Genomic DNA, 288,358 nt, shown 5'->3' on the forward strand with positions numbered 1-288,358 from the left:
AGAGTTTCCTCATGGCTCACTCCTTCTTTTCTGTCGAGGAGCTCCTGGAAGAGCTGAAAAATTAAGCAAATTCCAGTGTTCCATTGTTGATTTTCTTTATTTAAACTTACGAATTGTCGCCTGAATATGTTTCTTATATTTCATTTTATCTGTTTCCACTATCGTGTTATAATTTCATGTATTGACTCGTTCCATGGCCATGGAGACTTCTCCTTAATGTGTCCCACGGAACAATAAATAAATAAAACACTGTCGTGTCAACCCCAGGTTTAATTTAATTATGGTAGCAGCCTGGCTTATCCGTTTATAGCAAGATAGCGCCACACACTGTAAGAAACATCATCAGAAAGAACTCCGTCACAGAGCAGGTAGGGGACTGTTTAAAGATTCGCTCAACTCATGGCCGAGATAATCTCACTTTGCCTTCCTGAGTGAGATAGTTTGGCATTTGTATCTGTACAGTATTGAGGTCACTACTCATGAGGGAAGCATCTGCTCACGTACATAATAAGGCTAGGCGTAATAGAGATGTAGCACAGTGATCCTACTCGTATTCAACATACCTGTATTATCCATCTCTTCTTGAGAAAGATTTTACTGCAAACTAGAAAAAGTGAAGCAGGTACTTTTTCTATGATATACGAGATTTCTGGAAAACATAAAACATTCTAATGGTTGATGAGGAACTTGCTATTATTTTTCATACAGAGAAAGATCCACACACTTCGGTGCAATCACCATCGGAAAACATTTTTACATTATCTTGAATTTTATTGCGATATGTATTACATGATTTGCTGTTGTTAGGACTCGCTGTTCACTACATGATTTACGAATACAATGAGCAAGATGTTCAGGCAGATAGATGATTACTGCCTATCCATAATAATACATCTATTTGCCAACAGAAAGGCGGTATGAATTATTTATTACCTATGTCTTCCTATTCGTTGAGACCACATTTGAAAGGAAAAAGTCTCTGACAGAAGTTTAAGCACACAACGTGTTTCATGCTTACTGCGTGCACTGCGTGGTGTAATAGTAATGGAAGAGGCTAAGTTGCAGGCTTGGACGGGAGACCGAAGATCGCCGTTAATCTCGTTACGGCCTACCGCTCCGTCTGGAGCTCATTTTCCGGCAATTTAGAGCAGCCCTGCGGGGCTTTTCGTTTCCTCTTAAAGCAGATCCGTCAGTCCACTGCTGCGGAAGGAACAGCCTTGTCTCAGGTCTGCTTTTCGCTGCAAATAAAAGGGTAAGCTCTTTAAACTATACGAACGACAATAAATACGATATTGCAGTGCCTGTCCATGTACAGTGTACGTATTATAAATGTGAAAGTTTGTGTGTGATTATGTTTGCTACTACATCACGCTGAAACCGCTGGACGGATTTGGAAGAAATATGGAATGGAATTAGTTCATGACCTGAATTAACACATAGTGTGCAGTACAAGATATTTATTGATTTGAAGAACAAACCACAGTCTAACCTAACAGTCGCGGCATTCCGGCTCGTTTTTGTTACCCCAAGCGATAGCTGCGTCCCAAGTGGCCAGCAAGCGACACCAATGAATATGATACCGGGTAAGTGCGAATAGTAACGTTTATATTGATTTGTAACGTAGTTTTTACAGAAGGGAGTGTATTTAGTAGCATAATAATCGACAGTAACCAAAAAATTACACCTTATTTGTGATTATTTAGTTCCATGAGGACCCTGGGAGACGCGAAACGATGTATTGCAGGACAGTTTACTTGCGATTCTCTTGTCACACAAACTTTTACTGAATAATTTCGTTTTCCTCACAACAAAAAATTACTAGCACACACCTGAAAACCTGGCCTTCTGCAGAAAACATCATAGGGGAAGTGGTGGTTCTTGCATTTTCGGAAATACCAGTTCGACTTGTGTTACGTAGGCCTAAGTCTTGAAACGATATGTTTTGAAATTTTGTAATGTGCTTAAAAATTTGGTAATATCTGTATTGTACAGGAGTGAAAATTAGGTTTTCTGTCCCGTAGGGTGATCTGAAAACGAGTCCCGGTCCGAAACTAGTCATCGGGTACATGAAATAGTGAAATTTGCAACTCTGATTTTCCGTTGTACTCGGTGAAATGTGATATGGTAACCTCCTGCCTGCAAATCGTTCTCTATACTGGTGCCTTGCTACTGGACTATTGCATCGTGCCTACCCATAAATGAGATACGTATCATCGAACTTGGTTGGAGTGCAATCAGTCATCCGAAACCTGTAAGCATCACTGGAAACTTTTAAGTAAATATAACAAAATACAAACGCTAATAATGTTGTGTATTAATGAGAAGAGCGATTCATTTGCTGAAGATCTAGTTCTTCACTAAGATTAGTGAGAAAACCAAGTACGCTACAGAGAAGTTGCACGAGATCTTATCAGACGCAGGTCTCCAAATATTATAATTACGAGAATACTCATCTGATAGAATTATATAAAAGATCAGTAAGTGCCTACTACAAAACGATAAATGGGGCAATGTCATGTGTGTCTTCTTTTATGAGGGCTGTTTAAGAGAAAATGTATGAAACAACACTGTGGGTATAACTGAAATCTTTATTCAAAAGTAATCACCAGAGGCCGAGCACAACTATCCTCGAGCCGAAGGATTCTGCTCTCAGAATTCCTGTGGCTGTGACAAGAGCCAGTCCTCCGCTGTGTCCATTTCGAAGTCCGAGTTGAAGCCCTTTCCTTTGAGATGTTTTTCTAGCGGATCAAACACATGGAAGTCGTAGGGTGACATGTCTGGGCAGTAGGGCAGATGCTCAATCTGCCCCCACTTGAATTTGACCATAACACTTCGTGTGACGTTGAAGACGTGTGGACGCACTTGAATCACTCCCTTCTTTGCACTTGATGGAGTTTCGTAGGCTACCGGGTGTCTCACGGTACATGTCACTGTTATGGTTTTCACGTGCTCGAGGAATTCGGTGAGTATCGGACTTGGAACGTCGAGAAAGACGGTGAGCCTCGCCTTGCCCGCCGAAGGCACAGCTTGAATCTTTTAGGCGGAGGTGACGTCGCATGCTTCCATTGTCTAAACATCTCACTGCGTTATCCCAAAGTGGCATATGCAAATTTCAACCGGCGTGGTTGTTACGAAATTTCGTACCTTTTCATTTGAACAGTCTTTAGAAATCCCTCGGAGAAATCATAGTACCATCTGGACTAGACAGTATAGCCAATTTAGAAAGAGCCGCCAAGTTGCAGAAAGTGTACCGAGTGACATGAAATCACTACAATAAATGAATGATATTCCGTAATGCGAAACATTGGAATTGCAATACACTTGTCTTGCATTAAGCAGTACATGTCTCACTGTGCGGTTAAAGGCGCTGCAGTCTGGAACCGCAAGACCGCTACGGTCGCAGGTTCGAATCCTGCCTCGGGCATGGATGTTTGTGATGTCCTTAGGTTTAACTAGTTCTTAGTTCTAGGGGACTAATGACCTCAGAAGTTGAGTCCCATAGTGCTCAGAGCCATTTGAACCATGTCTCACAAACTACATCACTAGGAGACCATTCAAAAACTGATACAATTGACAAGGAAGAGCGAAACTGCCCAAGGAAAATTTATAGTCCCAATATTATAAACGACGTATGGATTAACAGAAAAACTACAGGCCTATACACAGCAGTAGACAAGTTCGCTGATGCAACACGTAGAAGACTTTTGAAGTTCTATGGTAACATCTGCAGACTGACAATACTAGATTAATAAAAAAAGACCTACTTAAGATAAAACAATAAAAGAAGGTAAAAGTCACTTAGTTAGAAGAACTTAGGCCAGGGCCGGTTTATGGAATTTCCGGGCTCCCTGCCAAATCTTATTTTGGAGCCCTCCTACTTTCTTTCTAGAATGTAAGTTCGTTTGCACTTTACATTATTTTCGTGTTTATATATGATTGCTATGATTACATACATCTGGTGTCTCTCTAAAGCGTCGTCAGGCACCTTTTCTCTGGTGTTTCGCCAGATATTTGTAATTTCGTTTTAGCAACATGTAGCTGGAGTTGTTCCAAACAAATCCCGCTCATCAAGTGCTTCATACGTCGCCCATCGTCGACAAAAAGCGTCCGTTTGTTTCCCAGTACCCACAAAATGACTTTTAACTCTGAGTTTTACGTACCCATTCGATAGAATGATCCTCAGTTAGTCCAGTGCGTTATTCGTTTCATCGATATTTATTAGCAGTGCGTTATTCGTTTCATCGATAGTTCACTGCTGTTATTGGTGAAGCAAACACGTCATTCCCACTGTGGTGGTTTATCTGTCTATACCTACAATAACTGTGATAGTCAGATGCGTTGTTGAAATTAATATCGGGATACCCCGACCCAATTATACCACGAAGAGTGTTGTTGTGTCCATCCTTTTGTACATATTGATGTCGTAGCGAGTTGTAGTACGATTTATAGCCTGATAAGCTGAATATCAAATCTTACGTGACGTCGTCGTGTTACTACAGACGATTATTTCAAGTCACACAGATTACCTCGTTGAGTGTAAGCAAAGTCTTGTCAGTACAACTTAACTGTAGTATTACGAGAGTGAGCTACATTATCCGACGTTACTTTTCACCTACGTATTGCAGTGCTCGTAGAGCCTGTTCATACAGTACTTCCCCTACGAGTTAGTGATATCTAAAGAGTGACATAGTACACTCTCCTTTCTCATCACCCTTGCAACCTTTCACGCCACTATCCTTTCCACAATTTACTTTCCTTAACAATGGAAAACATTCAAAATCCTACTTTTCCTCAAATCCCACAAGCCTCCTACTAATATCTCCTCCTATCACCCCTCTGCCTTCCCTCAGTATCCATCCTCTCCCAATGCATCCATCAATGCTCGAACCAGCACCACCTTATTCTTGTTAATAAGTGTGGCTTCCATCCCAGATTCTCCTCTGATCACCAGCTCCTGCATCTCACTCATTTCCTATTCCACCAACTCTTTAAATCAGCTACTTTTGTTTCCCTTGACCTAGAAAAAGCCTACAACCTTGTATAGCATTCCGGTCTCCTCTTCAAACTCCAGATACAAGCATTTCCAGTTAACTATGTCCACCTTATTGCATACTTCCTATTTAATCGTCCATCCTTGTCACTATTAACAACACCAATTCCTGTACCTTCCATCCCACTACAGGAGTGCCCCAAGACTCTCTCCTCTCCTTTAGCTCCTCTACACTGCTGATATCCCAAACTGCACTCAACAGGCCACCTCTTTCAGCATTCTGATGACACCAGTTTCTTCGCCCTCTAAGCTACAAATATTCCAACGATCCCTCCAAATCCATTTCAGTCTGTTCACCTCCTGGTGTAACCAATGGCTTCTCAAGATCAAACCCTCCAAAACCTGAGCAATAATTGTGGGATAAACAACCCAAACCTTCCACCTCCAGACTTCTACCTTATCACTTACAACTACCCAGCTAACTAACACACTCAAATATCTTGGACCAACCCTTACCCAGCAACTAAAATGGAAACCTCGAATACTAATCATCCAACAGAAGGCTCACAATAGACTTAAACTGCTAATGGGCTGGACTTGGGATTACCCCCCTCCACTATTGTCCACACCTACAAAACCCTGACCTGACCCATCATATGCTATCTAAATGTTGCATGAATCTCCACCCCACCAAATTAGTTTCAGTCCCTCCAAATCCTCAAATGCCACACTCTCTCACTCTCTCCATCCATTTACCCTCCCCCTACTGGATCCTCTGCCATCTCATCAAATTCCCAGCCCTCCTCACCTGCATCGAACAGATCTACATCTCCTATACTGTGTGCAAACTAGATTCCAATCACTCCATTGTCTCCCCTCTGATCACCAAACCTGGTAAGCTGCAGTGTCTTCGCAAACATATCCCTCCATCCCTATACCTACAGACACTCCATGTCCTAACCCAACGCAACTTTGACCAGCTCCCTCTCTGAAACAAAGATCCACCCCAATATTTACGCTTCATACCAAATTTAACTCTTCCCCACCCAACCCACTCCACATCAGGGCTCCTTCCCTCTCCATACATCCCCATCCATTTCCTCATGAAACCACTGCCCTACCCACACAACACACTACTCCCCACTCTCTGTCTTCCCCACCGACTGTCTTCCCCATTATCCACCCCAGCCTATACCTCTCATCTCCATAGTTCTCCTATCTAACAGACCCCCATTCTTCTACTCACACCCCTCACCCCTGTGGATCATACTCTCTCCTCTCATCCTAGTCAGGTCCCTCAGATTTTAAATAAAAATGCAGTGCTTTAGTAGTTTTATCAAAAAAATTTTCACTTTCTTGTGACGTGTTTTTAAAACGTATAAACTTCGGGTTTTAAAATGTACGTCTTCGATTTTTAATTTAAAATAGAAAATAATCCCAAATTTTATATTTCTGTCATTCGCTTGGCTGAAGAGGAGAGAACTGTACGGCTAACAGTCCATCCCCCATCCATAAAGTAATCAATTTTCCAGGTTTAGCCACACCATTAATATGGTCATTTAATGCAGGATCGAACTTGGCCATGTTTCTACTTGCCCTAAAAAGTTTCCATTACCCGGATTTTCCAACATTACATGGTTGGCTCTTTTTTTTGGAAGAGTTCTCTTGGCAAGGAGACATATTATGGAAAATATACTGAAGAAAACCGATCCACAACTCTTTTCTTCCTGTACTTGAAAAGTATACGAATATCCATCAGATGTATAAGGGTATGACAAGAATGAAAATTTGTGCCAGATAAGGACTCGAACGTGAATTTCCCGCTTTACGTGAGCGGTCGCTTTAGCTGCTTTGGCTGTACATGAGTCACAGCCAAACCCAGATTTCCATATGTCGTCGTTCCTGTGTCACAACCTGTACTCATACACACATTTTGTAATTCCCATACAGGGGAAGACAGTGCCCATTCCTTCGGCCATGGTCCAGAGGTACTTCCATCATTCTTCTTAACAGCACAGGCACCGCAACATCGTATTTATCCGCCGACACCGGGCAAGCGACTGTCAAGTGAAAGGTCTTCCTTACACGAAAATATACATAATACATGTGCGATTATAGGTTATAGACACATGCTTGATGACGCACGCAAGTTTGGGAGTTTGGGGTTGGCCGTGGGTCGTGTTCGGATAGCCAAATGGCAAGGCGACCGCTCACGATAGGCGAGAAATCCGGGTTTCGGTCCCGGTAGTTCACAAGTTTCTACTGTTGTCATTCCGTTACACAACAGATGGATGCTTATATTTGCAACTGCGAATACATTTCATATCATCAGTTGTTTGTCTGCATGCAAGAATAGCGTCACGGCAAAAAAAATTGGACTTTGTCCTCAACTAAGTCAATAAATATGTAGAAAGTAGCAAAATGTTTTTAAACCTTGGGAGCGGGAGTCTCATTCTAGCCTCCAGCAAATTCTTATAATCAATCGTACACTGCTTGACAAAAAGAGTGAAGCATCCTGAAGACATGGTCGGATGTCAATGTACAGTCATGTTCAGAAAAAACAGAACACCTTGAACAACTAGAGATGGGACGCTCATATTCACGGAATGCGTACATTAGTATGTTCTGCAGGAATGGTTAGCATTCCAGCACTTCGGTTCAGCAGGTGTGCTGTTAGCTCAGTAGGCACAGGGTCGCCGTGAGCCCTGATAACTTGCTCCACGCGTGATGGCATCGTCGCGATTAAGGCGCGAATGGCGTCCTTTGTTATAGCCATCAGTGCTTCCTTCATCTGGTTCCAAATTTCATCTGTGGTTGTTGGTACTGGGCCACACTGCTCCATCCATCTTTTCACCATATCCCACACATTTTAGATTGGCGACAAGTCTGGTGATCTAGTGGGCCAGGGCAAAAGCTGACATCTTGGTACACCAAGAAGGCACACTTTCGGGCAGAAAAATGTAATCGAGCATTATCTTGCTGAAAAATAGCGTCTGGGGTGTTGTAAAGGAATGGTTTGACTACAGGTTCCAGGATGTAATTCGCGGAGGTGACACTCGCCACAGTGCTCTGGACACACACTGACTGTGATCTGTGGCTGCATCCAATAGCACCCTACATCATAAGGTGTTAAGTTGGCGCTGCATGTCTTGTGCGAATGCAGTTACTGTGATGCCGTTCCCCATGCCAGCAGCGAACCAATATGCGGCCATCGTTTTCAAACAAACAAAACCTAGATTCGTCCGAAAATACTATACGATGTCATTCCTAACGCCACTGGCGTCGTTCCTTGTACCATTGCCATGTTTCTGCACATTTATCTAAGGTGTGCGGATAAGTTGTCGACGAGCAAATAACACACGCAGTAATAAACGGCGCCGGACTGTCACCCCTAATAATGTACGAGGTAAAATTTTGAAAAACACAGCCCTCAGTCGCGAACACAATTAATTTGTGACCTAGGTTTCGGTGCCACAAGGAACACATACTTCGGACAAAATTAAAACTAAATGTTACAGCATAACGTACCAAAAAATACGAAAGCTACGGTCATACCTGACAGCGTCAGATAGTCAGAAATAAAGTAAAATGCAACAGAGGTGCAAGCCACTAGGGGCTGCCATGTGTCCTCTGCTACAGTCAACACAAAAACACTGTAGCAGAGGACACGTGGCAGCCCTTAGTGGCTTGTACCTCCGTTGCATTTTACTTTATTTCCGGATATCTGACGCTGTCGGGTATCACCGCAGCTTTCGTATTTTTTGGTACGTTATGCTGTAACATTTAGTTTGAATTTTGTCCGAAGAAAGTGTCCCTTGTGACACCGAAACCTAGGTCACAAATTAATTGTGTTCGCGACTGAGGGCTGCGTTTTTCAAAATTTTGTATTATACAACAGTCGCTGATTGACAGCCATGTTAAAAACCTTAATGTACGATGTGTTCCACTGTTCTACCAGAGCCGAGGACGATGCAGATCTGTCATGCAATGCCATTCACGGATGAGGTGTCGATCTTCTCAGGGGATGGTCTGGATGGTGCGACCTGACCCTTCCCATCGTGTTCTATGGCCTTCCACAAACCATTCTGCACACACGCTCTGCACTGCCGAAACACTTCGTCCCACACGAGCAGTAACTTCCCGGATGGATGTATCAATTCTCTCATGCCAATAGTGCGCCGTCTTTCTGACACTGATTGGACGGTACTGTTCGCGCATACGTCCGCGAGCCATCCTGCACGTCTACTGAAGTCACAGTGATCCATAACCTTCGGTTTATAGCGACAACGAATGCTGGAGGCACATTTTACCTATAAGTGGCGTTGCGCCGCGATATCGATGTTAACTTTGAACCTACAAGCCGACATGCTTCAAATGCTAATCATTTCTGCAGAACATGCTAATGTACACGTCCTGTGAGCACGAACGTCCTGTCTCTAGTTGTTCAAGGCGTCCTTGTTTCTTTTTTTCTTTTCTTTTCGTGAGTCTAACTTTGTAAACGTACACACCATCGGTTGGAATGTAAATGATTAGAGCTGCAATCCTCTCCGACAGGTAGAACGGGCACCAGGTCAGATCAGTGTTGTTCATGTTTTGTTACCCGGGCTGAAACCGTGTATAATGGGCGTGAACAGTGTCAGATATCATCATAGTGAAGACCACGAAGATACCCCTAACTTCTGTGAGACACTGTTTGAAAGAAGCATTATTGAGGGTCTCCATTTGATCAGCTGGTCGAAACGTGCAACATTCTAGAATTGTGGGGCATTTGGATATGACTGTGGCGTGATGTTGGACTGCGTTCCCACGTTGAACATGTCACTAGATGACGTACCTCGCCATACAAGCAGCGATTGGGCTTGGGCATGAAGGGATGATTGAGAGATGCAAGACTTGCATTCGAGCAAACGGTACAAGGTTCGTATGCCTTTTGTAAATGTGTTATTTTGTAAACATAGAAGTTACAAAATTGTCATCCTCCCTGTAACGAAGTAAAAGGTGCTCTTATTTTGTGTTTCTTTCCTTCAATCCCTTCTTTTTTGTTTACAGACATTATTAAGTAAAGAAAACGTAGGTTATTTATTGTAATGACGCAATTCGGAAGTTTATACTCATTTACTTATGGTGTAATATGGCAGACTTTTTTGTACTGTACTCTGTAATTAACCAGCGGAGACCGCGAGACCGCTAAATAATATAGTATATCTCACCTCAATATAAACACATAATTTCTTCATTTGTGTGGCCATAGCGTCCGTAGTTGCTTTACAACTCATGACGGTATTTTTGTTCCGTCGTTGCTACTACAAAAATACGTGATCTTTTTCACCAGACGCGTTTCGCTTTATTGAGGTAAAGCATCATCAGTGGCCTGTAATTACGTTTATTTACATTTCGATTTGCTTTTTTGATCGAAAAACAGTTCTTTAAGAAGAGGTTGGTTTGTACTTACTGTGATTTTTCGGCTGTTTTCTCTCTTACATCGGGAAATGCCGTCTACTAGCACATCGTTGTTTTTCTGTGTTAGACACTGATAATTTTTGTCCACTTTTTAGATGTTCCGTCGCATTATGCATTTCTCACAACACACTTTTAAGCACACCGCCGTATTCTGTTTCTTTTCGTACTTCAAGTATCCCCCCCCCCCCCCCCAAAAACACAAACATCAGCACATACTTGAAGTACGAAAACAAACAGAATACAGTGATGTGCATAAAAGTGTGTTGTGAGAAATGCATAGTGCTGCAAAATATCTAAAAGGTAGACAAAAATTATCAGTGTCTAACATAGAAGAACAACGATGTGCTAGCAGACGGCATTTCCCTATGTAAGCGAGAAAGCAGCCGAAAAATCACAGTAAGTGCAAACCAACCTATTCTTAACGAACTGTTTCTCAATCTAAAAAACGAATCAAAATGTAAATAAACTTAATTAGAGACCACTGATGTTGCTTTACCTCAGTAAAGCGAAACGCTTCTGGTGAAAAAATCACGCATTTTTGTATCTGCAACGACGGATCAAAAATACGCTCATGAAACACATAATTGTCTAACGGAATTAAAAGAATACCGCCTGCCATAAGCAAGTCTCTACCCCTAAGCTCCACGCGCTGAGGCCGCACACGTAGATCCGGAGCCATGCCGCCGGGAATTCTTGATTTGGGATGATCAGGTGCGATATACGTACAGGCTCAAGCATTGCACTTGTGGCGAGGTACTTCTTCTTGTTCAACATCTGTCATCTACTTTAGGGGTATTTCCCGATATTTGCGGCTACGTGGGTCTCATATCAAGCTACTTGTCTCAACGTCATCTGCATCACTTCGGGGGCTTTTAACGAGAATAACAGTCACTCTCTATATGTTCCATGTCTCATCACGCCGGCCGTTGTGGCCGAGCGGTTGTAGGCGCTACAGTCCGGAATCGCGCTGCTGCTACGGTCGCAGGTTCGAATCCTGCCTCGGGCATGGATGTGTGTGATGTCCTTAGGTTAGTTAGGTTTAAGTAGTTCTAAGTGTAGGGGACTGATGACCTCAGATATAAAGTTCCACAGTGCTCAGTGCCATTTCAACCATGTTTCATCGAGCTACGTTGTCTGGCAGTGACACACCATGGGAAAGTTAATTTTGTCCTTAACGTTTACACACGAGTGTGTTAAACAGGCCAAATGTAACTTAGCATCGTCTTCCCCGTTGTTTCACTGTGTTTTGACACCCGGATTATTTATCAGGTGAATAGCACAACAAAAAACCTCCTCTCTAGACACTCAAGAAACGGTAGTTGAAAGAACTTACAGAGGCCTTGGAAGCACAAAAGAGCAGGGAACGTGTGGCAGAGATTAATTCTCAACTTGGAGATTTCACTGAAAGCTTTTCTCAACGTTTTATTGATGTCGATCACCCTCCTCTGTACTCGATTCTTTGCAGCGATTCTGGAGGAATGGGATGGTCTCCGAAATTATCTCTTCTGTGGCCCAGCAGGAAACGACTTATAAAGCTGCAGCGATGAGATGAGAGTCAATAAAACAGAACGAATTGAAGCCGGTGAAATTTCTCCAGCAGATTAATGTTTGCTCCGCCACAATTGACTTTTCGGTTTATTGCTGCCAGCTCTGAGACGAGAACCTCTTCTGTGTGGCTGATTAGGGGATATGCCGTCTGCTGTCTGCCCGTCAAACGGGATCTAGATTTAACGCTTTGCCAAATGTACTTCAGTGGTCATTTTGTGAGGGTGTTCTCTGCTATTCGTTATGTTTGCTCATGGAAGATAGGAACTTTCAAAAGCCACAATATCATTTTTATGTCGACAACCTCCTGCTTTACACAAATGCCAGATCTGAAGATATCGATACTGCTACTGACGAGATGAATGATATGTCTTCAGTGATAAGATGGATGCAAAACGTAAGTCCCAAGGAATCTTTGTATCCCATCAGAAATTAAAACCGCTACACCAAGAAGAAATGCAGATGATAAACGGGTGTTCATTGGATAAATATATTATGCTAGAAGTGACATTTGATTACATTTTAATGCAATTTGGGTGCATAGATCCTCAGAAATCAGTACCCATAGTAACCACCTCTGGCCGTAATAACGGCCTTGATACGCCTGGGCATTGAGTCAAAAAGAGCTTGGATGCAGTGTACAGGCACAGCTGCCCATGCAGCTTCAACACGGTACCGCAGTTCATCAAGAGTAGTGACTGGCGTATTGTGACGAGCCAGTTGCTCGGCCACCATTGACCAGACTTTTTCAGTTGGTGAGAGATCTGGAGAATGTGCTGGCCAGGGCAGCAGTCGAACATTTTCTGTATCCAGAAAGCCCCGTACAGGACCTCCAACATGTGGTCGTGCATTATCCTGCTGAAATGTAGGGTTTCACAGGGATCGAATGAAGGGTAGAGCCACGGGTCGTAACACATTTGAAATGTAACGTCCACTGTTCAAAGTGCCTTCAATGCGAACAAGAGGTGACCGAGACGTGTAACCAATGGCACCCTATACCGTCACGTCAGTGTGGCGATGTCGAATACACGGTTCCAATGTGCGTTCACCGCGATGTCGCCAAACACGGATGCGACCATCATGCTGTTGTAAATACAACCTGGATTCATCCGAAAAAATGACGTTTTGCCATTAGTGCACCGAGGTTCATCGTTGAGTACGCCATCGCAGGCGGTCCTGTCTTTGATGCAGCGTCCAGGGTAATCGCAGCCATGGTCTGCGAGTTGACAGTCCATGCTGCTGCAAATGTTGTCGAACTGTTCGCGCAGATGGTTGTTGTCATGCATACGTCCCCATATGTTGACTCAGGGATCGAGACGTGGCTGCACGATCCGTTACAGTCATGCGGATAAGATGCCCGTCATCTCGACTGCTAGTGATACGAGGCCGTTGGGATCCACCATGACGTTCCGTATTACCCTCCTGAACCCACCGATTCCATATTCTGTTAACAGTCATTGGATCTCGACCAACGCGAGGAGCAATGTCGCGATACGATAAACAGCAATCGTGATAGGCTACAATCCAACCTTTAGCAAAGTCGGAAACGTGATGGTACGCATTTCTCCTCCTTACACGAGGCATCACAACAACATTTCACCAGGCAACGCCGGTCAACTGCTGTTTGTGTATGAGAAATCGGTTGGAAACTTTCCTCATGTCAGCACGTTGTAGGTGTCGCCACCGGCGCCAACCTTGTGTAAATGCTTTGAAAACCTAATCACTTGGATATCACAGCATCTTCTTCGTGTCGGATAAATTTCGCGTCTGTAGCACGACATCTTCGTGGTGTAGCAATTTTAATAGCCAGTAGTGTAAGTTCTGAATCCCGCAAACAATTGATCCACATTGTTCTCGACGATATTCCAATACCATGTCAGGCAACAGTGAAAACCTTCGCTGTACTTCAGATGAGTGTCTCTTTTGGGTGCAAAATTCACAGGCGAAAAAAATTGCAGTACCATGACGGAGTTGCACAACATAAACGAAAGATGGTAGTCGTGTTTCTACATCTGAAAGATGATATCTGTTCAAATTTCGTGCCTGTCGCATAAGAGAGGCGGTAGTAACGCCACTATGAGGATGGAAATCAGATTTACTTTAAATACACGCTGTAATGATCGTGAGCGTTAGTTATTTTTGAGATAGGACGTGGTGAGTTGAGGTTAGTCAAGAATCCCTTTAAGACGACAAAGAAACTATTATCAACAGCTAACTGCGTTTGAGCAAAATCTTGTAATAGGGCTACAAGAAGATTTCCTTCTGCGATATTCCAGAAAGACTTGGCAGGAATGTAGCCTCTGTACATAATATCTGGCAGCGGTGGTCACGTGAATGTACAGTCGCAGAAAGGCAGGGCTCCAGACGGCTACATGGGACTACAAAGAGAGAAGACCATTGTGTTCGGCTTATGGCTCTGGCGCAACTTCATGCATCTGCAGTGGTAATTGGAGCAGCAGTTGGTATTATGTCGGCTATTGTGGGATTCAACACCGACAGAAACAAGGAAGGAGATAAGTTGCGATGGCCGATGGCGTTAATCCAAAATGATCTGCACATTAAAGTTGAAGATTAAATGAACACTTTATTTCCAGAAAGAAAACAGATATATGACATCTTCAATTTTTTTAGTCCTGTCTTCCTCAGTTGCGTGTAATATTACGGTATGTTGATAATTTTTACTTTATGGGCCGTCTGACAGCAACTTAATGAAACACAATTTTAGTGCCATACGCGTTTCGCCTTTATTTTCTGCAAGGTATCTTTAGTGGCCTGGAATATGTACACATGTTTGCTATTTAATTTACATTTTGGCCACTGTACCTATAGGTTTTAATCAGTTCTGATGGTTGGTACTTCCTACTAAGTAGTAATAGTTTGAACTGTACTTACAAGTTGCGTGGACGATTTCCTACATATTACGCTCCTATTGCATTTTTGGTGTGGTTGTTCTTCTTCTAAATGCCAATTTGCGGTTTAGTCCCACATTTCACAGCACTGTAAACTTGACACGTGTGTCGATTCAATGTTTTGGTTTGCGTTGCCGACTGTCAGATGTTATTGCCAAAGATCGAATGTTATTGCCGAACTACCGAGTGTAATTATTGAATATTACTCGAAGGTTCGGCAGTAACATTCGATCTTTGGCAATAACCTCTGACAGTCGGCAACACAAACCAAAACATTGCATCGAAACACGTGTCAAGTTCACAGTGCTGTGAAATGTGGGACTAAACCGCAAATTGGCATTTAGAAGAAGAACGACCACACCAAAAATGCAACAGGAGCGTAATATGTAGGAAATCGTCCACGCAACCTGTAAGTACAGTTCAAAATATTACTACGTAATAGGAAATACCATTCAACAGAACTGCTTATAACCTATAGATACAGTGCCCAAAATGTAAATTAAATAGCAAACATATGTACATATTCCAGGCCACTGACGATGCCTTGCAGAAAATAAAGGCGAAAAGCGTATGGCACTAAAATTGTGTTTCATTCAGTTGCTCTCAGGCGGTCCATAAAGCAAAAATTATCAATATACCGTAATAAAACAGACATCATTTAAGTTGATTCCTGTGCTTCCAGTCGCACCTACATACAAGTACTTTTCCCGTTATTATCACTCGCAGAACGCAGCCTAAGTAATGTCATCCTATTACTCAGTACTGATGTTCTCGAAGTCTTTGACCGAACTGGGCCGCCCAGCTATGGGGGCGTTTACAGAGGGCGTTGAACGCTGTCTTCCTGGAGGTGTGCCGCTGCCCTCTCTTTCCATTGGCGAGCGTGTTAGCACCTTCTTGATGCCGTTTCGCATCGCTGCGCTGGTCGGTGTGCAGTCGATGCCTTAGGACTAGGCTGAACAGACGTCTGGATTAATCCGGACATGTGCTACTTTTTAGCTCTTTGTTCGGAGTCCGGGCGGATTTTTACAGTGTCCGACTTTTTCGCAAAGTTGAGCGTAATGCAGTTAAATTTACAATTCGTCCCGTTCTATTGCTCTTTTCTTAAATACTTTAACTATTGGCACAGCCTTCGTGATAAACACGCACGAAGGCGGTGTTAGTAGGTGGCACCAGGATCGTCGATGTTATCGTTGATCTACCTATAAACGAATGCAAATATCTATTATTTAAAATTTTCGTTTCGTATCTTCGCTTTGTATTGGCTTGGCTTCCTGTTGTGTAGGTGTGATTTGTGACTGTAATTTTTAACCGAATGAGTTACGTAAAATATTTGGCTGTGCCTAAACGAAAGTGTACATTTTCTTATGTCATTTCCTGCAAATATCCGGCTTTAAGAAAGGGAGAAATGAATTTGAAGCGGAATGTAAGATATGTGGAACCGGAACGTACGTCTCAATGGCCAATGAAGGTAAGAAATAACCCAACAGATTAACTGTCATGGTTTTATTTCATTGTTTCATAGTGATTCAATTTATTTGTATTCGGAAGGTTAAAGTGCAGTTTACATGTCGTCAGCTGCTGCTTGAATTGTAGATGTTGGTAGTGGTGCGTCGAATAAAGGAAGGTGAATGGTCTTACGTTTTTCGGTTTATAAGCAATTCCGTGTTGTTGATGTAACAAAACAATTGACGCCACACTGTCACCACAATCAATGTTTTTAATTTTTTTATATTGCTGAGTTAACCACCACCTGACCATCAGTAACAATTAACTACTAGTTTTACCGGTAATTCCCGGCAGTCACGTGACTTTTCCAAAGCTGACGGGTGGTATCCTCATCTGCAGTTGGCCCCTCTTTTTTTCTTCGTTTGTCCTCTTTTTGAAGCTGTTTGTCCTCCTTTTTAAACAACTGCGTCTGGTCACCCTACTTAGGACTGCACAATCCTCACCCCCTCCCTCCCCCAAATGTCGCACCGTTGTCGTCTAGGGAGCGATCTTACGACAACAGGAGGGTAGGCAGAAAGCTGTGTCGCGTGAGGAACTGCGAGTCACAACTGGGACTGGCGCCAAGTCCCCGGCTGCGCCCCGACATCTGTCCTGCGCTCCGAGGGGAACGTCGGACGGAAAAACCCCGGAAAGGCGCCCACGCTCTTCCTGAGCCGATCCGACGAAGAACGGAGTCGGCGGCGATGACGACGGCGACGGCGCTAGGTCCTTGGCGTGCGCCGGGACCAGCGCTGGTAAGTTGAGCGGCGAAGGCGATAGCTCGAGCTGCATTGGTTCCGCAGGTGGTGCCGAAGGGGCACCCGGGGGCGGCCGCGCCCACCGCAAAATCCCAGTAGGATGCGAATGTGGAGACAGAAAATCTGCGGAAGAATCTTACAATCGACAACCAAGACTCTGTTTCTAATGGAAGTGCAGCAGTCCAATAGGACGTTAAGGGGTTCATGTAACTTCTTGTGTATAATTCGCAGGGATTAATTCTTCTCTGCCAGCCGGTGTGGCCAAACGGTTCTAGGCACTTCAGTCTGGAACTGCACGACCGCTACAGTCGCAGGTTCGAATCCTGCCTCGGGCATGGATGTTTGTGATGTCCTTAGGTTAGTTAGGTTTAAGTAGTTCTAAGCTCTAGGGGACTGATGACCTCAGATGTTAAGTCCCATAGTGCTCAGAGCCAAAAATAGCGGTCTGCACAAAGTCTGTCCATTAATTCCTTAGAGCGAAGCAGCTGATAAATATCAGTAAGTGTTGTGGATTCACAGAGAATTTAAAATCAGCACAGACGAAGTCTTCTAGAAGGCTTTAGTAAGATGACTAAGGAAGAAGCCCACTGACTAGCCTGGATAGGAGCAGTAACACCATTAAGTCTTGCCGTTCTTTAAGTTCACTTGCAGCTTTGTTTCTAAGTGCATGAGGTACGGGATGGACAGGAAAAACAGGTTGGGCATTGTCCTTCATTGTAAATGTGTTCCACAAAATTATTTGCACCACTGAGTCAGCCAGAAAACAAATCAAGCAACTCGGCAATCAACTGAATAACACTGTCTTTTGGATTTAAAGCAGAAACAGAAAGTACATTGTCCTGAGTTCGAAGACCAAAAAAAGAAATGAATCTAACCCAAAAATATTTTCACAGTCTCGCAAACATAAAATTGTAAATATCACTTTTGTGGTGTGAGACTGGAATGTGGCAGGGAAACTACAAGTATCAAGCACCGAAATGTCTTGGCCGTTATACACAGTAAATTATGTGCAAAATTTTGTCAACTATTGCGAGCCCAACTGCTCGTAAGTGGCATGATTAAGCAATGTAATGGAAGGATCAGTGTGTAACTGAAGTCACACAGAGCGTTCATCAGTGACTAAGATCAAAAACAGTTTGTTTGACTGTAGATGCACAGCACTTGGGCACGATGACGGTACATCTTGAATTTGGTCAGTACTAGTACCGGTAGCTGGTGTAGAAAAAACTACATTCACAGAGTGAGAAGGTGCTCCACGCTTATGAGAGCAAATGTGGGTCTTGAGTAGTAATGGGACAATGGTGGCGTCACCCCACATTGCATTGTTGCCAAATTTATTTAAGATGATGTGGAAAAAACTACATTCATAGAGTGAGAAGATGCTCCGTGCTTAAGAGACCAAATGTGGGTCATGAGTAATAGTAGGACAAGCGTGGTGTCACCCCATGTTGCATTGTTGCCAAATTTATTCAACATGGCGGATCCAAGATGGTGGCAATAGATGTGACAACATCGAAATGACGTTATGGAGGGAAGTTGAAATTTTGGTGGGAAAATAGGTCAACTGGGCTACCTCCACTAACCTAACACCCTTCCTCACCCAGAAAATGGTGGAAAAATATTGGTGGGAAAAGTGGTCAGTTGGGCTACCTCCACTAACCTAAGAAAATGGCGGAAAAATTTTGGCAGGAAAAGGACTCAATCTGTGCAGGGCTGCTGGATAGGATGGACATAAGTCTTTATTTTGCATGCAGTGTTTATTTAAAGAATTTGAGTTGTCAGGTAGTAGCTCCATCCAGTGTGTTCACCATGAGATCTGAGTCAAATTGACCTACTCAGTACCACCACGACAGGGCGCTGTTCTCCCTTCCGGGATGTAATCCAATATGGCGGTATGGAGAAAAAAGGGCAGGAACCAACAGGAACCCTGAATCCTGTCACATGTTAGACTTCAACCACTAGGATGGCGGCATATGGCAACTTCATTCGAGGGAGTATATGGCAAGCTCAGCATCTCTGTGACCACAGTCTCACTCAGTCAGCCAGCAGCAGCAGCAGAAGAAGAAGAACCATGAAGCATCAACAGTAGTTGCAATCCAGCACAGCTCTGCAGAAGAGGAAGAAGCGAAAAAGTAGGCATCCCATATGACATCTTTGTCTGTGGTTAGTATTGTTATTACTATTGGTTGTTTTTTCGTCTTGGTCTGTATGTAATGCTTCCTCCTCTTTGATCAGCAGGAGCCCTCAACACGTCCAAGTCTGCAGGGTTAGGCGGCAACATGTCGACCTCTGCTGCCTCTGGACTTGCAGCAGCCTCAGCTGCTGTGTTGTCAAGACCTGCAGTGATCTCTGGACCTGTAGCAGCAACAACCTCCAGCATGTCTGAACCTGTAGTGACTAAGTGGGATGCTGTAGCACACATAGCCCACTTGCTGGAGCAGGACAAGGAACTGTTACTGTTTGCCCCACTCATCGATTTGTGTGATGAGGATAGGCGGTCTGCTGCAAACACATCCAACACTGCTCGTGGTCTTAAACAACAGCAAGATGGAGGACAGTACTGGTCACCAACATACGACCCACCCCAGCACAACATCCCTGTGCTAGTGCAGGCACAGAATGCAGATGCTGTGGATAAGAAGGCATCAAGTGTACCCATGCTTTTCAGTTCTACATACAATTTAACTCCCAGTATGCCACGCAGAGTGGCCACGCGGTCTAGGGCGCCATGTCACGGATTGCATGGCCCCTCCCGCCAGAGGTTCGAGTCCTCACTTGGGCATGGGTGTGTGTGTGTTGTTCTTCGCGTAAGTTAGTTTAAGTTAGTCTATGTAGTGTGTAAGCCTACGGACTGATGACCTCAGCAGTTTGGTCCCTTAGGAATTCACACATTTGTACATTTTTTAACTCCCAGTGAAGTGAAATCTGTAAATGTGGGTATAGAACCATATTAGAATGCTTGGCAAAAAAATTAGCACAGCAGGCTATGCCTCACGAATATTAGTCACTGGTGTGCAATAGTTCAAGCCAGAGAATGACATACTTTGCACACATACATTCTATAATAAGTTACGGCATAAAATTCTGGGGTGCAAATGCCCAAAATATGAAATATGTGTTCAGATTGCAAAAACGAGCTATCAGAATAATGAGCAAGAGTCACAAAGGAGTACACTGCAGTGAGATATTTAAAAAATGCGATATTCTGACAATCCCAAGTGAATATATCTTGAAAACTGCAGTTTTTATTCGCAAAAATATTGAGCAATATTTAGCAAACAGCTGCATACGTGATCACAAAACCAGGAACAGTAATTGCTTGTACCTAGATAAAATGAATAAAACTAAAACCCAAACCACTATTTTTTACCAAGGTTGCCAAAATAAATCAAAAACATAAAGGAACTCTGTAAATTTAAAGCATTCCTTAAAGAATATTTATTAAAAAATAGTTTTTACTCTATTAGAGAATTCATGCAACGTAAAATTGACATAAATAAATAATCAGGTTAATCAATTATAAAGTGGATATTCTAGATTGTAATTTACCCCTACAAGTGTTAGACTAGTCTTGTGAACTACTTCTTTTAATTGAAGCATGTTCTTCTCCATTACGTAATTCAATGATACATTGTGTGTGTGTTTATTATATATATAGCATGTATTTCATTATCTTATGTGACAAAATAATGTACATATGTATGTATAATGACGACATCCACACAAAGAAATTTGTTTACGGATGAATAAATAAATAAAATAAATAGTCTCAAACTGCGTTTGTGTTTTACTTCATACATCTCTCATTATAGTCCACGTATTACGCTTATTAATAGCAATAATTTTTTCAATGCTACACCTATAATGATGCCGCAGCACCAGACAATTGCCCCAAACATCTCCTTACCAGTCATTGATAAAATGAAAGATGAAGTTACTCTTCATGGGTAAAATATATATAGCCGATTTCTCTGTGTAGGTAATATAACTCTGCTGGTTAAGTGATGGAGTTATAGTGGCTACACATACTATTACCGTCCCTTCAAGTGTATCTTTCTATATATGCCAACTACTTATCAGTACCTTACGTAGTGAGTAACATGGCAGGGTGGGTGAAACACCCTCATCACAAGGACTTTGTTGTCGGTGACTGGTGCTGTGAAGATGCAAAAGAAGATCTGAAGAAGAAGAAGAACGGAATACTCCTTCCTGATAATATAAGAGCAATTATTGCACGTCAAGACTAATGTCCTCGCGACGCTGCTAACACGTGCAGGTGGACTCCGATTTGAACATGCTCGTGTATTCTCAAAAACACTGTTTCAGCCCAAGTATCAACTGCTACAGGAGATATTTCGCGGTGTAAAGGGTGTCACATACACGACATTCAGTGAAAGCGGTGATATCTCCCCACCTGAAACAAATTGGTTCAAATGGCTCTGAGCACTATGGGACTTAACTTCTGAGGTCATCAGTCCCCTAGAACGTAGAACTACTTAAATCTAACTAACCTAAGGACACCACACACATCCATGCCCGAGGCAGGATTCGAACCTGCGACCGTAGCGGTCGCGCGGCTCCAGACTGTAGCGCCTAGAACCGCTCGGCCACCCCGGCCGGCTCACCTGAAACAGCAAAGGCAATCACTCTCATCATATTTGACGACATTGCTTTGGAAAACCAAGTCCAAATTCGAAAATATTTCTGTTTCGGTCGTCATATGGGCGCTGATGAATTTTATCTAAGCCAAACACATTCGAGAATCCCGAAACAGTTGGTTAGGGATACTGCAAGCCTCAATATAGCCTTCAAACAAGACAATCTGAATTTAAAACACATTTACCAGGCACATGTAGGAAGCGACATGTCGTTCAATGATTTTGTAAAGATATGAGCTGATTGCAGCACAATTATTCACATTATGGGTTTTTCTTTATTGATAAAACAAGATAACTGAATGATGGTAGGTACAGGCGAAATTTTCAGGAGTTCTTGTACATATATCCTGGTAAGAGAGGTGACTACATCACTACACGCTGCACTATGAACAAATTCGCGCGGATGTCTAGCTCACAATCCGAGAGAAAGGGTTTACACAAACAGAACATTCGCTTGTACACGAATGCAAAAATTCAGGCTTTTGCGTATAAAGTTGGAGGTATGCGCAGGGAACTAGAGACGTATTACGAGACTCTTCTGAGAACTGTCAATGCATTAAATGAGCTAGTTAATGAAATCGGTAATAAAGTAACCGACTTAACTGAAAAGGTCGAAGCTATTGAGGGGAAAATAGATGTAGACGCTCTTGTTGTTGAGAAGGGGGAGCAGGCTCATAATAAGAGGAAGAAGAGCGGATAAATAAAGCCTCATGCTGCGGAGACATCTGATTAGTATACACGGAGGTGTCAACGAAACGTAAAGTCATTCACGCCCCTGGACAGGTCGATAGAATGCAATTTTGTCATATGATGACATGGTTGGAGACCGTGGCTGTTGTTTGAAGACAAATGTTGATGGTGTTGAGACAGCAACCACCCTCAAATTTATTTTCAGTTCCTTTATTCAAAGGGTACCGTTACCAGTTTCGAATCGTTATGATTCATCTTCAGACAGTTCATGCTTTCATTACAACGTTTATTTCACAGATTAATTGTCCTAAAATATAAATAATACATAATTATAAGCACGTCACACAGTTGGTGTCCTTATGGATTTTCAATGGGTGTGACTTACGTGAAATGTCGGTTTGGAGTGTTTGTTTTCATTACATTCGTCCAACAGATGTGAATACATTTCCACTGCGTTCAGTTCGATAGAACATTCGGCGTTAGCAGGTTCAAAAATGGTTCAAATGGCTCTGATCACTATGCGACTTAACTTCTGAGGTCATCAGTCGCCTAGAAAACTAATTAAACCTATCTAACCTAATACATCACACACATCCATGCCCGAGGCAGAATTCGAACCGGCTACCGCAGCGGCCGCTCGGCTCCAAACTGTAGCGCCTAGAACCGGACGGGCGTTAGCAGGGGAAGACCGTACATGGTGGACATGCACCCTATAAATGTAACTGATGACACAATACAGATTGGAGATAGGCGGTTTGAGAGAACACCTGGCTTAATGAACCTTATTTTCCTAAGTTAATGGTAGGGAAATATACCTTGAAATACTGCATTTGACTGATGTACATAAGATTGCAAAAAGACTGAGCAACAAGAAGTATAAAACTATTATAAAACCAATACTTTATGGCGAAAACAACAACAACAACAGCGGCGATGGCATTGGCATTGAGCATATAGCAGTGAACAATCGAATCCCGCAGTATACACATTATGACGACCCCAACGAGCTAATCGACTACGGCTGCTCATGGCATCGGCTGCTGCAGCTAGGGGAGTCTAGGTACAGTTGAAACGATTTGGCTTTTATCGTTCATATTATTGTTGTTTATAAACCAATCAACAATAATGATATGTCAAATGCAAGAGCGCGGTTCTACCTACAAAACGGCTATAGCACTTTTCTTTCTGGAAAGCATATTTTACATTATACACATTAAAAAAAGAAAATATCCGTCTTGTTTCAACCGTCCCCATACCAGGGGCGGTTGAAACAATGATTGGAGTCAGTTGAAACACATGCAAATAGCACAAAATATAGACTAATATTGCAACTTGTTTTATTTAAAAGTAGGCTAAATCTAGTGATTTGCATAATTATGGCACTATATGATAAAATTAATTAGTCTTCAAGGTTTTAATACCTATAAAGACATTTCCAAATAACATTTGACAAGTAATGAACATTACGAAAGAACTAAAAGGAAACATTTCTTCAAACAAATAAACTTACAGAATAAAATTTTTGCTTGGGGTCAATCTGAATAATCAGAGTCACAATTGTGGCAAACATAGCTAAGTCCACCTTCTGTGCATTCTTCGGGAGCCCACTGTTTACAAGTAATACACTGAATCCACTTTTCTCCGGGTCTGCTCTCTGAATATGGCGATAAGCAAACAATAAAGTAGCAGTCTTTCTCTTCTGATGACACTTCCTGTTGCGTATTATTTTCTCTTCGTTTTGAAATATTTTTCTCCTTTTCTTCCATCCAATCATTTCTTCACTTGCTTAGCTTTTCTCCGTTTCAATCTTGCTTCATGCTCCATTCTTATCTCCTCTTTCTCTGGGGTGGCAGTGTAAATTGTTGACTTTAGTTTTTCGCCCTTTCGGCCTATTAGATTTCCTCGGGGGTGCTTTCGCTAAAGGCCGTACTGCTTCCGGTGTAAATAAATAGCATCATTTGAAATTGCTTGTTTGCTTGTAGAGGGTCTCGGTGAAGTTTCCTGATTGATAGGCCGTATGCTGCTGCACAGTGTAGGTGTTTTAGGTCTATTCGAAGTTTCTTGACGCTCATCAACGTTTTCTTGCTGTGTTGATGGAACTGGTGAGCTATTAATAGCCTGTTGTTGAACTGTTGCTCTGCTACTAAGCCTAGTTCCTCAGTTAAAAGAGAAGGCGACAGGCCTAATGGTGGTGTTTCATCTTCAGGTGGATTTTCATTAATTACAGGAACAACTGCAGACTCAGCTGTATTTCCAGGATTGGGTCTATCCGTTACAAATGCAGGAGCAAAATCGAGCTCACTAAACAGCTGCCGGTTGTATGGGTAAATTCCCGTTTTGCGAAAATCGGCTTGAATGTTGGAAGATGTCAGAGCGAGGGGCATAGAAGACGCTACAATCCCCAGAATGTCGTAGATTGACATTGTTTTTCCTGGATGGTTTCGCATCCACGCATCACAGGTGGAGTTTACAGCCTTCTTAAAAGGGCCATATGCAGATCGATCGAGTGGCTGGAGTTTGTGAGAACAATGGGGAGGGAAAGACAGTAAGACAATGCCATTGTTCTTGCAAAAATCCAGTGCCTCAATATTAATGTGTGAGGAGTGGTTATCAGGTATGAGTAACACTTTATGAGACGGAGATACATTCGCGTGCTTCTTGAAGTGTTCCGGGAAATTCTTATATGATCCATCCCGCATCCAACCAGAGGGATTTGCAGTTCCAGCAGACCCTACTGGCCCACCCCTAACAAAATGGTCTTGGTAACGCACTCGTGGAAAAACGAAGAATGGAGGAATAAAATTGCCAATGGCGTTTGCTGCAAAGGTTACTGTCACTAAACTACCCCTTTCAGCTGAAGTTACTGAACCTACTTGACGAGCACCGCGTCTGACTACAACTCTGTCTGGTTTTTGAACAGTGGTTATGCCTGTTTCATCGGTGTTATATATGTCTTGGGGTTCAAAGTTATGACGGTCCATGACAATGGCCAAATTGCCTTAGAAAGCATCGACGTTAGTTTTATTAAAGCTAGTCGCTCTTGATAGGCTTGTAGCTTGTGCAGCGCGTACGGACAGTTCAGGGCTTCTTCTCATGAACATCCGAAACCATTCCTCACTAGCCATTTCGTTGTCGTCCCAAGTTGGAAGTCGTGATAAATTACACTTAGGCTTAATTGTAAGTTCGTAAGCCAATTTTCTCACCTCTTTTTAGACAGACCGAAATATATATCAACACATCGCATCAAATATTTTGATAGTTCTTGTTCTTCTTTAAAAACTTTGTTGGGGGCCCTGTATCCCATACCTTCATCGTCCTGACCAGTCGCGTCTCGCTTTCGTATGTACCGGAGTAGAGAACAGTGGTTTATTCCGTGCTTGTCCGCTGCTTTACATAGTGAGTTTCCTGCTTTCTTCTCTTCATATGCAGCCTTATACTTCGACAAATCAACCTGCCCTCTGGAAGTCTTCCTCACCCTAACTCTCGGCATCTACCAAACAAAACGAAATAATATATTTACAGTTTCAACTGTACCCACAAAAATTGTTTCAACCGTCCCTAACCCCACCTTTGAAACAAGAGAGTTTATAGGAACGGTAGTAATAATAACGCATTGAAACTAGTCATTATTCCGAATTCTACAAGCTTCATTAAAGGCACAAACACACCCTCAGTACTTTGACTTAAATAAAATACACAATATTAGCATAAAAGCCAGAAGAAAAATACTTACTTTTCTGTGTAGATAAACAATACGGCCTCCTGTACGCGACGAAAATGCACGGGGAGCAGCGCAACACTGAGATTCGTGTTCGGAATTGTCGTCTGTTCCATTAGGCCCCCCACTCCCTGAATAACAGTTCCAGAGATATAAGCTTTGTTTCAACCGTCCTGTGTTTCAACTGTGCCCAGTCTCCCCTAATATAGCTCATTCGAATGAGGGTGTTTCAATAATCTCCGAGCGTAGAGAGAGAGGTGTCATCGAATAAGTATGGAGACAGTAGTTCGAAAACTGCACAAACCAGCACGCAAAACCCACCTTCGTAGGCATGTTATGACTTATGGCAAGCTGATCTTGTAGATATGAGGGAATATACACATGAGAATAATGGATTCAAATATATTTTAACGATTATTGATACATGCTCCAAATTTGCCTGGACATTACCTGTTAAAACAAAAACGGGTAGAAATGTCGCGGATGTTTTTGAGTATTTGCGACTGACAGGGGCGAGTCGATGCCCAGACAACCTCCAAACCGATCACGGTGGAGAGTTTTACAATGGGTATTTCAAGACCGTGATGCAGCAGTATGGTATACATCACTACTCAACACTCACCCACCTGAAGGCAGTATCGTGGAGCGTTTGAACAGAACAATAAAAGGTCGAATGTGGAAGCGTTTTAACCTTCGCAGCTCATACAAATGGAAAGATATAATTGCTCAGTTTCATCGAACCAAACACAGCGCAATAAAAATGAGAACAATCAGTGTTCGTGATGTATACGGTGTACATTCGCATTAAAACGCTGGATCCTCGCAGACTGAAATTTAATGTAGGTGATTTTGTACGTATCTCAAAACACAAGACAGCATTTGAGAAATAATACCTACCGAACTGGTCTGCAGAGATATTTACAGTTTCAAAGGTGCATAGAACGAACCCTAGAACTTATATACTGAAGGATGGTAAAGGCGAAGAAATTGCAGGTTGCTTCTATACTGAGAAGTTACAGAACACCTCAGGACCGGATGTGTTTCTCGTGGAGAGAGTCGTAAGACGTCGGGGAAATAGAGCACTGGTCAAATGGCTTTCTTTGTCCTGCAACACAAAACAGTTGGATTGATGCTAACGATTTGCTATATAATGAGGGGTAGCATAACATGCGTGCTAGGAGACGCATTAGAGGAGGTGGTGGTATTATAGACAAACTGCCAGTGGAATTACACATTCCGGGATATAGCTATTGTTGACCTGGAACAAAGCTTCAGAAACGCTTGGCACGAGCTGATAAGGGGGTTAAACTGTTCGACGAAGCGTGTATGGAACATTTTTATTTGCATACGCTGCAAATAAACATCTATCAAGTCGTCACATTGCAGATAGGATTTAAGCTAAGGCCAAGGCGATACGCAGAAGAAAGGATATTGGTATAGGTCAACGCATCGCAGCATTTACAATTGATAAAACCATGCAGGGAAAAATTAAGTTGGGTTTACGAGCGATTAATTTCAAGCGAGTTATGAATGCTACACGTTGTGTACGAAACAAGAAGAAGGAGAGGGGCAGGAAGCAGAGCTGTTTGAAGAACTGTATCCTGACAGCGATGTATGCAGCTAAAAACGCTCTGAAGAAGAAAGATGCGGGAAGAAGAAGAAGAAGAAGAAGAGGATCGGTTAAAGCACCTCGAGTTCTAACAATACCCAAGTCGTCTGTAGTTTTCTTCCATTCCTCGTCCCAGCCCTCTCCGCGCTCTCGGCGGTAGGGCCCCTCGCTGGTGGTGCTTCAGCTATTGCTCCAACAGTCAAGAACGCGCAAAACTCCCAAGCGCAGTTAGAAGAGGCAAGAAGACGTAGCCGCGTGATGGAAGCCGCAGCCATCAGAAAAGTACTAGGAAAGGGCTTGGCTTATTCATAAATAAAAAAAGCCGATTAACGGTCCTACCAGATCGACTACTCACAAATACTGATCTTAAAGTTCGTTAGAAAAAAATTCAACATTCCATGATTCCTTGGTGTGTTTATGCGCGATACATTACCGAAGACTATGTGGAAAACTGGTGAATGTGATATTCTGAATTTTGATGTTGCTGCAGGTCCCGGCACCCACTGGATGTCATACGTTATAAAAAATGCGGATACTGTCTACTATTGCGACTCATTTGGTAACCTGCAATCAACAGAAGAATTACAACGATACTTCACTCGCAGATGACGTGTGTTCTACAATTTTCGGCGCTATCAGGTCTTTAATACACACCTCTGACGACATCTATGCATCATATTTCTCTTGACGTTTACAAAGAAGAAGAAGAAGCAGAATTTTAATGAGGAGCTTGAAACATTCCTTCATCAGTTGAGGTTAACATGCAATGTCGTACGCCTTTACGTTAAAAGATCGATCATCTGTATTGCGTGCAAATTACTTCCCGCCAATTTATTTGAGCATTCGTGAATGGAGTATTACATTGATTGGACTGGAGACGTACAACAGCATCCCAGATATCACCGAGACTAACAACAAACTGCATCTGGATATTAATGGTGAAAAAGACATTGTGGAAATAGAACCGGGTGCATACGATATCGACGATTTAAACAAAGTCTTAAAACAGTCTGGAAAAGTATTGAGCTACGTGCAAACATGAATACACTTAAATCTGAAATAGGCCTAAGGACTGTAAATGCAAAGATTGACTTTAACCAGAAAGGTTCAATAGGGCGCCTATTGGGTTTCACAGAAGGGCATGTTTTGAAGAAGGTTCCTAGTAAATTTTACAAGTCAGATCATACTGCCCATCAGCACAATCGGAGTCGAGTGTGTGATGCATACTATTTACAGATTCTTCCCCTCAGTTGCAACAGGGCATAAGATTGTTGAGACTCCTTCCAATGAAAGTTCAGGCATTGGACTATCCGGAGTTGCGTATTGTAGACCAGAATAATCAATTTGTTGACTTTCGTGATGAGGAAATCATTGTACGATTAGATATAAGGCAGAATGGACATGCAGTATAAAACCAGTGCACGTAAGCCACAGCATGTCACTCCACTGCCGAACCGCAAAGTCATAACACGTGCAAATTACGAGTTTCTTAAATCAGTTGGGTTGAATCCTCGTGATGAAATCCTCACTCAATATAACCAGTCCAGTAGAGCGTGATGAGCAAATTATATGTCAGGAATTCTTCTCAGATGAACCTTATGCTTCAACCACATTTAACAAGATTGACGAAATTAGGACTGGCATCGAGCACAAGACGCGCCGACACTTCCATTTGTACATTTCGAGGGGTCATTCAAGTAAACTGAAGGCAGTGATGTAGTGGGATCCAAGCTTACACATAACTCTTTACCATTCCTGTTTTAAGAGATACGCTATGAACTCAGTGGGTCTGTGATCGACCGCACATGCAATGTCAGCATAATGTCAATCCTTAAAATATATGTCTCTGCATCACCCACGGATTTGAATGGTTTAGAAAATGTGGGATGATTGATAGACAATCCAGAGGATAGAACAGTTGCGTAGTACAAGCAATTTTCTGTATGCATACCTCTAAAAATGATTGTGGGCTACTTTGAGGACATCAGGCAGGTTATTAAGAATGCTAAACAGGAACTCATTCTGGTACAAAGTGTGACGGATAATAATTCATACATTCAAGGAGCTCAAGAGGAGAATATGATCACAATCAGCAAGATAATATGGAAAATGCCACGGATCAGTGTATCAGATGAGGAGTGTCTGAAGCTTTTAAAAGTTCTTAATTCCGGTACATTTCTATCACTAACATTTCACTCGTTGGAGGTTTTCAAATACCCTGTGCTACCAACTGCAATCAGACAGAGATGGGCTATTAGTGGAACCTCTTCGGAACTTGGGACACCTACATTCATCATACTTGCTTTTCAGATGGAGGGAAGAGGGAATATAGCAAATGATTCCACTGTGTTTGACAACTGCAGATTAACTAATGTCAGAGTCTACTGCATTCAGAGTTCTACTCATATGACAATTTACACCTGCAGTGGGATGAAAATGTATACAGTCTATCATATGATATGTATGCGAGATTTCATTCTTCTTACTATGGAAGTGCTGAGGAAGAAGGAGGAGGGAAGTTCAAGGAGCTATCACCTATCATTGTAATAGACTGCTCAAAACAGAACCTATAGATGTGCAAATTGAATTTTAATCTTCGACAAATTTCCCATAAAACACTGCTGCATATGCTCTAGTCCTACACGGTGTGTGATAAACTACTGCCTGCTCACTAGTGTTGTGCAACCAACTGTATAAATGGACAGCTGCTGTGCCATGGTGCATTCCACAATGGCATCTCAAGGTGTGAACATCATTGCAGACACTCGGGGTTTATTTGATGGTGAGTGAAGTCAGTTCATATTTAAAGATGTTGCATTTGTAATGTACACAGAAGATGCAGGAATAATATAGACATTCTCAGCAAACATTGCATCAGCAATGTCTTTCAAGTATGTGAAGTGTGCTAAGATACGGAAGAGTGCAAAGTGGTTAACAAATTTCTACTGTGGAATTCATTGGGATGATCCTGGCATACCCTATAAAGATATGGTGACATCACTTCAATTATTGGACCACACGGATACCATCAGTTTTTGATTGTTGCAGGAATGTTGTCAACAAACAATTTTCCATCCTCAGTCATTTGGAGTGTGGCACTATATGGGGCAGAAACATGGGCACTGAGACGAGAGGATGAAAAAAGGTTAGAAGCATTTGAGATGTGGACGTGGAGGAGAATGGAGAGAATAAGCTGGATGGAAAGAGTGAGTAATGAAAGAGTTGGTGAGAGAAGATGTCTGGTGAATGTTGTAAAAGAAAGGAAAAAGAACTGGTTGGGACATTCATTGAGAAGGGAGTGCTTGCTAGTATATGCTTTGGAAGGATTGGTTTGTGGGAGAAGACTGAGAGGAAGAAGGAGATACAAGGTGATAGACAACATAAAGGGAAGAGGAAATTATGCAGACCTGAAGAGGATGACAGAAGACCAGACAGCCTGGAGAACTACCATGTGAAAACCTGCCTTTAGGCAGAACACCGATGATGATGATTAGTCATGTGGCAACTCTTGCAGTGTTCTAATACTGTATCATGGTGAAACCAAGCAAGGTGAAATTCAATGCTGAATGACTGGAAATTTGAGGGCATCAAGGCCCACAAGACATCAGAATTCCAAGCATATTGCACAGTATGAAGCTAGTCTTTTGCTCTGCGCAAATGGGGAAGATTGCTGTAATCAGCCATGTGGAAGGACCTAAGCACTCCAAAGAATTGCAGCAGTCAAGGATACAGTGGACATTCATCTTTTTCGTTATTCCTTGGTAAATGAAGTGTTACAACTGTTGAGTAATGCATAAACTCTTAAAGCCTGCACAACATATCACCGACCTTAATTGGATTTTATTTTCAATGATTGCATTGTTTTTTACCTTGTCATTTTGGTGATGCATTAGATCATTAAAATGGTATTACAATAATGCTTTAAAACACAAGCAAGCAAAGAAGGAAGATCAGACCAGCTGGGAAACATTGCTGGCAATCAGAAGTGACCGGCAGACTTCCGCATTTTTGGTGTACTCTTGCGCAGCTTGACGTAATCTATCCTTTTCTAATGTCAAGTTCTAGCAGTCGTTACAGAAACTTGCCAATGGTTTTTCAGTGAAGAGAGAGGATCGGCAAGGTACGCCTCACTGCCTTTTTTCCTCTTTAGACGAGGGGGTTGATTTCATTAATGGCTTCCTCACCACACACGTGTTTGAAACCAGGCATACCCATCTAATGATGTCCACTGTTCTTCCCCTGAGAGTACATACCTGCCAACTCTCCTAATTTAGGTGAAAGACTCCCAGTTTTCAACTTTTTCTCCCACCTTCCAATTATTCCATTCCAATTTTTAGCTAATGATCGTTAAACCTAATATGGTTATTTTGATTTTTGGCCAATTGTGAAAAGTCCTTTTACTATTAGTCTTTTCAAGTGATGTACCTCTCAGAGTTTGTAAACATCAGAAAGTTGCACATGACCTGTTACTGATTGTACTTTTTACTCTTTCCTGTGCATTTTGTAGTATGTATACCATATTTACAGGAATCTAATGTGCCATCGAATGTAATGCGCACCTAATTTTAAAAATTAAATTAATAAAAAAAGGAATTTCGGCACATTGCTGGTAGAGTATTTTTGTAATGTTGAATTTTTTTTACAATCCTAACTTCATTTCAAACAATAGTGAATGTATACATGAACTATGAAAACAACAATAATTTATTTTTAAATTAGTCATTATGGTAATAAGTGACATTTTCATTATTAAAAAAGAATGCCTAACTTGATTACCTACATGGCATACAAAGAAACACACTGTAAATTACAGGCATTATGCATCATTATTCACTAATATCATCATTACTGGAATCCTTGGAAGAGTCTACCTCAGAAATAGATTCACTTCGTTCTTCCCTGTCAGCCTCAGTGTCATTCCAGAGCACATCATCTTCACTGCCATCCAAAGTATTTGAAATACAGCACTTCCTGAATGATTTTACCATCATTGGTGCTTCGATGTGTTTCCAGGCAGCCGAAACTCAGTGCACAATAATGTTGGGTGCAGCACATTTAATTCTTCCTGTCGGAGTCAGTTCAAGATTTGGTATGCAAAACCATTTTTCGCACTGTTCCTGAACGTAACCTTTGAAAGATTTATTTATACTAATGTCCACGGGTTTTAATACAGAAGACATTCCTTCAGGAATAATAACAAGGTCACTGGATGGGCTGTGGATCTTGTTTTTTACGTTGTCAGTGAGATGACCATGAAATGCATAAAGACAAACTATTGATGGTTTCTTGGAAAGCTCACCAGGATGGAGTTCCCAAATGTTTTAGAGCCAGCCAAGCATCAAAGTTTCAGTCATCCATCCTTTGTCTTGATTCCAAACAATGACATCAACAGGGAGTAGCTTTCACTTTTTGAGGAGTCTTGGGACTTTTTTTTCGTTTGAAGATTAAAAAAGGGGGAAGGGTGTTCCCAACTGCTGTGATTGCCATCATTACTGTTATGCACCGTTTTTCGCACCCAGTTGTTTTGATGGTAACTCCTTTTGTACCATTCTCATCAATCATGTAATTACGTGATATATCAAACCAAACTGGACTCTCATCAGCGTTGCCTATTTGGCCCATTGAAAAATTCTTCTGTTTCCCAAGTGTGATAACATACCGCTGAAATTCCTGAAGTTTCTTCTCTAAATCCTGTGGAAGCTTTTGGCATATTGTTGTACGGTTTGACAGATATATGCCCACTCATTTCTTACAGTGATCAAACCATCCCCAGGTAGCCTTACACACTTGCTTCAGTATATTAAAAGCTTGAGCCATTTCTCTTGCTATTTTTTATTATGGTGTCACTGGTCACAGGCTGCCCAGTCTTCCTTCTTTCCCGGATGAATTCCAAAACATTTACTGCATCATCAGGATGTCTTCTTTTGGAAGATCTAGTGAATTTCTTTCTAGTAGCAGTAGTTGCAAATAATCCCAATTTCTGTTTCTTCCATAAGCAAACATTACTCTCACCTACATTGAACTCTCTTTGTGCCCTTCTGTTAACATATTTTCCAGCATAAAGAATTACTTTATGCTTGAAAGTAGCTTCATACAATATTCTTCTCTGCTTGCCTTCCATTTCGTGACTACCTAATGCAAACACAATGTGAAGTACTGTAGTAGGTGAACAAAATGAAACTAGGTTGAGAAGTTCAAGAAGGTGTTGTAATGTACGGGGCAGTATATAAATTTCAATGAGCAAATAAAAAACAAACAAACAAAAAATGACACATTCCAATGACTAAAGAAAATTTCCTCTCTCGGGAGTAATGGATTTTGTTCTGATTCCTGCGAACAGAATTCAGAACTGGAAATATATACCAGCTCTTTTAAGTTGATGACATCTTACACAATTAATTCGCAGATACCATATCTATATTTTCTTGCTAGAGTTTAATAAATGTTTTGCTACTTCAGATCACATAGGGTAAGAAATACCGGTGAACGATTCACGTTTGTACTCGAATCTAATGTGCCATCAAATCTTATGCGCACCCAAGTTTGAGTACTTCGTACAGTAAAAAATTTGTGTGCTAGATTCACGTAAATACGATACTCATATTGCTCAGCTTTGTGCTATGTTTGAACTTGCGTTTGTGTGTCGTCACTGTGCCAGTGCTGCCAAATTAGTGGTTTTCCCACCAAATCTGGTGGTTTTGAGTAGTATCTGTCTAGTGGCTAGTGGGAATTATAATAAATTTTGAGCATATTACGGTGGCTCTACAGCAAAATTACTTTTAAAAATCACTTGATCGATTCAACATACAGACAATAGCACTATTTAATTTATTAACATCTACTACCTCTTGAATTTATATCACCTAAACTTTTATAATATACAGTATTATGTTTTCGTTTCTGTACTGTTAACCATTCTAGTATTAAGAAATCATCAGCTGAATTCATTGTGCATACCTACAGTGCCGGTGTAAATGTGGTGTTTTTACATCAATAGATATTGTTTTAGTGCTAAACATGTGGAAAGTAAAGGCACAGTATGCCCAGAAATGTCATGCGCAATAGCTACATGATAGTAAATTTAAATTTCAAAACTGGTTAGAATGAATTTTTGGTGATTACAAAACAACATCTTGCAAATTTTGATGTAGTACTTTATTAGTATCTTATGCCGTCATATAAGGCATAGTGGCATTTAAAAAAATAAAAATAAAAAAGAACCAATCCATACAAGACAGCTGCAGTACCCTAAACAAAAATACCTATCAAACTATCAAAACTATGAAAGAATCTTTGGAAGTAAATCAAGCTGAGGTTCCCTTGCAATTTTGTGCCATTGTGTGATCATATCATGTGGTCAGTTAAGTGAGTTGTACGTGAATTACTTCAGACTGATGTTGCCTGGAAACTTCAAATACATAGAACAAAGTGTAGTGCAGTTATAAAATATGTACTAAGGCCCTATTTTGTGGAAAATTTGAGGCAAGATATCATTGACAGCAAGTATATCTTTGTAACTGATGAATCAACAGACATTAGCATGACCAAATTATTAGAAATAACAATAATATATTACAGTGTTTCAACCAATGTACAATCATTTCAACATTTCTGAAATCAGTTGACCTCAAACATTTTCATTCTGTTTTCTTGGAGCAATATTGCAACAATTTCTGTGCATTATTATGTCAAAAAAGATCCATTGTTTGCATTTTATAATCTTTATCTACATGACTAGCCTACAGTTCACATTTAAGTTCCTGGCAGAGCGTTCTTCAAACTATTTTCATTTTATTTCTTTACCGTTCTGCCTTGAATAGCATGCAGAAAAAATAAACACCCAAATCTTTCTGTTCACACTCTGATTTATATTATTATGATACTTTCTCCCCATGTACATGGTGGTCAACAAAATATTTTCACATTTGGAGGAGAAAGTTGTTTGAAATTTAATAAATAGATCTCATCACAACAAAAAGCACGTTTGTTTTAATTATTGCCACAACAACTCATGTATCACTTCCGTGATGCTCTCTCCCCTATATCACAATAATACAAAATGAGCTGCCCTTCCCTGAACTTTTTTGATATTCTCCACAATCCTATTTGATAAGGATCTCACACCATGCAGCAGTACTCTAGCAGAGGGCAGACAAGTGTATTGTAGGCAGTTGTTTTAATGGATTTGCTGCATCTTCTCAAGTGTTTTGTCAACAAAGTGCAGTCTTTGGTTTGCCTGCCCCACATGTTAACTATATGGTCTTTCCAATTAAAATTGTTCATAATTATAATTCCTAAGTATTTATTTGAATTGACAACCTTGAGATTTTTGCGATTCACCTTCCAACTGATATTTGATGGATTTCATTTAGTACTCATGTGGACTACCTCACACTTTTCTTTATTTAGGATCAATTGCCACTTTTTGCACCATACAGAAATCTTGCCTTTGCAGATGTGACGTTTGTATATTGCGTAGGGGAAAAAGCAATGTTTCAAATCACTGAGAAAATGTTTAATTTGTGACCAATTACAAAAAAATGGAATTCAGTGTTATAATTAATTACACAATTATTTATATCATTTACAATTTGATAATTAACTGTTCTGATCCTGTAAGTGAACTGTTCAGAAAAATGTTACTGGCTGGCACTACAGCGAAAAAATATTGCTCTGGAAGAACAAAAACTGTGGCAATAATAGAAGAAATGGTCAAAAAACATCCAAACCTAGTACTGCAGTTGAACTGTGCAACAGATAATAGGCATGGATTTGATGTTTTGGTTACTTCCAGTGTTTATTTGTATTTTTATAGCCATTATATAGCTTTTTGACGTCACAGGAAATACATCAATTGTCTGGGGACTACTGAAAATGAACCACAATTTGTGATTGTTTGTACGTCTTCATTTTTTAAACTGGATTTTAAAGGTTGTCAGGTATGTAATACCACAAGGGACATGCCATCATCTTTTTTGGATATTCGATTATTTTCAAGGCACTGGTACTTCCGGATCATGCTCCCTATTGTCTGGCAAGATAACTGGGCATAATAAAGATGCTCCCTTGACGCTTGATAAGATCACAGTGACTAGTTAATCTGGAAGCTTGCAGTTGACTGTTGTCAATGTCCGATGTATTTCCGCATGGCGTCTTCTCTACCTTTGCCACTAATTCTGCATTAACTAACAGTCCTATTGTCACCTGCACCACTACCACTAACACTGCATCGCCTAACAGTCGTATTTTGAAGAATGGATTCAGGATGATGGTACAAGGGCAGAAATGTTATGGGCTTTGTAAAACTTCCTGGTAGATTAAACTGGGTCCTGAGGTCGAGTCTCGGTCTGGCACACAGTTTTAGTCTGCCAGGAAGTTTCATATCAGTGCACACTCCGCTGCAGAGTGAAAACCTCATTATGGACTTTGTACTTTGAGTGCTGCCAAAATCATGAGTCCTTTTCTACTAGAGGAAAGCTGACTGCTTTGTTTCCGGTCATGTTCACTAACGATAATGTAGCTAGTAAGATGCAACTTGGGTGGACCAAGACATTATACAGTATTGTTCATGGGTTATCTCCGCACTTTAGGAAAAATATTTTCAAAGATATCAAAGGGGATGTTTCTTTTGTAATCTTATTTTATGACAGCCTTGACAATATGGCCAAATTGCAGCAAATGGATATTGTTCTCAGATATTGTCACAAAGCTAACAAACAACTTCAAATGCACTATTTTTCATCTTCATTTTTAGGCCATAGCACTGCTGCCAATATGGTGGATGCTTTTAGGATAGAAACTTCTGATCTGAATCTTACCGACATGCTTCAGGTATCAATGGATGGGCACAGTGTCAATTGAGCATTCTTGAAGGATCTGTATCTTGATTTGAATAGTATTCATGAGGACAGTGCATCAATTTTTATTGATGTGGAATCTAGTGATCTTCATGAAATTCATCATTTTCAAGACTGCAGCCTTAAAGACTAACTGATGTATAGGACCCTTTCTGATATCGATTTATAATGTGTCAAAAAATGTACCTGCAAGAAGAGCTGATTGTAAAAGATTTGATAAACCCAAATATATGCCCTTCCTTAAAAAAAATTTGCTAGTTGCTCTGGCTGCAAAACTAGGAGTCGGCTGACTAGGGTGTGAAAATCATCCCCTTTCTAAGGACATCTGCAGACAAAGTACAAGAGCACAAGACTGAAATAGATTCTTACAGATGGCAAATGATGTTGAAGTACCTCAAAGATCCTCTGCTGCCAGCTAAAATATCTTTCTTAGCTTTGTTTTGGGGCAGGTCACGCCCTTTTTGAGGGAATTCCAATGTGTGGCCTCCATGACACCTTTTCTGTGCTGTGCTTTGTTATCTCTACTTGCTGATGTGATGGCCCTAGTTGTTAACACTGAAGTGTTTCCTGCAAAATCAGTGTGTGATAGAATACTTAATAATAAAGCTGGTCTTATTCCTGCATATACATGAACTTAGGTCTTATTGTATGGTATGAGCTCAAAGAAAGTAAAAGTGCCTGAAAGGACTGAGTTCATGGGCTTCCTGAATGAAATGTGATCAAACCTCCTCCTCAAGTCACTTTTTCAGTGCAGAATTTGTAGATACATAAGCTTTTGTGACTCAGTTGTGATAAACAGCAGCCCAAGAATAAACCAAGATAGAGTCTTCAAATGCCTTGCAGAAATTCTCTTCACAGAATTGGATAAATGCTAAGGACTGTGATAAAGTTGAGAAAGAATTTGAGTGACTTCTTGGTAAGGAGATGGTTTTGGATCTCTGAGCAAACTACAGGAGGACTGAAACAAGAACTGACCACTTTTGGAGAGACTTACTGTTTGGTGATATCACCTGTCAGCATTTGTATGGCTTTCTTCAAAAGGTTCTCATTCTGAGTCCTGATGGCTTTGTAGAGCAAGGTTTTCCATTAATAAAGAGTGTTTGATACTCAGCCAAGAAACCAAGTCACTGGTAGCCATATGTCAAGTATATGATGACCTGAAATCAGCTGGTGGTGTCTTCAAGATTGATGTCAACAGAATGATTCTGGACCAGTGATGAATACAGCCCCTTCCCCCCCCGGGGAGGGGGGGGGGGGGGTTGGGATATATAGCTTGACGGGAAGGGGGGGGAGTAGAGGACAAAGTTATAGGTTTAAAATTTAAGTGATAACGTTCTAAAGACGTAGCAGTGCTATTAATATTTAAACATTTTCATGGTTAGCGAATATAATTAAATAATATGTAAGTTAAGTAATAAGCTGTTAGGCTAAGCCTAAGTAAATTATATTAAATAATAAAATAATTTTATTGCATGCAAAAAAACTCACATTTACATCAAACTAATATGTCGAGGCTTTTTTACAGCATATCTCTTTATGATGTTGTCAATAAAACTTTCTGTTGGCTCATTGTCCCCTTCAGTTGAAATCTTCACACAAGCTTGGAGCATTTCCTGACCCATCCTATTCCTTAATTTTGTCATCACCCTGTTCATTGTATTAAATGACCTTTCCACACTGCAAGTCAAAAACAGCAATGCACAGTACACATTCAGCGAGTGTCTGTAGTGCTTTGTAGCCAATATCGGCTCTCAGAATGAAAGAAGCAACATCAGAAGACATATTGTCTAATTTATCACTAACAATGTACCTAAAAGAATGCAAGTCTGCAATAACAGCGTCGACGTTTGTAAGTCCCAAAATCAAGCACAGTTCTTTACAATCATTACCACTAAACTCTAGAAATTTTTTAAAACTTTCAAAATATGCACTTAGTTCTATCACTTTTATTGCCTTCTCATCAAATCGTTGCTCAATTTCATCAATCATACTTTTAACAAATTTCCTTGCACTTTTCATGGCTTGAATCTGCTCCTCTACGTTCATGAACAGCACACCTTTAACTTCTGTTGTGTCCTCCTGCAGTTTTTTAATTTTATGAAGAGTTTCATTTTCTGCACAAAGACAGTCGATGTGTCTTAAATGTTCCAGAGTTCCAGAAACAAGTAGAGGGATTTGCGAAACTTTAAGTGATTGTCTCTGCAAAACTTTACATAAGTTTGAGACTGCATTTAACGTATCGTCTAAAATCACTAAACCTACAATGAAATTGGAATTAATCATTTCTAACAAGATTCCTCCAGCTAAACTTGTTAAATCCATGCCATCATTGTGTATATGTTCACATGCCATTGTAATGGACTTGTACGTTAGGAAAATAGCATGAACTGTGCAGTAGGTACTTAACCATCGGATGTCAACAGCTTCGGGTATTTTTAAAACAGGTTGCTCTAAAGCACACTGAATTTCATGCAAAACATTTTGTCGTTCGGAAGAACCATGAATAAGTTTGTAAATGTCTTTAACAACATGTAATGTGTGTTTTATAATGGGGTGTTTATTCCTAGAGCTGGTGGCAGCAATTGACAAAACATGTGCTCTCCAGTGAATGTATAGCAGCTTATGGCCCTTCCTCTCTGACAACCGAGCGCGGACTCCTGAGATAGAACCACTAAAATTAGCAGCACCGTCGAAAGAACAAGATAATAATCTGTCATAAGAAAGTTTTCTTTTCTTTAGTTCAGTGTCAATTGCTGTAAATATGGATTCAGCTGAAGTGCTTTTCAACTCAACGAGACATAAAAACCTTTCCTTTACTTCAAACGATGGAGATGGTGCAACATATTGAACTACAAAAGACAGTTCACTTTGGTTGGAAACATTTGTAGATTCGTCTGCCATTAATGAAAAATATTTGTCATGAAGAAGTGTTTCATCTTGAAAGTCTAAAGACTCTCCCAAGCAATTCAACAATTCTGACGCAGTATACTTACTAAGATATGTGGACCTTTCACTCTGAAATTTTACCCACTTTTCAAGATTAATGTCATTAGAGGTTCATATTTTTTTGTGTGGGGTATTTCTTCCTTACTAAGGAAATACAGACTTCGAATTAACGATGATAATGTTTGGCAGTTTAAAGCTTTTTCATTTTCATTTTGTTTAAATATCTGTGTACGAATTGGAGCATTTAACCCCTTTAATCTACAATTTTCAAGTGCAATGGCTCTTGCATGTTTTCCCATGCTTCCAGTAGCTTTTTTAAATTTATTGAAAGGTACAGAAATGAACACTCCTCCTGTTTCTGTAGAGCTTCGATATCGTTTTTTTAATGCATTTCACACAATTTGCAGAAAGCCCCACCCTACCCGTGATCAAAGTACAACCAATTGTACTTACACTCCCATTTTTGCTGATACTTAATCTCGTGTTCAATATTTTGTTTAGAACTGTAATTTACGGATGGGCCAGAAATAGCACATTTATAATTTGAAAACGGTGAAAGGGAAACTGGAGATTGGTAGATCCATGCAATTCATCGTCACAATCACTAGCACTTCTTTTAGTAGACTCACACTCATCTTTGTCTTTTGCAATACACTGTCTTTTATTAGAAAAGAAAGAAATTAAAGTTTGTTGTTTTGACATTGTATTTCGGCGCTAACACTTCTTTTTATGTTATAAACTGACGAAGACTGCATGTAGTACACTACATAATCACATCACACTTCCATAGTAACTTGTTGACTGACTGTTACAACCTTACAACAGTTTCAACAATGCATTAAGTTTTTATACACCAATGAAAGCTTATATTATACTCGTAGAGCAGTGTTGCCAAACGTCCCACTCATGGTGGAGCTAAAGAGTTCCAAACCGAACCGATAAGTAACGAAACCGAACTATAGGGACCCTATTGTGTTACAGATTCATTTTGCTTGTAAAAACTGCATGTCATCACGACTTCTCCATAATTTACTCTGAACTTCGTTAGCAACAGCAACTGGCATAGATTAAATTTTGTCACAATGGTACAAGTTAACAGACCAGGTGATAGTTTTTATGTTTCACCACAACTATAGATATGAATTTATCAGGGGGGGGGGGGGGGATTTCTCCCCGAGTCACCCCCTGAATTCATCACTGTTCTGGAGTATCCCCAATGCTCGAGATTGATATGGTGAGACTTTAAAGCAGAAGCAACAGGAAGATGATGAAGCAGCTGAGACAGATAGATGGAAGAGGTTCGAAAAGACATGGATACTGGCCAAAAGGGTCACCGTACTGAGTGGAATTGGTAAAAAGATCACTTCTCCCACAAAGGAGTTTTGACTGGTTTTCACTGATTGATTTTAATAGTCTGTTTGACAAAATACAGAGTATGATTACTTGCCAGAGAAAGGTCACTAAATGTACCCCAGTCCTATTCTTACTCTTTAAACTTCAATGTTATATTATACAACATATTTTTTGTGTTTGTCTGATCCATCATCTTGCCTGGTATGTTATAAATCCTATATGGTAGGATGAAGGTATTACAAAAGTTTGCCATGCTCATCAGGATATGAATGTGTTTTACATATACTCTAGTTTGTGTCCATTTTTTCCAAACCCACGTGTAATATTTAGTGCCAGAACACTGACCGTAGCAGACAGCCCATAACAATCCATGCTAATTTAGGGAAATTAAGAAAAGAAAAGACATAAAGAAATTAGTTACAAGATGATGCAAAAAAGTATTTCAAGCCATGTATCTTAAAATGTTTTATTACTCCATTTCCATCAGTTGTTAAAACGTTTGTTACTCCATTTACATCAGTTGTGAATAGCCTCACAACAATTTTGTGTATGAACCTCCTACTTCATGGCCTTTTCAGGCACACGTTACTCACATCACTGCTTTAGCGTGCTAGTTGCCCATCTCAACTTTCCAAATTCAGTTGGACTTCTATGCAAGGGTGTAGGGCAACTGATAATCCTCTGTGGAATCAAAAGTGTATGCTGAAGAATACTTTTCGATGTTATCTCTGCTGCAGTATTTATCCTCATGACTTATATGGTTTGAGACAAAACTTAAGAATGAGATAGAAGTAAATCAATATTGTTAATGCACAGCTGAATTGCCATTTCCAGCAAAGTGTTACACAGATGTGTACTGTAGTTATAATTTGAATTGTTGGTAAAAATTCTTATTTTTTCCTTAACAACTTTTCAGGTACATTGTGTATGATGTTGGGTATGTAAAAATTCAGTATTTGCTGAAAGTTAACTTAAAGTACAAATTTTAAATTTCCTATGCCTGCACCTAATAAAATGTGATATCCCTTGTATACAAAGAATGAAGAAATGTACTGTTATTATTTTTATATGTATGTCTTGTTATATTAATTTAGTACTTGTATATACACTGAAGAGCCAAAGAAACTAGTACACCTCCCTAATATCATGTACAGCCCCTGCGAGCACACAGAAGTGCCGCAGCAGGATGTGGCATGGACTTGACTGATATTTGAAGTAGTGCAGGAGGGCACTGGCACCATGAATCCTGTAGGGATGTTCACAAATCAGTGAAAGTACGAGGGGGTGGAGATCTCTTCTGAATGGCATGTTGCAAGGCATCACAGATATGCTCAATAATATTCATATCTGGGGAGTTTGGTGGCTAGAGGAAGTGTTTAAACTCACCAGAGTGGTCCTGGAGCCATTCTGTAGTAATTCTGGATGTGTTGAGTGTCGAATTGTCCTGCTGGAATTGCCCAAGTCCATCAGAAAGCACAATAGATATGAATGTATGCAGGTGATCAGACAGGATGCTTACGTACATGTCATCTGTCAGAGTCATATCTAGACGTATCTGGGGTCCCATATCACTCCAACTGCACACGTCCCACACCATTTAGAGCCTCCACCAGCTTGAAGAGCACCCTGCTGACATGCAGGGTCTATGGGTTCATGGGGTTGTCCCCATGCCCGTAATGTCCCTACATAATGTGAACTGATGGTTCTATGGTGTATAGTAATGTGCTTATGTTATCTGTGTCATATCTGTTATGTGAAGTGAAAAGGATGCTTCATTTATTTAATGTGCATAGGCAACACAGACTCTTTGTTGTTGTTGTTGTTGTTGTTATGAATGAAAAAAAAACAACGTAAATCTTAATAATGCAGTGGAGCACTTAACTAATATTATTGTAATATTCTGGCTGTGAGTACCAGCGATGAGGCATCCCCGTAATTGAAACGACAACACTCTTTGCTATGAAAAGGAGCATGAATGCCTTTTGTGATTTTGGAGATGAGAAATGCCTACTGAACATTGTTTTTTAGTGCAGAGGAGATACAACTTGCAATCACAGTTATCAACAATGAAAAATTTTATTTGATGTTGGATCCCTGGACCTTTATAAAACAATTATTGTGTTTAGTAATCCAGTGCATAGTGATTTCTTTGCAAATTAACAGTACTGGCTGAATCTGCTACTATCAGGGACTGAATAACGTGAAATATTTTGTTGTCAACTCGTGCGTTAAAGATGTTCCCTAGGTGACCAGTGTGTTAGTAATGTAGTGGCAAAGCCAAGAAGTGCCATATTAAAACTCGGCGAGAGCTTTCGACGTGATTTATTGCTTTTTAGCTTCAGTGCACTCAGGCCTCGCCAGCGGCCCATGTAATGCAACGCTGTGTGGAGCCGGCTTTGTACACCAGTGTGTTGAGCCGGCTTTGTACACCAGTATGTTGAGCCGGCTTTGTACGCCAGCGGAGTTCCAATGATGTCAGGATGGCTGCACCGGCAGTGGACTCAGCGGCCACTGTTCTTGTTGTTTCCGTGCTGCTCTCCCGGGAACCGTAGGCTGTTCCCACAGCTGCTTCTTCCTCGCTGGCGTAGCTGACATTGCGGCGGCAAGTGCCCACGATCCAGCGCCTGAATCTGCTGCCCTCACCTTGGGATATCTCTGGCGTGTGTCAGGAGCTGAGACGACTGCCCGTGGTAGTGAGCCGAAGAGTGGCCTGCAACTGGGTGGCTGCGGACCCCACGTCAGCTTCAGAGGGTCGAACCAACAATCCGCCGTGGACTGGGACACTGGCGCCCCATCTGTTGCTGTGTGTAGCTGGTGGTGTGACACACCTTGCCATCCAGGAGAGCTGCCACACTTGAGTGACTCTCGTTAGAAAACAATACCTATTTATACTTGGCTCTGTTTTGCTAATGCACCGCTTCGCGTCACATATGCATAACACTTAGGTTGGCCAGTGGCCCCCTTCTGCCTATGACTTGCACCATGCAAATTGCTGTGTGTGCCTTCTTCGGCAGTTCTACACCCCTGTGGCCTCTATTTGCCTTCGCAACTGCTGGTATGCGTAACTTACTGCAATACAGCCCACACCTGGCTTAACCTGTGCTCCGAATATCGCACAAAACTAACTTCCCCTATCCTAAATGGTGGTGCCACTACAGTAAGAAGATATCATACTGTCAGTGTTATTCAGACTTCTCATTCTTGAAATGTTTCCAGAAAATCTTACAGTGACTGTGAGTACTTTAGCTGTCACGAGAGATGGAGTTTTCATCATGAGTTTTAGCAGTTTTCTCTGACTTTGGCTGACATTCTCTGAGAACTGGGGAAACGGAAACCTCCAACCTCCAATTCATCCTGTACATAACCTGTTCTCTCCTTACAGCAGCCATGAAGAAAACATATTTCATCTATAGGCAAAGTTTTTCACAGATTTTTATATTATACAGGTCAGAATTTTAAAATCTATGCATCTAGGCAAAAAATCAAGAGAGTTTAATTGCAGTACCTGTCTTATCTGAGTCAAAGTCAAGGGTCAAGTTAATTAATTTTTCCTTATGCTGTGGCAGTTCATTATAGAGTGACGACCAATTGACAGGACTGCTTGCAAAGTTAGGAAACTTGTTAGGGTTTTCTATCATTTACATGTATGTATGCTATTGGTAAGAAGTGTACTATAACATGTGTTTCTGTGTTGCATATCTCGTCCTTGCTCAAGACCACAAAGGGGACAGAGGGGACAGCAGACTGATGTTGTATGATTCATCTCAATGGATCATCCGAATGTCCAAGCCGCAGGCAAGCAAGAGCAAGTTTACCCATCTGGAATCTAATACTGTCCTTTTCTGTAGAGCCTTCCTATTTCTATTAGTTATATATGTATATTTAAAAGAAAAAATTTCCTGTGTAGATTTGTACTGATTTTGTGTGTGTATTTTGAAACTGTGTGTGTCGTGTGAAGATCTTTTTTGTTTAATGATTCATGGTCAGGACACGTACCCAGTCGAGAATGGAATGGGAGCAGAATACAATGGACAATATTCAGTGACCACAGCTCAAACTGAGGAGTTTAACATTAAAGATCTTTTATTTAGTATATCCCAAGTGGTGCAGATGTTAACCGCAAATCAACAATCAATGTCTGCTAAAGTGCAATATGTAGCAGCTAACAGTCTATGATAGCTTCCGCACAAGAATAAAAGGCAGCGGAACAAGACAAAATTTCCACTATAGTTCATACTGTAGCAGTAGAACAGGCAAGTCTCTCTGCTAAACAAGACCGTCTTGTTAAGCAGCAGGAGGCACTAGTAACTGAACAAGCAAATATCAAGCTAACTATCCAAGATATTATTGCTATGGTTGAGTCATTGCCAACCAAACAGGATTTTGAGAGTTTGAAATACGAAGTGGATCAATTAAGCTTCAGCAAAGTGATCTTGCTATGGAAATGGCAGATCTTAAGCTGCCCAGGAGAAATTTCCTGAGGAAATCTCTAAAATCCAAACCAAAGTAAAAGATGTTACTGCAACTGTAGATCCTCTTGTGTCCAAATTGGAACTTGTTAAATCAGATTGTGTCAAAATTATAGATTAGATCAGTATTTGTTCCATAGATCATGAATACGACACTTCTTAATGATGTGGAATGTGTCAGGTTAAAAAAAAGGTGTCTACACAAGATATTACATTACACAAAATATTACATGACACTTATTTATTTTTTTGTGGTGCGGGGGGGGGATTACCCACTTTTCCGAGCCAAAGTTAGATTTAACCTTGAGTAGTGAATATCACCCTTTCTCCTAGTGTTGTAGCCATGTTCACTGCTATTACTTTTGAATTCATTCGGAAGAAGAAGAGAGGGTGACACAGTGTGTTAATCAACAACTGAAACAAGCTGTGCACAACATTCAACTGGCTAATGTATTGGATTCCACAAGGATACAGATTGATAGTGATGTGATAAGCCAACAATTTGGTGAAAAGCTCTCCAAGTGGAAAGACAATACAACCAAATTGATTGAAGAATGTTCCAAGTCAATAAAGGAAATAAGAGCATGTGGTCCTGACACACATTACATTTTCCAATGAACTGAAGCAAAATGTGATGAATTTGGAGTCAATGATGAGTAGCCTGATGCCTAAGATAAAAAGTGCACATGTGGTGTCTGACCCTATTTATGGTAATATAACAAACAACAATGTATACACCCAAATTTTAATGGAGGAGAAGCTCCTAAAGCATCGGCAGTCCCAAGACTTCTGTCTGGAGAAGAAAACTGTTAACCCCATCATTTTCATTTGCGGGTTCAGACGTGTTTTACCCTGTGTATGGAGAGATGTGCGAAAGATTTCTTTTGTCACTGGGTATGCACAAGGAGAAGGTAGTTTATGGTGCTCGGATATTATGGAAACCTTTGGTAGCTACAAGGATTTTGAATGAGTGTTGTTGAGTAGGTATTGCTCTAAGGGAATTCAAGAACGACTGAAAAAAAGAGGTTTGTAATCCAGAACCATTTTCAGTCAAGAGTGGGAACTTGTGTCGGTACTTTGAGAAGTGCTTGAATAAAAGTAGGTATTGGGAGACTCCAGTCCCATAGGTGCATATTTTGAAGATTATTAAGGCAAAGTTACTGGTTGAGATACGTGAAAAACCCATGTATACTCCCAAAGACAATGTCGAAGACTTTCTCTCTGTCGTTGACACCATCAATCTATTAAATGAAGACTTAAGAGCTACAAATAATGGGAATGGGTCATCGGCTAGTGTAAACTAGAACTTTGCATATCACCCAAAACTGAGCGGCAATAACAATAGCAGAGTGTAGCAGAGCTCAGGCTTCCAAGCTCAGCATAACAAACAAAAGCTGAATGGCAGCCAAAGACTGAATGCCAATGTGGTGCAGCTCCACCCTCCCTGGGTGAAAAATAAACCTAAGTGAAGATTCAACCTGATGCAAATACGAATCAAAATAAGCACAACCAACATGGTCAGAATAATCAGCAGTTCCACAGGAATAATCAGAACTGGCAACCACAAAATATTAACTGGCATCTCCGAATACAAATGACTGGAGAGGGCAACTGCCAATGATTATGGATGACACCAACGAACACAAAACCAATCCATTAAACTGAAGATGACTGTATCATGCTCCAGAGAATCGGTCAGGTGTGATGTAAGGGGCCTGACAAGAGAGTTGTCATGTTCCAATGCAATGACGCACAGAGACTAGTAGATGAACTTATGCATGACGTTCAGCATTGTACAGCCAAGATTATGATCGTTCCTTTATCTGCGATATATGCAAAAGCCATACCTTTAAAGTAATTCTTGATACAGTTGCAAATGTGAATGCAATCTTTGCAGCACTGTTTGAGACACTGGAAATGAGCAGTCATTCCTGTGAGTAATTGTGAAGTTATAGGTGCAGTCGGTACCAGGGCACAGAAGGTAAAGATACAGACTCTCATTGAATTAAGAATAGTAAATGTAGCAACATTATGCATGTTACTAGTAATAAATAAATTAATAGAGGACTGTATTTTGGGTATTGAGAGTATCCGGGAGATGGACGTAAAATTCGACTTCTCTGTGATGAGAATGTGTGTGTGTGTGTGTGTGTGTGTGGAACTGATCAGAGAAGATTGTAGCCACAGAAGATATTGTTAGGGCTCAACAATTAAGCTTGTAAGGTGTTTCAAGAAGAGTCAGAGATCAAATGCAGAAGAGGTTTATCAAGTATGCACATTAAATAATGTTGTGTCTCAAAAGATGTCTGAATCTAACTGTTTGGAAGATCTGCAGCAAAAACAATTAGCAGACTTATTGCAGCAGAATATCAATGTCTTTAGTGAAAAACCGGGTATAGCGAAAGGCTGTGTGTGTAATTTAGAAGTGTACCCACATACTGCATATTGACAAAGTTTTTATCCAGTACCTTGGTGACTTCGACGATCTGTTGATGGAGAATTACAATGAATGTTGGATTGGAAGCTGACTGAGCCATCCACAAGCACATACTCTAGTCCTTTATTGGTTGTCCCTAAACCAGGGGGCAAAGTTTGGCTAGTTTTGGACGCAAGACAGATAAATAAGATTATAGTTCCTGTCTGCACTCATCCAGGAAATATCAATGGACTTATACAGAAATTTCATGGCAAGAAATTCTTTTCAACTTGTGATCTCAGATTGTTACTGGCAGATAATGCTAAGCCCTGAATTGCGTAAGTACACAGCATCTGTTTATGCAGGGAGAAGCTATAATTTTAAGGTTCTTCTGTTTGGTCTAAATGTTAGCTCCAGTGTGTTTATCCAGGTATTGGATACTGTTTTAGGACTTGAACTGCGTAGTCAACTTACACTTTTTGTCGATGATATTCTCATTTCTACATCTTCTTGGGAAGAACACATTAACCTCTTGGCCAGTCATAAATGCATTTAGTAAACAGGTGTGTCAGGTAACCTGCAAAAACCTCATTTTCACTTGAATGGATCCATTTCCTCAGGCATATAATAGACAATAATGGAATAATGCCAGATTCAGTGAAGATGAGCGCCATCAAGAATTTTCCTACACGATCAAACAAGCAGCAGTTAAAATCTTTCATAGGAATGATGACCATCTATAGGTGATTTTTATACAAACAGGTGATGAATGCCGAGCTCTTAAACAAGCTTCTGCGAAAAAACGTACTGTGGAGGTGGACAAATGAGTGTGAAGTTGCATTCCAGCTCATCAAAGGCACTCTTGCAGATGGAAAATTATTACACCACCTGGATATGACTTTTGAGTTTGGTTTCATGGCTGGTTCATTGAGTATTGGTTTAGGGTTGCTGTTTGTTTCAAATCAAGGACATCAATGATCAGCCAACGTTCTGTTCCATAGCTTACGCAAGTCGCTTGTTATCATGTTGCGAGCGCTCCTACAAAACCACAGAATTGGAACCTTTGGCAGCTGTATGGGAGTTTCAAAAATTCCACTATTACTTGTTTGGAGCATGCACTACTGTGTACTGCGATCATCAAGCTCTGACATTCTTGCAACAATGCAAATTACTTCGTGCTCATCCATGATGCTGAACCTTGGCTTTACAAGAATATAATTTCAGAGTTGTATGCGTAAATGGACAACATAACTAGATCGCAGATGCTTTATCAAGACTACCTGAAGTTTAGAAAATTACCACTATGGAAGATGAGAGGTAACACAGGATCTTGCTGATGAAAGCTTTGGAATCCAGAAGATATTATTTATACATGTGTAGTTACCTATCTGTCCTCCAGTAACAAGATGATCATTGGTCTATGGTTTTGAATAAATCCGAGTCAGCTAGACCAAGGGCAGCTCCGAAGATTTTTCAAAGTAGTTCTACAGAAGGTCTGATACTTCAGATAAGTGTTGCTAATGTATACCACAAGATTATACGGAAAAGCTCATACTGCTCACTCATTATGTTTGGGGACATTTTGGCATACTTAAATGTGCAAGCAAGATAGGCAGCTGTTGTTACTTTCCAAATATCAGGAAAAAGAGTTCAGCAGGTTTCGAAGAAATGCAAAGTTTGTCAGCTGGCTAAGCCTTGTAACAACGGTACACAAGATGAGATGCACTCCATCATTCCACATAAGCCTCTGTGGGCCAGTTCCAAGGGCAAAAAGAGGTAGTAAATACATAGTTGAGTTTTGGATATGTTTTCTAAGTACGTAATGGTGTATCCAATTCAATCAGCCACCAGCAAATCCATTATCAAGAAATTGTTTTCTGATTTTATTCTATCTGTTGGGAAGCCAAGAACAATTCAAACAGACAATGCAATGATTTTCATGTTTTATACTTGGAAGGAGGCTTTACAGGAAGCAAATATTACACATGTCAAAACGTCATGTTACAACCCCAAAGTGAGTCCTATCAAACTTGTATTTAGAGAGTTAAATCGTTTTATGAGAACCTACTGCTCAACGAAGCAAACCAAGTGGATTGATCTATACGAAGACTTCACCACAATTGTAAAGAACCTACTGCACACAACTACTGGTTATACTCTGGAAGAATTACTGCTAAATAACAAAGAAAATAATATGTGCGCGCAAGCATTACTGAAGATACTATGAAATAGGATTTCATGGGAAGAAAAAAATTGTGATGCCTAGCTCAACATGAAAGAGAAAGCTCTTATGAGAAAGAAGAGTCACGATGAGGGATTAAAGAGAAGACAATATTATAATGTTGGAGATTTGGTACTATTGAGATCTCATTCAAGACCTTCACTTCTGGAAAAGAGGACCAAGAAGTGGTAAAGAATATACCATGGACCGTACGTATCATATGATAAAACTGCCACATCCAGGTGCATATCTGGTGGCACATTCAAAGACATAGAAAATAAAGGGTGTGTACCCTCATAAGGATTTAGAAATGTTCTATAAATAATTCTGTGTAATTTTTTTATAGGTATGTCATGATCTGTGTAACTATATGATCTGTAAATGGTAGTTAGATAAGTTATGTAATTTGTTTCCTATGATATGTGTTGATAATATGTCACCATTGTGTGCAATGCTCTGGTGTTCTAAAATGAGTGAATTTTCAATCCAGATGTAGGGATATAACCGTGTTATTTATTTATGGTTACCTTCATCATGCTTGATTTTCTTGTTGGTTGTCAGTACTTCTAGGATAATCTACAAATTGTTCTTTTTTGATTCTGTAGGTTATTCCATTTTTTGCAAGTTTCAGATTTTGTGTCTTAGAATTAAGTGAGTTTCATGGGCTCTTTCGTCTCAGTAGGGTATCCTATCTCTTTTTCTGTTCTTTTGTCCTTTATTAGTCTAGTGTTCTTTTTTTGAACCTTCACATCTTTAGACTTTTTTTTCCCGTGCTGCTCAGGTTATCTGCGTATATACATTGTTGCTGTTTGACTGCAAAGGTAAAGCTTGAAAATATTATTATATACACGTAATTGTTCTGTAACATTATGTGTTGTGTTTTGTCGTGTTTACTGTCTCTCATCCTAACCAGTGACTGTTCTGGACAGTAATCTTCAGAGTTGTGTGAAACTGCCTTCAGCAATATAAAGACTGTGAACTTTGTTCCTGTGAGTTGTTTGAAGCCTGTGTCCCGTCTGCCAACGAAACTTCAATGGAAGTGTCGTCGATTGACAGTGATGTTATGTTTGTTGTGTTAGGCAGACTTGTGTTACTATGCAAAGACAGTGATCCATCCTGCTCAATCGCTAGTACACATCTGACTGTTTGCAGCAATGTTCTCTGAGGAGTTCTAGTATCATTTTTGAATGTAACCGTAGATACTCTGGACAATGTATCTGGTGTCGCGAAGATATCTCAGTGTGCATTGTTTTCACTGTGCTGTGACTGTTTTTTTGTTTGCTGGGCACTCTTCAGTGTAAGGAAAAACATGAACCAAAGTGGACTGTTTATACACAGGAACGAGTTGGGTAGAGGTGAAGTTACCCCAAATTATTTCAGATAGGCACTGTAGTTAGCTGTTTCATCCTTGCTAAATCTTTTGTACCTTGTTGTATGTCATGAGAACTTCTATCCTGGTGCTATGAGGCCTTAGATGTTCCATCCCACCCTCCAGTCCTTCACTAACAGCTTTGCATCTACCCACTTGACCAGCCATCACGACTGACCACCATTCCATCCCAATGTCTTGCAGTTTCTCACCATTCTGCTGTACCATTGGCGTAGCACTGTTGACAGCGTACCATTATCACTGCAACGTTGACATAAAATCCATATGATTGTCTGTTAAATGAATCTCATATTGTCTGAATAGCTCTGTTTTCAAAGACTCTAAAACAATTCTGCGAACTTTTAAAGGATTTTCTGTATTTTTTGTTCCATACAAACTGATTAAAATTTTTTTCAATATTCATGCTGAAAACCAATATGTTTCATTCAAATTTCCGGTGTTTTTGCTAAATACAGTAATTTCAACCAATCTGGTGAGGCCCATTGGGGAGTTTCAATCTCGGGTTTCCCCCGTCAACTGTAGCCGAATGGGTGGGCCTCATTTCCATTGTAAAATCCATTCCCGAGAAAGTTAGTATGATTATTTACACCAGCTGGTAATGAGAGTTGCTAAGAAAGTACATACAACTCATTGATTTAATGTGTAAACACAATATTCATGGACAAACCGTTTAGAAACTTCAATACTTTGAGAACTATGTTATGCCAATTTATGAGTTTGAATAGATGTTGTGGTCACATAAATGTTTTGAAAAACACTTTTGTGACCAAGAGGGGCCTTGTAATGTCCCTACATACTGTGAACTGATGATTCTGTCATGTATAGTAATGTGCTTCTGTTATTTGCGTTGTATCTGTTATGTGAAGTGAAAAGGATGCTTTATTTATTGAATGCGCATGGGCAACACAGACTCTTTTTCTTTTGTTGTGAATGAAAAAGACATAAATCTTAATAATGCAGTGGAGTGCTTAACTAATATTATTCTAATATTCTGTCTGTGAGTACCAACGGTGATGCGCTACCGCAATTGAGACAACAGCGCTCACTTAAATCTTGATAACTTGCCATTGCAGCAGCAGTAACTGATCTAACAACTGTTCCAGACACTTGTTGTCTTATATAGGCGTTGCTGACCACAGCACGGTATTCCGCCTGTTTACATACCTCTCTATTTGAACATGCATGCTTGTACCAGTTTCTATGGTTTTGTAGACTGTTACTACAACATCAGGAGATAAGAAAAATCGCATTCCAGTGAAGAGTGTTGCAGCCCACGCGCTCATCGATGGACCTTGTGTATTTCTTGGATGTTCTCTTAATTTTAGTTTAGATATAAGCGATACTTTCTCACATGGAAATGGATGGTCACCCTTGCCGTAGTAAGAGGTGGTAGCGGAGTTTCTAGTGTACCTGGGCTTGAAAGTTTTAATGATAGAGATGTAATTGCCTATCGTACCTATCATATGTTTGAAATTGGTAGTAAAGATTTTGGTAAATCAGCTTATGATTCAACTTCTCCTCTTATCTTGTATACTCGTAGCAAAAGAAAAATTAATCTAAATGAGTCTGTATTTATTTGGGTTAAAGGTAAAGGTGTATGTGAATATGTAAAATGTGAGAAAGTATCGTTTATATCTAAACTAAAATTAAGAGAATGTCCAAGAAATACACAAGGTCCATCGATGAGCGCATGGGCTGCAACACTCTTCACTGGAATGCGATTTTTCTTGTCTCCTGATGTTTTTTATGGTTTTGTAGACTGTGGTGCGGGTGCGCTTCAGTGTAGTTGTTCCATTTGCTTAGTTCTCCAGTCTCAGATGGTAATTATTGGGACGGCTTGTAATTTTTGGGTCTGCAGCTATGTACAAATACACACTATCATTTAAGATTCAAAATAATGCTTGAATACATTCACTGCTCATTTTATATATGCAATGTGTTTTCTCACAGCTTAAAATTTGTTTGAATTTTACACAAAAGGACTAAAAATGTCACCTAATTTACAGAAAATTACTGAATTTTCACATATTGTAACACCTAATGAAAAGGCAAAACTTCTATTTAATTTTCATTTAATCATAAGATTGTCGGTGGTTTTGACATAAAAGCAGTTTTGACAAATTTCAGATTCGTTATTAATTTTAATCTGAACGACAGTTTTCTATTCATATTAAATTCCTCCACTGTGATTCAAACAATTCATATGATGATGTGATGCTATCACATGTGTTTAAAAGATTTGATTCCATGGAAAATATGTTTTATCTTTAAAAGCATTGACGGAAGCCATTACATGGTCTTAATACAAACACCTTAAAATCAATGTATTTAACATGATATATGAGGTGCCAAAAAAGTTTCTTTTAAATTATGATTTCATAATATGTCATTGTCATAGCTATTAGATGAAAACCAATTTTAGACAAACAAATTTTTCTGTACACACTTTACTTCTTTGCTTTGATAAATTTATGTTTTTAAGGATACATCATAGACTTACAGACGTGTGTCAGTATTTGTTCTGCATTTGAGGAGGACTGATATTTTTGTAGCATTTTTACCTGAGTGTTTTACATTGTAATGTTCTCCATCTGTGTATTTAAAAAATTGAATAAAGTGACTAAAAAGTAAGCTAAGAGTAATAGAAGAAAATTTCTTGAATAAAATGTTTTTGTCGCAGTTTTTTCTGATTTAGTGTTAGCAATTACAAGATTGCTGTTAATTCAAAGTTAAGAGTCAATGCATTAATAACAACAGAAATCCTTCATCTAAAAATAGCTTCCATTTCCACAACTTATCTGTTTACATACCCTTCAGATCATAAATCTTGTAAAGGAGACAACTTGCAGTTCATTTAAAACCAGAAGATCAACAACATGTTTAGAAATACAGAAATCTGTATCCTCTTTTTTTTGTCAACTTCTGTCTTTACTTGCCCTTGCAATCTCATAAGTTGTTAGGGAAAAATGCTAAAACTTGCCTGGAACTCTGGGAAATATCAGGGAATTTCACTTGGGAAAACTTGTGGTAACCCTGATATGCTAGAAGCTACAAAATAAATCAATTAAAAAAATAAAAATAGGCACCCTAAGTGGTGGAAGGCATACGAAACCATTGAAAATGAATATGGTGCCATCCCCTGATGGATTTCCAATTAGTGTCAATGGTCCCTTCTTAGTTTGAATTTGCCATGCAATTTGCCTGGAACTCTGGGAAATATCAGAGAATTTCACTTGGGAAAACTTGTGGTAACCCTGATATGCTAGAAGCTACAAAATAAATCAATTAAAAAAATTAAAATAGGCACCCTAAGTGGTGGAAGGCATATGAAACCATTGAAAATGAATATGGTGCCATCCCCTGATGGATTTCCAATTAGAGCCAATGGTCCCTTCTTAGTTTGAAATTGCCATGCACCGAACATTCCCATGCAACTGAAAAAAGTACAGGCTACTTCGGTATATCAGAAGGTAAAAAAGAAAGGTGCAAAATGATATCTAAATCTACATCTACATATTTATTCTGCAAGCCATCACACTGTGTGTACCACTACTAGTGATTTCCCTTCCTGCTCCACTTACAAATAGACCACCTATGCCCCTACATGGTGCCAGCTGGATGAACAATGCACTGCTGCATTTCAGCAGACTAGGCTGTGGTGGGGGTTGTGTCAGGTGGGATGGGTAGAGGGGGGTGAGAGGCTGGAGGCAGGATGAAGGATTGGGTGACTAGCACCTTGGAGGGAGGCAGATTGTTTACCTGCTAGGAATGCATGGAGGGAAGTACACAGTCTGGGCAAAAGACGCATGGTTGTTGGATCCAGTGTCGGGAATGGCAGACACAATGTATGTGATGTGAACTGGGAGGAGGCGACAGGACGGAGGAACGAGAAACTGTTGGGCTAAGAGTGTGGGCACAGGGGTTACGAGAGATTGGGGCCAGGAAGATTATGGGAGTAGAGGATGTGTGGTAAAGATAACTTCTGCCTGTGTAGTTCAAAGACACTGGACGTGAAGGGAATGTGCTCAGCTTCATGTTGTCCCACTGGGTGGTCAACTTCGTTCTGGGCAACAATTTAGTGGTGGCCATTCATCCTGGTGGACAGCTTTTTGGTAGTCATACCAATGTAAAAAGCTGTGCTGTGTTTGAAGCAGAGTTGGTCTATGACATGGCTGCTTTCAAAGGTGGCACTGCCTTTGATGGGGTAAGATAAGCCTGTAACAGGACTTGAGTAAGAAGTGCTAGATGGGTGGATTGGGTGGGTCTTACATCTTAGTCTACCACAGGGATATGATCCCTGAGGAAAGTGGTTGGGAGTGTGAGGATATTGTGTAGGATGGGTGGGTGGTGGAACACCACTTTAAAAGAGGTGGCAATTATCTTAGGTGTGATGCCTGTCATTTTAGTGCATGCTGAGAGACGACCTGAATAAGGATACCGTACAATTGTTCCTGTCCAGGGTGATATTCGGTAATTTTAGGGGGGGGGGGTTCCTTTGAAGCTGATTCTTGGAGATGGTGGGTGTATTGGGGGCATGTTAGGATATCTCATGGGACATCTGTTTGTGGACTAGGTGACTTAGTTAGGGGAGTAGTGTCTTGTCTTTGGTGGCCTTCATGAAACATTCCACATACTACACAGAGGAATCCTCATCTCAGAAGATATGTTGTCGACTGGTGGCTAGGCCATATGGGAGGGATTTTCTGGTGTGGAAAAGATGCAACTGTCAAAAAGCAAATACTGTTGGTAGTTAGTGGGTTTAATGAGGACAGAAGTGTAGATGAAGTCATTAGGGATGTGCAGGTCAATGTCCAGGAAGGTAGCATGTTGGGTGGAGGAGGACCAGGTGAAGTGGATGGGGGAGAAGGTATTGATGTTGTGAATAAAGAGGATAGGATGTCTTGGCCTTGAATCCAGATCATGAAGACATCATCAATGAATGTGAACCAGACTAGGGGTTGTGTGTTTGGGGAGGCTAGTAAGGTGGATGTTTTGGGTATTATTGGAATGAGGACAGAAATGGACTCAGAGGAGAAGTTCTGGGAAGGGCCTGTGGATTTCTGTAGTAGCTGTAGGCTATGTTGGCCTTCTGGGATGGGATCAATACAGTGCAGCTTGTAGGTGAAGGAATCAGACAGTTGGGCCTTCTGTCAAGTTGTTATTGTGACTCACTGCGACAGTTACGGAGCCTTCGTCTGCAGAGAGGATGATTAGATCAGGATCTATTTTCAGGTTACGTATGGCCATTCTTTCTTCTTCTGAAAGGTAAGTTTTGTTACGAAGGAACATGGGGAAGGATCGTGAGGCCAAGTTGGAGGTAAGGAATTCCTGGAATATGGCCAGGGAGGTTCAGTGGAAGCAGGGAAGGGTCACAGTTGGATAATGGCATGAACTGAGAGAGGCAAGGTTCAGTTTTGGGATTTTATTGGCTTTGGTTGGAGGGTTTGGCAGCAAAAAAGTGTTTCCACTGTAGGAGTGGGGAGAAAGAGAGTAGTTCTTTGACAAGCCCAACATGGTTAAACTTGAGTTTAGTGATGAAAGTGAGGCCTCCAAATATGAATGAAGCTTCTGTGGTACTGAGGTTTTTGATGGGAATGTTAACAACAGCTTTTTGGGTTTGCTTGGGTTCCGGGTATAGTGGAGTGCTGGGAAGGAGGCAGTTTCGAAGGACGCATCAAGGTGGGAATAGGTTGTCGACAGTTTGGACAATTTATGGAGGTGGTGTTTGGAATGCTCCTCCGACCACCCACCCCCTCTGCCTGCTTCCGCCTCTCCCCCCCCCCCTCTACCCATCCCACCTGACACAACCCACACCACAACCTAACCCACCCAGCAAACTGCAATCCTCCCACTGTGCAGCCTGTCAGCACTATGCAGGGCACAGGTGTGTGTGTGTGTGTGTGTGTGTGTGTGTGTGTGTGTGTGTGTGTGTGTGTGTGTGTGTGTGTTTTACTCTGGCCCAAAAAAGGAGTACTCCAAAATCTAGCAAGTTTTCTTTCTTTCTAGTGTGCATATTGATGACTCTACACTTCTAAATTTCAGTGAGTGACCTCCTTTCATTCAGAAGTATTTCAGGTCTACTATAACTTTCCTACAACCCTTACATAATCTGTGGGACAGAGTGGGTGGCAACTTAAAACTGCCTGATGATGACACGACTGTGTGCAGAAAATTATCACTGTTGAATGACTGGACAGGTATTCAGGATGTCTTTCTCAGAATTTCTGTTTTGTGCAATACACTGTAGATTACTGTAATAGTGGATAACCTTAAGTTTATGCAGATGGGTAACAAAACATTCCTGTAATGTTTGAAAATAGTATTAATTGCACGCTGCTTGACTTTCACTAAATTCCTCGCTGTAATATTGTGAAACAGGATGAAATGGAACAAGCACAAAAGATCAGTTCTAAGGAAGGAAAATGACTAATTCTGATTTATTGGGAAAATTCTGAGAAAGTGTAGCTCACCCGTAAAGGAGACCACTTATAAAACATTTGTGCAACCAACTGTTGAGTACTGTTGGAGTGTTTGGTGAGATTAAAGAAAGATATCAAAGCATTTCAGAGGTGCAATTTTAGATATTTTTTAAAAATATTTTTCTACTAGCTTCTTCGATCAGTATGAGAGTACTATGTAAGTGCTCCATGAATTTACATGGGAATCATGCATGGAGAAAAGACAAATTTGAAGCAAATTGCTATTGAGGAAGTCCGGAAAACCTGCATATGTGACAAACTGCAGAATGTTTCTACTTCCTCTGACATTCATCTCACATAAGGATATATACAATGACAAAAAATTCTACTCAAATGACTGAATCGGCTATCACATTTTACTGGTAGCAGAAAAAAAATTTAAAAAATAAAGACAGCAATTTTTAATTGCAGTTGACAAGGAATTCTGCTCCCAAACGAAATATCTTGCAAATCAATGTAGGACAACTTCCTAAAGACAAATGCGGGTACCTAAGTAGTTTGGCAACTACTTGTAGCACTGATATTTTAACATTTCAAGAAACTTATCTACCACCAGAAACTCCAGCAACAAGAATTAATAGCTATTACAGGATACAAACTGACAAGCCAAACAGCAACTGTCACAATACCCTGAACTTAAAAACTTTCCAATCTGCAATGTAGAACACACATACGAATCCAGACTTGTGTATCATTAAGAAAGATACTAATAGTATCCCTCTACCCCACACAAAGAAAATACCAAAGATCTGGATAGATGATGGGTGGATTTAAAATTATTGGGCACTAAATAGCATGGACACCAGCGCTCTTTCACAAGATTGTTGTGCTGGTGAATGAGCAGTTACTCTTGCTAAAATGAAAAGCATAGGTCATATAACTACAGCCCATAGTTTATAAAGTTTCACATTTAATCTCCAGTAGATCTATTCACATTGTTTTCACACATTAAAGGAATTAATAAATCACTGGAACACATTAAGATGGCTGGATGATCATGGAACTAAGAGGATGGTCCAGCCACTCACAAACACATTGAACACTCCATCCAATTAAACTGGGTCACACAAAATACCAACAATTTTCTTCCTATTGTTTCATCCCTAAGAACACAAAAGGCTTCCCTCCTATCAGCATACAAAACACAGGATGTTAAAATATGGTATATCGAGAGTGTGATTCAACGAACACTGCATTCCAGTGGGTCTTCCGGTCACACATAATTGGGAAGTGATTGATACAAATGCAACAGATGACCACTTCATCCCTTTTGGGAGTTTGGAAAGAAGTGCAACATGGGCAAATAGTCAGTTCGACCAACTTGATTGGCCACTTCTAGTCACTGACTCTCCCATTCAGCAAATACTCCCTTGGTCACCCATGCCTCCGCAGCCTGTAGGTGCACATTAAATTGAACTGTTGTATTTTCCTGGCAGACTGCTCACTGGTCTGTCAGCTTCCTCATTTCTCTCAATTCCCCTGTGTCCTGGAACCCAGTAGAAGGCCACCTCTTTCATCTGCCTGTGCAGGAGGTGGGTAGTGCTCTCAGCCATCTGAACTATCCTATATGCTGGCAACATTTGTTGAATAGCCTGCAGAACACTAGAGAATACACACAAACAAGAAAGTTTTCTTCACCAAGAAGCCTCATGTGCTCCAACACCTTCCTGTTCACCCAGAGGTCTGCACAGAAGTGACTGGGTAGGCAGATTTTAATGATAAAACCTGGGTAAACAACAGAAATCCTGACACTGACCCCTTGCTTTGACCCATTGGTAAAAGCCAACACATGCTCATGATACTCTGGTAAAAGGCAATTAAAAACCCTTTTTAAAACCACAGGTGGAGTAGTGACCTTGTTGTGCTCTTCATGTCCCAGTTACGAGTGAATCTATCAATCATCTGAGATGGGTATCTGCTTCATCCCGGTTTAAGAATTGATATGTATGCTTCACTAAGTTACTCAAGATAGTTCTTCATAAGAACAGAAAAAGGCCTAGTTGCACAAAAATTGGTTAACTTTCATGGTATGGAATGTTCAGCCCCAATACTCACAAATAGGATGTTTGAAGATGGATCTCATTTTGTATACATGTCACACTGTGAAGAGTTCTCATAATGTCGTAAGGCGTAGCTCACCAGACTACACAGATACTAGGAATGGGACTAGTTCGGTGGGATTCTGTAACCAGTCAATGCCTGCATGTGGATGGAATTTAATACCTGAGCCATAGCATTATGCTGCATTAGTCAAGTCTTGTGCAGCAAAGGTTCTATAGAAAGTGAGAAAACTGGACCGACCTGTTTGCCAGCCCTTACTGCTAAGACATTTAAAGATGTTTAGTGCCTTTAGACACCTGCATTTCTTATCACGGAGATGTCGCAGCCTATCAATGTCTCATGAAAGGTGAGGCCCAAGAACCACACTGAGGTCTTAAAATCCAAGATGGTGCCCCTCAATTGGAGTTCTGTGTAAGTAAAGGATTAACATGGATGTTTAAAATACAGATAAACAGTTTTTTATGTAGAGCACTTAAAACCAGCTGCACCAGCCCAATCCTCCAGCCAGTTAGCTGTAGTTGTCATGCAGTATTTGTGAGACTGGAGAAAAGGCACAATACTGCAAAGTTGTCCACAAATAAGGAATAGTTGCCTGAGTTTTTTAGCGTGGAAGAGATACTACTGATTGCAGTAATAAAAAGGGTGACACTCAGAACGCTATCCTGAGGAACACCAGTCTACTGAGGAAATGGGTTGGAGTACGTAACATTGACTTGCTAATGGTAATATTGTTCAGCGAGGAAGGACTGCAGCAAGATGGGGAGATACCCATAACATACTCATTCAAGTAGATGATGGAAGACATTGCGCCTCCAGGTAGTAGCACATGCTTTCTCCAGATTGAAAAGGATACCAATAAACTACTGTTTGTATAGGAATGACTCTCATATCACTCCCTCCAAATGGAGGAGCCTGCCAAGTGTCAACCCGTCTTTTTGCAACCAGATCGGAAATAACTGAGCAAATACTTGCTTTCCAGAATCCACACTAGGTGTCGTTTTACTATCCACACAAGGATCTTTCCTATGTGGCTACTGAAATGGCTAATAGCCTTCAGCCCATATCTGATTACAGAGGCACGGAAGTTCTCTCACCTCCATGCTCAGACAAAGCAGCAAGCCATATTAAATCCCATTGGGTCCTTGAGCCATATCATGTGCAGCAGTTAGTGAAGACTGTAGTTCCTGTAAGGAGAAAGTGCAGTTATAAGGCTCCGAGTTGTCAGATGAAAAGTCTACTCTGTGTTTCCATGTGTTCCCCATGTTGCTGGAATTAATGGTCTATAGGTCAAAACAAAAGTGCTTTGCCATCATCTGCACTATTTTTCTAGGTGCTGTTTGGAAGACATCATTATTTAATATGCCACCTTCGTTGCTGGTGTGGAATGGTTAATGGATGTTAAACATTCTCTCCACACTCTCCATTTCCTCTCCTTGATTACTCAACTAGTTTTAGTCCTCACTTGCTGAAAGTATGCGAGACTGCCTAACCTTGGTCTTCTCCTAAAGTGACGTAACACAGTATGCCTGTCCCTAATTGCTAATTGATATTCCTCCTTCCACCAATGAATAGCTTTTCTTTATTTGTTACTCTATTACATCAGTGCACACCAAGTGTCTGTACACTTAATATTGGGGAAATGACACACTTCTGCATGGGTACTGCATCATTCTCCATTATGGATCTCACCCTGTGCTCTCTTGCCCTTTCAGAGCCCACTGCGTGGAAAGTGGTCAACAATTCACACTCAAGTGGCCAATTTCAACCATGGTGCACATATCCCTTACTGTCAGACAACAATCACTGTTGGGGTAAGAACCACCTCCATATCATAATCAAGGAGACATGATCCTGAACAATGAGATGCATGAGAAACTGCCTTATCTTGCATGACATTTAAATGACTCCTTTGCTGATAACCATATTCACAGCACATTTTGCAGACAGTATCTACATAAGCCATTGAACATACCAACAACACTATAGCATTCTACGACACATAGTTAAAAAGATATGCTGTCATAAGCACTGAAATGCATGAAAAAGTGCTGCATCAAGCATGAAGTTTTCATACATTTATTGTTTAGACAGTCCAACAGTCAAGTCAACTTAAGGAAATCTACGACATCTATCTGTGCTTTTCACAGCCTTCAACCGTGACATGCAAATACGAGGTGCATTCAAGTTCTAAGGCCTCCGATTTTTTTTCTAATTAACTACTCACGCGAAATCGATGAAACTGGCGTTACTTCTCGACGTAATCGCCCTGCAGACATACACATTTTTCACAACACTGACACCATGATTCCATGGCAGCGGTGAAGGCTTCTTTAGGAGTCTGTTTTGACCACTGGAAAATCACTGAGGCAATAGCAGCACGGCTGGTGAATGTCCCACGGAGAGTGTCTTTCATTGTTGGAAAAAGCCAAAAGTCACTAGGAGCCAGGTCAGGTGAGTAGGGAGCATGAGGAATCACTTCAAAGTTGTTAACATGAAGAAACTGTTGCGTAATGTTAGCTCGATGTGCGGGTGTGTTGTCTTGGTGAAACAGCACACGCGCAGCCCTTTCCGGACGTTTTTGTTGCAGTGCAGGAAGGAATTTGTTCTTCAAAACATTTTCGTAGGATGCACCTGTTACCGTAGTGCCCTTTGGAATGCAATGGGTAAGGATTATGCCCTCGCTGTCCCAGAACACGGACACCATCATTTTTTCAGCACTGGCGGTTACCCGAAATTTTTTTCGTGGCGGTGAATCTGTGTGCTTCCATTGAGCTGACTGGCGCTTTGTTTCTGGATTGAAAAATTGCATCTACGTCTCATCCATTGTCACAACCGACGAAAAGAATGTCCCATTCATGCTCTCGTTGCGCGTCAACATTGCTTGGCAACATGCCACACGGGCAGCCATGTGGTCGTCCGTCAGCATTCGCGGCACCCACTTGGATGACAATTTTCGCATTTTCAGGTCGTCATGCAGGATTGTGTGCACAGAACCCACAGAAATGCCAACCCTGGAGGCGATCTGTTCAACAGTCATTCAGCGATCCCCCAAAACAATTCTCTCCACTTTCTCGATCATGTCGTCAGACCGGCTTGTGCGAGCCCGAGGTTTTTTCGGTTTGTTGTCACACGATGTTCTGCCTTCATTAAACTGTCGCACCCACGAACGCACTTTTGACACATCCATAACTCCATCACCACATGTCTCCTTCAACTATCGATGAATTTCAATTGGTTTCACACCATGCAAATCCAGAAAATGAATGATTGCACGCTGTTCAAGTAAGGAAAACGTCCCCATTTTAAGTATTTAAAACAGTTCTCATTCTTGCCGCTGGCGGTAAAATTCGATCTGCCATATGATGCTGCCATCTCTGGGACGTATTGACAATGAACGCGGCCTCATTTTAAAACAATGCTCATGTTTCTATCTCTTTCCAGTCCGGAGAAAAAAAATGGAGGCCTTAGAACTTGAATGCACCTCGTAGCTGTAGGAGAAAACAACAGCTGTCTACAGATCTATTAAGAGGTGTTACCATAAACACATTTACAAACTGCATTGTAGACATGTGAACAGCTGCACCCAGCTACAGAAATACTGTGTTTCTTAATCTGGATTATATACTTATACATCTGTAAAATATGTATGTTTCTTTGCATGACTGTTTCATTATTTCAAAAGTGTTTTCACAAATACATGGAAATGAATTTTTTCAGTATTACACAACAAACATAGTTCATTTTTTGTTTTCATTTCTAATACAAAACTGTCAAAATGAATACCCGGGCAATGCAAGGTTTTTCAACTAGTTCTATTATATAGTTCTACTGTACTGTTAATAAATTCAAGAACAAGGGGATGTTATGAAGTAAGACTTGAAAAATCCAAGAAGTAGGAAACTCGACAGTAATTTAAGATCACAGTGAAATATTGTGTTGCATGTGTGAAGAAAGGTACTTGGAAATGTCATAAGTGGATGTAATTATTGCACCTAAGGACACAAAAAGTAATTCTCTAAACAGTTGATAGAAAATAGAGGAATTAGCCCTGAGAACATAATATTGAAAAGTACAGGTTATGTGATAATCCAGTAAATGTTATCTAATTAATTCATAGAATTCACATTGTTTGCGACATTTTATTTGCACAGATAACCAATTTCAGCTTTATAGCTATCATCAGATATATATAAGAGAAATTAAATAGCTAAATGTATTTTATAATTTATGAAACATGGACATCAATGTGGTACATACAAACAAGAAAAAGAAGGTAGTGAAACAGAGAATGTGTAGTCGTTAACTGAGCGCCTGACAAGTGTTTGTGATACCATATCTACACGAGGAAGAGGTGGTCACAGATCTTAAAAAGCAAATTTTTATTGACAGTAACTAAATGTCAGAGAGCTTAGTCAAATACATTTTTCAATTACATTTAACAATCATGACCAAGACAGTGAATTCTACATTTTGTTTAGGTATCAAAGCCGTCAATCTCCTTCAGAGGTCTACATGACCTCTTTTTCAAGTAGTACCTAAGTTCAATGAGATGAAAGCTGTTGAACACAAAATTAAAAGATACAATTAGTAATTCAACAGGCCTTGATTCAGTACTTTTGGTGTAAACCACGATGAATCGAAACATTATGACCACATGTTTAATAGTGTGTTGTTCCACTTTTCAAACACAGTACAGTAGAGCATGGATTCTACAAGTCCTTGACAGGATTCCAGAAGTATGTGGCACCAGATGTCTGCACACAGGTCAAGCAATTTCCGCAATTTCCGCAAATTACAGGATGTTGGTTTACAGGCACGCAGCTTGGGCCTGGTATGTATTCCAATGCGTATGGATCAGGTACTTTTGTTGGCCAACACATTGATGTGGTTTCACTACAATGCCCCTTAAAACACTGTAATATCATTTTGATCTTGCAACATGAACAGTTATCCTGCTAGATGATGTCATTGGTGTACGGGGAGACCTCAAACATGAAACAATGTAAGTGGTCTGCAATAATGTTCATGTAGTTCGATTACCACCACAGATCCATGGAAGCCCAACTCTGTGTACCCCATAGCACAATTCTGCTCTCACTGGCCTGCATCTGTGGTGCAGAGCATATTTTGTGCAGACATTCACCTGGGTTGTGGAGCATAAGGACCCAACCATCAACATAGTGTAACAAGAGATGCTATTCATTTAACAGTTGACTCAATTCTATTGATCGATGGTGAAAATTCAGTGATGGTTGCACACTACAATCATAACCGATGATGTCATTGGGATAACACGGGAACATGTAGGGGTTGTGTGATGTGGAGCTCCATGTTCAACAATGGCCTCTGAATGGTGTGCTCAGAAACACTTGACCTGCAGCAGCACAGCACTCTGTCATCAGTTCTGCCACAGATCGCTAGTTATCCAGGATTACACAGTGGGGGCTCCTCTGCCCTCTCTTTTGTGATGAAACATGGTCGTCCAATACCATACAGCCTACTCATTATTTCACCATCCTTCAACCACTTTCTATAGGTGTTCACAACAGTAGTATGCCAACAAGCAACCAGCTTTCAGAGATTCTCTTTTCCAGCCATAGTGGCATATTCAGAGAATATGCCCTTTCTCAAAACCACTTTTGTCAATGGATTTCTGCACTTTTACTGTAATGACTGCCCATTCATCTCTCAGGGCCTTACATTCTTTCCTTCATGTGTCACATTCCCGCAACACCACCACGAGGCATTCAACCTAGTGGTGGGCAGTGGTCATAATGTTTTGGCTCATCAGTGTAGTTTTCATATATCGATACCAATTCAACATATGAAAAGGAGAGAAGCCAAGTGCAAACAATGTGTCACATATGTTTAAACTGCACCACTTTTTCAGTACTAACATATCTTTTTCCTATGGTCTGCACACTTGCATCAGAAACAGGCACAGACGCAACCATCAGAAACGAACTGAAATGCAACCAACCCTTTTTTTGTTTTACAGTCACATAGTAAAAATAGCTAGAAGTAATTTAGTTCATGTCTTATGATAACATATGGTTCATATCTATTTTTTTATATTACTTTCCTTGTGCGTCTGATTTAATATTTTTTAAATATGTTTTACAAAAATATTTAAATTAGTTGGTGAGCAACGAAATTTTTTAAACTGGTTTATTTGCATCATTGTTTAGTAGATCACTTTGCACAGATTCAAAGAAATTGTTATTCAGAGAAATGTATCATTTGAAAAGCACTCATCCAACAATTCGAGAACAACACATGTGCTATAGTTAATTTAAGAAATGTAGTAGCAAACTCTCAAAACTTCAACAACATGATATTTTGCATGTTATAAAAATGAAGTGTGGACTTACCATCAGCAGAGTTTCACTTCACACAATGATGATGAATATATATCTGCAAGCTGTGGCAATCTGAGTGTATGACAAAGTTTGGGAAAAGTCAGCCTTTCTATAATTATCTTTCTTCCCATCTTGCATTATTCAACTTCCTGTGGTCAGCGGGTTCTACCTGTGGACTTGTGGAACACATGGGATTTGTTGTTCTCAGCAGATAGGCCTACCATTGGCCGTCAGCTCTCAAATGGGCATCATCCCCTAATGGGAATATCTCCCTTAGCCGGTCAAGCTGTAAGTCCACCCATGTCTGCCAGGCCTCAGATGATGAATAGAGAAGCATCCTATTTTAAATGTAGCTTGTAGTCCAATAGTATTCTCTGTCTTTGAGGCTCACAGATTTCATGTAAGTTTAATTCTCCTAAGATTGGCTCAAAACTTTGTACAGAAATACTTAGAGTAAATTGCTGTTTGTGAAGGGGGCAGTTTAATGACCCCCATAACACTTCCCCTCTCTGAATACATGCCTGGTGGCATGACAACAACACAGCAGACATGACACATTTCTGGCTAATGTGACTTAGTGATTACTATGAACGTACAATAAAATCCAAACCTTTAGCTACTTACAGACGTGAATAAATATCAACAGTGACAGTTGAAGATGTGTGCTCTGACCGGGACTCGAACGTGGGATCTCCTGCTTACATAGTGGTCAGAGGCACTACAAATGTAGTGTGTGGACAGACAGTTCGGAATGTGGATCCCACGGGGAACGCACCAGAGATAAGTCCCTGCAGTCACACTATCCTCTGTGCCTTCGATGACTCAGATGGGTAGAGCATCTGTCATGTAAGCAGCAGATTATAGGCCAGTCTCTCTACTATGTGTTTTTTCTAAAATAATTGAAAAAATCTTTTATAAAAGACTCCTAGATTTCATTGAAAAAAATAAACTTTTCTCAGCTACAAAGCATGGTTTCCGAAAATGTAAATCTGCTGAGACAGCTATTATCGATTTCTTAAATGAATCTTTAAATGCATTAGATAAAAAAGAACACATAGCAGCAATATTCCTAGATCTTTCAAAAGCATTTGACATCATTAACCATGGTCTTTTGCTTAGAAAGCTAGAAAATGTTGGTGTCAGAGTCCCAGCCTATGAACGGGTAAAGTCATATCTACAAAACAGACACCAAATACATCTACATCTACATCTACATTGATACTCCGCAAGCCACCCAACGGTGTGTGGCGGAGGGCACTTTACGTGCCACTGTCATTACCTCCCTTTCCTGTTCCAGTCGCGTATGGTTCGCGGGATGAACGACTGTCTGAAAGCCTCCGTGCGCGCTCTAATCTCTCTAATTTTACATTCGTGATCTCCTCGGGAGGTATAAGTAGGGGGAAGCAATATATTCGATACCTCATCCAGAAACACACCCTCTCGAAACCTGGCGAGCAAGTTACACCGCGATGCAGAGCGCCTCTCTTGCAGAGTCTGCCACTTGAGTTTATTAAACATCTCCGTAACGCTATCACGGTTACCAAATAACCCGGTAACGAAACGCGCCGCTCTTCTTTGGATCTTCTCAATCTCTTCCGTCAACCCGACCTGGTACGGATCCCACACTGATGAGCAATACTCAAGTATAGGTCGAACGAGTGTTTTGTAAGCCACCTCCTTTGTTGATGGACTACATTTTCTAAGCACTCTCCCAATGAATCTCAACCTGGTACCCGCCTTACCAACAATTAATTTTATATGATCATTCCACTTCAAATCGTTCCGCACGCATACTCCCAGATATTTTACAGAAGTAACTGCTACCAGTGTTTGTTCCGCTATCATATAATCATACAATAAAGGATCCTTCTTTCTATGTATTCGCAATACATTACATTTGTCTATGTTAAGGGTCAGTTGCCACTCCCTGCACCAAGTGCCCATCCGCTGCAGATCTTCCTGCATTTCGCTACAATTTTCTAATGCTGCAACTTCTCTGTATACTACAGCATCATCCGCGAAAAGCCGCATGGAACTTCCGACACTATCTACTAAGTCATTTATATATATTGTGAAAAGCAATGGTCCCATAACACTCCCCTGTGGCACGCCAGAGGTTACTTTAACGTCTGTAGACGTCTCTCCATTGATAACAACATGCTGTGTTCTGTTTGCTAAAAATTCTTCAATCCAGCCACACAGCTGGTCTGATATTCCGTAGGCTCTTACTTTGTTTATCAGGCGACAGTGCGGAACTGTATCGAACGCCTTCCGGAAGTCAAGAAAAATAGCATCTACCTGGGAGCCTGTATCTAATATTTTCTGGGTCTCATGAACAAATAAGGCGAGTTGGGTCTCACACGATCGCTGTTTCCGGAATCCATGTTGATTCCTACATAGTAGATTCTGGGTTTCCAGAAATGACATGATACGCGAGCAAAAAACATGTTCTAAAATTCTACAAGAGATCGACGTAAGAGATATAGGTCTATAGTTTTGCGCATCTGCTCGACGACCCTTCTTGAAGACTGGGACTATCTGTGCTCTTTTCCAATCATTTGGAACCCTCCGTTCCTCTAGAGACTTGTGGTACACGGCTGTTAGAAGGGGGGCAAGTTCTTTCGCGTACTCTGTGTAGAATCGAATTGGTATCCCGTCAGGTCCAGTGGACTTTCCTCTATTGAGTGATTCCAGTTGCTTTCCTATTCCTTGGACACTTATTTCGATGTCAGCCATTTTTTCGTTTGTGCGAGGATTTAGAGAAGGAACTGCAGTGCGGTCTTCCTCTGTGAAACAGCTTTGGAAAAAGGTGTTTAGTATTTCAGCTTTACGCATGTCATCCCCTGTTTCAATGCCATCATCATCCCGTAGTCTCTGGATATGCTGTTTCGAGCCACTTACTGATTTAACGTAAGACCAGAACTTCCTAGGATTTTCTGTCAAGTCGGTACATAGAATTTTACTTTCGAATTCAATGAACGCTTCACGCATAGCCCTCCTTACGCTAACTTTGACATCGTATAGCTTCTGTTTGTCTGAGAGGTTTTGGCTGCGTTTAAACTTGGAGTGGAGCTCTCTTTGCTTTCGCAGTAGTTTCCTAACTTTGTTGTTGTACCACGGTGGGTTTTTCCCGTCCCTCACAGTTGAAGTCTTGTACAAAGAAGGAAAAAATTTAACTTCCTATCAATCAGGAAAACAGTGTGTTAAATACGGTGTGCTGCAGGGTTCCATACTGGGACCAATCCTGTTCTTGCTGTTTGTAAATGACCTGGAACCATCCAGCCCTAACTATAATAAATATGCTGATGATACAAATATACTTATCAAAGGAAAGATCCAAGAAGAGCTCCAAAATGAAATAAAAAAAGAGCACTACACATGTATCAAAATGGTTCACAATGAACAACTTAATAATAAACACACATAACACAAACACTATGCGTCTACACACAGTGCAGAATAAACAGCCTTTAACTGCAACCATAGAACTGTTAGGCAAAAAGACTTGAAATTGTAAATTGCACCAAATTTTTGGGAGTTTGGATCCAAGGTGACCTAAGATGGCAGAAACACACACAACATCTATGTAGTAAATTAAATACCATTTGTTATAGTATAAAAATTCTTGCTGGATGCACACCTATGCAAGCCATAAAAAAATGTGTACTATGCCCAAGTAGAATCATTACTAAGATATGATTTAATTTGCTGGGGAAATTCACCACCCAGCAAAAGCTGTTTTATTGCACAAAAAAGAATTATAAGAGCCATGGAAGGCTTAGCACCTCGATCTTCATGCAAGCCCTCATTTAAAAAGCTTCATATTCTTCCATTACCATGCCTATATATCCTAGAAACAATAATGTTTATAAGGAAAATCGTAGATGAAAATAACAAGATTGCTCCTAAAAACCAAAATATCCATTCATACAACACAAGAAATAATCAAGATTTACATATGCAGTTTTCACATACAACACTAAAATAAAAAGGACCCCTTGCAAGCAGGAAAAAAATTGTATAACAAACTACCTAAAGAAATTAAGGCAATAACTGGCATGCATAAATTCAAAACTGCAGTGAGTGACTACTTGCTACAGAATTGTTACTATAGTGTTGATGAATTTTTATCTACAATGTAAATATGTGAAAAATTTAAATAGTTTATACAATTAAGGCCAAAATAAGAAATGTGTACATTAGATTTATCTGTGTATTATATGTGGTCTATTACATATATATGTGTTTGTGTGTGTGTGTGTGTGTGTGTGTGTGTGTGTGTGTGTATAATCAAGGCCAAAAGTATGAAATGTGTGCGTGTAAAATTTATTTGTGAAATGTTATTCCCATATGTTAGAGTTATATTGCTATACACTGAAAACCATACAACAGCTTTTTTCTGCTAAACTTTATTGCAAATTATTTGACTTGTCCTATATCATTATGTACCCCTGTACAGTGTATGATTCACAGGACCAATAAATATACAATACAATACAATACAATTTTCCTAAGCCAGATGGTGACAAGTGTAGTGATGCATAGTGAACGAGTGAATAAAAGTTACTGTTCTGTCGTAAAAAAGGAATCCTGTGAAAACTGTAAAAGTGAAATCGAAAAACTGAACGAACGCATTTCAAGTTTACAAAAAATTGTAGATGTTCTAAAACGTGAGATTTCGCATATAACTAATGAAAACTGTGAGCTGAAGAAGTTGCGCCATCTTCTAAATGATAAAACAATTAAGCCACAAAATGGGAACCTGGTGAGTTATGAGAAGCGGAAAGGAAGCGATAGACAGGCATCAAAGGCAGCAAATGAAATTATAATTGCAGATAAAAACAGGTCAGATAAAAACAGGTATAGTGTTCTGTCGAATAGTAGTGATGCCTGCAATAAGGATAAGCAAAACGCTAGTGCAGTGATGCAAGACAGTGAAACAACGTCCAAGTGGATAAAAGTGTCGCTCAAAGGTAATCCCTTGTCCACTAAAATAATAACAAACTCCGTAAAATCTGTCACATTTTGCGATAAAAAAAAATACGACGTTTTGCAACAAAGTGAAACTACAAATAAACAAAAACCGACGCATGTGACAAAGAAGAAAGAATCAAAAGTCGACATCTTTGCAGATAGTCATGCCAAAGGAATTTCTCAAGAACTGCAAGTAAATAGTAAATCAACGATGGTCACAGGCATGGTTAAACCAGGTGCTGGTTTCAAAGAAGTGACGAAAAACATCGTAAAATATAACTATGACAAGCAGGACAGTGTTGTAATTTGCACTGGAGCTAAAGACATTTATGAAAACAATGCTATGAAAATGTATAAACAGTTCTTGAGTGTTTTGCTAGTACTGTCAAATACAAACATTTTACTGGTGAACTTTCCCCACAGGCATGATTTACCTGAATGGTCATGTGTGAATAAGGAAATTCACAGAATTAATGCGAAACTTAAAAGTAGTTGTAGGCTATTCAGCAATGTGAAATTAATTGACTCAAGCACACTTGATAGAGAATGTTTTACGAAACATGGGCTTCACCTTAACAGAAATGGGAAGGCCAGGTTAGGAAACTTAATAAGGGAAGCAATTAAATGTAATTACAAAGCGACAGCCACTGAACTGAGATGGTATAAATCTCCAATAGCAGAAACACCAGCACAAACAGCAGCAGCATGCAAATGGACCGTCCAAAAAACAGTAGCAACAGAGGAACCTACTACTGGACCAACAATAGCAGCAGCAGAACTAGCAACAGAAGCAATAGTTACAGCATCAAAAACCAACCAACCAGAATCATTAGCAGTCACAGCAACATCAGAAGCAGTAGTTCCAACATCAGTAACCAAGCAACCAGAATCACTGACATTCACTGCAACAGCGCACAGCAGCAGCAGTGGAAATAGGAGCAGTCATCACACCAGAAGAAGGCAGCCACCCTTGAGAAGCCAGGATTTTTGCTGGGGCAACAGCACATAACAGGGAAACAAGGAAATGTTTGCAAGCAGAGGAATCTACAACAAGGTATGAAGCCTTGTAACAGTGTAAGAGAAAATGCATCAACAGAGTGTAAAGTCACAGGTCAGTCGGATTGTTCAAATCAGCTAAGAATTATGAGTCTGAACATTCAGTGTCTTAAAAACAAGTACCTTGAACTTGAGGTAGCAGCAAATAGTGACCATATTGATTGTTTATGTGTTATGGAACATTGGTGCAGGGACAGTGAACTAAACAGCATAAACTTAAGCCAATATAAACTTGCCAGTCAGTACTGTAAGCAAAATGCCAAAGGTGGTGGTGTATGCATTTATCTAAATCCCAAGCTTAAATTTAAGTTAAGATACGAGGCTAAACCACGAATCATAGAAAAGTATTTTGAGGCAGTAGCCATTCAGTTGTATAGTTTAAAGAAGAAAATAATTGTTGCAGCAATATACAGGTCACCATCTGCAGATACTGAAGTCTTTCTTAAGAATTTGGAAGAAATGCTCAACATTTTCTCAAATGAGAACTCTACCATAATTCTTTGTGGTGACTTTAATATTAATCTATTGGTCCAGAGTCCAGTAAAAAACAAGTTTTTAGACATACTAAAAAGCTTCAACATGTTCCCCCACATAACAGCTCCCACTAGAACAACAGATTCCAGTGAAAGCCCAATAGATAACATCTTCTCAAATGTGGACACACATGAAGTTGCAGTTACAAATGTGAATATAGAATTATCAGATCATAATGCACTAACCTTTAATCTCACTGCAACTCCCAAGCAGGAGGAAAATAAAAAGGAGTACAAACGATTTTTCTCTACTGAAAATTGTAATCAGTTCAAAAATAATTTAAAAAATGCAGTTTGGTCAGAGGTCCTGGCACAAACAAACACAAATGATGCTTACAATATATTTGCTTCCACTTTTATGACATACTTTGAAATGTGTTTCCCAAAATAGCTTTTGAGTTATAGATCATCTGGATCCAAAGGGACCTGGATTACACCCGGAATTAAAAAGTCAAGTGAAACCATGAAATTACTAAGTTTAAAGTTAAAAACATGTCATGATCAGCAGTTTGTTGAGTATGTGAGGACATACAAAAAGACTTACCACAAAGTAATAGCAAAAGCAAAATTATTAAGTAATGGTAGATTAATAAGGCAGGCTAGTAACAAGTCCAGAATTATGTGGAAAATGGTAAAAAAAGAAACTGGGGGTCAAACTAAAGAATAGGAAATCAATCTTAAAAATAATGAAAATATTCCCATAGAAAAAGATGCCATGGCAAACTATGTAAACAGTTATTTGTAAATATTCCCCTTACTTTAAGTAGTAAATTTAAGCAACAACCAACAGTGACAACTCCAATGGTAAATACCAGCATGATGGCAATGCCAACAGATGAGCATGAAGTTCTAAAAGTCATTAAATGCTTGAAATCCACAATGTCCTCTGGGTTGGATGATGTACCTGTATCAATAATTAAGAAAATTGCTCCATGTGTTGTCAAACCTATAGTGCACATAGCAAATGGTTCAAATGGCTCTGAGCACTATGGGACTTAACATCTGAGGTCATCAGTCCCCTAGAACTTAGAACTACTTAAACCTAACTAACATAAGGACATCACACACAACCATGCCCAAAGCAGGATTCGAACCTGCGACCATAGCAGTCTCGCGGTTCCAGACTGAAGCGCCTAGAACCGCTCGGCCACCACGGCCGGCTGCACATAGCAAACTTGTCCCTTAGTGAAGGGATATTTCCGGACAAACTTAAAATCTCCAGAGTGATACCTCTATACAAAAATGGTGACAGACATAAAATAGAAAATTACCGACCTATATCTCTCCTCCCAGCATTCTCCAAAATACTTGAGGAATTAATGAAAATCAGGGTTACAAAATATCTAGAAAAACATAAACTAATAAATAACAGTCAACATGGCTTTCGAGCAGGGCACAGTACAGAAACAGCCATATTGGACTACACAGCAGAAATAGTAAGAAATTTGGAGTCAAATAAACAGGTTGTTGGAATTAATCTAGATTTATCCAAAGCCTTCGATACTGTGAACCATGTAATATTACTAGAGAAACTTAAAGCAATAGGCATCAGGGGTACTGTTAAAAAATGGTTTGAATCTTATCTGCAAAACAGGTCACAAGTTGTTGAGTTGAGGTCATCCAACAATCTTCACAATTTTAAACTCATATCTGAACCAAAACAAATTGAAATAGGTGTTCCACAGGGCAGCATTCTGGCCCCATTGTTATTTCTAATTCATATCAATGATATGCAGGCTCCAGACAGCTCAGCCAAAATTCTACTATTTGCAGATGACACGAGTATCATAATTAGTTATATAAAAGAATCATTGTGTACTACAGCAGAGAAAACGCTCTCATACATACAGTCATGGTTTTATTCAAATAAGCTGACTTAAATACAAAGAAAACAAACTTTATACAGTATGGAAGCAAGTGTCAAGGGGAAAATATGTGCCTTATGCTGGATAGCAAACAAATAGAAAAAGTGCGTGGCACAAAGTTTCTGGGAATGCGAATTGACCAAGATTTAAACTGGAATGAACACAGTGTATATCTTACTCAGAAACTTAGCTCAGCATGTTTTGCCTTAAGAATAATATCCAAGGTATGCAGCAAAGAATGTATTAGAGCCGTGTATTTCAGTTATTTCCAATCAGTTGCAAGCTATGGCATAAGTTTTTGGGGAAAAACCAGGTCAAGACTAAATGACATTTTTATTATGCAAAAAAAGAGCTATTCGTGTCATGACACACAGCCCACCGCAAACTCACTGTAGACCCTTATTCAGACAACTAAAGATACTTACAATACCATAAATATATATTTTTAAATGCCTGGAAATGATAAGTAAAAATAACTGCGATCTCCAAACCAACTCAAGCTACCATGATCACAATACAAGGCATTGTAAAGACTTCCACATTCCCTATGTAGCAAAAACTAGAAGTCAGAAACATGTTAGCCACTTAGGAATAACGCTTTTAAATGCACTTCCATCTCAAATTAAAGAATTGAAAGGCAAAAATAATTTCAAGCATGAAGTAAAAAAATACTTGATGGAAAAATGCTACTACAGTGTAAATGAATACCTGTCTCAGACTGTGGATTGAAACCTGTAGCCTGCTTATTTTTTAAAAATTCAGACTAATTTAATGATGTTTTCAACTTTGTAATTATGATACTTAGGAAAAATCTGTTAAATATCCGTAATACGTTTTGTGTATATCCGTAACACGTTTTGTGTATAAGGCATAGTTCATTATCTAAAATTGTTTATCGTGAGCACGTACTTTTGTTTTTTGGGTAATAAGTTCTTGTACACTACTTATGTACTATGTGTATGTAATTTGTTTGCTGTTTGTATATGTTTGTCAATTTATTATGTGTATGTGTTGTTATGTGTTACGTGTAATCAAATGACAAATCCTATATCACATGTGTGATCTATTGGATGCTAAATAAATAAATAAATACAAGATCCCGAGTTCGAGTCGCAGTCAGGGCACATATTTTCAGCTGTCCCTGTTGATATTTCAGACATGTCTGAAAGAACAGGTACCATCTTCACATAGTGATTACTACGGTGAAACAAGCAAAGTACTAGACTCGTGCAGTGTCAAATGTGCATAGTGTTCAAAAATTTTGCAGCCTTGAGGTAGCAAACTGCAATGTGCATAATATTTTTGGTATTCTGGACAGAAGTCTTATACAGAACTGATTCAGAACTCTGTGGGAAGTGATTACGAGGTAACTGGTGTTTTCAGCCAAACACAAGGCTCACTGATGTTCCCTTAAGCTCTTTGTTAAGGATCTTTTACAAGAATATCTGATAATAGTAGAGGGTGTAGGTAATAGTTTGGCCAATAAACTTAATTATATGAGAATGACATAAGACACAATGCAGAGAATGAACCTCACACTACTACAGTACATGAGTTTTGCTTTTTTAAATGACAGACTGGAGGATTCTCCAATAATGGTAGTAAGTGTTTCACAGAATCACAAACAGTGACCGTCATAGTGTTGAGAGAGAAATTACTGGAAAGATGCTGGAGAGAAATTTATAAAACAGACAGGATAGCTGGAAAATTTGTCTCTTTCTTGAACGTATTTCTACAGCACTTTGTGTCTTGTTTTCCTGTAAAACAAATAAGAGCAAAATTGAACAGAAATAATGATCAGGCATGGATAACTTCTGGAATTAAAGTATCTTGTGCTAAGAAGAAAGAGTTTTACATAATTCACAGGCAAAACTGCAGTAAGATTTAAAACTTCCAAAAATAAGGTAAAAACTAAGTGTAACATTATTAAAAAAGAAACAAACACATTATTTCTTTGTCCTTTGCTTATTTAATTTTTAATTTCAGTCATCTTTAGAGGATTTATCCCAAATAGTTTCATTATTCTCGCTATTTGTCCACTGCACTCTCCATTCATCTACAATCAAGTGGTGGTTAGTTGTGGTCCAGCCTGCGCACAAACAATGGAAATTAGGAACTGAAAATTTTTCTATACCTGTAGCGAGATAATTGTATTATTCACTTACCTGAAGCATGAAGTGCTTTTAAAAATTGGGAAAATTTTTCACTATGGGCTTCATTAAGCTTCTCAATGGCTGCTGTAGTGAACTGATGTGAATCAGCATTAGGTGAAGTAAAGAGGTAACCAAGTGGCCTTTTATTCTTTCTGGGAATCATTCCATGAGGAGGCTGTACAGAAGTTAAACAGAGAAAACTTAATGCTGATGTACAAAATCTCACTAAAATGGAAGTAATGAACATCAGTACCATTGTAAATACCTATTCATAATTTAATGACATCTTACACACAGCTGAATTAAATAATTCAGAAAATATCACTGGTGTTGTGACATAGTGCAATGTCTCAAGCAAACATCAACGTCCACACACTCTCTCTCTCTCTCTCTCTCTCTCTCTCTCTCTATATATATATATATATATATATATATATATATATATATATATATATATATATATATATATATATATAAAAAGAATAAAAATAAATAATATGTGAAGAGCATGGTAGACAGACAACGTCTACCTAGACAAGTCTAAAGTTCAGATTTCTCTGCATTTTCATTACGACACTCTGCCATGGAGAAGAAGTAAAAACTTTGAGGTTCGCCGATGACATTGTAATCCTGTCAGAGACAGCAAAGGACTTGGAAGAGCAGTTGAATGGAATGGACAGTGTCTTGAAAGGAGGATATAAGATGAACATCAACAAAAGCAAAACGAGGATAATGGAATGTAGTCAAATTAAATCGGGTGATGCTGAGGGAATTAGATTAGGAAATGAGACACTTAAAGTATTAAAGGAGTTTTGCTATTTAGGGAGTAAAATAACTGATGATGGTCGAAGTAGAGAGGATATAAAATGTAGACTGGCAATGGCAAGGAAATCGTTTCTGAAGAAGAGAAATTTGTTAACATCGAGTATAGATTTAAGTGTCAGGAAGTCGTTTCTGAAAGTATTTGTATGGAGTGTAGCCATGTATGGAAGTGAAACATGGACGATAACTAGTATGGACAAGAGGAGAATAGAAGCTTTCGAAATGTGGTGCTACAGAAGAATGCTGAAGATAAGGTGGGTAGATCACGTAACTAATGAGGAGGTATTGAATAGGATTAAGGAGAAGAGAAGTTTGTGGCACAACTTGACTAAAAGAAGGGATCGGTTGGTAGGACATGTTTTGAGGCATCAAGGGATCACAAATTTAGCATTGGAGGGCAGTGTGGAGGGTAAAAATCGTAGAGGGAGACCAAGAGATGAATACACTAAGCAGATTCAGAAGTTGTAGGTTGCAGTAGGTACTGGGAGATGAAGGGGCTTGCACAGGATAGAGTAGCATGGAGAGCTGCATCAAACCAGTCTCAGGACTGAAGACCACAACAACAACAACAACAACTCTCCCATGGGACAAACTAACATGTGACCATTCATGCTTCATTTCTTTGTATATGTTCAGCACTCCCTATTAGTCCTGTTTTGTCTGGACCCTTGCACAGATGAGCAATATTCTAGAATGTGTAACAGAAGCAATGCCTTCATAGACAGACTGCATTTTCCCATTAGCCCACCAACGAACGGAGGTGTCACCTGCTTTACCTATGACTATGCATATGTGATCATATTGCTTCATATCGCCATAAACTGTTACACCCAGGTATTTGGGTTAGCAGATTCCAGTTACTGGTGTTGTTGTCACTGTATACTATATTTCTGTATTTTGAGAAAGAATATAATATTACATTTTTGAACATTTAAAGCAATTTTCCAATCTCTGCAGCACTTTGAAATGTTATCAACATCTGATTGTGTGGCTATCATGAGCTGGTTGAACGCACTGCGCTACAAGTCTAATTCTAAAAAGAAGTCATCAAAAAACTAGCAAAGTTTCCAGTCTTGTTTGTGTGTCTGTCAATAAACCTTATTGTGGTACCAAGACAAGATCTCACTGCCTGACACATGGCTTTTGGGAGGTGATGTCATAAAAGTGTATATATAATTTCGGTGAGACAGACAATGACCTCTGCAGAGCAGATGCACACCAGGCTTGAATTATTATGGGAATCGGCAAAATGCCACAAGTAATAAGGATACTGGGTAAGGGGAACTACATTAGTAGTGTGTGGATAAGTTGTGAATTTGGATCTGGTAGGAGGTGTGCTAAGATAGTCCATGCAGTTGGCTCAGTGGTCATGGCGTCTGCCTAGTAAGTAGAAGACACAGGTTTGAATCCCAGTCTGGCACAAATTTTCAGCTTTCCCCAATTAATGCCGGCTCACAGCTGACGTCTGTAATACCTTTGTGTCTTAATATATAATGGCTATTCTTTCAGACATGTCTGAAAGAACAGATTCCGTATATATATTAAAACTATTTCTTATTTAAGATGCGATGCACTCATTGGCCGTTGACATGTGCTTGAATATGAGGCATGACACTAGTGCCAGCAAACATTTTCTGGTACTACTGTTGGCTATATTTGCCTTCAGCTTGATTCCGACTTGTATAGTGAGCAAAAGTATAATGTGGCATTTATCAACCTCCACTGAGTGATGCAGGTATTGCCAATTTTAGGTGATTTTCATTGAGATCAGTGCAGGTATGTGTTAATCAAATAGTTAACTACAGTCCATATTTGTACTTTACACTGTTCACTCAGATCTATTTTTGCATGGTAGCCCCAGCTGGTCAAGACTGAGAATGAAACAGTTGGTTCACAACAAGTCACCAAAAAATAAATAAAAAAATATATATATATACATATAAAAAAATAGAGGGAAACATTCCACGCGGGAAAAATATATTTAAAAACAAAGATGATGTGACTTACCATACGAAAGCGCTGGCAGGTCGATAGAAACACAAACAGACACATACATACACACAAAATTCAAGCTTTCACAAAAAACTGTTGCCTCATCAGGAAAGAGGGAAGGAGAGGGAAAGACGAAAGGAAGTGGGTTTTAAGGGAGATGGTAAGGAGTCATTCCAATCCCGGGAGCGGAAAGACTTACCTTAGGGGGAAAAAAGGACAGGTATACACTCGCACACACACACATATCCATCCACACATATACAGACACAAGCAGACATATTTAAAGACAAAGAGTTTGGGCAGAGATGTCAGTCGAGGTGGAAGTGCAGATGCAAATATATATATAAACAGAGATGATGTGACTTACCAAACGAAAGCGCTGGCACGTCGATAGACACACAAACATACACACCAAATTCTAGCTTTTGCAACCAACGGATGCCTCGTCAGGAAAGAGGGAAGGAGAGGGAAAGACGAAAGGATTTGGATTTTAAGGGAGAGGGTAAGGAGTCATTCCAATCCCGGGAGCGGAAAGAATTACCTTAGGGGGAAAAAGGACGGGTATACACACTCGCGCACACACACACATATCCATCCACGCATATACAGACACAAGCAGACATATACAGAGGCAAAGAGTTTGGGCAGAGATGTCAGTCGAGGTGGAAGTGCAGAGGCAAAGATGTTGTTGAATGACAGGTGAGGTATGAGTGGCGGCAACTTGAAATTAGCGGAGATTTAGGCCTGGTGGATAACGGGAAGAGAGGATATATTGAAGAGCAAGTTCCCATCTCCGGAGTTCGGATAGGTTGGTGTTAGTGGGAAGTATCCAGATAGCCCGGACGGTGTAACACTGTGCCAAGATGTGCTGGCCGTGCACCAAGGCATGTTTAGCCACAGGGTGATCCTCATTACCAACAAACACTGTCTGTCTGTGTCCATTCATGTGAATGGACAGTTTGTTGCTGGTCATTCCCACATTGAATGCGTCACAGTGTAGGCAGGTCAGTTGGTAGATCACGTGGGTGCTTTCACACGTGGCTCTGCCTTTGATCGTATACACCTTCCGGGTTACAGGACTGGAGTAGGTGGTGGTGGGAGGGTGCATGGGACAGGTTTTACACCGGGGGCAGTTACAAGGGTAGGAGCCAGAGGGTAGGGAAGGTGGTTTGGGGATTTCATAGGGATGAACTAAGAGGTTATGAAGGTTAGGTGGATGGCGGAAAGACACTCTTGGTGGAGTGGGGAGGATTTCATGAAGGATGGATCTCATTTCCGGGCAGGATTTGAGGAAGTCGTATCCCTGCTGGAGAGCCACATTCAGAGGCTGATCCAGTCCCGGAAAGTATTCTGTCACAAGTGGGGCACTTTTGTGGTTCTTCTGTGGGAGGTTCTGGGTTTGAGAGGATGAGGAAGTGGCTCTGGTTATTTGCTTCTGTACCAGGTCGGGAGGGTAGTTGCGGGATGCGAAAGCTGTTGTCAGGTTGTTGGTGTAATGGTTCAGGGATTCCGGACTGGAGCAGATTCGTTTGCCACGAAGACCTAGGCTGTAGGGAAGGGACCGTTTGATGTGGAATGGGTGGCAGCTGTCATAATGGAGGTACTGTTGCTTGTTGGTGGGTTTGATGTGGACGGACGTGTGAAGCTGGCCATTGGACAGGTGGAGGTCAACATCAAGGAAAGTGGCGTGGGATTTGGAGTAGGACCAGGTGAATCTGATGGAACCAAAGGAGTTGAGGTTGGAGAGGAAATTCTGGAGTTCTTCACTGTGAGTCCAGATCAGGAAGATGTCATAAAAAAATCTGTACCAAACTTTGGGTTGGCAGGCCTGGGTAGCCAAGAAGGCATCTTCTAAGCAACCCATGAATAGGTTGGCGTACGAAGGGGCCATCCTGGTACCCATAGCTGTTCCCTTTAATTGTTGGTATGTCTGGTCTTCAAAAGTGAAGAAGTTGTGGGTCAGGATGAAGCTGGCTAAGGTAATGAGGAAAGAGGTTTTAGGTAAGGTGGAAGGTGATTGGCGTGAAAGGAAGTGCTCCACCGCAGCGAGGCTCTGGACATGCGGGATATTTGTGTATAAGGAAGTGGCATCAATGGTTACAAGGATGGTTTCCGGGGGTAACGGATTGGGTAAGGATTTCAGGTGTTCGAGAAAGTGGTTGGTGTCTTTGATGAAGGATGGGAGACTGCATGTAATGGGTTGAAGGTGTTGATCTACATAGGCAGAGATACGTTCTTAGGCCCCCTACAAAACCTTTCACCTGACTCCATCAACCTCCTGACCCCACAGACACCCCGCACCCCTACCTTCTACCTTCTTCCTAAAATTCACAAACCCAATCATCCCGGCCGCCACATTGAAGCTGGTTACCACAGAACGTATCTCTGCCTACGTAGATTAACACCTTCAACCCATTACATGCAGTCTCCCATCCTTCATCAAAGACACCAACCACTTTCTCGAACGCCTGGAATCCTTACCCAATCCGTTACCCCCGGAAACCTTCCTTGTAACCATTGATGCCACTTCCTTATATACAAATATCCCGCAATGTCCAGGGCCTCACTGCGATGGAGCACTTCCTTTCACTCCAATCACCTTCCACCCTACCTAAAACCTCTTTCCTCATTACCTTAGCCAGCTTCATCCTGACCCACAACTTCTTCACTTTTGAAGACCAGACTTACCAACAATTAAAGGGACCAGCCATGGGTACCAGGATGGCCCCTTCGTATGCCAACACATTCATGGGTCGCTTAGAGGAAGCCTTCTTGGTTACCCAGGCCTGCCAACCCAAAGTTTGGTACAGATTTTTTTATGACATCTTCATGATCTGGACTCACAGTGAAGAAGAACTCCAGAATTTCCTCTCCAACCTCAACTCCTTTGGTTCCATCAGATTCACCTGGTCCTACTCCAAATCCCACGCCACTTTCCTTGATGTTGACCTCCACCTGTCCAATGGCCAGCTTCACACGTCCGTCCACATCAAACCCACCAACAAGCAACAGTACCTCCATTATGACAGCTGCCACCCATTCCACATCAAACGGTCCCTTCCCTACAGCCTAGGTCTTCGTGGCAAACGAATCTGCTCCAGTCCGGAATCCCTGAACCATTACACCAACAACCTGACAACAGCTTTTGCATCCCGCAACTACCCTCCCGACCTGGTACAGAAGCAAATAACCAGAGCCACTTCCTCATCCTCTCAAACCCAGAACCTCCCACAGAAGAACCACAAAAGTGCCCCACTTGTGACAGAATACTTTCCGGTACTGGATCAGACTCTGAATGTGGCTCTCCAGCAGGGATACGACTTCCTCAAATCCTGCCCGGAAATGAGATCTATCCTTCTCGAAATCCTCCCCACTCCACCAAGAGTGTCTTTCCGCCGTCCACCTAACCTTCGTAACCTCTGAGTTCATCCCTATGAAATCCCCAAACCACCTTCCCTACCCTCTGGCTCCTACCCTTGTAACCGCCCCAGGTGTAAAACCTGTCCCATGCACCCTCCCAACACCACCTACTCCAGTCCTGTAACCCGGAAGGTGTACACGATCAAAGGCAGAGCCACGTGTGAAAGCACCCACGTGATCTACCAACTGACCTGCCTACACTGTGACGCATTCTATGTGGGAATGACCAGCAAGAAACTGTTCATTCGCATGAATGGACACAGGCAGACAGTGTTTGTTGGTAATGAGGATCACCCTTTGGCTAAACATGCCTTGGTGCACGGCCAGCACATCTTGGCACAGTGTTACACCGTCCGGGCTATCTGGATACTTACCACTAACACCAACCTATCCGAACTCCGGAGATGGGAACTTGCTCTTCAATATATCCTCTCTTCCCGTTATCCACCAGGCCTCAATCTCCGCTAATTTCAAGTTGCCGCCACTCATACCTCACCTGTCATTCAACAACATCTTTGCCTCTGCACTTCCGCCTCGACTGACATCTCTGCCCAAACTCTTTGCCTCTGTATATGTCTGCTTGTGTCTGTATATGTGTGGATGGATATGTGTGTGTGTGTGTGTGAGTGTATACCCGTCCTTTTTCCCCCTAAGGTAAGTCTTTCCACTCTCGGGATTGGAATGACTCCTTAGCCTCTCCCTTAAAACCCACATCCTTTCGTCTTTCCCTCTCCTTCCCTCTTTCCTGATGAGGCAACAGTTTGTTGCGAAAGATTGAATTTTGTGTGTATGTTTGTGTTTGTTTATGTGTCTTTCGACCTGCCAGCGCTTTCGTTCGGTAAGTCACATCATCTTTGTTTTTTGATAAATTTTTCCCACGTGGAATGTTTTCCTCTATTTTTTATATATATACTGCAACCGTGTCAGATTTGACGTAAATACTTCATGAAATGAAAATGTTGCTTGTCCTACATCAACAAAATGTTGAAGTTGCAAAAATGTAAAAAACACCTTTCATAATTTCTTTTTAAACATCAATTAGTAAAATGCCTATTTCTGAAATTTTTTATAACTCCAAATAAGGAGATCAATCCATAGCAATTATGGACAATCTGTAACATTTGGCAGCCATGCTACAGTATGGAATCAAAGTTTGAATATTACTCATTCTTCCAGCATAGATAAAGGGAGCAAATGATTTGATTGTTTTTGCATTAGATGTTGTCTATGATGCACCTTAAGGGGTTTATGAAGGCGCCAATTAGATCATGGGCAGTTCCTGAGAAAACCTGCTGAAAGTGTTTCCACCATTTTTTGTCATAAGCATATCTAAATAACTAACCACAGTAAGTTGCTCAATTTTTTATGGTATACTCGCTATGATTTATCTAGAAGTGTCATCTTCTAGTTCCCAAAATTTTTTATCCATCATTGAGAAACATCCCAAAACCATGGTTTTCAGCTAGCAAAACTGAGCCATGGATTCAAAAACAATCATGCACAGTAAATGGCTGAAATTTTTACGATATATTCCTAAGATCCCAATCTACAACAACCTTGAAAATTCCATTTCTGAAGTATGAGGACATCTAGTGAACGTCTTGAAAACTAAATAAGAGTTGTTTGAACTAAAATATCAAAGATGACGTTAGTAGTACTGCTAGGCAGATAAAACACTTTCTTAATTTCCCCAGTATTGAAATTTTATTCCCTAAAAATTTTGCCAAGGTTTCTGTTTCCCCTAAAAGTTCCTAAAAAATATATTTCTGTAAAATGGTGAAAAAAAGGAATGATCTGGAGTCAATGAGAATAGGAACATAATTCCTGGGTTGCTACCACTAAATGCTGGTATGCAGTGCTAGCATTTGTTTTTGCTCTGTCTGTAGAGTTCCTTCACCAAATGGAGAGCACAGACAGCAAAATTTATGAAATTTTCACCCTCTATATGGCAGAGGAGTGGCTTTGGGATGATCTGAGTCACAGTTACAACAGGATTTGTTATCCGACTTTGGAAAAATTTGTCTTCAGCAAGTTACACCAGTTGCTGCCATACAAAAGGGTGGCTGGGAAAAAGCAATTTTACGATGCTTTCTACAAGGCAGAAATGAATGGTTGTAGGAGGCAGCAGTCAGTAGTAAACATAGATGTGGCAGTGGGATCACCAATTGTAGATGCCCTCACCACATTCATTCGAAGTATGAGTGGAATTGAGAGGCTGAAGAAGTTTTCTTTATTGCGACTGGTACTTTACATTCATTTTAATATCAAAATAAAAATAAATATAAGATCAATTAAACCTATCTTGATTATTTAGTCTAGGAAAATGTATGAACTATAGTGTTTGAAGACTTAAATCAGGCTACTAATTTTTAAAATTTCCTGGCGGTGAAGAGGTGGAGATGAGGGATGACCCACCTCCATATTTGCCATGTGATTACTGCGACAGCCTCTTATCAGGGTAGGCAGCTATGCTGTAGGATAGTTCCAGTAGCCCTAGGACTACCCAAATCACTTGACCCTATATCACAAGTAGAACCTGAGGTATGAACCCTGGAAAAATCCTGTTTTTATGCTGTGCAGGATGTATTGGAACATATTGGTAGCACATGCTGTCATATGTATGCTAATTTTGAGTATTGATTTTTGTTGTATTACTTTGACAACTCCACAATCATTGAGAGATGATCCTTGGATCAAATAAATTAATAAACAACTGATCAGACCACTGTCGGATTGTTCATAGATGATGCTGTTGTCTACAGGAAGGTATTGCTGTAGAAATGAAGAAAAAGACTTGGACAGAATTTCCATTTAGTGTAATGGAGGGAAGCCCTCTTCAAATGTGTAAGAAAACACCCATAAAAAAAGGAAGTACCTAACAGAAGCAAGTTTCAAAATTAGTGATAACTTACAGAGCTCATCAAATTGTTTAAATATTTACATATAATAGTAAAAAGCTATATGAAATATGTGAAATGGGATGAAGACATGAAATTAGTAGAAAAAAGATTAATATAAAACATGGATTTGTTGGTAGGGTTCTGAGAAAGTGTTATGCATCAGATACTAGAGTGACTGGTTCTAGAACACTGCTCAAGCACTTTTAGTCCTTATGAAGCAGACATGAGAGCAGATATCAAACAAATTCAGAGACAGACTGCTTTGATTATAACATGTTACTACAGAATGTGAAAAAGTGTAACAGCAGTGCTCAAGGGCATTAAATGGGAATCTCTGGAACAAAAGTAATGTTGTTCTCAAGAGTCCCCGCCAGGTAAATTTACAAAAGGACCAGTATTTGAGAAAGAATGTGCACTAATAAGCTGCCACCATCATATAACTCTCATGGAGATCGTGATAATATGATAAAGACAGACCAGAGCACTTCCCAATGCAAATAAACACACTTTTTTTCTTACTGAATGCACAAATGTAACATAACAAATTATTAACATTGGTACAAAGTATCTTCCAGCATGCACTGTATAGAGGGTTGCAAAGTATTGATTGTTGTTGTTGTGGTCTTCAGTCCTGAGACTGGTTTGATGCAGCTCTCCATGCTACTCTATCCTGTGCAAGCTTCTTCATCTCCCAGTACCTACTGCAACCTACATCCTTCTGAATCTGCTTAGTGTATTCATCTCTTGGTCTCCCTCTACGATTTTTACCCTCCACGCTGCCCTCCAATGCTAAATTTGTGATCCCTTGATGCCTCAAAACATGTCCTACCAACCGATCCCTTCTTCTAGTCAAGTTGTGCCACAAACTTCTCTTCTCCTTAATCCTATTCAATACCTCCTCATTAGTTACGTGATCTACCCACCTCATCTTCAGCATTCTTCTGTAGCACCACATTTCGAAAGCTTCTATTCTCTTCTTGTCCAAACTGGTTATCGTCCATGTTTCACTTCCATACATGGCTACACTCCATACAAATACTTTCAGAAACGACTTCCTGACACTTAAATCTATACTCGATGTTAACAAATTTCTCTTCTTCAGATACGATTTCCTTGCCATTCCCAGTCTACATTTTATATCCTCTCTACTTCGACCATCATCAGTTATTTTACTCCCTAAATAGCAAAACTCCTTTACTACTTTAAGTGTCTCATTTCCTAATCTAATTCCCTGAGCATCACCTGACTTAATTCGACTACATTCCATTATCCTCGTTTTGCTTTTGTTGATGTTCATCTTATATCCTCCTTTCAAGACACTGTCCATTCCGTTCAACTGCTCTTCCAAGTCCTTTGCTGTCTCTGACAGAATTACAATGTCACCGGTGAACCTCAAAGTTTTTACTTCTTCTCCATGAATTTTAATACCTACTCCGAATTTTTCTTTTGTTTCCTTTACTGCGTGCTCAATATACAAATTGAATAACATCGGGGAGAGGCTACAACCCTGTCTTACTCCTTTCCCAATCACTGCTTCCCTTTCATGCCCCTCGACTCTTATAACTGCCATCTGGTTTCTGTACAAATTGTAAATAGCCTTTCGCTCCCTGTATTTTACTCCTGCCACCTTCAGAATTTGAAAGAGAGTATTCCAGTTAACGTTGTCAAAAGCTTTCTCTAAGTCTACAAATGCTAGAAACGTAGGTTTGCCTTTTCTTAATCTTTCTTCTAAGATAAGTCGTAAGGCTAGTATTGCCTCACGTGTTCCAACATTTCTACGGAATCCAAACTGATCTTCCCCGAGGTCCGCTTCTACCAGTTTTTCCATTCGTCTGTAAAGAATTCGCGTTAGTATTTTGCAGCTGTGACTTATTAAACTGATAGTTCGGTAATTTTCACATCTGTCAACACCTGCTTTCTTTGGGATTGGAATTATTATATTCTTCTTGAAGTCTGTGGGTATTTCGCCTGTCTCATACATCTTGCTCACCATATGGTAGAGTTTTGTCATGACTGGCTCTCCCAAGGCCATCAGTAGTTCTAATGGAATGTTGTCTACTCCCGGGGCCTTGTTTCGACTCAGGTCTTTCAGTGCTCTGTCAAACTCTTCACGCAGTATTTTATCTCCCATTTCATCTTCATCTACATCCTCTCCCATTTCCATAATATTGTCCTCAAGTACATCGCCCTTGTATAAACCCTCTATATACTCCTTCCACCTTTCTGCCTTCCCTTCTTTGCTTAGAACTGGGTTGCCATCTGAGCTCTTGATATTCATACAAGTGGTTCTCTTCTCTCCAAAAGTCTCTTTAATTTTCCTGTATTGATTAACTATCTTAAAAAAAACTGGCGAATGTATTTACAAGCGCAGTATAAATTTGAAAACTGAATAAATCACGGAATAATGTAGATAGAGAGGAACAAATTGACACACATGCTTGAAATGACATGGGGTTTTATTAGAACCAAAAAAATACACAAGTTCAAAAAATGTCCGACAGATGGCGTTTCATCTGATCAGAATAGCAACAGTTAGCATCACAAAGTAAGACAAAGCAAAGATGATGTTCTTTATAGGAAATGCTCAATATGTTCACTATCATTACTCAACAACAGCTGTAGTCAAGGAATAATGTTGTGAACAGCACTGTAAAGCATGTCCAGAGTTATGGTGAGGCATTGGCATTGGATGTTGTCTTTCAGCATCCCTAGAGATGTCGGTCGATCACGATACACTTGCAACTTCAGGTAACCCCAAAGCCAATAATCGCACGGACTGAGGTCTGGGGACCTGGGAGGCCAAGCATGATGAAAGTGGCGGCTGAGCACACGATCATTACCAAATGACGCGCGCAAGAGATCTTTCACGTGTCTATCAAGGAATGCCTCAGTGCCAACAAAACAGTAGTGTATGGAATGCTGGTGCAACGTGCGACTGCACGAACGCTGACTTCCCGGTGCATAGACAAACCCGCTACAGTCTCCATTTCTTCCTGAACTGTCTCAGCAGCATTATGCCTTGTACTTGGTTGGCCACTACGGGGTATCGTCTAAACAACCCGTGGCTTCGAACTACAAAATCATTCTCACCACAGCTGCATTTGTCAATAGACCTTTACCCATTCGAATCCCCTTCCTATGGTGATAGGATCGTAACGCTGAAATAGCACAATCCCCATTCTGAAAATACCGCTTCACTAAAAGTGCCTTTTCTGGTAACGTCAACATGCTGTGACTGCTGGCGCATCTAATTCTCTCTCTCATTACAGCTCCTTTTCTACACGATTATCATGTGCAGCCACTGATGTTCTGCTGTCCAGCACCATCTGTCGGACATTTTGTGAACTTTGTTGTTTTTTTTTTTGGTTCTAATAAAACCCCATGTCATTCCAAGCATGTGTGTCAATTTTTACCTCTCTATCTACATTATTCCGTGGTTTATTAAGTTTTCAAATTTATATTGACTTTTTGATCACCCAGCACACAGACACACACACACACACACACGCACACACACACACACACACGGCGTCAGAGCACACACATATAGAAGGTTATAATTGTGCAGTCTTTCGGAGCCAGTGGCTTCTCCTTCTGGCAGATTGGAAAAGTTGCCCAGAACTGCAGCTCAGGGACGAATAACCAAACGGAACGAGAAGGAAAGACCAAAAGAATCAGTCTTTCCTTCTCATCCTATCTGGTAAGTCTTCTCTGACCTGCAGTTCTGTGTGACTTTTCCGAAATCTACAACTTTTCCTAGACCTCTCCAGTCCTTTTCCTTCACCCCTCTTCCTTCCCCTTCAACCCTTCTGCCCGAAGAAGGAGTTCTGCTGCCACTTGGTGAGTAGATTTTTTTATCTCTCCAATTACATTACATTGTCAAAAATTGATTGTTTTCATTGTTATAAGTTGTAAATGAGTCTTACTGAAATCAGTTGTAACATAACCACATTAAATGCATTAAAAATTAACAAACTATTTGCACTGAATGTTTAGTTACAACTGTCTAATGCTTGTATACAGGAACATGACAGAGGTCAGAGGGGGCAGCAGGAAGCAAAGGAAGCAAGCCCGGCCTCCATATACTGTAGGCTTACGTAAGGAGAGGAGCTATGCAGGAGGAACAAAGGCATACCTATCTCTGCAGTACTGGCATTACGAACTGTACATCATGCTTCTATGAAAACAGTAGTCAGGCACCGAAGTATATATTGGTTTAAATGTTGTTCATAAACAAAACTGAAATTCTCTTACGCATTAACATGGTCAATAAAAATCCTAACTGCAGCAATTAAGTACACTTATTGCAAGTAAAGGAAATAGTATTTAATAGAAATTAAATTTGCAACACAATAAACATCAGACTGTTTTTCATATTTACTGAAGATGTCATACTTTCGTAAAAATATTTCGAACCACAAGGTCATTTGGTTTCACTGTCCTGATCTCCTGTTTATACGTCTGACTCTTCCTCACTTACATCTGATGAGGTTGCATTAATGATACTTTCATCAACAATGGGACTGTTGTGCAACACAAATGTGATGGAAGCTGAAGTAGTGAATTAAAATTTGTGCCACAGCTGGGACTCGAACTGGCTCTACTTGCTTACTAAGCAGGTATGATAGCCGTTATATCACTGTAGCAGTATGGTTAAGACAGCTGCAAGGACTACCCTAGTCCAATGCCTTCCTTAACACAAACTTCAATGCACGTCCCCAGATTATTTTCCTCTTCTTAAATCTTCACTATTTCCAAGGCTCTCCAGTATTGAAAAACACAATGAAGATGTGAATTGAAGTTTGTGTAAGGAGGGCATTGGACTAGGTTAGTCCATGTAGCTGTGTTAGCTATACTGCTACAGTGGTGTACTGGCTAGCACATCTACCTAGTAAGCAAGGAGACCCAGATTCAATTCCGGGCTGTGGCAGAAACTTTACTTCATTTCTCCAGCTTCTATCTTTATTGTAGACAAAGTTGAGACTAATATGTCTCAAGGAAAATTTAATTATAACATGAATGTGTTTTGAAATAATACAATAACCAGTGATGTTTCCATACAAAGCGATACAGCAGTAATGAAAGATACAATATAAAGTACTCATATTTCGGATGAAACACAGGGCATCTTCAAAGCAATCTTAAACTAAATATCTAAAATGAGAAGTCCTCTTTTCTTCTCAGGTGTTTTTGGCAATTCACCAGGACTCTTTTTGAAAACTTTATGATCCGCCTAATGCTACGCATGATTTTTCCTGTGTATGCAGCAGTGCTCACAGAGGATTTGTTGAATGCAGTAATTCTTTCTGCTTCCATTTCATTTTGCAGCACACAATGACACCATATACTTTTGAAATCAAAACAATGGGAAATTGAGATGGAATGTAACAATACCAGAGAAGGAAAGTTGCTACTCACCATATAGCGGAGATGCTAAGTCACGATAGACACAATAAAAAACTGATCATGCTCTCTGTGTCAGTTCCCATATTTTTGCATGTTATCTCTCGCACTTTTCCGGTGCCACACGATCTTACATCTCTAACTACGAACCCCTCACCACCCCCCACACTTTCTCCGTTCTATCCCTGTTCACTCCCACTAAATCCACCTCATCCAGTCACATCTGCCGTCCCCCTTCTTTATGCTTATCCGCCCTCAAACCTGCTACTCACAGTAATATGCATATATTTATTAATGATTAGTTATTCTCTACTTTGACCTCTGTGACTTCTCGCCAATTTTAGTGAGTTTTTGCCTTCCACTATCGTCATTTCCTCAGATTGCATCCCTTTTTTCCCCCTGTGCATCCATTTTGCCCTTTTCGTACTTTTCACACGTATTTGGGTGTATTTTTGCGTAATTTTTTGGACATAATTCTACTTTCTTATGTAATTTTTCGCATTTTTGCACTACCGTGGATCCTTGCTCCTTCCATCTGCGTCAATACAGAAAAGTTTCCTTATCCCTAGCCAGATCCCAGTCCCACATACTGTTCCTGCATTGTTGCTTGGCTCATGAAATCCCCCCTAATGGCCTTACCATCAAATTACCCATCTCTGGTTGCCACCCCTCCTTCCACAATGACCTCCACCTTTTCAGATTCCACCAATCCTTAGCTCTCACCAACATAGTCCTGCAAAACCATATCAACCAAGCCCAATCCTCCTCACAGTATCTTCTCTCCATCTGCAAAATTCTCCTCCTAGGTAATCCCAAATTCCTGGAACCCATAACACACATTGAAACTCTTGCCCTGCAGGAACTTGAGCAACATGCACACCACCACCTCAAAAAGCTCTCCATCCTACTCACTTCCTACTCCCACCTCAGAGTACCACTGTCCACCACTTCTAAAACAACCTCCAAACATCCCCCACGCCCCCCTCATAGCTGACAAACCCTGTCTCGCAGACCTACTACACTTACCCCGTCCGCCAAAACTCCCTCCCACCACCACACAGAACCCAAAACATAAACAGACCTGCAACACAGTCATGAACCTTTCCTCCAGAAGCCTTAGTCCCTCAGAAATATCAGTCCTTTCCAAAGGCCTCACCTTTTGCCCCACTCTCAAATTCAACCATGCAGGACTAGTTAAAGACCTTCTCTCCTTCTCCCAGTCCCTACAGTAGAAACCGACCCGACCAATCAGACTCAACCAAAGACCAATATTGAACCTTGCCTAACTCAGTTCACTCCTCCATCCAATGGTGATCCACCCCCACTGCCTCCAATCCACCCCCTGTTAACTTTCCAGAATTTCTTGTCCTCGAACCTTGCCTCACCATCATTCCCCAAATCCCTCAACATGCATACTAACCTCACATCTACAGAAAGAACCGCAGTCCACCATTTAAAAACTGATCCTGATCTTACAATCCTACCTGCAGACAAAGGCTCCACCACCGTTGTTTTCGAACAGCAAGGATTACGTGGCAGAAGGACTCTGTCAGCTGTCAGATACTTCCACCTACAAACCATGCCACAGTGATCCCATTCCAGCAATCCAGCAGGATCTCCAGTCACTACTAAAATCCTTAGGCCCATCCCAGAACCTCTCCCCAGTGTCCATCTCTCTACTTACCCCTACCAATCTCCACACTCCCACCTTCTACATGCTTCCTAAAGTCCATAAACCCAACCACCCAGGACGCACCATTGTGGCCGGTTACTGTGGCCCCTCTAAGAGAATCTCTGCTCTCGTAGACCAACACCTTCAACCTATTACCCAGAACCTATCCTCCCATATAAAAGATACCAACCATTTCCTCGACCAACTCTCCACAGTTCCTTTCCCTTTACCACACGGTGCACTGCTCATCACTACTGATGCCACCTCCCTGTACACTAACATTCCTAATACCCATAGCCTTACTGCTATTGAACATCACCTTTCCAGACACCCTATGGATTCCAAACCAGCAACCTCCTTCCTAGTCTCCATGACCAACTACATCCTCACCCACAATTACTTCTCCTTTGAAGGCATTACCTACAAACAAATCCGTGGTACGGCTATGGGCACCCACATGGCACCATCCTATGCTAACCTATTCATGGGCCATCTAGAGGAATCCTTCCTAAAAACTCAGAATCCTAAACCCCTCACCTGGTTCAGATTCATTGATGACATCTTAGCTATCTGAATTGAAGGAGAGGACACCTTATTCACATTCCTCCAGAACCTCAACAACTTCTCCCCCATTTGCTTCATCTGATCCTACTCAACCTAACAAGCCACCTTCCTAGATGCTGACCTCCACCTCAGAGATGGCTACATCAGTACCTCCGTCCATATCAAACCTACTAACCAGCAGCAATACCTTCACTTCGACATCTGCCACACATTTCGTACCAAGAAGTCCCTTCCATACAGCCTAGCCACCCATGGTCATCGCATCTGCTGTGATGAGCAGTCCATCTCTAAATATACTGAGGGTCTCACTGAAGCCTTCACAGACTGTAATTATCCTCCCATCCTTTTACAAAAACAAATCTCCCATGCCTTATCTTTCCAGTCTCCCACCTCCTCCCAAAGTCCCACAGTCCAGCCATAGAGGAGCATTCCCCTCGTAACTCAGTACCATCCAGGTCTGGAGCAACTGAATTACATTCTCAACCAGGGTTTCGATTACCTCTCGTCATGCCCTGAAATGAGAAATGTCCTACCCACTATCCTTCCCACACCTCCTACTGTGGTATTCCACCATCCACTGAACCTACACAGTATACTCCGTCCATCTTTACACAACCCCTGCTCCCAATCCCTTAACTCATGGCTCATACCCCTGTAATAGATCTAGATGCAAGGCCTGTCCCATACATCCTCCTACCATCACCTACTCCAGTCCGGTCATTAAAATCACCTATCCCATCAAAGGCAGAGCTACCTGTGAAACCAGTCATGTGATATACAAGCTAAGCAGCAACCACTGTGCTGCATTCTATGTAGGCATGACAACCAACAAGTTGTCTGTCCACATGAACGGCCATCGACTAACTGCGGCCAAAAAACAAGTGGATCACCCTGTTGCTGTACACGCTGCCAAACATGATACCCCCCCCATCTCAATGACTGCTTCACAGCCTGTGCCATATGGATCCTTCCCACCAATACCTGCTTTTCTGAATTGTGCAGGTGGGAACTTTCACTGTCCGCCACTTCCACCACACTATCCGTCCCCAGCCTCCTCCTCCTTGCCCCCACCCAGTCGCCGCTCCCATCATGCACTGGTTCTGCTGCTCGCAGCGTAGTTTCAGCTCTCTGAGACTGCAAACATGTGTGCAAGTTGTGTTTGCATGAGAGTGTGTGTGTGTGTGTGTGTGTGTGTGTGTGTGTGTGTGTGTGTGTGCTGCTGACAAAGGCCTTAATGGCCGAAAGCTATGATGATTGTGTGAATCTTTTTATTGTGCCTATCACGACTCAGCATCTCCGCTATATGCTGAGTAGCAACCTTCCTTCTCTGGTATTGTTACAATATACTTTTGCTAGCACTGCCTTCTAACAGTAGCCCTACCAGCAGGTGTTGTTGGCGACTCCTGGGATGTGCTAGGAACTGCCTCATCACTTGTTTTGAAAACATATTAGACAATAAAAAACCCTCAGAACAATGAAGTGAATCTTTGATGTGACATCACATGTGGTGGACTGCTGTTCAAATTGCTCACCAATATTTTATAAAGTTTTAGACTTCAGAAACTTATTTTAAAGTTTACTGGTATTAATATTTGCTGTAAAAGTAACTTATTAATGGATTTTGATTCATCTGAGTATTTCTTCTGTGTTATTGACTTGAGTGGTCTGTTGCTGATGAGTGTGCTTACGTCGTTCATCGAAGTCTCAGGGCTCAGCAGTGTGTTTACATTTTGTGGTGTGTGGTTGCAGCTGTAGTGGTTCTAAAGCTAAATTCTGACAAAGTTGTTTGTGCACTTTATTTGAATATTAAATTTAGTAGTTTCCAATATTCACCCAAATATTAGCGGTGTGTTTAAATTTCGCAGTGTGCAGTTGCAGTTGTAGTGGTTCCTAAGTTCTGACAAAGTTGTTTGAGCACTGTTATTCAGTTATTAAATTTAGTAGTTTTCAACAGTGTCTCATGCTGTTTCTGGCGGATTAACGATTTAATAAACTTTTGGAAACTTTCACTCACTGTTTTTTAGAGCTGTCTGTGCACTGAAGCCATTTAGTAAATTCCATGCAGTAGTTTTCAGCTGACTTTTCTTATTGTTTCTAGTGAAATATTTCAGTAAAATTTTCATTCTATGTTTTAATTTCATTGAGTGTTCCAGTGGCCGCTTGGATTTTTCGTTTTAGCTAAGAAATTGTGTGAAGTTTTGGTGGTATTGGTACTGGTTGTGGTGAAGTACTATTATTAAAAGTTGTTTCTTTCTTAGAAAAGAGACAATTTCGAGACCACTATTGTTAGTTCTTTAAATAGTTTTGTGGTTGTAACTGAACTTAGGTAACATGACATTTAGTTTTTTCAGTAACCGTTAAAATTTTACTATAAGTGAGAAGTGTGGGCTTTGTCGTAAGTTTCTGAGTAGTGGGTTGCAGTGTGGGATTTGCTCAAAGTATTTTCATTGGGGAGGGGTGAATACAATGGGGAAGCCAGTGGGGATTCCAGTGAGATCCTCTACTGGGAATGCAGAATCTGTAGCAGAAATAAGTTGAAAGATGAGCGGGAGTGTAAGATCTGTGCCCTTCAGGTGCTGGGGAGTAGGAACTGGCAGTTGGTAAGAAGGCAGCTAGGAGGAGGAGATATTCAGACAGTTGTATTTTGCATATATGCAATAGATTTGATCAACTGTCAGAGTCGAGTGGAGAAGAACCTCTTGTAGATGTAGGCGTAGTAAAAAAGGAACAGTCCTCATCAGTTAGGAACTGTACGTCAGTTGCAAATTCTAACAGAAAGAAGAAGGTTCTGCTGCTAGGTATTTCGCATGGCAGAGGCATGGACCAGCAGTTGCAGGAATTGTTGGGGAATGAGTACTAGGTCACCAGCATTGTGAAGCCTAATGCAGGGTTAGCTCAGGTGACTGTTAACGTAGGGGAGTTACGCAGGAATTTTATGAAATAGGATCAGGTAGTGATTGTGGGTGGAGCAGGGAATAGTATTGATAGGGGTGGGGAATATGATGTAGGTGGGGCCTGGTAAAGATAGCTAGACAAACTGGTGGCACTAATGTGCACTTCATGCAAGTGTTTCAGTATCATGATTGGCCTTAACTTAATGCTGCTATTGGGTGTGTTAACATGGGGCCACAGAAGGCACTGATGGTGGAAGGCATGGATCACATTGCAATACTGCCAACTGAGTCTATCAATAGATCAGGTTTCACTAGGCATGGCCTGGACCTCAATAGGTATGGGAAATGGGAGGCCGGCAAAGCTTACAGGTGACACTGTGGTGGGTGGTGGTGGGATCACTTATGGAAAAATTCCTGTAGTAGTTGGTGTTCAAGCTGCACCTTTTTAGACTGAAGTCAACTAATTGGTATCCCTGCTTAAAGGAAGTCTCCCTAACAAAGGAATCACCTTCAGAGGAAGTCAGGTATCCAAGCAGAGAAGGAATTAGCATATCACAACAAAATATAAGAGTTATTAGTTATAAAGTTCGTGAACTCCTTGTATATGTTGACTCTGACGTTACTGGTATATCAAAGCACGACTTAAATAATTTGACAATGCATAGGCTTCCTTCACAGATTAGCTGGCTGCTTTTCAAAGAGTTCTTTGCATGTGGTGATATCAATATTAATTTTTTATGAAAAAGGATGTTGGAAGATCTCCTAAACTAATATGACCTGATGCAGACTGTGTTTTTTCCAACCAGAGTGCAGGGGAACAGTAGCCAGCCACAGAGAGTACTTTTGTGCATTGTTCGTAACTAGATGTGCATTAGGGTAATAAAACGGTGAATGTCCTTTCAGACCATGATACACAAATTTTAACACTAAAACGTTTCTGTACTCAAACAAATATTATATATAATTACAAGCTAATCCAGCGGCAATAGAGAGTTTTTGAAAACTCATTAAGGAAGAAGGGTGGTAGGATGTTTATAGTGTCGATAACATAGATGACAAATGTAATGCTTTTCTTAACACATTTCTCATGCTCTTCGAAAGTTGCTTTTCATTAGCACTTTCTAAACAGGGTACTAGCAGTAAAAGGCAGCCCGTGTGGCTGACTAGTGGGATATCATGTAGAACAAAGTGGGAATTATGTCAAAATGTTAGAAGTAGTCACAATCAAGCTACAGTAGACCACTGCAAACAGTATTGTAAGGTGCTAAAAATGTTATTACGAAGGCAAAGAGTATGTGGTATGCAAATAGAATAGCTAATTCACATGATAAAATTAAAACCATGTGGTCAGTTGTAAAGGAAGTGTGTGGTCAGCAGCACAAGGTTGGCGATATAATGTCAGTTCGTAGTAAAAATATTTCTGTTAGTGATAAGTCAGATGTATGTACAGTATTTAACAATCATTTTCTGAGCATTGATGGTAAATTAAATAAAAACTTAGTTTCTACAGGCAATCACATAACTCTTTGGGAAAATGTCTTTCTGAGATTGATGTCTGAAATACTTCTCTGTGATACTGACAAGGGGGAGATTGAGTCAATAATTAAATCACTGAAGACTAAGGACTCGCATAGATATGAAGGAGTGCCTAGTGCATGTTAGCCCTGTACTTAGCCATATTTGTTATTTTTCCTTTAAGAATGGTCAGTTACCTGAATGATTAAAATACTCAGTAGTAAAGCCACTTTATAAAAGTGGAGAAAGGCATAATGTAGACAATTTTAGACCTATTTCTATGCCACCAGAATTTGCTAAAGTTATTGAAAAGGCTGTGCATGTAAGGCTAATTGATCATTTTACATCAAACAATTAGCTATCAAATGTACAGTTTGGCTTTAGAAGTGGTTTCACAACTGAAAATGCTACAGTCTCTTTTCTCTGTGAGGTACTGGATGGATTAAACAAAAAGTTTCAAATGCTAGGCATATTTTTTATTTAACTACAGCATTTGATTGTGTTAGTCACAAAATATTGCTTCTGCAGTTGGACCATTATGGAATATAGGGAGTAGCTCACAATTGGCTCATCTCTTACTTTCACAATGGACAGCAAAAGATCTTTATTCACAGCATTGAGAATGACTGTGATGTGGAGTCTGAGTGGGGCACGGTTAAATGGGAGGTGCCCCAGGGGTCAGTTATGGGGCCACTCCTGTTCCTTATTTATATGATGATATGCCGTCTAGTATTACAGGGAATTCTAAAATACTTGTCTGCTGATGACACTATCTTGATGGTAAAGAATGTTGTCTGAAATATTGGCTCTGCTTCAAATAGTGCAGTTCATGACACAAGTTCAAGGCTTGTAGAAAATAAGCTAATGCTAAATCACAGTAAGACTCAATTTTTACATTTTCTAACACACAACTGAACAAAACCCGACGTTTTAATTTCACAGAATGGGAACATGGTTAGTGGAACTGAACAGTTCAAATTTCTGGCTGTTCAGATAGATAGTAAACTGTTGTGGAAAGCCCATGTTCAAGATCTTGTTCAAAGCCTTAATGCTGCCATTTTCACTATTTGAATGGTATCTGGAGTTAGTTCAATGTGAAAAATAGTCTACTTTGCTTATTTTCATTTATTTAGGTCATATGGTACAGTATTTTGTGGTAACTCTTTCCATCCCCAAAGTATATTTTTGCCTCAGAAACGGGCAGTTCGGGAAATATTGGTGTAAGTTTGCAAACCTCTTGTGCCCCCTTTTCACTAGTCTGGGTATTCTGACATAGGCCTGTCGATATATATATTCTTTACTGTTATTTCTTTTTAACAATATCAGCTTATCTCCAAGAATTAGCAGCTTTCACTCAGTTAATACTATGCAGAAGCCGAGTCTGCATTTGGACTGCACTTCCTCGACTCTTGTGTAGAAACATATGCAGTATACTGCTGCACCCATTTTCAATAAGCTACCACAAGAATTCAAAAATCTTAGTAGTAATCCACATGCTTTCAAATCAAAACTGAATAGTTTCCTCATGGGTCATGCCTTCTATTCTGTCAAGAAGTTCCTTGAAAAATTAAGCAGATTCCAATGTTATACTGTTGCTAGTGTTTACAAAAACTTATAGGTTGTCTTTTTTTGGGTTCATAAACATTTTATTTTATCTGTTATTACTTTTATGTCGTAATTTAATAGAGATTTGCTCCTCAATTTGGTCCTGCGCAACTAGAAATGTAAAATTAAAATAAAATAAATAACAAATCAGATGGCAATAGCTACCTTACACTACACAGTCTACCACTTAATATTGCGTGTGTAGAAAAAGTGAGAGAGAGAAACAAATGCCTGCTACCCGAAGCCTTCAAACATCTACTGACTTCAATTCAGGATTAGGGAGCCGCCTGCCAACTAAGAGTTAACACACTATACTTCTTACCATTACTAATATGCTTGTCTACTCAACATGAAACATATTCCTAACTTAAAACAGTCTTGTGTACATAATGAGACCCATTCATTTCACTCTGCAATATATAATTATCATGTAGTATTCTTACACATACAGTTCACAGGAATCTTCTTCACTATGCAAAATCTCAAAAAAAAATATTGTCCTATTGAGTTTTATGAATGATCTCATATTTGATTTTGACAACAGAGCTTTGTAGCAACAGCAGCAGCAGCAGCAGCAGCAAGAGTAGTGTGTTAGATAATCACTACGCCAAGCACTGTTTTTAAATACATACAAACAGAATGTGCTGTATTTGGTTAACACAGCACAGTTTCTGATGTAACAGCAATGTGTTGAAACACAAAAAAGTCTGAGCACTATTAAAACCATGAACACAGCAACAACAGTAAATTTGGCAAAAATAAAAATAAACTTACCACATTATCATAATTAACATCACCCATACATGTTAGCAAATTTGCATGAAAAAATGCCTCTATTACATCACATGGTTTTTCTTTTGGCTTGAAGACAACACTGACTATTCTGGAGTCTAAATCTGGAATCAACATGTACTTTTTACCATGGAAAAGATCTTGCAGCAACTTTATTTTCTCATAAGTCACTATCTTTCTGGCTACCAAAGTGCTTAAAGATGCACCAAGAATTATCTTGAATCCACCGAGGTACTGTTCTGAAACAACATACAAAATTAGCATTAAATGAAAGTAGTAATGAACACTGGGCTGACAGAAGTTAACAGAAAGTATCCTATGGGTTTTAATGAGTGAGTTTGTAACCAAATTTGTGAGACAAATGGCCATATCTTTTGATTGCACTGACTTACATGCTTAACTTTTTTACACCACCAACAGACCATAGACCTTAGTATGTGACATAAATTTCAAGTTGATACATCTGCCTGTTCCTGAGAAGCTGTGTTTTTAACAGTTGGACAGGTAGACAGGCAACAAAGTGATCCTATATGGGTTCTTTTTTTACCAACTGAGGTACAGAAACCTAAAGAGGAAACAAAATTTTTTATGTGGAGAGAAGTATAACAACTAAGGGAAAATAAAGCTGGATTTAAAATTTTAATCTAGTATTTGTAACTAAAACTTAATTTAACAGAGTGGAAAAAGGAGACCGAGTCTGGTCATTTATTACTATGCTGACATTCTGTGTCATATGTTTGTTGACTCCCAGTAGGGCCATCTTTCTACTTTTCTTTAAAGAATGTAAAATTTTACATTCTACATTATATGTGTGGTTTTCAGTTAAAAGATGATTGGCATAGCTTGGCTCTTTCTTTCCTAATCTCCATCTTCTCTTGTGTTAAGATAACCCAACTGCTACAGCTCTACCTGACTCACCAACATATACTTTTCCATGGTGCTTGCATGTGATTTTATACACATCCCTCTGTGCCAATGGTTGTAGCGGGGTTGTACTATTGAATAAAAATATTGGTATGCTATCAGTACTGTAAAATGCATGTCTGTTATTGTAAGATTTTACCTTTTTTCTGTGGTTATCTAACTTTTTAGCTATATATGGACTGATGTACCAGTTTTCTTACTACCGACTGAAAATGTATTGCACTGGTTTAAAATTACACTTTTTCTTTTTTCATAGGATGCTATCAATCAGGGCAGAGCTGCAGCTTACAAAAGAAAGATTCTACCTTTGCCGACCATCTTTTAACTAAAGACCACTTATATAATGTAGAATGTGAAGTTTTACATTCAGTTAAGAAAGCAAGGAAGCTGACCCTTCCATAAATCAACAAATATGTGATGCAGAATGTCAGCTTAGTATTAAATGACCAAACTCAATTTCCTTTTTTCCCTCCATTAAATTACGTCTTAGTTATACATACTGTATTAAAATTGAATATTCAACTTTATTTTTTGTTATTTTTTAAATCTATCCGAACATAAAAACCTTCAATAAAAAGTTTTTGATGGTGCTGAGCTATGGTCATACAGTATTTTTTGAAATAATACATCGCCATTTGACTGTATATTACTGTATTTTTCTTCTGTACAATCTATATTGCAGCTGTACGCCATTACCGAGTACAATGTTCTTAGACCGTTAAAATCATACTCTTATGTACTGTGCAGGATGACAAACACACAGTTCAACACATGTGGTTAACATTTATATAAATCGTGCAAATTAATGTCTTGCAACACATTGTTGTACAAACGCATCATATCTGGTAAAGTCAACCACAGTAGGTAAACAAAAGTGTCAGCTTTCCTTTTTTAGTTAATGTAACTATTTCTGTGTAACAAAAAACAACGTAGTACTTCCCTTCGTAAACATTCTACATGTCATCATTTTTTCCACCTTTTGTATCTTCTGTATAAATAATATCTGTGCAAGCTGAAAATAATTTTACTGGTGTTTGCAACATTCAGTTGTTACCTGACAATAGCTTAAGAATCTGAAAGTCAGTTGGTGACCAAAAAATATAATCATCAGAAAATTGGAATTTCCTATCTAATATCATAAAAAACTGTAATATGTTCTAATGGAACTGTGTTCAAACTAGAGGATTTCTTTGATATGCAACTCTCCCACCATGGGTGTGAAATTATCCTGTGTATCATCTGTGACCACGAATGTCAGATCTGCTTCAAAATCAACATATGGCCAGAATGTTGGGAAATAGTATCTTGGACCCCTACATGTTGCCGGACCCATTGCCTGTGTGAAATGATTGTGCATTCTCACAAACAAGTTTCCAAAACACTAGAAAACATTCCACTTCATGTTTGTCAGAGGTTGTAGTTCTGACATGATTTTGCTAAAAGTTCAGAGAGGTATGCCCCAGCGAGTCACCAAATCTTTGAAGATGCAGAGAGGTAGCTTCAGGAATTGACTCTGAAGACTATGTATGTGTGTGAAAGAAATGTTGTCACTGGTAGCATATACAAAATATTAAAAATGGCTGCTCTTACTAGATGTAATATATACGTTTAACATCTCCAAGTTATAAAATTGTGTATTGTTTCAACCTATGGCACGAAATTCATTTTTAGCTGATTATTACGCTCCATGAATACTTCTGACATGTCCGACCAACAACTGTTATGTCCAACACCAAAAGAACTATAGTCATAGGATATGTATCATTTAAGAAATAGTGTATACCACACCATTATTGTGCAGACCAGAATTAGAAAAAAATAAATACTCTCAGACACACTCAAACTTGATTACTGAAATGCAAAACTCTGTCTGTTGCACCAAATAAGTAGCTCAGCTACACAGTATTCAATGAAAATTCATGTCATACATGTGATTACTGCAGAAGAATCTAGAAGTCATCATAAAACTGGATGCATAAAAATGGCATTTTGCAGAATGCACAGAAGAGTCAACTGGTCACCTTTTCAAATAGCAGGAATTTTACAAGATATTAGTAAAAGCGGGGACCAGACAACATCAAAACAGAACAACAATGCCAACAGCTGCGTGTGACACTGAGTGCTGGGAAACTACAGCCGGTGTGCTAGTAAATAAGGAATACAGATCTCTGTGTATGTTAATGAAGGAAATGAATGGGTGGGAAGAACCATAGTGCAAAGGAGAAAGCCTACATGTCCACTGAAAGATGCTAGTTGGAATATTCTGCAGAAAGGAATCATCAGCAAAGATACTGGTCAAAGCACACATATGACGTACACCAGAAGTCAACCAGTTATGTAATGGGAGTCTACAGAATGACAGTGTTACATAAATGATTAGGATACTGCCCTGGGAAAATGTTGCACAAAGAATGGTAACAGCCAAACTTGGGGGAATTTACCACCTTATATGGGAGGAGATATACGGGAAGATATAGGACATAGGCTTGTTACTGAAGGGCTGTATACGGGAAGGAAAGATAATCAGTACCAAATAAGTGTGAAGTCATTGAACAACCAACAATTGAGATAAATACTCTTTATGTCAGAAGAAGACTAATTACAGTGCAACAGTTTATCAAGGATACACTCAGCTCATTTACAGAAACTTTCCCTAAATTTTGACACCTGGTCCAGCACTGGAAAAACCCTAAAGGTTTTGGAAAATAGGATAAGTCTAAATTTAGTTTCATCTCCTGCATAGAAAATCATATAACAACACTATAGATGTAATGTAATTATGTGATGTACAAAAATCAAGTTCATACATTGGCAACAATTATTTTTGTTAGCAAATAAAATATCTATACCTATACTGAGTGCATGTTTGACCCTGACAGATTTGGCAAAAAAGCCACCACTGTAGTCTCCACTGTTTACACTGGACTACATTGGTTTTGGCTTCAATACAGGCTTCAGCATTAGCATAAACTTAAACAATGGCATAAATCTCACATCCAGATGCACTCACTCACCAGGTACAAAAGCAACCTTGTGTACAGCAGAGCACCCCCTGCCCCCCAAGCACATACACAGAAGGATCTATCCAGTTATTTTTATAATGAGATAATTACTATGGTAAGATAGAGCAGACTGTTGGGAACACTGGAAAGGGGAAGTTAAAGTTTTAATCAACGAAAGTGGAGGCACTGTTTGGTGCACAACACAGGTTATTGAAACATGTCAATAGATCTGGTCCCATATGGAGATAAGGATAACTGTCTTGACTGAGAGCTGTATACAAAGACTTGAAACCTTTATCAATAAATCAGAAAGCATAAAGGATGATTCATGAAAGAGATTTTTAGGAGATGGATGGCAAGCAATTAAAAAATTCAAACAAAGGCTTCAGACAGACAAAATAGCACAGAGGACAAATTTAAAGGCACTGATAAAATGTAGAAGATATGAGCAGCTGGTTAGCCACTGCCATTAAAATATTAAAAATAAATTTGGTATCAAAAGTCACCGGAAGGACAAGGAGGCCATGTAGATCCAAATTTCTAAACTGAATGCAAGTTGTGTAACGAAAACTTGAGAGAACATAAGCACTACAATAAGAGAGAATTACATTAGGTGATACAGCAAAAGGTAAAGAACCTGGAACTAAATTTTAATCTTAAGTTACTGAAACTGTTTCTGGATGTCAGAGAAAGCTAATGGAATATTAACACTAGGATGAGGGTTACTGACCCAACATCTGTCTTTATGATGACACATGTAGAACAGTTGGACACACAAGAAGGACTTCACAGTGATACACAGAGAGTCACATAAATGACCTGCTGTGCATAAACTTACAAATAAATTAGGGAGAGTGTAGAACTTCTCCAGACGAACTTGGAGGTGGTACAGGGAAAAACTGGAATGCATTTGAAAGAATGCCAGAAGAAGAAAGACACATGGGAAGAGCTTAAATTTTGCACAGCGGGTCCCCATCTTTAAACTCTACGGTGATGTCCACTCAGCACTATTTTTAAAAGAATTTCATACAATATTTTCTGTGACATGGTCAGAAAAAATAAATTAGATTTTTGGTAAGCCACCTACAGCATGCATTCCAGTAGGGCAGGCTGCATAACGAGATATCAGTAATTCAAAGAATCTGATAGGCTCTTCAAAGCAAAGTCTTGGTCTGAAGTCTTCCAGGAGAAACTAAGGTCCCGTCCTTTCTTTGCATGGAATCTCAAGCATATCAATTAGTTGTACGAAGAAATTTAAGAAAGTCATTTGTTCGGAATTCTGATGAACTCTGAATTCTGAAATTCGATGGAAAAACTGCAACCAAGTTAGTTCTCTCTTGGACTACCTTGAGTAGTTACTCAGATTAATAAAGAAATATAACAGGCAACATGGAGGGGCAGTCCGTATGAAACCCGCATATCAAACAATAGCTAATGTGTTAAATTTAATCAGTCAATAAGGAAAAGTGGAATACTGTACTTCCCCAACAGTCAGTGGGAAGAAAATATGATAGTTTCAGAGATGAGTTAAAACCAAGTTTAGATCAAAAGACATCATTGTGAGTTCACTAGCATTCTCCTCGAATCACTGTAGCATGATTATGACTTTGAGACTGGCAGTTGCCCTACTGAAAGACATTATCACTGACAGGGAAGGTAAATAGGCATGAAGTAATGCAGGCATTTCATGATAATGTTCACACAGTCCAAGCTGTTATGGTACCTTTTGATTACTACCACAGTTCCCATGGACGCCCAGATGAATGTCCTCCATGGTATGGTACTGCCTCCACTGGCCTGCATCATTGGAATGTTGCAGAGTTAAAAATGCCATTTATGTGGATGATGGTACGTGACACTGAATGATGTGTTCCAAAAAACATATGCCTGCATCAGCAATGTCAGATCTGCCACAGAACACCCTCCTGCTTTATAGAGTGGGTGAGTCTCTGACCTACACATCTGCATCTACATCCATGCTCTGCAAACTACCCTGCAGGCCTTCTTCCTGTTCCATTCATGTATAGATTGTGGGAAAAAAAATATTGTTTAAATGCCGCTGTGGATGCTGTAATTAATCTATTCTTATCCTCACACCCGCGCGCGCGCGCGCGCACGCGCGCGCCCACACACACACACACACACACACACACACACACACAGAGAGAGAGAGAGAGAGAGAGAGAGAGAGAGAGAGAGAGAGAGGCCAGACAAACCCCTAACCCTTCATGCTGCCCTTCTCTGTATATGTGTAATATCTATGCTAGTCCTATTTGGTAGGGGTACCACATACTCACTCCATTTCAAAACCCTACAGTCCGTTACACCAACTCTTTAATACTGTAATCATTGTATATTACATTTTTTTTCATTGTAACACGCACAAATTTACGTTTCTAAATATTTAAAGCAAGTTTCCTATATTTGTATCGCTTTCAAATCTCATCAAGATTGGATGATTTTTGCATCTATTTTTAGACAGTACTTCATTTTAGATAACTTACCCATCTGCGAAAACTCTGAAGTTGCAATTAATATTGCCTGTAATGTCATTAGCATGCAACATGAACAAATAGGATCCCCACACACTTCACTGGGGCACATCCGAAGCTACTTCCACATCTCCCAATGACTCTCCATCCATGATAACATGCTGCAGCTACTCTATCAAGAAATCCTCAATCTAGTCATGAACTTTACTTTGTATCGTGTATGATCATACTTCTGATAATCCGTATAAATGCTGTACTGAGTCAAACATGTTTTACAATTCGAGAAATACTGCCTCTACCTGACTGCCTTTATTCATAGGTTTCAGGATATCATGTGAGAAAAATGCGAGTTCGGTACATATGATTTATTTTTTCTGAATTCATGTTGGATGAGATGGAGGTGGTCATTCTGTTTGAGACACTTCATTCCATTTGAGGGCAGAATATGTTCTAAGATTCTACAGCAAATGTGTGTCAAGGATATTGGACGGTAGTTTAACACATCAGTTCTGCAGTATTGACAGTGTTTATGATGCCTGCGCACCGGGCACATCACACACTCCACACATCTCAGCAGAATATGTGGCACTTATGCATAAAGTCAGTAGATGCCTCCGCGAGGCGCTCTCCACTAAGGCTTGCCATATTCATATCAATGGTGCTAGCAGAGTATGTCCTCTTCACTTCTACTGACTGCATGCAACTGTACCAGTCTTTTTAAAATGTCGCACACCTTGCTCTGCCTCGGATCTCCAAAGACTCACAGTGACAATACAACTATGATCATTGTACAATGTTACTGATATTCAATGACAATATAAAACTATTTGTGAAACAGTGTGGAACAGACAACCAGTGACACTAAAGATATGTATTAGTTTACTTTGTCGCACATGTTGTGAACATGTGTTGTGTTTTAATCATTTATTACATGTTTGGAGTGTTCAAGGACTGTCCAGCAACCTCAAACAACCTATGGACACAATAGGCATTTCTCATGATGAGGGCAGGATAATGATTTTAGGATGCACAGGATATAATTAATCATCAACCACTTGAGACAACATCAAATTAGTCAAAATGGCAGCATTAGAAAGTAACTAATTTTTTTCCTTGTGTACTTAATTTCTGTATACAACAGCAACCACATGAGAGCCATCACTCATAACAGTTATTAAGTTTTCATTGCCAGGAAATATCAACATTACTGTTGGTCATTACTAGACTCCTGGATGCACAACAAGCCAAGTAACCAACTACAACCGAAACACAAAATTCTGGGGGCCAGGTGCCACCTCCTTCCTTTATTCCTACCGAGCAAAACATGAGGACTGGACAGGGTATGAACTGCAGATGTAGCAACACTTCTCAGTCTACAAAATCTCAGATGACTCACAGCATTCTTCCTTTTTTGTGGACAGGGATTGAAATAATGTGCCTGTGTTGAAAACTGTTCCCCCTAGTAGAACCCAAACCCTACCTAGGAGAGAGTTGTTAGTAAGCTAGATGAATCTTTGGATTCCCAGGTCCGTATGGCTGCTGCTCATTTCAAGATATTTTGTATGTGCCATCACAGTAATCAATCTTACAGGGGATGGGTTGCTGAACTCAATGGGATGACTAGGAATTGCAAATTTAACTGTGCTTGTTGAGCTTTATTTTAAGACAAAATGCTTTACAATGCAATTATTCAGAACATTACTGACAACAGAATATGGGCTGAGATTTTCAAGCATTGCAGTCCTCGTCTCACTGATGTACAAAGGATTTGATGCAGTGGACATCCGTCACTGAGTAACATATTCGTGAAGTAAGAACTTTAATTGTAATTCATTACAACTGATGTGGATCTTACTTTACAATTCCTCACTGATGCACTTAAAGTGACAATCTCAGGAAGTGCAAGACTTCCTGGAGCTACACTTTATGTGCCTGTTGCAATGAAGACCAAAGACAGTTCTAAGAGGGCCCAGTCTCGAGTGGCACATGTTGACAAAAGCCGCAAGCAATGGCATATGCAGGGCATAGGGTGCCTGGCAAGTTTTCCAGCAATTTCGTTCACTCTGAAGACTTTTGTTCAGTGCTACATAATGAATGACTGCAAACACTGTGTTTCTGCTGCATAGAATGCTGATACTGCCTTAAGTCAGGACATACACCACAAGTGTACCTGCTAAAGACTCACAAAATAACTTCTGTTCCACACAAATGTAGATTTGAGAAAATGGAAATAAATGATGATGTCAGAAACTGAATCCTCACCCACTCCTCCTGGCGATACAGACAGGAACTGTATATGAGCAACCAAACACCAGAACAATATCTCAAAAATTTGGAATCACTTTCTGAAGTTTTCACTGCCACAGGAATGTTCATTTTTTCAATATGTGCAGCGAGCTACCTTAATTTAAGTATTAACTGTATTTTTCTTACTTGTCACTTCTTCTTCAGTGTGTTTTTGCTTTTAGGAAGCTTTAATTGTCGAGTGCTAGTAATAGTGTTCCATAGATCTCATGTTTCTTTTGAATACAGTCAGAGAGAGACCCTTTAGTCAACCATAGTGCCAGTAGTGCTAGTGTTTGTTTTCAATACAGTCCAGAGACAGGTATTGCTATTTTCATTGTTTTCTACAAGAAGTGGCTAGCAACCGCAGTTTAGTCAACAATCAGCCGCCTTTAGTGAATTAGCAGTCTAGTTAAAAGTTGATTAACTCTCTACAGTAAATTGATTTCTTAGGATGGATAGGATGTGTGACTGCTGTGTACGGACACAGGAGGAGCTGACCACTGTTCGCGAACAGCTGAACGTGTTGATGCCTGTAGTCAGCCGTCTTCAGGCTGCTGCCATGGAGTGTAGTGGCAGTGAGGAGTCTGGTGCGTCGCATGGTAAACCCCAGGTGTTACATGCTTCACCCACTGTCCCTGCTGTCGAGACATCTTCGTGGGTACCGGGCGTGGTTGGGCCACCCTCTCCCCAAGGGGAGCGGCGGGTTCAGTGGCGTTCGTGACGCACGAGGCGGAGGGTCAATGTGGAGGCTGGCCTTGTGGCATCGCCCACTCTGCCTGTAAGTGGACATGTGGCCGCTCCTTCAGCAAGGTCCAAGCAGGCACACGGGGGGGAGGGGTTTATTAGTTATTGGGAGCTCCAACGTTAGGTGGGTGATGGAGCCCCTTAGGGAAATAGCGGAAAGGTCGAGGAAGAAGGCCGGTGTTCACTCTGTCTGCTTGCTGGGGGGTCTCATCCGAGATGTGGAGGAGGCCCTGCCGGTGACGATAGAGAGCACTGGGTGCACCCAACTGCAAATTGTTGCTCATGTCGGCACCAATGACTCCTGCCATCTGGGTTCAGAGGTCATCCCCAGTTCGTACAGGCGGTTGGTGGAATTGGTGAAGGCGGAAAGCCTCGCTCGCGGGGTGGAATCAGAGCTAACTATTTGTAGTATCGTTCCCAGAACCGATCGCGGTCCTCTGGTTTGGAGCCAAGTGGAAGGCTTAAACCAGAGGCTCAGACAATTCTGCAGAGATCTGGGGTGCAAATTTCTCAACCTCCGCTATCGGGTGGAGAAATGTAGGGTTCCTCTGAATAGGTCAGGCGTGCACTACACGCCGGAAGCGGCTACAAGGGTAGCAGAGTACGTGTGGAGTGCACATGTGGATTTTTAGGTTACAGAATTCCCTCCCTAGGCCAGACAAGACGCCTCCTGAGATGCGGCACAGTAGGAGTAGGCAAAATGCAACAGGGAATAACAATATTAATGTGCTAATAGTAAACTGCAGAAGCGTCTATAGAAAGGTCCCAGAACTGCTCTCATTAATAAATGATCACAACGCCCATATAGTACTAGGGACAGAAAGTTGGCTGAAACCAGACGTAAACAGTAATGAAATCCCAAACTCAGATTGGAATGGATACCACAGAGACAGGCTGAACTGTGAAGGGGGGGGGGGGGGGCATGTTTATAGCGATAAGAAGTGCAATAGTATCGAAGGAAATTGATGGAGATCCGAAATGTGAAATAATTTGGGTGAAGGTCACGGTTAAAGCAGACTCAGACATGGTAATTGGATGTCTCTATAGGCCCCCTGCCTTAGCAGCTGTTGTGGCTCAGCACCTGAAGGATAATTTGGAAAATATTTCGAGTAGATTTCCCCACCATGTTATAGTTCTGGGTGAAGATTTTAATTTGCCGGATATAGACTGGGAGACTCAAACGTTCATAACGGGTGGCAGGGACAAAGAATCCAGTGAAATTATTTAAAGTGCTTTATCTGAAAACTACCTTGAGCAGTTAAACAGAGAACCGACTCATGGCAATAACATATTAGACCTTCTGGTGACAAACAGACCCGAACTATTTGAAACAGTTAACACAGAACAGGGAATCAGCAATCATAAAGCGGTTACTGCATCGATGATTTCAGCCGTAAATAGAAATATTAAAAAAGGTAGGAAGATTTTTCTGTTTAACAAAAGTGATAAAAAGCAGATTACAGAGTACCTGGCGGCTCAACACGAAAGTGTTGTCTCAAGTACAGATAGCGTTGAGGATCAGTGGACAAAGTTCAAAACCATTATGCAATATGCGTTAGATGAGTATGTGCCAAGCAAGATCGTAAGAGATGGAAAAGAGCCACCGTGGTACAACAACAGAGTTAGAAAATTGCTGCAGAAGCAAAGGGAACTACACAGCAAACATAAAATAGCCAAAGCCTCGCAGACAAACAAAAATTATGCGAAGCGAAATGTAGTGTGAGGAGGGCTATGCGAGAGGCGTTCAATGAATTCGAAAGTAAAGTTCTATGTACTGACTTGGCAGAAAATCCTAAGAAATTTTGGTCTTATGTCAAAGCGGTAGGTGGATCAAAACAAAATGTCCAGACACTCTGTGACCGAAATGGTACTGAAACAGAGGATGACAGACTAAAGGCCGAAATACTAAATGTCTTTTTCCAAAGCTGTTTCACAGAGGAAGACTGTACTGTAGTTCCTTCTCTAGATTGTCGCACAGATGACAAAATGGTAGATATCAAAATAGACGACAGAGGGATAGAGAAACAATTACAATCGCTCAAAAGAGGAAAGGCCGCTGGACCTGATGGGATAGCAGTTCGATTTTACACAGAGTACGAGAAGGAACTTGCCCCCCTTCTTGCAGCAGTGTACTGTAGGTCTCTAGAAGAGCGTAGCGTTCCAAAGGATTGGAAATCCTAAGGAAATGCAATCCGAAAACAAAGGAAGTAGGTTACAGTACGCTTGTTCGCCCACTGCTTGAATACTGCTCAGCAGTGTGGGATCTGTACCAGATAGGGTTGATAGAAGAGATAGAGAAGATCCAACGGAGAGCGGCACGCTTTGTTACAGGATCATTTAGTAATTGCAAAAGCATTACGGATACGATAGATAAACTCCAGTGGAAGACTCTGCAGAAGAGACGCTCAGTAGCTCAGTACGGGCTTTTCTTAAAGTTTCGAGAACATACCTTCACTGAGGAGTCAAGCAGTGTATTGCTCCCTCCTACGTATATCTCGTGAAGAGACCATGAGGATAAAATCAGAGAGATTAGAGCCCACACAGAAGCATACCGACAATCCTTCTTTCCACAAACAATACGAGACTGGAATAGAAGGGAGAACCGATAGAGGTACTCAGGGTACCCTCTGCCACACACCATCAGGTGGCTTGTGGAGTATGGATGTAGATGTAGAATATTTGGAACATCTCAGAGCACTTGGTTCTTGACTAAGATTACTGGGGCCTAAATATCTATGGGAACTACAAGCAGTTCTACAAAAATTTAACTATTACATTCAATTTATTTTGAACACAGTACAAGTTGCTGCTCCTTTCCATTGCTTCTGGCATGAAAATGTTCCTTTCCAATGAACTGGATAAGATGAATGATCATTTCATAAGTTGGAAACTGCATTGTTTAGTTGCCCACCTCTTATTCATTTCGATCAGCAGAAACTGGTAATGCTTGCCATTGATGCATCATCACGTAGAAAAAGGGCAATTTTATTTCGCAAGGTTTGGAAACAATGAATGCCACACAAGAATTATGTGTATAACATTGAACAAGGTCCAACTCAACTAAAGTCAGCTGTCAAAGGGAGCCTTATCCACCATATATGGCAATACAAAATTTAATCAATATTTGTGTGGCAGAAAATCTTTTCCCCGACTTATCATGTCACTGACTGTCCTTTTCCATTCAATGAAAGTAATGCCTGATTGTACAACAAAGAAGCTGCAATGTCGGTCTTTATTCTTTTCACTTACCAATAGAAATTCTTAATTTCCGTATGGCACAGCACACAAATCATACACACTCTCTTGCTTACCTACGGAAAATGATGTGAAATGTGACATTTCAGAAGCTTCTTTTCTTTAAACTGATTGAGCTGCTTCACAAGCACTGCAAACTTTTCCACTGACCATCAAGGGATTGCAGGAGCTACTGCAAAGGATCAGTCACTACAAATATTCAAGTACTAAATTCAGACAGGATAGCCTCTTAGTCAGTTTCAGATGCATTAGTGGGCAAATACCATGCAAAACCCAACAGCCTTTCTCTTCACAATGATATGACTTCTAGAAAGATATGACTTCTCTGAAAGAAGCTGCGTAAATGTTCAGTCAGATCTTGATAAGATTTCAAAGTGCAACAATTGGCAACTTGTTTTAACTGTTCAAAAATGAAATTGTGCACTTCACAAAACAAAACAACATAATGTTCTATGACTTTAATATCAATGAGTCACTGCTGGAATCGGTCAACTTATACAACTTATACAAATACTTGGCTGTAACACTTTGAGGGTTACGGAATGGAATTATCACATGGGCTCAGTTGTGGGTAAAGCAGGTGGTACACTTTGGTTTATTGGTAGAATACTGGGCAAGTGCAATCAGTCTACAAAGGAGACCGCTTACAAATCACTTGTGTGACTGGTTCTAGAATATTGCTCAAGTGTATGGGACCCATACCAGATTGGACTAACAGGAGATACCGAATGAATACAGCCATTGTGTAACTTGGGCAAACAGTTGTGCAATGGAGTGTGACGGTGTGGAAAACGTTCATGATACAGCCGACTAGCAGCTCTTCCATTACGAGAAACAGGAACCTTCACCATGAGGAGGCAGGACTGTGGTGCTCCACGGTGATGCCACACTCCCGAATTTGAAGAAGGTGTACTGCGTTGCTTTGAAGATAGCCCATAAACGGGTTCGCAAACAATTGTGCGTGCAATGGCTGTTAGTCACAGTACCGTCTCGGACGTCCTGCATGAGCAACAATTACATCCGTACCATTTACAAACGGTACACAATATGGGTGCAGCAGACTTTCCACATCGCGAAGAAAGCTCAGAAGGCTTTCTACACTGTTCCTCACAAACGTCTTCTAAACAAGTTGTGTGCCTATGAAATATCACCTCAGTTGTGCAACTGGATTCGTGATTTCCTGTCAGAAAGGTCACAGTTCGTAGTAATAGATGAAAGAGAAATGCGTCACCTTCTGCACACGGTTCCTGCACCGCTGCATTGACGCACCCCTGTTTCCACGTCGAGTTCTCTTCACAGATGAATGTAGGTTCAAAAGGGATTGTGTTCTGACTGCTCGAAACAGCCATGTCTGGGCGGATGAAAACGCTCACACCACGCATGTTCAGGGATTTCAAGACAGGTTTGGAATTAACGTGTGGGCAGGTATTCTGCAGGGTCATGTGATTGGACCATACCTCCTCCAACGCAAATGCGTAAGTAGTAACGGAACGAGTCAGTATTCTTTTCAAATGGATTGCGACAATTGTACTGGGTCATGCCTAAGTACATTCCTCACGTGGGTGTGGATGAGATAATCATCTGCATTGAAACTGTAGTAGAACAGAAACGATACGTTTCTGGACATGGGTTCCTATTCAAAATGTTATGTATTCACCACCCTCTACATGTCCTAGAAGTTTGTAACGGGAATTTCCGACAGCCAAACATGTTTCATTTACCATCCCCTATCTATAGCACCATTCTTTGTTTTTAAACCTATTATATAGAAGTCTGTCTTTCTTTAGAAAGTTGTTTGCAGTGAATGTATAGATAGCATGGAGGGTCCACCCCATCACTAACTATTCTACTAGGTTCATATCTATCAAGTGCATGGTCAACTATTCTTATAAACTGAGCCAAGTTGTTCTAAGTGCTCCTCTTGGGAGCTAAATGTTTCAAGTTCCTGATCGAGATAGGAGACTAATGCCTCTTTATGTAGATTGCTGAAAATATAAAACCATCTACTTGTTTTAGTTGCCCTCTGTACTTTGGTAGTCATCAATGATACAACTGCCTTATGGTCACTGACATCAGTTGCAATGAGGTCATATCTATTTATTACTATTAGATCTAATATCTTTCCATCAAGAGTTGAATTTCAAACAATCTTTTCTACATAGTTCTCAGAGATCACAGTTAGTAATTTTGCTGGTTGCATTGCCACTACAACCACTTAAAAAACTGTAATTTTCCCAACTTATGTTGAATCATTAAATTCTCCTCCAGTAATGACAGGATTATTCGGAAACTTGTTTAGGAGTACACTTAGATTTACCCTAAATTTTTGGTTACATCTGGAGGTGAGTGGTGGTTAACAAATTGTAAGTTTATGCCCACCCCTGGTACTGAATCTTACCCAGACAATCTCACATGCAGTTTCAATTTCTATCTCGGAGGATTTGAGCTTCTTACCAACTGTGGCAAATACACCACCCTCATTTAACATTAGCCTATCCTTTAGATATATGCTTTATTTGTTCCTCAACTTGCTGCTTTTAATTTAGAATTTAAACAGTTTCCTGTATATAATATAATGTGAGCTCCACAGCATTTTAGGAGCACTTCAAACTCATACACTCCTATTTAAAGGAAAAGATTTCTAGACACAAATTCTTTAGGAGGAGGAGTTACCAGCAGAAGTCAATACACGGGAGCTGACACATCTCTACTGTATACTGAAATAGTCTAAAAGAGCACTGAAATGTCATGACTTTTAAAGAAGAGAAATGCCTTTCATAAGTGGATGTGAAAAAGTGTATTCACTGAGAACAAGCATAATAGTGAAGTATGTATGCAAGATACAAATTAAAGATCATCAGCCTTTCTTTAAAATTCCATATATGAGACCATTGACATTATGAAAAGTTGGTAGAAGAAGAAGAAGAAGTTGTTTCCAACAATGCCCAGAACTTAGTGATAACAAACAACTTAATTTCTTTACCTCGACAGGTATCAGCAGAAATATACCAGGGATCACGTTATGAATTTCTGAAATTAAATTAATTTGAGTAAACAAAATAAATCATGGTCATCAAGCAGAGAACGTACGAGTGAATTTCAGAGTATTAAAGACAGCTACACAAATAGCTTGATGTGTCACCTTTATTCTGGATACAGGACGAGGTACAAAGTGTTTCAAGAGACAGAGTGGCCAAGAAATGAAATATGTTTGGCTATAGATTCCACAAGCAAAGTTCAGTATGTGTCAACACAATTATTTAATAACAAAGTACTCTGTAATGGTGGTAGTATTGGCTATTTAAAATGGCATTCTCACCTTGAGGAAACAACTGCTATACAGGCCATAAGCCATTAACATCTCTTATGAGCAATGAAACTGTTAAGACAGCAAATTTACTCGCTGGCCTTGTATTCGCAAGAATTTCACATTTAAGTAGCATAAATATTCAGTTTTAACTAATTAACAGTTGCCCTATCTCACAAGGACAAAAAGTCTACCCCTATGAAGTGAAATACATAAAAAAGTGATAACATGTCTCCAATTATTGTCCAAACTGTTGAATAGATTACACAACATAGAATTGACAATTCAAAATTATGGGGAATTTTTTAATTTCTGAAAGTTGCATTTATCAAACGGAAAATGAAAAGCACATATAAATGTTAGGTACCTGTCGATATGGAGAAAGTAAAAGGATTTAGGGAAGGTGATAGAAAATTATAAAGAGGCACTATCAAGCTGTGAATGGGAAATGTGTTCCCCTATGAAAGAGGGAATGCTGTTTAACATAAGATCACCCTGGAGTGGGCGCGCCGATTTTCATAACACAAGCGAGTCTGTGGAGTGCTTTGTACATGTCTAAAAAATTCCTGTTTTTATATTACCATGATTAGAATGTGTAAGATAAACTGTTGTAACTTGCTGATCTTTCAAAGTGCTGCCGCGCAGTTGCACACGTCCTCTACATGCGGCGCTGCCTGCCAGCCATGCATCAGCAGCGTCACCTAAGCGGCCAGCCAGCCAGCGGCCGCTAGACTCGGACTCAGTTATGATTTGACTGTTAAAGTGTACACATGTCTTACTCTGTTTACACTATCTGTGACTTTCATGTACTGTGTCTTCCTTGAAATATATTTGTTCAACTTGAAGTTATAACAATTAGCGACGAGGTAGTGATTTTTCTTTTCCACCGTTGACCCACATGTTTCTATGGCTACTTTAGAGCAACTATTGCAGGGTCTCATAGAACAGCAAACGCTTCTCACAAATGCGATTCGTGATTTTGTCGCAGCATCAGATGCGGGGCATCTCTTGTTGTTGTCTCTACCTCCTTTTCCTCCTTACGAAGAGACGGCGAAAGACTGGTCTGATTATGAAAAACGTCTTCGACAGCACTTCTTGGCATTTCATGTCGCAGACAAACAAATATGTAAGTCTCTGTTTCTCTCATGGATTTCACCTCAAATGTATCAGTTGTTGTCGCAATTGGCTCCTTTGAAAGATCCTGCGTCTTTGTCCTTCGCTGAAATGTGCTCACTTCTGTCTATTTTCAAAAGCAAACACATGTGGTAGCCTCTCGTGCTGCCTTTTATCATTGTCAAAAACAACCGAATCAATCCTATCGCGCATGGGCTGCTGAACTTCACGGCCTCAGTAGAAAGTGTCAATTTGTTACTAAAGTTCCCAAAGAATCCCACGCCGATTCCATGGTACGGGATGCTATTATCCGATTGGCACCCGACAAAGAAGTTAGGCAATGTGCCCTTCAGTTGGCAAATCCGACTCTAGATGAAGTCCTATCCATCGCTCAATACTTTGAAATTTCTTGTGCCGCTGGAGCGCAAATAGAGGCATGGGGCGACGTCAGGGAAATACAACCTCTGTGCGATGTTGATGAAGCGTGTGGTGTGTCCCCGTCGGCCGACGTGGCCACAGTATGCTCCCAAGCGCAGCCTCGGCCTAAGCGTCAACAAACCTCTAAGAAACTGCAACAAAACCCACGGCAATTCCCTTCATGTCCGCGGTGTTTTACGAAACATTCACGAGAAGATTGTCCACAACTTTGGGCTGTGTGTCACAAATGCAAAAAAAAGGGTCATGTGTCATCCGTTTGCAAATCCGACCACATAGATGATGTTCATGAACATGACGCTGATTCTGATTCTGTGTTGTCTGTCAATTGTACTTCTTCCCTTCCAGGGAAGTTATTCCTCATTTGGTCGAGATGTTCGCATGCAGGTGGATACTGGTTCTGCTGCCACTACCATCAATTCTCACACGTATCTTCAGTCGGGTTCTCCAATCCTGTCACCTGTCACTAGGCAATTATGGACATACAATAAACAGTAGATTTCTCTCTTGGGACAATTTGATGCTGAGGTATCTTACAAATCTGTCGTTCGCACTGTTCCAATATTTGTGGTCGACCATAGTGACGCAGAGAATCTTTTTGGTTTCGATGCCTCTCACGTTTTTGGCTTCTCCATAGATGACTCTGTCAATATCGTCTCTGATGCTATTCCTTATGCTCAATTGGATCCCTTGCCAACGACATTTTCGTCCCTTTTTTCTCCCGGGTTAGGCTGCGCAAACGACTTTGAAGCTCAAATCACGCTCAAAACCACTGCTCGGCCTAAGTTTTTTCGGGCTCGGACCATTCCTGTGGCCTTTCGTGATCAGGTCAAACGGGAGCTGGATCGTCTCACTGCTTCAGGGGTCTTGCTTCCTGTCACTTCCAGTGAGTGGTCCTCTCCTGTCGTTGTCATTGCTAAACCAAATGGTGATATTCGTCTCTGTGGCAATTTCAAAGCCACTGTAAATGCTCAATGCTTTATCGACACTTACCCTATGCCTTGACCTGAAGAGTTGTTCACTAAACTTCCTGGGGGCCAGAATTTTTCTAAACTTGACCTGTCAGAAGCTTATCATGAACTTCCTCTCGACGCTGCTTCCCAGCAGTTTCTGGGCCTTACCACGCCTTTCAGCCTCTATCAATACCAACGATTGCCATTCAGGGTTGCCAGTGCCCCGCTCTCTTTCAGCGATTCTTGGAACAATTATTGCTCACTGTCCCTGGGTGTATAAATTACCAGGACAACATTGTTGTCACTGGCTCCACCACTGACGAACATCTTCAAAATCTCCACAGACTTTTTCATGTCTTAGAGACTGCCGGTCTTAAGTGTAATCTTCAGAAATCAAACTTTTTTCAGGCATCTATCACGTACTTGGGGTTTCCAACTTTCTCGGGATGGTATTCGTCTGCTTCAGCAAACTGTCGCTGCGATTGATACCCTTCCTCGCCCTACATCTGTTAAGGAACTGCAGGCCTTCTTGGGGAAAATAGCATACTATCACAAGTTTTTACGATCTGCTGCTTCGGTGGCTCAGCCATTGCATCGCCTGTTGCATAAAAACATGCCTTTTCACTGGTCCATGTCACGCGATGCGGCTTTCCAGAAACTGAAGACTATGCTGAAACAGGCCCCGTGCCTGGCTACTTATCGATCTGGCCAACATCTTGTTCTTGCCACGGACGCCTCTCAATACGGGGTCGGTACAGTCCTTGCGCACCGTTTTTCTGATGGTTCTGAACAACCCATTACTTATGCCTCCAAAACGCTCATGAATGCCCAACAAAAGTATTCTCAATTGAAAAAGAAGCTTTGGCCATTATTTATGCTCTTCATAAGTTTGGCGTTTTTCTCTATGGATCCAAATTTCATCTTGTTACGGATCACAAACCACTTGTTTCCTTGTTTCATCCATCAACGTCACTTCCCGACAAGGCTGCACACCGCCTCCAGCGTTGGGCTCTTTACTTGTCTCGTTTCAATTACGAGATTCATTTCCAGCCGACGGCTCAATATGTGAATGCTGATGCACTGTCTTGCCTTCCCATAGGTCCTGATCTCGCATTCAATAGGGACGAACTTTCGTGTTTCCACCTGGATGTTGCCGAGCAGCGGGTTGTGGACGGGTTCCCCATCACCGGGGACTGGCTGGCGGCTGCTACGGGTTCTAACCCTACCCTCTCGCGGGTTTTATGCTGTATTCAGAAGGGTTGGCCAGATAATCCGTCCACTAAGACTTCTGATCTGTTGCGGAACTACTACGCTCTGCGTTACTGCCTCACGGCTAGGGATGGTGTTATCCTCCTTTCCACCGAAAATGCTTCGCCGCGTGTTGTGGTACCTGTGTCTTTGCGTGCTTTGGTCTTGCGCCTCCTTCACCAAGGGCACTGGGGTGTCTCTCGCTAACTTTCCTTTCATTGTCCGTTGCACGTCGCCTACCACAGCGGCAACCACCAATGCTCTAGCTCGCATTTTCTCTTTGGAAGGCCTTCCCTCTACTCTTGTTACTGAAAATGGTCCGCAATTTGCCTCTTCCGATTTTGCGGATTTTTGTGCCCGTCACAGCGTCATGCATGTCACGGCCCCTCCGTTCCATCCACAGTCAAATAGTGAGGCTGAACGACTGGTCCGCACATTTAAGGCTCATATGAGGAAACTCCTGACTTCTTCTGCTGCTGATGATGCGCTTCTACAATTTCTGGCTTCTTACTGTTTCACCCCCACGGGCAACCACATCCCGGCTGAGCTCTTACATGGCCAACAGCCCCGCACGCTACTTTATCTTCTGTGGCCTTCCACTTCATGGCCGCGGGTGCCTTCGCTTGGCCGGTTCACCACCGACGACCTTGTATGGGTACGGGGATATGGCAGGTGGCCAAAATGGAGTCCTGGCCGCATCTTATGACACCGTGGCCAACGCCTGTATGAAATCCAGATGGACACAGGTGTTGCAGTGCGTCATTCAGATCAGCTTCGGCCTCGTGTGCTGGCAATGCCTATTCCGGATGCCGCTGCACCACCTTTGGTTCTACCTGACGCTCGGGATACTGAAATCTCTCATTACTCACAACACAGCCCTCTCACCATTATATCAGTGCCAGCACAAGAACTGACACCGCCAGGAGACATGCCCATGCAGGAACCAGATGACCATCATCTGTCGGAGCAACGCTACTCGCCTCCTTCTCCTACGGACGCGGACACATCGCCCATGTCTCCTGTTATAACAACCGGACTTGCTGCAACGGGCAGATTAGTGCACAGGGCCCCAGCAGATTCGACCCCCACGTCTCCTGTCATCTCAACCCGTTATCATCGGGGACACTTCCGTCCGTATGGGAAGCCTCCTCCTCGAGACTTTAAGGCCAGCCAAACAACACCTATGGACGTTAGCAATCTACAGGCCACCTCCATCAGGACCTGTGCAAAAACTTCAAAGCCGGCCGAAGTGGCCGTGCGGTTAAAGGCGCTGCAGTCTGGAACCGCAAGGCCGCTACGGTCGCAGGTTCGAATCCTGCCTCGGGCATGGATGTTTGTGATGTCCTTAGGTTAGTTAGGTTTATCTAGTTCTAAGTTCTAGGGGACTAATGACCTCAGCAGTTGAGTCCCATAGTGCTCAGAGCCATTTGAACCAAAAACTTCAAAAGGGGGGAAAAGTGTTGTGACTCGCTGATCTTTCAAAGTTACGTGCGTCCTCTACATGTGGCGCTGCCTGCCAGCCATGCAGCAGCAGCGCCACCTAAGCGGCCAGCCAGCCAGCGGCCGCTAGACTCGGACTCAGTTATGATTTGACTGTTAATGTGTACACACGTCTTACTCTGTTTACTTGATCTGTGACTTTCATGTATTGCGTCTTCCTTGAAATATATTTGTTCAACTTGAAGTTATAACATAAGCCACAGTTTAATCGTAGTTTAATTAAACAAAGATTAAATAAACGTATATTATATGAGCTAAATCACTGTTTAATTAAACAATAATAAAATAAATTTTCATTGTATCACTTTGTTGGCATGTCCAAGTGTTACCCCACACTAGTGACCTACATGGAGCATCAACAAGCGCAGTGCAGCTGCATCAGATCCCCGCCAACTGCTTATTCGATTATTAATTATCTCATAGACAACTAATTCACTTTAGTGTAGTGCTGCTAGCTCAGAATCTGCAGCATTTTCTTACAAGGATCTTAAATTTTTTCTCACCTGGCTCGCTGTTTGTATTTTATTACAGCTGCTAGCTTTGATGCATGACAACATAAACTTATCAATGCACTTGCTGAAGCAATAATGAAGGAATAAGTATGGGCTCACAATTGTAAAACAACAATGGAATGGTACAAGACAGTGTTATTTCTGGTTGGCGCACTTTATATGTAGGAGCGTCTGCTCAGAGTTAAGACTACAATGTGGTGTTTTCAAACTGAGAATTTTATGGAGAAATTATTCAGATTAGGTGTACAACTGAACTAATCATTAGCCTAAGCAATCAATATTGTTTGTACAAGCCAAAAAAAAAAAAAAAAAAAAGAAAAAAAAAAAAAATTGAAAAAGCTAACAGTACAGAGCAGGTTGGTTGGTTGGTTGGTTTGGGGAAGGAGACCAGACAGCGAGGTCATCGGTCTCATCGGATTAGGGAAGGATGGGGAAGGAAGTCGGCCGTGCCCTTTGAAAGGAACCATCCCGGCATTTGCCTGGAGTGATTTAGGGAAATCACGGAAAACCTAAATCAGGATGGCCGGACGCAGGATTGAACCGTCGTCCTACCGAATGCGAGTCCAGTGTATAACCACTGCGCCACCTCGCTCGGTCCTACAGAGCAGGCAACAGACTACATCAAAATAAAGGTAAGAATAAATATACACAAATTCATTCCACACTTCAACAAGAATATGCTCCACTATCTAAAGATGCAGTGGACTTAAAACCAGAAAAAATAAAATGATCTGTTTTCATCTCAAATAGTGTAGAAAAAGGTTGCTTTTTTAAGTGAACAGAATATGATCGGAACATGTCACACAACACCACAACCAATAACTCCATCATTTGCCAAAATGTTCCAGATGGCAGGACTGTCCAAGCTTTACCAGCTGGGCATTGGAGGCAAGAGGAAAAGAGGAATACTGGACCATTTGTTATGATGGCATCTGACCACGTCAGCACAAAAAAGAAGAGAATCAAACATAGTAAATTAAAAATACAGAAAACAGCAAATGACAACAAGGATATGTCTCCAACAAATACATCCAAACTTCTACACACAAGCAACTTTTGCAACCAGAGGTGGTCAGCCTTGCATTCAGGCTGCATAGCAACTGGACAAGACATCTGTCAAGACCAACAGCACAACATGAACTGCCAATCTTCTATATCTGATTTTAGACATCTCTTTAGTTTATACTCAAAGAAATATGGTTTGTTCTCTGTGTTACCACTTCATTAAGAATGGTTTAAATCACACACACATGGAAAACCATTTAACAATGAATGTTAATAAAAGCTCTGCTCCATGGGTGGAGAATGATAGGGAAGTGGAAGGAAAAGTGAAGTAGAATGGAAAGTTACTTCATCTCATGGTATGGTTCAAAAGTGGTTTACTAAATTTATTTCTCTGGATATAAGTGTGAGTATCTGGGACGCTGCCAGTGCAAATTTCACAGCTATCATCTTAATTTTTATATAGCTAGCACCCGTCACTGTTGTAGTGACTATACAGTAATGGTGACTGACAGAAGCAACTTTGAAGTGCTTGTTATCATAGCAGTCATCCCTTCCCGATGTGTCATCCCTCCCTGATGTTGAGGGATGGTGGCACACACGTTAAAATATTGCACCAGTATCTTCCACGGCACTACTACCCCTGAAGTACAAGCGTGCTTGGCAAAAACCACAACTGAAGAAATGATGATCTACAATACTGGGATGGGATGATTAAGTGTTTTAACATCCTGTTGCTGATCAGGTCATCAGGGACAGAACACAAGCTCTAATCAGGGGAGGATGGTGAAGTAAAATGGCTGTGTACATTAATAAAACACCATGACGTTTGATTTAAGCAATTTTGAGAAACAATGGAAAACCTTAATGTGAGTGGATGGGCAAGGATTTTTAAAATCACTGCCCAGTGCTAGTCCAGTATGCACACTGTGATAGATAAGTGCCAAGGAAAAAAATTCAGCATAATTTATCCTGTAAACATCTCCTGTTCAAATCTGTAAGGAAGTTTCACTGAAGTTTATTCAGTATTTCCATTAGGAGGGAGGGAAGGAGGGCAGGGGGAGTGGGAGGGGGAGTAGGAGAGGAGAGGGGGAGAGGGGAGAGAGAGGGAGAGGGAGAGGAGAGGGGAGGCGAGGGGTGGCGAGGGGAGAGAAGGGGGGACAGAGAGAGAGAGAGAGAGAGAGAGAGAGAGAGAGAGAGAGAGAGAGAGGGGGGGAGGGGGAGGGGAGGGGGAAGTTGTGTTGTCATACCAGTCACTTTTATCATAAACTCTCTCTTCTGTCCATGTACATCATCATTTACTGCCGTAAGTAGTGCTCCAACATATTTCATTTAGCTTCTTTCATATCATTATCTTTCTGTCTTATTGTATGCATGGCTCACAATGAGGTGATACTAAATGCGATGCGACTTGCCGAAGAACAGGAAATAAGACAGCAAGAACCATGTTTCTGCTTCTGGTTAATTTGCAATCATGAGTTCTTCCTAAAAGGATGTTATTGTGGGATATCATCATTTAAAGCTTAGAAAACTTAAGAAAGTGATGGAACTAGTAGAATGCGCCCATACAATGCTATAAATATGAAACTTAATTCGGCTATGGTTTCTCGTGAGGTCTGTCAACACGAAAAATTATGCGAATTCTTCATAATGAGTCCAGACCATTTCCACTTTTTGAAGCAACCTCCCTATATAGTTTCAGCTACTCTGACAAAATAAGATACTACTTTTTGCTTTACTCTTTCTCGTGTTGGGAAGTTACTCATTACAAGAGGATAAGTTGTGCGTGTGAATTTCATTTAAAGTACCATCATGAAAAGTTTATTCTTTGTATTACCACCTAGAATGGTGCTTTATTCCATGTGGTGCATTTATAAATTATGATTGCAAATTAATAAAGGTGGGGTAGTATTTCCACAACTGTTCAATTTTGCAAAGTAATATACGATTATCTTGGGGGAATTCAGAAGAAGTGTTACTGGATCTAAAGTGAGATCAGTCACTACTGATGGTGTAGCAGTGAGTGGTGAACTCAGTGTAGTCATAGACAATGTGTTTGAAGAAATGGAAGATGCCCATGATGATAAGAAAAATTCCAATGTGTCCTCCTCGGCTTCATCCATCTGCAAATTCAGTAACATGAATACAGCTTTCAGATCTGTTTTACACCTGTCACAAAATTCCCTGAAATCAGAGAGCATAGACTGAAAAAACATTAAGTCAGCACATTAGCTGATGCCTCCCTGTGTCTACGATTTCCAGCTTAGGCTTGTATCGGCAGCACTCGGTAAAGCTACGGACTCTGCATAGCAAGCATGCTACAGCAGGTAGCAGTAGTGTCACACATTTGCCAACCTCACCAAGGACAATCGTCAACATATCTCGTGTTTCTTTCTCAAGAATGGAAAGATGTACTGCTCTCCTTCCACCACTAAAACAATTTCAATACATTACACAGCAATCTATGACCTAAAACCCACCAATGTAAACTGGCCAGCAATTATATTCTTCACTGCAAATTTTTCAAAATATGCCTGGTGATTTACTTATTTGTGACATATCACAATAACTATGGGCAATAATGAAACAAAAACCAGTTCATTATCAAGCTGTAATACCACATTGTCAGAGGCATAAAAATCAACTTTTTTGTTTACTGGAGAGTTTCCTCAAAGTCAAACAAGGAAGCCTGCATATCACAAAACACACTTGCATCACAAAACAGAGGTTTTTAATTCTTTACTTGAAAAGTAAAAGTTTTACTGAAATACTAACAATAAAGGTGGATGTGAAACAACTGTTTTGAGACACATCTGATGACTTGAAATTTCCCTCCCTTTGTATTAAGAAAAGTTCTTGCAGCAACAAGCACTCAAGTGTTGTGCCAGGCAATCCAACAGAGGTGACTCTGTGTCGCAAGATTGTCGGCCCACTGTGAACTAGTTATGTTGGCACTATTATGTTTCTACATGTTCCATCGATGCAGGCTGCTTCTGCGTCTCATCACAAGTCATGTCGCATATTGTGTCATCTCAGTGTGAACCATGCCTTATGTCTGACATTATCCCAAGATCAACGTCAGTTAACACCAATTAGTAGTTCAGCAGGTAGGTTAACAGTTTACTGTGAAACGTCTGCTGCTAAGTTTCTTTTACTAGCGACAATAATTAAGTTCTGTATACATGTTTTCATATATGAGATCTTGATCGTGACAACTTGTGACACATGGGATGGCCCCTAATGCCACCGCTTTGCACATTGCCCATGATTAAAGTATGCACAATATAACTCTTTACTCACCATTAATAGAAAAGCTAAGTTCCCGTCTGTTGACATTTTTTGGTGACTCAATAATAAATTTATTACCCTCTTCTTTCAACGTATCAAGAATGATGCAATATCTGGTATGGTTCAGTGTTGTCAGTGTCAGGGACTGTACAGCTTTGAAGTTAGCATAAATGTGGATGATGGTTAAGAGAGCAAATATCACCCACACAAACCTGTAATAATATGTTACACAACAGTTTATTCAACTCTCTCCCTATATTAAGATAAAGCACTAATTAAATTCAATGTTATAGCCAATGACGAAAGTAGATACATAATCCCCACCCAAAAAAAGTTATCAACGGACTTCTAAATGTAAGTTACACATCTCCCAAGCTATGACCATTGTACAACAACTGTGGCTCATAGTCAGAAGAGAGTAAAAGTTCAGAGTTTCCTGCAGAGACTGTTCTGCTGCAGTGTGAATGACAGTGTGCATTTCAAGGAGAGAGGAAAAGGACACTGCAACTGGAAACATACTCTAAAGTTGAACTACGCTAGACAGTAACATTCTTGTAGGCAAAACTTATTAATTACACGTGGATTCACTGTGAAAATCTGATAGTGAAACAATGAAAGGCCATAGTGACAACGGCTACACAGACATGGGTGAGGCTTACCTGGACAAAAGGACATTGACACTGACCACAGCCAACAATGTGCAGTAAGTCTTTTCATTCAGCTAAAAGAACATCTGGGAGGAAAGAGATTTTGCAACAATGAGTATGTTCACACAACAGTTCTCGAATGGCTCCCTGACCAAGAAACAGTTTCCTATCATCGAGGAAACTGAGTAACTGAATCAGTGGTAGTGTTTCCCCACTGTGACTTCATTGAAAAATAGTGTCAAGTATGTCATGTAACTGTGTCACGTAGATATGTAGTGCAGCATTCAGTAAAAGTTACTTGGCATGCCATAATATCGAGTAATTACTTTTTGAAGGTCCCTTGTATTATTTATTTTCCTACATTAGAGTGCCTCCTACAACAGTGACTGGTCAACATGCCATTTCAGGTCTTATGAATGATAACACATGGTTCCTCCCTAACCTGTACATTTACTTCGCCTGATTTTGGGGTTCAAATGATTTCACTGTATGCTAGGAAATCTTTATTTCACTTTGAATGATTAAATTTTTACATACAATTTTGTAACACTGGCACCTTAAGCATTTTAAGAACGTCAAATCTATAAAAACAGTATGAAACAGGATTAGGTTGCTACTCATCACATATTGGTGCTGAGCGATAGAGAGGAACATTGAAAGAATACTGTTAGATATTATAAGCTAAACACACACACACACACACACACACACACACACACACACACACATATACACACACCCACACCTAATGTCATCACCTTAGCACCTGGAGAAGACAAGGACTCTGTCTGATAGTTGGTATTATCTAACAGTCTCCTTTCAATGTGTCTGTCTTCCACTAAACACCTTCTCTGTCTGGTGAATAGTAATATAATTTCTTTCATATTGTTCTTATTCCATCACAGAGTCTCCACTGTTTAAATGTATCTAATATACAGCTTTTGACTGCAGGAAAAATAGTAGTACCGGTGACTTGTTCATTTCACTGAAACCCAGAAGACAATGACTACAACACTTAACATTATCTTTTAGGTTATTAAAATTACATTCAAAGCTTGTGTTATATTCTGTTAAAGACTATGTTCACATATTAAGGAAACCTTCAATCAGTCACCGTCCGGCTTATCTGGATACTTCCCACCAACACCAACCTATCCGAACTCCGGAGATGGGAACTTGCTCTTCAATATATCCTCTCTTCCCGTTACCCACCAGGCCTCAATCTCCGCTAATTTCAAGTTGCCGCCACTCATACCTCACCTGTCATTCAACATCATCTTTGCCTCTGCACTTCCGCCTCGACTGGCATCTCTGCCCAAACTCTTTGTCTTTAAATATGTCTGCTTGTGTCTGTATATGTGTGGATGGATATGTGTGTGTGTGCGAGTGTATACCCGTCCTTTTTTCCCCCTAAGGTAAGTCTTTCCACTCCCGGGATTGGAATGACTCCTTACCCTCTCCCTTGAAACCCACATACTTTCGTCTTTCCCTCTTTCCTGATGAGGCAACAGTTTGTTGCGAAACCTTGAATTTTGTGTGTATGTTTGTGTGTCTGTCGACCTGCCAGCACTTTCATTTGGTAAGTCACATCATCTTTGTTTTTAGATATATTTTTCCTACGTGGAATGTTTCCCTTTATTTTTATATATATATATATATATATATATATATATATATATATATATATATATACATACGTGGAATGTTTCCCTTTATATATATATATATATATATATATATATATATATATATATATATATATATATATCAAATGGAAATAAGGGAAAGGGGAGGATGGAGGAGTCTATAAATACTGACATGAAACAGGAGCTATTGTTTATTTTCAGTTAGAGCACAAGGGTAACGAAATTACAAAGTAGCAACACCTCAAAATTATTCATTGAAATTATTAAATCCTTGGCAAGCAATTTTATTAATACATGGAAAAATGTAGCTCAAAGTTTCCCAGTAGAAACAAAAATAAACATTGGATTATAAGGAATATTTCAGTGATCCCAACATATTGTGACGGGCAATAATCTCCTCCTGTCAAAGTGCTAGGCCCACTGAAACTGACAGCAGCAACGAATTTTCCCATTATCATTAATAATATTCACACAAAGACACACATAGACATCCTAAAATAAAGGAATGATGGACCACAAAGGAATTATCCAAACTCGATGGAAATCAGTATATGTGATCTACAAGTACAGACAAACAAATGATTATAATTTCCTAAAACTGGATGATTTATTGAAGGGGAAGAGCTTCAAAAATTAAGCAAGTCAATAATGTACTGGTCCACCTCTGTCCCTTATGCAAGCAGTTATTCAGTTTGGCATTGATTGACAAAGTTTTTGGATGTTTCTGATTACAAAAAGAATAGTTTTCTATGTCTATTTGACCGAGTGGTCCTGAATTAGTCTAGTGTGATACATGTTTTATCAGTGTATATTAACAGGGCCAGCAAAACACTGAGAATAACCAGTACTCCAGCAGCGACAGCACTGTCCTGGCCTGCACTGACCACTACTACCGCGCAGAGGTGCTGCTCAGTCACTTCTGGTGTACTGATTATTTTTCGTGTTTTACTGTACCTGTTCATACATAAAAGTTTTCTGGTTATGGTACCGCATCATAACATATAAAACTATTATTCTGTTCATACATATTGATAAAATGAATAACACACTAGATTAATCCGGGACCAGTCCATCGGATGGGCATGTAAAATCACTATTTAAAAATCATTTTGTTTGTGAGGCAGGATGGCTACTCAAACTTAGAAAAAAAAAAAAAAAAAAATTCGCTGAGAATTCCAAGTATGGGGAGCAAGATGGCATTATAAGAAGTCCCTGATAAATTAAGGATGAGCATGGAAAGGGGGGGGGGGGGGGGGGAGGGGAGCAGAGAGGGGGTTTTTTTTCCTCTTGGTTGAGATGTACTGACCATCAGCAGCAGTTTGAACGAAGTTTTTAAAACACTTATAATTTGTATGGAATAACATTCACATAATTAACACACTTTGGAATATTAAGTATTTTAAAATTTGTGATTTATAAAAAACCTACAATTAAATTCCTGTGCTACGTAAAAATGCAGAATCCCCTGAGATTTTGTGAAATTCCTGAAATTCTTTGAGATTTCTAGGTAAAATATAATTCCTGGTTTTCCAAGTATTCCACAAGAATCGTCATCCTGGTAAGAGGAAACAAATAGTTACTTTCTGTCAGTTCTGGGCATTGTACGCGACATGTGATAAGCAGGATTTGTTTGGGATGACTCCAGCTACATGTTGGAAGGAAAAAATTGCAAATATCTGCCAAAATAACAAATAAAATGTGGCTGACAATCTGTGGGAGAGACACCTCGTATATTTCTAGTTCTTCTAAAATGTCAATTTTCTTGCCTTTGTAAATGGTATGTAATACCTGTAAATTATCCTTAATGTTAGAAACAGATTTTCCATGACAATTCATCTGAATGACTATTGCAGATTTATTCAAATCTTTTAGTCTAAAAGTGTCCATGTGTTCACTGGTATCTTACATCAAAGCTTCTGATGGTCCGGTCAAGATAAAAACTAGGACAATTTTCCACACAACATTGTAAATTCCTGTTTTTTCAAGGAACTGGCTGGTTGTTTTGGTACTGAGGATTATGTTATGTTACACATGGTTACAGCTGCAGAAATTTATTTGAAATCCTGTCCTTTGAAAATGATTTGCAACTGGGTTGAGTGTGCCTAGGAAGAGAATGCATACAAATATTTCCTTTTCTGCTGGTGATTGTGAATTTACTGAAGGTTATTATCTATCTTTAATTTTATTATATAGGCAGGTAATTATTTGTGGCTTATAGCCATCACTTTTCGCAAATAAGAGGAATTTTATGCACAAGTTTAGAATGGACTTGAATAAGCCATTTTTTGCTGTTTAGTACCCATCACAACAAAAGTTTGGAATATCAGAGAATTTATAACAATGACTTCTTGTAGTACACCCTTTGAAATTTATAAAATATCATATTAACAAAATAAAGATATTTCCATCTGAAAACAAGAACAGTTTTGGTTAGTTACAAAAAATCATGACAAAACAAAGTGGGCTCTGTCATAAGTGTCAATCTTGACAGCAAAAATAGGGAAAATCTTTATCTTGTGATGATGATTACCAGCTTTTAGTAGTGAGTATGTCCTCCCTGCACACAGATGAGTTCTTACATTCTGTGAGGCATGCACAGGATGAGACCATCAAGTTTATCTTGGGGTATTACATCCTAATCCTCAATGGCAGTTTCAGTGAGGTCTTGAAGATTGTCAGATGGATTTGAATGCTGTGCAATGGCATCTGCAACAGGTTCCATGCATGCTCAATTGCATTCATGTCTGTGGACTGTGCTGGCCAATGCATTCGACTGGTGTTGCATCTTTGAAGATAGCGAGGCACTGCTAGAGTAAGGTGTGGTCTTGCATTGTTATCAACTAGGATGAAGCTGTCACCAACTTCGTGTCTGTAGGACCTTACAATCATTTGTAGGACCTCTTGGAGATATCGTGCACCAATCAAATTGCTGTGGGTTGAAGTTAGTGGGGTCTGTCGTCCCATCATTATCGCCGCCTAGAGCAGTAAACTTTCGCCTTCAAATGGATAGACTTCCTAAACATATCAGAGTTGCTGGTGTCATCTAGCGTTTCTCCAAACCCTAACACATCTAGTGTCCAGTCATAAACCAATCTTGGCCTTTGCACCAAACTTGACATTAATCCAGTTTACAATGACTGAATGTTAATGTGCTAGAGCTCAGATCCTTCAATTGTGTCAGCTCTGTTGGCTCACAAAACTTCTTGTTGGTCTTCTGAAATGAAGACCACTTTGATGCAGTCTTCTATGTATTCTTTGGTCCGAGATATGAATCCTCGTTGCCCGGGATAACTAATTTCCAATATTTCTGACAGCTGATGTTGGGCGCGTGCAAGTGAACAGCTGGAGGAAATGATCCTGAAATGGTGATGTTATAAGAGGACAACCACTGTCAGGTCTATTGTTCTCATTTCCCATCTCTCTGTACTTTCTCCACACCTTAGATACACCACTTTGAGTGACATGTAACCAATCGGCAGCATCTTGCTTTGTACGACCTGCTGAAAGGAAAGCCACTATCCTGGCTCTATCAAAGCGTTGTATGCCTCTACGTGGCATATTACTACAGTACTCAACACAAACTCAATGAAGCCGTTATTGATACTGGACTGCTTGCGGTGTGCCGCTGTGGTAGCAGTATGTTTACATGACTGGGAAATGGCCACAAAGCATGCTAGTAGTGAACACTGTCCAGTATGTGGGCTCTAACAGGGTAATACACCAAGTGCCTAGGTCAATGAGACCTCTAGTATCACAGACTACATTTTATGATAGTATTCAAAACTTGAGTTGAGTAGTGTATTATTTATAATTACATCTCTGGTGGTGGGGTTTCTACGAATTTCAAAAGTACGCTTTTGATTCAACTTTTTTAATTCTAAGATCAAGAAAATTGATAGGCTTGTCTGTCTGATGCTCAGTGGTGAATTTGATATTTGAGTGTAAATTACTCCTTGGATTTGCTAACAATTCTATTTCATCTAGTTTACCACAGAACATGGTTACTGTTGTCAGCACACCTTTTGTAATAAATCAGTTTACCTTTTAAATGGGGATTTTCCCCCGAACAATTACTTTCCAAATGGTTAATGTAAAAGTTAGCTAAAAGACCTGCATGACTGCTTCCCATCGCTACATCATTTGGCTGCATATAGATTTTCATGTTGAATGAGAAACTATTATGTACTGGAATACTAGACTTAATTCTAATATCTCTATGAATTCATATATCTCTGTCTTACAGTCTTTTTTAATTTATTTTACTAAAATGTAGTTAATTATTTCAACAGTGTCAGTGACAAGTATATCGTGTACAGGTTCACGATGACTGGTGTGCAAATCTGGCACTATCTATGTGCACATCAGTGATGTCATTACAATAATAAGTTCTTGGAGATTTCTGATGGAAAAGTTGTGTTCAAATGTGTAAAAGTTGCTATGCATATCTTTAAGCCTCTTAGACATGTAATATGCAAGAATGTTCCTTGAATTAACAATGGGACATATTGGGCAATGAGGTTTATGATTCCTTTGCTGAGATCTTAGTTTAGGTGGTAAGGGCTTCATAACAAAGTTATGTTCGGCATTAGCATCTAATAAAATGTAATTGGAATTCATAATTAGTTTCCTAAGCTGAGCTTGATATTTAGGTGTTCGACCAGTCTTCAGTTTTTTTTTTTTTTTTTTAAATCTTATATTCAAGAAAGAACTGTAAGGTTTTGCTGATGTAATTCACTTCATACATGACTACTGCAGTGTTATCTTTATTCTGCCTTAACGACAAGGGCTTTGTTGTCTGCAAATGTATCATTAATGGAAATGAGTACTTTTGAATCAGTTTCATGACAGATGTGTGTTGATCGTAGATCTCTTCAATAATTTGTTTGCTTTTTGAATTTACAGTATTCTGCTCACTTGGACTTAGTAGAGCTGTGTCACATGCAGTTCTCTGCTGACAATTATTTGGTTATAGGCTTTCATGGTTGACATTTGTGTTACTGCTGATATTTGATTTATTGATCTGCCACAGTCAAAGGCATAATTCACTGCCTAATGTTTTGTCTTCCAGTGCTGGAGACATCATCAGAGGCTTTAATGACTCAGAAAGCTGTTACAGACTCAAACAAGCAACTGTTTATCTATATTGATGCAAAATAAATAAAACAAACAGCACCAACTCTTCCTGAATACAAGCCCCATAGCAAACATCAGTGTCTTCCACAATCTCAAGCAGCAGTCTGATAATGTCACAAACCGACTGATGGATGGATATGTGTAAGTAGTTTCACTTGCTGAGCTTGTTTGAGTCTTACCAGCTTTCTGAGTTGATAAAGCCTCTGGATGATATCTCCAGCACTGGAAGATGAAACGTTAGGTAAAGAATTATGCCCTTAGGCGTGGTCTTATGGCCATACATCAAATATCAGTAATAATTCTTTGATGTTTTTGTCACTGAGTGTAGGTGCAATGTTATGTGTGAGACTTTTATTCAGTAAACTAAGCTCAGCTTCATCAAATCAAATACTGATAAAGTTCACTACTACTGTTTTGTAAAATTCTAATTCTGAGGTGTTAGTGGTGTCAGCAGGATAATGTGTTAATTTTGAGTTATGGGACTGAATTTTCTTTTTTAATTGTTGTGAAGATGATTAGCTGTTCTCCATATAGCGGAGATGCTGTGTCACGATAGGCACAATAAAAAAAAATCACACAATCATAGCTTCATAGCTTTCGGCCATTAATGCCCTGTCAGCAGTAGACATGCGCGCGCGAGCGCCCCCCCCCCCCCCCCCCCCACACACACACGTCTGCAGTCTCAGTGAGCTGAAACTACACTGCGAGCAGCAGCAACAATGCATAATGGGAGTGGTGACTGGGTGGGGGTAAGGACAAGGTTGGGGCAGGGAGGGGGAGGGATAGTATGGTGGGAGTGACGGACAGTGAAGTGTTGCAGTTTAGACGAAGGGCATGAGAGAAGGTGCGGAGGGGGGACGTGGTAAGTAGTGGGAAGGAGAGAAATAAAAAGAAATTAAAAGACTGGGTGTGGCGGTGAAATGACAGCTGTGTAGTGCTGGAATGGGAACAGGGAGGGGGCTTGATGGGCGAGGACAGTGACTAACGAAGGTTGAGGCTAGGAGGGTTACGAGAATGTAGTATGTATTGCAGGGAAAGTTCCCGCCTGCGCAGTTCAGAAAAGCTGGCGTTGGTGGGAAGGATCCATATGGCACAAGCTGTGAAGCAGTCATTGAGATGAGGGGTATCATGTTTGGCAGCGGGTTCAGCAACAGGGTGGTCCACTTGTTTTTTGGCCACAGTTAGTCGGTGGCCATTCATGCAGACAGACAGCTTGTTGGTTGTCATGCCTACATAGAATGCAGCACAGTCGTTGCAGCTTAGCTTGCAAATTACATGACTGGTTTCACAGGTAGCCCCGCCTTTGATGGGATAGGTGATGTTTGTGACCGGACTGGAGTAGGTGGTGGTAGGAGGATGTATGGGACAGGTCTTGCATCTAGTTCTATTACAGGGGTATGAGCCATGAGGTAAGGGATTGGGAGCAGGGGTTGTGTAAGGATGGACGAGTATATTGTGTAGGTTCGGTGGATGGCGAGAAGGATTGGTGAGAAGGATAGTGGGCAGGACACTACTCATTTTAGGGCACGACGAAAGATAATCAAAACCCTGGCGGAGAATGTAATTCAGTTGCTACAGTCCCGGATAGTACTGAGTTACAAGGGAAATGCTTCTCTGCGGCTGGACTGTGGGACTTTGGGAGGTGGTGGGAGATTGGAAAGATAAGGCACAGGAGATTTTTTTTGTACAAGGATGGGAGGATAATTAAGGTCCGTGAAGGCTTCAGTGAGACCCTCAGTATATTTACAGAAGGACTGCTCATCACTGCAGATGCGATGACCATGGGTTGCTAGGCTGTACGGAAGGGACTTCTTGGTACGGAATGGGTGGCAACTGTTCAAGTGGAGGTATTGCTGGTGGTTAGTAGGTTCGATATGGACGGAGGTACTGATGTAGCCATCTCTGAGGTGGAGGTCAACATCTAATACTACTTTCAATTGCAGAAGTTTCTTTTTTTGCCACTGAAACACTATCTGAACAGCAAACTTAATGAAAAAGGGAAAAAATCATCAGCAACAAAACATAAACTTTTTTCGCTGATGGAATGACAGTTGTCAAAACATTTGTGGGGACTACTTGTTGGCAGACACAAAATTTAAGAAAAGTATAAAGGTATCTGTTATTGGAGGGTGGTACTGAGTCTTACTGCAGCAGCAGTACATTCATTTCTTTCACATTCTCCTACTGAGCCAGCAATTTTGCATTCCAATTTGACACTTCTTGCATAGGTACTGGGAATGATTAATCCTAATCAAACTTCCAAAGAGGATTCAATAACATTGCATATAGAAGTCTACAAATCTGATAAGTGTCTCCTGTACCCTTTTCCTTCTACTTAACATGTCATAAAAGCTTCCTCATGCATCCCTTCACCATCATATATGACAGAGCATACTTTATTGTGGGTAGAAACTTGCCAGAAATTTCATAAATTGTTTTCAGTACCACAAATGTACCCAACAAAATCTTCAGAACCAATGCAGAAATGATTTTGGAAAATACCAGTGCTATATCATGTCTGATGGTAGACCTTTGAATAATTTGTCCTGAAAACACAATTCTACAAATTATCTCATGGAAATTTACTTGATAAATGAGTTACAAAGCAGGATACAAATGAAAAGATAATGTCTGGAGCATGTAAATGAAAAAAGTTCAAAGTCATGCAAAACAATTACAGGTTTACACTGTGAGAGGAAATTTGCAAATTGCACTGCCTAAACTTACCAGCCTTCTGGTATTGTTGAAAGTAAAAAGATACCAACAAGACATGCAGTGAGGTTCACAAACCTCTCCTGACTTCCATCTTTGGCTGAGACATCTGCCATATTATCACGTATAGCCTGAAACCACAAAGTAGCCAAATGAAAACCTATTGTTTGACATTACTAAATTTCTCTTTAAAGCTATATTAAAAACAATCAAAACGCATTTTCACATCAGTTTTTATTGTCCTCCTAGATGTACAATTTTTGGACTACCTCTCCCCTCCCCTTCAAAACAATAAATAAAATAAAAAATCCAGTCTTAAAACACACACACACACACTGAGAGAGAGAGAGAGAGAGAGAGAGAGAGAGAGAGAGAGAGAGAGAGAGAGAGATTTTATGAAGAGAATCATTGTAAATCTATCTGTGGCCACTCTGTTACCTGGATGTAGAACTTCAGTGTGCCCACAGACTGCTGTCATGTGAATAATACACCGTATTGTACTTGAGCAAAAAAATTTCCACCAGTCTGTATGAAGTAAAGACTTATTTACTTATTTCTCATTTCAAACCTTATGCAACAGGCTGACATGGGAGTGGAATCAAAAAGTATTTTCATTTTGTATTCTAGTGAAATTTTGTAGCAGCTGTGTAGCAGTTAGGCGAAAAAGAACGTAAAAGCATCTTTGGCTAGCATGCTCAGGCAGTTGGAGTTCGACATCCAGTGTGTGTCATAAATTCAGTGTTAACACATAGGCATTGTACTTTGTTAAATCCATAGAAAACTTAATCCTTGGTGTACATATACAGTAGTATAACTAACTATGAAATGTGCCCAAAATTTTTAGTTGTCGAAATGATAATACACACTTCCACTAATCAGGCACTCATACATGCAAGGAATGGCTGGATTAGCAAGAGTTTAGTAAACTTTATTTTAGAATATGTTCATCCCTTTTTCAGGTTGTAACAATAATTATTTAGCATAATTAATATATTACTTACTTAATTCAACAACAAATATCTTGCCTATTTATCACTGCAACAAGTTTCCTAAACTGGAAAGTTTCATATATTAATTATTTGCAGAGCCTTCTAGATGCATTTATTATACTATTGTGTGTTCTACACATGTTTTTTTTTTTTTTTTTTTTTTTTTTTTTTTTTTTTTTTTTTTTTTAGAAATGCTCGACAGACATGGTGAAGATCATTTTTGTTTTACATGCACATATTCTGCACAATGGTTTTCCATACTTCACACAGTTGTTAATGGTCTTGTTGCCTTTGCAGACACTGATATGGTTCCTCTTTTATTTTCCAGATCCTGCTCTTTTCCTCTGGGCCCTCGAGTTCACTTGTCAGCTGAAGTAGGAAGTACTCCCTTTCCATTTTCTTGTTCATTACATTTTGATTTTGTATGCAATCATATCCTACATACAACCTTTGCAGTACTTTTACAAGCCATCTGATGAACCATGTCCATTCCATTCTCTGTTGCACTGAAGAATGTTATAGTTTTTAAGTTTCCTTCTTTCCTTCATTGTTTACTGCCACTTAACAAGCAGTTGGTGAGCATCATGATGCAGCCCATGTTGCTAGTTTGGTGCAGGATGGTGGTGGTGCACATTTCTGCATAATTTGGCTTCTTTACCTCATCAGAGTTTTCGTGACAGATCCTGTTCACTGTACAAACTAATGAAGTTTTGTTTTATCTGAGCTTCTCAGCAAGTTGAAGAGGTGTGATGAAATTGTCTGGCGTCAAGTTTTTTCCTTGATTTAGAAATAGCTCCATGAGACACAGAATGATGTACTCTCCAAGTGATTGCTTCTCTTTATGTATTTCCTCTTTTCCGAGTTATGGGAAAGCATTACATATATTCTGTGTCATAACACTCTGGCAGCAGTGCACAACAAAGACCATATCTGTCGGGCATGAACTGAGTGAACCTGCACTTTGTTTTGCTTCGTAATAGTTGCTTGTCTATGGTTATATTTTGGCAGGGTGATAGGAATCTATACTATTTTCCATGAACTTTCCCCAAATGACAGATAAAAGAGAGAATTTGCTGACTGGCAGGCAGTCAGCTCGGGTTGATTTTTCATCAAAATGGGGAAATCTGAGAAGCTTCTGAAATTAGTCTCTCAGCATAACATCTTTGATTAAGGTGCACACCCATGAATGCAGCCAAAAATCATCCACAGACTTATGTTTTGTACAAATGATCCATGAGCAATGTAACAGATATCATTTTTTCTGGTTCCTCAAGTGACACGGTCCAATCATTATTTTTTAGTGCTTTTTGAACATTTGATTCTATGTATTTCTTCATGAGACAAAGCACTGCTTCGTCAAAAATAACACCGATGACAGAGTCACCTACTTGTTGGCAAGTGGGACTTCCTCTCTCCTTTAGCACATTCACATCTTTCAGAAGATAAAAAATTGGCAAGCACCCACTCAGTTCGATCCTTCCTGACTGTCTTTGAAGAGACACTCTACTCAGCCAGCTGTGATGGATGGGAGAAGATTGAAGTAGATCTGCATCTGAATCTTTCTCGACTAATTCCCCCTCAATCACAAATTTCTTGATATAGAAATCCATGTTGACAAAACGTGTTTGAAAATGTTTTTCATCGAAAAAAGAATACGACCTGATTGGCACACTATAAACTGTGGCATGCTGGAAAGTGCACATACCAAGATGTACCACTTCACTGTTGGGTTGTTTACATATAACCAGAAGAGAAATGACAATAGTGCCAAACTGACTCCTTCCAACATTCTAGGTATTTCAAATGAATATCAAAGAAAATATAAATGCATTGTAAATCCTAATACATCATCACGAAGAGGAGAAATAAATGACGAAGAGTCTCATGGTTTCATGAAAGTAGTACAAAAAATTGATATGACATTTAAGAAAAATGTATGACAGTGGTCATTTGAGCATCTTCTGTCACACTAGCACTAACACCGAGTGAGGTGGCACAGTGGACTTGCATTCAAAAGGACAGTGGTTCAAATCCATGGCTGGTTATCCTGATTTAAGTATTCTGTGATTTCCCTAAATCATTTCAGGCAAATCCCAAGATGATTCCTTTGAAAGGGCATGCCATCTTCCTTCCTTAATCCAATGGTACCAATGACCCTGCTGTTTGGACTCCTTCCCCACATCAACCAACCAACCAACCAACCAACCAACCAACTAGCGGTAACTGAAAGCGACAAAAGTTAATCTAACTGTAACAGATCCCCAACACAATACTTATTTACTGAATGCAAAACAATAGATACGAGGCACAGAATGCCTCATCAAGCAGATATCTACAGGGTGGTCAAAATTAGTCTGAAAAGTTTTAAGGGAATTCCAGGGTAGGTTGCGCTGAGATATGATTGTTAAAAAATATTAAATACATTATGCCACTCTCAAGTTTATTAGCATTGGAGTTAGCCAATCAGGCAGTTGCACATGCATATTCAAGTGGGCCGCTAGAGATTGTGTAACTCAATGTGTTCTCTGTTTGGTATCCTAAGCTCAAACAAGATAGGGAGCCAAAAATTGGACATAGGATGGTAGTATGGATCCAAACCCAATTAAAAGGCTGAACAGAAATGTACTTGGCATGCTGCCTGAATTTTTTGTGCTTTGACCAGAAGAAGGGATCGGTTGGTAGGACATGTTCTGAGGCATCAAGGGATCACCAATTTCGTACTGGAGGGCAGCGTGGAGGGCGAAAATTGTAGAGGGAGACCAAGAGATGAATACACTAAGCAGATTCAGAAGGATGTACCGTATTTACTCGAATCTAAGCCGCACCTGAAAAATGAGACTCGAAATCACGGAAAAAAAAATTTCCCGAATCTAAGCCGCACCTGAAATTTGAGACTCTAAATTCAAGGGGAGAGAAAAGTTTTAGGCCACACCTCCAAATCGAAACAAAGTTGGTCCATTGTAATATGAGACACAATTTAGGTTGAATGAATGATGATACAGCTACAGTAGTTTGGTTTGAGTCGTAAGCTTAGCAGTTAAGCTTTACCAGGTAGCCATTGCTACGAATCAGGCACTCCGTCCGTATTTATATGGGTACCCTTCCTTTTTCACGTGCTTCGTCTAGTTTGAATTGATTGCTTATTTTTCTTTGATCTGATAAGTGCTGTTCTCATTGTTATAGGTGTTTACGTCACTCTAAGCTGAAAATGCATTATTGTACTGTGTCATGCATTGTTTGTCGCATTCTGATAATGAGTGTTTACGACCTGTCGCCGCTTGCGGCATGGCTTGCTTTTGTGCGCACTACCGCCGCTTCCAATTTAAAAAAAAAAAAAAAGTGGAATCGTCTCATTAGCGAAACAATGGCAAGAGACTGCTATTTGTTGTTACACTGCTGCTTTCTTTGATAATGATCAACAAGAACCAAATAACAGACTGCGTGTGACAGAAGATGTTGTGAAGGAGAGTTTAGCGAAAATTTTTCCCCGTTTGAAAATCTTTGCAGACCCACTTCAGTACATTACATTCTGCACAGAAACTAGAGTCATCTTAGATTTAAAAATCTAGTCAGTTGTCATGCTTCATTCCTGACTGTATCACTATTCGGCGTTAGAATAATACGAATATAAACATGGCATGATATGTTTTTCTTCCGCGTTTGCCGTTGTCTCACTCTAGTTTCGTGGTTTATTAGGCAGACAGGATTTAAATGAGATAGCAGCAAACACGAAAGAGTACGTGGCAAAATGTTTATATTCGTATTATTCTTATGGTGAAGAGAATACTGCATGTGATTCACAATTCATAAAAGTTCCTATTAGCAAACATCTCTTCTCACAGGTAGGAAAAAATTCAGAACGTAGAGTTGGCCATATTGACCTACATCCCAAACAGTCTTGCCAGTCGGATTTTCATAGTACATTGAAAGGCTGCTACAGCCGAAGATGAACAATACGGAATTTGTATTTACTTCGTTGGATAATGTATGAAAATGTAGTGGCCGAAACTCGGGGCGGAGAAAAAAGCTCGTCTTCTACCTTTTTTTTAATTTATTTACTGACACAGAGGTTTTAGCGCCAGTATTTATCTTTGTGCCTGCAAAGCATGCCTATGTAGCGCTACATATATTCGACGGCAGAAGTTGGCTGTGGCGGCACCTACCAACATTTTACAGAACTTCTGTTTACTTTGCACTCGATTCTAAGCCGCAGGCGGTTTTTTGGATTACAAAAACCGGAAAAAAAGTGCGGCTTAGATTCGAGTAAATACGGTAGGCTGGAGTAGGTACTGGGAGATGAAGAAGCTTGCACAGGATAGAGTAGCATGGAGAGCTGCATCAAACCAGTCTCAGGACTGAAGACCACAACAACAACAGTTACCTGACTGGCTAATATCAATGCTAATTAACTCGGAAATGGCACAATGTACTGAATTTTTTCCCTTAATTTTTTTCTTAGCACAATCTATCCTGCAACACCCTTACAAACTTTTCAGACTGTTTCTGACCACCCTGTATATCAACACACAAAGTATTTCAAAATCTGATATTTTAAATTCTTCTGAAGTTTATTTGAAGTCAAGACTGCAATTTTAAACAACACTATAAAACCATGTGAGGTGCACACCTCTAATTCCACTCATTGTTTTTTGTGAAGTATACAGCTACAGGAATTTGAGATATTTAACAGTGAATAGACAAATTTCACACAATGGAAAATCCAGGATGGAATATAACAATATTATGAGAAGGAAAGTTGCTACTCACCATACACCGGAGATTCTGAGTTCTGAGTCACAGATAGGCGTAACAAAAAGACTCGCACAATTATAGCTTTCAGGCACTAAGGCCATCGCCAACAATAGACACAAATATGCATCTCCCCCGCCCCCCCCCCCCCCCCCACGCACACACACTCACACAAACGCAACTCACACACATATGACTGCAGTCTCAGGCAACTGAAACCACACTGTGAGCAGTAGCACCAGTGCATGATGGGAGTGGCAACTAGGTGGGGGTAAGGACGAGGTTGGGGCGGGAAGGGGGAGGGATGATAGTATGGGGGAGGGGGTGGCAGACAGTGAAGTGCTGCAGATTAGACAGACAGCAGGGGAGAGATGGGGAGGAGGGGTAGGGGGAAGTAGTGGAAAAGGAGAAAAATAAAAAGACTGGGTGTTGTGGTGGAATGATGGCTGTGTAGTGCTGGGATGGGAACAGTGAAGGGGCTGGGTGGGTGAGGACAGTGGCTAACGAAGGCCGAGGCCAGGAAGGTTACGGGAACGTAGGATTTACTGCAGGGAAAGTTCCCACATGTGCAATTGAGAAAAGCTGGTGTTGGTGGGAAGCATCCATATGGCACAGGCTGTGAAGCAGTCATTGAAATGAAGGATATCATGTTTGGCAGTGTGTTCAGCAACAGGCTGGTTCACTTGTTTCTTGGCCACATTTTGTCAGTGGCCATTCATGCAGACAGACAGCTTGTTGGTTATCACGCCTACATAGAATGCAGCACAGTGATTACAGCTTAGCTTGTAGATCACATGATTGATTTCACAGGTAGCCCTGCCTATGATGATATAGCTGATGTTAGTGACCGGACTGGAGTAGGTGGTGGTGGGAGGATGTATGGGACAAGTGTTGCATCTAGGTAAATTACAGGGATGTGGGCCATGAGGTATGGGATTGGAAGCAGGTGTTGTGTAAGAATGGACGAGTATACTGCGTAGGTTTGGTGGACAGCAGAATACCACTGTGGGAGCGGTGGGAAGGATAGTGGGCAGGACTAACACTGCAGTGTGGTTCCGGTTGCCTGAGACTGCAGTCGTGTGTGTGTGTGTGTGTGTGTGTGTGTGTGTGTGTGTGTGTGTGTGTGTGTGTGGGTGGGTGGGTGGGTGGGTGGGTGGGAGTCTTTTTCTTGTGCCTATCTGCGACACAGCATCTCTGCTATATGGTGAGTAGCAACTTTCCTTCTCACAATATTACTGACAATGAACAAAAGTATTTTCTAAAGATGGAGAGAATCATTTTTAACAACAATCACTTTTCATATGTGAATAGTTAATAACAGCTTAAGTAATGGTTTCCATAAAACAAAAAACAAACAGCACTGCTGTGCTGTATTCAGCTATCTGACATTCTCTCAATAAATTTGAAACTACTAGCAAATTAAGAAACTGTATCACTTCTGAGACAACTTATGAATATGATAAATAGAGACAAATTTCAATACTAAAAGGTATGCAAAACCAAACACACAAAGAAAAGGGCAACAGTTGATAACAGATATCACAATAGTACAACTATGACTAAATTATGTTTGAGTTTGTAGAATGAAGCCTAGTTTACATGACGACACTAGCTACTGGCCACAGTGCAAGAGTACTACACATTTAGGCAACTCGTTGGTGGAACTAAACACTTTCAGCCTATTCCAACTTTGTTGACACTCGTTGCATGAGACTTGAGGTTAGGTGTGTCAGAGTGCAAACACAGTGAAATATCAAGTGAGGAATGGAGGATAATGTTTGGTTTTTGGTAAACTATGCTTTGCATAGATGTCTGAGATATCAGTAATGTTGGTTACAAAAACAAGCAGTGACATGTTGGTGAACTTGAGACTGCCCCACGTGATCTGAACATAGAAGGGCTGACAATAACTGAGCTACAGGGCAAAATTCATTAAATAAGGAGCACATATACAAATCAATTAAGTAGCAGGAGGCAAGCAAAATATCTAGCTGTGGAACTGCTCGCATCTACAAGATGTGATTTAAGTTGGTCAGTTCTTTTTTGAGGAAAACTGTTGACAGGAGGAAAAGCTACACAAATTTGGAAAGCTGAATTCTTTATTCAATATTCATTTATTTAAAATCCCATAGCAGTGCTACCCATTCACAAATTGTAGTACATATGTTTAAACTTTGAAATACTGCCATGCTTGGACACCATTATCGTCCTAATGTGGCCTGCTTCAAACAACTAATGCTGTTAATTTTAAGAATAATTGGTGTTAATGGAAATGCACCATCACCAACTAAATCTTCTAGCAGGCCAAGAGATCTGGACTGTACTGCAAATAATGTGATTGTAATTTCGGTTCTGGTAACAATGCTTCATGTTTTACAGTATCTTTATTTCTTTTACTGCATTATTAATCCTACTTAGGAGAAATATGAGCTGTGCTACCCGAGCGAGGAGGCGCAGTGGTTCGAAACTGGACTCGCATTTGGGAGGACGACGGTTCAATCCCGCGTCCTGCCATCCTGATTTAGGTTTTCCGTGATTTCCCTAAATCACTCCAGGCAAATGCCGGGATGGTTCCTCTGAAAGGGCACGGCCGACTTCCTTCCTCATCCTTCCCTAATCCGATGAGACCGATGACCACGCTGTCTGGTCTCCTTCCCCAAAACCAACCAACCAACTGTGCTAGTCCCATTGTAATATCATTAAAATACCTTCTAGAGTCTTCCACTACAATTTCTTTCAGCACGGTACTGAGGAACAAAGCTGACGTGTTTTCTTTATCCAGGCATGTAATCAAACAAATTTCTTATTTCTTTCTTTCCTTCAGCAGTGATCCAACACAATGAGTATTAACTCTGCCACAACTCATGCAGCTGCCAAAACTTTCATTTCAGACATAACACAGGCACCCACAAAATGAAGAAACTGGTGTCACAGTGTCTACAGTATATATGAAAACCGATGTCATCATGTAAACTAGGCTTGAGAAGGAGGAGAAAGAAGTTGCTACAAGAAGGGAAATGGGACATCAAATCACTAAGCTCATTTGATAGTGAATTAAACATAAAATCTGGGAGGGGGAAAGAATGCAGAAGAGGACTTACACACAAAAATCAGATACTTACTGTCCACACTTTTCTTTTTTCTTTTTTACATTTGTGAAGCATTGCCTGTGGTGCTTCATATATGTGTCTTTTTGTACATAATAATTGTAAACTCAGGAATTTTTTTCTTGTGTCGGCAAATTAGGGCACTGAAACTAATCAATGATGAGAGCTGAAAATTTGTGAAGGGCCATGTCTTGAAGATGTATGCTTTGTTTCTCTAGAACAGTTGCCTTTACTGCCTCGACCATCTGGACACACTTCCCAATCGACCCAAATTCCCAACTTGTTATACACCAATGCAGCATCCCTGTCCATGTACTCCTTGCTAGCAGTGTGACCTGCATTCCAATGAGAAGAAACAAAATGTGTGCTCTGAAGGTTGAATGTTTGGATGTCAAGCGTATAAAAATATTACATGTGTGTATGTCTGTTCTTTCAAGACATTAAAATAAATAAATAAAAGCCAATTGGTTGTGAAATTAAAACCAAAAGTGAAAATATGATGAAGTTTGGTGCAGCTGTGTTACATTTTGCCTCCAGTATGCCCATCAATCGCATCACATTGCTCTTACCAGTTCTGAGGGTGCAGTGCGCGCGTAAACATAGTTAAAGAGTCTCCTGAGAACCATGTACTGCAGGCCATCATTTAATTTCTTCCTGCTGGAAGGTGCACTGCAGCCAAAATTAATTGACAAATGAGTAATGAGTATGGTGAAACTTTCACGAATGACAGAAAAGTGCTACTTTGAAGTAGAACATAAAGATATTTATGATGTAAGCAGTCCGAGAAGGAGATGAGTATGAACCAATGATCTTGTTCAACGGGTGAATCAAGCGGTTTGAGAAAATTATCTGTTCACAATTTCTCTGTAGAATGATTTGTTTCCAGTAATTTCCAGGTTTGCTCTCTATACCATCATGACAAAGGCACTATAGTACCACAGACACAGTGTCATTTTTAGCCTGAACCACGTATTAACAAGACTCCAAATTAAGTTCCATTCTTACCAAAGATACAGAGGACACAGTTACCAGGCTATTACATGATATCTTTCAACATACCTTGCTGTCTGGTGTATTGAGAGGGAATTACACACAGTAATGAAACAAAAATTCCAACGAACCTGATGTTGTGTAATGGCTGCTCTCGTTGCACCTCCTGCAACACCTACAACTGCTTTCAAGGTTGTGGATACACACAGAACAAGTGTGGACCAATTTCTGAAGAATGGCAAAAGTAGTTCAAGACAAAATGCAACATCATTTAGGACATCAGCTGTTAGCCTCCATTTTTTGCAGTCTGCGTCCAGTGAGGTCCTAGTGAATGAGGATGACAACAACAATCCCAAAGCATAATTAGATAAGCAAAATAGCTTAAATACACTTACAAAATATGTAGAATGGCAACAATAAATAGGCCTATATAATATTTATCGATTAATGCACATTTCTGAATTAATTTTTGAGGCAGCATTTCCGGAAGTAGCCACTTCAACAGCAGAGCTATGGAAAATAGACAGGTAACTACTAGTATTAGAAAGTTGTTCCTGATATTTGAATTTATCAGTTATTCGTAAATGCACTGCACTAATCCACAGTTCCTAGATTACCATCACAGGCATAAAGGGATATACAGAAGGGTACTGCCTGTTGCAAACAAATCATTCAATGAGAAAATAACATATGACACAGTAAATAAAAGCAAAGTAGTATACAATGTCATAGAACATGTAACTGGAAAAGGCAGACAGAAGTATAAGAACATATACATCAAAGATGGGAATAGAGTAACAGAATATCCTCAGCAATTGGCAAGTTTTGTAAGTAACTATTTCACTGGTATTGCAGAAAAGCTACAACAAAATAATGCCAAAATACATGCAGCACCTATAATGAATTATACAACATACACAATAGTGATGTTCCCCACAACAGAGCATGAAGTCGGAACTATAATACTGAAATTAAAAATTAAGAAGTCACAGCAGGCATAGACGATACGCCCAGTCTCTGTTCTGAAGGGGTGCAGAGAGAGCATACAAGCCCCATTAAGAACTAATAAATGAGTCCTTTAGTTCAATGATATGGAAAGGAAAGATTTCTACTCACCATACAGAGGTGGCATTGAGCCACAGACAGGCACAATGAAAAAGAATGCTGGACATATTTCAGCCTTCAGAAATAAAAACACACACGCACACACTCACATGCACACACGCGCACACACACACACACACACACACACACACACACACACACACACACAAGCACACGCATGCAAGTGCGCGCGCCCACACAAGCGCGCACGCGCACATGAGTGCGCGCATGCGCGCCCACACACACACACACACACACACACACACACACACACACCACCACCACCAACAACAACAACAACAACAACTCATACACAGGTGGCTACTGCCCAACTGGAACTGCATCTGCTGGGATGGGTAGTGGAGGTAAGGTTGGTTTGTTTACTTGGGAAGGGGAACCCAAAAAGCAAGGTCATCGGTCCCATCGGATAAAGGAAGGATGCAAAAGAAAGACAGCCATGCCCTTTCAAACAAACAATCCCGGCATTTGCCTAAAGCGATTTAGGGAAATCATGGAAAACCTAAATCAGGATGGCTGGACGCAGGTTCGAACCATCATCCTCCTGAATGCAAGTCCAGTGTGCTCAACCCTGCCAGGAGGTAAGGAAGAGGCCTGGAGGGGGGAGTGTGACAGTATGGATGATGATGCCAGGCCTAACTGTGTGAGTGTGCAGGGATGTGATGGGGACAGGATAGTGGTGCCAAGTGTAGCATCAGGGGGGAGGGAGTGCTATGTGTGGGAGAGCATGGTGGGAGGAAGATGAGAGAGGACAGAAGTGGAGAAGAAGAAAGGATTATGTCAGTGTGTTAGTAGGATAGAAAACATGTGAAGTAACGGAGCAAGGAAGGGAACAGGCAGGTGGAGAACAGTGACTAACAAAGGTTACTGGTGGGAGAGGAAGGGGGGAGGGGGTGGAGCGTTACAGAAATGAAGGATACACTGCAGGGAGAATTCTCACCTGCACAATTCAGGAAATCTGGTGTTGGTGGGGAGAATTCTGATGGATCAGGCTATGAAGCAGTCACTAAAGAGAAACACATCATGTTGTGCTGCATATTCAGCACCTGTGTGGCCCAGTTGTATCTTGGCTACAATTTGGCATGGCCAATCATTCAAGCAGATGGCCTGTTAGTTGTCATGGCTGTTTTCCCAAGTAGTCTGCCTTTTATGAGATAGTAGATGCCAGTGACAGAACTGCTCTAGGTGGTAACAGGAGGATGTATGAGACAGGTCTTGATTCTGTGTTTATTGCAGGGACATGAAACATGAGACAAAGTGCTGGGAGCAGGAGTGAAGTAGGGACAGAACAGAAAATTGCATAAGCTGGGTGGGCAACAAAATACCATTGTTGGAGGGGTAGGGAAGATATTTCTTATTAGAAGATACAATGAGAGGTAGTCAAGAGAGGTAGTCAAAAGTCTGGCAGAGAATGTGATTCAGTTGCACCAATCCTGGGCAGTGCTGAGTCACAGGAGGAGAACTCCTTTGTTGTTGGGCAGTGGTTATGTGACAGATGGTAGGTGACTACTGAGACAGTCCTTCAGTTAAAAGTATTTTTCCAGAGTACCTTAAGCAAGTGGAAGTTGTGACCTTACCAAGAAAGGTAATGTGGAGAGCATAGAAAACTACAAAATTCTCAAAACTAACTGAATCAATCATGACAGACTAAAATGAGTTAAATGAATGAATGCAACCTTTTAATGGAGCACAGTCTGGTTTCAGAAGTGGGAGAAGTACAGTACCAGCCATTACAGAGTTCCCTTTACTGAAAATAACAACATCATAGCCAGTGATACAACACTAGTTCTCCTAACACAGAAAGTAAATGAAACCCTTGGGTTCTATTAATGGTTTGTAGCAGAAAATGTCTTGTGGTGTCATACTACTCCTATGTGAACACAGTTCTTAGTTTTGGTATTCTTTTCCACAGATTGAAGGTACAAAACATGGACTCTATTTTCAAACTGCAGAAATGTCTGTAAGAATAACAAAGAGAAGTAGTAGACAGCCTTATTGTAAAGAACTACTTCAAAAACTGGGTATCCTTACTGCACCAAGTGAGTACATATACCGGCTGTCCATATCTGGACAAACATTAATAGTTCTTTACTTACTCATGGAACAAGAGCCAGTTTGGACTTACATTTACAAGGAAAACACACACACAAAATTCAAAACAATGTTTTTTATCAGGAAATAAAACTGAAGCACTGAGAACCATAAGGGCCTAAAGCACACCAATTTTGATACTGTAACATGTATGCATGCTACTGACATCTGTTGATATTATAGTAAATGATCTTATCTGTGCTGAAAGCCGACATTGTATATACGAACATTCATGAAAGGTTATCTCTCCAATGTATCTGATATTCACTACCCTATGGGCACTTTGTGTCTGTATTTTAGCCTTTTATAGTTCTCAGTGCCCCAATTGTATAATAAATTTCCCAAGGAGGTGACAACAGTTACTGCAGTATACAGGGTGTTACAAAGAGGTACGGCCAAACTTTCAGGAAACATTCCTCACACACAAATAAAGAAAAGATGTTATGTGGACATGTGTACGGAAACGCATAATTTCCATGTTAGAGCTCATTTTAGTTTCTTCCACCTAAGCTCAATGGAGCACGTTATCATGATTTCATACGGGATACTCTACCTGTGCTGCTAGAACATGTGCCTTTACAAGTACGACACAACATGTGGTTCATGCACGATGGAGCTCCTGCACATTTCAGTCGAAGTGTTCGTACGCTTCTCAACAATAGATTCGGTGACCGATGGATTGGTAGAGGCGGACTAATTCCATGGCCTCCACGCTCTCCTGACCTCAACCCTCTTGACTTTCATTTATGGGGGCATTTGAAAGCCCTTGTCTATGCAACACCGGTACCAAATGTAAAGACTCTTCGTGCTCGTATTGTGGACGGCTGTGGTACAATACGCCATTCTCCAGGGCTGCATCAGCGCATCAGGGATTCCATGCGACGGAGGGTGGATGCATGTATCCTCGCTAACGGAGGACATTTTGAACATTTCCTGTAACAAAGTGTTTGAAGTCACACTGGTACGTTCTGTTGCTGTGTGTTTCCATTCCATGATTAATGTGATTTGAAGAGAAGTAATAAAATGAGCTCTAACATGGAAAGTAAGCGTTTCTGGACACATGTCCACGTAACAATTTTCTTTCTTTGTGTGTGAGGAATGTTTCCTGAAAGTTTGGCCATACCTTTTTGTAACAGCCTGTATGAGCTCAAAGAGGTAGCAGAAACATACCTTACAAGTAATGCATACCACACACTTAAAGGTTACTAAGAGGATTCACAGTAGTGTTTAAAAGTGAAATGGCACTACTATAACATCCCGCCACATTAAATACATGATCACTGGCCGGTGTGGCCGAGCGGTTCTAGGCACTTCAGTCTGGAACCACGCGACCGCTACGGTTACAGGTTCAAATCCTGCCTCGGGCATGGATGTGTGTGATGTCCTTAGGTTAGTTAGGTTTAAGTAGTTCTAAGTTCTCGGGGACTGATGACCTCAGATGTTAAGTCCCATAGTGCTCAGAGCCATTTTTTAAATACATGATCAAACTGTAATGTTTTTACAAGAAAATTATGTGCCAAGATCTATACTGCATGCCTGTAATCTCTTGTCATTCTCCTGAGCTCAACAGCTCACTCATCATGAGAGAACACATTTTTCCAGAAAGAGTGAAGGGAGGACATGCAGATTTGCATGAGGCATAGCTGCACGTTAACACGCTTGGGGTCAGTTATCTGATGAGACTCATGGGAAAGCAATGGGCTAACAGCACATTTGTGGTCTTGCACAGTGTGTGCAGTGATGCAATGCCAAACTATGTTTCATAAGTTATTTGGCACAAATTGCGTAATCAAAAGAACACAATAGGAATCAACTGAACGAGGCAGTGCAGTTATTAAGATACTGACCTCTTATTCGGGTGATGGGTTTTGCTATATGCGGCCATCCCACTTTAGGTTTCCTGTGACTGTTCTACATTGTTTCATGGAAATGCCAGGATATTTCCTGCAGCAAGGTGACAGCCAACCACCTGTCCTAACCTCATCTTGTTTCACCAGATATTTGCAATTTCGGTTTCAGAATGTGTAGCTGGAGTCTCCTCAACAAATACTGCTCATCACATCTTTCAAGTTATGCTCAGTGTCAACAGAAGGCATCAGTTTTTTTCCTCCTTACAAACAAAATTATTTTTAAAGCCAAATTTTATGTGCTCATTCAATAGAGCGGTCCCAAATTAGGCAGCTTCTTCTTGTTCCTGAAATGTTTCTGCTTGTGCAGATCACTCATCACAAATTAGTCTAGTGTGACATTTGTTTTATGGATATGTATTAACACATTCAAGATTATGCCCATGTCTCACTCATGCACTGGCATAACCAGTATGTGAGTGAGATTCAGACACTGTCACCAAAGAGTTAACATTATGACAGAATGAGTCATTCATAAGAATAGAATCACTTTCATTGTTATCATCAGAATCACCTGAAAACACTGCCACTTTATGTTTCTTTACAGGTCTAATGATAATGCTGTCACTGAATTTATCCTTAAGAACCATAAAAACATTCATTCATACAGTCATCTGACTCTTCCTTCTCACTAGGAACATATGAACAATCGTTGTCAAAAACCTAAAAAAGTACTTCAGATTCATTCCTTTCCTCCTGTTTTCTGAACAGGGCCACCTCTAACAGCAGGACTAACTTGAAGATGAAAATATTAGTAACTATCTGAAATATCAAAATACAATCAAAATGCTAAATAAGCTAATTTATTTGGAGACAATCAAGTCTGATACATTAGCTACTGGTATAAACAACTAAATAGAGGAATTACTTGAAATATGTCATAATAGATGGCAACTACAGACAAAGTGTAGAACACGCGAAATGAGAGTAAACTCAGAATCTGTCTGCAATGTGTTAAAAGCACAGCACAGCACAGCACAGCACTCCAACAGCAACAGCACCACCCTGACATGCACTGATTGCTACCACCACGCAGCAGTGTTGCTCAGTTGCTGCTAGAGTACAACTTAATCTTTGTTTTTTACTGTCCCTATTAATATATATCGATAAAACAAATATCACTCTAGACTAATTTGGAACAACTCTATCAAACAGGAACATAAAATTTTGTGTTAAAAATAATTTTGTTTGCAAAGGGAAACAGACCAATACTTTCCATCGACACTGGGAGTAGTACGAAAGAAGTGATGAGCAGTATTTATTTGGGCTGATTCCAGCTATACACACAAAACTGCTTATAGTATGCACTGTAGAGCCCCTGTTTACTAGACATCTTTCCATTATTTTGGTCATACTATCACTTCCCAAAATACAGAAAACTTTTTTTAACACCATGCATATGAGTGATAGTAAGAATGGCACAAAAGAGGGAGGAAGTGAGAAGGACATACAAATATAGCACTGAGAGACACTTTAGTGAGACCATGAGGAATGAGGCACAGAAATGGGAAGACAAAGATTTCTGTCACAGGTCAATGAATGCCAAGACAACTGGGCACGCAACAAAGCAGGCTAGGTGGGCATGGAAAAAGATAATAAATAACTAACAAAAGAGAGGAGTGATGTTAACCCTCTATGCAACGTTAGTCCACTTTCCTCTCCTTTATCGAGATTTTCTTGCCAGTAATGTAATCCTCAAACAAAGAAAGGAAGTATTTAGACTGCAATGTGCCTGAATCAATTTGTGCTTGGAATCTGACTGGCTTTAAAATTGGACTAACACTCAATAATAGCACACATTTCTGTGGGAAATGCTAAAAGTCTAGATTGGGGCCAGTGACCTACTTACATATTTCGTGCACCAGTGTTGTCGGAACTCACTGTGAGTTGTGATGGGGACTATGGGGGGCAAGGTAATTCTATAAGAGGTATATCAGCTACTGCTGCATCCACACAGTCAATGAGAGGGTGACAGGAAGATGGTCGTCGGAAGCTAGAGGCTTCGTAATATTCTCACATCAGTAAAGAAGTGAAATCCGCCACGTGGTCAGAAAAAAACTACTGTGTTCTCAGGTCCCACCATGACCACAGCCTCAGAAATCGCAACATGTTCAGATGAAATAGCCAAATATTTGTTACAATGAAGATATAAGTTTCACGGCTGTCCTGTTTGGATGATCAATACAAACAGTGATATGACAGATGACAGGCTGGGTAAACAAAAAAGACAGTGAAGATAAAAATTAATGTAAACAATTCTTTTTTGCTTATTTTATTTCTCCTTGTATTATGAAAATGTAGACAGTTAATAAATGGCATATGTTTAGAATAGGTGTCATATTAATTGGTTACGCAGATACTTTATGTCAATAAAAGTTTGTAATTTCAGTTACACAAGGAGCATCTTAAACAAAAGGGGTGGTTATCTTACATTCAGGGTCATTTTATACTTAGGTAAATACAGTATATTGCTCTGATAAATAAGGAAAATAAAATTTTGCCAAGCTGTCGTCTTAGTTTCTTACATGTCACTCAGCTTCTTATCTTAATACTGAATGCTAGTCTCCATTCTCAATCAAAATTAATATGCTGTAACACATCGTCACAAGGAAAGCAGACAAAGAATATATGTCATACAAAAATTAAACGGAAATGGTGCATGAGGGTCATCTGGAAAGTAAGTTCCATTACAACGTAAAAGTAACATACAAACGGCAGTAACAACGATGTTTATATGCAGTAACAATGATGTTTACAGTCAGTATAAGCAGCTGTCTTCTGCTACTTTTGTCCATATTTCTCTCCACTATTGAAATGTTTATCATAAGAGAGACCAGAATACATAAACCATCACTCCTGAATGTTTTGAGACTGGATTAATAAGAAACAAAAAGGTTAAGATAGTTGTTCCATTGCTTCAGGAGTTCTACGTAATGCCCGTAATGCCCCCCCCCCCCCCCCCCCCCACTTCTCCCCTCCAGTCACCCGTTTGTTTACAATGTAAAGAACACACACAACAACGTGAAATGGTCAGAAAAATCCTTCTTTGGGATGATCAACTCATGTGTCACACAGGTTTGAGAGTCACTTTTGTAACAATCTGTACATGCAGAAACATTTCAGAAAGAAGATGAAGTCAGTTATATTGTCAAATTATTGACCCTACACCCAAATTTCTGTACTTTGTTGTTTTGTGGTTGGTTCACATTGGTAACACAAAGCCTTATCGCCCATTGTGGTTATTTCTAGAGAAAAAATTGTCTGCATTTTGCGTTTAAATCAAGTCACAACAGGTGTTCATGTGTTGCAATTTTTGTTCAAGAGTCGAGGTGTGCAGGATATACTCTGAACTGTGGCCTTACATATCAAACTAGCACTGTGATGTGTAACCCTGCATCTACTTATCTGATAAACAGTTCCACTCACCAAACCATGTAATAGTCTAATGGCTGAAAATAGAAAGTTGCTTGTGGGTTTTTTACTATCTGTTTTGTATGTGAGATGTATATGGGTGGCACCACATATCTTAAAGATGGAATGGCAACTACAGTATTACTGCGAGTTGTGTTATCTTCAAGGACTGTGTGCTTTTTTCCTTGGGTCATCGTCATCATAGACATCGTCCTGGGCTTGAAGTAGCGCAGCTAACCACTAGTAAAAGCACATGCTGTAACAATGTCCGTTTTCAAGAGGTTCATACAAGTAACGTTCCCTGTTGTATAATGTTTTAACATAAGAAGCTATTGTACAATGGAATACAATGTGTGGATTTGGTAACAGAAGGAATACTTTGTATTCATTTAGAGAAAGTTGGAATTTTGTAGAAGTTTATTAGTTCCACACAAGCACAATTGCATAGGTAACAAGAACCATCAGCACTGCACTGGCACGGTTAGAAATAAATTTGAATTTATGTACAGATGTTCAGAATGAAGAGAAGACAATAAATTCCAATCTGAAGAGAGATATATTTAAAGGGAAACACTGCGTTTTGGAGATCGTGACACAACCCAGAATAATTGTGCACTGGAGAGTGATAAAAATTGAAAAAGAAGATTTACTGTAAATCAGAAGTAAGAAGAAATTGAAATTTAATTGAAGATTTATTGAAAATGCTGTTGTTGTCCCCAGCAACCAAGTCAACAGCAGAAAATTTGATGAATTGCAGAAGTGACTACGTGCACTACAGACTAGTGTTTATGAAGAAATAGTCTGCAGTCGAGGTGGTGATGAGCTATTTATGGTGAAAGGCCCTGAAATAAAACCTTGCAGTTGTCCAAGCCATGGGGTGGCAGTCCTATCACCACAAATGAGGGATGTGGACTGATAATCTGCACCACCAAAAAAATGTGTGAATAAATAAATAAATTCAAATACAGAACCTAAATGGAGAAATAATTGGATGGATCTTAAGGATATGAACTCTGGTCTGAAAAGGAAAACACATGTTGTATTTTGGAATGTAAGAACATTCAGAGAGGCAGGAAGATTAAACCAGGAAAAGAGAGATGGAGAACTACCAATTGGGTATACTGGACCTTTGTGAAACTAGGTAACCCGAGTATGGAAAGCTCATACAAAATGTTGGAGTGCTGTTGTATGTATGACAGACGGGTGAAGATGCATTGCCCAGGGGTAGTGTGGGGCTCTTACAATCTAAGAACTGCAAAAGGAGCTTACTGGAGTGGAGTGGAAACCAGTCTCAGAAAGGATAATAATCATGTGCTTTAAAACAAATGTGTAAAATATCACTGAAATTCAATGTTATTCAACAGCTGAAGTGGATGAAGGAGAGTTAAAAGATGCATTTTATACAGAGCTAAATGGAGTCCTTGGACAAACTAATTGGAGATATAAAAATTTTAATGTGGTGCTTGAATGCAACAATTGACTCAGAAAATGAAGGGTTTGAACATGGCATTGGAAACAAAAATGTAAATGGTGAACTGCTGTGTACTGAGCATGAATTAATCACTGGAGGTACACTGTTTCCATATCGTAACTGCCCTAAGACAACATGGGTCTCACCACGTAATGTTAATACAAATCAAATAGATCACATAGCCACAAACCATTTCAACACACACTGTTCCATGTGGAAATAGAAAGGGAGCAGACACTGGAAGTGACCACCACCTAGTTTTGATAGAGTTTTGATTGAAAAAGAGCAAATAAAACCAAGCTCATTCATAGGAGCGAAAAAGAAAACAAAAGGAAACACACACAGAAAGGTTAAAAACCAGTGCATCAATGAAAGATTTGCTGTTGAACTACAAAACAGATTTCAGGTTCTCCCTGGAGAAAAAAAAAAAAACTTTGCACAAGAAGGAACTGAAATAGGCTGGCAAACACTTATAGGCAGTTATCTACACGCTGGAGAGAACAGCTTAGGATTTAAGATACATCGAAGGAAAGAATGGATTTCTGATGACATGTGGAATCACAGTAACAGCACAAAAGAACTAAAACTAAAACTAGGAAGAAGGTGCGTAAAAGGAAATGGATAGATAATCAGGCACAGTTAGCAAACAAGGCAGCAAGATGGGGGCGGGGGCAAATTATAAAAGAGCTCCACAAAAATCACTGAATGGCTGTCAATGAAAAACTTTAAACAGGAAGGACCAGCTAAGAGGAAGGAAGGCGTGGTGATTAGGACTCAACAGGCACAGCTACAGAGATGGGAAGAGCATTTCAAGGAGATGTTAAATTTTGAAGACAATTTTCGAGCAACAGGTGAGAGATGTTTCCACAACAGATGAAATTAGGATTACTTTGAGACACGTAAAAATGCAATGGCTCCAGATGTACAAAACATAGCAACAGAGTTCTCAAAAGCCAATCTTGCAATTACAGCAAAAATCCACCACCCCCTGTTGCTGTTGAAGCATATTTGGCTCTAAGAGAAACCTACAATGAAGTGGAAAAATGGACTGGGGGTAAAGCGCCCACAAAAAGGGAAATTTGACAGTTCATAAAAACTGGTGTGGGACCCTGTATTACATTGGTGTTAGTGTCCTGCAAGGACCTCACCAGAATTCTTTTAATCATATTTAAAGATTCACTCGAAAATCAAGTGCAAAAAGAACAAGCTGTTTTATGACACAACACAGTTGTTTTGATCTTATTAATACTCTAAGGATCATCTTACAGAAAAGTAAAGAATTCCAAGCAACCATGAACCTGGCACTGATTGATTTCAAGAAGGCCATAAATTTTGTAAAATCATACAGGTGTTGCAGAAGTATGGTATACCACAGAAGATTCTGAACATCATCAAAGATCTGTATGATGGCTACAGATGTCGTGTGCTCTGAAATGGAAATCTCACAGATCCAATAGAGGCAATAACTGGAGTCCAGCAGGGTTTTATTTTGTCACCAATGCTTTTTCTACTTGTCCTTGACTCAGTAATGAAAAGATTGGCTGCAGATGGCAGAAGAGGAATCCAATGGTGGATCCATGAATGAATGGAGGATCTGGATTTTGCAGACAACATACAGTATTTACTCGAATCTAAGCTGCACTTTTTTTTCCGGTTTTTGTAATCCAAAAAACCACCTGCGGCTTAGAATCGAGTGCAAAGTAAGCGGAAGTTCTGAAATATGTTGGTAGGTGCCACCACAAATAACTTCTAACGTCGAATATATGTAGCGCTACACAGGCATGCTTTGCAGCCACAAAGATAAATACTGGCGCTAAAACCTCTGCGTCAATAAATAAATTAAAAAAAAAAAAGGTGGAAGACTAGCTTTTTTCTCCGCCCAGAATTTCGACCACTGCATTTTCATACATTATCCAACGAAGTAAATACAAATTCCGTATTGTTCATCTTCCAATGTAGCAGCTTTTCAATGTACTATGGAAATCCGACTGGCAAGACTGTTTGGGATGTTTGTCAGTATGACCAACTCTACGTTCTGAATTTTTTCCTACCTGTGAGAAGAGATGTTTGCTAATAGGAACTTTTATGAATTGTGAATCACATGCAGTAGTCTCTTCACCATAAGAACAATACGAGTATACACATTTTGCCATGTATTCTTTCGTGTTTGATGCTATCTCATTTAGATCCTGTCCACCTAATAAACTACGAAATTAGAGTGAGACAACAGCAATCGTGGAAGAATACACATATCATGTCATGTTTACATTCGTATTATTCTTATGCCTAATAGTGATACAGTCAGAAATGAAGCACGGAAATTGACTAGATTTTTAAATCTAAGATGACTCTAATTTCTGTGCGGAAAGTAATGCACTAAAGAGGCGTCTGCAAAGATTTTCAAACAGAGAAAATTTTTCGCTAAAATCTCGTTCAGAACATCTATAATACGCAGTTTATTATTTGGTTCTTGTTGATCATTATCAAAGAAAGAAGCAGTGTAAATAACAACAAATAGCAGTCTCTTGCCATTGTTTCGCTAATGAGACAATTCCTCTCTTTTTGTTTTTTTCTACTTGTAAGCGGCGGCAGTGCGCACAAAAGCAAGCCATGCCGCGAGCGGCAACAGGTCGTAAACACTCATTATCAGAATGCGACAAACAATGCATGACACAGTACAGTAATGCATTTTCAGCTTAGAGTGACGTAAACACCTATAACAAAGAGAATGGCACTTATCAGATCAAAGAAAAATAAGCAATCAATTCAAACCAGACGAAGCACGTGAAAAACGAAGGGTACCCGTATAAATACAGATGGAGCGCCTGACACATAGCAATGGCTACCTGGTAAAGCTTAACTGCTAAGCTTACGACTCGAACCAAACTACTGTAGCTGTATCGTCATTCATTCGACCTAAATTGTGTCTCATATTACAATGGACCATCTTTGTTTCGATTTGGAGGTGTGGCCTAAAACTTTTCTCTCCCCTTGAATTTCGAGTCTCAAATTTCAGGTGTGGCTTAGATTCATGAAAATTTTTTTTCCTTGATTTTGAGTCTCATTTTTCAGGTGCGGCTTAGATTCAAGAGCGGCTTAGATTCGAGCAAATACGGTAGTTTTGTTAGCTCAAAGGCCGACAGATATGGAAATTAAATTAAACTCACCAAAAAATGAAGCAGAGATTGCTGCCTCAAGATAAATGTACATAAAACAAAGGAAATGAGAGTAAATTCTGGGAACATGGAAGTGTGTCTCTTCATATGGGGGCAGCTGGCAGAGGCTGTCAATGCATTCTTCTATCTGTGTAGTGTGGTGACAGATGATGATGGAGCTGGAGAAGATGTGGTGAACAGCATAAAGAAGGCAAATGCTGCCATCATATAATCATATCCAATGTGGAAAACAGAAAAATCACATGCAAAACAAAAATTGATATTTTAAGGTGCCCTATAAGCAGTGAAAGTCGGAAAGTAGACAAGAAAGTAACATCATCACAGTTACAGAGCTTTATAAATATGTATCTCCATCATGAATATCTAGTGGCCTGAAAAAATAATCACGAGCTATGGAGGAAAGCAAACCAGATAAATAACAAAGACCACATATGGGAAAGTGAAAATGCCTGATGCACACACCGAGAAAGCCAGACGAAGCAGTTACAAAGATACTGCCATGGAATCTCCAGGGAAAAAGGATAAGACACAAGCCTAGTTCTACATGGAAGAGGATGAGGGAAGGAGAAGCAAGGTGAGTTGAAAGACCTGGGCAAAGACTGAGATGGATGGTGAGTACTCCTGGATGCCCTATGCCCCCTTAGGGGCCGAAGGAGTTAAGCCAAGTAAGTCACAGGCAGAACTGCATCAGTGTCAAGGTATGTCAGGTCCCACATGGGCACTGTCATAAGTAAATTTGAGTTAAGGTGTGTACATTTGGAGCAAGAGTAGGCAATAAATCCCAATGTGAATACACATATATTTAACAGGGAAATATATAGCATACACTTTTCTCTTCTTCAAAGAGCTCTGGACAATGTCCAGAGCACTTGATTAAGAGATGTTGCTCTACTGCAATTTGTGACACAACATAGGCACACTACCACTGCACATCCACCACTTAACACTGCCTGCCTACAACCGACTGGTTGAATGCACAGCTGTTGTTTACAGTTGTTAGTTCAAGCTGCCACCATAGTTACTGCACTGACATTGCTTATATGCCTTGAATAAAATCAGTCATGGAACTTTTCGGACAGATGGCATCTGTCCTCATCACTAAAATTTACACTAGTGATGACCGACTGTTGAAAGCTCTTTCTTTTTTTAAATCATTATAATAATAGAAGAATAATTCAGAAATAAACAGTTTGAGGTGCAGAAAGAAGTAAAGATAACTAGCAGTCAGATAAGGACAGCAAGGAGGAAGAGGAAATTGTCCCATCAAATCTCCCTGCCACGCATAGTCGTACTGGCTACATATTTGTTTTGTAAAATAACAATAACTTCCACTCTCCCGACTGTCATTCTGTTTCAGTTTATGTGTTGCAGTACCTTGTCCTCTGTGATGACAGAGCTTAAGATGTCATAACATTCAGCTCTGTATTAGTTCAAGAAGCCCCTTACAATGTGATGTAATTTCATTTTTTTATTCTTCTGTTGATACTATCAATAACCTGTGAGCACATACTTTATTATGATTGAATCTGGTAATCACAATTTCATGTATAATTGTCCATGAAACATTTACAAACTGAAATACAAGTGTTAACATCATGAAACATTCATTCTCTTTTGCTATGTTCACCCTTCCCTTAATTTCCGAGTCATCTTCCACGGACTCTCACATCACAGTTTATTGAAAACATTCTCACCTCCCGCACTGAACATCTGGATCCAGCTTTCTTTCCCATAAAATCTGCACATTTGATGATGACTATCTGTTGCTGTTGTTATATTTTACATGTGGAATAAATAAATAACTGCCCATGTATTTCAGTTTTGGTGCAGTTTCCTTTATTCAACTTAACACTAAAACCTGTCTTCACTAATAAGCAATTGCCAAGAAAATGCAGCTAGCATGTATTCACAGCCAAAAACAACAAACCTATCATGACATATTAGTATAACAGACGACTGCAACGTAGCCAAGATTTAACAACAGAACTTGCTTCTGGAATGCAAAAAAATGGTTCAAATGGCTCTAAGCACTATGGGACTTAACATATGAGGTCATCAGTCCCCTAGACTTAGAACTACTTAAACCTAACCAACCTAAAGACATCACACATATCCATGCCCGAGGCAGGATTTGAACCTGTGACCGTAGCAGCAGCGTGGTTCTGGACTGAAGCACCTAGAACTGCTTGGCCACAGCAGCCAGCTCTGGAAATGCACATCACAGTTAATTTTACTATGACTAAGAAAGCTTACCCCTTCCACCATGCGAAACATATACTTCCAACCATACCAGTGCCATCTTTAAAAATCCAGGTTATGGCAGCTGCCAGTGGTGTTGCATCAGCACTACCAACCCCAATACCAGCCATGATGGCACGTGCTGCCAAAGTACCCGTCAGCGTGCTGCAGAAGGCCTAGCACCAAAGAAAACAAAACTGTCAGAAGAACTTTGTCAGAGAACTCTGAATATTTTAAGAGTTTCAGTCATTCATTACAGTTGCTACTATTCTTAGTTTTTGAAATCAAGATATGTCAAAGTGTTCCATGCTATGAATTCCTTTCTTAAAATTACACGATAACTGGCTGTATTGCAAGCTTTCAATCATTTCCAAATTTACATAAAAAACACCCCTTTCTGGGTACCCAGACAATATGTCACTTTCATTTTCATGAAATATTTTGACAACTGCCCTTGTCTTTTCTCTCTTTTTTTTAATCTAATGCTTCTGCTGCTGTTTGATACCTGGATTCAACACAGACAATAATGCAAAAACTAAGTGCCAACTTTTATACATACATTTAATTACAAATTTTACAAAAAATAAAGGTAACTACTCATCTATAGTGAATCAATGTATGGAGCACAGAAACACCTTACAGATAATAGCATTCACAATAGCTTTTGAGAAATAGCTCTTTTTCTATCCAAAGAGCACACACACAGCCAAGCAGACACCCAAATGAATTCTTTCATGGCCATGGGAGGACTAATTATTGACTGATTATTGAAAGCAGTTGTCTGAACTGATGCAAGTGGGGAGGGGATAAGGAAGGAAACAAAGAGGGGGTAGCAGGAAAGAGACACGTCTTTGGCCAGATGTCTGTGTGGTTGTGCAATACGGAAAAAGTACAGAAGGTATAGCGAAAAGCGATGTAGGAAGGAAAAACACACAAACATTACAACTATGGTACCATCCAAGAAGTCCAACATTATCTCAAGCACCTCCTCAAGGCCTTAGGTCCATCCGAAAACCTGACATCTGAATGCATCTACCTCCTCAAACCAGGAATTCCCCCACACTCCCACTCACACCTACTTACCAAACTCTACAAAGCCAACCCCACAGGCCTCTCTACCAGTTGTGCCCAATTGTGGTTGGGTACAATGCTCACACAGAGTGAACCTCTGCCTTTGTTAACCAAAACCTTCAAACAATTGTCCATACCCCACCATCCTACATTCAAGACACTGCTCACTTCCTTCACCGCCTCTCCACATTTCCTGTCCCATTACCAACAAGACTCATTGTTAGTAAATTTGGACACAACATTCTTGTACACTTTGTGGCCATGGAACACTACCTTTCCAATCACTCTTCTGATACCAAACTCACCACCTTTTCCCTCATCCTCCTAACCAACCACATACTGATCCAAAACTATTTCACTTTTGAAAGACAAATCTACAAACAAATCCATGGTACTGCCATGGGTACTCTCATGGTGCTATCCTATGCCAGCTTGTTTATGGGCCATCTGGAGGAATCTTTTCTACACAGTTAACACCTAAAACCACTTATCTGGTTCAGATTCACTGATGACAGTTTCATGATCTGGACTCACATCAAGGACATACTTTGCTCCTCCCTCCATAACCTAATCACGTATTCCCAAATCCACTTCACCTGATCCTTCTCAACACAACAAGCTACCTGCCTTGATATCGATCACCACCTCTCACTTGGCTCAACAAACGTGTACATCCATCCATATCATGTCCATCAACCTCCAACAGTGCCTCCATTCTCACAGCTCTCAACCGTTCCATGTTAAAATATCTTCCTTGCAGCCTTGCCATCCATGGATACTGCATCTGCAGTGGTAAGCAGGAGTTGAAATATAATGGTTACCTTACCAGAGCCTTTACTGACATACAATACACTACCAAGCTCATTCGCAAACTAATCTTCCATGCTATCTGCTCCTCTGACACCTAAAAATTTGTTAACCAGCCACCGTACAACTCTGGTCACCCAATATCACCCTGGCCTTTTAGATATCAACCACATCCTACACCAGGGCTTCAACTACTTCTTTTCATGCCCCAGCATGAAGGCTATCTTACCTAAAATACTACCCACAAATAGTGCTCCACTGCCAACCTAACCTACAGAATATCCTGGCCCATCCCTATTACAATCCTACTCCCAATCCTGCACCGCCATGGGACAGTCCCTTATAGTCGGCCAAGGTGCAAGTCCTGTCCCATACATCCACAAACTACCTCCTACCACAGTCCAGTCACAGGTGTTTTCTACCTAATAAAAGGCAAGACCATTTTGAAATCAGCCATGTTATATATTAGCCATGCTGCAATTACTATACAGCATTCAACGTGCGCATGACAAATAACCAACAGTCAATTTACACGAATGGCCAAAGCCAAACTGTGGCAAGCCACAAACGTGACCATCCGGTGTTTGTAACTGCTTCTCACAACACAGATGACTTCAACAGTGGTTACACTATGCACATCATTTAGATACTCAAAGGCCCCTGGCCATAACTCTGCTAACCTTTTCCCACTCCCTCACCTTACCTTTTCCCAACTGCTTTCAATAATCAAGTATCCATGACTAGTCTCACTGTGGCTACAGGAGCGTATGTTTGGATGTCTGAGTGGTTGTGTGTGTATGTGTGTACTTTGGTCAGAAAAAGAGCTCTTGCTCAAACGCAAGTGTGAATGCTGTTTTCTGTTATGTGTTCCTGTGCTCCATGCATTGATCAGCTACAGATGAGTGGTTCCCTTTCCTTTATTTTATGTATTGCTCCACCCATGAATTTTCATAACTGTTATATAATTACCGAGTTTGATAGCAATTCTGTCCTCAGAATGAATCATCTCCGTGCAGTGATGTAAGCATAGATTTAAACCTTTCTGTAAGATTGAAACTGTGTGCTGGTTCAGGTCTTGAACTAGGAACCTTCGTCGTTCATGGGCTATTGCTTACCTGACTCATCTATCCATGCATGACTCACAGCCCACCCTCTCAAGTTCACTTCCACTGGTAACTCACTCATATCTTCCATACTTCCCAGAAGTACTCCTGCATAATGGTTACTTCCTGGTACACAACAAAGCTGTTGTTTATATTTTATGTACAATACTTTGCCAACCAACCCACTCATCTTCTTCAGATGCTGTTTTGCTGTTAAGTGTGCTCACTCACTGGACTCCAACTCGACTATGAACTACTTTTGGCCCCGTGTCACTGTTTATAGCCAAGTGACTACCAATGCCACCTACATGATAGGGTTCTCTTTTGTTATTCATAGCCTTTACTGATATTCCTTGAAACACACATTCCCTTAGTGTTTGCACGCTAGGAAGAAAACCTTGACATCTTGCACAAAAAGCCAAGCCACAGTGCACACAGCCCAACAGTAATTAATCTCACTGGCAAACATTTGGACAAGGATTTAAGGGGGTTAAATTTTGCACCTAATGCAAAAATGCTACCAACAGGAGATTATATTAGCTCTGTTGAGCATGTTGCAGCTTTACTACCACCAGAAGCAGTAGAAGAGGTGTGCCCTGAAACTTGTAGAGCCCTTAACCAAGGCACCAATGATAAGATCCAACATATCCAAGAAAGAACGAGTACCACTGTAAAATCTGTGAGAGGACAAGGCAACTAATTCTGCTGCTGACAAGGGCAACACCATGGTCCTAATGTCACATCTGGACTACAATACAAAGATTTTTGATCTTCTGAATGACACTGTCCCAGAAAGATAAATGCCGATCCTACAAATAACTCAACTAATCAAACAATGGAAAATACAGGATGGAATGTAACAATATTATGAAAAGGAAAATTGCTACTCACTATATAGCGGAGGTAGGCACAACAAAAAGATTGTCACAGATAAAGCTTTCGGCCACTATGTCTTTTGTCAAAAATAAACCACACACACACACACACACACACACACACACACAGACACACACACACACACACACACACACACACACACACACACACACACACCTGCAGTCTCAGGCACCTGAAGCCACACTGCGAGCAGCAGCACCAGTGCATGATGGGAGTAGCGACTGGTTGGGGGTAAGGAGCACTCTGGCATGGGAGGGGGGAGGGATAGTAGGATATGGGTGGCTGTCAGTGCAGTGCTGCTGATGAGCGCAAAGGGATGATGTGGAGAGAGTGTGTAGGGCAGTTATGTACAGTTGGGAAGTTAGACAGAGGGTAGGGGAGAGGTGGGGAGGGTAGCAGAAAAGGAGAGATGTAAAAAGACTGGGTGTGATGGTGGAATGAGGGCTGTGTAGTGCTGGGATGGGAACAGGGAAGGGGCTGGATGGGTGAGGATGATGACTAATGAAGGTTGAGGCCAGGAGGGTTACGGGAACATAGGATATATTGCATGGAAAGTTCTCACCTGCGCAGTTCAGAGAATCTGGTGTTGGTTGGAAGGATCCATATGGCACAGGCTGTGAAGCAGTCACTGAAATGAAGGATGCCATGTTTGGCAGTGTGCTCAGCAACAGGGTGGTCCACTTGTTTCTTGGCCAGTTTGTCGATGACTATTCATGTGGACAGAAAATCTGGTGTTGGAAGGCGCGGAAGCTGAGTGCTCGCCATAGGGTATGGACATGGATACCCACTAGGGGTATATGTGCTCCGGTGTGCATCTGCGCTGCGAGCCTCGCCATGCGAGTGCACCACTCTCTGCATCATGTGTAGTCCACAGCCAATCATGTTTCCCATGGTCATGTATTTAGGTGGCCGAGTGGTGCTACCCCAGCAATCTGGTACTCGCTGCAGTTTGCGTGTGCATCTCGGGCGTACTGCATTCTAGTTCTGTATGCTGAGATACATATTGTCATTGTTTGGAGTGTTCCTGCATTGTTGTTGTCTCGCCGTGTTTATCACCTCAGTTCTTGCTTGCTTGCTTTGTGGTCTGTTCCGGTTGGTCGTAGTGTCTGCTGTGCCCTATTTGTTCATCTGTCCTGTCCGTTCATTGTTAGCGATACCTCCAGCGACTCCCCTACCTGGTGGCTTCTCATCTCCATTCTCTGCTGTGCATTGCTTGCCTGTTGCTCATGGCTATAACGGATAGCTTGTTGGTTGTCATGCCCACATAGAATGCAGCACTGTGGTTGCAGCTTAGCTTGTAGATGACATGTTTGGTTTCACAGGTAGCCCTGCCTTTCATGGGATAGGTGATGTTTCATTACTGGACTGGAGCAGGTGGTGATGGGAGGATGTATGGGACAGGTCTTGCATCTAGGTCTATTACAGGGGTATGACCCATGAGGTAAGGGGCTGGAAGCAGGGGTTGAACAGGGATGGACAAGTATATTGTGTTGGTTGTAGACTGGAAAAATAAGGCACTGGAGACTTGTTTTTGTACAAGGTTGGGAGGATAATTACATGCTGTGAAGGCCTCAGCTAGACCATCGGTATATTTCGAGAGGAGCCAATCATCACTGCAGATGCGATGACCAAGGGTGTCTAGGCTGTATGGAAGGGACTTCTCTGTATGGAAAGGGTGACAGCCATCAAAGTGGAGGTATTGCTAGTGGTTAGTAGATTTGATGTGGACAGAGATACCGATGTAGCCATCTTTCAGGTGGAGGCCAACATCTAGGATCATGGCAGGTTGGGTTGAGTAGGAACAGGTGAAGTAAGTGGGGGAGAAGTTGTTGAGGTTCTGGAGGAATGTGGATAGGTTGTCCTCACTCTCAATCAACATCGCAAAGATATCAATGAATCTGAACCAGGAGAGTGGTTTAGGATTTTGGATGTTTAGGAAGAATTCCTCTAGATGGCCCACAAATAGGTTGGCATAGGATGGTGTCATGTGGGTGTACCATCCTATGCCCACTTATTCATGGGCCATCTAAAGGAATCTCTCCTAAACAGCCAGAAACCTGCAGTGACAAGTGGTCCCACTTGAAATATACCACGGCCTCACTGAAGCCTTCACAGACCATAACCTTGTACAAAAACTAATCTCCCATGCTGACAGACCTATACACCAGCTAGCAAAGTACCTAAAATATCTTCTCTGCAAATATGTGGGGAAGTGCAAGCATCACATCTGCAACCCTGTTTACATTCTACACCACCTCTGTCAACTATGGATACAGATACTCGGACATACTGAAAGAACATACATCATTCCTATATAATATACACTCCTGGAAATTGAAATAAGAACACCGTGAATTCATTGTCCCAGGAAGGGGAAACTTTATTGACACACTCCTGGGGTCAGATACATCACATGATCACACTGACAGAACCACAGGCACATAGACACAGGCAACAGAGCATGCACAATGTCGGCACTAGTACAGTGTATATCCACCTTTCGCAGCAAAGCAGGCTGCTATTCTCCCATGGAGACGATCGTAGAGATGCTGGATGTAGTCCTGTGGAACGGCTTGCCATGCCATTTCCACCTGGCGCCTCAGTTAGACCAGCGTTCGTGCTGGACGTGCAGACCGCGTGAGACGACGCTTCATCCAGTCCCAAACATGCTCAATGGGGGACAGATCCGGAGATCTTGCTGGCCAGCGTAGTTGACTTACACCTTCTAGAGCACGTTGGGTGGCACGGGATACATGCGGACGTGCATTGTCCTGTTGGAACAGCAAGTTCCCTTGCCGGTCTAGGAATGGTAGAACGATGGGTTCGATGACGGTTTGGATGTACCGTGCACTATTCAATGTCCCCTCGATGATCACCAGTGGTGTACGGCCAGTGTAGGAGATCGCTCCCCACACCATGATGCCGGGTGTTGGCCCTGTGTGCCTCGGTCGTATGCAGTCCTGATTGTGGCGCTCACCTGCACGGCCCCAAACACGCATACGACCATCATTGGCACCAAGGCAGAAGCGACTCTCATCGCTGAAGACGACACGTCTCCATTCGTCCCTCCATTCACGCCTGTCGCGACACCACTGGAGGCGGGCTGCACGATGTTGGGGCGTGAGCGGAATACGGCCTAACGGTGTGCGGGACCGTAGCCCATCTTCATGGAGACGGTTGCGAATGGTCCTCACCGATACCCCAGGAGCAACAGTGTCTCTAATTTGCTGGGAAGTGGCGGTGCGGTCCCCTACGGCACAGCGTAGGATCCTACGGTCTTGGCGTGCATCCGTGCGTCGCTGCGGTCCGGTCCCAAGTCGACGGGCACGTGCACCTTCCGCCGACCACTGGCGACAACATCGATGTACTGTGGAGACCTCACGCCCCACGTGTTGAGCAATTCGGCGGTACGTCCACCCGGCCTCCCGCATGCCCACTATACGCCCTCGCTCAAAGTCCGTCAACTGCACATACGGTTCACGTCCACGCTGTCGCGGCATGCTACCAGTGTTAAAGACTGCGATGGAGCTCCGTATGCCACGGCAAACTGGCTGACACTGACGGCGGCGGTGCACAAATGCTGCGCAGCTAGCGCCATTCGACGGCCAACACCGCGGTTGCTGGTGTGTCCGCTGTGCCGTGCGTGTGATCATTGCTTGTACAGCCCTCTCGCAGTGTCCGGAGCAAGTATGGTGGGTCTGACACACCGGTGTCAATGTGTTCTTTTTTCCATTTCCAGGAGTGTATATACGCCAAATGGCTTTACAATATTTCTGTGTGGAATGCAATTAAGCTGCAAGCAAGTGGATTAATGCATAGGGGCGCTGCTTTATAGCATGCAGCATCTGGAGATTTTGATTAGATGGGGGAAATCCAGGTTTGACTTTGGTCCGGCACAAATTTTCATCTGTCACTGTTGAGTTCATTCAATGCCCCATTGCAGCTGAGTACTGATATTTCTTTCGTCATGATTCAGTACAGCTGCTGATCAATCAATGGTGTCTGTTCTTTTGGACATACATGTCAGAAAGAAAAGAGACCATACCTATATAATACCAGGTAAATCTGTTCTATAGCTGATGATACCACCTTAATTTCAACTGGAAATGACAGAGGACTTAAGGGAACAAAGCAAAGCCAACCTAATAATTCCTAGTATCTGGATAAAGACAATGAATTAACTGTAAACCAGAATAAAACTGAAAATTTAATTTTTGGTTTAGGCAATATCAACAATGATTGTGTGTCAGTTAAACATCTGAATGGACCCTTGGATTCCAAATTAAGTTGGAACCTCCATAAAAAGTCTATATGCAATACATTATCAAGATACGTATATCTTTTACATAAATTTAGAGCATGTGTGAGTCAAAACATTATGTTCAACTCCTATTATGCATTTTTTCATAGCTACATAACATACTGCATACTACTTTGGGACAACTCCACTGGGGAAAAAAAAAAAGAGTTTTTAGGTGGCAGAAAAAGGCTCTTAGATGTGTAGCAAGTATTTTCAAAAACAATGTATCTTGAATGCCAAGTTTCAAGAAACTGGGTGCCATGACAATACCATCATTGTGTATCTTTAGTTGCAGTCTATACAAAAGAAAACCAAGACAGATACAAATTAAGGCAACAATTTCATTGTCACAATATATGAAACAAACAAAAGATTGACCAACCCTTTACAAGACTAAGCAAGACTCACAACAGCTGTACATACCTTCGTATAAAATTGTTCAATGCACTGCCACCAAAAGCACTTACTACCTTATTAAAAACCTTCAGAAATCTTCTACAAAACTGGCTGAAAAAGAAGGCTTTTAGTGCAATAGAGGAATTTTTTGATTGTGCAGAAAGAGACCTAAAATTTTAACTTATCACACTGCATGTATGTAAATCCACATGATTTAACTGTTTTTTTACTGTTATTATATGTATCCTATCTATTGCTCAATTTGCACTAACCATAACCATCAATAGCATCAAAACTCTCAAAGATGAAATAAATAAATGAATAAATAAATTATGTGTGTACTCAAAATTAGAGTCATCTGTAAAGTAGCCTAAAAATTTACAAGCTACAGAAATTGTCATCTTACCTGAACTGTATCCCATATCTGGTAGTTGAAGTAGTCACTGCTAACACTATCAGGGTAGCCTTGTGGCAGAAATACTTGGCGTAGGAACTCCAACAGACGGACACGATAAGTGTGAGCATAAGAAACTGATGATTCCACACAAACAATGTCGTCCTGAACTGAGGAAATAAAGAATATTGTTACCACCTGGAATGCTTTGAACAGTACAAGTTTTAACAATATGAATGCAGTATTGAATGTTTCCATGTTTCAAACATATTTCAAGGAGACTGAAGGTCAGATTCAATACGACAGTTTGGTTCACATTGGAAAAAAAATGCAAAGACTGTTTTGACAATGCTGTCATCATGGAAGATTTCTGTCCTGCAGCTATCCAAACAAAAAACAGAGGTGATTGCTGCTGGAAAATATAGGAATGATACAGCTACTAAGCATTTCAGGAGCATAAAATATCCTCAAACCATGGAGTCTGTGCCATTTTATTTTTTATTTTTTTTATTTTTTTAGGCTGAGCTTAATCTGTGTGGGTTGAGGAGAGGGAGGGGATGTATCTTACATTATTTTTTCAAACTGAATTACTTCTTTTCCATTTATACATTCCATGCTATTTGCCTCAAAGATGACCTCATCTGCAAGAAGTAATTGCACAAACCTGGACACACTGTGGTGACAAAAGTCATGGGATAGTTACATGCACATATACAGATGGCGGTAGTATTGCATACAAAAGGTATAAATGGGTAGTACATTGGCGGAGCTGTCATTTGTACTCAGGTGATTCATGTGAAAAGGTTTCCATGAGGTTATGGCTGCACGATAGAAATTAACAGACATTGAACATGGGATGGTAGTTGGAGTGATGCATGTTTGACATTCCATTTCAGAAACTGTTTGGGAAATCAATACTCCAAGATCCTTAGTGTCAAGAGTGTGCTGAGAACACCAAATTTCAGGCATTACCTCTCACCAAGGACAGCGCAGTGGTCAATGGCCTTCACTTAACAACCGAGAGCGGCAGCATTTGCACAGAGTCAACAGTGCTAACAAACAAGTAACACACTGTGAAATAACCACAGAAATCAATGCCCGATGTACAATGAACATATCCATTAGGACAGTGATACAAAATCTGGCATTAATGGGCTATGGCAGCAGACAACCAACGCAAATGCCTTTGCTGACAGCAAGACACTATCGGAAGTGCCTCTCCTGGGATTGTGACCATATCGATTGAACATTACATGACTGGAAAATCATGGCCTGGTCAGATGAGTCCACATTTAAGTTGGTAAGAGGTGATGTTTGGGTCCGAGTGTGGTGCAGACTCCATACAGCAATGACTCGAGTTGTCAACATGGCACTGTGCAAGCAAGTGGTGGCTCCATAATGGTATGGGCTGTGTTGACTTGTAATGGACTGGATCCTCTGGTCCAAATGAACTGATCATCAACTGGAAATGGATATGTTTGGCTACTTGAATACCATTTGCAGCAAACAATGAAATTTTTTTGGATGACAATACGCCATTTGTATGACAATGAGCAATGCGAACAACTGTTCGTGACTGGTCTGAAGAATATTCTGGACAATTGGAGCAAATAATTTGGCCATTAAGGTTGCCTGACAAGAATCCCATCGAATATTTATTGGACATAATTGAGAGGTCAGTTTGTGCACAAAATCCAGAACTGGCAACATTTTCATAATTATGGACAGCTATAAAGGCAGCATGTCCCAATATTTCTGCAGGGGACATCCAACGGCTTGTTGATTCCATGCTATGTGGAATAGCTGCATTACACCGGGCAGAAGAAGGTCCAACACGATATTAGGAGGTATCTCATGACTTTCATCAGTTTGTTTGGTTTACCAGAAATCCACTAACATCTTCTAAAAGCAGAATGGTGTGTTACTGATTACTTAAACAGAGAATATGAATTTCAGTTGTTAATGAAGCACAATGTCTAACACGGAAAACAAAATCAGAAAATAGAAGAAAACATGATACAGTATCAGTGGTCTATGCCTAGTCATATAGTCCAATATTAACCTCAAATGGTTCACTGAACTTCTTTCTCACTGAATTAGCATGATTGACACGGAGTGTCTCAAGTATCCTGTAAAAACCACAGTCCTAGTCTCTAAAAACCACAGACCAAATTATTCGCTTGAATTGTTCAGAATGTTCTTCAGACCAGTCACGAACAGTTGTGGCCTGGTGGCATGGCACACTGACATCCATAAAAATTCCATCATTATTTGCTGCAAATGGTCTTCAAGTAGCCAAACATATCCATTTCCGGTCAATGATCAGTTCATTTGGACCAGAAGACCCGCTCCATTCTGTGTAAACACAGCCCACGCCGTTATGGAGCTAGCAGTAGCTTGCACAGTGCCTTGTTGAAAAATTGGGTCCACGGCTTTGCCTTGTTTCCTACAGAGAAACTGAGTTATTGTCAATAAAATCAACATTACTGTATCAGAAAATTTTCAAGTTATGAGCAAAGGATAGCGAAAATTTAATGTCTCCTCTCAATAAGTATTTGATATTCTGGATACATTTAAGACTGATAACACTGTTAGCAAGATGAATACTGTGATTGCTCACACATGATCAGAAGTCGAATACCTTGACCAATTCCTCATCACATCATGCTACATCTAGGTGTAATCAATGCTAGCTTTTGCTATTATGTCAACAACTGAAGGTGGAGGATGGGGAGAGAAGGGGTGTCGGAGGGGAGGGGGGAGAATGAGAGGAAAGGGAAGGAACTCATGATGTCACCTGCATCGGGACTTTATGTGGCGTTAGCAGTGCTAAATGAAAATGTGTGCCAGATCAGGATTTCAACCTGGGATCTGCTTACTAGGCAGTTGGGTTAAGTACTGTGCCACACAGACACAGTATTTATCACAACTGCGCGAACTATCTCGGTACACCACTCGGCTGACCCACTTTCCCACAGAGCCCCACCTATCTCCAGTACCCATCCGTGTCCTCCATGCTCACTACTTTGAGGTTCCCACAGGAGGTTCAATGTGATGGTGCATACACACTAAAAGTGGTGGATTCACAGCCCATTGAGGTGACTAAGTGTCTGAAAGAACAGGCAGCACTCACTCATATAAACAATTTACTTAGATGCTGTGTCATTGTTGATGCACTTTCAACTTGAGAGTAAATAATAATCACATTAGTAGTATTTACTTTGCTAATGCACTGAATAATATCACAATAGCTGATTCGCAAATTGGGAAAATCAGAAAGATGTATGTAGATGCACATTTACTGACTAACTAGGCAAGTGCTAACCAAGCTAAGTCCATAAAATGGCAGTTTATGTAATAAACCTGACAAATAAAGGATTAAAAAAAAAGTCTCATGTGGGAAGAACTAAATCTGTCATAATCGTTTGCTCTTAATGACAGTGACAAAAATTGTAACTTTTATTGTGGATTGCTACTCAATGTGTGGTTGCGGATATGTTGGGAAGAGCACACAACAGCAAGGTCTTTAGCACCCACGTGAAAACAGTTTGAGATGAGTTCAGAAAAGGACCCCAAATAGGGTATAAAACAACATGGAAACTAAAAGGAACAAACTGTTGAAAACTATGTGTGTACCCACAAGGAAGCACGAAACGAGGTATCTTGCCAATATTAGAACCTTAATGAAACAGGAAGAATGTGGTACAAGGAGTTAAAACTATATATCTGATGAATGTGACAGGCTGACCATAAGAATAAAAAAGGAGGAGCTGGCCACTCTGCAAAAACACTAAAACCTCCAGTCTAAAAGGGTAGGCCAGAGTCCAGACGCACCACAAAACTTTAAAACTTTAATCACACTTGTCTCTGCATCATCTAAAATAGAGGGCAGATCCACGCCGAAATTTGCCTCTGCCCTCGTATCATGGTATAAAATGCACTCTGTTAAAATATGGCGTACAGTGATTTGCACGCCACAAGCGTCACAAAATGGGAGATCCTCTTGCCATAGTTAAGAAGCCACATGTAAGAAGGCAGTGCCCGATGAGAAGTGTAAGGGTCATTTGATTCCACCTGAGCAACTGGCAGGAGGAACGCCACTGCCACATAGCTGACTTCACCAACTGCAGCTTACTGTCCCTCATCACCAGTCATTCTTCACCCCACACCTGCACGAACTTCCTATATAATACAGAAATGACAGCTTGCAAGTGAATAGGAAAATGTGCCACATTCAGTCCTCTGCAGGCCTCCTTGGCAGCCCAATCAGCCTGTTCACTTCCCCGTATCCCTATATTCACTGGCACCCAACAGAATGACACCTGCTTTCCCTGCCTTGGAGCAACTATAGATGGTGACGTATCGGAAAAGTTCTCACCTGGGTACAGATTCTGTAACGACTGTAAGGCACAGAGGGAATCGGGGCACATGCGAAACCCTTTGCCCGACGCATCTGCTCCAGTGCCTTCAGGATCGCACGGAGCTCCTCAGGGAAAATGGTATTCTCATCATAAAGGCAAATCCTGGTGACAGGGTCAGCGAACTCAATAGAGCAGCCAAGGGAATTCCCTTGTTTGGAGTCATCACTGTACACTACGGCAAAGCCGTGATGCATATCTAAAACATTAAAAAACAGAGATTGAAGTGTAAAATGTGATGTACGATCTTTCTTAAAATTGGTAAAGTCTAAAATTAGTCTGGGCTTCTGGGGGAGCCAAGGTGGAAATCCGTTCCAACCACAATGTAAAACATGAAGACTGGCCACACCCATCTCTAAAAGGCAATCCTGTGGGCGAATCCCATACGGCCTTGTTGCCCATTGTCGGTTATGAAAAAGCATTTCCATTGGGGGCCACGCAATGGTATGGTATACAGATGTTATGGTGTGCACAGTGTTTTATATGTCAGGTGCACTGTAAGTAGCTGTTGCCTGATGTGATATGGCAGTTTACCAGCCTCTGCACAGAGGCTTGGAATGGGGCTTGTTTTAAACATCTCAGTGGCCAATCAAATCTCTTAATGGTGCACCACATCCAATGTCTTTAAATAATAGAGTCTAGCAGACTCATACACTGTGCACCCATAATCTAGCCAAGATCACACAAACGCCCTGTAAAACCAGAGCAGACAAGTCCTTTCTGACCCCCCCCCCCCCCCCCCTCCCCTCCTCATGCAATGTGGCTAAGGCATTTTAAAATACTTAAGGGTCTTAAGGGACAGTTTTTTAAGGTTCTTAAGATGTGGCAACCATGTAAGTTTACAGTCAAATATGAGGCCCAGAAACCTCATGTGTCTTTAAAAGTATGGACAGTGTTCCTCTTCCTCAACTTAGGAAAGTTTAAAATGGAACGAGAACGGTTAAAAAGAACACACACAGATTTCTCAGTTGAAAACTTAAAACCACTCTTCTGCACCTATTCATCCAAATGTTGAAGAGTTAGTTGCAACTGACATGTTGTCATTGCAAGGCATGAAGATGAGCAAAACAGAGAGAACTCATCCACAAACAAAGAACACTGGACAGGACTTTTCATTACTGACATAATATTACTAATAGCTATCGCAAAGACAGTCACACTTAAAATGCTACCCTGAGGGACACCATTCTCCTGCTGAAAGTGATCAGACAGGATGTCACCAATTCGGTATCAAAAATACCAAGGTGGGAGAAAGGACCGAATAAAAATGGGAAGACTTCCACGAAAAGCCCATTTGTGAAGCTGTTCGAGGATAAGATGCCTCCAAGTAGTATCAGAGGCCTTCTCAATGTCAAAAAATATACCTATAAGGTGATGCCGGCACAGGAAAGCCTGTTGAATACCCGCCTCCAGGACGGCCATATTATCAAAGATGGAGTGATACCTCCCGAACCAGTGAAAGCAATTAAGGAGTTGCCTGGATTGTAAGATTCAGACAAGGCGGCAGTTGACCATCTGCTCCAAGGTCTTCCCCACACAGCTGGTGAGGGCAACACTATGATAACTACTCGGGCACATATGATCTTAAGGTTTTAAAAGAGAAATTAAAATTGCCTCACACCATGAGACAGGAAAGTGACCTGATGCACAAATGGCAATAAAAAGTGTGAGGAGGTACCTTTGATTCGCCTTGTGAGGTGACACAGCATACTGTAATTGATTTTACTGTGACCAGGGGATATGTCATGAGCAGCAGACAATGCAGAATCCAGCTCCCTCATGGAAAATGGGCAGTTGCAATTTTCATCAGAGGTGGACCGGAAGTCCAAACTGCTGGCAGAAAACCCAAAGAGATTCTGGTCATATGTAAAGCACACCAATGGCAAGACGCAATCAATACCTTCACTGCGCGAAAACAACGGTGAAGTCACTGATGACAGTGTCAGTAAAGCAAAGTTATTAAAAACGATTTTCCAAAACTCCTTCACCAAAGAAGATGAAGTAAATATTCATGAATTCCAATCAAGAACAACTGCCAAGATGAGAAACGTAGAAGTGTATATCCTCGGTGTAGCAAAGCAGCTGACTGTATACCAGTCAGGTTCCTTTCAGAGTATGCTGATGCAATAGCTCCATATTTAGCAATTATATACAACCACTCGCTCACAGAAAGTTCCGTACCTAAAGACTGGAAAATTCCTCAAGTCACACCAATACCCAAAAAAGGGAAATAGGGGTAATCCACTGAATTACAACCCCATATCATTAACGATGATTTCCAGCAGGGTTTTGGAACATATACTGTGTTAAAACATTATGAAGGACCTCGAAGAAAACGATTCATTAACACATAGTCAGCATGGATTCAGAAAATATCATTCTTGCAAAACACAACTACCTCTTTATACTTATGAAGTAAAGAGTGCTATCGACAGGGGATGTCAAACTGATTCCATATTTTTAGATTTCCAGAAGGCTTTTGACACGGTTCCTCACAAGCGTCTTCTAACCAAACTGCGTGCCTATGGAATATCGCCTCAGTTGTCCAACTGGATTCATGATTTCCTGTCAGAAAGGTCACAGTTCATAGTAATAGACAGAAAGTCATCGAGTAAAACAGAAGTAATATCCAGCATTCCCCAAGGAAGTGTTATAGGCCCTCTATTGTTTCTGATCGATATTAACAACATAGGAGACAATCTGAGTAGCCCTATTAGATTGTTTGCAGATGATTCTGTCATTTACTGTCTTGTAAAGTCATCAGATGACCAAAACAAATTGCAAAATATTTACATAACACAACTGTATGGTGCAAAAAGTGGCAACTGACCCTGAATAAAGAAAAGTGTGAAGTTATTCATATGAGTATTAAAAGAAATCCACCAAATTTCAATTATGCGATATGTCACACAAACGTGAAGACTGTAAATTCAACTAAATGCTTAGGGAGATCAATTACAAATAACCTAAATTGGAATGATCAAATGATCACATAGATAATGTTGTGGGTAGAGCAAACCAAAGACTGTGATTCATTGGCAGAACACTTAGAAGGTGCAACAGGTCTACTAAAGAGACTGCTTACACCACACTTTTCTGCCCTATTCTGGAGTATTTCTGTGCAGTGTGGGATCTGCATCAGGTGGGACTGATAGATGACATCGAAAAAGTTCAAAGAAGGGCAGCTTGTTTTGTACTGTAACGAAATAGGGGAGATACTGCCACAGACATGAAACCTGAATTTGAGTGGCAATCATTAAAACAAAGGCTTTTTTGTTGTGACGGGATCTTCTCACAAAATTTCAATCACCAGTTTTCTCCTCCAATTGCGAAAACATTCTATTGACACCCACCTATATAGCAAGAAATGAACATGATAAAATAAGAGAATTCAGGATTCGCACAGAAAAATTTAAGTGCTTGTTTTTCCCACGCGCTGTTCGAGAGTGGAACGGTAGAGAGACAGTTTGAAAGTGGTTCACTGGACCCTCTGACAGACACTTTACTATGAATAGCAGAGCAATAACATAGATGTAGCTGTAGATGCTCCACTCAGCAACTCCTCTATGGTGCTGGAAACCTGGATACTGATTGGCGGTTGCAGTAACTGTGGCAAAATGGGCTGCCATAGTCTGGGAAATGTCTCTTGGCTTGGTTTCGAGAATGTCATTCTTCCATTACATCATCCAAGGAGCACCTCCTTCATCTCCCAGAAATTCTCCTGATGGTCTCCCATACAACGGAACTCCTCGTGGAATAAACAATGATGTTCAGGAACTCTTCTTGCTCTCTTGAATAATCTGGCGACACTTTGCCCTCGACATCCGAAAGGCTGCATGATTCCCTGCAGTTGTCCAACACTTGAACCTACGTAGAGCTGCACGCCTAGTGATGATTGCAGAGTGGCATTCATCACTCCATCAAGGGACAGGTTGCCTTTTCAGTTGTTCAGTGGACTGTGGAATGGGTGCTTCAGCAGCATGGTGGATCATTTTAGTAATATGATCCACCCATACCTCGACATTGGCACAATGTTCAAATTGGAACAACTGGCTATTAAATGTCCAGTCTATTTTACTGAGCATCCATCACAGCGGTTTCCTTTTGCATTCCATCAACGGCAGAAAATGACCCAGTTGCAATGCAGAAATGGATGCTCTGTCCCATATTTAGCAAATATGCACATGATGATGTGATCACACGAGAAGCCTCTCAATTTCTCTACCGCTGGGGCAGGTAGTTGTAGAGCCCCAAAGCACATTGTGTGCATTAAAATCACCATACAGGTTAAAGTGGCGGGGGAGCTGTGTATTAAGGTTGGTTAGGGCATCTTTGTCGAGCACATCATGTGGGAGCAGGTAAAGGGAACACACTGTCGACGATGATGCATGTGCACTGTTATGGCAACTACTTGTAAATTCGTTGTAAGAGGGAGAGGCTAGGAGTGGTTGTCAGTATTGATGAAAATACCTCCACCTCTTCTAGCTGTCTATCCATTCAGATTGTCCTTTTTGTGGAGTACATAGCCTTGTAACACAGGGGTTTAAAACTGATTGAACCTCGTCCCTTTGAGACACAGACACAGTGGTCTACCCTGAGGTAGTTCTTCAACTTTTATTTTTTTTTTTTGGTCATCGGTCTACTGACTGGTTTGATGCGGCCCGCCACGAATTCCTTTCCTGTGCTAACCTCTTCATCTCAGAGTAGCACTTGCAACCTACGTCCTCAATTACTTGCTTGACGTATTCCAATCTCTGTCTTCCTCTACAATTTTTGCCCTCTACAGCTCCCTCTAGTACCATGGAAGTCATTCCCTCATGTCTTAGCAGATGTCTTATCATCATGTCCCTTCTCCTTATCAGTGTTTTCCACATATTCCTTTCCTCTCCAATTCTGCGTAGAACCTCCTAATTCCTTACCTTATCAGTCCACCTAATTTTCAACATTTGTCTATAGCACCACATCTCAAATGCTTCGATTCTCTTCTGTTCCGGTTTTCCCACAGTCCATGTTTCACTACCATACAACGCTGTACTCCAGACGTACATCCTCAGAAATTTCTTCCTCAAATTAAGGCCAGTATTTGATATTAGTAGACTTCTCTTGGTCAGAAATGCATTTTTTGCCATAGCGAGTCTGCTTTTGACGTCGTCCTTGCTCCGTTCGTCATCGGTTATCTTACTGCCTAGGTAGCAGAATTCCTTAACTTCATTGACTTCATGACCATCAATCCTGATGTTAAGTTTCTCGCTGTTCACATTTCTACTACTTCTCATTACCTTCGTCTTTCTCCGATTTACTCTCAAACCATACTGTGTACTCATTAGACTGTTCATTCCGTTCAGCAGATCATTTAATTCTTCTTCACTTTCACTCAGGATAGCAATGTCGTCAGCGAATCGTATCATTGATATCCTTTCACCTTGTATTTTAATTCCACTCCTGAACCTTTCTTTTATTTCCATCATTGCTTCCTCAATGTACAGATTGAAGAGTAGGGGCGAAAGGCTACAGCCTTGTCTTACACCCTTCTTAATATGAGCACTTCGTTCTTGATCGTCCACTCTTATTATTCCCTCTTGGTTGTTGTACATATTGTATATGACCCGTCTCTCCCTATAGCTTACCCCTACTTTTTTCAAAATCTCGAACAGCTTGCACCATTTCACATTGTCAAACATTTTTTCCAGGCCGACAAATCCTATGAAAGTGTCTTGATTTTTCTTTAGCCTTGCTTCCATTATTAGCCGTAATGTCAGAATTGCCTCTCTCGTCCCTTTACTTTTCCTAAAGCCAAACTGATCGTCACCTAGCGCATTCTCAATTTTCTTTTCCATTCTTCTGTATATTATTCTTGTAAGCAGCTTCGATGCATGAGCTGTTAAGCTGATTGTGCGATAATTCTCGCACTTGTCAGCTCTTGCCGTCTTCAGAATTGTGTGGATGATGCTTTTCCGAAAGTCAGATGGTATGTCGCCAGACTCATATATTCTACATACCAACGTGAATAGTCGTTTTGTTGCCACTTCCCCCAATGATTTTAGAAATTCTGATGGAATGTTATCTATCCCATCTGCCTTATTTGACCATAAGTTCTCCGAAGCTCTTTTAAATTCCGATTCTAATACTGGATCCCCTATCTCTTCTAAATCGACTCCTGTTTCTTCTTCTATCACATCAGACAAATCTTCACTCTCATAGAGGCTTTCAATGTATTCTTTCCACCTATCTGTCTTCTCCTGTGCATTTAACAATGGAATTCACGTTGCACTCTTAATGTTACCACCGTTGCTTTTAATGTCACCAAAGGTTGTTTTGACTTTCCTGTATGCTGAGTCTGTCCTTCCGACAATCGTATCTTTTTCGATGTCTTCACATTTTTCCTGCAGCCATTTCATCTTAGCTTCCCTGCACTTCCTATTTATTTCATTCCTCAGTGACTTGTATTTCTGTATTCCTGATTTTCCCGGAACATGTTTGTACTTCCTCCTTTCATCAATCAACTGAAGTATTTTTTCTGTTACCCATGGTTTCTTCGCAGCTACCTTCTTTGTACCTATGTTTTCCTTCACAACTTCTGTGATGGCCCTTTTTAGAGATGTCCATTCCTCTTCAACCGTACTGCCTACTGCGCTATTCCTTATTGCTGTATCTATAGCGTTAGAGAACTTCAAACGTATCTCGTCATTCCTTAGTACTTCCATATCCCACTTCTTTGCGTATTGATTCTTCCTGACTAATGTCTTGAACTTCAGCCTACTCTTCATCACTACTATATTGTGATCTGAGTCTATATCTCCTCCTGGGTATGCCTTACAAACCAGTATCTGATTTCGGAATCTCTGTCTGACCATGATGTAATCTAATTGAAATCTTCTCGTATCTCCCGGCCTTTTCCAAGTATACCTCCTCTTCTTGTGATTCCTGAACAGGGTATTCGCTATTACTAGCTGAAACTTGTTACAGAACTCAATTAGTCTTTCTCCTCTTTCATTCCTTGTCCCAAGCCCATATTCTCCTGTAACCTTTTCTTCTACTTCTTCCCCTACAACTGCATTCCAGTCACCCATGACTATTAGATTTTCGTCCCCCTTTACATACTGCATTACCCTTTCAATATCCTCATACACTTTCTGTATCTGTTCATCTTCAGCTTGCGGCGTCGGCATGTATACCTGAACTATCATTGTCGGTGTTGGTCTGCAGTCGATTCTGATTAGAACAACCCAGTCACTGAACTGTTCACAGTAACACAACCTCTGCCCTACCTTCCTATTCATAACGAATCCTACACCTGTTATACCATTTTCTGCTGCTGTTGATATTACCCGATACTCATCTGACCAGAAATTCTTGTCTTCCTTCCACTTCACTTCACTGACCCCTACTATATCTAGATTGAGCCTTTGCATTTCCCTTTTCAGATTTTCTAGTTTCCCAACCACGTTCAAGCTTCTGACATTCCACGCCCCGACTCGTAGAACTTTATCCTTTCGTAGATTATTCAATCTTTTTCTCACGGTAACCTCCCCCTTGGCAGTCCCCTCCCAGAGATCCGAATGGGGGACTATTCCGGAATCTTTTGCCAGTGGAGAGATCATCATGACACTTCAATTACAGGCCACATGTCCTGTGGATACACGTTACGTGTCTTTAATGCAGTGGTTTCCATTGCCTTCTGCATCCTCATGTCGTTGATCATTGCTGATTCTTCTGCCTTTAGGGGCAATTTCCCACCCCTAGGACAAGAGAGTGCCCTGAACCTCTATCCGCTCCTCCGCCCTCTTTGTCAAGGCCGTTGGCAGAATGAGGCTGACTTCTTATGCCGGAAGCCTTCGGCCGCCAATGCTGATTATTTATCAAATTTTAGGCAGTGGCGGGGATCGAACCCGGGACCGAAGACGTTTTGATTATGAATCAAAGACGCTACCCCTAGACCATGGGTCCATAAGCACCTTGAACCCCTGCAAGTTCTAATGTAGTATGGGAGCCATTTCATTGGTGTTGTTTCAATTTACCTCTATCTTTGCACCGCAGAGGTGAAGCACTTGTAGACTGAGGGGAGTGGAGGGGTTGCCTGGATCTGAGGCATCTAACTCCATGATGTCCTCCTCCAACAGTCAGATATGAAAGAATTATGTCTGACGGCACTCCGGACAGCTTTTGACCCAAACCTCATGATCCTTTATCTGCACCCTGTCCCTCTGAGGGTGAGGGGGAAAGAGGGCACTGAGAGGCACCCTGCTTGTTGTGTGTCTTCTTGACACTCACTGCAGAACTGTTGCTGGTCTTTCCTGTGCAATCTGCTTGGATTACTTTAACTTTACCCACTTTGCCTTGGCATGTACACATGCAAGTACAGCTGCTGCTGCTGGTGGTGGTGGTGGTGGTGGTGGTGGTGGTGGTGGTGGTTGCGGTGGATAGTTGTACACTGGGCGTCATGTGTGTCAACCTTAGGAACAGGTTTCTGCACCATTCATCACCTTATATTATTTTTTTGGCTTCTGCATAGGGGATCCACTTGGATTTTAGTTCCTGAATTTTTAATTCCTCTGCAGAAACAGGGCAGTCTTGACTCCAGACTGGATGGCACCCAGAGCAATTAACACAGACCACTGGAGATGGACAGTCAATCCCTGGTTCATGAGTTGTGTTTCCACATTTCCCACAGGTCATTTCATCCCAAAAACTCAGCACTGTAAGACCAAAATGTAGCACTGCATAGGGTTTGGTACATATGGCCTAACCCTAAATCAGTGGAACCTGCCACGATGTGTTCATGCAGCACTGGAAAACTAAAGGTCAGAATAAAGGTGGTTTCTTCTCAATTTCTCCATTATTCCTGTGCATCATTTGCTCTACATCCACTATCTCCAGTAATGCCCATTCCTATTTAAGTTTGGCTATGTCGACGTCCGAGATCACACCCTTGCTCGAGTCAAGGGAGTTATGCAATTCAACAATACAATATTTTCACCCATTTTTTCGGACTTCCTAAGTAGTTCCATCTGCTTTGACTTGTTAGTCTCAACCAGTAGGGACCCATTCCTCAGCCGCTTTATACACTTCAGGCTACCAGCAAGTCCATCCAAGCCTTTATGGATATACAAGAGCGACACATTTTCAAATGTTAATTATGAAAAAAAATTTTGATTTATGAATTCTTGAGCTTGAATACTATAGTTCAACTGATCCTGATTATCAGGAGGGCTAGCCTCCTTCGTTCTTGGACTGAGTGTGTGTACTCCCAGGTGGTACAGCCTTCCTGCTGGGAGGAGGAGCAGAAGAGTTCAAGGGTTCCATTTTGGTCCCAGGAGCAGCTAGGGAATTAATGGTCCACTCAGACGGAGCCATGTGTGCCTGAGTAAGCCTTATACAAGTGAGGTGCGCCAGGTTCCCCAGAGGTTGCCCATTAGCAACTGTTCTACCTCAACATCCATGCATCTCATCAGCACGCAGCACATCTTGAGATGAGGTGTCTTCCCCCCGCACCCCCCCCCCCCCCTGCCCCCGCAATCCAGATGATCAAGCCAATATCCCTGTTCCCTGTGAGACAAACACTGTCCCATCCTGCACCCCTGCACCACATGATGCTCACTGAAGCATGCCCACAGCTTACAGTGACAGAGGACTGGGAGTGCATACCAGTCTCCAGCTCATGAACCCCAGTTTCGCCAAGCCATTCTCAGAAAATGAAAGCTGAGTCACTGAGGGCATTGTTATCTCAGGTCCAACACTCCCCTCATGGATCTTTTCTAAACCAAATATTTAAAAATATTCTGAATGGTTAAATAATCACCCCTCCCTCTTTCCCCCTTGAACCATGGACCTTGCCATTGGTGGGGTGGCTTGTGCCTGAGCAATACAGATGATACCATAGGTATCAAGAGCTCAAATGTAAAAGCAGGACAAAAGCAAAGATGGGAAAGGTGTAAGAGTATCAGGAGGGTCTATACAAGGGAGATGAACTTTGTAAGCAATACTAAAGAAAAGGAAGAGGACATAGCTGAAGATGAGCTGGGAGATGTGAAACTGAAAAAAGAATTTGACAAAGCACTGAAAGACCAAAGTAGAAACAAGACCCCTGGAGTACAAAAGATTCTGTCAAAACTATTGATAGATTTGGGAGAGCCAGCCATTAGAAAACTATTCCTTCTTGTACACAAGACATACGAGATAGGCAAAATACCCTCAGACTTCAAGAAGAATGTAATAATTTCAAATTTAATAAGTCATAGTTGCAAAATATTAACACAAATTCTTTACAGAAAAATGGAAAAATTGGTAGAGGCTAATCTTGGGAAAGATCAGTTTGGATTCTGGACCTATGTAAGAAAACACAAGGCCATACTGGCCCTACAACTTCTCTTAGAAGACAGGTTAAGAAAAGGCAGGCCTATGTTTATAGCATTTGTAGACTTAGAGAAAGCTTTTAACAAAGCTGACTGGAATACTCTCTTTGAAATTCTGCAGGTAGCAGGGGTAAAAAACAGAGAGCGAAAAGCTATTTACAACATGTGCAGAAACCAGAAGGCAGAGAGGTATGAAAGAAAAGTAATGGTAACGGTAATGAAGAGAGTCACACAGGGTGTAGCCTATCCTATGTGGTATTCAATCTGTACAATTAGCAAGCAGCAAAGGAAACCAAATAAAAATTTGGAGTAGGAATTGAAATTAAGGGAGAAGAAATAAAAACTTTTGAGGTTTGCTGATGATAGTGTAGAGCTCTGCCAACGACAGCAAAGGACTTGGAAGAGAAAAATCACTTTTCCAGAGGACACTGAGTGGTCCTCAGCGATCTGTGGATTGTCTGCTAATATTAAATTTAAGGAACTGAGAAGACTATACTTAACACGAAGGGCCAAAAGAAGGGGAAACTCCACCAATATATGAGATATCGTCAGTCTGGCTCCATAACTACATTGTGGGGGTGGGTCATTATGTAGGAGGAAACAATGGGTGAGCCGGGTATGACCAATGCTTAAAAGGCATAAAACAGTGGACTACTTCCGAGAGGAGTGGAAGGAAGAGTGCCAAACTGCAGTAGATTCCTTGATTGTGCAGAGTTTATTACTATGAGTAGTAGTGCTCCAGATGGTATTCCACTACTGGGCAGAGAGAGATTTGACATAGATCCACATGTCTGCAGCTGGAATCATGAAAGGAAATGGGTCGTAAGTCTCTGCTTCTCTAGCCAAACGGTCAAACAAAAAGGAGGGACCTGTGAATGGCTAGAAGCTCTGCTGTGAACACCCTACATGATCCCGACAATAAATGGCATTCAAAGCCAGCAGGAGATGTGAAAGCGTATCCCACCTTATCTATTGTCTTAGAACCATCAGCGTATGGTGGAACCCTAGAACTCCACAAGGATGACACATACAAGACGCCGAAAACCACAGGAGCAACAGAGACCTTAGGATCCTGGAATAAATTGGTCCTAATCCATGGTCTAGGCACCATGCAAGGGGGGCGGGGTATGGGAGGAGAGACATGGGGTGCAGTCAAGTGAGTGGAGATGGAGATCCCGATAGAGGGAAGTGAGACGCATGTCAACCAGCAATCCCACCTGTGGGTGGGTGTTACGATGGAGACATACCTCATTGGTGAAGAGCACAGGGGACACAGGATGGCCAGGAAATTGGCAAATGGCAATTGCGCAAGAAACAAGGAGTTGGCTCCGTTGGATGTGTAAAATGGGAATCCCCACATCTGTGAGGAGACTATCAACAGGACTAGTGCGAAAGGCACCAATAGTCAGATGCACCCCACAATGATGGACAGGGTCAAGGAGTTTCAAAGTGGAAGGAACTGTTGAGCCATAAGCCTGACTACCATAATCTAGTCTGGACAAGCCCAGAGCATGGTAAAGATGGAGAAGAGTAGAACAGTCTGCACACCAAGATGTGTGGGCCAGGAGACGGAGAGCATTAAGTTATCGCATATGTGTAGTCTTTAGGCAGCGAATGTGGGGCAGCCATGTCAGATTGTTATCAAAAATCAAGCCCAAGAAACAGGACTGTACTACAACATTGAGGAGCTGGTTGCTTAAATAAAGTTCTGGATCGGGGTGTACTGTGGGTTGACGAAAAAAATGCATAACCCGCTTTTTGGAGGGAGAAAACTTGAAGCCATGGGCGGTGGTCTATGCGGAGGCCCATCAGATGGCACCTTGGAGCTGGCACTCAGCAGATGCTACCAACTAGGAGGTGCATCAGATGCAAAAATCGCCAACATACAATGCCGGGGTAACCAGAGGCCCAACAGAGGTCACAAGCCCATTGTTGGCAATGAGGAAGAGTGTGACACTTGGCACAGAATCCCATGAGATACAATTCTGCTGAATCCGAGGGGCGCTGAGTGAAGTGTCAACTCGAACCCGGAAGAGCCAGTGAGATAAAAACTCATGGACAAAAATCAGAAGAAGACCACGGAAGTCCCAGTCATGGAGGGTAACTAAAATGTGATGGTGCCAAGCCATGTCATATGCCTTATATAGGTCAAAGAAGACCGCGACAAGGTGCTGGTGGTGAGTAAAAGCCTGTCGGATGGCTGATTCCAATTAGAGTAAATGTTCAGTTGGAGATAGCCCTGTCCGGAAGCCACACTGATATGGGGAAAAAAGGCCACACGATTCGAGTACCCAACATAATCTGAAGCTGACCACCCATTCGAGCAGTTTACAAAGTACATTCATCAGGCTACTTTGGCGATAGCTATCTAGAGACATTGGGTTTTTCCCAGGCTTAAGGTCGGAGATAACTATACTGTCTCGCCATTGTGACGGAAAAGTGCCCATGGGCAACATGTGGTTGAAGATGCTGTGGAGCATCCAAATGTTGCATCATCTGGCTATGGAAAGAATCCGGGCCTGGGGCTGTGTCTTCTGGGGAACTAAGAGCCTGCACCAATTCCCAATTAGTGAATGGTGCATTACTGGGCTCAATTCGGTGCGACATGAAACAGAGGTGGGTCTGTTCAACTCTGTGTTTCTGCTGGAACAAGGTAGTAGGCTAGGAAGAGGACGATGATGCCATCACAAATTGTGTTGCAAGGTGTTCTGTGAGGACCAATGGATCAGTGCACAGAGCACCTTGGAGGTTCAGGCCCTGGACAGTGGGCTGTTGCTGGCAGCCAAGAAGGCTACGGAGCTTGGACCAAACCTGCAATGAAGAGGCATGCGTCCCCTGGGAGAAAACGCAGTGCTCCTAGCATTCCTTTTTACTCCGCCTAATAAGGTAACAAGCCTTAGCACTGAGATGCTTAAAAGTGAGGAGGTTGGTCTGTGAAGTATGTCGCTTAAATCGCTGCAGGGCCTGTCTGTGGTCCCAGACAGCGACTGTAACATCTGTGGCCCAGTACAGTACCGGTCGATGATGAGGGCGACCTATGGATAGGGGGACAGCAGTGCCAGCAGCATGAAGAATAATGGCAGAGATGCTTTGTATGACTACATCAATAGAACTTGAGAGGGAGGTGTCAACGTGCACAGAAGACGAATATAAAGGCCAATTGGCCATGCAAAATGCCCAACATGGGGGCCTGTCTGCCTGGCAGCAGCAGGGTAATGATAGAATTACTGGGAAATGGTTACTGTCACAAATGTCACCATGGAATGACCAACGTAGGGGAGCCATGAGGGCAAGGGAGGAGATCATGAGATTGATAGCAGAGAAGGCGCCATGAGCGGCACTGAAGTGGGTAGGGGAACCATCATTGAGGAGACACAAATCAAGGTCTGTGATAAGTTGGTCAATTAGGATACCCCTACCCATTGAAGTGACACTCCCCCACACTGGATGTTGGCCACTGAAGTCCCCAAGGAGGAGAAAAGAGGGCGGGAGTTGCTGGATCAAAGTAGAGCGAACCAAAATGCAGACCACACCCCGGGACCAGCACAGTTCCAACAGATTGCCTGATAACCACGAAATGTTGGAGAGTGGTCATCAAGGAAATGTGTTCCTCGAAGAACAAGAGAGAACACAGAATAGGAGGAGACAAGATGTTGCATTTCAGGTAGGTGACGATAGTATCCGTTGCAATTCCACTGGATGATCATGTGGCGAAAGTCCAAGGTAGACATGAAGAAGCCAAGGAGGTCAGGTACCTTGGTTCATAGTAGTCACCGACAAGGATGGGGTGACATCTATAAATAAGATGTCAGACTCAGGTTGCGAGGGAGGAGATGGCACCTCCAGGGGCACTGGGGGGTGCCTTGTCTTGGGATTTGTGCCTCTTCTTCTTCTTCTCTTTCTGAGGTGGAGGAGGGCAAGGCACAGGGGGTGTAAAGGCTTCTGCAAGATCTGGAACCAAAAGAGAGCGCGCGGCCTTGGGATGCACAGATGGTGTGTCTCGTGGCCAAGTGGTGGTAAGAGTCTCCTGGCCTGAGTGATGCCAGGGGTCCCAACAGGGAGCCTGATCATCGGCAGACGCTGAAGAAGGGTGGCACTTCTTCGGCCGGGTAGGGGGAGCGGCTCCATGATGGGAGGTTGTGGGAACTGTAGGGGAGGGGAGGGGAGGGGAGGGGAGGGGAGAGAGGGACGGGTCTGGGTTAAGGATGAGGGAGGAGGAGGAAATGAAGTAACAGAGACAAAAGTTGAAGACAGTGACATTGGACGGAGTCTCACATACTTCTGTTGAGCCTCAGCATAAGACAGGTGATCCAGGGACTAGTATTCTTGCACCTTCTTTTCGGGAATGGCAGTCAACACAACTGACACACACAGATGCTGGAATGCAGGGGCTTCCCTCATGGAGTGGGTGGCCACAGTCACCACACAAAAGGTCCGCATATGCCCAAAATGCAAGCACTGCATAAGTGGTGGTGAGCCTGGCCCTCCTCCCATGGTGTAGCCAGGGAAGGGAAGGATGCCGGGTCATATGAAGCAGTAATCAATGATCCTTCACCATTCAAAGAGATGGCCATTTGACAATGGTCAGATTTTTGCAGCTTGATACGCTTCATGCACCAAGCATCCACTCTGATACAACCCACTCCGATCAGGGCTCTCCCCATGTGCGCCACCTAGCCACAGCAAGAGCCACCTGGCATGGCGGCCATTGCCGGGAGTTCCTGTGCTCCAAGATGACAAGCAACAATTCCTTACCATGCATGGACAGGGAACACCTCAGGTTATCAGTAGGGTGAGCCCTGCGTTGTCAGGGGACTCAGCCATATGGTTTCATAACAGTCCCTCCACATGGACTGGCTATGTGTGCTGGTGACCTAGCAGGGTGGAAGAGGGCTACAGTAGGGAAGGGAGAGGGGGGAGAGGGGGAGAAAGGAGAGAGGAATCCACACCGTAGATGCTAGGGAGGGAGTTCTTCCCTATATGGGTCACACTAAAAACAGGAAATTTTGAAGTGAAGGTCAGACCTCAAGTGGGGACCTAAATGCCAAAAATGATGGAAGAACAGGCAAAAGGAACCAATACAGGAAACCAGGTGGATAGCCACGTCAACAGAAATCAGAACACCAAGAGAAGGAAGGAGGTGGCAACGGGGAAGGAGCGAGGACAGGGATGGAGGGCAGGGAGAAGGAAATGCAGCTACGGAAGGAAAAATCAGCTACAATAGCTCGGCACCCCATCTGTGCCATGCACGAACTCACGAAAGAACCGTGAGCCGCCTGGGGGGGGGGTGGGGGTGGGGGAATTAGGAAATGAGACCTAAAAGTAATGCACGAGTTTTGCTGTTTGGGCAAGAAAATAACTTACTATGGCTGAAGTAGAAAGGATATACAACACAGACTGGCAGTGGCACGAAAAGTGTTTCTGAAGCTGAGGAATTTGTTAACATCTGGTGTTGATTTGTAAGTCTTTTCTGAAGATATTTGTCAGGAGTGTAGCCTTGTACAGAAGTGAAACATGGACAACAAGCAGTTCAGGCAAGAGAATTGAAGCTTTTGAGATGTGGTGTTAGAGAAAAATGCTGAATATTAGGCAGCTATACATGTAACTAATGAGGAGAGACTAATAGAATTTATGTCATAATGTGACCAAAAGAAGGGACCTGCTTGATAGGACACATTCTGAGATATCAAGGAACCATCAATAGCTGTATCAAACTAGTTTTCAAGCTGAAGACCACAATAATGACAATAAATAATTTTCATTGGTATTTCAGTAGCCTAATTTATTTACCTTGTGGGCATTGGTTTATGTCTCTGAGCAGCTGCATCAGTAACAGTCATAATAGATTGTTAAGAATGTCGCTTTTCTTGGCCATCTAGCAAAAAGAGATACTATGATGCTAACACTACCAAATTTGTTTGTATTCATTATCTAAGCAGATGATTTGCAGTTATATGACACATATATAATTACATTTTTATTTGTAAAGGGAAAAAAAATGAGCAGTATATTCTGTATTTTAATATGTGCATAAGCAAAAATTTTCATTCTATTCTCAGTCTTAATTCATTTACAGTTTAGGGTTTTCTATTGGAAATCTTCAAACTACAGAGTTTTGCTTTGAACATACCAACCAATATTCTTGTTCCACTGTTTGTGAAGGTATGTTGTATTTATTTCCTTTTCCTCAAAAAAGCAATTATATTTCTCTTTACAACTGTTTTTATTAAGTAGGCCTACATACTGGGATGGTTTTTTGTATATGTTTAGATACTCTGGTGGTATGTCCTCTTGTAGCTGGAATGAGTTGAGGAAGGGCTCAAAAGTTTTTCCCATCCTGCACTGCGGGTCTTGTTAATTCTTGGATTCCACCTCTGCTGAAAGAGTAGTTATTTATCTGCACTACAGTTGTTACTTCCGATTACTGATACGATTCAACCCTTATGACAAAATTAATTAAACTGCATATAATTACCATGAGTATGGTATTTCTGTGAAGTGATAACAGTAATCATTGTTGTGATGGGTCTATAGTTTGTTATTCCGAGATCTGTACTCTGCACCATTTGTCTGTGAAACTGAATATACATATGTGAAGTGAAATGGCTCTGATTCTCATCATGAACAGATTGATGGCAGTGTGTAGTAACAGTATTATTTACATGTCACTCGATCATATTACAAAATTCCAGACATATAAAATTATATGGAAACAAACAAGCATTTTGCACACATTATGAAACTGGAGGTAATTTACAGCATTTAAATGATTCACCTTAGCACATGAAGGCTAAATATATTTGTTGCCTCACTATCTACAGAGGAAGTATATTTGACTGATAATGTGTAACATATATCAGGAGCAAGGAGTCATGTGAATAAAAATCAATATTAATTTATTGCGGTCTCCAGTCACTGAAAAGAACTGTCGCTACACAAAGTACAAAGCTACAGCTCAAAAGTGATGAGGAGTGGCCCTGCAGTGGTGTAGGGTGCAGTTACTATTACGCTGTTCTTATCACTGCTCCCCAAGAGAAAGCAATGAGCATGGATTACACAGATACTCTTGGTTGTAATAATTACACTTGCATCAGCCAGTTAGTTACTGTTGTTAAGGTTGTTGCATAAGAATGCAGGTATGTTGTACAAGAATGCGATATCTCTTTTAAACATTGTTCCAACAGTACTTTTCATTGAAGTCTTTTAAGTACCCTGCATAAATAACTCTGTAAGTGAATTATCTTGGCAACATTAGAATCTTTCAACAGGTTGTGGGCAGGCATCAAAAATTGCATAAGCGACCGTTCACCAGATTTTATAAAGTAATACATGTACATGTCAGTGATGAATTCCTAATCAACAAATAGTGAAAAGCAGCATCAGTAAATAAAAGTAGCAGAATTATTCTACCAGCTGTCAGACAAAGTGCAGTCAGAAAAATCATTTACATGTTTCAAGGTCACACAGTAAATTTTTGTTTGTCACCATTGGATTTTATTAAGTCACAATTAGAACTTTTAAGCGAGGACCTATACGGAAATGTCATACGTATTTCCTGGCAATTTCAACAACACTGAAGTTATAATTAGTAACACGTGGACAGAAAGTTAAACTGACAGGAAGAAAAACTGAACAACATGTGACACTTTGGATTGAGAAAGGTCTTAAGGCACAAAATTTTATATGTTTGAATAGCAGAAGCAACATAGGCAGGACAATAGCAAATAAAAGCTGGGTGGTAAACTGCTTAAAAAATTATACAAGCTGTATAGCAAGAAATTAAATTTAACAAGTTACGTTTTGTCGAGAAATTTCTTCAGTTATAAATACAATACTAGTAAGTCAGCTACTAAAAACTGTACATAAACTCAAGAACATGTGGAGGATTTAGCAGCAGAAGGTGAAGCTGTGAAGGAGAGCTGGATTATGTTACAAATTCTTGGAATGTTACCATCCGTACTGCATGGGATAATGAAGTAGCAGCTGAAAGTAGCCTCAACACATTATTTGAATGTTTGTATCTGGATGAAGAGAGATTGAATGACACAGAATAGTCAAGCATGTCGTGAAATGCTTTCATCTCAAAACAAAACAAACACTTTGTCAAAGCAAGTCAGCAAGAAGAGTCTACAGTTCATTGTTTCAAATGTGGAGTTGGGGTGGCCGACGAAGTTTGCAGTGCCGGAATTTGTTGGTTGTACTTAATTATTTCTTTTGGGTCTATTCTTCTCAAGTTGTGATGTTTTGTGTATTTATGGTGTACTGAACGTGTTTTAATTTATGTAGGGATGTTTGGTTTTTGGATTTTTGAGGTGTTGTGGTTTTGCTTTTATTTTTCGTAGTTGTAGGTGTTGGTTTTCTGGTATCAATAGTTGTACTTGACCTACATAGGTCAAGGGAAATGACCGATTCCAATTTTCATAGTTTTAGTTGTAGGTGTTGGTGTTTTGGTAGCGTCAGCTGTGGGTGACCTATATAGGTCAAGGGAGGTGTCAAGATTCCTGTAGATTCTGTTGGTGTAGTGGAATGGTGTAATCTTTTTTTCTTTTTCTTTCTTTTTTGGTCTTGTTATGTGTTTATGGATAGTAGTGTGCTTTTTGTTACTGTTTTATTTAGCTTGTTACCATCCCAAAACGCCCAATTTCCCACAATTGTCCTGTCAGTTTGATTGAATTTTTGGAGGGGGCTATTGTTGTCTTATATAATGTATTTTCATGTTTGTTTGCATGTATATGTAGTCATGTCATAGGCACCATATTGGAGATGCTTAGAATAACCATTTCCGCCATACTGATGGTGTCATGGGTTAAAGCAGACATGTGGAATCGAACATTTATGTAGTCCTAGTTTTTTACATAATGTCATGGTATGAAACTCACAAAACTTTAAGTTAAACATTTTATATACACCAAATACACACTCATGCGAACACAACTCACACACACACACGCAGGCGCACGCACACACACACACACACACACACACACACACACACACACACACACACACACACACACAGTCTGCTGAGGCTGTTGTCTGTTCCATCTCCAACGAAGGGGTTGTTGACTGAAAGCTCATTGTCTGATAGTCTTTTGTTGTGCCTACCTGCGACTCGGCACCTCCGCTACATGGTGAGTAGCAACTGTCCTTTTCATAATACTGTTACATTCCGTCCTTTGGATACAGTCTCAGAAAGTCAGTTTTTGACAAAATAGCATATATGACAAAGGCTCTTTTCATTGATTTCTTTTCCCATTCCTTCTTCATCTGTGCACCTCAACCAGGAACATAGAAGTCATATCCAAAATTTTTCAAATGAGGAAGATCCATTTTTCGTCCAAATCACAATTCAGTGAGTCTTTTTCCCTAAACTCCTTCCAGTTTGATTTAGCATAAAGACTGCATAATTTATTGCTATAGCCCACAGATTCTCATTCAGGTTTCACGCATATGTTCTTACTCAATAACTATGTATAGTTCTCTTTCAGTTTTTTCATTTCATTAAAGTGTGTACATTGTTGTTTTGATATTAAAAAACTTCAAGTTCATAAAGAAGATCTCTAGTGAGAGCATATTTGATTTTGAAACCATTTTCATGAAAGTTACCAATTTGGTAACCGCTTCATCTTCAGAAATGGGGAAAAATATTATGAAAAGGGTAGGTGCTTCTCACCATGTAGTTTAGACGCTGAGTCGCAGATAGGCACAACAAAAAGACTAAGAAAATGAGCGTTCGGCCAACAAGATATTCATTGGAGATACTGACATTCTGAGAATGTGGCTGTGTACTAAATGTAGGCGACTGCAAAGCAATCAACCATCCTGCCTAAGGTAATGTCATACTTGGTACAATAATCAAAGATAAAGATGAAGTTACTGTAGTTAAGACTTTTACAAAATAAAATAGAATGTAAAACCTTTAACTCATGTCAGAGTATTGCATAAAAAGCAAGACAGATGTTATAAAGCCAGACTAGTTACATGAGGTTTTGAGCAAGACATTCAGAATCTTTTAGTGCTATAGCTCATTATGAATCAATTAGAATGCTTCTTAGTCTTGCACTGACAAATAAAGTGAAAACAACAGCTTTGATGTAAGGACAGCATTTCATTGATCTGCATAACGAATTCTACATGATGCAACCTGATAAATTCAACTGTCACACAAATAAGAGTTTGTAAGCTGAATAAGAGTTATATTGCCTAGAATAAACTCCATAAAACTGGAACAAGAATATCTCAAATTATCTGATGACACCTGGATATGTAAACACTGATGATGATCCTCATATATAGTATAGAGTAAGAAAAATTATGAAAGCAAAGTTTGATGGTGGTGAAAGACTAGTTATTGAACAGAAGACAGACAACATTTTGATGTTGTGAAGAAGCTGAATCAAATTCTAAAACAATGCTTGTCAGGACATTTCAAAATCAAATATCATATCTTAAAAATTTACCAAAATAATTTCACAGGGAATTTTAGTATACAAACTAGGCCTACAAGTCCAAAGAATATTTTACAAAATTTTTAGTTTGATGATTTAAATCCAATATTCCTAGATACATCCACAGAATGTGGAATGGTGACCGACGAAGAAAATTTTGTCAATGATGAGCCAAATGAAAGAACTGAATGCTATCAAGAAGCTACACAGAGTCTATTGTACCTTGAAACTATATAGGCCTAATTATTTTGTTATTAATTACTTAAACACATAATAGAGGGAAACATTCCATGTGGGAAAAATATATCTAAAAACAAAGATGATGTAACTTACCAAACGAAAGCGCTGGCATGTTGATAGACACACAAACAAACACAAACATGGACTCGCATTCGGGAGGGCGACGGTTCAATCCCGCGTCCTGCCATCCTGATTTAGGTTTTCCGTGATTTCCCTAAATCGCTCCAGGCAAATGCCGGGATGGTTCCTTTCAAAGGGCACGGCCGACTTCCTTCCCCGTCCTTCCCTAATCCGATGAGACCGATGACCTCGCTGTCTGGTCTCCTTTCCCGAAACAACCAACCAACCAAACACAAACACACATGCAAAATTCAAGCTTTCGCAACCAACAGTTGCTTCATCAGGAAAGAGGGAAAGACGAAAGGATGTCGGTTTTAAGGGAGAGGGTAAGGAGTCATTCCAATCCCGGGAGCGGAAAGACTTACCTTAGGGGGAAAAAAGGACAGGTATACACTCGCACACACGCACATATCCATCCGCACATATACAGACACAAGTTACATCATCTCTGTTTTTAGATATAATTACTTAAACAGATTTAGCAATAAGCCATTAGACAACGAAAAATAGTAAAATGTATTTTTCTGCAACTAAAAGGAACTATGTAATATGGTGTATTCTTTGATGGGGGCTCAACACTGCTTTCTGGAGTGATTCTGATTATGGAGGTGGTATTGCAATTACATGCTCCACCAGCAGAGTTCCTTTCATGTGAGAATGACCCATTATTTGGTAAGAGCAAAAGCAATGTCCTGTGGAAAATTCAACAGCCAAAGCAGACTACAGAGCTGCTGTCTCTTCAGTGAATGATATAATGTTGAATACAACATCATGGAGAAGAACTTAAACTTTCAAGTTGAACCACGCAACAGAACTGTGTGTTGACAATTAAGCTGTCATATAGACATTAAACAATACTCATGAAGGAAAAATAACATAATGAAAAAAAAAAAAAAAAAAAAAAAAAAAAAAAAAAAAAAAAAAAAAAAAAAAAACATACTGAAAACGATAAAACAACATGAAGCAAATAATAATAAACTACATACAAGTTCACTTAACAACATTCATGGAATGACTATCAATTTAAAACATGTTGAAAGCTGACACACTGACCAAGCCAAGACTCATAAAGTGTTTGAATAATTAAAAACAAAAATAATTGAGTAGGAGTGTTCAGAGTTAATTTTTTTCTTTAACTGAAGTTTCGTTACTACTTGTCATGTATGGTGTTCATATATATGTTCCCTGTCTTTTTCAGGCAGTATTATGATTACTCATTAACACGTCAGTCAGTTACTCTTGCTAACCATGTCATATGAACAGCATATAAGAATGTGATCTATTAAAGTCCTATAATCTTTTAAACATTGTTCAAATTATTATTTTTGAAAAGTTACAATCTTTGAATAAGCCAAATTCAAGGGAGATGAGTAGGCCTATGTGTTCTAGAGATATGAAGGTCATGAAAGGAATTACTGACATTACAATTTATTTCAGAAGATGGGTTAAAGAAATGAAAACAAACGTTTGCAGCATTTATAAATTTAAAGAAAGCTTTTACAATGTTGACATAATTACACTCTAAGAAATTCTGAAGGCTGCAAGTAAAAAATGCAGGAATCAAAAGGTTTAATTTGCAATTTGTGTAGAAAAACCGCAGTTATGTGGATCAAAGGATATGGAAGGGAAAGTGGTCGAGATGGCAGTGAGGCTTGGTTGTTGTATATCCCCAAAGTTGTTCAATCTGTACAATGGGCAAGCCATAAAGGAAACGTTGGTGGAATTCGGAAACCGGCTTAAAGTTCAAGGAAATGAAATAGAAACATTGAGGTTCGTCAATGACAACGTAATTCTGAAAGAAATGGCCAAGGAATCGGAAGAGCTGCTGAACAGAATGGTTACTGTCTTGGAAGGAGCAGCATTACACCTATTAGTTCGAACGCATTACAGGTTATTTACGTATACGGTCTTATTATTCTGATGACTTTATGTGTATTAACTCGACTGCTTCTGTAAATTTGCATGTTTTGTAGTGTAAGAATATTATAATCTGATAAAACTATTTTTGATACATGCTTTTGTAACACGCCACCGACTAGGCACTACCTAGACCGCAAAATATCAACGCGTGACAGTAGGATGCAACGAAAAACTAATACAGAAGCAAAAGCAGTAAGAAGGTAACTTGACATGATTTTATAAAGACGATGCTAACAGCAATAGCATCAAACAGTATTAAATCCCAAATACACGAAATTAATATCTTACATTCTGGTTTAACATATATTTTTTCTCGGCCGAAGGGACCGTACTTTTCTCGCAGCAAAATCTCCTCGGGCATGGTAATGAACCGGATGGGCAATTTATTAACTACACTTCAAACATTCAAAAGAAAACAGTCGGTATCCACATCATCAAAACACTGAGCACGCTGTTACGTGTTTACGTATGGCGACAACATAACACAGGCAAAGAACTCACACCTGTCACACACCAAGGGGGCTATTTTTATTTTTGCTTGTAGCACTAATTAGCCACTATTATTAAAAAAAAAAACAGAAACACACTGTAGAGGAGACAATCGTAAATGCTTATACGCTTTCGGAATATATTGTGATATATAGCCAGTGGGGAGTATAGACACCATGGTGGTAAGAATAGAGGGAGACGCCGTGACGTCACAGCTGTGAAGCGTGAAGCCGAGGGTAGCCATCTCAAAAATTGCTGCTGTAAGCTTGTGTGCATAGGCTTGTCGCTCGCTTTTGGAAGGATTTTGCGCTATTACGGTGACTTGTGTGGTGTTCGGATGTACGAATCGTTCTGATTGTGATGCGAAATCGAAGGGAATAACATTTCATGTGTAAGTTGTCTCGTTAAGTGTGATTTTACAACTTCATTGTGAATGAACGTGTACTACATCGGTACTTGTACAATAGTTTGTTTTTCTCCTGTATGATTTTAGATTTTCTAAAAATGAAAGTCGGAAAGCTCTGTGGGAGAATGCCGTGAGGAGGAAGAATTGGCGTGCGTCTAAATGGAGCACTATGTGTTTTCAGCATTTCCGAGAAGAGGACGTGGACCGAACTTCCCTTTCAACAGTAAGGCTCCGAGAAAATGCTATACCATCAGTTTTCCCTACACACCCAAAACATTTGCAAAAGGTATGTTAATTCAAAGAATTAAATTCTTAGTTTTCAAGTTCACGTTTCAGTATAATACGTACGTATCGTCGATAATCGAAGTGTTGAGTAACTCACTTTGTCTTCATCATGTACCAAATTCAAAGCTAACACTACATTAACTGGCGTAAAGTATAGGCCTAAACAGGACACTGTGTAGATTTGCCATTCTATGTACCGTATTTCAGTAAATATTGGTGGTAATGAACAGTGTTTCCCAGTAGTGTAACGTAACTGAAATGTCCCAGTACGTATTACAAACAAGATGTATTTATGGGGCTTTGGAGGGAGGGTATAGCTAATTTAGTTTTCAGTTTCTATTATTTAGTTTGTGATACACGTTTATTACTGAATTAACAAAATTGTATCGTTTACATTGAAGGCTAGCTATTCATAATACTACATTAAAAACTATTTTTAATCAGAAGAAACGCGGAATTTCGCCTTTACGGGATTTTATTTTAAACAAAAACTCTGATGACGTTACATGCGTATATGGTGCAATTAGCGACTGTAATACACGCAGCGCTATAGCACACTGGCAATGTTTTGGCCAGAGTGTCATGGCAGCGAGCCACGCCCCCATGGCTTCAAAACGTAGTACGGCTGGGATACGTAGCGCCATCTCCCCTTATTCTTAGGCCGGTATTACACTATCAAATTTCTTTGTCAAAGATATTTGATAGTGTAATAGGGATCTTTGACAAATGTCGTCCAATATTTGATCAAATCTAGGCTGAGGCCGTATATTTGATCAAAGAAATCGCTTGTCTTCTGTTCACTGCAATGCGATATGTTACCACGCGGAGCGCTAGCATCGCTGCAGCGTTCTGTCGTCTGTAGTGTTTTTATAACCATTGCCGGTAAATACAATTAGTGTGTGCCGACAACTACAGAATTAATAGAGATGTCTGAAGCTTATGAGGCGCTTTACGTGAGGCACCCTGAATAAAAAATAGATTAAGAAGATTGGAGACCTAACCTCACCTAACCTAACATAACATAACCCTCTCCTGTAGCAAGGAATCTGAGTGTTATAGTGAGCCTGTCTTCTGAAGATGTAGCAGTTCTTAAGTGAAAATTGTGCTTTGTGATATGAGGATACACTTCATTGAGCACATACAGAAATGTATGCCCATCTATTCTTAAGTAATTGATGTACGACTTGACGTCTTCCACTGTAAGCTCACGTAACAAGTTTTGTTGAATGCTTTTATCGTGTCGTCGTAAAACCCACGGCTTCACCCAGATTAGATTAGTTTTTCGTTCCATAGATCCGTGCTGAGGAGATCCTCGTGGATGTGGAACATGTCGATTTTTTTTAAGCTGAAATAAAAATACTAATAGTATGAATAAATACATCATTTGTTTCTATTAAAAATTTCGCCAATGGAGTAGAAGGAGTTGGCCAGTAGTAAGTCTTTCAGGCTCCTTTTAAACTGATCTTTATTTCTAACTAAATTTTTTATGTTTCCTGGCAAATTATTGAAGATGAGTGTTCCTGAGTAGTGGACCCCTTTTTGAACTAAAGTAAGTGTTTTTAAGTCCTTGTGCAGATCATTTTTGTTCCTGGTATTGTATGTATGAACTGAGTTGTTTGTTGGAAGAAGAGATATATTATTTACGACAAATTTTATTAAGAAGTAAATATACTGAGAGGCAGTAGTTAACCTGCGAGCCGGAAGTATAGTGAGACTCTGTCATTTGGGCCTACGAGAGTTATAGTTTTTTTTTTGTTTGTTTCTCATGGCTAGATAACTGTACAAACATATCGTTGCATGTATTGTAATAATCATTACATATAATGATCCACATGCAACAATATCTCTACGGAAGTATCTAGGCATGAAATACAAAACAAAAAAAGCTAACCTGCAAATCTCGTACGTCCAAACGACAGTCTCACTGTACTTCTGGCCCGCCAACAGTTTCATTTTCTTTCTTATTTTCCCCCAGTACCAATGCAAGAATCTGAAGTACCCAGTTCTTTGAAGAGGTTTCTGCAGGAGGTCCGTGAATTTACTCCACAAATAATACGTATTACACGCTTTTGGACTTTGAAAACTTTTGTTTGACTTCAAGATTTACCCCAAAATATTATCCCATATGACATTATGGAATGAAAGTATGCAAGCTTTTTCATTTTTATGTTGCCTATGTCTGCTAACACTCGAATTGCAAATACAGATTTGTTAAGGCGTTTCTGCAGTTCTGTGGTGTGCTCCTCCCAACTGAATTTATTATCAAGTTGTAATCCCAGGACTTTTAAGACTGTCAACCTCGTATGTATGGTTCCATTTTCTCCCCCCACTTCTTTTCCGAATGTGCACACAATGCAATTGGAGTACGTAGAACTGCTGCGGTTAATAACAAGTTGTTGTCAGCCATCTTGAACTTTGACGAAAAATTTGATGACAGTGTAATACCCCTTGTAGCGCTACGTCAAAGATCTTTGTCAAATATATTGGACGGAATATTGGATCACATCTTTGATCAAATCTTTGACAAAGAAATTTGATAGTGTAATACCGGCCTTACCTCCATGATAGACACAACTGGCAGCAAGTCACTTGTTTTGTGTAAGCAGGTAATTCAGTTCTTATTTGATCGGCGGTCATTATTCCTTTCATGCCGCGTCCACATGCTTGCCAAACCTCGACAAGCCATCACAAATTCAAACGTGTGGATAGGGTGTTTGGCTTGACTTGCATAGGCCTGCTAGCGCTTGTGGCCGATCCGGTCGAATGTCGATTTTTTGGCACAGATCAAAGGAGGTTTGCGGCAAGCGCTTGCGACGCTTCCACACGTCTGTTGTGGTCTTAGTATTGTTTGTGCACTGGCGGCGGACGGAAGTGCGTTCCTCTTAGTATAGAAGTAGGCTACAACAGGGAAAATGAATACCGGTAACTGGTCCAGGAAATATTACAATTCATCGAATGTTATCAAGCAGAACCCTGCATTTGGGACCCGAGGAATAAAGACCATAAAGATAAAAAAAAAGTGTCTGATACCTGGAGTCGTCTCAGTGAAGTTTTAAAAGAAACCTGTAAAGGAGATGAAAACAAAAGGAAATTCTTATTGTCACATTTTGTAAACATTTAAAGAAGAAACAAGATTGTATTCGTTGTGGCTCAGGTACAAATTTATTTATTTATCAATATTTACAGGATATATACAATAAATTTCATAAATAGATGATTTGAACAAAGTGTATATTTTTCAAAGTTCTATATTTATTTTTGCTACAATAGCTGTGTTACTAACAATATAGGTATGTATATGACGTAAATAATAAGTAATAATAATTTTCTCTCAGGAGTCGAAGAAAATGTTTACGAACCAGTTTGGTTTGCATACCAGCTTATGGGATCGTTTCTTCTCCCAGTATATAACAACAAGATTGGTTTGAATTCAGATACGGTAAGCAAAAACATTTCGGTATTTTGGAGTCTATCAATTTTGATTTTTACTGTTTCTGTAATGTGAAGTAGATGCTGTAAAATTATGAAGTCAGAACGCCCCATGAAGCATTCGTCCTACAAAAGTATGAAATAAATTCGTCCCTAATCTTGACGTCATTTAACGGTGATCTTCGAGGTACAAGTGGCAAATTTTTTATTGCATTATATTCTTTTATATTCCGCCGTGCACAAGGTATTATTAGATTCCCATTACTATCCCATACATCCAAAGTTCCATGGGGAATATATCTTTCTGAAGATGATCTACTTTTTCTGAGAAAGTTATGTAGTAGTACACAAGTCATAGTAATTTCTTTCACAGTTTTGAGATCTAAATTAATTGGTCTTCGAAAAATTCTGAACACTGAAGTTAAAATGCCAAAAGTATTCTCCACTTCAACCCAGGTTCTAGACAATTGTTTGTTAAATATTCTTTTTGGCGATCCAATCTAATGATATCCAGGGTAAGGCTTCATAGCATGCATACTGAGTGTAAAGGCACTATCTGCTAAAAATACGTATGGCATGTTCGCATTATTATTCGATCCAGGAAGTGGGCATGATGTGGGGAAGTTCATTTCGTTTCTGCAGATTCTTTGCCATAATAATGAATTGTTAAAAGCACCACCATCACTAATTCTCCCTTGGCATCCTATGTCAACACATATAAAGTTATAATTGCTATCGACTAATGCCAAAAGACTATACTGAAAGTTTTCTTGTAGTTGAAATATTCAGTTCCACTATGAGACGGACACTTGATAACTATATGTTTGCCATCGAACGACCCCACACAACGTGGGAATTTGCTGCTGTAACCCTTTTTATATATTAATCCAGTCTTTCGCTGTAGAGGGCATCTGAAAAGATAATGTTAAAATAATAATTAAAATTTGAAATAATTTTTTCGTACCATAGAATTATTAATAAAACACAATTTTTGCAGCAATCAACATCATCAGAAACACTTGGCGAAGAAATGGTGAATAAAGCCCAGGAGACAGAAAATTACAACAGTGTGGTGGGTTCCTCGACTCCTGCATCTACAGTTTCTTCACCATCTACAAGTAAATCTATGGAGAAATCTCGTTGTCGCACTGCTTTGAATATAGCGGAACAGCTAATGACCAGGGCCTTTGGTCAATTAACGAATGTACTTAGTCAACGTCCATCATGTGCAAATGCTGAAGATGATGAATGTGATATGTATGGTAAGCTATTAGCTAAAAAGATGCAGGAACTGCCTCAAGATGACAGGAAATTAATGATGTATGAAATAGATGGTTTATTTATCAAAAGAATTAAACAGAGGTCATTTTCGTGTGAAACACCATTCCCTCATAATTCATTTCAATATTCTAGACCATCATCAGTGTCAAGTGGATATATAGTAGTACCAAACTGCTCAGCACATGTTCAGACGTCATTTTCTGAACCTTCTACCCCAAGTCATGACCCCTTCACTATCAATCCCATCTCCAATTTTGAAAGATCCTCCACTCCTTTACCACCACCACATATCCTTGAAATAGAGATGACAACGTAACTATTTACACAACCAAATCCAACCCTTCAAAGCCCACCTCTACAATTACAGTAATAACCGGTACTGGTATTTGATGGAATAATCGTGCTTCAGAGGCAAAACATTATTAACGAAGCATTCGAGAAAGCTTACAAAGATTTTGAGCAGTATGATACTAGAGCATAAGTAATAACAATTGTACAGATCACTGATTAATATTTTTGTACACCTAGCTCTTTAAACTAATAAAAAATGTTAGAAACAAAATATCAAACATGTTTCACATTGCCTTTATTTCCTCTTTCAGAACGTTATAAATAGCTCTGCAGACTTCAGGTATAATTTTTGATATTGCCTGGCTGGATACTTTAAACAAATAGTGTAGACTTTTGTAACTGTCTCCAGATGCTAAATATCTTAATGTTATTGCCAGATGATATTTAGCTGGTATAGCTTCTCTCAAGTATGTATTTTTCTTCGAAATCATAGGTGAAATTTCATGTAGCTCTTCCTGTAGAAGTTATCAAACTGTCCAGATGGTTCATGAAGAAGCTCATTAGATTTTTCTTCCATAAATTCTCTGCAATCACAAATTGTAAATCAATAATTTTTTTCATAGGCCTAATTATATTAAATGAAATAAACATACAAATCTATATAATGATTATAGATACATGAATGAAGCTATAACGTAATAATTTAACAATTACCTGGTATGGTTTCTATGAATTTTTAACATCCACCATCTTCTTTGCCATATTTTTCGTTTTCTTTCCTTATTTTTTTTTACTTTTATAATAAAGATAGGTTAAGCCAAAGGTTATGGCCAACACAACCTCTATGACCGTCATGCTTGCTTCTCGAGAACAAAGAAGTGCACTCGCAAGCATGTGGATAGTTTCCCAAATGTAGCCAATCGTTTGTAGAGGCTTGGAGTTTGCGGCGAGCGCCAAGCATGTGGACACGGCATTAGATTTTAATATCTTCTTGAACTGTAAACTTGGTTATGGCATCATATGTACTTTGGGTTGTATCTCCAAGAACTGGGATAGTATAGAGTAGTTGGCAGTGACAAATTAAGCCTCAAAATCTCCTGCAAAAATTTGACTCTACTAGTGTCATAACACAGTATGGTTCACTAAAGTCATACTTGAACCCCTAGGCTGGGTGGGGATGCAACACCCTTCTTTTGGATCTGTTAAAGAACCCTCTTCCAGGCACTTAAATGTGATTTGCAGAGTATCCATGTAGATGTAGGTGTAGATTTGACATAGTTGATCACACAATTTTAGTAGACAAATTAGAACTATTAGGAAAAAGGGGTATGGCAAAGAATTGGTTTATGTCATACTTGGGAAATTGCATGCAAATAATTGAAATTTCACATAGTTCGAAAAGATGTCTACAACTGGTCATGAAAGCATAGAATAACTTCAATGTGAAAAAGACACACTGTATAAACTTTCAGTTAAATAAAAAACGCCATGGTACTACACTGACAACAAACAACGATGTATGGTACTACTAGATTGTGTAACTGATGTCAAATTCTTGGGGGTGAATACAGACCTTTGATTGAAATGAACAGGGCACGTGAAAATTTTGTCAAAGAAGCTATCCTCAGCATGTTACCCCTATGAATCTTTGCACCAGTGTGCAAAGTAGCCTACTTTGGATACATGCATTCAGTCTTCAGTTATGAGAAAATGTTTTGAGGAATAAGTGCTGGGAACATGCAGACTATTTTCAAGATACAGAAAAGAGCTCTATGAATTATAATAACTGGACACTATTGAAATATATAGAAACTCCCAGTTCTGTTTGAATACATCAATCAGAACACAATGCATATAGGAAAAATATTTAATCTGTTCATCACAAACAGCACAATCCGTGACCAAGGAACCTAACCCAAACACTGTTTACATACAAACAGAAGAAACAAGTCACAAACCCAAAATAGTGTATTACACTATGTAATAAAGTTGTACAATAAAACGCCCCATACATCATATATTAATACTTGTTCCATAGATTATGAATATAAAATTTTGTAATGATGTGGAATGTGTCATTTTAACATAAGTTTTCTTTACACAACTTTTTTGTTTCTTTTTTTCTTACAGCTGCTACCTCGTATATAAACATTCATCTATTGAGTAGAAGGGGTTGTCATTCAGAAATTCTCTTAATTTGTTTGAAATGTTGGCTGGCTATGTGACAGACTTTTAATGCTATTTGGCAAAATACCAAAGCTTTTTCTGGCAGAATAATTAACTCCTAAGAAATAAAATACATAAATGATACCCACACCTTTAGCCAAAGACTAAAAAATATTTACTAAGTAATAGCTATTACACTGTAAATGAACTATAGATGATAACCGTAACAGTTTATGTCATGATTAGGAAAGTAGGACTTAGTATAGGAGCTCTGTAAGAGGCTTGTTTATTTTAATAAGAAATATTGTAAAAACATTTGATGACATCTATACAATGTGTGTTGTTCTATGGATGAATAAGTAAAGAAATAATGTGGTGAGACTTTTATACTTGTTAGATTGATTTTGCCCATAAAGAGATCAGAATAAAGATGGAATTTTTACTTCAGAGTGCTAATTGCTCAGGGTGTGGTAGACTCAAGTTAATAATACAGTCAAGTGTCAGGAAATTGATCAGAAATGACTAAGACTAAAATGTTAAGGTTTTGTGTAGGATAATGTAGGTTCCTTGTGAGTGTGTTGATGTTCCATGTGTTGTACTCTGAAGAATATTATATTAGATTGCTAACAAAATGTGGAGTTATCAACTAGTTTAAGTATTGTCTGTGGTGGATGTAATAAATTTCCCAAAGTGTTGACACCAATTCTGAACAATACTTAACTTGAGAGCGACATAATAGAGCTCTTCAGAAACAGAGCATGAAGATGGAAGTTTCGCCTGTGCTCACATCAAGCAGCATTTTTTAGTCATCAGCTGCTGTTCCTTTCATCTCCAGCTTCGGCAACTCCAACAGGAATTTCAGCATAAGGTTGCCTCCTTTCTGGCCTACAGGAGTACAGCTGTGGCTTACTCAAGTTGAAACCATATTTAGGTTATATGGCCTTGTGTCAGAATCAGAGCAATTTAGAGATGGGTAAAACATAAAAGCGAGAACTTTGAGGAAATGAGACCTCTGTTCCCGAGAGTGGCTTTTAAGTATTACATATGCCCACGTGTACTTGTGTCTCCTTACAATGCAGCTGAAAGTTCGTGAATTTATTTGCGTTACGGTATTTGGTTCGAAGTTGACGTTATTTCTGAAGTTGACGTTATTTCTGAAGTTGACGTTATTTCTGAAGTTGTTTCTAGTTAATACATATTATATTCGCTCATCTCATGTCTTTCGTAAAGGAAGAAGATTATTATCGAATTTCATACACAAATCATAATGAGAAGCTACTCAGAAGTTGAAACATTTCTTGTCACCAGCAAGCAAGCCGAAGAGCCCTGACATCTTTTCGCCGTATGTTCTCATAGGCCATAAAACGTTTCGACTACAAGTAAAATCAATTGAACTAATCTATAATTCAAAACTGTTACTAGTTCCGACATCTAAAATCTGTCATGAACTTTCTCGATGTTTTAGAGTTTGTAAAAGGCGTTTGCTGTGTAAAGACAACTATTCAATAACTTTTTAGGGGCAAATAAAAGGTTGCTTTAATTACTGTAGCTTGTTTTTTACGTAATTTATACAGTGGTGCAGTCAAAGCACTGTGAAAAAAACTTTGTGCCAAGCTCCTCTTAGAATCTGTTCGAGTAGCAGCCCGAAACTGTGATGCTCATGTTCACTACGAAAACGATAAAACATGTGCTGTAAGCACTGGCGAAACTTTCGTCTTCACACAGTGTTTGTGAAGAGCTCTGTTATGTCGCTTATGTCAACTTTTCCAAACCCATTTCGGTAGTGTGCACTTTGTAGTTGAACGCAGCAACAACGCTGATTGCTGCCAGCGGTCTTTTGCCGTTCGGAATGTAGGGAGGCGAATTCCGATAGGCCGGCTCCAGTGGCCATGCGGTTCTAAAAAAAAAAAAATACAGTGGAGCGAGTTAATAGATTCAGAACTGAGGAGTTCGTTGCTCGAGACTGACGTTCTCACATTCTCCATGTTTGTGAGTTTGGTATTGATGCTTTCACTTTTCGTATGCACCAGTATCTGCGCATTTTTATTGTCATAGGACCATAACCAGTTTGTGGAATGTGATACCGTTAAATGCTTTTAAAAGTAGGAAATATTGTTTTCAAAACTGATCATGGCTTCAAGAAGGAATAAGTTCGACGTATGGGAAGTTTTTGTGCAAAAGAAGGACCAGGGGTGCTCGACTCATTTCAGTGTATTACAGTTTGTGCTGCAAGGAGTTAAAATATTTTGAAACACTTCATCTTCAAAGGAACGTTTAGAGCATGTTCACCCCAGATACAACTTGAGCAGAGAAACTGTTCAAATCACAAAGGCAAATGTGAGCAATTCTGGCAAAGGGCAAGATGTAACAGTTGATGTTGCAGTGTCTCAAGAAAACATTGCTGGCAACTCAGGTGAAACAACACTATGTGATCAAGAACCCTTAGCATGCAAGAAATCTCAGCAGTTGAAACTTTGTGCAGCCAGTGCAGAAATAAACCTCCAAGAAAAGGACAGAGATTCTGCACCGATGCAAATGATTGAAACAAATTTTCAGCCATTGTCTATTGTCGAAAATGAAAAGTTCTGTGAGTTAGTTTATAAACTGAATTCAAAAAACAGTCTTCAGGAAAACTATTCACTGAAATATTGTTTCCACAATTCTATGAAGATTGTGAAAACAATACAGGCTGAAGCGCAATTCGCGCATTCGGGCTTCACAGCGCGACTCCTCAGATGCCAGCGATAAAAAAAAAATCTTTCCCTAAATTTCATCTGGCAAGTACATCCGGCAGAAAAAGGACGTTAAAGAGTGGCAATCTGGCAACACTGTAACCAAATGTATGGTGACTACCTCTGTCAGCACTTACTGGTTGTATTGTGCAGTTGGTGCAATGTATAAATTTTTGGGTTAGCATACAGGAGGTCTAGGGTTCGATCCTGGGTTGGGGCACATTTTTTTATTTGCTAATTTCATTTTGACATTTTATTTTGTAATATACACCATTTCTTAGGTCAGACGTATCCTAAATTTACAACATTTTGTAATGATGAACATAACAAATACGTGGTTAGACAATTAAGAAATAGACAGTTGAAATAAATGATCTGTCATAGGACAGAATAACTACAAAAAGAATATCAGTTTAGAAATGCTAAAGATGACAGCACAGTACAATAACACAACTTTTCATTTATACTACATATAATATGAGCGCTCAGACGTCGCACATTAGCAACCAGTGACAATAATAATGTCCATATTAATGACCACATGACCTTCACAACAGAATACATTGTGCTCAGAACAACAGGTGCTCAAAGCGACCTCCCTCCATGTCCAAATATTGCGAATCACACAGCTCTGGTCCCTTCATACCAAAGGTGCATCCACAGTAACGAGAGCAGCATGAAAAAGAGCTGCCAATTCTTCCACATTCGTGGGCAGAGTAGAGCACATGTTCTCCTCCAGGTGTCCACACAGGAAGAAATGCAATGGATTTAGGTCAGGTGAAAGCGGTGGCCCTACAACTAGAAATGATCTGTCGCACATTAATTCCAGAGTGTGGAGGTGCACCATCATGTTGGAACCATATCCTCTGCCGAACATATAGTGGAAAATCTTCCAGCACATCAGGCAGATAGTTCAAGAGGAATGCATGATACCTTCGTGCAGTCAACCAGTCAGGCAACATGTAGGGCCCAACCACCTGTCGCCCAATATTCCGGCGCAGACGTTGATACCAAAGTGAACTTCGTATACACGGTCGCGGGTGATGTGTGGGTTAACCTCACACCAATGGTGGGCATTGTGCATCTTGAAGACACCCTCAGGAGTGTTCATCTGACAAATTACGGTGTTCACAAAGTCATCGTTGGCTTCCTGTTGTTGTTGGAACCAATCACAGAATTGCATTCTCTGATGGATGCAGGTGTTGCGTGAAAGCATAACGATAGAGGTGCAGCCCATGCTCGTGCATCATGGTAATGACCGTGCATTGCAAGACACGCAGCAGCCTTGCTACACTACTTGTACTTCGCTGAGATTCTTGGTGTATGACCTCCAGAATAGCTTCCTCAGTAGTTGGGGTACAGCGAGTCCATGGATGATCTCTTGTCACGCGATGAGTGAAGGAAACAACCTGACTCCTGAAGGCGCAGCTCCAGATGTCAAAACACATTTTTTCTGGATGGCGTCGCCGAGGATGTCTAACAGCGTATTCATGAGCGGCAACACCAGCTCTGTTATCAGATGCACCAAGGACCAGAAGCGTATCCACATACACATTGCTTTTCTATGCCATATGTCTGCCACAGTGATTTAGAGATTTACAATGAGAAACTTCGATACATGTACGCATGTACATTGGAGTCTGTCATGGGCGTGTTACTCCACTTGCAACCAGTCCCTGTCTGGTGGACAGCGCATACAATGCAATCGCACCATCAGTCCTGTGCCCTGTTCCACCTAATGTACATTACCCTTCTGAGGGATATTTTACTGCGTGATTCATCCCGACACTGCTAATTGTGAAATGTTTGATTTCGAATTACACTGTTTCCCTAACGGTAATAGACATGATGTTTCCACAATCCTATCGACAGAATAATAAGAATAATGCAGTGAGGTACATACTAAACAGCATGCAGTTACGAGACTCAATGTTGAAAGGCATAATCAGTGGGACCATGGTGATAGCACATACAAATAGTAACCGAATTTGGACATTATTCGCAAAGCACGTTGCTAGTCCTACTTGTAACGTAAGGCCCTAACGAAATGTAATGGACCTGAACGAGGCAAGAATAATAGTTGGTGCTAATCTATGGGACCATTGGAGGAAGGTACAAAGAAAAAAGTTTTCGCATCTAGTAGATGAAGTAGTGCGAATAAATTCACGCCCATGATGTGGAAAGGGCTTCTTCCAAAGCTAACCAGTCTTCCATTTCTACGACTTTGGTATGTAAGTGCAAATGTTTTCTAGGGCCCTTTCGAATGAACCACCCCAACATTAGTCTGAAGTGATTTAGGGAAATCACAGGAAACATTACACATATGAACAATACAACGAATCCGATATAGGTTGACACTATCATTCTGGAGAAGTTTGGAGATGTACTTGTAACACCAAGTATTAATATCCATACCCACACAAGATTCGAACCAAGACCTCTGTTGTAAGAGTAACTGATGCTACACTGGGACAAAAAATGCCTACCCATCTGGGCTTTCGCCACCTGCACAGACAACAATCTAACCACTCTGGCGTTTCCTGTCGGCTTTTAGTCGTATTTGCGGTTTGCCCACAGAAATCGTTGCAAATTTTCCATACCGTTAAACAACTTCACTATTTTCATCACAACTTGTTTGCAAAATATTTTCCCCACATACATTTTCACAATAATTTTTGAAAACTAATGAAACATTTTGTTCCATAATTCTATGTATCCGGTGTTATAGTATTTTTAATGCATATTTCAGTTCAAAATCCTAATTTGTTTAAAAAATGAAGGTGTTAATGACTTTGTATGGCCTGCCGGAGTGGTCGTATGGTTCTAGGGTTGCAGTCTGGAGCCGAGCGACCGCTATGGTCGCAGGTTCGAATCCTGCCTCAGGCATGGATGTGTGTGATGTCCTTAGGTTAGTTAGGTTTAATTAGTTCTAAGTTCTAGGTGACTGATGACCTCAGAAGTTAAGTCCCATAGTGCTCAGAGCCATTTTTTTGACTTTGTATGATTCCTGTAATAAAAGGAAACAAATAAAAATGTGGTAACTGGTACCCTTCGTCTGATTTTGGTCAGTGGAAACGAATACACAAGATATACCTGAAAAGATACATCTAAGAAGCGAGAACCATGAAGCGAGAACTGAGAAACGAGACCTGAAACCTGAGAATTTATAAGTGAGAACTAAGGAACGAAAACTGAAAAGCAATACCCAGAAACTGATAACTTAGAAGTGAGAGCTAAGCCGCGAGAACTGAAAATCGAGACCCAAAAAACTGAGGACTTTTTAGAAGAGAGAACTAAGAAAAAGAGAGCTTAGAAATGGGATCCAAAACCTAAGAACTTTAGCATGGTAATCCCCATACAGACCTTTAAAACACAAACTCCTGTTGCATTTAGGACAAGATAATGCAGATAAGAATTTAAATGAAAGAAAGGATTATAAATAAAACAATGTTCAAGTGAAAAGTGAAATTTAAATAATGAATGGAATAATATGGACGAAAACATAAAATGATAAAACGGAAGAAATTAAACAGAATATATACAAATACACAAAAATTATTAAAATCATGCAGACAAATATTACAATGGAAAATGGAATGATAAGTAAAAAAAGGATAGGAAATAAAGTTAACATGCCGATTAATATGATGCAACAATGGATTAGAAGTAATAAAATATATTTAAACTAATTAACTGAAGAAAAATAATGATCAGTGTTATTTCGATAATGATTTATAGTTCAGATTCAATAAAGATTTGAAAACAATATTTTTAAAGAACCAAGTAGGACCTTAAACCACAACCTTCAGTTTCACACAGGCACAGTTTAATCCCTTACATTCCATGGTAATTTACCACATTACTACTTAATTTATTATATCAACACAAAGCGTAGTTAAATGGCATGTTACCTATAATTGTGCCAGTTGTAGGAGTGTAAATGTTGGTATCATCAATTTTCTGACACTACAAAGCGAGAACTGAAAACTGATAACCAATGTCAGTTCTAAAGAACAACAAGAACTCTTTGTAATTGAGAACTTAACAGTTTTCATTTTTCGGTTTGGCCATCTCTAGAGCAATTTACTTCAATCATTTCTCAATTGGACTTAAACGTAATTAAATGTGTTTAAACATCTGCATGACATTTTGCACAAGCAGTCTTATGCTGCATTTAAAGAGGCTCATCGCCAGCAGTTTGTGTTAATACCAGAACCATGCCTCCAGAAAATCACTGACAGTGATACATACTCAGGTGAATCCACGTCTCAGATCCTTTGGTCACTAAGCAGGCAGGTGGGTACAGAACTTCTGGCAGAGGCAGCTTTAAAAGTACTCTGGAGGCTGAGGCTCCCAAAAAATCTGAGGGCAATTTACAGATCTTTCGATTAAAGAATTGGCTTGGAAAGCTGATGTGGGGGCTATTGCAAGTGTGGACAACAGTCCAGGAGGCTTTGACCTTCAGATTAATGGTACAGAATGCACGGAGTTATGCATTAAGCAGCCTGCAGTGACAGAACTGCCTGTAGAGAGCTTAGTCAATGAGTTCACACAACTGAATTCAAGACTGAACAGACAGGCAGAGAAGGCTGCTAATCAGGAACAGAACAGAGAACCACAAGGCCCTGTGTTAACTCAAACTCAATAGGCAATCGCCAGCATGTGCAGATGCTTGTCGAAATCGTTCACAGCACCTACAGCACAAACTGAAAGCAAAGGGAATTATTGTCACTGGTTCTGTGAGACTTTTTGTCAGAGACACAAAATCTCACTCATTATTCTTGATTGACACAGAATGACCTGAGGACAAGTACCAGAGCCGAAGCAGTAGCAAGGTACCTATCTTCATGGTGGCGAACAATTCGCCTATCAAAATGTTGGTAAACAAACGTTGGCATTGGGATTTGTAAACGTTTTCTCGCCGACATGGACTTCTATTGTGGTTGACGTGACTGGGCCAAAAATAGGGTCCGATTTCTTAAGAAACTTTTCTGTTGTACCTAAGCTCGTTAATAAGTTTGGAGGGTGTATCACTCTGCAACTCACTACGTGTCGGGCATGATACACACGATGCCCATGCAATGGACCACGTAAAGATATCCAAACTGCATCTTCCATGTCAGTATGTCACCTCTCGCGTCTGTGCCTGTGTGAATGCGGGGTGCACAGACATGCCTTAAGTGAGAAGCTATCGAATTCTCCTGCATGCATTTCTGTAAGGAGTTTGGTGTTGAAGAATCAATGTAAGGCACTTACGGCTGAGATTGATGAGTGCAAAACTATGTGGGGGAAGACAACGAAGCAGCGACAAACTTACGGGTGCATAATCAGGATTTGAGATCGTGGATACAATATGCCCACACTGAATTGGAGCAGACACGCTGGGAGATACGTGGCTTCCAAGATGCAGGAGGCTCACAGGGCATGGGCTAGGCATTTCTCCCTTTTCCCTCACGAAGGCCAGGCAGGCAATGGATAATGACCCTGGCCAACTGTTGCTAAAGGTATTGCCAGCACTGAACAACACAGTGATGGCAGAATGTAGGCATTATCACTCTATTTTGCACTATATCTGGACGACTCCAGGACAACCTATAGTGAGTTACATAGACGTCTACTTCGAGATAAACGGCGGGCAGACAAGGAAGAATTTGACAAGATGATTGCTGAAAGATATGTATATTGTTCTCACAGTGCTTGCTCATGTCCAGTACAAATGGTTAAAGATGCTAAATGATGAATGTGTGGTGACTACAGAGAACTGAACTCTCCTGCAATACCTGTTAGGTACTCAGTACCGAATGTAGGAGATCTTGCCAGCGATTTGGTGGGTGCGCATTTCTTTACTTTGGTCGATTTTGCAAAAGATTTTGCACGAATTCTGATGGCCCCTGAAGACAAGAAGAAAACTGTTGTAACAATACCATTTGGACTATTTGAGCACAATGTAATGCCTTTTGGACTACAAAACGCGGTACGGACACGGCAATGTCTTATTCACGAGGCACTGCATGGTCTCTCTTTTGTTTTTTTTTGTTACCTTGTTGACATTTTAATTTTTTGCCAATACAAGAAGATACCGATCATGTGTCTGCAGTGTTTCAGAGACTGAAAAGCTATGGGATTGTGGTTATTGTCCATAAATGTGTTTTATGAAGAAGGAGATTCCATTTTTGGGATACATGGTCTTACACAACAGTATGGCTCAAATGGTGATATGATTACACAACAGTATATCACACCACCAAAAAAGTATCCGATATCATGAAGATGCTCCATCCTGATACTTTCAAAGGGCTTTCATGTTTCCTGAGTATGCTGAACTGTTATCATAGACATCTTCCAAAGTCCGTTGAGATTCAGGAGCCTCTCAACAGCAGAAACACATCAGGCAACAGGAAGATTACTTGGACTCCAATGGTAACGAGAACTTAAGAGGATTTACGAAGTGCACTGGCTGGGGGTTCATTACATCATTCCTAATGCTTCTATCGGTCTATTGGTGGATGATAGCCAAACAGTAGTAAAGCGGTCTTACAGCAGTCAGTATGTGGAGAGTGGCAGCTATATTTCTGTTGTCACCGATAATAAGACGCTGATATCTATCTTCCAACGAGTCATAGAATTTAATCCCCCACTGCAGGTATGCCACACAGAATTAATTGTGCAATTTTCCACTGCTATTCTTCATGCCTGGGGGCAAGACAGTGTGGTGACAGACAGTTTGTTCAACAACTGCGTAGTGATTACAACTGCTGATCGGGTGGGCATGGCTGCAGAACAGGATATGTACCCATTCGTTGTGTGTTACCAGGAAGACCTGACCTCAGCGAGTTTACACGCCAAACACTGCCTCTGCAAGGTTAAATCAAGGTATCTGGTGTGATACATCTGGAAAAAAGGGCGGTTCCAGACTGTAGCACCTACAACCGCTCGGTCACTCCGGCGGGCGAGCCAAAGGATATACCCATTTCTTAGCATGCCTCTTGATTACAAGATAAAATTTAACTTGTTACATTGACCACTTGGACGTCCATGACAGGGGCTGGAATGACTTGGAATAGCCATTCAACTGCACTCTTAATGGTTGGTTGGTTAGACTTAGAATGGTTAAATATTTGTTACAGTATAATACACTGCCAGAAAAAAATAGTACACATGGAAAGACGACATCGATTTTGATTCAATGTTGGTATATGCCACCTGGGGGATAGCAGATGTACTGATAATGGTTTCAACATCGTCTGCAAACAGATAGTGTAGTGGCATAGCTGGCAGAGCGACATTTGTGTCTACCATTTAATAGGGAATGCTCCTAGCCAGAAGGTTCAGTGCAATGCAAACATGTAAAGCAAGCAGGCAACCATGCCACTGAGATGTGCTTGTGCTTCCTGCAGTCAAGTGAGAGACTTGGAAAGGGGTCAAATTGTAGCCTTCCGGGTGGCTGGATGGTCCTTTTGGAGAAATGCCACACAAGTTAGATGTGATGCACCAGTTGTGCAATAATGCTGGTAGCAGTAGTCACATAAACATTCACACACCATAGACAAGGACTTCCACACAGCACCGACCCCACCAGTATCAACGTATAGTAAGGGCAGCTGTGGCAGATCATACAGCTATCACGCTGCTGGGGCAAAGGGGGTATGAGGACACTTTTGATATTAAATTGTTATGAAAATTATTAAATTGTGACAACTGATTGATTTATGACATTAACCTATTGCGCTGCTGAGAGATCTTGCACGTAACCCCCACCCCTCCTCGTCGCAAGAGACTCTTAACCCACTGTTTTGCTAAGTGGTTTCTGCCAAACCCCTTGCCCTCTGTTGGCCTATTGTACTGCTCTCCCCTTCTCATATGGGAAAAGGGGCACTTGTTCAGTTCTGAGCCACTTGTCCTCCTCCTGGGAAACCTCCCAACCCTCCTCTCCCCCACTTCTCCTCTCCCCTCCACCGTTTCACCTCCCCTACCCTACTAGTGGATTGGTGGGGAAAAGACTCAATCTGTGCTGGAGAGGAAGGATCTCACAATATGTAATTCAACTCAGTGTCAATTACATTGCAGAGTATGTAGTATAAAATTAAGTTTACATATTCTTTATTTAATCACTTTACGGGGGATAGGGCTTCCCAACTTTCCATGACATAAGGATCATGAAACAGGATAAGTGCCACATATTAGCCGCCATTTTGGATCGCCTACAAATGTGTCTGCCAGCTGCACTCCAGGTACGTTGTCGTTTGCATCTGCTGTCCATGTCCTGGAGCACCGAGTGTGCACATCTACACCGTGTGGATGTCAGGCTGCTACTGAGGCTCTAGTTCAATGTGCTGCAGCCTGGTGGCACCAGCGTTCCACTTCACTCACGTCCCTAAATCGGTCAGTCTGTGTCGATCTGCCAGACAGGAAGGATCTCACTATGGTGCGCTTGTGTGACAATATTTTTTTAAAAAAAAGAGAGACAATGTGGTGTGGTACGCATTTTGCTGGATATTTTAGCTCATTTCTGAACTATGTTACTACAGTGTCTCAGTATGTAGTGTCCTCCTGATATCGTACTATCGTAATTTATTCAATTGATGAGATGTTGGTCTTGGACAGAGAGGAGTTAAATAAATGCATTACATGTAAGCATAGAGCTGAGAACTGCATCCATAGCCTCCTACACAAGGATCGGAAGGTGGTGATAATGAACAAATACTTTTCAGTGAATAATTGCGAAGCAGCAGGATGGGTTCAAGATGCATTTCACAACTCATAGAGACTACTGCCTGTGCTGGAGCTGTTCATGTTTTCTGCAAATGGCCAGTGAGTCCTCAGTGCAAGAGACAACTTCACCATAGTCCACTACCCCAGACAGAATGGGCCAGAGGAGCTCATCTTTGTGTGTGGGGCTCGACTGAAATGGGTTTTGTTCCCCAGGAGCCAACAGGAATCAGCATTCTCCCTCGTCCCCCATATGAAAATTGGTGGGAACAAATAGGGGTGATGTATCCAGTCAAGTTAACATGACTTAAGAGGGCATAAGGCGAGTGTAGCAGCTCGCTGGCCTCAGCCACAATCAGTCATTGAAAGAACCATGAAGCACCAACAACAACCGAGATTCTCATCCGCCTCTGCCCCTCAGAAGGTGTGTAAGAGTAAGTACATGTCGTTTAGTGCCATATCTTTGCTCAGCTCCATGTCTTTGTCTGTAAATGCTTATTGTTTCTCCTTCTTCTTCTGTGTTCAGCGACCTCCTCTGATGTGTGCAAGCAAGTAGCCTCCAACCTGTCAGAACCTGTAATGATCTCAAGGCATGTGAGGACCATAGATTTCAAACCAGTCAGGACCAGCAGTGGCAACAACAGCGCAGCACTGTGGTATCCTGTAGTGCACCTGGTCAGGATGTTGGACCAGAACAACAAGCTGCAATTATCCATCCCTCCAAAGACACTCAGCCAGTCCCCAACTCCCAGATGAGCTGTGCTGGAAGCCCTAAATCACATGATGCAGGTCAGTACTTGTCTCTCACATATCCACCATCCCAGAATATTCCTGTGTTACTGCAAGGACAAAATGTTGATATGATGGATGAGAAACTGGCCATTTATCCAAGTGCTCTACTGCTTTTTGCTTCAACTTATGATTTAACAGCTAGCGTTTCAAAACGCTTAAATATTGGTATAGAAGCACCAGTGAATAGTGACTAGTGTGTTGTGTTAGAGACTGAAAATGCATCGAGAAATGTTAAAATGTTGTTTACAGAGTCTGATTGAGTTGAGCTGTGCCGTGTGGAACCCTACATTAATCAACAGATGCCAACCGAGTATTTACTGTGCTGGCCTAACGCTATCTACAAAATCACTATACGATGGCGCTGTACTCTAGGTGAGATTGGAGGTCAATCCATTTATCTTCAACACTCCACCATTGCAAGCTTGTTCGGCATACAGATGGACTATCCCTTGTGCTGGAAATACTGTAGGTGGCCACGGGTTCAAACTGTGCATAAAGACATTGTGAACTATCTCCATCCTTATAGTATGCATGCAGATGATTTAGAACACTGTATCAATATAGTACCAAACGAAGAAACTAAAGGAACAACCATTGGTTTGAGAAAAATATGCACTGAATTCTGCGAATACCAGAAACTTTTATTTGCAAAATAGTATACTGTTGTGAAGATTGAAAACGTTAATTTGTACTGATGCATACCATTGCTGAAGTGTAAATAAAAAAAATTGTCACAAAACTTCGTTGTTTTCCTTATGTAACTACCCATCTTTATGTAAAGTAAGGTGCAGCCATCGCAGCTCAGTCGGTAAGATGATTGCGCTACAGTGGCTACAAATCTTGTTATTGTTATTATTATTAATTTTTATTGTTATTATTACAAGTGTTCATTTTTCTATGAAATACCATTGCACACTAAAACCTGATGATGTCAGTATCATGACAGGGTAGGTGAAGCATCAGTACTTTGCTGTATGTGAGTGGTCCTGTGATGTTGTGGAAGAAGACCAGAAGAAGAAGAGGAATGGGGTAGTCCTACCTGATAACATGCGACTGATAATTGTAGGCCCATCCAACTGTAACAAGACAAATGTTCTCATGTCTCTGGTAACACAGCCAGATGGAGTCCGCTTTGAACACGTGCGGGTATTTTCACAAGCGATGTTTCAACTCAAGTACCAACTGCTGCAAAAGATACTGCAGGGTTTCGATGGCATAACATATACATCATTCAGTCAAAGTAGTCAAATTGGTCCGCCAGAAGTAAAGCCAAACACTGTATTCATGTTTTATGATGTTGCTATGGAAAACCAGGATCAAATTCTACGATATTTCTGTTTTGATCGTCATGTGTGTGTTGACATATTTTATTTTAGTCAAATATGTTCCAGAATCCCAAAGCAGTTGGTGAGGGATAATCCAAATCTCATTACAGCCTTCAGACAAGATCATTTGAATTTAAGGCACATTTACCTGGCTCATGTAGGAAATGACATGTTGTTCAATGAATTTGTAAAGATACACATAGTTTGTATACATGGAAGAACCCTGGAGATACTAAAAGGTATCAGATAGATTATATAATGGTAAGACAGAGATTTAGGAACCAGGTTTGAAATTGTAAGACATTTCCAGGGGCAGATGTGGACTCTGACCACAATCTATTGGTTATGACCTGTAGATTAAAAATGAAGAAACTGCAAAAAGGTGGGAATTTAAGGAGATGGGACCTGGATAAACTGAAAGAACCAGAGGTTGTACAGAGTTTCAGGGAGAGCATAAGGGAACAATTGACAGGAATGGGGGAAAGAAATACAGTAGAAGAAGAATGGGTAGCTTTGAGGGATGAAGTAGCGAAGGCAGCAGAGGATAAAGTAGGTAAAAGACGAGGGCTAGTAGAAATTCTTGGGTAACAGAAGAAATATTAAATTTAATTGATGAAAGGAGAAAATATAAAAATGCAGTAAATGAAGCAGGCAAAAAGAATACAAATGTCTCAAAAATGAGATCGACAGGAAGTGCAAAATGGCTAAGCAGGGATGGCTAGAGGACAAATGTAAGGATGTAGAGGCCTATCTCACTCGGGGTAAGATAGATACTGCTTACAGGAAAATTAAAGAGACTTTTGGAGATAAGACAACGACTTGTATGAATATCAAGAGCTCAGATGGAAACCCAGTTCTAAGCAAAGAAGGGAAAGCAGAAAGGTGGAAGGAGTATATAGAGGGTACTTGAGGACAATATTATGTAAATGGAAGAGGATGTAGATGAAGATGAAATGGGAGATATGACGCTACGTGAAGAGTTTGACAGAGCACTGAAAGACCTGAGTCGAAACAAGGCCCCCGGAGTAGACAACATTCCATTGGAACTACTGACGGCCTTGGGAGAGCCAGTCCTGACAAAACTCTACCATCTGATGAGCAAGGTGTATGAAACAGGCGAAATACCCTCAGACTTCAAGAAGAATATATGGTAGGTGGTGCTACAGAAGAATGCTGAAGATTAGATGGGTAGATCACATAACTAATGAGGAAGTATTGAATAGGATTGGGGAGGAGAGAAGTTTGTGGCACAACTTGACCAGAAGAAGGGATAGGTTGGTAGGACATGTTCTGAGGCATCAAGGGATCACCAATTTAGTTTTGGAGGGCAGCGTGGAGGGTAAAAATCGTAGAGGGAGACCAAGAGATGAATACACTAAGCAGATTCAGAAGGATGTAGGTTGCAGTAGGTACTGGGAGATGAAGAAGCTTGCACAGGATAGAGTAACATGGAGAGCTGCATCAAACCAGTCTCAGGACTGAAGACCACAACAACAACAACAACACATAGTTTGGGAGATTGCTGGAGACATACACAGTATGGGTTTCTTAAATCAAGAAAACTGGAAAATGATAGTTATAAACGCAATTTCCACGTGTGTCTGTATATCCATAACTATGAAAGAGGAGGGTACGTTAGTATACATCGCACCATGGATACTTTCCAATGTACGTCAGGCACTCAGCTGAAGAGGATGGCTATGCATAGACGGAGAATTCGTCTATATGTAGATGAAAAATTTCAGTATCTCGAACGTAAAGTTAAGGGGCTAGAGACGTATATCTAGACCCTTCTGAGATTGATCAAAGAATTAGATGGTAAGGCCACTCTGTTTGAAAAGAATGTAAATGGCTTAATCGCACAGCTTGATGGGAATGTATATGAGGCGCAGCCTGTGAAGCAGCCTGCTCAGTATATAGCAAAATGTCGAGTAAGTATAAGGTCTTCACTGCAAGATGGTGTTCAAAACAGCCATTTTTGTAACGAAGTTGCGGCGTTTTTTCTGAAAACTTCTACATGTTCTACCTCCTAGGAGGTCGGTTTCACAACAAAAAAGCGTAAAGCCTCAAAAACAAGACTAAATATCCCACAGAATTGTCCGACGAGCGGAATCGACGCTGGAGCGATCTGAAAAGCAGCCATATACGACCCTTCTGCGAACATAAAAGAAAAAACCCACTTTCGCTCCACAAAGCTTGAAAAATATACATGTCATCAACGAAAGTCCCTCTGCCACGTGCAAGTACATAAAATTTCCTGCAGGAGACATCTGTAACATACTGTTTCTCGATGAGGTCCGAGGGAGCAAAGCGAACATTACGAAAAATGCTTCTACACCCTAGAGCCAAACGACCCCAACCACCTCCCTATCTCTCATTCGCTGTATTACGCTTAACATACGTTGTTTCGAATGAATCGATGGGAAACTATGTTTGATTAAAACATTAAAAAGTTATAACATTTCAGGTGCCTGACACTGAATAGAAGGTTGATTATGAAATTTGTAAATTGTAATATAAGAATGTCATGACATGAATGGATGTCGAGCCCAGGGTTGATCCATTACTTCGAGTATGTTCTCCATCTAGAAGAGAAAGAAGGCTTTTAGTGACAGAATATGGATAAAAAAGTAGTTTAGTGAACAGTCGATGTACCTGCGTACATCTAGTGATGTCATGTGTGCAGTTTTTTATTCGTCTCCGTTTGGCTGTTAATGACGTAGGCAATGTTTTTTGGGCACTAGAAGGTGGTCTTGGAGGGATTTTGTTTAACGGAAGTTCCAGGATGAATGGTGAGTTGATGCTGTTCTTCAATTGAAAAAACTGAAGTATAATTATTAATGTTATGACAGATAAAACTGATTAGCGAAGACGTGGAATGTTGGAAAATATTACATGAATTAATAGCATCTGTCGCCTCAGCTGCTTCAGACAGAGGTGCTCCAAGGGGCTCCCCTGCGTCTTCTGCATCACAACTGTCATCGATGTTGGAACATGACCTTTCACATTGCTGGCACTGCTTCGTCCAGAACAGTCTTGCTCACCTATACCCACACCGACCTTGGCAATCTGTCTGCATTTGCAAGGTACAAGGTGAAGAATCCCCCCCCGCCCCCCTCCCCACGGTTCTGGCTCCGAGCACCCGGCACCCGATGGAAAACTCTGAAGGTGTGTTGCTGTGATACAGCTTCCGTGGGAAGAATGGAAGCCGTGCATGCTGATGCCTTGTAGGCTGATTTCGTATATTGCTTATATCTCGGCTTGTTGAGTGTTGTGGTTGGGTAGTTACCACCATAAAGGGCAGTCAGAAATTCCTCATCAGCACCTGTCATTTCGCTTGGATGGGCTGAAGGATCAGTGAATTTAGTAATATATGATTCGAGATCTGGATTTTTTGAGAGAGTCTAAAAAAATTAATCTTGTTTTGGTTGAATAATGCGGATGTAGAGTCATAACAACTCACTGCACGAAGGAAGAGCATATAGTTGGCAACACTCTTCTCCATTGCATTTCTTGGATGACAGGGGAGCTGAGACCCTATACATCTCCTCAGATTGAGAAAACAGACAATGGGGGTGACTCTGCAAAGCCACCATTATGACCAGAGGGTCGCCATCTTCCCCCACAATTGCGACATTCTTTAGAGCCGATGCCAGGGAGTCTTCCGTTTGTACTGTCATGGTATATGCATCATTGGCTGTCTGCTTGGATGCGATTCTACTTTCATTGCATATTGTCTTCAGCATGGTGATTAGTATGTTTTTCGCATTCGGTAGAAAATTTACTAGTGGAGCTGTTGATGTTATGGAACTGCTACATTTTATTCTGGAGACTGCTGTTTTGTCGAGCTCCTCAAGAGTTACATGGATTTGATAGTCTTCTGCCTGTCCGACTACCCATCGAACCCAATTATCGAACTTTTACTATAATTACTTCGTACATAATGGATGTATGATACGTATATTTATTCGATGGTGTGACCAATCGACCATACTAATCTCCGCAACAGAAAGCCCCCATCAATCACGTATACTGTACTGCTAGAGTTCAGAGCAGGGGGGTGGTGGCTAACAAAAACCTGTTTGGCTACAAGAGAGGCTTCTTCAGCTTCTGTCTTGCTTTTGCAAGACAGTTTGCCAAGGTCAGTGTGTGTGCAGGTGAGCATGACTGTTCTGTACTAAGCTATGTCATAAACGTGAAATGTAGTGCTCTAACAACAACAATTTTGATGCAGAAGACGTAGACGAGTCCATTGCAATACTTCCATCTGAGACAGCTGAGGCGACAGAAGCTATTAACTATTGTAACATTTCGCAGCATTGTGCATCTTTATTAATCAATTTTTCCCCTTCATAACATTAAATTTTAGTTAACAGTTATTTCAATTGAAGAACAGCAAAAACGCATTGTTCAGCCTAGACCTCCTAATGACCAAAGGGCTTCCAACTGGGCCTTCTAGTGCCCAAGAAACACTGCCATGGTCACGAAGAGCCAAACGGAGATGAACGAAAAACTGCACAAATGACATCAGTACAGCTATTTCTTCATACTTCTATTGACTAATTAACAGTTTATCTGTCTTTCGTATCCATATTCTACCGTTAAATGGTGGCTTTCTTTTCCAGATGTTGAACCTGCTTGAAGTTATGAACCAGTCTCGGGCTCGACATTCATTCACTTCATGACATATTCATATTTCTATTCAGCCTCAAGCACCTATTATGATGCAAATATGATTTGTTAACGTTTTTATCAAACGTAATTTTCCATCAGCTCATTCGAAACAACCTCTTTTAAGCTTAACACGCGGAAAGTATAGCGCCGTTGAGAGAAACAGGTGGGAGGGGTCTCTGGCCTGTACAGTGCAGAATGCATTTATCGTAATTTCCGCTGTGCCCCCTCCCCCCTGAAGAGAAAATTATATATTACAGACGTCTGCTCTAGGAAATTTGATGAAATTGCACATGGTGTAGAAAATTTTTTTGATAATGTGCATAATTTTAGAGTTGTGTGGAGTAAGAGTAGGTGTTTCAAAAGGGTCAAAAAATGGCTGCTTTTCAGCTCGCTCTAGCGGAGACACCGCTCGTCAGAAAATCAAACCTCACTAGTGCATTTTCCAGGAAATTTCATTTACTTTAATTCTGCATATAGTGGTCACCTTCTAAAAACGCATACTTGTCGAGTTTAAGCGAAAAACTTTAAAAAATGGGAACATTGAGGTTTTTCGCATTTTTCGTATGAATCTGAAGTCCTACAATGCAGAAAACAAGAAAATCGGATTCAGCGCCCCAAAAAACATGTAGAACCTCTGAGAAACCATCTTCCGCATTTTTTTTTTTTTAAGTGAGAAACCACCACCTGACTGGACTAAAGTTTAGTTTCTTGATTAGGTACTGTTCATTGAAATGAATTGCTACTATAGATGACCTGCGTATTCAGCCTTAGACCGAGTATTAATTACGGACTCGAAATTTGACAAGGGGCGCCAGTTACTGTATTCACGACGTTGGTGACTGTCAAAATAACAAAATCACATCCGTAAAGTCGTTTGCTCACAACAATCAACGATCTATAACCCACAAGCAAGATAATCCACGAATGTTACGTGAGGCGTTAAATAAGTAGTACAACACATTTTTTTCTGAACGCAGATTGGCTTTATTCAAGATTACAATAAACTGTATTATTTCCCACTCTCTTGGCAACAAAACCCTAAATTGTAATTATTATTGTAGGTGTTATTATCATTAGAGTAATAAGCCGCTCAGCATTAACAGCCTGAAGCCGTCCAATTTCTGCCAGTTCGGAATTAAGGAGTGCAGCAATGAAGTGATTTACGAAAAGTATAGTGCACGCATCTGAACTTGGTTGATTTTAAATGGGTTTGCAGTCTGCAGGTCAAGCAAGTGCTACAGTGGAGAAGAGTAATGCAGGGGATGTATGTTTTGTAACAAGTGTGTACCCTGATTGAGAAGGAGTTGTGGGTGTGGGCAGCACTTACGATGCACCACGAATTCATTCGTCATTCATTCACTCTCTCTCCCTCTCTCTCTCTCTCTCTCTCTCTCTCTCTCTGACACACACACACACACACACACACACACACACACACACAAACACACACACGAACTAAATGCCATTCATCTCTCTCTCTCTCTCTCTCTCTCTCTCTCTCTCTCTCTCTCTTACACACGCACACACACACACACACACATACACACACACACACACGAACTAAATGCCATTCATCTTTCATCATTCTGAAAACAGAAATGTTGCAGAAAAATCTTTCATTCTACAGTTTAGTTAGGTGCTAAAATTTATGATAATGTGGCGGAGGGAGGCAACAAATGGCAGAGAGTGCTGAGGAGGGGGGGGGGGCGGATGGCGAGGGTACTAATATCTGATTGCATTTAGGAGCAATGGTCTAAGAAAGGTGGGAAACCACTGATCTAGGGGATTAGTGTTCAACCTTTTTGGTACTGAGTAACTCTGACGTCTGTGTGACACTCTTCTTTTTGGAAACTTTATACCTATCAGTTGTCTCCCACTGCGCCTTCGATTTTATAGAAAATTGGTTAAATTACTATAGTTTTTCCACTAGCTTCAGTGATTTCAAAATGGTTCAAATGGCTCTGAGCACTATGGGACTTAACAACTGAGGTCATCAGTCCCCTAGAACTTAGAACTACTTAAACCTGACTAATCTAAGGACATCACACACATCCATACCCGAAGTAGGATTCGAACCTGCGACCGTAGCGGCCGCGCTGTTCAATACTGAAGCGCCTAGAACCGCTCGCCCACACCGGCCGTCACACTGATTTCATCCTTATTTGATTTTCCCGAAGTTGTTCTTCATTTAACACGCAAAGGCACTGAGAACCACGTCGTCGTCGCACCCAAACAATAACAATACCACAAGCAGCAGAACTGTTGGCACAAAACCTTGTTGTACTGTGTGCCTCTACTGGAGGCAAACGGATGGGAACTGGGGCTGTTATATGGAGCGGTCAGTAAATGCGGTACCTACACAGTCCAGCCACATTAATATGACCACCACCTGTGTTCAACGTAAAGTTGCAATAACCATTCACAGACGGCAGGTGGTAGCACTAGCAATGGAGGATATATGAAAGTGTGTCGGGGAGACTCAGAAGACAGAGCAGTTGTTGTCACAATACGGAAAGGAGCGATTTGTCAGACGTCCAGAAGGGCATGACCATTGGCCTCCGGGCCAAGGGTGGAAGCTTTTCTAAAACCGCTAAGTCTGTAAACTGTTCGCGTGCCGCCGTGCTTAGAGTATAATGAGCATGGCAAAATGTCGTTATCCAAAATCGGCGCCGAGGTAACTGTGGTGCAAAAAAATTGTTCAAATGGCTCTGAGCGCTATGGGACTTCGCTGCTGAGGTCATCAGTCCCCTAGAACTTAGAACTACTTAAACCTAACTAACCTAAGGAGATCACACACATCCATGCCCGAGGCAGGATTCGAACCTGCGACCGTAGCGGTCGCGCGGTACCATACTGTAGCACCTAGAACCGCTCGGCCACAACGGCCGGCTCAGTGATTTCATCCTTATTTGATTTTCCCGAAGTTGTTCTTCATTAAACACGCAAAGGCGCTGAGAACCATGTCGTCGTCGCACCCAAACAATAACACTAGCAGCACTGTTGGCACAAAACCTTGTTGTACTGTGTGCCTTTACTGAGCCAAATGGATGGGAACTAGGACTGTCGTATGGAGCGATGAATGCGATAACCACACTGTCCAGCCACGTTATAATGACCGCCACCTATGTTCAACGTAAACTTGCAATAACCATTCACAGACGGCAGGTGGTAGCACTAGCAGTGGAGGGCGTATGGAAGTATTTCTTGGAGACTCAGAAAACAGAGCAGTCGTTGTCACAATGCGTAAAGGAGCGATTTGTCGGACGTCCAGAATGGCATGACCATTGGCCTTCGGGCCTAGGGTGGAAGCTTTTCTAAAACCGCTGAGTTTGTAAACTGTTCGTGTGGCGCTATGGTTAGAGTTTACTGAGCATGGCAAAACGCCGTTATCCAAAATCGGCGCCGAGGCAACTGTGGTGTACCACAGGTCATAGATCTCAGGGGCGTACAGTGGGTGTGGAGATGTATGTGGGCGATTAGATGTGAAACTGTTGAGCAAGTGATCGCCCAGATAAACCAAGGGTCTACCAACAGTGTGTCCTCTACGACCGTTCAGGGAACGTTACTGCATATGGGACCCAGCAGCAGGAGGCTGTTTCATACACTCATACTAACTGTTGTTCATCGTTGACGAGTGCTGAATTTACACAATACCGCAACTGGATGACAGGTTGCCTCCTCAGATGACAGATGGCCGCTGGCGTGAACGACGTGAAACGGTTCGAAGGAAACAACCTCCAAGAATCGTCGGGAAGGTCGAAGCTGGGGTGAGCGTTATCGTCTGGGAAATGATTTCAAGGCATTTCCTGGGTGATCTCGTAATTCTGGACCGCACAGTATATCAACACAGAAATGCACCTACCCTTAGGGACCATGTCCACATCTACATGCAATTTGTTTTCCCTCGGCATCTACCAGCAGGACAATGCATCGTGTCACACAGCATCGTGCACGTACTGGGTTCGATGAGCGTCAGGGTGAGTTTACCATTCTGTCCCGGCCACCCAACTCCCCGGATTTAAACCCAGTCGAGAATCGATGGGACCACCTGAATTCGGCTGTTCGCACCATGGACCCTTAACCGAGTAACGTAGCGCACCTGACCACAGCATTGGAGTCGACATTGCTCCACATCCCTATCGATACCGTCCAGAACCTCACTGAGTCACAAAATGTGGTTATTCAGGCTTTTGACAGGTGTTCACATTAGTGTGACTGGAAAGTGTATCTTATTATGGTGTTACGGAAGAAAATGACGATTTTCTTCCATTATTCGCGTTGCATCATTAAGCTCAGAGCTGCCGCGGTGTCTCACAACTATGCACTACCTATGAAGCTTCAGAGACATAACCCATCCTTTTGCTGCCATAGTACCGTAACTAACGTCTATCGGTGCTAACCTTAAGCAGTTCGGTTTGCGGCTTGTTGCCTTATTATTCACTAAAAGCAGGTCCACACGCAACGATCTGTCTGCGCAAATATCTGTGCACATCACATCTGCGCAGTGAGATCGTTGCGCTTGACCACTATTGCATGATGTGAGGTGTGCGCAGACTTGGTAGTTGGAGTTCGGCGTTTGACCAAAACTGCTCAAATCTGTAGTTTCAAATCACATCTGCGCAGCCAAGTTGAAATGTTTGGCCAGGAGATTGCCGCAAATACGGCATGCGAAATGTGTTTGAGTCAGCTGTTTGTGCTGTCCAGTGTTTCTCGTCTGTGCGTGCACAGGGAGTTTAATAAAGGCAGGTACACGTCAGTGCTCCAGAAAGTTAATTGCCGAATTTATCCAAATATATAGGAGTCATACATGTTTGTGGAAAATTAAGAGCAAGCAATACAGCGACAGAGATAAAAAGGCAGATGCTTATTATTCTGTAATAGAGAAATTATAAGCTGCTGAAAATGGTTCAAATGGCTCTGAGCACTATGGGACTTAACATCTGAGGTCAGCAGTCCCCTAGAACTTAGAAGTACTTAAACCTAACTAACCTAAGGACATCACACACATCCATGCCAGAGGCAGGATTCGAACCTGCGACCGTAGCAGTCACGCGGTTCCAGACTAAAGCGCCTAGAACCGCTCGGCCACACCGGCCGGCCTAGGAGCGGCTGGCCCTACGGCAAACAGGGAAACGGCAATAAACAAAAGAGCGGAGTGCTTAGCACAAAGATCTAAGCAAAGTAAAGAAATCTTTTCGATGCGGCGCCGCCTACCATACTTTAGTCAAAACAAGCCAATACCATAATCTTATGTGGCAGCGTAACCGTACTTGTAAAGAAGAGTGCAGTCAGAAAATTGTGTTAAGCTGATAGCGGAAGATCTTGCAACAGTGCCTTCATGGATGTAGGAATTATTACACTTGTTTTACAGTACTTCATAATACAAAATGTGGTTCATAACAACAGTGATTTAGAGGTAAACCGTAGAATTCACTGCAATAACACTAGAACTAAAACTTTCCAGATGCACTATGAATTCCTCTCTAGAGTTCAGAATAGAGTTTTGTACAGGGTGAACATTAATAAAACCGACAAACTGCAGGGGCGGATTACTGACTGGAAACCGAGGGAAAAAGGTTGTATGAACATGCGGCCGGAAATGCATCGTTGCCACAGCAGATGGCGCTGACGAATGAAAGTTCCTCTGACGACGTGCCGTTATGTTCCGTGTGTGTTGCTGGGTATGTGATTGACGCAGCGTACTGTAAGCAGCGGAATGGTCCGGCATTCACGTTGGGAACAAGCTGAGATGGTGTTTGTGTACGACGACGAAGGTGGAAACTGTCGAGAGGCAGCACGGCTATAGCGAAACAAGTACCCTCACAACTCCAACATCTCACGCTCACAATATTTCGAGCCTTTATTGGGGCGTTTTTGTGATCATGGGTCCTTACTGGCAGACGAACGTCCAAGGTGGCCGCGGACTGTGTGTACACCAGATCTGGAGGCCGGGATTCTACAGGATATGGAGACAAACCCTACTACAAGCTCCAGACAATTGGCCTGTCAACATGGTGTAAGCCGAAGTACGACTACGTTTATCCTCCACCACAACCGCCGCCACCCCCAGCACCTACAACGTTTGCAAGAACTATCAGCAGCTGATTTTGTCGACCATCACAGTTATGGATTGTCATGAGGCCTCTTTACTGACGAAGCAACTTTTACCAGAACTGCCATCATGAACCCGCATAATCGTCATCTGTGGGTTACGGACAATCCTCGGAGAATGGTTGAGGCGTCTCATCGGCATCGGGTTGCCGTCAGTGTGTGGTTACAGGTTCTTGGCGACCACACACGTGCACCGATTATTATTCCATAAAGTCTCGACAGGAAAACGTACCTGGACTTCGTGGGGAATACTCTGACTGGGCTACTTGAGCATGTGCCTTTGATAATACGACAGCTTATGTGGTTTCTGCACGACGGAGCACAACCCCGCTTTTGCATTACAGTTCGCAGACACCTCAGCATCTACCCCGGACGGTGGATAGGACGCGAAGGTCTCGTAACATGACCTGTTAGATTACCAGACTTAAAACCCTTGGATTTTCGCCTCTGGTCGCAGCTAAAAACCATAGTTTATGCTGAACCAGTTTCTGATGTGCAGAACCTTCAACAGCATGTTCACGGCTCCTGTAGCGCTATTCGGAGAGATAGCTGAACGTGCGAAAGCTTGGGGCAATCCATGTTGCTACGTGTGAACGTGTACATAGCATTCCATGGAGGCCACTTTGAGCATCCGTTGTGACGTGGGTGCGATGCAGCTCTGTATTGTGTTCCGGAACGCTTTGTCGTCGTTGCATGCACACCGTCCATTTCCGGACACATGTTCATAGGACTTTTCTCTTCCATTCCTGGTCAGGAATCCGTCCCTATAGTTTCTCGGTTTTATTGATGTTCACCATCTATTATGGTGCAAAAGTCTGCAAGAGATTGCTGGTAGAATTCAGACAGGGAACTGAAAACTCTGACTCACACACAAACAAAGCTATAGGTCATAAACCACGTATCTAATTACTAAGCATATACGGTGTTCCGAGCACATCTGAAACTGTAAAAATGCTACCTGTAGCTTTTCAGATTTGAGATCAGTACTCTACTTGCCTTCCTGAAATCATCCTCCACGGCAGCGTAAGTAGCTTCACTCAATATTCGTTTCGAAAGTGCACTAGAAAATTTTCGATCCTTGTAGATCCATCGTGTTGCCAAGGATCTTAAAGTCACCGTCGGCCGTTCTTGTGGAGAAGTTGCTATCCTCTCAAGTGTGTTTCTCCGTACTGTATGAGGAGTTACGAACGTCAAAAGATAATAATACGTTCTCAGATCCATCCGAAAATAATTACGCCAGTCGTCGGGTTGTCTCTGCAACTCGTGAAGTAAATTTATGTGCGGAAACTGCCTTCGGTGAAGTGGCCATTGTGTAGATCACTTTGATCGGTCTTTCTGTCTCTTGCATTTATTTTGCATTTTTTTTCAACACAAGGTGCGAAGACAGACCATAACAGAATCTTCTCCATTTCAAAATAAATGAAATTAACTCTGAGGTTATGAGAGCGTAATCACTTGCCACTGAAATTTCTTTTATCCATCGAAAGGTAGCGGGTGAGCAGCAGATTATAACTTGTGTGGTGTGAACACTCCACATATACAGCGATCTGTTGCACGCTTAGACATTGCGCAGACCGATCGTTGCTTGTGAACGGGCATTAAGGAAAAGTCGGGGCCCGTGTGTTTCACATGTTAACAAAAACACCAAGTCACACTCAACGCTGCTCACACGGTATTCTGCAATTCTGTGGCCTGACAACATATTAAAAGTCAGGTTTCCTTAGGATTTTATAATGACAATTTGTGCCAAATTTTTGATGTTAATAAGAGTTCTAATGGTTCTAATCGCTTTGAGCACTATGGGACTTGACATCTGAGATCATCAGTCCCGTAGAACTTAGAACTACTTAAACCTAACTAAACTAAGGACGTCACGCACATCCATGTCGAGGCAGAATTCGAACCTGCGACTGTAGCGGTCGCGTGGTTCCAGACTGAAGTGTCTAGAGCCGCTCGGCCACACCGGCCGGCTTAATAAGAGGACTGTGTAATTAAACATTCAGAGGAAAGGGATATTATAATTTGTTATTTGTTGTCTTCCAAGCGGGTATGTTACTCAGAACGGGAATTTCACAATTTCGTTGAACCTTCTGAATTCGCAAGGCTGGTGCTGCTAAAATTGTCACTCATATCATTTTCAAGTTTTGTTCTGGTCGTTTCGTTGTTCGCCCGTAATCCTAGAGACAGAAATTCATTTGCAAAAAGGCACTGGCTTTTCAAAATGTACCGTTATTAGCGATTTTCGCTTCAGGCTACACCCGAGAACCTTCCAGAAGATGGCTGCCTCAGTTCCAACAATCAATGTCTCATAGTAGACGTTTCCGCGGAAACGCATATTCTACAGCTCTGTCAAGAAGGAAGGCGCTATGGAGTACGTGATGGTTCCGTTGATTGTGCTTGGAGCTGTACTCTTCCAGGGGTAAGTAACACGGCGGTATTTGTATTTGTGAGTCTAGAAATATACGAAAAGTACATATCTAATTTAGCAGCAAGTCATTAGCGTCGGTATTAGAGAAATGTGCGATTTCAAAAAAATGACTGCTTATCGAAAGCGCGAGCCCCAAACGATATATATCGAACGTGCGACTTGATGTCGACCAAACGTCTCGGGAGGCGCGAATGACGGCAAATGGTTAGTGCGTTGCCAAGGGAACATAGTTAACCGTTTTTGGTTGTGAATAGCAGTGAGTTGGAGCATTGCAGTTTCGAGTAATCATATTCTCATGGCGAAACCTAATTCCTGGATTATGTAGTGTGGAAAGTTGATTCAAATTTTTTTGGGACTTCGGATTGCTTCGAAATGAGGATAGAGGGATTTATGTAGACTGTTAAAGACATATTTCTCTGAAACTTCACAAGAAATGTGCGGATGCTGGTTGTCCGGCACTTATGCAGTTTAGCAGATGTACTGCGCTCAGTGTCACAAGAGAGCGTATATAAGAAATAACACATGGTTTTGCAGTTCCAAGTTATCCATCAAGAAGGGCATCATTTCAGTTTCTTGTTGGATAAGAGACCACGCGCTACAAGCCATAGTTTGAGACCCAATAGTCCACGAATAACATATACTACTACTACAGTTTCTGCCGAGAAGTCTGTTACGTCGTAGTCACCAACGAGAGTGTACGAATCGGTGGACAAAACAAGGTTGTCGAAGCAGACGAATCACATATAGCTACCAGCAAATATCAAACAGGACGGTCGTTGAAAAATGGAGTTGAACGTGTCTGGGTACTGGACGGCACTAAAAGAGAATGCCGTACGTGCTTTAGGCCTATAGTGTGAGTTTATTCAAGAGGAAAGAAAACTTTGGTCTCTGTGATAAAGTACTTTATTTTTGCAGGCACGGAAGTGATAACACAGGGTTTTAACACATACAGCACCTTAAAGAAGGGAGTTCAACATGAATTTGTGAATTATTTTGTGTGTTTCTGTCGTCGGACGATCCATCTGTCCACACACAGAACATTGAACGCTTGTGAAAATCTATCAGATCGTTGATAAAAGTGAGGGGCGTCCAGAAGATAGAAACGAACTTTATATCTCTTCCAATACCTATATTTTCACAGCTTGAGGTTGCGTGGAACAATTTTCCCCGCTGATACTCTCCCAGTTTTCTGACTGACATAGCAAGAGTGAGCCGGGTTATGTGAAAAAAGGATTGCTGCCCGCGGCTTACACAACACGAGGAATAAAGCATGAAGAAGACGAGGCTGACGAGTAAAGTAAGTTACTACTTTCATTTGTATTGAACTTCAAGTAAACGTTCGTCTTTTGTCGTTGCTCTAGTGAACGCTACAAAAGACAGCTTTATAATACGGAATTTGTGACAGAAACTAGAAATAACGTGTCTACTTCACTCGAAATAAAGACTATCAAAACTTATAACATCATATCGGCTCGTTATAATTGACAAGAATTGTAACTTCCAAGAAGCGACTCAGTTTCTGTTCTACAGACAAGCAGAAGTCAGTCTCTAGTATTTACCGTAGGTTTGTCTCTGATGCCTTTTGATTTAGTTGTTGCAACATGTTCTTCATCGCTTTCTGTCTCATACTGTCTTGTAATTAAGTCTGTGCTGCTTCCATTCTTGGTAGAAAACATTTGTATTACTAATTGTGAAAAGCTCACTTACATTCGTCATCTTTTGTGCTCAGATTTACGTCAGTAACCGCAGTCTAATAAATACAACCACGATGTTCTCTGGTGCGAAAGTCGTAACAGTTTGACAGCTAAAGCGACAGACGCTCCAAGCGGTGAGAATGCAGAAAGTTACATGTGTCATAAGGATAATGTCTATTTTTCGTTATTTTTTACTTAATTAACGAAATATTTGTTATGTTTTGCGTTCCATGTGTTAGTAAATTACCAAGAGATATGATTTATCGTCAAATATACGTAAAAACAGTCAACTCTCACTGATTCTATGAGATAAGGCACAACTTATCCATGAAGAAATTCTTTTGAATGTGCCTATATTTGCAGCTTAGCCCGCTGTAAGCAAGGCAATATAAACATATTTCACGACTGAGTAGCATATATTTCTGTTGTTATTATCATAGGCACTTTCTTTGACATTTAAAATTTTTTTGTGGGAGCCCTTGATTCACCCTTTCTTACACTTCACTAGACTTTCCGATACACAGATATTTTTGTAACTGTAATTATCTTTGCTTCAAAAGCGAATGTGTTGAAGATTCTTGCCGCTTGTGGCTTAGATTTAGCAGCAATTGTGGAAATAGTTTCTTCTGTGTTGGGAAGCAGTTTTATTGCTCCTGACGATTTATTATCACGTCTGGGTGGTTTATCTGAAGCTACAGTTGTGGTGACTTATTTGATAACGTTAAATAATATAGATGTTGCATTCCATATAGATTTTCTACGTTACACATTCAGATTTGGGTGGAAGTGTAGCGAACAAAATTCTACTTTGTTGACAGATATACGACGTCTTTCTGAAAAAGGTCAGGTCTTCTGGTGCTTACTAGCAATTTGTTGTTATTCAAGAAAAAGGGTATTTTCAGTAAACGTCTGTGCATTACAAAGTAATCGTAAACAAACTGTCTTTAGTACACCGTTTCGTATCTTCCAGGGTTCTTAAAAAACTAAATAGTCACCAATATGGTGTAATTTTTCGGTTATTGTCGATTTTTATGGCGCTGCATAGACTCCCTATTGTAAATACTTTGTTACAAATCAATATAAACTTTAGTATTCGCACTCATCCGATATCGTATTCCGAGATGTCACTTGCTAGCCACTAGGGGCGCTGCTGTCGCTGGAGGAACAAATGCGAGACGGAGTGTCGCGACTGTTACGTTAAGACTGTGTCCACAACACCCAGTGTCACTAGAGATTATTATTATAAGACTGCATCTTTGTAACACAATTTTATTTCCGCCTGTTGGATGCTATTTCGGATTTGCTAAGAGTTTTGTAACGAACAGCAGCAAACACTTCCTTCTTTTATCGAAACCAATATTCTTCAAATAGCCAGCTTGTTTATTTCCTAACATCGGTACACAGTAAACCCATTTGTAACCAGGACACCTTTCATCTTTTCCTCCTGCCCACAAGAGCAGTCTGACAGATACATTTAGGCTATTTGAAAATAATCTAGCGACCATAACATTGCGTTTCTCCCTATCGCATCCAGAAAGTAAACACCAAGGCCCGGTATTTGGTGTCTCTCCAGTTTCTTGCTATGCATATTTTAAAGTTTCCAGTATTTTTAAAAATTTCCGTTATCACAACTGATGACACCTGAGATAACTTGCGAAGCTGAGCCTGCTGGTTGATCGAGTAATAGATTCATAACGGGAGTCAAGTTCATTATGGGTACAGTGTAGACTACTACCACTGACTAATTTCGGAATGGTTGATGACTAGGTTTGAAGATACGCAGTCAAGATACTTTTTACCCTTATAATGTTAACCTCTAATTTGTCCTGAATATGATATGAACATCGACATCGTCTGTGAACTTTTCAAATCTTTGTGACTATTAAGGTATGTCTGCTTCGATCCCTAAATAAGACTAGTTGCTGAAAGACAATGATAAGTTTTACTGCATTTTTTTTGATCGGAATATAAGGAAGAAATCCTCTCTGATCTGAGTTACGTACCGTGTGCATTGACGGTGGTTCTTTTCATGTCTAATAGGTTAAATTCGTCACTGCTACAGTAGGTCTCATATCTTTCTCATCGTAATTATATTCGTTGCTTATACTAAGATCATATCTTCAGGATATAGCTTTCGACTCTAGCCGCAAAAATTTAGTAACACATGTACTGCCTATCAATATGCCAATGATTGCTTTTTTTTTAATTCCTAAAAGACAACCAGGTGTACTGAACAAAACGTCTGAGAGTTATGGTACGTATGCAACAAGCATTGTGACAAAATTATGAAGCCTCATGAATAGATACATTATTTGAAAGCCGTATTTCAACAGTGGCACAACTCCAATTTTGTTCAAATGGTTCGAATGGCTCTGAGCACTATGGGACTTAACAGCTGTGGTCATCAGTCCCCTAGAACTTAGAACTACTTAAACCTAACTAACCTAAGGACATCACACACATCCATGCCCGAGGCAGCATTCGAACCTGCGACCGTAGCAGTCGCGCGGTTCCGGACTGCGCGCCTAGAACCGCGAGACCACCGCGGCCGGCCCAATTTTGTTCATTTCGGGAGATTGAGCTTCAACATGACTGTGTGATGACAATAGAAAAAAACGGTGATCCCTTTCAACAGGCAATAAACTACAATATTACAGGTATCTCATTCAGAGAACTGTCATCACGCAGTTACTTTTAAGCTTCAGTGTCTCGAAATGAACAGAAATGGAGGTGTATCACTATCGAAATAAGGTCTTAATTTGTGCTTGACTGTTATAAGGGTTTTATTAGAACTTACATTCATGTGAGTGACTGATACCTGTCGGATTCACACAATTTCTCATGAAGTACCTCTTTCTTGTTATTTTAGTTCAGGATGAAAAATAAGATTCAGGTATTTTCCCTAAGAGCGTTACGTGTTATCCTACTGCTTCACTCCAAATATGCCTGACAATAGCATCCCTGTAGCACTATGCTTGTGGTACACTAACATTCTTAGGGGATGACAATTGGATTCGTTGGTGACGATGGATGCGGGTATACCTTAAGTGTCAAAAAGGATCGCTATTGAGAAAAGTTGGTCGATCGACCTATTATTAAGTTTTTTTTCTAACAGAAAATGTATGCAGGGTGTCCGAGGAGGAGTGGTTAGTATTCAGGGATGTGATAGGAACCATCATCACTCAGAGGAAAAATATCTTGTAAACATAGATTCTAAAATGCATACCTTAAGAACTATATGAGCACTCCTTTATCTTTCTTACTGAGAAACAAATCTCGTCTCCTGGCAGCTGTTAGGTTACCATATTTTTGGAGGAGGTAGTATGGACAAAACAAGAAAAAATTTCCGTTAAGCATGAGCTCTAAAATGCATACGTTAAGAGTTAGGAATACTTATTCATTTTCGCTATTGTTAAACACATCTCGTCTACTGAACATGTGCTCGTAGTTCTTATGATATGCATTTTAGATCCCGTATTTACTAGACTTTTCTGCTTCGAATGATCATATCATATCCCCGAATTCTGACCATTTCTCCTGGAATATTCTGTGTAGAATCCGAAATTCGGAGACGTTTAGTCCACACTGGCCTTAATTTTGGGAGATGATCGAGACTACTACACTTTCTTAACAAAAACTTCGGTTGTAGAGGAAAAGAGCAAAATTTTGGGGGGAATGCAGATTTTCGTACAGAACAGACTTTCTGTAAAAAATATGATTAATTGTTTTTCTTTTTTTTGAGATTATTACTACAGTGGGAGTAAATATACCTAACATCTACATTAAATATTCACGTCAGTCTTGCAGAATTCATTTTGTGTATTAACTTTTATGCAAAAATAAAACGATTCTCAAAATATTAAATACTTCAATCTCTATTGGTATTTGAAAGTCTGTATTACCCTGGCGTGGTCGGTAGGTCTGTATAATTAGGTTATTAAAGAAAAAGTTTAAATTGTACTGAAATGAGTCAGATATTTTTTATTCTTCGTTCTAACTCATCTTTTCTGAAAATTTTTTCGTTGGTTGTGTTCCACAACTCTGATAATTCTCAGGAATTACGTATGGTAACACGTGAAGCTGCTGTATAATTTGTTTTTAACTGTATAGCCGGCTTCAGTCAGAGACAGTTTTATTATTATATTTGCATATCATTATTATTAGTATTTGACATTTGTTTTGTACTTATGTAGCATCTGCTATTAACAAAAATTTGTACTGGTAAATGGTCAGTGACCGAAAACGATCGTACAATTAAAAATAAATTATACAGCACTTCCAATTCTTGCAGTATATCAATTTCTTTCAGTTAAATTACTGTATGGGTTGGATACGGCCTCCCGCTATTTAGTGTTGAACTTTTACTCTCCTTTCTTAGTCTTTGGAATGTTGCGTTCAATGGTCTTTGTCTGTTTGTTTAGCCTTTCGAGTGTTTTGTTCAAATATCTTTGTGTGCTCTTACATCTTCCCCTAGCGATCGGTAATGCTTTTTGTATTGTCACTTGTTTTCTCTTGACAAGTTTTTTTGCTAATTGGTTAAGGGCACAGGAATACAACTATAATTAGGTTCCTATCTGTCAAGTTTGCGTTGTATTGTGTTTTGCTGTCCTCATACCCTACGTCAGAATATCTACGGAAGTTCACTTATGTAATATTTACTCGTGACCCTGGTACTGGAAAAGTTTACTTATAGGGTGAATGTTCTCCTTGCTACACGTTCCGCACGAAGTTTTCTCATCGTGCTTACTCTGTAGAACACAAGAACAGTTAGAGCACAAAGGTGGTGAATACCAGGCAGGCTTCCGCCCTGGCCGTTCATGCACAAATATTCAGTCAGAAAATAAGTCAAAAATACATGACTGTCAGGAATATTCCAATCATTTGCACTTTTACTCGAAGAAAAAGGACCTGAACTATAAATACTACGACTAATCAAACAGATATTGGATGGCACAACATCAAAAGTTAAATTCGTAGTTGAAATCTCTGACCACTTCATGATCGAAACTGGAGTACTCTAAGGGGTGGATTATTTTCACTATTGTTCAACCCAGTCCTGGATAAAGTAATGAGGGATTGGGAAAAAGAACTGAAAATCCAAGCCGGCCGAGGTGGCCGAGCGGTTCTAGGCGCTACAGTCTGGAACCGCGAGACCGTTACGGTCGCAGGTTCGAATCCTACCTCGGGCATGGGTGTGTGTGATGTCCTTAGGTTAGTTAGGTTTAAGTAGTTCTAAGTTCTTGGGGACTGATGACCTCAGAAATTAAGTCCCATAGTGCTCAGAGCCATTTGAAAATCCAAGAACACTGGAAACCAACACGACTAGAGCGATCCTGGAACAATATGGAAATCTTAAACTTAGCTTTCCCAGACGACCTGACCATGCTTCGGAATAACCAAGTAACAGCTGCCAACAAGTAAAAAAGTACTAAAAGAATGTGCAGAAAAACTTACCCTGTAAATCTCTTTCTAGAAGTGTGAATCATTCTGTTCAAAATCAAACATACAAAAAATTAGACACAAAACACGGGCTCTCATAGGAGACTCGACTACAAAAATAAAATACAGCTTACGGCAGAACACAAGACATATATAAGAAGAAACGCCTGTCCGTTCAAACTACAACACAGTAATCAAGCCTGAGATATTGCATGCAAGTGGGACACTAACAGTCGATACGAAAAGCGACTTGGAAAGCACACTGAAAGAAGAACGCTAAATCACGAGAAAAATTCGCGGCCCAAAGCCGACAGAAGAGGGGTGCAGATTAGGAAAACCACAGAAGCTGCAGAGGTCGGAAGAAGAAGGTTAAAGTTCCACGTGCACATCAGCAGGTTACCACCAACGACACTTACCAACAGAATTCTGACATACATAAGAGTAAAAAGGGTCAGATCAACAATACCACGGATAAAACAAGTCACACTCGAAAAAACACAAATCGACCCAATGGGAACTGAGAAAGAAGTCCCAAAGAAACCAGGGACAAAGTGGACAGAGGATCGAAAGGCACCCCATGGAGAAAAAACGAGACTCATGAAAGATCAGAAAATAACATCCTCAAATGAGACAGGACGCTTTGCGTGATCCTACAGGATCTCAATGCAAATAATAATAATAATAATAATAATAATAATAATAAGTACAGTAAGCTGTGATCCCATGCGGTACCGCTTCTGCTTACTTACGCCTTCTGATAATTCAAGCAACTCGTCCGTTTACTATTGTGACGTCTACGTTGTTGATCTGTGAGTCGACTGCGTACATCTTTCGTAATTAATGGCTCCGCATTACTGGAGATCAATTTTTCGCTCTGTACTGCACTGTCTCAATGACGGAATGTGGGAAATCTTTGTATTAAAAGTTTCCTTTATTTACTGCAACATAGGTCATGAAGATGCCGTGTTTCTTGGCTTCCGCAAGGCGTTCGATACAGTTCCCCACAGTCGTTTAATGAACAAAGTAAGAGCATATGGACTATCACACCAATTGTGTGATTGGATTGAAGAGTTCCTAGATAACAGAACGCAGCATGTCATTCTCAATGGAGAGAGGTCTTCCGAAGTAAGATTGATTTCAGGCGTGCCGCACGGGAGTGTCATAGGACCGTTGCTATTCACAATATACATAAATGACCTTGTGGATGACATCGGAAGTTCACTGAGGCTTTTTGCAGATGATGCTGTGGTGTATCGAGAGGTTGTAACAATGGAAAATTGTACTGAAATGCAGGAGGATCTGCAGCGAATTGACGCATGGTGCAGGGAATGGCAATTGAATCTCAGTGTAGACAAGAGTAATGTGCTGTGAATACATAGAAAGATAGATCCCTTATCATTTAGCTACAAAATAGCAGGTCAGCAACTGGAAGCAGTTAATTCCATAAATTATCTGGGAGTACGCCTTAAGAGTGATTTAAAATGGAATGATCATATAAAGTTGATCGTCCGTAAAGCAGATGCCAGACTGAGATTCATTGGAAGAATCCTGAGGAAATGCAATCCGAAAACAAAGGAAGTAGGTTACAGTACGCTTGTTCGCCCACTGCTTGAATACTGCTCAGCAGTGTGGTATCCGTACCAGATAGGGTTGATATAAGAGATAGAGATGATCCAACGGAGAGCAGCGCGCTTCGTTACAGGATCATTTAGTAATCGCGAAAGCGTTACGGAGATGATAGATAAACTCCAGTGGAAGACTCTGCAGGAGAGACGCTCAGTAGCTCGGTACGGGCTTTTGTTAAAGTTTCGAGAACATACCTTCACCGAAGAGTCAAGCAGTATATTACTCCCTCCTAAATATATCTCGCGAAGAGACCATGAGGATAAAATCAGAGAGATTGGAGCCCACACAGAAGCATACCGACAATCCTTCTTCCCACGAACAATACGAGACTGGAGTAGGAGGGAGAACCGATAGAGGTACTCAAGGTACCCCCCGCCACTCACCGTCAGGTGGCTTGCGGAGAATGGATGTAGATGTAGATGTAGAAGTACATTGATGTACCGACGTACGGCGTGGCTGAAGTAATAATAAATTTTTGCAACGACTCAACTTCTTGTGACGCAGAATACGTGATCGTTACGTATCACTCTGCGTACCCACTAGTGGAAATTCTACTGAGTTTGATAAGCAGTTCCATTGTTTTCGAGTTCTGGGTTGCGACTTATGTTGTGGGTAGCGTTACAGGAGTTGTACTGACTTTCATGTTATCCTCTTGTCAGCACAAAGCGTCAGTTTGCACAGCCTCAACCGTTTTTGGAATTTCGTTTATTACGCTGTGACTTTTCGTTTAGTGTAGCTCTCTCGAGTCGTATCTATCCCATCTACTAGTAATGGATAACACAGCCGGAGTTACCGAGTATAAAACGCTATAATCAATTCTTCATAGATTCAAGTACAAGTAATATTGATTCAGTTTCTTTGTTGCTCTTGACACGTCAGGCTGCTGTTGGCAAGACCCATGCTCTACCAGTTTGGTGGAACAAATTTCCTGTTCGTATTCTTCATAAACTATCGTACCGGGCACAGCCAGGTATGGCTTAAGGCCCAAACGACACAAATGGCCGCTTGGAGCCCCACGCTGAGATGGGCGTAAGAGGTACCACAGCTGTGAGATATCCGTACGGGACGTATCTCCTACGGAACTAGCCCGGTTCGGAAACTGGGACGGCTGTTTGTGTTTTTAGCTTGCTTTAGGGACGCATCTTTTGTACACGACGTCATTATCCAGCTTTCAATTAGAAGCTGCTGTGGATCTCGTTCTCTTCTGGAAACGGCCCGGATCGACCTTGGATCGCAAATATGCCTTTTTCAGTTTATGTAACGAACTTACCTTTGTGATTCACACTCTTATCATTATTCTTTTGCGGCAACTGTACTACTGTTAACTTGACACTGTTGTAGCTGCTGCTGGCTGTTTGGTGTCGTATTTAATGTGTTTTTATTCTATGTTAAGAGCTTGCACTTGTACGCGAACTCTTCGTATTGTTTTACTGCGGAAATTTCAGTTATATGGCACTTCTTGATCCACTGTTGGCTATATTATCTTTTCTGCCTAAAACCAAAAATAAATGAGTAAAGACACAGGACGATACACAATTAGAAGTGGAAACTGACATGTGCGGCAATGTACAAAACGGAAAGAGTGGTGAGGGGGGGGGGGGGGGGTGCAAGGGGAGGAGCGACAAACGATAAGTCGCTCCCGTGTAAATATGGTGTCGAGCCAGCCCTGTTTACAGCTGCACATTTTCTCACGGAAGGTGAACAACGCTTTGCTTGCGATGTTATGTTTGCTATTACGAGTCTCATTATCCCTTGTTGTTCCTGACAATTCTGTTTTCTTGTCGCCTATTCTATTCTTCCATTCAGTCTTCTTTATTCGCAAACACAATTTTCAGTCACCACGTTTTTCGTTTTATTGAAAATGTAAATTCCAGTCGTAGATTTTACGCAACGTCCGTACACAATTATTTTATTGTTTTGATTAATGGAAAATTCTACTACTTGTAAGAATGGACCTTTATTCAAGTTGGTGTTTTTAATTTTCAGCCATAACTCTGCTTCTCTGCCAGAAACATTTGTGACTTCATTGCACGAAAAGCTCAAAGACTTGTTTCCATTCTGTCAACTCACTGACTGTAGTACTAGCGAAGTAGTTGTAATGACTACATCGGTGAAGTAATAGCAAGCCGCTGGTCTTGTTTTCTGGACTTCCGAATCCGGAGGTACTAAACACTCCAAAGAAGCTTCAGTTTGGATTTGTTATTCAGCTCCCGGTGTATTGCTCCTCCCCCTGTTCACACGATTTAGTGGTCTTTCACTCATTATCTCGCAGCTGAAAGAACTTGAATCATACTTTTTAAAAAAGTAACCAGAAGGTCTAAGCTGACATGCAATGTATTGGAGAGCTTAAGCACCATAGGCGGCGTCCTATTTTCCAATAAAACTGATTTGCAACAGACAAAACAAATATTTTCACACAAAAGTTTCGCTGTAACTATGTTTTATCTTACATGTGCCGTTGTCATGTTAGGCTGTGTGCAGTTCTGCGGCCCAACATGTTGTCACTTGCCAACATTGGGTCTTCGTAATTGAAAACATGTAAAACGTCTCAGCTGACAGTGCTGTTGCTACAAGTCTGTCACTTAAGGTCAGGTTCTCAATAAAATGAGCAAAATATAGGCAGAATTTGGAATTTTTTTTGAGACAATTAAAAAGTATACAAAGGATCTGTTTGGGGATAATGATTGATCATACTTCGAACTTTATTTTAGATTTCTAATACAAAAAAATGGTACCCATAATTATGGTTTGATAAAGGGCCTCCGAGTTTGAACTACACGGATTGCGTGTAGTGTAGCCTTAGGGGCTATCTGAAATCAAAATTGGATGACATCAGTCGATACTACATTAAACTTAATGGAGCTTATATCTAACAACAATGAAATGACCTTAAATGTAATGATATGGTGCTAGCTCGAACTTTGAGTTCGATTATTGTTTTTTCCACTCTTTATGGCTTTACAAGAAGTAGTTAATGTTAACAAATATCATATATTATAGGTATAAGTGCGCGAAAAAGTGTTTGCTTTTCGAGGGTCAAAGGTCGAAATTAATAGGACGAGCCGTTTTTATTTTATGCTGCACCTAGTATTGAAAAATCGTTTCTCGAGAAAAACCTGTTTAAAGTTTTGTGAAAACTTTTATATGTATTATTAGTTCCATTTGCATAAAAACTAATCTTACATTTTTGATGTCTCTGAACACAAATCTGAAGTTAGATTTTCAAAACTCAAAATGGCTAATCCAATACGGCGAACAAAAAATTATGTTTTGACCAAAAATTGAATAAAATTTGACCAAAGAAGTATTTTTGTTACTTAAGTATAGTATGCAATTCCAGGATTGTATTCCAACCGTTCCACTAAAACGAATTATTCCTGGAAAGCAATTCCCTCATTCTTGGCAGAAAAGCTGACTGTCTGAACTGGATATGCTGTGTTCGGCAGCCTGTACACATTGTCCGTCAGCTTTTTCGCCGAATATGTCTGCATACATACTGCAATATAAATCATTTTGTGAACGTGCGTCACGGCAAGACGAGTTTTCTCCCTGAGCCGGGGGTCTCCAGCTGAGAGCGTCGCACGGCGTCCGCGACACTGCATCGGACAAAGGGCTGTAGAAACTTTTGTGACGCAAGGATTAAAAAACCCTTTAGCCCCAACGTTCTAGACACACATGCCCTTCAAAAAATGCAATAAAAATCGATTTCAACCATTTTGAACGAGAACCTGGCCTTAACACAGTTGTTTGAACAGAAGCAAATTAGTACCGGCACTTCTAGAATTTCAGGAATTATTCAGAAAATGTTGTTCTATATGTTTGTGCCAATCCATTATTTCCTAACACTGAGTTAATATTCTATATTTTGATTTGCAGATGTTGCCTGGCTCTGTGCGCATGGATTATGTGCAGTAGGCTGTAAGTACACCTTTTATTAACATAACAGCTTGATATGTCTAGTTGTATATTTTTGCCAGTTATGATATAGGTGTGTGTTTTCTCTCATGTTAATTATCAGAAAATTTCTCAAACTCGTGCTACATTGATACGTTCATCTATGTGGCAAGGCAGGAAGCAATCGAGGTTTTTGAATATCGTTCTATATTTGTGCTCCCCCCCCCCCCCCCCTCCCCCACTATGCTGGAAACGCTCATGTACATGCTTGTAATTATTGAATAAATTTCTAAATAGTTTTTCTACCAATACGTAATTGTTCACTTTCCCTGTTCTATATATTTGAACACAAGTATCTCATTACTCCTAAACTGTTCCTTGAGGACTTTTGTGTTTTATCGTTTAAATGGAGATAGGTGATGTCGTCTTAGGCCACTGGAAGTAATGTGGTATATCGAATAATTCAGCTGAGCTTAGCACCAGGTACTCATGTTTGTAAACTATAAACTGTACATCGCTGTTAAAATCAATACTTTTGTAGTCATTTATTCCAACTACGAAATAGCTAACGATCTGACAGGTATGGTAATTATACATAATAATAATTATATGGCTGTTAGGGAGTAGAAACGTCACAATCTTTCTCCCAGTTACGTCGCTCTTAACGTAGAAGACGCCTGTCAGACAGTAAATATTATTCGTGTAACTGCCAGCCTGCAGTTCGACCAACAACTACCACTTCGGACAAATATGTGCTGCCCTCTGTAAATAGGCAAAGAAACGGCACCTCATGAAATTTCTGTGCACTTCATGGCAAATTCGGAGTCCAAAGGAAATAACGGAAGAGGAAAGAGTGTGTCGCTCTGGAAAAACACACATAGGTGTTAACGATACCGTGGTCAACTTCAACGTGTCACTTTACCAAGGATAGGCACAGATCGTGACTGTAACAAATAAAGAAGGAAGATTGGGGGTTAACGTCCCGTCGACATCGAGATCATTAGAGACGGAGCCCAAGTTCGGAATGTTTCAAAAATTGGAAGGAAATCAGCCGTCCACTTTCAAAGGAACCATCCCGGCATTTTGAGGGATATCACGCGAAACGTATATCAGGATGGCCGGATACGTATTTCAAACATCGTGCTCCCGAATGTGGGTCTAGTGTGTTACCTACTGCGCCACCTCCCTGAGTGGAATAGGAAGGGGCAAACTAGCGCCGGACTTGCGCGCACTAGTTACGGTCTGTAGACAATACTTATAGATTATCGTGCAAATACTTCACTGTAGAATCTCGGGGGACAAAGAAGCTGGATTGGAGTGGAACTAAAAGGTACACATAATACTGTGTGTGTGTATGTGTGTTTGTGTGTGTGTGTGTTTTCTTACCTTTTTATTACGTCTTACAGGGGTCGTGCAAATTCCCCTTGCCAATTTGGTTCATACTGAGAGTGTGTGTAGGACACGACTAGAACATTAACATATGTAAACAGGAAGACGCAACACTCAGCTGATATGTCAGGTGAAATGTTTTAATATGTATTCTTTCAACAGGGTTTTTAATTATTAGTCCAAATTTGATTAGAGTTTTGCTAGGATGGTTTTGCGAAAATCAAATTTGAAAATTATGGCCGTGCTTATGTTGTATGTAGGGCCATTACCGCGTACGGAATCCGTGTATGAGCGATTAAGTGCATAATTTCATAAACGCGAGGTCCCTTGAGAACGAATCTCGCTGATTTTTTTTTCATTACCATTTAATCCCAACAAATTTATTGACAGGGCAAAGTATCAATATCTAATAATTCATTTACTGTTTTCCTAATCTTTAACATGACAAAAAGGGAACAAGTTTTTTTCTTAAAGAGATTGGAGATGGAAGAGGCGACACACGATAACTCCCAATCAAATCAATGTTGTCTTTTATTTATGTTACTGTGTCTACCTTTGTGACAAGTATAACGTGTTATGGAGCACTGCACGAATCAGAGCGATACTGATCTTAGAAACAAGGAAAACAATAGTTTTCGCGGCATGCAGCAGATGTAAAGAAGGCCGAATTTTTGTATGCCCATATATTCTTTCAATATGTCTATTGCAAAACATACTTGATTTACAATCATAAACGGTTCTCGCTCGTCACTCAGTATCGCATAGCATCGAATATTGGTCCACGTAACTCAAAAAAAAAAAAAAAAACTAGTACCATTAGTGACATTCTATCCATTAACCTCGCGCTTATGAATCTAATCACTTACTTGCTCCGCTGTGGACTTCATGAACTATAACGGCCTTACAAAGCAACCAGTATGATCACGCTAGTAATTTTCAAACTCCATTTTTCTCAAAAACGGTTGAGAGTTGTGTCTTGCTCTTTAAACATATTGAAGTCCTAATATTCCCTACTCACCCTGTCAATGCGTGTCAAATCGGTGAGGGGTGCTTCGAACGGTCCACTTGTTAGCGTCGTTAACACATTCTGGGACTTCTTTATGAATGTAATACAATTACGTTCTGCAATATTCGGCGTTATTTACATTTACATTTGATTAGGAAACGGAGAATGAAATAAATATATTTATTCGCAAATATGCGGCAATTTCCGAGTGTGTGGTTTGGCAGGAACCAAAGGGTACGGTTTAAATTGCTGCGAGTAGAACGAGCTGCGGAGACATTTATAATTACTCGCTTGTCACAAATATGTGGCTGTTCACTTTAGGTTATGCCCCTGTGTCCGAGGGCTTGGTAAGGCAGGAAACTAACAGGACTGTTTAAATTGTTGCGAGTGAAACGAGCGGCAATGACGTGTACATTCTTCGTTGTCACGAATATTTAGCTGTTTGAGCAGGGGAAAGCAGGTATTGCGCATGTCTAGAGTGAGATGCTTCTTACGTCACTTCCGTTTGGAGCAGATGCGTGTTGTAGGTATAACGTCTTCTCTGTCGGTCGGCTAACAAGAGTACACATAGTACGATCTGTCGGTCCGTCGACCGATAAATTGGTGCGAGCAGCTTTTACTACAGCTAATTGTTTGTATCTAATCTGACAAGGTGTCTATTAATCCGAAGCATACTGATTCATTTATTTTTGTTGCAGGCAACAAGCAGAGCAAAGGATGGCGCTGCCTGTCACGTGTGAGTACAATCCATCCAACAGCTTTCAACATAGCAAAACTGCAACACTTTTGTTCCCATTCTAGGAGCATATGCTTATCTTCCTAGTCCTAACAAGCATTTCACATTTACAATGGGTTTCCTCGCGCTTACATTAACTTGTGATTTTGCAATGTTGATTACTTAAACACGTAACCCAGGCAAATGCATTCTCGAAATTTCATTACTCTGCACTAGTTATTTCTTGGTGTTGGGATTTTTTCCGTCAGTGTATCTGAAAGATGAATTTAAAAAAATGCTCAAATTCGACGAATGCAAAACAGTGTTATCGTTACAACTTAAAGACAAAGGTCTAGACGAATGTGTACCTAGACGAATGTGTAGCAAGAACAGTAATAAAAGGCTATCAAGACCCATATTAGTTTGACGCTAATGTTTGAAGAACGTTGCGAAAGCTGAGATTTATACAGTCTCGCTGGCTTGAGAGTCTAAAAAAGCCCATACACAAAACGTAATGGCATTTTGTGGAACCGAAAGTAAAGTTAAACGGGAAGCTCATATGACAGTTTGATCTAGATGGAAGCCTAAGGATGCTTTGGTTGTACGCCTAGCTTCAGCGAACGTATCCAAGCCTTTCAGTTAATCTCTCACGAGTCAGACTAGTATTCACATTAAAGGTGGCAGACAGAAAACCGAAGTAGTAAATTCTGCGTTTAAGACTGTGTTTTCGAATGAGAATATTACCATACAAAATACAGCGGGACACGCTCAGAAACGACACACATTGAAATAATCAATCTCGGAAATACGTAGAGAGGCACAGAGCGAACGGTTCAAGTGTGGACGGCTTTCCAGTTAAATTTTACATTGAATACGAGTATGTTGCGGAGTTAGTAGCTATCCTAGCTCGTGTTTATCGCGAATGTCTTACACTGCTATCAGTCGTGGTTGACTGGAGGACTCTGTAGGCCATTCCTTATCGCAAACAGAGTCAAACAATGGATGCACAGTATTGCAGACCAATGTCGCTGACGTCCAACTATTGCTGGATCTTACAGCGTAATGTGAGAGCAAACACTATGACTTCCCTGTAGAAAAGGATTTTTTGAAAGAAACGCTATGGAAACAGGAAACTCATTGTTGTGACATGTGGCTTTCTTTTTTCACACACAGTATGTAACCACCCTCCCCCCCTCCCCCGCTGCGGACTGAACACTTGCTTGCGGCATATACATGCAGATACATACGCAGATATTCTGATGGCACGGATTATACGAGATTGTATATCTACACATGAGTCCTTTACTCTAAGACGAAGCCATGCTTACGTTTTGAGGTGATGTTTTCTCTTCGTCCAGGCACGCCGCCGAGGCAGTCCTGGTGGCTGCCGCAAGCTACGGCCCCGACGGCGGAGATGCCGCGGCCTCCGCCCCCGTCGCCGCCGCTGCCGCCACCTCTGCACAGGTCGTCAATACCACTCAGGCGCAGGTTCGTAGCGTCGTCTGAATACGACGTGGATGCACATTTTCTGTGTTTACTAACCTTATAGTTGCTGGGCTCGATTAAATATCTACGAGTTACGTTGCAGAGTGATATGAAATGAAACGTACACGTGAGGACAATAGTGGGAAAGGCGGATTGTCGAGTTCGGTTTGTTCGGAGAACCTTAGGAAATTGTGGTTTATCTGTAATAGGGTATAAGATGAACATCAACAAAAGCAAAACGAGGATAATGGAATGTAGTCGAATTAAGCCGGGTGATGCTGAGGAAATTAGATTAGGAAATGAGACACAAAGTAGTAAAGAAATTTTGCTATTTGGGGAGCAAAATAACTGATGATGGTCGAAGTAGAGAGGATATAAAATGTAGACTGGCAATGGCAAGGAAAGCGTTTCTGAAGAAGAAATTTGTTAACATCGAGTATACATTTAAGTGTCAGGAAGTCATTTCTGAAAGTATTTGTATAGAGTGTAGCCATGTATGGAAGCGAAACTTGGACGATAAATAGTTTGGACAAGAAGAGAATAGAAGCTTTTGAAATGTGGTGCTACAGGAGAATGCTGAAGATTAGATGGGTAGATCACATAACTAATGAGGAAGTATTGAACAGAATTGGGGAGAAGAGAAATTTGTGGCACAACTTGACTAGAAGAAGGGATCGGTTGGTAGGACATGTGTTGAGGCATCAAGGGATCACCAATTTAGTATTGGAGGCAGCGTGGAGGGTAAAACTCGTAGAGGGAGACCAAGAGATGAATACACTAAGCAGATTCAGAAGGATGTAGGTTGCAGTAGGTACTGGGAGATGAAGAAGCTTGCACAGGATAAGTAGCATGGAAAGCTGCATCAAACCAGTCTCAGGACTGAAGACCACAGCAACAACTGTAAAGGAGACCGCCACCCATTCTTGCGTACCGTTCGATTGTTTGGGATCCCCACCGAGTCGGAGTGAAGGAAGACATCAGGGCAAATCCGAACCGGGCTGCTAGATTTGTTATAAATAGGTTCGATCAGCGCGCAAATTTGATGGAAATGCTTCGTGAACTCAAATGGGAATCCCTGGCGGGAACACGAAGTTGTTTTCGCAAAACACTATTGAGAAAATTTAGAGAGAGGACATTTTAAGTTCGCTGCAGAACGATTCTAATCTGCCGATGTACATTTCGCTTAAGGACCACGAAGAAATTAGAGCTGCTACGGAGGTATATAGATGGTCGTTTTCCCCTCGCTCTGTATCCGAATGCGACAGGAAAGGAAATGACTACTCATGGTAAAGGGTACAGGGTACTTTCCGCCGTACGTCACACTTCAGGAGTGTGTATGTAGATGTAGATGCTTTCCGTAAAAGCTTCAGTGTACAAGGCGGTCAGAAACAGTCTGAAAAGCTTGTAAGGGTGTTGTACCGTAGGTTGCACTGGGAAATTCTATACGTTGCGCTGTTTCCGAGGTAATTAGTATTGAAGTTAGCCAGTCAAGGCGCTGAGCGCGCAAATTAAAGCGGCCGACCAGAAACGGTGACGCCAGACGTGTTCTTAATTGGTTTCTTAATACTGAACAAAAGAGCGATACAGAAACTTGACAGGGCCAGGCACCTTGGCTGACAGCTGAATTCTTAGTCCTTAGAGTAGGGGAGGGTGTTGAACCTTGGTATACTTCTCAGCCTTCAGCCTGTGGCAGAAGTTTAATGCATTTACTTCTTCCATTTTGAAATGATGACATTGGCTTTATGTGTTCTACAATATTTTTCTGAAATTATAGAAATTATTCTGGAAAAGTAAAGTTTTTCCAAATGTGAAAAACTGTTACACATCACGTGTTCCTAGGTACACTACTCTCCAGGTACAGCATTCTCCTCTATTCCACTCACAGAAACAGACCGTGATTTGCAGGTTACTAATTGACTCGCCCTTTTCTTCTTACAGGAAGGCTGGCGGCGCCAACTTCGCCATGTATACAGGGTGAGTACAGTACTCTCTTAAATAGTTTTCGTGTTTACTATTGTTTGTCCCCGAAGTGCTTCATATTCATTACTTTCCTTTTATTCTTTTCCTCACAGGGAAGTTGGTGGTGGTGACGTACTGAATATAGTGTAAGTACAACTCTCTCCTATAAATCATAGGGTACTGCGAGATTTTGTAGACCGAAAGACTTTTTTAATTTGCATACAGTGAGCATTTGTGATGCTTCTTGTACTCAAGGAAAGAATCTTAAGGTTTTGTGGTTTTCTTCTTGTCCATAAGAATATTTTACCTCATTACTTAAACCTGATCTACAGCAATGCCCAGTTCTTAAAACGTATTAATGATAATAAGCTTGTCTAAGCAGCTAAAGTTTTTATTGATTCAACAATTCACGGATTTTCAGGAACTCTCATTTTACAACCTGGTAATGGCCTCATTGAACAGCGTTATTATAAAATTAGTTATCTCTTCTTATGAAATTCATATGACACATTCATATCTTTCTTCGCACAGTAATACGATACGTTACTTTTCGTGCATTTGAGTAATACCCTATAACGTTGAGTGTTCCAGAAACAATCTAATGGACTCCAGAAGTAATATAACCGTGTGCACCACAGGATAGTGAATTCTCAACAGATAACAAACAGCTCTTACAGTGTTCAGAATGATTTGTCAGGTAGTAAAGTGGACAGTCATCTGCCAAACTGCTTGTTGTCAGTCTACAAACATCTGCAGTACGAAGTGTCCGGTCATTTGAAAACTAAGGATCCTGCGCACTTTCGGAGATGGAGAGCCTATTGTCTCAGAAGTCCTGTTTAAGTCAGTTGGAAGTTCTATTTCCACTGTCAGTTCCCACTCTCTGCTGCCACATCCGCAGACCAAAGCGTTCTTTCTGCTATTTTTCACATAGAAAACTTTTCCAGAAACGAAATTTTAGCTTATTTTAAGCTCAAACACAACACCTTTTCTAACTAAATTCAAGAAAAGGTTTTTGACATTATAGAGATCTATACAAAAAATGAATTTCAGATTCTTTATTTAATTTTTGTAGCAGAGAGAGTGTAAAAGGTACTATAGTGACTTAGCAGACAGCACTTGCCGAGAAAGGATGGCAACTTCGGATCTAAAACAACATTGCCAAATAATTTCTGTTAGAGTGTAGGTTCGATGATTTGTCATCAGCCTAACGCACTATCTCACGTTTGCGCTCATTATTATGTGAATGTTAGATTACAAATGGAATTTGATGGTATTATGAGTGTGCCAGTTTGAAATATTCCAACCTAGAAAACGGCAGAAGCACACTATCTCCCATAGGGGGATTGTGTAACTCAATCACCCCCCTTCTTTGCATGTGTCATACGTGATTCTGTCTAACAAAATAAGAATCTAACACCTCTTAGAATTTTAGCTTATTCCATATTTACGGCTAATACCAAGGGTAACACAGGTCCTCTTGTATTTACAGGTGATTCACTGAACAGAATCACGGATTCGTTTGCTCTAAATTACCAGTACACGCCTAAATTTACAAGTTGAAAGAGCGGCCATCGAGCGAAGATATTTTTTCGGTAAGTACTTCTATTTATGCATTTTCAACTTTTTCGAGTAAATATAAACCTTCTCTTTCACTCTGAGTGATACGAAATAAGTAAATGCCTGGGGATAAAATTAATGAAAAAAAGCAGTGAAGTGATATGGTATCAGTGGGAACTATTCAGAAATGTCGAAGCTAGAATTAAGTGAATGTGTTATGTCAACTGAGTCTGCCTAGCAGGTGCGATCGGACGGCCTGATGGTTTAGGTCGCTAGTAGCGAAATACAGAAAAGAGATGGAGTCCCAGCCTGGCAAAAATTTTCATGTGACCTCATGTAGAACGCTCCGAGTTCTACTATTTCCGATTCTGTTGTACATATGTGACCTCAGAAATAACAGATCACCTTATGCCAATTACTCAAGGGAATTTAAACAACTTCCTGCACGAAAATGAAGAGAGCACCGAAATCACAACTGTCAAGATTACCTTTCTATTCCATCGCAAGGAAGTATTTTTTCCCTTTTCTAGGGATGCAATGCTTACAAATTTCTAATGTTAATTCTAAAATGACTGTAGTGCTAAACTTTTTTTCTGAATTAGTATACTACCACTTCGTTGGTATTGCGCTGGTCAGTCCGAAGACTGCTTGATGCAACTCTCCATGCTACTGAGTGCTGTGTTAAGTCTTTTCACCTCTGCAAGCAAATATAGCCTACATCCTCAAGAACCTCTCAACTGCAGTCAGAACTGTGTTCTCTCTACAACTTTTACCCTCTAAATCTGCCTCTATGGAGAAACCGAATATTTCTCGGCTATCAGTTCCTCAGCATGTGCTCTACCGCCCTATCTCTAGAAGCTAAATAGGTCTTCAAAGAATTTATTTAAGCAACGAACTGTTACTTCGTACTGGCATTGTACGAATATTCTCATGATACCGATCTGGCGCTGATACTGTCAAAGTATGCTCATAGTACACACTTCGACAAGGCTTTGATGCATTTTAGAAATCACGAAGCACTAATAGAGCTATTCATGCTACTCGACAGAGGTCATGTCTTAAGAAATGGGCTACAGTCACTGAAGATCATATGCTTTCAGTCTCGACTTTTATTTGGTATGATAAGAGTAATATATCTAAAGGTCTTCTGAAGACTGTTCTTTAGAGGCACGTTTCACCACGAGAACTTCACTCCTTTCAACTAGTGGCTAATATTTCCAAAAAAGTCATCGAAACGTCTCATACATTGGAGCACCACAACTGTTCAGTATAAGCCTTCCACGAACTTTCAAATGGTATCCTGTCTTTGTCCTCCGCAGGAACACGCCATATCAGAGTTCCCGAACACCGAGTTTCCCTCAACTGTTTAACGAAGTTTTGTGCTGCTGTTGCTTTCCCTATCTCAGTCGTAAGATTTTATCACAACTAAAATTAATATAAAATAGTCGTTGTTGGTTCTAATGAATTACACTCGTTTACCGATAGCAGTTATCACAGTTACATATGTACTAACACGAACAGTTACATTTATACCGCTCAGTCGAAATTAGTGTATGTGGTCATGAGTATATCGTGTACCAATATCTCATCCCCGACAGCTTGCCCCACTCGCAAATGGTGCACATTATATGAGACTGTTGGCGGGTCTCTGTGTTACTTTGAATTTCTCTCATGTAATCCACATAACTATTTCATGACGTATACTTGAGAGCACGAAGTATGTTGCTGATTCTTCTTGGAAAGTGCGCTCGCTAGTTCAATATTGTTACCTTCGGCTTGATGCACGACAACGCCCTTGCGGTGACTGCCACTGCAGTCAGAAGTTCATTTAGATAACAGTCTCTTGTTGACCAAATGAACCCATGGGGCAACGTGCAGCTATTCTTTGAATCGTCCCAGTCTCTCCTTTTATAACTCCACGGCGTGGGTACTTAGGCTTCTCAGGAACTGATGGCACATGGGTTTTGAAAGCTACTTCCTATATGAGTGAACCACATTTTCTTTGAACTTTCCAGTCTGGCATATGCAATTCTTGATAGTAGTTTTAAGTGGTCATTCCATACTAAATAGATCCAGGCAGGTTCTCCTTGTTATTTGTCAAGTTTGTTTCGGCCGCGGCTGTTCCGCCTGGCAGATTAACGGCGAGTACAAGTGTGCCGGCCAACCTGGATATGGTTTTTAGGCGGTTTCCCACATCCGCGAACGCTGGGCTGTTACTCACATCACGCCTCAAATACACAATAAGCAAACGTTTAGAAAAACGTTCCAGCACTTTTATCTGTATAACACTACAAGCAGACAGTTAGGGTATACAAACTGCGTCCTGGTGGGTACAGGGGTGGCGACAGGATGGGCATCCGCCCCACTCTAACATTAACAACGCCAAATCCGATAACAACCACCACGCCATGAAAGCAGCACATTTTGGCCGTAGTCCCGTGAAAATTTCTGATGCGTGTGTCAGTAAACCAGACACAATCTAACTTGCAAATGTTATGCACTGCTAAGTGCCATTAAACTTAAAACTTCAGATAAATATCGTCCTGATTTAGTAAATAATGCACAATTAAAAACGATCTGCCGGTAATAATTTGTACGGATACTGTGGGTGCAATACTCCACTTCGTAACTGAACCATAAGACTATAGGATAAATCTGTCATGTGAGAACTCCCTTCCTCTAAAGATGAGCTGACTGCTTGAATCAGTTGTGTTTTGAGCTAATTGTATTTACCCATTTTTTTTTCCTCCGCAGGTGCGCTCTGGCTGCGAAAATCAAAATTCTTTGTATACATCTACATCTATACTCTGCAAAGTAATTGGTCGACGTTACTTCTCCTTGCATCAAGACGATCAGTTCTTTGCAGGACACACAAGTTGGCCAGTGAGGGCGACGCCATTGCCGCGTTGCTCATCAAGTGAGTACAGCAACCAGTTCATATTTTAACCCTTTCTCGACACTGTACTTGAAAATTCTATCCTCACTCTTGCAAGTTCCATTACAAGCCTTAGTCGCTTAATTATACCGATTTGATCCTCGATAAATGTAGATCATGTGCGCGTATTTGCACAGATAAACATACACACATTGTGTATCTACAGAGCTGTGTGCTTTTATAAACTGCTCTGTGGTGGTCTACACTGGTTATCATACATGTGGGAGACGGTTCATGTAACTTATTGTGTATAATTCGCAGAGATTAATTCTTCTCTGGACCCACTCACCACGGCAGTCTTTAGCCATCAACTATACATGCCCCTGTCTTTAAAATTAGGAAGCATTAAGATAGAAATTTACTGAATGTAATCATTAATGCAATCTTTAATCGTATAATGGCTCTGAGCACTATAGGACTTAACTTCTGAGGTCATCAGTCCGTTAGAACTTAGAACTACTTATACCTAACTAACCTAAGGACATCACACACACATCCATGCCCGAAGCATTATTCGAACCTGCGACCGTAGCGGTCGCGCGCTTCCAGACTGTAGCGCCTAGAACCGCTCGGCCACCCCGGCGGGCTCAATCGTATACATCTCGTTCTGAGTATATAGACAGTGCAAATAATATTTCATTACCCACTTACATTGACTATGAATTAAATCTGCAAGAAAATCACCGAGGTATCCAACACATCGACCAGGTTTTCAGATGCCATGTTATACGTTCTTCGAAAAAAGCACAAAAAGTGACAATCGAGGCTCATTTCCCTTAAAGGATTGTCATAGTTAATCTCCCACTTTAAGTGAGCCGAGATGTATTCGATGTTCTATAACAAATGCGGGCACTGGCTTTTCATCCTCACACCCCACCGTCCAGATTACTCGTATAGACATCATATTCCAGGATGAATGGGGCCAGATTGCGTCAGAGACATGCAAGAAATGTCATCCCCAAACAGTTTCTGTCAGTTTACTCTGAAATAATTCAGGAGAAGGAGAATGGTACTTTGATTTGTGGATGTGCAGCACTCCAGCTAGTCTCTGTAGGAGAAGAAAAGGATTTCCCCAGTCCTCTCAAGGAGTCATGTTGGCATACGCACAACTGAGCCCACAACACCTCACGTGGTTTCTCAACTTGCGAGGATGTCACATTACTCGAAACAACTATTCATATTCCTGGAAATTGGAGCGTCCAGCTGTTTATCCTGCCGCCATTATTTTCTTGTTCCTTTGTGGTTAGATCTTAAGGGAAATGCTTGTGAGGAACAATTTCTAACTACAGATATTCTTTATTTGCCGTGAAAACGTCGCAGCTTCAGATCTGAAATGACGTTATCTGCCTCTACCTCTACATCTATACTGTTGTGTTCAATGTAATCTTGCCCTCAAGATTCCTCCAGGGGCGACTCGTGGGCGGCTGAAGAATATTCCTAGATTCATAATTTGAAGCCGGCTCTTGAAAGTTTGAAAGTAGGTTTCCTCGGGATGTTTACGCCTATCTTCAAGAGGCTGTGGGTTCAATTTTTTCAATATCCCTGTCACACTCTTCCAAGTCAAACAAACCTGTGACAGTTTGGGTTGCCCTTCTCCGTACTCATTCAATATATCTTGATAATCCAATACCGTATAGTTCTCACACACTTAAGTAATATTCTAGGATAGGTCGCACGAATGACCAGTATACAAACACCTTTGTATACTGATTGCATTTTCTCTGCAATCTACCTATAAACCTCCTGTACCCACAACTGAGCCAATATCACAATTCCACTTCACTCAGGTATCTGTATGAGCCCACAGACACTAACTGTGACCCATAGTCATGGAATACTACGTTTCTTAGTTTTTCGAACTGCACAGTTTTTACATTTATGAGCATTTAAAGAAATTTGCCAATCTACCAAGTAACTTAGACTAGAGTACCACTGTTTTGTTAGCAGTGTCACGCACTATCACGGCTTGTGCCCATTAAGCCGTGATTGTTGCTGGGATCAAAAGTGGATTTATGATAATACTACAAGCATGGTAGAACGAACCATTCCATCCAAGTACCGACAGGAGTACAGATCCTCCCACATAGCTGTCATCTATTTAAACTGCTCCCCCTGTACATACAACATTTCAAAGTCTCTTCCACATAGCTATCACCTATTGAAATTGTTCCCCCTGTACATACAACATTTTATTCTATCTTAACATATGGGTGCATCTAACACTTCATAGCATTTTAGCGAATTTGGGAATAACAGTAATAGTAAACATTTGTTTTTTTCTCATTACAGGTGATTTGCTAAACGGAATTATGGATACATATCCTCTAAATTTCCAGTGAAAACGTAAATTTACAAGTTGAGGAAGCGGCCATCGAGCGAAGACTTTTTCGGTAAGTAACTTACTTCTGTTTACTGGTTGTCAACATTTCCGAAACACCCGTTTCACTCGGGGTTAAAATTAATTATTTGCACTGGAATGAAATAAGTGATGAGCGGGAGATCGAGTACAGAAAAACGCATTGCAGAGATATGATGTCAGTGAATGCCGAAGCTGAAAATTGTGACCCATTGGAACCCGAACCAGGTCTTCTTACATCTCGCGAGCAGTGGCAAAGTAAACCACGGTCACCAAATAAATCCGTTCATCAGCGGTACTGTTATCACAGTCCCCATGAGATAACGTCTGGTTGTAGAGGTCGGATTACATAGGTTGACTCAAAAGTGATGATTAAAGACTTAGCCAGAAAATGAATAGAGTATCTGAATCAGGATTGTGAAGCCTAGTTGTCCATAGTATTATGGAAAACAATCCGTTTCTTTTTCTACGGATGTGAGATTTACATATTCTATAATGTCAATGGTAAAACTGATTCTAATGCTAAACATTTTGAAAGTAGGGTTCCTCGGTATGTTTATGCCTCTCTTCAAGAGTCTGTCACCTCAGTTTTTTTTTAAAATCCCCGTGACACTCTTCGTTGTTATTGTGGTCGTCGGTCCGAAGGCTTGCTTGATGCAGCTCTCTATGCTACTTTATGCTGTCCAAGCCTCTTCATCTTTTCAAGCAAATACGACGTACATCCTAAAAAGCCTCTTAACTTTAGTCAAGACATGGTTCCCTCTACAACTTTCAATCTCTGCATCTCCCTCCATAGCCGAACTGACTACTACTGAGGTATCAATACCTCAGTATGTTCCCTAAGAACCCACCTCTTCTGTTGCTCAAGCTAAGTAGATCTTCAAACAGTTTATTTAAGCGATGGGCTAGTATTTTTTTTTTATTGGCATTGTACGATACCGATCTGGCACTGATACTGTCAAGTTAGAGTATCACGTTAAGCGCTGCGGCATCCAATGCACACAGTACACACTGCGACAGGATGTCTGATGCCATTTAGAAATCACGATGCTCTAAGTGGGCTATTCATCCTAGTCGATGCAGGTTATATTTTAAACAGTAGATTAGGAATCATTGAAGATCATATGCTTTCAGTCCAGATTTTCATTTGGTATGACAAAAAAGCAACGTATCTAATGGTCATCTAAAAGTATGTTCTTTGGAGGCAAGTTTCACGCCGAGAATATACCTCCCGCCAGCCACTTGGAAACATTTTCATAAAAACTACGGAAACGTCTCGTACCTTGGAGCATCTCAATTGTTCCATATAAGTCTTTCAGATGGCAACTTGTCTTTGTCCTCCGCAGTTCGTGAAGTCTTTCCGTTTCCTGTAACTGTTTAACAGAATTGTGTGCCGTGCTTGTTGCCCCTATCCATCTCGTAAGTTTTAATTACAGCACACAAATAAAATGAGTATGACAACTCATTTGTGGGTTTTGTGAAGTAGACTCGCTTTCCAACAGCGGTTTTTTACTTCAGCACTAACACGAAGAAGTTACATTTATGCCGTTCTCTCGAAATTATTGTCTGTGGTCATGAGCAGATCGAGTACTAATATCTCGTCCCCGACAACTTGCCCCACTCGCAAATGGCGGAAGAGAAATGCCGGTGGTGGTAGGGCTCTGTGCAACATCGAATTTCTGTCATCTTATCTCTACTGAGTGATTCCGTGATGATGTTACAAGATACTGTGAAACACGTCTGTTCTACTGGAAACACTTTGGTTTCCATGGTTTTTTTTTTTTGGGGGGGGGGGGAGGAGGAGAGAGTATGAACCAAAAGAAGAAAGGTCCATTAAATGTGGGCTATGAAAAGGGTACCTTGAGAGCTACAAGAACGTAATCAGTAGAAGAACGTCATTCGTATCAAATTACTTTACATGTTTCACTTTTTTCTATTTGTAAGAGGACTGCGATACCCCAGTGTTTTATAGTAATTAGCAATATTACTCCGCACTTTCTGAGCGATACTTGTACTTAATTGGTGTTACTTGCCTAACATGATAATATTGGAAATGCTATAAAAGCAACAAATTTTACCTTTATACTCCAGAATGAATGCGCTTGTCAATAAACTTGACACAACCTGACACACATTGTACACTCCTAGATGGGATAACTTATAAAGTTAAGGAAAACATCTCAGACTCTGTAAATAATTCATAATTAAAAACAACTGCCAATAATAGTGTATACAGGGAGTGTATGCATAACCCTCTGTTCATAACAAATACCCTAAAATATATGAACAAAATAAGAACAAAAGATGTTAAAAACGCAAATTAATTTACCATGTGAGAACTCTCTTCCTACATAGATGACCAAACATGACTAACTGCTGACCATTTTGTGGTACTTGTAAGAAAAAGCTTATCAATAATTTTTTTCCTTTTAGGTGCGCTCTGGCCGCGAAAACCAAAATTCTTCGTCTACATCTACATCTATACTCTGCAAAGTAATTGGTCGACGTACTTCTTGTTGTATCAAGACGGCCAGTTCTTCCAGGGACTGAAGGAGCTGAACGGAGACACCGGCGACATTGCTGCGTTGTTCAAGTGAGTACGGCTACCGATTCATGTTTCAGCCCATTCTCAAAACTGTACATGAATATTCTAACCTCCCTCTTAAAAATCTCTGTGCACGCGTTAGCCGTCTAATTATACTCCCTTTACCCTTCGGATATTCATTCAACATCATGTCCATGCTTCCACAAATGTATACATCACAGTGTGATTTTATAACCTGCTGTTTTCTTTTTGTTCATTGGTTATCACAGATGTAGGAGGTGGTTAGTGTCGTTGCTTATGTATAATGCTCACAGATTAATTCCTCTCTGCACGCACCCACCAGGATAGCCTAGACTCCTTCAGGTTTACATCATTCTGTCATTAAAATTAGGAAACATGAAGACAGTAGTAACTTATTGAATGTGCTGACAGGGCAACTTGTAATCATATTTTCCCTTTTCTCAAAATACAGTTAGTGTAAATAACGTTTGAATACTCGGTAACTTTGACGGCGAAACACGTCTGAAAGTAACTAACTGAGGTAATCAATACACTGACCAAAAATTTCAAATTCAGTTTTACACATTCTTTAAGCAAAACACAAGAGAGAAATAGCAATACTCGTACTACGTCAATTAAACGACTGTCGTAGATAATCCTCCATTCGTCGTGAGCAAAATGTATTACCTCTCTCACAAAACTTCCGAACAGTGGCTTTTTTTGGTCGCATAGTCCATAACATCTCATATTTCGCGATAACTCGAGCGTGTAGGCGCTGATACGGCCTCTACTACACGCCATTTCTAAGTATCCGGTGGTCATTAATAATATGGGATTTGTACGCCTTGTGCCTTTATCAATGCATGAACTTTGCTGAGGAGACTTTCAATGAGGCGTGTCAATATCTGTGGAGGAATGGCAGCCCTTTCTTGCTCAAGAACAGACATCAAAGAATGTCCTGTTCGTGGATGATGGAGTCTGGAGTGGAGGTCGACGTTGTAATTCATCCCAAAGGTACTCTGTTCGGTTCAGGTCGAGACCCTGGATTGGTCAGTACATTTCAGGGTAGTTACTGTCCACAGTCCACTGCCGCACACATGCTGCTTTATGACGGGGCGCATTGTCGTGCTGATACAGCCATCGTCACCGAATTCTTTCTATACACAAAGCTCTGAAACAATTCATATCATTCTGCATTTTGCGTTTTCTTAATCGCAATAATGATATAACACCCTAAACATCGGAAACTTCGGTATATTGTAACACCACCTATTCTGCACTTCAGTATTGGTAGTACACTTGATGTCAGTCAACATTCTCCAGGTATTTTCCAGTCCCAAATCCTTCGGTATAATTGCTACTCGGTTTGCGTGATTCACTACTCCACTACTCCAAACCACCCGTTTCCAGTCATCCACTATCCAGTCGCGTCGCGCTTTACACCACCGAAAGCGTTGCTTGGCAGACTACATAAATATTTGGCTTTTTAAGGAGCTGATCGACCATTGTATCCCATTCTTTTCAACTCCCTGCGCAAAGTCATTGTGATAACTGGACTGCTGTTAGTACTTGGTAACTCACGAGTGATTCGTTCCGCTGTTTTCGTGCGATTCTTTTTTGGACCCGCCTCCCGCAATGCTCCACAGTCCCTGCCCATCGGCACAAGAAGTCTTCCTGGTCTTGATTTAGCCCTGTTTCTCCTTTCGCGTCTCCACTTCACTATGACGTCACCAGCAATCAACTGCGGCAGCTTTAGAAGAATTGAAATGTCCCTAATGGAGCTTTAAGTCATTTGACATCCAGTGACTAGTCCACGTTCCAAGTAACTGAGCTGTTCTGACCGACCCACAATGCTGTTACTGCACCTCTACTGACAACTTTATGTTCATCGCCTAGTTTTATGCTGGCGGGTTCTCGTCGTGAAATCTTGTGGTTAATTCCGCGTTACATAAGGGTGTCCAGATACTATTGGTGAGGTACTGTAATCATTGTTCTTTGTGGTGAGGTCTAAAGAGACATACCTGCGTGCAACGTGTGTTTCTGTACTCCATAGCTGGTATCTTCTGGATATACGTTGCTTGTCTGTTGCTGATGTCGTCGCCCTTGAACTTGTATCATCTTCTGAATTGTGGCTCAGCACTCTGGTTACACATTTCGTACAAAACAAAAACAGAGTTTAATTCCATCAGCTTGAAGTTCATTAGGGACTAATGTTTTTTAATCCCCGCAATTGTTAACGACCTCTGCGATGCACGTATTTTTGACTACAGTGGTTGTGCTACCTTATTCTTTCTTCACTCTGTCTGAATATGTCAGGATTTCTTGCAACGCAACCTTTCATCTGACTAAAAACTTGCCCCACCAATAGCTACTTACAATGCAACATCTAATCTACGTAATCTTATTTACGTTGGCACGCTCAGTTAATATAACATTACTTTTCTGCGCAGCTTTAAACAAACACCCGAGTTGAAAGGAGACGCAAGTTCTGACGGAAAACTGTATCCCTGCCTAGTCCACACCACCTGCAGCTGAGAATCATCACACTGCTGATGTTTCGAGGAAATCGCCAAACAAGAAGATAGTTCACCGTTGCAGCCAGCTTGTATGAAACAGAAAAATATGTAATTAATAGAGCTTGAAATAAGTTGCATAAAATAAACCTGTTATATGTTCTCAATCCCGCATTTATTTCTGTAAAACTTTATTTGCTATTGATTATCAGAGATGAGCGACAATTTATTCGTATTATGGGATTTGGGAGGGTAGGACAATGAATCCACCATATTTGCTTATAATTGCTGTCGCGAATTATCCGTTACCTGTTACTGCTTTACGATTTTAACTGTGTCAGTGAAAAATACATCGGTAATCTGCTGCAGTCTTGGTCTCCTATCCTTTGATATCAGTTTATGGTGATTATTGCGAATTACTGACAGTTCTGTTGCATATCGTATACTACTTTCTCTATTGAGAAACCATCGTACACATGTATCACAATTCAATTCTGAAAATAGTACAGACCTATTGCCAAAAATGTGTGACTTATTTACCACAATATGTTTCTGGACTACACACGTTATCCCATTATCAAGTTCTTTAAATCAAGGATGCCCAAGTCATATCTGGTGTGAAGAAATACGTGCATATTGGTGCCTAATATAGTACTAAATTAACGACAGGCACCACATATCACAGGAAGATAACGGTTAAACGTCCTGTGAGCGACAGGATCCTTAGCGACGGGTCTGATACTTAGATTTAGAAAGGATTAGGTACGAACGCAGCTGTGCACTTTCAAAGAATCTGTCCCAGCATTTGCCTCAAGTGATTTAGGGAAATCACAGAAAACTAGCATCTGGATGGCCTGACGAGGATTTGAACCACTGTCTCCCAGTTGAATTCAGTGCCATACCTGCTAACATGCGACAGTGTTAAAAATGCCAGCATTATCACTGATATTTTCGCAGTAAGCAATGCGCGCCATGGAAGAGGCAATTTCTAACGGGTTCCTTATAAGTCATTAGTACTCACAATCACAACACGTATGATTAAACAACAGACATGGCCAACATACTCTGTGAACAATCAGAACTACAAGAGCTACGCTCGATAAAATCTCTTGTCTTTGTGTGAAACGGCCACTGAACACACATCAGACTTACGCTTTACGGTTACACGAAAGAGGACCACACTCATACATCTGGGTGCGGGGAGATGTCATCTGTTGCTAACCAATAATTCTGCTAAAATAATACCTGATGAAAAAATTAAGAGGTGTCAACTTTATAAAAGCACTGAATTTGAATATGTATAATGTGCAGAAATAACGTCTACTTAATAAATTAACGCAAATGCGATCAGTTTTGAGACAGAGCTATTTCAGTATGCTAGTTAACTGGATAGAAGTATCGTAAATGGTGAGGAGGTGAAAGTTGTGGAGGGAAGAAGCTTCTCATTAGCCAAACGATTAAAAAATTTTTTAAAAAAATATTAAAAATTGTAGAAGATGGTAGAAAAAAAGAATGTTTCACACAGCGGAAAGACAGAAACTCTTCTGCATAAGTTAAAAGACAAAAAGCCGATGTGTTGACTGATTAAAATAGATACAGAGTTGACTGAAGTTATGAGTGGATGTGGACTGCCAGGGACTGGGATATCCTGGAATCGTTACATTTGGGGTAGCGTGAAGGAGGGGGCTGTGTAGGCAGATATTTGAAGGAGAGATTTGGGAAGAGATAAGAGGAATGCAGTTCCGAACGAAGTCTTAGGATGGCGAAGGTGCGGGGGGGGGGGGGGGGGGCGAGTGGGGAGGCTGGTGAGGAAGGGTGCCATGACAGGGGAGAGACGAATTGGTTCTCCTATATCTGGTAGGATGTGTGTATGTCAGAGTGGATTTCATGGTCGGTAAGTGGAGGCAATTAATGTTTCTGTGGGAGAGGAAGTGGACAGGGTGGAGGTGAAGTGTAGGGTGAGTGTGGTGGTAGAGGCGTGGCAGAGTATAAGGAGCTGTGAGCAGGAAACAAGCTAGGGGTGAATAGTGTCGAGTTTGTGGGTAACGTCGGATACTCAGAGATGTTCAAGATGGAGTACGGTAGGCGGATCCGTAAGGAAAGGCGGAGTGTGTGGCGTTCTAGGACCTGTAGGGGGTGATAAAATGAGGAAGGAGAGGAAGTCTATGCCGCAGTTGCATAGCAGACGATGTGTCGGATCAGAGATTTATAGTTGTGGAAGAATGTGGAAAGATGCAATCCCCATATTCAGTTGGTTAGTAACTTTAGTAATTTTGGTCTATTGCGGGATTTCTGTTGAGTAGTTTACTAGATGAAGCTTCCAGGCTAGTCAGTGTTTAAGTTCTAGTCTGAGGTATTTTAGTATGCTTGCTAACTGTATCGAATGATCGTAAATGGTGAGGTAAAAGTTAAGGGGGTAAAAGCTGCAGTGTTTCAGCCAATAATTATTGCCTGAGTTTTGATGGGTTTGATTTTGAGGAGCCATTGGTGTAAGCTCTTCACTATACTTTTCTGTACGAAATGCATCCCAAATTTACGTCCCACTCTATAAAATATTTACGTATTGCCAAAACTATGTACCCACAAACTGTTATCCAACTTAAACTCGTATGCTAACCTTTGACTAAACAGAACCTAATCTGAACTGAACTGTAATTGGTTTGAATACAACTTGTCTTTATATTAAATGCGCAACTGAATTAAAAAAAAATATCTGGTTCTGATCAAAATATCCACTTATCTCGCGTCTTGACAACATTGTTACGTATTTCTCGGAAGCACAACAGCAAACAGCAAGCAGGCAGCAGAAAAGCTAGATTTTCGACTGTCGCATGCCACACTTGGTAATGCGTAATGATAAACAGTGGGGTGGGGAGAGTAACTAACTATAACTATTCCTGTGAAATGATATTCCAAGACAACGATTTTAGAATGAAGTATGTATTCAAAGAGATAGAGTAAATCTTCGAGCAAACAACACACATAATTTTGGTCTGAACTATACTATGCTTAACAAAGAGAACAAACATCAAAAACGTGTACAACGTTACCAGAGAGGTTCTATGAAAACTAAACAGCTTAATCAGTTGATATCTTAATACAGTATTCGTGGAAGTGGAGTAGTCTTACTCTCAGGTCTGAGCAAGTTAATATAACAACACTGTTCGACATGGATTCTATTTCTGATATTAAAGTATGTGCTTCTAGACCATTTTACCGTGGGAAATTCAAATATGTAAACAAAATATCGTTGTCTGGGATACATTTTATGTAATATGTATATACATTTATATTTACAATTCATGGCAAACACAGAGACGTTATAGAGAAATACGGGTATGTCGCCGCATCCAGTAGTGATAGAACGTGACAAATTCTTGTGCAACAGCAGGTGGGAAGAATCAGACATCATTAGGTTATCCCCGCCACACCTATGTCATTAAGACCACCTGAAACATCTCATTAACTGGAACGGCGACAGCCGGTCGCTGCCTGGGCAGTAAAGCTTCACGCCTCCTAGGGGCAGGTGCATCGAATTTACAACAGTGGTGTTAGCCGCAATTTGTGTCAGTCTTAACGAGTGGATGTTTTGGCTGACAAGTAACTGCCTGTCATATTTCCGAGCGCGGTTGAATTTTTTAGTTCCTGTGTGCAAACTAATTGAGCCTGGTGCTGAAGGTAAAACGACTGCTTGTTTTTACACATCAGCGTTCCTCTAGTTCCCTACTATTAATTTAATACAGGTGTATTACCAAAGTGGTATTTTTAAATTTGCAGAAATGCCACGTCGTCATGGATGCCGATATAAGCCGGACAACTTCTGCTACATCTGTGGGAAGTTTACTTTTGCCAGAAATAGGAAGAAAATTTCTTCAGTTATAAATAAAGCATACAAACATTACTTTAGTAGAGGTAGGAGACCAAGATAAAGAATGGGCACCACATTTCTGTTGTGCTACATGTTACTGCGAACTAATTCAGTGGTGGAAAGGTAAAGAGAATGTGACATTGTTTGCTGTTCCCATGCTGTGGAGGGAGCCTAAGGACCATGTTACTGATTGTTATTTCTGTCTAACAAAAATTCAGGGTTTTACAAACAAAAAGTCGAAGAGGCATATTGTTTACCCAGATCTGCCTTCAGCGAGAATGCCAGTGCAGCAATCCGACGACCTTCCAGTACCTTCAAGAGCTCGAGGTCAAATTCCGAGTGACAGTGACATAAGTAGCACTGAAGAAATCACAGATGATGATTCTTTATACCACTGCACAAGTGAGTCATCGCCACATTTGTTAACACAGGCAGATTTAAATGATTTAGTACGTGATCTAGGACTAAGTAAACAAAACTCGCAGCTGCTTGGTTCAAGATTAGAAGAGTATAATCTGCTGCACCATAGTACTAAAATCAGTGTGTTCAGGCACAGAGAACATGCCTTTATTTCTTATTTTTCAACTGACGAAGCACTGACATTTTGCAATGACGTTGCTGGCCTGATGAAAGTTCTGAACTTCACTTATATTTCACAGGAGTGGAGACTTTTCACAGATGCATCGAAAACAAGTCTGAAGGGTGTTTTGCTCCATAACGGAAGGTTTTTTTGTAGAACATCGTAATCATTCCGACAAAGTAGCTGTGCAGTACTGCAACCTTACCTCAAACTTCCACCCTTCAAGAACAATAACATTATACAAAACATTATATTCTTTTTGCCTTCCAATATAAACGTTATATTCATCCTTGTTGTCTTTTACAACGAATTTTTCTTCATCTAGAAGACACCATCACAAGTCAACACAGCACTACTGAATACGCCTGCCACCTCCGCATTTCAACTAAGAATGTATCAGACTACGCAGAGGCAAAGATTTTGCCACTACAAGACCAAAGATTGTTTAACAGTGACATAACTTGCTCTCTCTCTCTCTCTCTAACGTGCACGTCGATAACTGACGAATTCGTAGTGATATGCTCACCTTGCACTTGATGCACCTTGGGGTGAACTGTTTGAGACGGAGCTAGAGGAATCGTTAGGATTTCTGAGCATACGGTAGAGGCCAGGTGTGATCGGCGTACTGGAGGAGATGAACAGGAGGAGGCGGCTTTGCCACATCGACAGTATAGAGGACATGCAGGAGAGGACAGAGAACAGATCGCAGGGGCACACCTGTTTGTGTTCTATAAGCATGTAATTTGATATCCCCCATCGCAGTTTCTGTCTGTATGTTCAGGCTAATCTCAGGAACTACTATAGAGTTTTTCATACGGATTTCACTAATGTATAGGATGACTCACAAGGGAGGTTTGTGGGCGCAGAGGACAGGCATAAGGCCACCTGGCCGGCCACCTGGCCGGCGCAAGACACTGCTACCTACAGGCCAGTTCAAGGTACTGCAGATTTTCTAAATGGACTATAATGCAGGTTACATCAGATATTAAACTGATAAGAGTAGATGAAGAACAATGCAGGAAAAAGTCACACAGAAAACGTAGCTCGCACCAGACTGGTGCTGGCTGAAGTCGACTGGGCGACAAATGGCTGTAGCCTGCGGCGAACTGACGCTGCAGTCAGATGGAGCAGCTGTGCCAGTATCTAGCAGCTCTCGTCATTGTCCCGAGATGCCACTCCAGAAGCAATTAAGTGTCGAAGAGATAACATATGTGATTCTATTCTGGTGTGCGCTGCATAAATCGTTTAAGTTATATGAGAGTAAAAATTGTTCAGAACAGCCATGGACAAACAGCAGTTCATGCCAGTGATCACGACATTCTTAGTGGAGAGGCACTTGAAGAAGAAGAAGAAGAAGAAGAAGAAGAAGAATACGAAGAGAATGATGGAACAGAAGAAGAAAAGAAGAAGAATTGTAACATGTCGTTGGCGTTCTTGAGGGTTACAAATTCATATGCAAACTTCATGCTGAGACTGCAGGAAGCATGCGAGCGGGAGAGTCTATGATAATGTTGGTTTTGTTGGACAAATTTAACTTCAGCATTTATTAGAAACTATAATCTAAACTTCACACATCATACTAAGAGCGGTTCATCCTCACTGGTCACAACATTTTGAACTCTTAAATATATTTTTTATCGCGCTTAGCTCGGTGCAACGCTCTTTAATGCTACAACTGGTGTCAAAATGTGTGACCATAATTTTTGGTGCACATAATATTGAAGCACAAATAAAATCTGGCATACACACGTTATCAAAACACAATGATACACGAAAGGTGATAAAATGAGTGCAAAAGGACAATATTAAAACTCAAAATATTAGAACAAATATTTCAGCAATTTTTTAAAATGAAATTCTTAACAGGGAAGTATGTATATAGCCCAAGAGCTCTGTGTAAATTCATTACGTTCCTTTGTCGCCTATAAACCACAGGGAGACACCAGATGTGTATGTTATGGCACATCTGAGGAAAACAATATTATCATGGTCAATAGGTCGTGCACATTGTATCACAAATTTGCGCATTCTGTAGATAACATAATTCACTTACAGATATGTTTTCTTCACAGAAGGTAAGATTAGATAACGATCTTTCCCATTTCCTAAAGCATCAGTCTGCTTATTCTGAATCTGGCCATCTCATACCATACATAAATCAATACAGGAAATATACAGTTAATTTCTAATTTGATCTCATGCCTACAAATGGCGAAATTAGTGGTAGTCATGACTGTCAACAATAAACATTTTCACCTCGTATTCCCAATTAGTCTACATTCTAACAAGTCAAATGATATTTCAAATCACTGTAAGATCAGTACACAGTATTATGTTTCAATAAAGCATGATAGCCCTTTGCCGCAAATAAACACGTGATCATAGATTAGATTAGATTAGATTAATACTAGTTCCATGGATCATGAATACGATATTTCGTAATGATGTGGAACGAGTCGAATTTTCCAATACATGATATAATTAGGTTAATTTAACAACATACTTAAGTTAATATAACAACTTTATTTTTTATGTTTTTTGTTTTTCTTTATTTTTTATTTTTATTTTTAAAATTTTTTTTTCCTTAATTTATATCTAAAAGTTCCTCTATGGCGTAGAAGGAGTTGTCATTCAGAAATTCTTTTAATTTCTTCTTAAATACTTGTTGGTTATCTGTCAGACTTTTGATACTATTTGGTAAGTGACCAAAGACTTTAGTGCCAGTATAATTCACCCCTTTCTGTGCCAAAGTTAGATTTAATCTTGAATAGTGAAGATCATCCTTTTTCCTAGTATTGTAGTTATGCACACTGCTATTACTTTTGAATTGGGTTTGGTTGTTAATAACAAATTTCATAAGAGAGTCTATATACTGAGAAGCTACTGTGAATATCCCTAGATCCTTAAATAAATGTCTGCAGCATGATCTTGGGTGGACTCCAGCTATTATTCTGATTACACGCTTTTGTGCAATAAATACTTTATTCCTCAGTGATGAATTCCCCCAAAATATGATGCCATACGAAAGCAATGAGTGAAAATAGGCGTAGTAAGCTAATTTACTAAGATGTTTATCACCAAAATTTGCAATGACCCTTATTGCATAAGTAGCTGAACTCAAACGTTTCAGCAGGTCATCAATGTGATTCTTCCAATTTAATCTCTCATCAATGGACACACCTAAAAATTTGGAATATTCTACCTTAGCTATATGCTTCTGGATAAGGTCTATATTTATTAAGGTCTATATTTATTAATGGCGTCATACCATTCCCTGTACAGAACTGTATGTACTGTGTCTTATCAAAATTCAGTGAGAGACCGTTTACAAGGAACCACTTAGTAATTTTCTGAAAGACAGTATTAACAATTTCATCAGTTAATTCTTGTTTGTCAGGTGTGATTACTATACTTGTATCATCAGCAAAGACAACTAACTTTGCCTCTTCATGAATATAGAATGGCAAGTCATTAATATATAATAAGAACAACAAAGGACCCAAGACTGACCCTTGTGGAACCCCATTCTTGATAGTTACCCAGTTTGAGGAATGTGCTGATCTTAGCATGTTACGAGAACTACTTATTTCAACTTTCTGCACTCTTCCAGTTAGGTACGAATTAAACCATTTGTGCACTGTCCCACTCATGCCACAATACTTGAGCTTGTCTAGCAGAATTTCATGATTTACACAATCAAAAGCCTTTGAGAGATTACAAAAAATCCCAATGGGTGGTGTTCGGTTATTCAGATCATTCAAAATTTGACTGGTGAAAGCATATATGGCATTTTCTGTTGAAAAACCTTTCTGGAAACCAAACTGACATTTTGTTAGTACTTCATTTATACAGATATGTGAAGCTACTCTTGAATACATTACTTTCTCAAAAATTTTGGATAAAGCTGTTAGAAGGGAGATTGGACAGTAATTGTTGACATCAGATCTATCCCCCTTTTTATGCAAAGATATAACAATAGCATATTTCAGTCTATCAGGGAAAATGCCCTGTTCCAGAGAGCTATTACACAGGTGGTTGAGAATCTTATTTATCTGTTGAGATCAAGCTTTTAGTATTTTGCTGGAAATGCCATCAATTCCATGTGAGTTTTTGCTTTTAAGCAAGTTTATTATTTTCCTAATTTCAGAGGGAGAAGTGGGTGAGATTTCAATTGTATCAAATTGCATAGGTATGGCCTCTTCCATTAACAGCCTAGCATCTTCTAATGAACACCTGGATCCTACTATATCCACAACATTTAGAAAATGATTATTAAAAATATTTTCAACTTCTGACTTTTTGTTCGTAAAGTTTTCATTCAATTTGATGGTAATACTGTCTTCCTCTGCTCTTGGTTGACCTGTTTCTCTTTTAATAATATTCCAAATTGTTTTAATTTTATTATCAGAGTTGCTGATTTCAGACATGATACACATACTCCTGGATTTTTTAATAACTTTTCTTAATATAACACAGTAGTTTTTACAATTTTTGATAGTTTCTGGGTCACTACTCTTTCTTGCTGTCAGATACATTTCCCTTTTCCGGTTACAAGATATTTTTATACCCTTAGTAAGCCATGGTTTGTTACAAGGTTTCTTACGAGTATATTTAACTATTTTCTTGGGGAAGCAGTTTTCAAATGAATTTACAAAAATGTCATGAAATAAATTATATTTTAAATTGGCGTCAGGTTCACGGTACACCTTATCCCACTCTAACTGCTGTAGGCTTTCCCTGAAATTTGCAATTGTTAAATCGTTGACTGAAGGTACTACTTTGGAGGACTGTTTAGTATTGCTGAATGGAGCTATGTCATAAATTGTAACTACCTGAGCACCATGATCAGAAAGACCATTCTCAACAGGCTGAGCATTTATCTGGTTAAACTTATCTTGGTCTATAAAGAAGTTATCTATCAGTGAGCTGCTATCCTTTACCACCCGAGTAGGATAATCAATAACGGGTGTCAAATTGAAAGAACCGAGTAATACTTCAAGGTCATTTTTCCTATTACCGTCTTTCAGAGAATCTACATTGAAGTCCCCACAAATAATAATTTGCTTCCCCCTGTCTGACAGATAGCACAACAAGTAGTCCAAATTTTTCAGAAATAGATGAAAATTTCCTGATGGGGACCTATATACAGTTACAATTATAAATGTGCCTTTATTTAATTTAAGCTCACAGGCACATGCTTCTATATGTTTCTCTACACAAAACCTTTTTGTTTCTATACTTTTTGCACAATGATAACTTTTGACATATATGGCAACTCCTCCTTTCTCCAAATTTTCTCTCATTACATGTGCAGAGAGCTTATATCCACTTACATTTACCTTATCCATATCAGTAACAATGTGATGCTCAGATAGATAGTATATCTACGATTTCATTCTCAGCTTCTAAATCTTCTAAACAAACCAGAAGCTCATCTACTTTATTCTTTAAACTCCCAATATTTTGATGAAATATACTTACATTATTTTTAATTATACTTTTATGAGAACCTTTCCTTATTCTAACATTTGCAGTACTCTCCTGTCTGAGTTTCTCATTGTGCTTAGGCCTAGTTCCTATACCAGTGGTCACATGGTGTTCAGAGAGGCAGATTATGTCAACTGGGTTGGGTGACTTTAATTCATCAATGCAATTACCTAGGACTGAGATACAACTTGGTGGAGATAAAATTTCTGGTGATTGGTGAAAATTTGTAATTGATAGCTGTGATTGGTGATCAAATGTGCTAGAATTGTGCTGTTTAATTTCTTTCCTAAACTGAAGATTTGTTTCAATCCTGACCTCTCGTAGAACTTGACATCTTTCTGTCTTATCTATCCTAAAAAAGGTGCTGCTCCAACACCTGTAACCACTGGTATTTTACCATTCATGGCAGTGCCTCTCCCCCTTAAATTTCCTGCAATTACCCCAGCCAGTTTCCCCTTCCCTTTCCTGTTGAGATGTAGGCCGTGCCTGGTATAGTCCCACCTACTGAGATAATCATAGACATAAATAAACGACAAACAACACCTAACACTAATTTTAACAAACAGGGGCAAACAAGAAAGGAACTTGACATGTCGTAACAGGCTCCCTGGCTTGAATGAGAGACCAACCAAAAGACATACACAGTTTAACAAGACACTAACTCATGTGCAGTAGGCAACATCTACATAAATCCATAAACAACACGAACATGATACAGAAGACAGGTCAAACCTCAAAAAATACAATGCTGTACGAAGCACAATAACCGTCAGAGCGCTCACACATAATCAACATGTAACAGCCACAGCTACATACCGTTCCGATGTCCTCCGGGGCGCCGTACCCTGGAGACTCAGCAGCGAGAAAACGGCCAGTTTACACCTGTTGCTAGCGAATCCACAGTGTCCATCTGTGCGTGGTATTTGGTAAACAGTATCGTGGTAACGACAGGCCAACTGCCTGTACCCCGTTCTCCAGGCTAAAAACGGAGAAGTGGCAGACAAACAAACAGCCTGCACTCGGCGCACAGAGATCAGGACTTCCCTCTGTGCTCAAAGGTCGCGGCCACAACTTCAGTACACAGTCCGGCCGCTACCCAAGCCACTGCAGTGGACCACATGTCTCCTTCCTTGTTCGTAGGGAACTCATGACTGAGTTCCCACAAGGTTGTAAGTGGTCTACTGTGAACAGCGGACTATTTGAAAGGCTCCTTGGCGGCCAAAGTGGTGGTAAAGTTAGGCGCCTTTGGTTATAACACATCTTCCTTTGAAATAAGTCACAAACTTAATACTCTGCTTAATTATGGACCTAGAAGACAACAATTTAATTTATGGGAAAATGGAAATCAGTCACCATTTACTAAAATTTTTTGTGCTTTATAAGAAATTTGCCATAATAATTTGTTTGCGAGTAAATACAGCTTATCATGGTAGCGGGACCGCGAAATAAAGTGTTTTGAGCCTCATGCCCACCACCACTATCAAAAATAACATCTGTAGTTTAAAAGAAGAATGTAAAGTCAGTGATGTATCCCTTCTAAAAACGTTAGTGCAATGACTGAAAGTCCCTAACATAAAAAATCTGAACATATCCATGTACCTGTGAAGGGTAATATTGGTTCTCTTCCCGAAATATTTGTGCAATTCACCACTGCATAACTCTTCACCATTTTTCTTCACATACACTAGAATGAGTAGACAGTTCAGTTACAATTATGAAGTATTGTATTTATGCACCAATAAATGTATAATGGTCGATCTGTGTCCCTGCAAGTCACAGTACACTGCATCTCACCGAACACCTTCCCATCATAATGGCGTCCAGCCAAAGGCTCAAAATAAACCGCGCCTGCAGCGTCCTCGGTGAGTCTAGTTGCTTTTACAAGGTCTTTGCTCGCGACCAAAGCCGCGCACGAGTCAACTATGATCGACTTCAACTTCGGTCTCAGGTTACCGATGCCACAGCGCACTCGTGTCAAACGACTTTGATGTCGACTGCCAGAGACATGCCGGCTCGGCTCAGATGTATTTCCCCAACCTCTACGCCGATCTCAGTCAGGAAAACAAAGTTACCAATCGCTTCAAGCTAGCTCGCAATTTTGATGGTACCGTTAAGAAATTTTTCGTTTGACCTTTTAGACAAGTTTCATTTTTTGCATTTGTGTAACAGAAATGAATACTAGTCACTGTCTAACATTTTCTAAAATAACACACCTGATTCTTTACATTGTTGTTGTTGTGATCTTCAGTCCAAAAATTAGTGTGATGCAGGTCTCCATGCTATTCTACACCGTGCAAGCCCCTTCATGTCCGAATAACTACTACAGCCTCCATCCATGTCAGGCTGCTTATTATATTCATCTCTTTGTCTTACTCCACGTTTTTAACCCCCCCCCCCCCCCCACACACACACACACATACTTCCCTCCAATATTAAATTCGTGATCCCTTGATGTTTCAGAATGTGTCACATCAATTGATCCCTTCTTCTAGTCACATTGTGCTACATATTTCTTTTCTCTTCAGATCTGTTCAGTACTCCTATTAGTTACATAATCGAACGGTCTGATCTTCAACATCTTTCTGTAGCCCCACATTTCGAAAGCGTCTATTCTCTTATTTGTTTTCTCTACGTTTCACATCTATATATGGCTACACTCCATACAAATACTTTCAGAAAAGATTTCATAACACTTAAATCTAACGTACCTTCGACATTAGTAAATTTCTTTTCTCTAGTTACGCTTTTCTTGCCGTTTACAGCCTACATTTTATACCCTCTCTAGTTCGGCAATCATCAGTTATTGTGCTGCCCAAATAGCGAAACTCATCTACTAGTTTAAGTATCTCATTTCCCAACCTAATTCCCTTACCATCACCTGATTTAATTCGACTGTATTCCATTGTCCTTGTTTTGCTTTTGTTGATCTTCAGCTAATACCCACCTTTCAAAACACTGTCCATTCCATTCGATTGCTCTTCCAAGTTGTTTGTTCTCTTTGACAGAATTATAATGTCATCGGCAAACCAAGGCTTTTGTTTGTTCTCCCTTAACCTTAATCCCTTCTCCAAACTTTCCTCTGCTTTACTTTACTGCTTGCTTAATGCACAGATTGAATAACATCAGTGATAAGAAACAACATTGTCTCATTCCCTTCTCAATCACTGCATCCTTTTCACATCATTTGTTCCTTTCTTATAAATGCCATCTGGTTTCCGTACAAATTGTAAATAGCCTGTTGCTCCCTCTATTTTACCCCTTTACCTTCAGAATTTCAAAGAGAGTATTCCAGTCAAATTTGTGAAACGCCTTCTGTAAGGGTGCGAATGCTATAAACGTACATTTGCCTTTAGTTAACCCATCTTCTAACGTTCAGTATTGCTTTGCGAGTGCCCACATTTCTCTGGACGCCAAACTGATGTTACCCAAGGTCGTCTTCTACCAGTTAATCCAAGGCAATATCTATCTTTCCCCTCGTGACATAAGCTGCTATATCATTACATTTGTCCTCTAGCCATTCCTGCTTAGCCATTTTGCACTTTCTGTTAATCATGTTCAGTATCTTCTGAATTATACAGGTATTTCAACAAGGCATTGTTTTTTTACCTATTTGATCCCCTGCTGTCTTCACTATTTCATCTCTTAGAGCTACCCATTCACCTTCTACTGTATCATTTCCTCTGGTCTAGTCAGTCGTTGCCCCATGCTCCCTCTGAAACTTTCAACAATCTCTGGTTCTTTCAACGTATCCAAGTCCCCTCTCCTTAATTTCGTATCTTTCTGCAATTTCTTTACATTAATACTTTCTAAGCACAAAAATAACTGCTGTACAGTAGAATCCTTGTATTACGAACTCAGTGGGGGTATGGTCTGTTCAGATTCGGAAATGTTGATATTATTGAAAACTAATGTACTGTACATACACAAATAGAGCCACTTATTAGCATTGCCAGTCACATGATAACGTAGAGTAGCGATGTGAGAAGTGACAGCGTAGCGACGTGAGGAAATAACAATATTACGAATACCTCACACAATACTTCTACAACAATGCAGCTACATAGCTGATCCCACGTGGTGGTGTTGCTACCTTGTTCATAGCAGTTTGTTTGGCTGCTCTTAACGGATATTCTTATACGATAACATAGTTCATGTACATTAGAAGAAAAAGTGGAAGTGCTTAATTAAGCGGTTTGAAAATGGAGAACGAGCTACAATATTGGCTACTGAACTTGGTACTGTGAAAGCCGCCACTTGTGCTGGAAACAATCAGAAGAAAATCGAAAGCTTCTACAACATAACTAGTGAAAAACTTTGGAACAATAATGGAACCCCTCCACGTTGTCGTATGATGAAACTGATGGGCGACTTTCTTCTGGTTTATTCAGGAAAGACGAAATGGCATTCCTTTTAGCGACACTTTGAATCAAGAAATGGCGTTGCAAGGGAAGAAACTTATGGAAGGTGATCGAACGTTTGCTATCATCAATAGTTGCTTAGACCACTGGAAGAAGAGACACAGGATACAATTAAATATAAGTGGATAAAATTATCAGCTGATGTTGACGCCAAAGATGCATTCTTAGACAAGTTTGCAGACTTGATACCGCCAGAAAATTACTAGCCACAGTTAGTTTATAATGCTGATGAAACTGAACAGAATTTGAGGCCACTCACTGGAAAAAGTCTTACTTCAAAAGGAGAGTAGTCACCTAACCAGGTTTTAAAATTAATAAACAACACCTTACAGCATATCCTGTAACAATGCCAATGCAAAACCAAACCACCACTCATGGTAACTGTGCAAAACCACGAGCCCTAAAAGACGAGAATATGAATGCTCTCCCTGCTGATTAAAAAAATCAAAGGAAATCTTGGATGATTGGTGTTACTGTTTTGTGACTGATTCCAGAAACAATTTGTTACCTCTGTTAGCAGGCTCAGGAAAGAAAATGGACTGCTACCCTGAACTCTACTTTTGACTGACAATGCTCCATCTCATCCTTCAGAGTTGCAGCTGGAGAGATTTTTATTCCACCAAGTATAACCTCTATCTCGCAATCAGTGGGCCAAGCTTGTTACAAACCCAAGAGTTGAATTACATAAAAAACACCTACGATTTCTAATTGAAACAGAGGGCTGTTCAATCTTAGAAATAGAGAAAAACAGAACGATAAAGGATGTCAGCTACTGGATATGTGAGGCTTGGGACAATCTGATCAAACATTTAATGTAAACTTCATGGAGGAAACTGTGGCCCAGTCCCATGTCTAAAGAAACCACATCCATTCTGGCATAAGATAATAATGATGTTCTCCAGCTTGTTCAAGATATCCCAGGGTGCGAAGATGCAGGGGAATGGATATCAGTCGATGATAATCGTTATCAAGAAATCACTACAGAAGCCATTGTCTCTATAGTCCAGAATCTACCTGATGACAACTCTGACAACAAACACAGTGAAGGAGATGACGCACCTAAAAATAATGTTTCACATTCTGATGCTGCAGGTACCCTTGAATTGGCATTACACTACATACAACGGCGCAATCCAAAAATTCAATTTATTGTGTCTGCAAACAAAAAAAATTCGTTCCTTCAACCCCACAAATAAAAAAAAACTCGTTCAGCCCTCTTGAATAAATACAAATCGAATTCTATGTGAATACAATGGAAAGAAATCTAATGGATAGAGTTGAGGTGTATAAGTGCTTAGAAAATCGCAGTAATTGAAATTTTAAGTTAATTAGAAAAGAAAAAATTAAAATTTTTATTCATAATTAAATAACATGAACTCTCTTACCTTTGTTTTGTTTTTTTACCTCGATAGATAAATTTTAATCCCACAATTTTTCTAATTGGTCTTCACCTTTAAAAAAGATTTTAGACTAATGATCATGAAGACAAATTTTACATTTTTCATGCAAAAGTAATAAAACTATTTCTCCAAACTTATTTATCAAATTTTCAGCGTTTTAAATAATGTATGGTTTATATTTTTTCAGGTCCAATAAATTTGCAAAAACGTCTGAACAACCATGACTAAAATTGTTATGTTCAGATAATAGATCTTCAATGCTACGTTTCATTGACATTTTCATTTATGTAGAAAAGAATTTTTAAAAAATAAAAATAAAAAATGAAGAACGAAAGAATTGAACAAAACGAAGAATGAAAAAATTGAAAAAACAAAGAATGAAAAAATTGAAAACAGATAGATGAAAGAAAAAGAAAAATTTCTCTAAACACATGCATTTGGAGAGCATTTTCATTTTTGAAGAAATCAAATTTTCAGTTTAAAAATTTTTGGTAAGCATTCTATGTTGTGAATCATAAATTAGATTCTTTTTACCATGGATAATAACATAAGCAATTGTAACAGTTGGAATGTTTTCATTAAAGAGTGTTCATAATTTCATTTTTGTCTTTTGAGTAGTTACAATGTTGTTTCTTCTAGTCATATTAATCACATTAATAGGATAATTTTGAATAAAATTGAATGTAGTCACACGAATATCATTATTTAATAGTGATATTCTTTTAAAACCTCTAAAAGAATCATAAGCTTTCCAGAACATATTTTGTGCATGAAAATTCAACAATTCTGATGAAAAAACTTCATTCCTCCCATTTATAACATATATATTTTGTAATTTAACATGATCAAATAAAAAAGAATCAAACAGTTGATTATTTTTTAGGTTAGTTTGGGAAACAACAAAAATAAAGTAAGGTATATCAAATTCAGTAGAATTGTAGTAATTACTAATATCCAGTTCAAAATTTCATTTTCTCTGTAATCCAGCAAATTCAATTGTTTGTAGTCCAAAGAAAGAAATTGGCATTTTTAGATTTTTATTTCTCTCTTATTGCAATTCGAGTGAATATTCTTCTACATATCTAACAACAGGAACACGAAAATCCATCGATTCTGCAACAATTTTTCCTTCTTTTTGAAGAGTATCTTTTATTTCAACTCCAGCATCATTTTTATCAGCCCAACGAAGAACTGAATCTTCAGAACTTGACCTCCAAGTAGTAGTAAAGATCATTTTTTCCAAAAATAGTAGCTGTGGTTTAGGAATATTTCTCCCATATGAATCAAAAAAAATTCTTGTTTTTATTTACTATTCCACATTATAAATTGTTCGCTTCATGTGGTAATTCATCTACCATGAAAACGGCTCTAAAATGATTAGTTTTTAATTGAACTAGTTTTTCTATTTCGAAATTACATGGATTGTTAATGTTTTTAATTTTTTCTGAATTTTTTACTACTTTTCCTTTCTTTTCCATTTCCAAATTACGTCTTTTTTGTTCCTCTAGCTATTTATTGGGTTCTTTGTTTATTACTACATTTGCGATTGCTGCAGATCTGTCAGCCAATGAGCCAATTGTTGCAAGATGAGGCAAATCTGCTAAAAGTAAAGGAAGAAAACCACCTGCATGTTGTGTTACCCTTTCCCTTCATTCCATTTTAGTAAGATATTCAATGATTTTTTGCACTAATGTATTGGTTAATGTAAAAAGCAAATATCCACCATTTTTTTCACTTTCTTCCTTTTTTTGTGATTCAGTTAAGGATGTTTCAATTGCATTTAATCGATCATTATTGAGCTTAAGGTAAATCGATTTTGGTTTAGTTCTGGCACTTGGAAGCCAAGTATAATCAATCGAAAAGTTATTTATTTATATAGATTAAACATTAAGAAAATAAATTATTTTTAGATAGCACTTCTGCAGTGCTACTGAAATTTTTTTATAAATCCCATCCATTTTATCAGCTTCCATGCCCATTCCTAATTTTCGTTTTCTATACATTATTCCTCGACCTGCTGTTGCTGCAACTTTTCCGCTTAATGAAGTATCATTTGCTTGCATTCTTTCTTTTTCAACTAACTGAAGTTTTTTATCTGATTCCCAGGCATTTTCTAATTCTTTATTTTTCTCTATATGCAATATAATTTTCTTTGCATGCTTCATCTACTGAATTAATTCCTTGATCTCCTCTAGTTATTCTTTCTTCTAATAGTAGTTCTCAGACAGCAAAATTTATAGCCTGAAAAAGTATTTCAAATTGCAATTTGTTAATTAAAGTTCTGATTAATCCTTTTCCACATTTTTCACTTTCCCAAAATGTATGAGGAAGATTATTCAAAAATCTAATAAGTATGGGATTCCTTTAGGATTATTGATGATGAAATTGCTAAACTTGTTTGTAAAAATTTTCGTTCTTCCAACTTTTTTATTATGGTAATTTTTATTTCGTGATAGTCCTTCACCATGAATAACTGCTAATACATCTATTAATGGCCAAACATCATTTATCCTAACATATTAGATTAGTTTCACTGTACATTTTTTAATTTAACATCTGCCAACATTTTCAAATGAATCATTAAGATTTATATCTTGAAAACTGGGAAAATATTCAAAAAATGTTTTAATCAAATTATTATATCTGTTTCCTATACTTGATTTTATTTCATTTGGTTTACTTTCATCATACACTGTGTTTCAGTCGAATGAAATTCTTGTGTAATTTTGTAAATCGAGAGAACTAAATTCTGTTCCTAAATCATCCATAGTTATTTGCCTCCTAATCAAAAGTTTCATTAATACATCAGTTCCTTCATATTCTTTAGCTCCAGTTATTAACTTATTGACAGTAAATTTCATTGGCAATATTCCAATATATTTAAAGGTGCCAACTGGCTTTAATCGAAAAACAATATCTTCAGTATGATAGATAAATTCTAATATAGTTTCGTGTATATATTTTTTTAATATACCTGTCTTTTAATTGTTTTATTTCTCCTACATAATATTGTAATAAATTGTTTATTCCTGATTAGCTTAATGTGAAATCTCTTTTATCACTATCATAACGTTTAATTGTGGAACATCGTTAAATTCTTTAAAATGATGTTGATTCTAAGGAATCATTTGTTTTTCAACTTCTCTATTTTCTTCTATTCCTTTCAATCCTTTATCACCTTAACATTCCATTACTTCTTTAACTTTTTCAGTTGTATCGGTAACTTGCTCATCTTCTTTTTTAAAATTTTCATATTCTGTTCCCAGTTGTTTTTCCATAACTTAAGTTCTTCATTTAATTGCTCGTTTACTGTTGTATTTGCTGTGGATTTTTTAGCAAATTCTGGATCGTATTTTGCGAACATTTATTTAGAATAAAACTATGATAATCATATTTGATTTTGCAGTCATCATTTATGATCAGTGCTCAATGTTTATATTCAACATTCGTGTTCAACATTCAACATTTATGTTCAATGTTCATGTTCAGCATTCAACATGTGCAGCATTCACGTTAATGGTCAAAACATTGTTAACCTTTTATCCGTACTACATTTATTAGTTTTTCTTGGCATATCAATCATGACAAAACCAAATGTATCTTCATTCTATATTTACTACATAATTCCTTAAAATCATCAATATTTAAATTGTCTCCAACAAATTCATCATAAATCAGATTTAAATTTGCATCAGATTGTCTGAAAATATTTAAAAAAAGATTATCTCTGAGTAATTGTTTTTTCATTTTTGAATACGTTTGACTCAAATAACAGCAATCTATTCCTTTATGTCTTCCTCTTGTAAAATATTCTCTAACTACATCTGAATGATGAGAATGAAGTCAACAAAAATATCTACTGAATTATCTTGACATTTATCTAATGGAATGGTTTCATCATTATTCACAATAAAAATAACAATTTCTTTCATTAATTTATCCTCAATTTTCTGATATTTCTTATAAATTCTAGGATATTTTAATTGACCTAAACTTATTGAATAAAGATACATCTGATTAATTTTTTTCCAGTGCTTGAATATAATTATCAATCATTAATGTTGTTTTGCCACATCCTTCACATCCTTTCAGTCTGATTATTGCACATCAGATTGAATTTGATAAAAGTTTACCATGTTTGTTTCTTTATTTCTTTCTAGAATTCATTCTTTTGGCTTCCAATCTATCATTTATTTATATAATTTTATTGATATGGATAAGTAGATTATTTCTGTTGAATAATAATGCTTCTGTTTGTAATATTATTGGTATTTCCGTACTACGAAAGCTTTGAGTATTCTTTGAAAAACATTTGTTTTGTATAATTTACGTAACTGTAAAGATGCGCATCTAGCGCGGACGCTAATACATCGATTGCGCAGTCAAAGAAACATTTTAACAGAAGCTGAACTGTCGTTCCACTTCGATCTAAATAAAAGATGACGGTAGAAAACGTTTGTAGATCTTCAGATTTTAATGTACTTCTGCTTGTGGTGTGAAAGCGTAAAGGAGGTCGACTTTAAGCTAAAAGAGTGAGCGGTCTTGCCAGCGTGCAGACAACATTATTAATTAATAACATTCAAGTAATTTATGTTCGAAATTGTAACTCGGCAAGCTATTGTTATCGGGGGTGTTGGACAGTGCAAGAATTGTCTTCAACGAAGGAGAAAAGTGACTGTAATTTGTGACAAAAAACGCGAACATGGGAAACAGCACAGGACAGGCTGAAATCTGATCGCACCATACTGTTAGAAAAGTAATTATGTAAGTTGTATTGTTTATAAATAAGCCCTAATTTGCTAGTGAGAATTGTTTGAATATATTTAGTGTTTACCAGACTTCTTATTCTGTTTTTTTTTCTTTATACTTTTTTTATCTCCATGCCATATTATTTTTATGAATGTCAAACAGCTTTTACTACAGCAGAGAATACTGCGGCATCCTGGTCGCGTACAGAAGGCCGCCCCTTATCTTCTGTACAACTCATAGCAGCCCCATTTATGAATGATTTCATTTGCAAATGCATTTTTTCTTACTGTTCATTGTTAAAGGTCCCTTAGGTAATTTAAAAATCATACTGATTACGTAAAGAAATCCGGGTTGTTCTTTTCCAAGTAATAGAAGTCTTTGCGTATTCAAAAACTAGTCTCCTTCTGACAACGATCAGGAGCCGACCAGAAGACGGACGTCTTCGACCGCTTTCGTGTCTCCTGTGGCAAAGCTGTGCCAAACTGGGAACACGACATTCTAGTATGAAATACCGATCTAAATTGAAAGAATTGAAATATATTTAATAGTAATAATAATTTTTTTTTATCATACTAGATCTGGCACCCGAACAGGGACCTGATAAAAAATTTTAATCTGTTCTGTTATTGTATCATGACATCATCCGGTGGACATCGGGAAGCCGTAAAGGAAGTACTGAACGAAACTGTGGATGTATTAAAAAAAAAATTTCGAAAAATAACAGCAGTGCGCAAAACGACTGATGTAAGTACGGTTTTCATTACGCATAAAATCTCACGTCTTGTATAATATAACTGATTTCCGGAATTTCTTTCCTTACTGCTTCATTTTACCCTATCGCTGTTATTTCCTTGCAGAGTTGCTTATTTACGTAGTTAGAATTCATTTCTGATCATCTCTTCATGCAAAGTTAATTTGTTAGTATTATGAGCATCTTCATTGTTGCTACGGTTAAGAACACAAGATGGATGCCATAATAGCAGGATTCAGTGTCTAGTAGGTGTTTGTCACTTATTTTCAAAGTTAGGTGCCATCTTGTCTTCTACCCGGTATAGCTCTGCAATTGTCACCTACCGCGGTGTGACGTTTGACTATCAGCGCGCGCATCTGAGAGTTGACGATCGGCATACCGCGAAATATTTCTTTGAGCAGTTACGTCACAAACTTGAAAATAAACATGGCAGATGACAAAGGAAAGCCGACAAACAGTCTGGATGACGGTGATGACACAGTTGTCAAGTCATACCCACTACGTTCGCGAACGGGAACAGGCAGACCCGAATCGCGAATGGAGACAACGGTAGACGATGATGGTGTGCGTGACGTATCGTCACAGCAATCATCGTCACAGCAAGCGGGAGAAAATTTGATGGTTGAAATGATGAGAATTTTTTTTCAAGAAAGAGAACAGGAGAAACGGGAAAGGGAAGCTTATAAATTACAAAAACAACGAGATAGACAAGAAAGGGAACAAAAAGAAAGGGAAAAGGAACGGGAGACAGAGCGAAAATGGTTTGACCTGAATACCATGATTGGTACAATGAAAAATAGGTTAGATAATATTGATGCCAACTTAGAGGCAAGAATTAGGACAGTCACGGTGGAATATATCTCGGAATTAAGTACTAAAGTTAATGAAAGGATAGAAGGTATTCTGCAGAAGGTAGATGCATGTGAGAGCACAGTAGGTAACGTGCACAAAGACATCAAAGTACAAATCGAAAGTTGCCAGGCAGTTACAACAGAAGTTTCAAAAAAGTCCGCTGAGGTCGGAACTAAAGTAAACAAGCTTGCAGACAATGTCGTCACTCTGCAAGGCCAGGTCAATGACCTGACACAGGCGCTATCCGAAATAAACATTGAAAAGAGGGTGAATGATGCTGCAGCCAACGTACGTTCCACGATAGGAAAAGAATTTGTAGAATGGGTCGAGACTAAGGAACAGTACATAGCAAACAAGGTTCAACACGACTTAAAAGAAGCCGTTAAGTCAGCCACAGTTGAAGTTTTAGCTGCTCCAGGTACATCAGGAGATACGATTCTCACTGAATTAGGAGAGATTCGTAGAGTTTTTCACCGAGATCTTCCCGAGTGGAAACGACACCTCACTGAGGAAATCGAGCAGTTGAAACGACAAGTCAATGATTTTCCTAATGACAATAAAAGTGAGCATTCA

The 288,358-nt window shown here is 40.4% G+C and overlaps 2 protein-coding genes across 2 annotated transcripts; one reads left to right on the top strand and one right to left on the bottom strand.

The window, feature by feature from the left end:
- Nucleotides 1-77,609: 77,609 nt before the first annotated feature.
- LOC124620854 (RUS family member 1) lies at nucleotides 77,610-199,930 on the bottom strand. Its single transcript, XM_047147098.1, has 9 exons — nucleotides 199,738-199,930; nucleotides 171,964-172,121; nucleotides 162,999-163,159; nucleotides 147,699-147,891; nucleotides 137,748-137,863; nucleotides 127,607-127,806; nucleotides 101,516-101,772; nucleotides 77,967-78,129; nucleotides 77,610-77,890 (listed from the first exon to the last, which is right to left on the bottom strand). Exons 1-9 carry the CDS (start codon nucleotides 199,808-199,810, stop codon nucleotides 77,784-77,786), a joined length of 1,428 nt encoding a protein of 475 aa, XP_047003054.1. The 5' UTR covers nucleotides 199,811-199,930; the 3' UTR covers nucleotides 77,610-77,783.
- Nucleotides 199,931-200,576: 646 nt separating this feature from the next.
- LOC124620870 lies at nucleotides 200,577-205,862 on the top strand. The gene is made up of 4 exons (XM_047147100.1): nucleotides 200,577-200,630; nucleotides 203,965-204,068; nucleotides 205,056-205,385; nucleotides 205,417-205,862. The coding sequence occupies exons 2-4, from the start codon at nucleotides 204,012-204,014 to the stop codon at nucleotides 205,498-205,500; spliced, it is 471 nt and encodes a 156-aa protein (XP_047003056.1). The 5' UTR covers nucleotides 200,577-200,630; nucleotides 203,965-204,011; the 3' UTR covers nucleotides 205,501-205,862.
- Nucleotides 205,863-288,358: the final 82,496 nt, after the last annotated feature.

Source organism: Schistocerca americana, chromosome 1 (assembly GCF_021461395.2).
Source record: "Schistocerca americana isolate TAMUIC-IGC-003095 chromosome 1, iqSchAmer2.1, whole genome shotgun sequence".
Taxonomy (NCBI): Eukaryota; Metazoa; Arthropoda; class Insecta; order Orthoptera; family Acrididae; genus Schistocerca; species Schistocerca americana.

What these genes read in the sequence shown, in the direction of transcription:
- LOC124620854 (XM_047147098.1), bottom strand. Translation starts at nt 199,810, where the DNA reads ATGCCCGAGGAGATTTTGCTGCGAGAAAAGTACGGTCCCTTCGGCCGA. An exon ending in TGTTTCGCATGGTGGAAGGG is followed by an intron (nt 147,892 to 162,998) that starts GTAAGCTTTCTT and finishes CTCATTCACTAG; the next exon opens with GACCTCACTGGACGCAGACT. An exon ending in AAAAGCACTTCATGCTTCAG is followed by an intron (nt 77,891 to 77,966) that starts GTAAGTGAATAA and finishes GTTTGTGCGCAG; the next exon opens with GCTGGACCACAACTAACCAC.
- LOC124620870 (XM_047147100.1), top strand. Translation starts at nt 204,012, where the DNA reads ATGGGATCGTTTCTTCTCCCAGTATATAACAACAAGATTGGTTTGAAT. An exon ending in TTGGTTTGAATTCAGATACG is followed by an intron (nt 204,069 to 205,055) that starts GTAAGCAAAAAC and finishes CAATTTTTGCAG; the next exon opens with CAATCAACATCATCAGAAAC. An exon ending in GGAAATTAATGATGTATGAA is followed by an intron (nt 205,386 to 205,416) that starts ATAGATGGTTTA and finishes AAAGAATTAAAC; the next exon opens with AGAGGTCATTTTCGTGTGAA.